We start from the raw sequence: 221,863 nt of genomic DNA on the forward strand, positions 1-221,863 counted from the left end.
CAATAGATGATACAAAGACAGTCTTGAAGTTCCAAATTGAGTTGGAGTTCGATGGAAAGCCAAGAGCAGGCAGAGGTCAGGACAACTAGAGAAGTCCAAGAGGCAAACTTGGTTGTTAATATAGCTAGCCAGCAGAAACACACAGAAAAGTAGGAAGTAAATAGAGCTTATTGATCAGACTAGAGTCTTGTGGGAAAGACCCCGATAAAGCCTATAACACACAGATGTAGCCTTCAGTTGATGTGTTTAGCACTCACTAGCCTGCAAAATTACTATCAAGCCGATACATGCAAGCCACTTATATACAGAGTGCCACAGAAAGAGAGGGGCAGCTGGACTGGTAAGTCAGTGTCTCATTAGATTGAAAGTCAATCATAGAAGAAAAATCTGGTCTCAGTTAGAGGTGGTCTTCCCAAAGATGTTGGCTTTTGGAGTTGACTGTAGACCAAACCTAAGAAAACAACGTAAACCTTAAGATGCATATTTACATTAGACTAAAGTTAGCCGAACCCACCAATATCAGAAGGTTTGGCTGACAGTCTAATGTGTATGGGGGTCTTCTAATTCTCTGACAGATGATGTCGGGGGAGGTAAGGACAAGTATGTCCAGTTTTAGACTGCCAATTCTTCTGTTTTTGGCAAAACAATGAGCCACCAGAAGAGTCTGGCATTGGCTCACTCATAGAGAACAGAAAAGTGCTCGACAGAGAGAGAGGAGATTTGGGGCAGATAGCCACCAACCAAATGATCTATTGTGTATGGAGCTCCTTGGCCTCTTTCCTGAGATATCTCCTCTGAAAAACTAAGAAAACCACTCAAAATTCCCTTCAAGACACCAAAAAAAAAATCAGATCTCGATTATGGGTGATCTTCTAGAAGACATGGTCATTGACATTATTATTCCTGACCTCACTATCACAGCACTACCACAACTCTACTACATCATTATCACAGCACTGCTACAACTCTGCTACATCGGGGCAACATCTCTGCTATATCGTGGATAAAAACTCTGCTACATCAGCTGCCATTGTCCCAGCTGTGATGCCTGTGCCAATATTGTTCCAACCTCTCCATTGTGCTGCACCAACGCCACTTGTCTGTGCTACATAAGAACTGCTCATCCGGATCTAGAGCTTGGAGGATCCACCTCAAAAGGTGAGACCTAACATGACCTGTTTAGTTGTCAAAAAAAACAAGATTTGTACAGCTTCACCGACTATCGTAAAATGAGGAATAACCTCTATTTTTTGGGATTTGGAATGGAAATGATTTTACGTAAAAAAATAAAAATGACAGAAATATAAAAGGCAAAACATATCAGATATTAATTAATTTCTTTTATTTCTACTTAAGCAACGATCCCTGAAAATGTTTTGACTGAGAACAATTAGAAACACAGAGAAGGTGGAATTTGCAGACAAAACAAAAAAGTAACTGCGGAGAGAATCACTAGATTTGGCCAATTAATTAATTGGCAGAAGCATCGGTATGACATCAGCTCTCGTCTTCTTTGGATTGATGTCTGTTTCCTCCATTGCTGGACAAAACCACATTTTCATATAATCGGTTATAAATGTTCCAACACTTTGAGGTTGAGAATGTTTTGAAGTACAATATGTTTTTGGACTCCACAAAACCATACATCCAGAATGTATAATTTATAATTTAGAGTTTTCAGACACTGGTCTGTAGATTGACGGCATGCTGGCCAGTCTCGAAAAGGATGACAGAACCAATCAGTGTTTTGGATCATTAATTCCTAAAATTGCACATATTTGCATTCCCATCCTCGAAGTCCAGAATATTTAATGTGAATCTCTAGCCAAAAAAATTAAAAACTCAGTTTGGGCTGGAGAATCGTTCTTCCGAAACTCAACTCTTCTATATCAAAATTTTTCCATTTTCAGGAGAAAGTTGAGATATTTGGCTTGGCCACCTAAGATAGCAGTCAAGGTGGTGAAGCTAAGTGCCAGATGACTATGAAAAGCTTCTTCTTCAGTCCAAAAGTGAGTATCAACATCAGCAACAGGCAAACCTTGGCATATATGATGTCTGTCGTGCTACGTGTTTGACACATGTGAAGCCCACAATTACTCTGCAACCCAATGACCACTGCCCTCCTTAAAATGTCTCTTTCTGAAAATGTTGTCCTATAGCTGAAGGAAGCATGGTGTAGGATCTAGTATTACACGGTTTCATAGTTTTTTAAGTTGAAGGTAGGCATAAATCCATCAAGTTCAACCCATAGCCCAACATTACCAACTTGTTTACCGACCTTTCCAACCCAAAGTCGCGAACCTCTTGCAAGAAAATCCTGTGAAGTCGATTCATTGACTTAAATTTCCATGCTAGTGTCTTTCTAGCGAACACTGTGTGCACACTGAGTTTTTCGAAGAGTTTTTGTAGCGAAGAGTGATTGGAAACTCTCCAAATCTCAAAACTTCTCAAAAACTTTGAGTTTCTGCTTAGCTTTCGTGCCGAAAACTCAACACAAGGTCTCCTTGTCTACACAGTCTACCTGTAGTTTTCATGTTTTTTTTAACTCAACCTGATTACATTGGATGATCAGATACCTTCATCAGTCTGGTTTTGTACAAAACATTAACCAGGCATTTCAGAGGTTTTTGCCAATTTTGGAATGGACATGCCAATTTTTTGCCAGATGATTTTTCTCTGTCTGTGGCTGACTTTTAGCTGACCAAACACATTAGATTAATCTTGAGCAAACCCACTGATATCGGTGGAACCGGCTGACCATCTGATGTCTTTAAATCTCCAAATTCCCGATGGAAGAATTCAGGAAGAGAAGGATTGTACTGTTGAATTTCAATGCCCAATACTTTTATTAGGGGACCTAAGCCATTATGAAAGGTGCCGATAGGTGTCTTTTATGTATGCCCATCGGTTGTCAACTTTTAACCTCCAGAGGAACGCTTCAGTGTAGTAACAATAACGAATGATCTGCTCCAGAAAAAAGCCTCCAACTTCATAACAAATTATGGTAGACATGACCATCTAAAGGCACCTATACCCAATAGATTAAAGTTGGCAGACCTTGCCCATTTTTGATAGGGACAGACCAAAAATATGTAATCTAATATGTATGGGGGCATTCTGACTCTCTCATGACAGATTATTTTGGGGGATAGAAGGTTTGTATAGCCTCCTAACTTTGTGTTTTTTCTTGATAAAATATGCCAACAGCAGCTTTAGCCTCCCTAAACACTGGTCATTTGGCCAGTAGTTTTCTTGCCCAACTCTCCCAAACATACTCTGCCGAGCGCTCCTGTGTTGTCTTTGAGAAAGCCCCTGTCAAACATCTCTGGCGAAGGCTTATCTCTTACAGAACAAAAGGCTCATCAGTCCAAAATCTGACGTAATCGGGGCTCCCTATTAGAGTCGCCTTTGAATCTGTTGATGTCATCAGGTTCAGCCGTTAGTTTAATGTGCTTTAGGGTTCACTTGCTCTATTGAAAACCAATGGGTGCTACGCTAAGCCGAATATTCACGCGCATGGGAGTGTTAGGATAAATAGTCATCGAGAGTTTGGACAATAGCTATCTAAGGTGTATGGACATATATTTTTTAGAACTTTTTTTTTTAGAATTTCCATGTGTTAATCGTTAGCAACTTCCCATGGCCACCCCAGAGTTGATCTGAACAAGCATCAATGAGTCTAAAGGATATCATATAATCATTGTCTAGATTTCACCTTCATGACCTACAATAATTCCCAACACTGTAATGCGAAGCGTGGAGATTGTTCTGCCAAGGACAATCCTATTCTAGATTGAGCAAGCAAGGAGATTATCTTTTTCTATTTACTCTTCTTAGGATTTATCCAGCTCTATCCTCATAGGGTACTAGCTGGCCAGATTTGTAGGATTTCCTTAATTAACCTGCAATCAATCAATTAACTTTCCTGCACATAAGCAAGTGTTTTGGCACATCCACGGAGCTCAAATGTATAATTTGGCCGGCCGAGACTCAGCTGGAAAGCATTGCAGTCACAAATGATATTCAGTACTTGTTCTCACTCTATAATTTTCCATTGTCAGGTATAGTCTCGCTGGCTGTGAACTTGTGAAATAATAGCACAAACCAATTGATTGATGGATAGTCCTTTACAAAGACGTGAATTAAAAGATCAGATACAAATATGTAACCCTTATATGGCTCATATATGGCAACTTCTCTTTGGTGGCATATATTTTAGCAGGATGTAATTCTTATGGATGCTGGCAGATCCCACAAACTCTTCGTTCTTGATAAAAAGGGTCGGACATGTTGGATTTTCTTTGGCCAGTGTCCTGTTGTTCTTCCTTTTGTTTGGTCTGGCAGTCACCCACATCTTTTCTCTTTGGAGGTGTTTATAATTTTGGCCAAACTCAATGTCCATGGTAACAGAGGGATAGTGGTGATCACCGCCAGATGACTCAAATCTGTCTTGGTCAAAAAGTTATTTTTATACCTAATATTTCCTGGAAAATTAATCAATCTTGCAGTCATACGCAAAAATTTGATTTTGTGTTGAAGAACTTCTATAACCCACAAACCCTACAGTGTCCTTGGCAGGTCATCCTGGTATAATTTGCCAACTTTCAAGTAACTTTTGGCACAAGATGTCTAGTATGGAGATGCATAGGATTCAGTTGTCAACCTCGTCACTTCATTTATGTATTTATCTACAGATACAAGGTACAGTCATGGGGTCCAATGTGACGCCACCTTATGCAAAGTGCTACATGATATGATTTGAAGAAATGTATGTCCATGCAATATGGGGGAAAAAGATATATTGACATCATTTTTTTACGTATGGGGCGGCGCATTGGATTCCCTATAGGTTTTCCATTGGTATCTCAACTCGGTTTGGCCAGGGCTTCATTTCCCTATCTACTATGATTACAACCAAGTTAGCTTTCTAGATATCATGATAATCTAAGATGAGAGGGGACTTGTCTCCACTGACCTACAGTACAGACCAAAAGTTTGGACACACCTTCTCATTTAAATATTTTTCTGTATTTTCATGACTATGAAAATTGTACATTCACACTGAAGGCATCGAAACTATGGCATTCTCTTGATGAGCTTCAAGAGGTAGTCACCGGAAATGGTCTTCCAACAATCTTGAAGGAGTTCCCAGAGATGCTTAGCACTTGAACCAGAGAGAGACCGAGCAGGTGAATGAGGTGCCACTCTTGGACCGACCTTGTGTGAGAGCAGGTGACTCCCACGGGTCAGATGACAGGAACGGACCGGTACAGTGGATGAGCACGGCAGGAAGGCAGATGGGTGGTCTGGTAAATCAGCAGGCAGGTACGGCAGATAGTGAGACAGGTGCTCCGGGTAGGCAAGCAGGCGGGCACGGTGGATAGCCAGACAGGGGCTCCGGGTAGGCAGGCTGGCGGGCACGGCAGGTACCTGGCAGGTGCTTCAGGTAGGCAGGCTGGCGGGCACGGCAGGTAACTGGCAGGTGCTCCAGGTAGGCAAGCAGGTGGGCACAGCGGATAGCCAGACAGGTGCTCCGGGTAGGCAGGCTGGCGGGCACGGCAGGTAACTGGCAGGTGCTCCAGGTAGGCAGGCTGGCAGGCACGTCAGGTAACTGGCAGACTGGCGGGCAGAACTATAGACAGACTGGCGGGCTGGACTGTAGACAGACTGGAGGGCTGGACTGTAAGACAGACTGGCGGGCAGGACTGACTGGCAGCGGGACCTGAGGGCTGAAGCAAGTGTTAGCACACGGAACAACAACCTTCACAGGCACCTCTATTTTGGAGGAAGTACCTTATATAGGAGAAGTCCTGCGGCCATTGGCATAAATGTTCTCCCTGGGTTCCCAAGACCTCTCCTCCGGGCCAAACCCCTTCCAATCCCCAAGAAAGAAAGTCTTTCCTCTTACCCTCTTGGTGGCCAAAATGTTTTCTACCTCAAAGACATCCTCAGCGGAGACTGGAGCTGGAGTGGTATCTGGATCGTCAGAGAAGGAATTAAGGACAAATGGTTTGAGGAGGGATACATGAAAGGAGTTGGGAATCCATAGGGTGTCCGGGAGTTTCAACTTGTAAGCCACGGGATTTATTTGGTTCAGAACTTCGAACAGACCGATGAACCGCGGACCCAACTTATAAGAAGGTATCTTGAGACGGACATATTTGGAGGAAAGCCAGACCTTGTCTACAGGACGGAATTGAGGCAGATTCAGACGTCTCTTATTAGCATGTTTCTTCATCAGCTCGGAAGACTGAAGAAGCGCAGATCTAGTGTTTTCCCAAATAGCCGAAAATTCACTGACAAGAGACTCCACGGCAGGATTGTCCACTGAAGAGGAGACGGGAAATGGAATCCGGGGGTGTCGACCGAAGACCACAAAAAACGGGGATTTAGTAGAAGACTCGCTCTCATGGTTGTTATAGGAGAACTCGACCCAGGGCAGAAACTCAACCCAATTGTTATGGTGAGCATTGACAAAGTGCTGAAGAAAGCTGGTAAGGATCTGGTTGATACGTTCCACTTGACCATTGGACTGAAGATGATAAGCAGAAGAGAAATCCAAAGAGACATTTAGCAGCTTGCACGTAGCTCTCCAGAAGCGCGAAGTGAACTGAACTCTGCGATCAGACACAATATGGAGGGGTAGGCCGTGGAGATGGAAGATGTGAAGGATGAAGTCCTTAGCCAGCAAAGATGCAGACGGAAGACCAGGCAGAGGGATGAAGTGGGCCATTATAGAAAAGCGGTCAGCGACCACCCAAATTGACAGTACAACCGGCAGAAACAGGGAGATCCGTGTTGCCACGGAGCGCAAGGCACGGGAAGAGGAAGGAGACGGCCGGATGGAAGGTGCCTGGGAACCTTGTTATGGGCACAAGAGGAACAAGCCGTGACAAAGTCCCCAGCAACTTTGTGTAGGGAACGCAACTAGTAATGTCGGGCGATGAGCAGAAAGGTCTTCCTCTGGCCAGCATGAACGGCTAGTTTGGATGAATGGCCCCAGAGTAGAACCTTCCTTCGATCTGGAACCGCTACAAAGGTCTTACCGGGTGGAAGATGAGACAGGTCAAACGGAGCAACAGTCATTACTTTGGAGGGGTCAATGATATGTAGAGGCTCCTCCTCTTGGTCGTGTGACGCCTCACAGCCCTACCCTGGGAGATGGGGGTACTCGGAGCCGGGTCAGATGTTGGGGGAAGCAGTCGTGGCCTGGACCCGTTCCGTGCCCAGGGCCGTCACATAAAAGTAATGGGCTTACAGGGTTGAGTGGTTGCTATCGACTACGCCACCTGTGGTACCTGGTGAAGGCCAACAGCGCTGCTGCAGTCCTCTGAGGCGGGATGTTGTGGCAGCCGACGTTGATACTACTCCACGCAGGCGGAGCAGGGCCTCAGGGCAGAGGATAGGAAGGAGGGAGTTGTAGTGTAGGAGGTCTGGTGCTGCGTGGTGGGGTGCGGTGCCAAAATCAAGAGTCCAGAGGCTATAGGAGTAGACTTCCAGGATTTTTACTCACGGTATAGCGGGCAGCTGCAAGGCTTCTCCCTGCTCCTCACGGAGTTCTGCGGTCACCAGGGACGGGGTTCCGACAACCTCCGAGTAATTCAAGTGCTTAATCAGGACCCCGCACCAGAGTGTTCCTAGACTTCAGACTGAGTCCTCTCCTGTCTGTGTGTGTGGAAAGGCCGGGTCTCCCTCTGGACTACGCTCAGAAAAAGGGTACGGGTGGCGACTCCGCTCCTTCCGTTACCCGATGGGATCCTCTGGGCCTGCCGGGCTTCCTGACTAGGATGTAGAGTAGCAAAGTCAGGTGTCGGGGGCCGGTACCCCTCTTACAGCCGGAATCCCTCTGACTAGGCCAGAATAGCGAGGACAGGTGGCGTATACCGCTCCGTCTGCATCCTCCCTGGGATCCTTTTGAGATGGAGCTGCACTCCTAAGCTCCAGGCCTTCTTGGGTATGGACCTTGACCGGGCTGAGACATCCGTTAACTCCAACCCGCCCCTCGACTCAAGGCCAGAGTGCGAGGGCCGTGCCTCCATCCACTGCAGGTTCACCCAGAAGCCATGTTCAGGGATGAAGATCACAATCAAAAGACCATGAGCCCAAGATGGCAATTTAGTAAATATGAATTATTAAGTGTAACCTAAATGTGCGTCCTCCACCCTCACCCACTACATGGTTCCCCCTATCTTTTGGTTCCCCAATCTACCATTTATCCCGGCTGGGGCAGCACACTGGTGCCTATTAGCCCCCTCTGGTGGGAGAAGTGTAGTGTTGGAGGCAGAGGTGTGGTCCTGACAGCTGCACCATCCTTACCTCGAAGGAGAGATACCATACCCCATTAAAGAGGTGCAGTATCCCTGTGGCGGTCGAACCCTCAGGGGCGCCACAGTCGGAAGACAGGAATGAGCGGGATAGAGCATCAGCTTTAATGTTCTTGTCCGCCGGGTGGTAATGCAGAGTGAAGCAGAATCGGGCAAAGAATAGAGACCACCTGGCCTGATGCGGATTTAGTCTTTGGGTGTTCTGCAAATAAGCAAGGTTTTTGTGGTCAGTGTAGATGACCACGGGGTGCAGAGCCCCCTCCAGCAAGTAGCGCCACTCCTCCAGCGCTAATTTGATGGCCAGCAGCTCACGATCTCCTATGGAGTAGTTGCGCTCGGACGAGGAGAAGAGCTTGAAAAAGAAGCCGTAGGTTACCATTCTCCCGGACGAGGATTTCTACATGAGCACCGCTCCGGCTCCGGAGGAGGATGCATCAACCTCCAGGAAGAACTGCTTGTTGCAATCCGGACAGTGCAGCACAGGAGTGGAGGAGAAGGCTTGTTAAAGGGAGATGAAGGCCTTCTCCGCTTCGGAAGTCCATTCCCTGAGATTTGCTCCTTTACGGTTGAGCGCGGAGATGGGAGCAGTCCGGGAGGAGAAATGAGGAATGAAGTGTCAGTAATAGTTTGCGAAGCCCAGGAATTGCTGAATCGCTTTCAACCTCTCCGGTCGGGGGCACTTTAAGACGGTAGACACCTTCTCGGGATCCATCCGCAGCCCAGTCTCGGAGATAATATAGCCCAGAAACGGCAGAGAGGTCTGCTCAAAGAGGCATTTCTCGAATTTAGCGTATAGGCGATTCTTCCAGAGCCTTAGCGGAACCTGACTAACATCCCTCCGGTGTGAGGGCAGATACGGAGAGAAAACCAAGATATCATCCAGGTACACCACCACGCAAGAATACAGGAGATCACAGAAGATGTTGTTAACCTGCTCCTGGAAGATGGCTGGAGCATTACAGAGACCAAGTGCATCACGCGGTATTCGTAGTGACCGTCCCGGGTGTTGAATGCCGTCTTCCACTTGTCTCCCTGGCGGATCCGGACCAAATTGTACGCCCCACGAAGATCGAGCTTGGTGAAGATCTTCGCGCCTTTAAGATGGTCAAACAGTTCCGAGATGAGAGACAAGGGGTACTTATTTTTGATGGTAATCTGGTTAAGGCCCCTGTAATCGATACAGAGACATAGAGAGCCGTCTTTCTTCTTGACGAAGAAGAATCCTGCTCCAGCCGGAGAGGTGGATTTCTGGATAAATCCCCTAGCAAGATTCTCTTCTATGTACTCAGACATGGCCCGGGTCTCAGCCAGCGACAAGGGGTAGATTCGCCCACGGGGAGGAGAAGCACCAGGTACCAGGTCGAAAGGGCAATCATACGGCCTATGAGGTGGTAGTGTCTCCGCTTCCTTTTTGTCAAAGACGTCCACACAGGATCAGTAGGGTGGCAGCAGACCAGGCAGATTAGCCGGAGTAAGCGGGGGTCAAGCAGGACGAACCGGAACCAGACAGGACTCATGGCATTCCTGATCCCAACGGAGCACTTTGTAACCAGGGTAAACCAAGCAAGAGGGGGTGAGAGAGACAGGACAGCACATGGAAGGAGATCTTCTCCGAGTGCAGCATTCCCACCTGAAGGGTTACAGGCTCTGTGACGAGCAAGATGGTTTCCGGAAGAAGCCTCCCACCCACGGAGGAAACTGCCAACGGTTCAGCCAGACGTACGGTAGGAATCTGATACCGCTCCACAACAGCCTGTTGAATGAGATTCCCAGCGGCTCCGGAATCCAGATGGGCAGTCTTGAAGAAGCGGGTCTCACCACTGGAAATAGAAACAGACAGAGTCAAGGACGGAGAGGATTTACGCTTGCCTAGGACAACCTCTCCGAGCGGTCCTAGACAGTGGAGTTTCCCGGCCTCATCGGGCAGGAACAGGTCAGATGCTCTATACTGCCACAGTAGAAGCAACTCCTCTCGGCTCGGCGCGTCTCCAGGCGAGACTTGACCATCTTGGTTTGGTCAATTTGCATAGGCTCAGGCGAACATGCCCGGGGAATTGCTGGTTGCGAGGCTGGCCTTTGAAATGTTGGAGCGAGACGCGGAAATCTTCTCTCCCAGGTAGTCTCCTTAGCACGTTCCAGAAAACGGATGTCAATCCGGGTAGCTAATGACACCAGGTCGTCCAGGATGGAAGGGATGTCACTACCGGCTGGCTCATCCTTGATCCATCCGGAAAGACCCTCCCAAAAGGTGGACACCAGGGCCTCGTTGTTCCAGTCAAGTTCAGATGTGAGGGGTCGGAAACGTATGGCATACTGGCCTACAGTGAGACTCCCTTGGCGGAGATGGAGAAGTGAGGAGGCAGTAGAAGATTTTCGTCCGAGCTCATCGAAGACCTTCCGGAAGGCAGCGAGGAAAGCCAGAAGATCGGACACCAGGGGATCCCCTCTTTCGCACAGAGGGTTTAGCCATGCCAATGCCTCCCCGGTGAGGTGAGACATGATGAACGCCACCTTGGCCCGGTCGGAAGTGAACTGGTGTGCCAGGAGTTCAAAGTGCAGCGTGCACTGATTTAAGAAGCCCCGACATAAGACGGGGTCACTACCAAAACGTGGAGGAGCAGAGAGCCGGGGTCAAAAGCCGGGTGCCACACTGCGACTAGGTTGAGGTGCCGCCGGAGCGGGTGCCGTTCGGCTAGAGACGAACACAGACGGGGTGGACAGTGTGTCCAGGCGGGAGTTGACAGTCCACAGAAAGGACAAGATAGTTTCCTGTTGGGATCTCTGACGCGAGACCTCCTGGTACAGGTCAGATAGTGAAGGAGCCTGGGGGCTACCGGGTTCCATGGCCTGTGCAAACTGTTACGGGTCCGGGTGGTGGAACCTATGTGCTTCGGTGCAAGGAGGGACCAGAGGGGCGTGACTAAGTGCCTACTCGGCTTGAACCAGGTCACACGGCGGCTTAGTCGACTCCGTGAACCAGAGAGGGACTGGGCAGGTGAACCAGGTGCCACTCTGGGTCCGACCTTGTGTGAGAGCAGGTGACTCCCACGGGTCAGATGACAGGAACTGACCGGTACAGCGGATGAGCACGGCAGGAAGGCAGACGGGTGGTCCGGGTAGATTAGCAGGCAGGTATGGCAGATAGCCAGACAGGTGCTCCGGGTAGGCAGGCTGGCGGGCACGGCAGGTAACTGGCAGGTGCTCCAGGTAGGCAGGCTGGCAGGCACGGCAGGTAACTGGCAGGTGCTCCAGGTAGGTAAGCAGGCGGGCACAGAGGATAGCCAGACAGGTGCTCTTGGTAGGCAGGCTGGCGGGCACGGCAGGTAACTGGCAGGGCAGAACTATAGACAGACTGGTGGGCTGCACTATAGACAGACTGGCGGGCTGAACTGTAAGACAGACTGGCGGGCAGGACTGACTGGCAGCAGGACATGAGGGCTGAAGCAAGTGTTAGCACACGGAACAACAACCTTGCACAGGCACCTCCATTTTGGAGGAGGTGCCTTATATAGGAGAAGTCCTCCGGCCATTGGCCGGTGACTCTTTAGGACTGCGCGTGCGGCCCCTTTAAGAGGGAGGGAGCGCGCGCGCGCCCTAAGCACAGTGCCCGGGAAGCTGCGCGCGGTGCGCGCCACAGCAGCAATGGGGCATGAGGACGCCGGACCAGGACCACGGCGATGAGGGGAGCGGCGTCTCTGCCCTGCAGGAGGCAGAGACGCCGATGCTACACACATTAGATGAATGTTGTCCTAGCTTAGCAAATAAAGTGTACAGGAGTTTTTTACAATGTCAAATGGTGACAAAAAAAAAAATTGGACATGTTGGTTTTTGGCATACCTAATCTTTTATTGTGCGCTCAGGTGAATGTGTTTGCTGAAGTCTAAAGGAATAACTGTCTATAAAACACTAGATGGTGGCCCGATTCTAATGCATCTGGTATTCTAGAATATGTATGCGGCCGATCGGGCGCAATCAGCAAAGCGGTGATAAAATTTGGCGCCTATATCGCAGATTGGTTGCGGCCAGCGAACGCGACCAATCAGCAGAGCGGGGTTTAAATTTGGCGCCAATAATGCTGATTGGTTGCGGACACCAGACGTGACCAATCAGCAGAGCGTTGGTTAAATTTGGCGCCAATGTGGCTGATTGGTTGCGTCTGGCGTCCGTGACCAATCAGCAGAGCGTTGTTTACATTTGGCGCCAATCTCGCTGATTAGTTGCGGCTGGGAACCGCGAACAATCAGCAGAGCGCTGTTTAAATTTGGCACCAATCTCACTGATTGGTCGCGTCTGGCGTCCGCGACCAATCAGCATAGCGTTGTTTAAATTTGGCGCCAATCTCGCTGATTGGTCGCGGCTGGAGACCGCGACCAATCAGCATAGCGTTGTTTAAATTTTGCGCCAATCTCGCTGATTGGTCGCGGCTGGCAGCCGTGACCAATCAGCAGACCGTTGATTAAATTTGGCGCAAATCTCGCTGATTGGTCGCGTCTGGCGTCCGTGACCAATCAGCACAGCAGTGTTTAAATGTGGCGCACAAATCGGTGATTGGTCGCGGCCGCTATTTAAATGTGGCGGCCAAATCGGTGATTTGCATGGGCAGCGGCCGCGATCAATCAGCACAGCGTTGTTTAAATTTTGCGCCAAGATCACTGATTGGTCGGGTGCGGAGACCGCGACCAATCAGCGAATCGTATTGGTGAGGACCGGGGAGCGGAATCGTATTGGTGAGGACCAGGGAGCGCCACTGCCTGTGCGGATACTTCCGCTGCGAGAACCCGGGACATGAGCGACTGCTCACAGGAGAAGTATCCTGACCCGCAGCGCCGCGACCAATCACCGATCTTGGCTCCACATTTAAACACTTCTGTGCTGACTGGTCGCGGACGCTATTTAAATGTGGCGCCAAAATCGGTGATTGGTCGCGGCCAGCGTCGGCGACCAATCAGCACAGCGGTGTTTAAATGTGGAGCCAAGATCGGTGATTGGTCGCGGCCGATATTTAAATTTGGCGCCCAAATCGGTGATTGGTCGCGGGCAGCGTTCGCGACCAATCATCACAGCAGTGTTTAAATGTGGCGCCCAAATCGGTGATTGGTTGCGGGCAGCTTCCGCGACCAAACAGCACAGCGGTGTTTAACTTTTGCGGTAAGATCAGTGATTGGTCGGGTCCGAAGATCGCGACCAATTATCGAATCGTCTTGGTGAGGACCGGGGAGCGGTGCTGCCTGTGCGGCTACTTCCGCAGCGAGAACCCGGGACATGAGCGGGCGCTCTCAGCAGAAGTATCCCGACCCGCAGCGCCGCTCCCCGGTCCTCCCTTGCGCATGGAGGTCAGCGACGCCGGCGGTCCTTCCGCTGCTACCGGCCGGGAGATGAGTGCCTCGCGCCGGTCATCTCCCGGCTGCATCTCCGTCCCGCAGATGGGTCCGGCGGTCGAGGTCCTTCTGCTGGTACCGGCCGGGAGATGAGCGCCTCGCGCCGATCATCTCCCGGCTGCATCGCTGCTGAGCTCCGTCCCGCAGATGAGCCGCTAACGGCCGCCATCTTTTTTCAGAAATCCCGCGGCGCTCATTGGCCGCTGCCGGACCAATGAGCAACGCAGGATTTCCTGGACAGACAGATAGACAGAAAGACAGACAGATAGACAGACAGACAGACGGGATAAGACGGTTATATATATAGAAGTTGACCAACGGCTTTCTAAGGTCTAAATTCCCTTTTCCTGTTCCATAAATAATAGGCCTTTTGGAAGACTAGATCCTACTCTCGCAAAGTCCTTATCATAGTTAAAATTAGCACAAAGTAAAAAAAAAGTAAAAAAATTAACAAGGAAAGTTGCAAGTCATTGGTCTAGCAACCACATCAATATTCCTTAACCGCCTGAAGGAGTCCTGAACCGCCTCCATCCCTGGCTCCTCTCTTGATTAGCCAGACTGGTGCAATGTTATCATTGTGGTGTGGAGCACACACAACGTCACACCAGGCTGGCTAATAAGAAGAGGAGCTGGGAATGGAGGAATTAGGAAGTTTGCAGGGCTCCCATCTGGCGGCCACGGAATACTCAAGTGGCCAGTGGACTAGAATCCTTCAAATTTATTTGCTCTCCTGAAAGAACACAACTCATATTAAAAACTATCTTCAAAGACCAATTGTACAGAATAGTACAACATTTTGATGGCTGTTTTCTTTTCGAACCAGTAATCCCAGAGAGATTTTAAGGAATGTCTTAAACTGTTTGTTATGGCACATAGCTGACTATAAAAATGCGTGTGATTTCCTTGTGTTGGACATAAAAGAAGTTCTCCAGATAATAAGTCATGAAGGTTTTCTGTATGTCCATTTATCAATCTAGGGAAGATTCTACGTTATAAGGATTCCAGGTGCAGCACCGGGTTATCATCAGATGTTCTTAGATACCTAAAACAACCATGAATGCTACTTTCATGAACTGCTGAAGACCAGGTCTTAAAAATTCATGGAATTTTAATTTTATCTGATGCAACCAAGGGGCATATATAGAGGAACGAAGGCCCCTTTAACAGATATTAAAAATGGCTTCCACTTTGTTAATGCCAAATAGAGTAGAAAGACTTTGCCCTTTCTGTCGCCATATCTTGTTTGCTAGCATTGCAATTCCTTTGGAAGAGTGCTTCATAACTTCATAGCACCAAATTGCCGAGTTGGTTGGACCAACCATGATCAGGCCATTGCTCTTCAGGGCCTCCAAAGTAGCCACATGGGCTGCCCTTATGGTAAAAACACTCCTACTGAAGTCCCAAATTGAACTGTTGGGAAGGTCATCAATTTTCTATATTCATTCCTATGTGAATCAAAAATCCATTAGTCAACAAAAATGGTGGCTCATAACAGTGGTCAATTTCTGGCCTCCAGAAGAAGCCTTCAATGTAGTAATAAAACTTACTTGTAGAATACCTTCAACTTCACATAAACTCTTCAGGAATGTTTGGGAAATCCAGAAAAAGGGGAGACCTCCTGGACTCATGGATGAAATGGCAAATCTCCCAGGTGCCACAGCCTCCCATAAACTCTGGGTAAGCTAAAAGTTTTCTGAGCGTTTCTCCGAGATGCATTGTGAAGCACATACATGGAGAAGAATGGATATTCAAAATGTCTTCCGCTTTGGTAATACCAACCAGAGTAGAAGGATTTTGACCTGTCCATATACCTATCTTATTTGCGAACATTGAGATGCTTTTGGAACAGTCCTTCATAACTTCATAGCACCAAATTGCTGAGGAGGCTGGACCAACCATGACTAGCCATTGCTTTTCAGGGGCTCCAAAGAAGCCACATGGGCTGATTTATGGTATAAACACCCTACTGAAATCCTGAATTTAACTGTTGGGAAGGTTGTCAGTTTCCTATATTCACTGCTATGTGAATCAAAAAGTATGGTGGCTGATAACAGTGATCAACTTCTGGTCTCCAGTAAAAAGTCTTCATTTTAGTGATAAAATTGTAGACCATCTTCAACTTCATAGCAAATCACTCTTGCAAACTCTTCAAAAACATTTGGGGAGTCCAGAAAAAAGGGAAACCTCCTGGATTCTCTGAAGAGTTGGCAAATCTCCCAGGCACCACAGAAGCCTATTGTAACTTCTAGGTAAGTTAAACCTCACGAAGCATGGCTCCGGGATGCTTTGTGATGCACATTAATGGGGAAGAATAGAGGAGGCATGCAAAGGTGTGGCCTAAAAAAAGGGGTTATTAGAAATCTGTGATTCGGTAGGCATGAGGTTTAGGGTACCTTTTGGCTCTTTACCTCTATGGACCTGTAGTCCTATGTGTCATTAGGTTCTATTTTATACAGAATACATCCATAATATGATGCAGAAGGGATACAGTGGAACACAGGGTGCCCATATAAAACCTCCTTATAGGCTTGTGTCTGAAGGTCTATGTACACAAGACCTAAACAATTATAAGTTTCTAGCTTCAAAAAGCATCTGAAACCTTTCTTATAGAGACAAGAACATTTTGTGAAATTTGAATTTGCAAGTCTTCAATTGCCCTGATAGGACATGTGCAACAATCTGAGGTCTCCTAGGACTATATTCAACTAATTTCAAGATCTTTAACACAAACATAGCCTCAGTAATTTAAGTAAAGTTACCTCCAAAGATATTTGGCTATGGGTATACGGATGGTAACCATTCTTCACTGCTTTGCTGTCACACACTCTCTGTAATGTTTTTTCAGTGTTTTGTGACTTTCTCTACTATCTCTATTGATAAGCAGTGAGAGGTGACGTTTTCTCACTATCCAGGTTCACTCATCTCTAATTATATTTTAATTCTATGTTGATTTATGAGAATCGGACATTAATTTCGCCATGTATTGAAAAAGGTTGCCATTTGTTCGACAAATAAATGATCATATACTGTATAGGGCTACGGAGCATGAACATGATCTCACTCCTTACCTTGAGCTCTGACTCATCTCTGCTGCCCTATCTGTTCCATTAATAGTAATATCAACATCTCAGCTGTATACATCACATTCACCGTGTTATCTCTTGTCACCATGATTCCAATTTATTGCATATGACATCACTAGGCAGAAACTAGGGGCAAAGGTTTTTGCTAGTCCCCTTAAAAATCTCTGCAAAATCTAAAATTTGACTGTTCTGTGTTTTGGTTTATCCATTATTTACAAGATCTCTGCCTCTGCTTGATGTCAGTAAATGAAAAACTTCTCTAATATTTAATAAGTGTAGCTAACTATCAGTACTATAGAAGGGCTGATCGCAAGGTCTCCTGCTGCTGGAACTATCAGTTGTAATCTGCGGATGATCGAGGCAGCAAGTGTTTGATTTCTCTGCAGTGCCACCACAGGTGAAATGAAGTATTACACAGAACTAATTGAAAATGTTAACCCAGGTTTTACCGGGTCCTCCAGGACAAGAGATGTTGACTTTCTGCTCTGACTACCTGCAAATAAGTTTTTTAAGAGAGGCAACCCTTTTGTTTTTGTTCATATCTGTTTTTATGTTTTAGCAATCACTTTTTTTAATTGCGGCACCGCCTAGCTAATCACAGGGTGACTCACTGCTGAAACTGTCAGCAATCTACTGTAATCTGAGAGTGATCAAAGCAGTAAGTGTTCAATTTCTCTAGAGCACACCCACTGGCGAAAAAGAATATTACATAGTTCTCATATGACTCTTGTCAAGCAAGGTGTGGGAATAACTAAGTGCAACTCAAAGGGAAATGGGGAAGGGAGCCCAGATTCTAGGGAAAGGTGGGAGTGGAGACCTCCTAGGCTGATCTGATATCACCCTATCTCCACTAACGTCCCTATATTGGTTCTTCACCAATCGCCGCACAGGAACCTATCCAAGTATTTCCCTAGCGCTTGGTCCTGGATAAGGAAGGGGGAGGATGAGCTCTAGTCGATCTCCACTTACAACTAAAGATAACAAGGTAGACAGACAAGGGGGAAAGATAACTTAGCTTGAGCTGACTTCAGAGAGATAACACACACATCCTCTTAGCACCAGAGAGGAAGTAATCAGACTACACTCGCTCCAAGCTTTCACAAGGAAATATATGAATATCACCGGCACCTCCCTGTAGAAAAGTGAAACTATTTAAACACCCAGGCAAGGGCGTCAATTAGAGCAGGAGGGAGGTAGCCGCTGGGTCCTAGAGTGAAGCAGCTAAGAAGGTGTCTGTAATGCCAAACGAAGAGATCTTCTGCAACCAACTGCAGGGTGACTGTCTGTCACATCTGACACACCGGTGACAACTCTCCATGCAATATAAGGTGTGTCCGGTCCTCCAGGTCAACAAACACTTCATTCTCAGTTCTGACACCCTGCAAATGGGATTTCTAAGTCGGACAAGGAAAATATATATCTTTGTACCAAGTTAGCCAGTAGATAGAAAAATATGTAGATTTGAGAGGCTTTAGTGGTTGATACCTTTTAATGGCTAGCTGTTTTTAGACAATCTCTTGCTAGGTGAGTTACCTATTTTCTGTTTCCAAAGTGTCCGGCTGCTGGAACTCCATCAATCAGCTGTGATCTGAGAGTGATCGAGGCAGCAAGTGTTTACTTTCTCTGCAGCACAGCCACAGGTGAAATAGAGTATTACAGGTATTACACAGTTCTCGTATAATTCTTTATGAAATTTAAATGTAAGGATGTTTGGGTTCTCCAGTGCAAGAGACAGTTCATACTCAGTTTTTCCCCTTGAAATAGTTTTTTCTAAACCAGACCACCCCTCCTAAATCAGACAGCCACTTTGTTTTTGACAGTCACTTTTTCTTAAATAGGCTACCTGATCACAGGGTGTCCCACTGCTCGAACTCCCAACAAACTGTTGTAATCTGAGAGTGATCAAAGCAGAAAGTGTTCAATTTCACTGCAGCACACCCACTGGTGAAAAAGAGTATTACACAGTTCTCAAATAACTTTCCCTGTAATGTAAGGATGTGCCGGGTCCTCCAGGGCAGCAAACATGTCATTCTCAGCTCTAACACTCTGGGATTTCTAAACCAGACAACCCTTTATTTTAGACAATCCCTTCTTGCTAGCTGAGGGCCCCTTATAGCTGATCACAGGGTGTCCCTCTCCTAAAATTCACAGCAATCAGTTGTTATCTGTGACTGATAGAGGTAACAAGTGTTCACTTTCTCTGCAGCACCACCAGTGGTGAAATGGAGTATTACACAGTTGACTGTCCATGTAATGCAAGGATGTGTCGGGTCCTCCAAAGCAAGAAACTCTCATTCTCAGCTATAACTCCCTGTAAATAAACCAGGCAACCTCTTTGTTTTAGGGCGCAGTCAGACGGCCATATAAATTGAACCGAGATCGGCATGAAGTGCACGGACTGGTCAGTGGCTCTCCCGACCCGAGCATGGAATTATATGAAACTGTTAAGCTCAGGTCAGGAGAGCTGCCGGCCAGTCTGTACACTGTGTTCCGATCTTGTTCCATCTGACCCCGTCCGTAGACAATCACTTTTTATTAGCTGATCATGGGATGTCTCGCTGCTGGAATTCCTAATAATCAACTGTAATCAGAATGATCGAGGCTGCAAGCGTTCAATTTCTCTGCAGCACTACCAGTGGTGAAATAGAGTATTACACGGTATTCTTATAACTCTTCATGTAATGCAAAGATAGGCCAAGTCCTCCAGGGCAAGAGACTCTAATTGTTAGCTCTGACACCCTACAAAAAAGGTTTTCTAAGCCAGACAAAACCCCTAGGAATCAATCACTTTTTGTTAGATAGATTACCTAGCTGATAACAGGTTGTCCAGCTGCTGAAACTCCCAGCAATCGCATTGTAATCAGAATGATCGAGGTAGCAAGTGTTCAATTTTTCTGCAGCACTACTAGTGGTGAAATAGAGTATTACACAGTATTCTTAGAAATCTTCATGTAATGCAAAGATATGTCGAGTCCTCCAGTGCAAGAACTATATGTAATATGTAATGCACACGCCCGGGCTGAGCAGCGTGTGCGTGTGATTCCACTGGACCGTGCCGGAGAGTGAATGCCTGGAGGGGCGTAACTAGGTATTCACCCGATCCGACCAGGGTCGCACGACGGCATACGACGCCAGTGCACCAAGGAGGAACCGAGCAGAGGGACCAGGTGCTACTCCAGGACAGACCCTGGACATGGCTGTTGACCCACACAGGGGAATACAGGAACAGGCTGGTTAGGCTGGCGCACAGACTGGTGGGTATAGGCAGGCACGACTGGTATGCAGGCAGGCAGGTATGCAGGCCGGGGGGTACAGGCAAGCACAGCTAGAGTGCAGACAGGGAGGCACTAGCAGGTAGGAACACAGGCGGGATAGGACCCAGTACACACTGGGACTCAGGAACAATACAGGCAGAGGGGTACAGGCAAACACAGCTAGAGTGCAGACAGGGAGGCACTAGCAGGTAGGGACACTGGCGGGATAGGACCCAGTACACACTGGGACTCAGGAACAGAACCACAGATGTGGCAGACAAACACAGCAGAGTGAGGCCGCCCAGAGAGGTGAGCGAGAACAGGGCAGGACAAGGCCGCCTGGAGCGGTGAGCAAGAGTAGAGCAGGACAAGGCCGCCAGGAGCGGTGAGCAAAGGGTCAGAGCTGAGCGAGACTGCCGGAGCAGTGAGCAAGAGTAAAGCAGGACGAGACCGCCTGGAGCGGTGAGCAAGAGTGGAGCAAGACTGCCGGAGCAGTGAGCAAAAGGATAAGAGCGGAGCGAGACTGCCGGAGCAGTGAGCAAAAGGATCAGAGCGGAGCAAGGCTGCCGGAGCAGCGAGCAAAAGGAGTCAGAGCAGGCTAGAACCGCCGGAGCGGTAAGCAAAGGAGTCAGAGCAGGCTAGAACCGCCGGAGCGGTGAGCAAAGGAGTCAGAGCAGGCTAGAACCGCCGGAGCGGTGAGCAAAGGAGTCAGAGCAGGCTAGAACCGCCGGAGCGGTGAGCAAAGGAGTCAGAGCAGGCTAGAACCGCCGGAGCGGTGAGTAAAGGAGTCAGAGCAGGCTAGAACCGCCGGAGCGGTGAGTAAAGGAGTCACAGCAGGCTAGAACCGCCGGAGCGGTGAGTAAAGGAGTCAGAGCAGGCAAGAACCGCCGGAGCGGTGAGCAAGGAGTCAGAGCAGGCTAGAACCACCAGAGCGGTGAGCAAAGGAGTCAGAGCAGGCAAGGCTGAGCAGGGAGGACAGGGCTCTGTTCACACGGAACAGACAGGAAGGGAAAGGCAGAGCCAGATACCCACAGGGTACTTGCAGTGAAGTAGCGAGTGGACCACAAACTCACAAACGGGAGTACAGAGACAACAAGCAGGAGTTAGGTACGAGTTCAGACTCTGCAGAAAAAGGAAGGGAACGGACATAGAGGCAAAACAGGTAAAGGATAGGAGAGAGTTCAGACTGGAACTGAGTGTACGGAGGAGACCGACACTGCAGCGGAATACAGGAGTGGGTCTGGGAATACGGCCCCCAGAGAGACAGGACGAACAGGCAAGGAGCGTGTTCAGACAGGACAGACAAGATACAGGAGCGGGTCTAGGTAATCGCCCCCTAGAAGGCGGGAGGAACAGGCTAGGAGCGTGTTCAGACAGGACAGACAAGATACAGGAGCGGGTCTAGGTAATCGGCCCCTAGAAGGCAGGAGGAACAGGCTAGGAGCATGTTCAGACAGGCCTGGAAATACAGCCTCCAGGATAGGCAGACAAGAGAACACAGAACGGGACCTGGCACCTTCAGAGTGCAAGCACACACTGAATGAACCACTATGCTCAGGCAGGGAATGATTGGAGCAGCTGAGCTATATACCAGGTGACAGACAGCAATAGGCTGAGGACGCACAAGGGGTGTGACCCACAGCAGGTACAAAAAGCAGGAAGTGATCGGGCACCGCCCTTAAGCAGCAGAAACAGACACAAACAGACAGCATGGAGGGAAGCCAGAGAGACATTCTGGACAGGAGATCAAGTGCGCGCTCTTGCACAGTGGGAGATGGACCACTATGCAAGGACGCCGCCAGGTATGTTACATAATATTCCCTTTCACCAGTGATAGTGCTGCAGAGAAAAGCAATACTTCCTCGATCTGCTCTGACTCTCTGCAAAAAGATTTCCTAAACCAGACAACCTCTTTATTTTAGACACTCTATCACTTTTTGATAGATGGGTCACCTCTTAGCTGATTACAGGTTATCCAACTGCTGGAACTCCCAGCGATCAGCTGTAATCAAAATGATCAAGACAGCAAGTGTTGTTTAATTTTCTGCAGCACCTCCACAGGTAAAATGGAGTATTACACCGTACTTTCTATGTAATGCAAGGAAGGAGACATTTTGAGCTCCGACTCCTTGCAAAATACATTTTTTCCTACATTATTAATTAATATAACATAACAATAGCGGAAACCGCTTCCAACATTACCCGGTCGTACACATTCGCTCAGTGAGAGGATTAAGCTTGATCCTGGTCTCCCTAGACCATATAAACTCATATCATGCAAGTCGCTGACATCGAAAATATATATATGTACGTAAAAACGGTTAACAATTCCAGGTGCTTCTCCCAAAGATCAGCTGTAATCAGAGTGATCGGGTCAGCAAGTGTTGTTTTTCTCTGCAGCACCTCTGTAGGTGAAATGGGGTATTACACCGTACTTTCTATGTAATGCAAGGAAGGAGACATTTTGAGCTCCGACTCCTTGAAAAATACGTTTTCTCCTACATTAATAATTAACATGACATAACAATAGCGGAAACCGCTTCCAACATTACCCAGTCGTACACATTCGCTCAGCGAGAGGATTAAGCTTGATCGTGGCCTCCCCAGATCATATAAACTCATGTCATGTAAGTCGCTAACATTGAAAATATATATATGTACGTCAAAACGGTTAACAATTCCAGATACTTCTCCCAACGATCAGCTGTAATCAGAGTGATCGGGTCAGCAAGTGTTGTTTTTCTCTGCAGCACCTCCGCAGGTGAAATGGGGTATTACACCGTACTTTCTATGTAATGCAAGGAAGGAGACATTTTGAGCTCCGACTCCCTGCAAAATACGTTTTCTCCTACATTAATAATTAACATGACATAACAATAGCGGAAAACGCTTCCAACATTACCCAGTCGTACACATTCGCTCAGCGAGAGGATTAAGCTTGATCCTGGCCTCCCCAGATCATATAAACTCATGTCATGTAAGTCGCTAACATCGAAAATATATATATGTACGTCAAAACGGTTAACAATTCCAGATACTTCTCCGGGAACCTACAGTAGTAGGACGGTGGTTCCAAAAACACGCACACCTATCGGGCCAGCGGCCAACGCTACGACATTATAACACCGCTCGGTTCAGGCAATGCTTGAAGGCGGACAAGTCTTTCAAAGCGTCTCATTCAATTTTTCTCATTCCCCCTTTTCCAGGGAACATGTAGTTTTCATTTAATACAAATTAACCCTCCGCTACCCCCCCCTTTCCCCTTTCAACCCATTTTCTCCTTTTCCCTTCGGCTCTCTCTTCTACCTACGGATATAACAGAGCCGAATCTGTCATTTAACTTTTCAATTTAACTCGCAACCTCAGCTCTGCTACATCGCCATGCACACGTTTTAAAGCAGCTGATTTATTTATTTTTTTCTTATGTCTCAACGTTCTTTTCTTCTTTTTGTAAGATTACGGTTTCTTATGATCTTCGCTGTCAGAGGATTTTCTTACAGAGGCCCCCGAAAGCATAACCAAAAAAGGATATGTTACTGAAATTGGCAGGCTGCATGAATTTGGATTTTTCTGATGATTCCTGACTCTGAGCATGCTTGGGGAATGACAAGCATTTTTTTTTTCTAGCCGGGGCTAAACCCTTTTTTTTTTTCTTTTTTTTCCCCCGCTAGGCGAGACCCCATTGGTCGCCCATTAGAATATGTTGAGGAGGACAATGGCTTTTACTGGCTGCCAATTGTAAACATAAGGAATAAGGATTCATCTAGATTTAACTTTTTTTTTTTTTCTAACTTTCGGAGGGGGAGGAACTTCGAGAAAGTCTGCAAGTTTAATTCAATAGAGCTGTGTTTTAAGCAGCCCCTGCCTTTTTTTTCCTGCCTCTTTGCAAAACAGCCAGTGACTTCCTTCCAGCTGCAAACTTTTCATCAGAAAGGTAAGCGCGCTGTAATTTGTTTTATTCTTTTTTATTGCATTTTTATTCATTTTTTATTTTATTTTTAGCATTTGATTTTGATTTGTGTATTCAGTTTATTTGTACCCATAATATATATTTTTTTCATATTAAGCTTACTAATACTATACCCCTTTTTGTTAAAATATGGAGGTCCACCTTTGATTGCTCTTAGCCAATAGATACATTGTGCAAGGATTTCAGCTCTGGAGTACTGCTGGCTGCTTATTAAATTCCCATTGGGTGCACTTAATGCTTCAGGAAAAATAAGCGTGTATGTTTGTGATCAGAAGGGGTCCAATCTGGCCACCCAGCCAATAGCTAAATCGTGCAAGGATTTCAGCTCTGGAGCACTGCTGGCTGCCTATTGAATTCCCATTGGGTGCACTTCGAAAAATAATTATGCATGTTATCACTGGGGGTGCAATCTGTCCACCCAGACAATAGCTAAATAGTACAAGGATTTCAGCTCTGGAGCACTGCTGGCTGCTTATTAAATTCCCATTGGGTGCACTTAATGCTGCAGGAACAAATTAGTGTGTATGTTTGTGATCACATGGAGTGCAATCTTTCCACCCACCTAATAGCTAAATCATGCAAGGATTTCAGCTCTGGAGTACTGCTGGCTGCTTATTAAGTACCCATTGATTTCAATGAGCGCAGGAAAAATTCACGTGTATGTTTGATATCACAGGAGGTCTAATCTGTCCACCCAACGAATAGCTTTATTGTGCAAGGATTTCAGCTCTGGAGTACTGCTGGCTGCTTATTCAATACCTATGGGGTGTACTTAATGCTGCAGGAAAAAAAAGCGTGTATATTTGTGATCACAGGGTGTCCAATCTGTCTACCCAATCAATTGCTGCATTGTGCAGGGATTTCAGCTCTGGAGTCGCTGCTGTTTTCTTATTAAATACTTTGATTTCAATGGCTGCAGTTAATGCTGCAGGAAATATACACATACATCTTGGAAATCACATTGGGTTCAATCTGTCCACTCAAAGAATTGTTACAATGTGCAAGGATTTCAGCTCTGGAGGATTTGGTATACTTAATACTGAAAGAAAAAAATAAGTGGGTAGGTTTGTGTCTAATCTGTCCACTCAACGAAAAGATACATTGTGCAAGGATTTCAGCTCTGGAGTACTACTAGCTCCTTATGGTGCACTTAATGCTGCAGAAAAGCGCATATTTTGGTAATCACAGGAGGTATAATCTGTCCACAGAATAAATAGCTACATTGTGCAAGGATTTCAGCTCTGGAGAACAACTAGATGCTTATTAAATACCCATTTATTTTAATGAATGCAGTTAATTCTGCAGAAAAAATAAGTGTATATGTTTGTGATCTTGGGGGGTACAAACTGTCCCCCAAGTAAATAGCTACATTGTACAAGGATTTCAGCTCTGGAGTACTGTTGGCTTTTTATTAAATACCCGGTGGACTTAATACTGCAGGAAAAATACCTGCATGTTTGACATCACAGGGGCTCCAGTCTGTCTAACCAGCCAATAGATACATAGTGCAAGGATTTCAGCTCCGGAGCACTTAATGCTGCAAAAATAATTAAAAAAATATGAATCACCCCTTTAATGAGCACTCTAAAATTAGGGGATATACACCCATCTATTAAAGTGCAGCAGCGTGAATATTTCCAGAGGTTCCCAAAACTGGAGGCAGCGCTAGAGCCGGACTTCCTGTCACTCATCCCGTTGAATAATGCAGTCAGCCTGGGAAAAGCTGATAACAGAGAACAATAGAATGCATTAATAATCCGTAATAACAAGGCATGGTTTAACTAGAACTACTGATGGAGTCATTTTGACTCCTTTCGTTTTTTATTTCTCTTCTGTGACTACATTTTTCAGAATTCCGGCTTGAAACTCGGTGACTTTTCCTCAAATATGATGTGAAAAAAGATTTTGTGAGAATAAATAATTTTGGTGAAAAATTTGCGCGTTTTTTTCAAAATTTACCAAGAACTACTGAAGGGAGTCATTTTGACTCCCTACTATATTTTGAGGTCCTTTTGTCACTAAATGTTGCTATAAAGTTTTGTGCATAATTTTTTCACTCTGTCTTATTTACCTTGATGTTCATATAGATGTAGTTCAATTTACATGTCAACTTTTCACATTTTCCTTGTGTTTTACCTGCTTGTATTACTGTGTAATGCTGAACAAAATAGCTTGTTTACTCTAGGCTCTTATCTTATGCTAATGAAGGGTGGTGTTTTTCTAAGGTCCTAGCAGGAGACAGTATTCTGGATAGTAACTTTACTTTCAGTTCAGCTGAAGAGACAAAGAGAACAGACGCAGACATACGAGCTCTGAAGACTCATACAGGTATGAATTGTTATGAAATAGTTTAGCTGTCTGTCAACTGATTCAGCCCACCTACTTTTGAAGGTGGCAGAACAGTTATTATTTCTTTTAGTTTTCATTTCATTTCTATTTTTCAGCAGGGAACTATATAGAATTATGGAATTTGTGAGGAATATGGAGAGAAGACGTTTGATAAAGCCTCAGGATATTCTGGCTACTTTGCAATCCATACCGGAGGATGAATCGGAATCCGAATTGCAGGAACATGTATTTGATTCTGACAGTGATGAAGATTTCATTCCTCAGAACATATCAAGTGAATCTGAAGACTCAGAAGGAACAAATCCAGAAGGTAAGTAGTTATGTGTATTTATTTGTTCTTCCACACACTGAGTTAGGGCCTGTGCACACTAGCAGAATTCTGGCTGAATAGCCATCTGGATATTCTTGCCGCAATACAGGCCTTACCTGCCCGCTCATGCCTGAAGCTCCGCTCCGAACCCCGGGCTGGAGCCGCTGTCAGGGACAGAGCAGCGCTTGCTTACGCGCGAGCATGGCTCCGTCCCAGACAGCGGCTCCAGCCCGGGGTTCGGAGCGGAGCTTCAGGTATGAAACTCCGCTCTGTACCTGAGCGGGCAGGTACGGGCCGGATTGTGGTGAGAATATCCGGTCGGATATTCCGCCGCTAATCCAGCCAGTGTGCACGGACCCTTACAAAACAAAAATTCTAAATATTCATCAACTTTTTTACAGATATTCCAAGCACATCAACTGGGGATCGGGCTCATGCAGTTATGTTGCCTCGTGACCATCCTCCTGGTCGTGGACAGAAAAAATCAGCAAAACGTCCCAGAAATGAAAGAACAACAGATAACGATGGCGGCGAAGGTAATGCAACAACAATCACCAGAGAAGGCGAATCTGAAGGAATACTAGTTTCAGCGGATGGTATTCAATGGAAACCTGTTGAAATTGGAGAACACTTGCCTGGTAGGCGTGACAGCCAAAATATTCTTCGAGAAGCACCTGGCCCTACAGGATACGCCAGAAGAAATATCATTATCGATAGTCCTTTGAGCGCATGGCGTTTATTTTTTGATTCATATATATTGACACATATAAAGAACTGTACGCTTGCAGAAGCATGCAGGAACAATAATTTACAGTTTACTCTATCTGATGAGGAGCTAGATGCATTCATTGCGATATTCTATGCTCGTGGAATATCTGGCACGAACCGTCACTCGATTAGCAGTATTTGGTGTAATGACTGGGGAATACCGTTTTGCAAAGCGACAATGTCTAGGGACCGCTTTGTTGAAATTATGAGGTTTCTCAGATTTGATGAGAAATCTACTCGATCGGAGAGACTGCAAACGGACAAGTTTGCTCTATTTTCTACTGTGTGGGACAGGTTTATTGAAAATTGTATTGCGTGTTACAAACCTGGCCCATACATAACGGTGGATGAGCAACTTTTCCCAAGCAAAACTAGGTGTCCATTCACGCAGTACATGCCTTCCAAACCAGATAAATATGGCCACAAATATTGGCTAGCTGTTGATAAGAGGAGCAAATATCTGGCAAATGGCTTCCCTTATCTAGGCAAAGATGACACACGCCGTGCTGAGGACCGTTTAGCTGACCATGTGGTAATGAAGTTATTGGACCCGTTTTTGAAAAAAGGTCGCAATGTTACAACCGATAATTATTTTACTTCAGTAAAATTAGCTAAACAGCTAAAAAGCAAAGGAACAACCATCGTGGGAACACTGAACAAGATAAGGCGAGAAGTGCCTAAAGAAATAAAATCCATGAAAGAGGAATTGTACAACACTAAAGTGTTTAGAAATGAAGACAATTTTACACTTATGTAGCACCCCGAGGGTTCGGTTGCTACAGAGGTATTGCATCTCACCCAGATGTGCGATATCTCACTTCCAGGTAAGGATGGAGTGTGGCTCAGGACCCTAACACCCACATGCACTACACCACATTTCCGGGGGCACAGCTCGACGGTGCTCCCATTAGTTATGCAGGCACGAGTGAGCATGTCCCTGGCTGGAGTGGGGGGAGGGAACACCTAGAGAAGGGAACCCGGTAGTGTGTGCGTGGGGGGAGTAGATCCTGGGTGCACTCTGTACAGGAGTATAAAGGGAGGCACCATCTTGGAAAGGGAGTGAGTAGAGAGAGGAGAAGACAGGGAGCAGAGCTGCTTTATGGGCTCTGCTCCACAGGCAGGCCCTGTCAGGAGGCCTGAGCCTGGAGGAGGAAGAGGAGCAGACTGGGCTCCAGAAAGGAGAGGGGACCCCAGGGGTGTGGACTGGCTGGAAGCCACCACACGCCCGCCGCTACCTGAGTAGGGGGGTCAGGTCAAGAAGATGGGAACCGGATCCCAAATTAGTGGAGGAGAGAAACTACCCTCAACTAAGAACCGGAGGCTGCGACATTACATGTGGAGCAGCCCCTCACCACACCCGCTAGAAAGGCACCACATAGGACCTGGGAAACGCAGGCCAACGTTTGCCCACCAAGAAGGTCCGAGGCAGCTGGACATAAGCGTGGTCACTAGTGGGGTTGAAGACCAGAAACAGGGGACATAAAGGGGGTCCTGCAAAGCACTCCAGAAAGACCTGGGAGTTAACCGAGCCCCTCACCTGGTGAGCACAGCGCGACGCAGGCGGCCACCTCTGCAGCGGTGGCCTGGAGCAGTAACCAAGTAACCGTGAGTAAAGACCCTGAACTGCACCACCAAGACTCCGAGTTGTCTTTGTTGCGCTCGTGTACCACCATCACCCCCATCATCTATCCCTGCTGCCCTGAGGCCATACCCCTCCCGTTGGGGGTTATACCACCACGCTGCACATCCTTATATATCTGGCCTCAGTGGACTGTTCTGCAGCGGCGGCTTCAAAGCCGCACTCAACGGGTGGCGTAGTCGATAAAGTTAACATCTACTGCCATAGACTGCCACTTAGTTTGACACCCTGGGCACGGACCGGGTCACCGCCACAATGACTACTACCCCTATACAGATCCGGCTCCGGGTATCCCCTGAATATGGCCCAGGGGGCGCGTTAACTTTTGGCGTAGTCGGCAGGATTTCGTGCCCGCAACCACCGGGTACTGCGTGCCTGAAAAAGAGACTTTTAAAACTTACCATCCGTGAAGTTTTCCCGCCATCCGGCGCCATCTTCAGCCTTCTTCCCGCCATCCGTGGAGTTTTCCCGCCGTTGGCCGCCATCTTGAAGACGCCGCGCGGGAAGAAGAGGGGCGTGGACTCCGAAAGCGCGCGAGAACTGAAGCCCCGCCTCACGTCCGGACGTTGCGTAAGGTCCTGGAAGGAGCCCAGCAGACGCCGACGTCACAGGAGCGCGACGGAAGGTCCTCAACCCTGACGATCCACTGCGGAGCCGCGGCCTACGGAAGAGGATCATCGCCAGGTAGGCCACGGTCCACCAGGGGGGAGGGGGACACCAGGAACGGACAGCAAGATGGCGGACCGGCAGCAGACTAAGCTGCTCAGCATCGGCAGCGCCCCAGCCGTCGCGGGCCCCGACCAGCACCAGGAGAAGACGCGTGACGCAGGAGCGGTCGCGGGAGCAGGTAAGAGGAGTCTCCCTGTCCCGGACGCTGCCAGCGTCAGCCTGCTCCCGGGCCACCCGGTGGAGCCGCCGATCCCGGGCGCTGCAGACGCAGACCTGCTCCAGACCTGGGCACTGCCACCACCAGCCCGTGCCCAGGCCCAAAGTCGCACCCCCTGACCCCGGGCGTCATTAACAGTACCACTCAGACCTCGAGTACCAAGAGGGCCCGGACGGGTCTGAACCTGAGAAAGAGAAAGGAGCATGTGGAGCACACCGTTAATCGTAAACGGTAAAAGAGGAGATGTAAATAGTTACCCGACCGGGTATAAGGACTGTTGTGGGACTGTTTCCACTAAGAGTGTGGTCCCCGTTGGGACAGAAAAAGAACTGTTTCCCTTATCCCCTATCTGGCTGGGGACTGAGAACAGCCACCCCTTTTCCCTCTAACTGGCTGGGGACTGAGAACAGCCACCCCTACCTGGCCGAGGACTGAGAGCGGCCATATCCTGTAAATAATTATGTGTTTCTAATAATGTATAGGAGTCCTTGGTGGATTTACCGGGAATCCTTTGTACAGTTAGTGGAGCGTAACCCAGGATGGACTAAAAGACTGTTAAGGACTCGGGGCAGGACAGACTCCTACCTGGTTACGTCTCCCTGTTTTAGGAAAATGGACACCTGGTTGCAGAATAAACTGTGACCTGTTATAAAGAGACTTCTTCGTGGATCTGCTGCTAGAAATGTTTTATATGAAAAATTTATATGCTAGAATGTGTTACTATGAAAAAGAGTTCCAGAACAGTACATATGCACTTATACCGTTTAAGAGAGAGCCGTTCCCATAAAGGGAAACTGAATGTTGATACCTGTTGTACTTGTTGTTTATGAAAAATTTGCATGTTCTAATGTATACCCTGTCTTTTGCTCAGTTCCAGCCCGCGGACGTGCTGGGTTTTGCCAGGGGGGAATGTAGCACCCCGAGGGTTCGGTTGCTACAGAGGTATTGCATCTCACCCAGATGTGCGATATCTCACTTCCAGGTAAGGATGGAGTGTGGCTCAGGACCCTAACACCCACATGCACTACACCACATTTCCGGGGGGACAGCTCGACGGTGCTCCCATTAGTTATGCAGGCACGAGTGAGCATGTCCCTGGCTGGAGTGGGGGGAGGGAACACCTAGAGAAGGGAACCCGGTAGTGTGTGCGTGGGGGGAGTAGATCCTGGGTGCACTCTGTACAGGAGTATAAAGGGAGGCACCATCTTGGAAAGGGAGTGAGTAGAGAGAGGAGAAGACAGGGAGCAGAGCTGCTTTATGGGCTCTGCTCCACAGGCAGGCCCTGTCAGGAGGCCTGAGCCTGGAGGAGGAAGAGGAGCAGACTGGGCTCCAGAAAGGAGAGGGGACCCCAGGGGTGTGGACTGGCTGGAAGCCACCACACGCCCGCCGCTACCTGAGTAGGGGGGTCAGGTCAAGAAGATGGGAACCGGATCCCAAATTAGTGGAGGAGAGAAACTACCCTCAACTAAGAACCGGAGGCTGCAACATTACATGTGGAGCAGCCCCTCACCACACCCGCTAGAAAGGCACCACATAGGACCTGGGAAACGCAGGCCAACGTTTGCCCACCAAGAAGGTCCGAGGCAGCTGGACATAAGCGTGGTCACTAGTGGGGTTGAAGACCAGAAACAGGGGACATAAAGGGGGTCCTGCAAAGCACTCCAGAAAGACCTGGGAGTTAACCGAGCCCCTCACCTGGTGAGCACAGCGCGACGCAGGCGGCCACCTCTGCAGCGGTGGCCTGGAGCAGTAACCAAGTAACCGTGAGTAAAGACCCTGAACTGCACCACCAAGACTCCGAGTTGTCTTTGTTGCGCTCGTGTACCACCATCACCCCCATCATCTATCCCTGCTGCCCTGAGGCCATACCCCTCCCGTTGGGGGTTATACCACCACGCTGCACATCCTTATATATCTGGCCTCAGTGGACTGTTCTGCAGCGGCGGCTTCAAAGCCGCACTCAACGGGTGGCGTAGTCGATCAAGTTAACATCTACTGCCATAGACTGCCACTTAGTTTGACACCCTGGGCACGGACCGGGTCACCGCCACAATGACTACTACCCCTATACAGATCCGGCTCCGGGTATCCCCTGAATATGGCCCAGGGGGCGCGTCACTTACAGTATATCAAGGAAAGCCCAACAAAAATGTTGTCATTTTGAGTTCCGTCCATCCAGATGTTGTTGTTGCGTCTGATTCCGCTAAAAAAACTCCAGAAACGGTAAAGTTTTACATTGAAACAAAATATGGAGTAGATGTAGTGGATCAGATGGCACGAAAATATACCACACGAACATGCACAAGGAGATGGCCTGTTCATGCATTTGAAAATGCCTCAGACTTTGCGGGTATAAATGCATGGATAATATTCAAGGAGATTACCCACCAAAAAATGTCACGCAAGGCATTTTTGCAAACGCTTGTGAGAGAGTTGAGTGGTCCTTATGTCACAGATGGGGAAAAGGGTTCCACGTCCCAAGTTTCTACATGCTCAGAAGTGATGGGTCAAACAAAATTTTGCCAGATCAAAGAAAAGTGCAAGAAAAATAGATCTGTCGGAAATTGTAAGACTTGTGGTAAGTCTTTGTGTGGGCAATGTACTGCCATAAATCAAAGGCAATGCCTAAAATGCGAAACACCAAATGTTTAGAAGGTGAATTCTGCGCCATATTTTCATTTTTATGCTCCTCCACCTACATTTTCTCTGCTTTTTGTTCTTCAGTTGTTGTTTATATGTGTGCACTTGAATAAAAAAAAATGTTTGAAAAACGTCTATTATAATTATTGTTATTTTCTGTAGAAAAATAAGAAAAGCAGAAAAAAAACAATCAAAAGCATTACTGTTGGATCTCACAATAATAATACATTACAAAAAATATAATTATTAATAAATAACCACAAATGAAACTCTAAAAATAAACAAAAACAAGCAAGGAGTCAAAATGACTCCTTTCAGTAGTTCTAGGCGGGGTCACGAGTCCAGTAGTCCTAGTGTTAACAACAATCTCGGCTCTGCTACATCTGTACGTTTTAATAGGACGGTTTATGCACCATAATTGGGTGGGTCCTAGTAGAGGAACATCGCCATCCTTATGTCATGCAGTTATTCCAGGAATAAAGGAAACAAGAGAGCAGAAGACATGCTGAGACACTTCTGGCCGACTTGATGGTGGAGGGAGATAGTATTTGTGGGCAGGAATTCCTCCAGAAACCCTTAACGGCAGACAATCCTGTTCAGAAAAAACACAGATAAATCCGATAACCTTTATCTGGATTCTCAGCGTACCTTTCGTTTGATGTCGATAAAATTTTTACAAATTCATTTTTTTACTAGTATCCTCTTTATATTCTGTTTTATGTCTTAAAGGGAAAACTACCCTTTTTTTGTTAAAAAAAAATTTCTTAGAATTAACAAAAGTTCTTTTTCGATTCGGGTACCAAAAATCGGAATTTCTCAAAGGGGTGTGCTAGAATGACGTGGGATGATATCAGCTGAAATGGTGGGAGTTGTTGTTTACATGTATTGACTGTATCCACAGGATGCCGAGATCAGTCCCTACGGGTTTGTCCCATGTTTTTGGTTGAGATATATGTAAAGACCCACACCCCTTTTTCTGCAGCTGCGATCGTTATTTGGGGACAGAAAATTTGGGAATATTAATTATCACCCTGAGGGGTGTTACTATAGTGGGTGCAGGGATTGCAGTTGTACCATAGGTCATTGAGCTTAGAGGAGGCCCAAAAGGTCCCATTAGCCCTTTAGAAGACCAACACTAAAGACCTGTTATAGTTGTGGGCCCTGTGAGAGCTTTGAGGCCCACGAGGTTCAAGTTATGCCACTCAATGACTCCCAAAACCCAAATTTTAAAAAAGGTGGCCCCTTAACCTTAAATCAGAAGTTGCCTTTCCTCTTACATGTCATAGTAATATTTCACAAGGCCCTTCATCCTATCCTAGGACCATCGGTGGAGATTTAAGGGTTGCACGAACTGTAGCTACTCCTGAAGAAGGCCCAAAAGGTCCCTTTAGAAGAACCACACCATTAAAGACCTATGATAGTTGTGGGCCCTGTGAGAGCTTTGAGGCCCACGAGGTTCAAGTTATGCCACTCAATGACTCCCAAAACCCAAAATTAAAAAAGGTAACCCCTTAAACTCTAAATCAGAAGTTCTCTTTTTCCTCTGACATGTCACAGTAATACTTCACAAGACACTTCACCCAATCCTAGGACCATCGGTAGAGCTTTAAGGGTTGCAGGACCTGTAGATACTCCTGACCCCCCTTTGCTATAAAAAGCTGTCTGCCATGGATGTATTTACAATAGCGACCGACAATAGGGCTGATATAGGATTATTTAAGGGAGGTATTGGATGACGTCCCCATAGCTATTGGGTGGCAAGAACCTGTGAAGGCCTCCCCTCTCCAGAGGAACTGCACCGTAGTTACTCCCAGCCCGCCTCTGCCATAAAAAGCTGTCTGCCATGGGTGTATTTACTATAGCGACTGACAATGGGGCTGATATAGGATTCTTTAAGGGAGGTATTGGGTGATGCCCCCATAGCTGTTGGGTGGCAAGAACGTGTGAAGGCCTCCCCTACCCAGAGGAACTGTACTGTTGGCCAACAAAGGGGTGGAAAATTGGCCACAGGGTCATTGGAATAAACACCAGGTCCTTTTTCCTTGAGTGACAATGCCAGGGGCAATGGGTCGAATGTAATGTTCTCACACTATATCCAAATACCGCGGCCCAGGCCAAGGTATTGTCTTGTTGGAGCCCCTCTTCCCTATGCCCCTGAGGAACTGCATTATCATACATCCATACACAGTTCGGGAGGGCCCTATCACATATTCACCATCGGGCCCAAAGCCTTAAATAATATCTGAGTCTATAATGAAGGGGCCAAAAGGCTGACTAATTACTGATAATCACAGATTTCTTTTCATATCGCCACTGAATGGGGACATTTGTCCACTGGGCCCAGTGCAAAATATGTAGCAGGGCCACCTTCCAATTATCTTGCACTATCTATAATGGTGTATTTTTATAGATCAAGGCCTTCAGTGCTACCTCTGCTCCCCTGTGTTTCCTCTGCTTCCTGTGTTACCTCTGCACCCTATGTTACCTCTGCACCCCTGTGCTTCCCGCCAGATTTGTACAGCTGTATCTTGTGGTTACATGTGCTATTTCTTATGCCAAGCTGAAGCTGGCAGAACTATTACAAGGCGGCATTTGATATTACAGAGTTAACTTGTTGCTCGCTGTGGTTGCTCTGTACTGGCGCTGATACCAGTTATGTCTGCCCAGAACACAACAGTCCTATAAAATAATGAGGCCGATAATTAAGAATAATTACAATAGTAGAAAACTCATGTACAGTCTGAGTCCACCAATAATTGACATATTACTGTGTTATTATAGACTTAAAATTGTTATTTCCCCCCAGAGTCGTCCCTTTCTGGTGAGCGCAATAGGAACTGCCACTGCGGCCATTTTGGTTGCCACAATTCACCTTTCCCAGAAACAATAACGGATAAACACTATCGATCAATATGGCTGCCATCACAGCTTTTACAGAAGTTGTAACAAAACTTTACCATTCAGGAGCTTGGAGAAGTTGGATAACATGTCACAATGGTTCACAAGAAATGGACAAAGGGGTGGGTTTAATTTAGGGGGAAAAAAAGAACTGAAAACATCTCAGGGGCCTATGTGATAAATGTGGTTTAACATATGGTCGTAGTCCGGTTTTGTTTATGGGGCTTGGTCTGGGTTCCGTATTAGTTTAGGGGTTCTGATCTGGGGTCTGTGGCAGTTAAGGGGGTCAAACGTGGAGTCTGTATTTGTTTAGGGGTCAAATGTGGAGCCTATATTTGTTTATGAGGGTCAGACATGGGGTCCATATTTGTTGGTCAGGTCTGTATTAGTTTAGGGTGTTGATCTGTGGTCTATATTTCTTCACAGGGCTGGTCTTGGGTCTGTATCTGTTTAGAGGTCTAGTCTAGAATATGTGGCTGAGTAAAGGTTCTGGTATAGGGTCTCTATTTGTTTAGGGGTCTAGTCTGAGATCTATGGTTGCTTAGAGGTTCTGGTATTGGATCTGTATTAGTTTAGAGATTTAGTCTAGGATTTGTGGTTGCTTAGAGGTTCTGGTCTTGGGTCTGTACTTGTTTGGGGTCTGTATTAGTATAGGGGGTCTTTTTGTAGTCTGTATTTGTTTAGAGGCCTAGTATAAGGGTCTCCATTTGTTTAGAGGTCTAGTCTAGGATCTGTGGTTGCTTAGAGGTTCTGGTCTTGGGTCTGTACTTGTTTAGGGGGTCTAGTCTGGGATCTGTATTAGTATAGGGGGGTCTTTATTTGTAGTCTTTATTTGTTTAAAGGTCTGGTATAGGGTCTGCATTTGTTTAGGGGTCTAGTGTGAGATTTATGGTTGCTTAGAGGTTCTGGTCTTGGGTCAGTATTTGTTTAGGGGGCTGGGCTCTGTATTAGTTTAGTGGGTCTTGTCTGGGGTGAGTATTTGTTTAGATGGTCTGATCGGGGATCTGTATTATTTTAGTCAGTCACACATGGGATCTTTATTTGTTTAAGAGGCTGGTGGGATCTGTTTTACTTTAGGGTGTTGCTTTGGGGTCTGAATTAGTTTAGGGTACTGGTCTGGGGTCTGTATTAGCCAATGAGGTCTTTTATGGCATGTATTTATTTAGAGGGTTTACTACTGGCTGACATGATAACGTAATATTAAGTCACTATGGATGTAACGTCACTAAGCCTGGTGAATACATAATCCAGATGAAGGCAGGTAATGAATTTTAACTTGCCACATATATGTAATTTTTTTCCCTGGTATTAATGCCACTGTTCTCCTGAATCCAGCGATGTTTTTCTTTTGTTTCTGTGCCTCACCGTTCCTGAGATATGGCCCATTTTTTTTCTGTATATAAATCTTGTCTTGTTAGCCAAATAGGAGTGTTCCGTAAAAATACCGCCTACAGAGAAGTGTTGAGGACCATGCCTACTTGGCTAAAATAGTAGATTGACTTACTGGGAAGAGATGGCGATATCTCGGGAACGGAGAGGCGCAGGAAAAAAAAAAAAACATTGCCGGATTCAGGAGAACAGCGGCATTTACACCAGATAAAAAAAAATGCCACTCCATGGAACTCATGTAAAACACAGTCATAGCAAATAAGCTTAGGATGATTTTAGGTACAGTAAAAAAAAAGGTGGTAACAACATGAACAAAGGGCATAAACGCAATGTGAACATAGCCTGAATATATGAGTCATTTTATTCTAGCCTGAGGGGGAATTGTCCATGTCTCAGTCAACCCCTCCATACATTTCTTATGGAATTTTTTGGAACTGTGTAGGTTAAAGGTGGAAAATTCTCTGGTTAATATGTAGGCAAGATTGAGGGGGTTGGAGCCAATCGGACCCATTCCTAAAATATTTAAGGAATGTTACTGGCCTTAGGGTATTCCAGATGCTTGAGGAACATGGTGGAATGCTGACGGCTCATGATGAAGTCCCGTATTAGAGGGATGAGGAGAGGATTACGTTCCTGTTATTATACCAGGTTCTTGTTTTGGAGCTTAGTGGCCCCTTATTATTATAAGGCAGATTTACCGGTCTTAAATGTGACAAAAACTAATATTAACATAATAGACCTGACTTATCAAGTGTCTCGACAGAAAAACAAGTCTTCGCAGACCTTATACCTTACTTTTGCAGGATCTACTGTGCGCCACAATAATCATATTATAAAACTTGTTTATAAGGTATAATATGTCAAAATAATACACTGTTATATATGGTATGCATACGTTTTTGTTTTTTGTTTTTTTTTAATAATGGTCAAATACATTTTTTTTACTAGTCGTTGACTACAAAGCAATGTGCAGGGTGCAGTATACGTCTCCGCAATAATAGCCACTAGGCAACATATGTAAAAGCTGGAGATGAATAGGTCGGGGCTGTATATTTTGAGTATTTGTCCTAATCTAAGTGACATGAGATGTGAATATCATTTTTGGAAGGTTTTAATATATAAGACCCAGAACAAACAGAAAAGCCTGTGCTGCTTTCATGTCTTAAAGGGGATAATTTTAGTATTCATGTAAGTAAAAAATATATATTTTTACTATTGTGTTTCACTAAAAATTGGGCACTGTTTGCCTTCTATAGCCTGTGTGATGCACTGTTTATTGCTGGCTGCAGAATGAGGTAACGGAGAATCTGTCAGTCATCTCACCAGGATGGTCTGATGGGGAGTTTGTAACTTTTATCTGTCTTTATCTGTACTTCTTTCATGTCAAAGTTTTATGTATACAAGCAGATCATGTACCTTGAGTCATTTTGGAAAAGGGGCCCAGCATTAGTTGATCCCATCAGCCATTGTGTTGTTCGCAATCAAGGTGGTAGAGAATTGAATATCAAGTCCTTTGGTCTGGGATGACGAAAATTTGGTACTGTAATGGGGTCCTTGTTAGGGCCAATCACTCCTTTGTAATCAGCTTCATTCTTATTAACTTTCACATACTGTGCGTATTCTTTTTGATAACATATAGATAGATAGATAATGATAGCAACCGTGTACTGTCTTTCAAAAAAGTTAGAAAGTTGCACACTAGATTCTTTGCATTTGGATGGGAAAATTTGGTACCGTAATGGGGTCCGCGTTAAGGCCCATCTTTTCTTTGTACTCCACTGCATGCTTGCCAAATTTCACATAATGTATGTAATCTATGTGAGAGCATCCAGTATAGACTAAAAGAGAAAAAAATAATTGATATGTTGATATGTATATATGTACATGTTCATGGATATATCCATAGCAATCTTGTACTGTTTTACAAATAAGGTAGAAAATTGCACACCAGACCCTTCGGTGGGATGGCAAAGTCTGATACCATAATAGGGTCCCTGGGGTACCATAATGGGGCCCATCTCTTCTTTGTACTCCACTACAAGTTTACTAAACTTCACATACGTAATCTATTTGAGAACATCTAGTGTGTGTGTATATATAATATATATATATATATATATATATATATATATATATACATACACACACACACACAAATGTACATGTCCTTGGACATATGACATATCCATAGCCGCTATATATTATCTTGCAAACCAGAGTGCATAGGAGGAGGGATTTATGCTAATTTTGAATATTTGAAGTGGGTGGAGATTAAAATATGGCCCAATTCTGACAACACAAAAAACAATAAAATCACCCTCCTGTTGTGATAATGTGTTGTAGTCCTAGTAAATAGTCAGCTTTTTTAAATCTCTAAATAATGATAATAGCACTACAATATCTCCATGTTTAGTAATCCAGAACGTGTGTCCATTGATTAACATAACAGCCAATTAATCAGAATTGTTTTTTTTTAAGTGTGAAGCTTTGGAAAGAGAAAAGAGCTCTGACAAATTCCAATGTTTATTTGCAACTTGGTTACTAGAAATCTCTTCCATATAAGGACACAGCCCCGCGCTCCATTCATTAAATACTGGAGATATTATTCACCCCGGTGTCCACATTCCAAGACCAGCCACAAAGTAGTCATCCTAGACCCCCGCTCACATCCCTCCCTGCTCCTGATACTCAGGTTTATGTTTATAGTCTGTGATTTCACCAATTCATTTACATAACACTACAAACAATATAAAAAGCATATCACATTGCATTATTATTATTATTATAAAAGCTAGTGATTCTAATAATTTATTTACATATCTGTTTACATTATCTATTTATCTATGATCTATCTACCTATTTATTATCTATCTATTTATCATCTATTATCTATCTCTCTATCTATTATCTATCTATTTATCTATTATTTATCTACATGTCCCCGCTTTCCTTATCTTAAAGCCCTTTCCCCATGTTGTAGACCTGCAGTGAGCCGGCACAGGCCACTTAGGGCTGTTTGTAGTCTGTAACCATTGAGACACATAAATCTGCATTGGAGCTGTATACACGAAACCATTAAATATTGTAAATCAGGGACAGATTTACTGCACGTTGGAGCCTATAGGGCCAGGTCCTAAACACGTCCTCCCTGTGATGTGGAGCCGCTCTTCTCTAGGCGCAGCGGTGCTTCACATCAGTCTTTGGCTTCATTGTTCGGTGCGATGACGCTGCTCTCACTGCCGGGACATTAGCGCCAGTTTACAGTATTATTTCTCACTTCTTACAGGGAACTCCCTTGATTTAATCAGCAGTTTAAGTAATCTCCGTGCGAGCAGGAAACACGTTCTCCGGGCGCAGGATCTGGGAGGCGCGCTGGTTCCTCTGCCCTCATTTTAGGAAATTAAGAATAACACAGATTTTATTTTCGGCTACGTTTTTTTTTTTTATTTTGCACGATAAGTTCTTTTAATACTTTATAATTGAATTGTGCTTTTATATATTAAGAAAGGAAGATGACAAAGGGTTCACAAAATAATAAATCAGCGGCTTTACTTCCCAGTAGTTTTCGAAGAATTACTTCCATCCAATGTGCACATACTCCTATCATAGAGTTATTAAACACCAAAGCTACACAATATAACTAACTAACTAACAATGTCATATGCCGAACAGTGTACTAAGACTGCAAAACAATAGAGTTCTAAAGAATGTCACCATATAGTGCACAAATAATACCAACATACAGTAACCAAAAATCATCAGCACTATGTGGAGCCGAAATAAAACTGCTAGACCTGCAATAGGTGATGTCACAGCTCACCTCCTCCTCCTGTACAATGACTGATAACACCTCTATATACAGTAGATAACACATAATCCACCATTCACAATAGATGCTATCACAGATCACCTCCTCCTGTACAATGACTGATAACACCTCTATATACAGTAGATGTGAAGATCCGGGGTCTTCCGTGGGCGTAACGCTACTCAGGCAACACAGGGTGAGGGTAAAACAGAGTGGCAATACTTTATTAAACCACAAATGGACAATAAACACATAGAACAGTCCCAGCAAATACCCAAGATGATACATTACACAATCTCACCCTTCCTTCTCCGCCCGCCTGGAATAGAACAACTGCAACTTTGGAGACTTCCAGGGCCGACTACCTCAACCAGTGGCCCCCCGATTCTGGTGGTCCCCCACAGAGAGAAGGTAGCGGCAAGCTTAGGAAGCTAGCAGTCCATCGAGTTACAAGACCAGGAGACCCGAGGGTCCAAATCTGGCCTCTCCGAGAGTTTCCATGGGGCCAGATGACTGGTGGGTCCCTCCTGGCAACTCCAAATGTCTCCATGGGTTCTAGGCGACCGGTGGGTAACCTCCTACCAAACCCAAAACAACATATCCATGGGGCCAGGTGACTTCTTTGTCCTCTCCTGGATTCCCCAAAATGTTTCCATGTCTCTCTGATGGTTAATGGAGCAGATCCGAATATTTCCAGTCAAGGCCGTTACCCTAAGACTAGAATCATGTAGAATACAAATCTGTGTCTCTTTGGATGCCATGCAATCCATCTACTTTCCTGAATGATGTCTCTCATTCTCCTTCTAAGGTCTTACTGATGTTCTTTGATTCTCTGCCCCAAGTCTCATTCTGTCTCCAGCACTACAGACATCCCTGTTTATATTTATATCTGTGTGAGGTCATCAGCCATAGGTAAGAGGTAAAGGTGCAGGGCTCGCCTATCATTGTTTTAGCTAATCTATTTACATAGTTGGCATCACAGGGGCTGTTGTAAATAGCTGGCTTTTAGTACAATTAGCATATTAGCAAACAACATTGTTTCCAAGAGGAGACCGCTATCACGGTTAGACAAATACTGGTCTGACCTTTAGAAATACACAAACATGTACATGACAATTTAAACACAATAGTGTATTCTCTTGACTTAACAAATCTAAACATCTGGCTTATTAAGATTTTACTCTGTATCGTCACAGTAGATAACACAGGATCCACCATTCACAATAGATTATATCACAGCTCACCTCCTCCTCCTGTACAATGACTGATAACACCTCTATATACAGTAGATAACACAGGATCCACCATTAACAATCCCTGGCGGTCTAGTGTTTTAAAGGGATAATACTCCAGCTGTCTAGTGCAGTTTTAGGGGTAATACCTTTTGGAGATTTGTAGTGGAGATGATCCATTCAAAAAATGATGTTTTGGGTTCTAGAATCCAGAACTGGAAAACAGGGCAGTGGCCTAGAGCGTAAAGGGTAGGTGGGACTCCTCTTCAGCGGGGACGACGGTGCCCCTCGTGCCTTTGTGTTGACACATCCAGTACAGCAGATGAGCCAATACTGATACCGCAGAGTCTGTAAAGTTTAGAGCTGAAAGGACAACTTTTTTATTTTATTTTAATGAAGTCCAAATGTCATATGTTTTTGATTTGGCAATAAGTCCGGCGAGATTAAATCTTTGAAAAACCATTTGCAACATTGCCTGCCGTATGAGGAAAATCTGTAGTTGTTTCCCTAATAGGGACGAGGTCCTTTACAGGACCATGGAAATAAATTATGGCCTATTGAGTTTGAAAGATGGCAGCAGTTTACAAGAAAAAAAAAATCCCCCCCCCGCTCGCTTCTTGCTCCGTCACTCTGCCCCATCGTATCAAATAACGCTCCTTATAGGGCCAGAGCATATTTGGCTTCGGAGATCCATTAGTAGATCGGAATTTTTATATTATATCTTACATTTAGCTCAATCAATCTTTAATCTTCTGGGATCAGTTCCATATGTGGCTGGGAAGTTCTGCTGAAAGTCTGTGACCTCGAATAGACTGGTCAGGATAAAAGGGGTCAAACATAAAGGGTTAAACAATTAGCCATATTGTCATAAATAATCGATAATGGTTTAATCCCAAACTAATCTATACCCCTATGAAATTATAATGTGCTCTGCTTGAGGTCCATCTTAATGTTTCTTTTAACTAGGGTAGGTGATGTCACAGCTCACCTCCTCCCACTCTTGTACAATAACAGATAACACCTCTACATTCAATATATAACACAGGATCCACCATTCACAATAGGTGATGTCACAGCTCACCTCCTCCCCTACATGAAAGCATGCACAGATAGTACTTATATTCAAATTAATAGTGTCTGAGTCAGTCTATTGCTGCTAATGTTCATGTGCAGAACAGGAAGTAGGGGTCTAATATTAGGCCTAGTTACAAGTGTGAGAAGTACAAAAAAAATGTAATATAAATTACCCAATATTTAAAAAAAAAATACATTCTGACAACACATTCTGTTTAACGAGGTAGCCCTCGAAGTGCATCATCTATCCACCACTCATCACTAAAATGAGAGTCTCGATCCCACCTTCCAGATTAATTCACATACAGTGGTAGTGTTCATGTGTGGCCACCTCTCCATTCAATGGCTGTTGAGCTGACAGAGATCGCTAATTGTTGGTGGACCCCAGCTACAGATTTCTCATTGGTTGGGGGCCAGTGGCTTCAAGTACCACCCCTTCCATAATTACCAACAACATATATATTTTGGGATTGAAATGACTACTCTCATCATTTTACGCTTTTTTCCCACCAGATCAATTTTGGAATCATTTATGGTTCGAAGGCGGAAGGCATATCTCCATTTTGAGCACCAGATCATGACCCACATGATGGTGGACACTTTTTGAGTTTAATTTAATTCCAAATGAAATCGTCATTGATCAAGGAACCCGGAGATTCACCCAAAATTTTGTTAAAAATTTTTGTTAAATTTTTTTCATTATAAATTCATAAGATATTTGTGCCAAATTTTCAAAAACAAACAAAAAAGAAACAACGTCCCCCCCAGAACACTTCTTCATCTTCTGCTGTATTTCTTGCCATGACTTGGTGGAGCACAGAAGTTCTTTCCTAGATGGCTCCGGTGAAGTCCGCGGATTCCATTCTCTTCTAGGCAAGCATTTTCCGCGTCTTGCTTCTTCTTAAAATGGAAAATCAATTAATTATTCTATCTCGGGGAGTGTTTTATGTAGTATATTTTCGACGTCTTAAGCGAGCTTCCAGCTAAATAAAAATCATGACAAATATAAGGTTGTGTCTATGCCAGACAGGAAATAATAGTCTTCTCTATTGGGTCCCTTAGAGGATCCGATTTTCACTATTTGTACATACTTAGTAAAGGGGTGACTTCATCTTCTTAAATCGGCAAACTTTCAGTGTTTGAAAAACAAAATAACTTTAGAATGTTTATTTAGAATTCTATTGTTTACTGCTTGTTGTTACTTTGCTATCCGGTGGCAGTTCTCTTGGGCAGCACATACAAGCTCTTTCCTATAGAGCTTGTAAGTGATGCGCCCCCTGGGCCATGTTCAAGGGATTACCCGGAGCCGGATCTGGATAGGGGTAGTAGTCCTTGTGGCGGTGACCCGGTCCGTGCCCAGGGTGTCAAGCTAAGCGGCAGTCTATGGCAGTAGATGTTAGAATATGTGTCGACTACGCCACCCGTTGAGTGCGGCTTTGAAGCCGCCGCTGCAGAACAGTCCGCTGAGGCCGGTGGTATGGGTGCAGCGATGATGTGATAACCCCCAACGGGAGGGGTATGGCCTCAGGGCAGCAGATGAAGATGATAGGGGTTGTGACGGTGCAGTAAGAAGAGTCAGAGTCAGGAGATGCAGTTTCAGGGGTTTTACTCACAAGTGTTCTCTCAGTCACTCTGGCCTTGAGTGACCACCCGAGCCGTGCTGCGTCCACCAGGTCCTGGACTCGGCCAACCCCCAGGCAGTTCTGGAGCGTGGTCCTGAGCTCCCTTCTCCCTCTCTGTCTCTGGCCATTCCCACCAGGGATCCACCTTTGGCCGGCTCCCTCGGGTCTCTTAGTGGTCAACCTCCTCTGGGTTCCCTGACCCTATGCTTGGTGTGCCTTTCTGGTGGATTTGGTGAGGGTCGTGGCAAATCTTGACCACGACCTCCGGTTCCTGGCTGAGGATAAGTGGCCTCCACCAGTTCGGGTTCCGGTACCCATGTCCGCCAACCCTTCACCCTTTTTGGTCTGATTCTGGGTTCTTAGGGTTCCCTCTGATCTTCCACTCTGGGCCTTTCTTTCTCCTCTCTCCTCTGCAGGCTTGGCTCTGGAGCTGGGCCCAGCCGGAGCCACAGCTCCCTGTCAGCCCTCCTGGCTGAGCTCCCCTGCTAAAAAGACCCTGTCCTAAGATGGTGCCCACCATATATACTCCCTCTATGTGTGAGCCCAGGTGACTAGCACCCAATGAGCTCCTAGCTTTACCCAGAGTACTCCCCCTATCTGCCCCTACACTACTGGGATGTTCCACCCCCCTCCCACTCCAGCCAGGGACAGATGCTGTCGTACCTGCACATATACTTGGTGGGAGTACCGTAGTTCTGTCCCCCGGAAATGGGATGTATGTAGTGCATGCAGCCTACTGAGCTCAGTCCCACACTCCATCCTTACCCGGGAGTGGAATACCACACCTCTGGGTCGAGGTGCAATACCCCTGTAGCAGCCGAGTCCTCAGGGTGCTACATAAGCACTGCCCTGAAGTTGGCCGGATCACTGGTTCCGGCCACCTTTGGTGCCCCTCTGCTCTTTTGATGCTGCTTTTGCGTGTGGCTTTGGGGAGCACATGGTTCGGGCAGCGGCACAGACATGCAGCCGGCTTGAACTATCAATCATCAGGAGCGCACAGGAGAGCGGGGCATAAGATAAACCCTTTAAAAGGAAGCTAAATAAGATAAATTAAAATTGTCTTAAAGGAAATCTGTCAGCAGGTTTTTGGTATGTAATCTGACAGCAGCACAATGTAGGGGCAGAGATCTGGATTCAAACGATGCATCATTTAGGTTACTGGGTGCAGCAGTTGTAATAAAACCACAGTTTTCTCTGCTGCAGATCTAGCAGATTTTGGAATGTTGAGCCCTCGGAATGTTGAGCTCGGAATGTTGAGCGCATCGAAATGTTGTTCTCGTGAGGTTTAGCCATCGGAATGTTGAACTCTGAATGTTGAGCTTGAAATCTTGAGCCCCACCACTGATTGGCAGCTTTCTGTGTACATTGACAGAAAGCTTCTAATCAGTGGTGGGGGCGGGGTTGGACTAGTATGCATGAGGCACTGCGACCAGTTGTGATAATCTCCTGCTAATAAAGCACTGATCTTATTGAAACCACAAAACACAGCCCAGTAAGTATTACATCACTGGAAACAGGGTCTCAGCCCCTACATCATGCTGTTCTCATATTACATACCAACAACTTGCTGACAGATTCCCTTTAAGGCCCTTGCAAGTGGGCCGATGATCGTTTCTTATAAATGGCCCATGTAAATGTAGCAGGAATTGGCCGATCAATGAGCAAAACGCTAGTTTGTCTGTTAAGTGCATTTTAACATGGCCTGAAAAATAATCTTTGTCGGCAGCACGTTTCATCCTGTAAAGAAGGAAAGTGCTGCCGACAATGTGCCAAACATACAGTTGCATCTTTCTGTGTACAAGGGCAAATAAACGAGCTGCGATCAATTTGTTATACTAACACAGGACAAAGTGCTGCCGAGAACAATGATTGCAAAAGCAAACGTAATAAATGACTTAAAAAAGCAATTTGGGTAGTTGGCAGCCTGATAATCGTGAGGTGGAAACGCAACTTAATCTACTATATAATTGTCTTATCCCGTCTGTCTGTCTGTCTGTCCTGGAAATCCCGCGTCGCTCATTGGTCCGGCAGCGGCCAATCAGCGCCGCGGGATTTCTGAAAAAAGATGGCGGCCGTTAGCGGCTCATCTGCGGGACGGAGCTCAGCGGCGATGCAGCCGGGAGATGATCGGCGCGAGGCGCTCATCTCCCGGCCGGTACCAGCAGAAGGACCTCGACCGCCGGACCCATCTGCGGGACGGAGATACATCAGGGAGATGACCTGCGCGAGGCGCTCATCTCCCGGCCGGTAGCTGGAAAGGACCGCCGGCGTCGCTGACTTCCATGTGGAAGGGAGGACCGGGGAGCGGCGCTGCGGGTCGGGATACTTCTGCTGCGAGCGCCCGCTCATGTCCCAGGTTCTCGCTGCGGAAGTACCCGCACAGGCAGCGGCGCTCCCCGGTCCTCACCAAGACGATTCGATGATTGGTCGCGGTCTTCGGACCCGACCAATCACTGATCTTACCGCAAAAGTTAAACACTACTGTGCTGATTGGTCGCGGCCGATATTTAAATTTGGCGCCCAAATAGGTGAATGGTCGCGGGCAGCATCGGCGACCAATCAGCGATTTTTAGCACAAATGTCCGGACCTTTGTAACACCATGCGGATACTGTGGGGAGATCAGCGGCTAGGGTGTCAAGGGAGGACCGGGGAGCGGCGCTGACATCCATGCGGCTAGGGTGTCAAGGGAGGACCGGGGAGCGGCGCTGACATCCATGCGGCTAGGGTGTCAAGGGAGGACCGGGGAGCGGCGCTGACATCCATGCGGCTAGGGTGTCAAGGGAGGACCGGGGAGCGGCGCTGACATCCATGCGGCTAGAGTGTGAAGGGAGGACCGGGGAGCGGCGCTGACATCCATGCGGCTAGGGTGTGAAGGGAGGACCGGGGAGCGCCGCTGACATCCATGCGGCTAGGGTGTCAAGGGAGGACCGGGGAGCGGCGCTGCGGGTCGGGATACTTCTGCGAGCGCCCGCTCATGTCCCGGGTTCTTGCAGCGGAAGTATCCGCACAGGCAGCGCCGCTGACATCCATGCGGCTAGGGTGTGAAGGGAGGACCGGGGAGCGGTGCTGACATCCAATTGGTCGCGGCCGCTATTTAAATGTGCTGCACAAATCGGTGATTGGTCGCGGTCTTGGCCCGCGACCAATCACTGATCTTGCCGCAAAAGCTGAACACTACTGTGCTGATTGGTCGCGGACGCTGCCTGCGACCAATCACCGATCTTGGCTCCACATTTAAACACCGCTGTACTGATTGGTCGCGGACGCTATTTAAATGTGGCGCCAAAATCGGTGATTGGTCGCGGCCGATATTTAAATTTGGCGCCCAAATCGGTGATTGGTCGCGGGCAGCGCCAGCGACCAATCAGTGATTTTTAACACAAATGTCTGGACTTTTGTCCCCACAGTATCCGCATGGGGTTACATCAGCGGCTAGGGTGTGAAGGGAGGACTGGGGAGCGGCGCTGCGGGTCGGGATACTTCTGCTGCGAGCAGTCGCTCATCTCCCGGCTTCTCGCAGCGGAAGTAGCCGCACAGGCAGCGGCGCTCCCCGGTCCTCACTAATACGATTCCGCTCCCCGCTCCTCACCAATACGATTCGCTGATTGGTCGCGGTCTCCGCACCCGACCAATCAGTGATCTTGGCGCCAAATTTAAACCCCGCTCTGCTGATTGGTCGCGGTTGCCGGCCGCGACTAATCAGCATTGTTGGCGCCAAATTGCCGGCCGGAACTAATCAGCATTATTGCCGCCAAATTTAAACACCGCTCTGCTGAATGGTCGCGGCCAGCGAACGTGACCAATCAGCGATTTTGGCGCCAAATTTAAACACCGCTCTGCTGATTGCGCCCGGTCGGCCGCATACATATTCTAGAATACCCGATGCGTTAGAATCTGGCCACCATCTAGTTTTTCAATAGCTGCCTATAAAACTAATGAAAGCTGTTAGAGACGGACAATAAATAATTTATATATGTTGTTTTTTTTCGTGGAACTTGACAATAAAGGGTAGAACTATTGAAGGGAAAAAAAGCAATATAGATTACTTGGTTATATGGAAACCCCCTAGGTACTCCATCAAAGATAAGTGTGCTGCTAAGTCTCTAGACAAAATTTTAGGTCCAACCCAGATTCTAGGGTTTTTCTCACACCTTTCAAATAAAAAAATAAAAAAAAGCAATTGCTTAAATTAAGTATTTATGCTAAATGTATTATTTTTTTTACTACTATTATAAAACAATTCTGAAAAATCTTCAATTTTCACAATGGCCACTAAGTTTATATTAGACTTACACATCCTGTTCTGTGCAGAAAGCTTTTCAGGACTCTCATCACAGACAGGCTTACAATTAAAGGTAACACCTCTACATACAGTAGATAACACAATACTATTCAATAGGTGATGTCACAGCTCACCTCCTCCTCCTCCTGTACAATGACTGATAACACCTCTATACACAGTAGATAACACAGGATCCACCATTCACAATAGGTGATGTCACAGCTCACCTCCTCCTCCTTCCGTACAATGACTGATAACACCTATATACAGTAGATAACACAGGATCCACCATTCACAATAGATGATGTCACAGCTCACCTCCTCCTCCTGTACAATAACTGATAACACCTCCTATATACAGTTTAGATTACTTTCATCTTATATGTCTGCCAGTCTTAATTGAAGCCCCAGGAAAAAGATGGTACTGGATAACCCCTTCAAGTAACTCCTTTAGTCTGGATTAAAGAAATGATATATATTGCAAATATAATATTCTTTAGTGTTTTCCTTTGGCTCAGCACATCCTGAAATGATCAGCTTTGACTTTAAAAAAATGATTTTGCGATACTCTGTCAGGAGTTGTTTATGCTATATATGTCTGAATGTGGCCACCCAGTGGCAGTGACGAGAATTACAGCCTGCCATGAAATTTGCCATTTATGTTGTACTGTAAACGATCCGAACTTATGATGTTTTAACTTTTTTTTTCCAAAACCAGACTAATTAACTTTTTTGAAACATTTCCAAATTACACCGGTGCAGTCGTACCTTGAAGTTAAGGTCTCGCCAGACACACACTAGGGGCACAGGATTTCGTAATGGGACTTTTTTTTTTTTTGGGGGGGGGATATTCAGTGAACGTACTGTTGACTTAATCAGAGCCATCAAATGTAAATTGCAATTATAGCCCACGTGACTATGACATCTTGCATTTTAATTGCCGACCCCCCCCCCTCTATCCCCAGTTCAGTAACCTCAGGTGAGTAATTGGGCAATAGACAGCTGATGGGAGTTTACTGGAGGCCGCCATAAAGGCTGCGTACTGCTCTCTCCTGCTCCCAAGTAATGTACATAAATGGAGCTCTCTGGAGAATACGAGAGGCCAGATTTACGAACCAGATGTTTTCTGTGCATTTGTACAGGTGCGATGTGATCGCGGCAGCAGGAACGTTCTGTATGGGGCGTAAATTACTTATTTATACCATTTTTCAATTACCTTACTTGACTCTTGTAATGCAGGCGAAGCGAAAAAGAAAAAAAGTTTTACAGACCTTTTATAAAAAAAAAAAAAAAAAAAAAAAATGAACAGGGTCTAGAGCGTTATACATTGTACGTTTATAAGGGAACTATTCACTATTGATTTTCCATTAAGAAGTAATTTTAGAAAATTCTGATTAATAGTGCCACCAGGTGAGGACTGGTAATACACGAATACTACCAAGATGTCTTTCCTTTTCCACTTTAAATACCCTATCACAAACATATATTCGCCTAATTTCAATAAACGCCATGTAATACTCTATATAACCTGCGGAGGCACTGTGGGAAAATGAAATACTTGCTGCATCCAATATAACAGGCAACCACATGGACAGCTTTATTTTGTCTGCAGTGTAAGGACTCCACCTATATTTTCTGATTTTTACATTTGAATTTTTACAGGTTGTCCACCTTTTGGGATTTTTTTTATACTTAAATATATTTATTGTAGGCTAGAAATTATTTCAGCAATTGGGATTCATTAAAAAATTTGGCACCATTTACTTTCTTTAGCTCTGTCTAATTTTGGCAGCAAAAAAGAGTTAACTGAGAACCTGTCAGTGAGCGCGATATGATGGTCTGACAGCGGGCATTTGACTCTTTTATCCCTCTTTTTATGAGCTTGATTTATGACCACAGACCATATCAAAGTAGAATGTGCAGGGAACAAAGAGTCTGTAAAAGCCAATTGGTGCAAAAAATGTTATTAAACCCAAATGTAAAAATTATTTTTAGCTTCAAATATATGCATTTAAGTGAAAATAAATAAATACATAAATCAATTTCAACAAAGGTGGACAACTCCAATCATAATAGAATATCATAGCCTGTATAAAAGCCGAGGAAGGGAATGCACAGCCAGTTTTGGGGTGAATCTGGATAGTGAGAAAACGTCACAGCTTACAGCTCTTATATACAGACAGGGAGAGAAAGCCATAAATCACGAATAAATCCACCAATTATACATTTTTTTTGTCATTAAATTATCTATAACCCACAATGTTATATTCATAGCTTGTATAAAAGCAGAGGCAGGGAATGCAGCAGCCAGTTTATGGTGAATCTGGATAGTGAAACCTCAGAGTCTTACATATGTTTTTCAGGGGAATTCCAATTCATGACAAATCAGTTCGCTGCAAATTGATTTTTTTGTGAAAATTTTTGCAAATTTTGGCAGTTTTAGGAAAAGTTTCGCTCATCTCTTTAAATAATATATTTCCACCTTACCTAACATACAGGTTCTGACTTTGCCAGTTTCAGGCGGAGTTCCTTAGATGGCAGCGGAGACTCTGAGCATTTTCTTACTTATGTAAACAGTTGCTGCGGGCAGCGCACCAGCCTTCCATCAACATCAGTCTAATGTAAAGCAGGTCCCCCTGAAAGCCCTGTCTATATGTATACATGCTGCGGACCACCGCCTCTATTTGTATATCAGGGTGGTGGAGAATTGCTGCAGCATTCTTTGGTTTTGCTCCAATTCTAGATTCCAAAGACAAATTACAATTTTCCTCTAAAGTCACAAATTTTTTACGTTTTCAAAATATGGCTGACAATATGATGGGGGAACTGATTATGGATGGCAATGTTACTGGGGTAATGACTGTGGCTTACAATATTATGGTGACACTAACTGCAGATGGGATATTATAAATAGGCACTAACTGACTAATAATATGGAGGCACTGACTGTAGTAAGTATTATTATGGGGGTAATGACTGTGTCTGGAAATAATATGGGGGCACTGACTGTGGCTGGAAATAATATGGGGGCACTGCCTGGAAATAATATGGGGGCACTGCCTGTGGCTGGAAATAATATGGGGGCACTGCCTGTGGCTGGACATAATATGGGGGCACTGCCTGTGGCTGGACATAATATGGGGGCACTGCCTGTGGCTGGACATAATATGGGGGCACTGCCTGTGGCTGGCCAAGATGTGTGCATGTACGTCCTTGATCCTCACCCCACTATGCTATGGGGAGACAGACGTAGGTTTATAGGGTTTTGGGGGTTTTATGGCTTTTGCAGTAACATGAATTTGTCAACTAGAAGCATTTCTATAATTCACTTATGATTCGTGCTGGCTGCGCCGTGTAATGAAGGATTTCTCACAAAGGCCACATTTACTTGAAGAATGTAATTTAGAAAGAATCTGTGATATGCAGCAAAATGGATTTTCCCTGGAATTCAATAACGCTGCTCGATTTCATCAAGTGCCCGGCCAATTTATGTCAAGAAATGAGATGCAACAATGAGTAGTCAAAGACCGGCCACAGGACTTGTCCAAAAATATATAGAAGGGGGCAAAAAGGGGAATAAAACAAAAGGATTTATTTATTTATTACTACTGATGCCGGAACAATCATTATGCCATTTGGCAAAGAAGCGGATATTTCCCTGCAATGCTTATATCTGAAAAAATGAGAGAAATCAAGGGTCACGGGGCAAAAATTGGCCAAGATGATGTAAGGAGAGTTAAAGGTAAGACTTTGCTCTCCTTTCCCTTGTCCGCTGACTGTTGTGCTCTACGTGGGGCTTTGCAGATGGCCTGGAATGATCCCATTGGATCATCTGCCTGGGTCTATAAAAGGCCTACCAAGACATACACCTGGGTCTTGGTGTTAAGACTTTAGTGTTCATGAGACCTGTTGCCAGTCTTTCAGGACCTCTGCTACCTGTTCCTGTTCTTCTACGATCTCTGCTCCATGTTCCCGGTCTTCTAAGACCTCTACTACCTGTAGAGCCTGCGACTTCCAGTACATCCACCTGCGGCTTCCAGGACCTCTGCTATCATTTCCTGGTTTTCCAGAACCTCGGCTACCAGTTCCCAGTTTTCCAGGACCTCTGCCACTTGTTCCCAGTCTTCCAGAACCTTTGCTAACTGTTCCCGGTCTACTGTCTGTTTGCGGCTTCCAGGACGTCCCACGTCTGTCTGCGGCTTTCAGGACCTCTGCTGCCTGTTCTCGTTCTTCTAGGATCTATTACCTGTTCCCAGTCTTCTGTCCGTCTGCGACTTCCAGTACGTCTCCAGTCCACCTGCGGCTTCCAGGTCCTCTGCTATAATTACCCGGTCTTCCAGGACCTCTGCCACCTGTTCCCAGTCTACTGTCTGTCTGCGGCTTCCAGGACATCTCCTGTCCTCCTGCGGCATCCAGGACCTCTGCCACCTGTTCCTGGTCTTTCAGGACCTCTGCTATTTGTTCCTGGTCTATTGTCTGCCTGCAGCTTCCTTGATGTCTCCTGTCTGCCTGTGGCTTCCAAGGACATCTGCTACCTGTCTATGGTCTCCAAGACCTCTGCTACCTATTTCAGGACTCCTATTTGTCTGCAATCTGATCTCCCATACCTCTGAAACCTGTTTCCCATGTCCTCATCTGCCTGCTACGCCGACGCCCATTGCCCATGTTCCCACCTTGACCCTGGGCTTTGATGATCCACTTCACCTAGTGAGCCTAACAAAGAGATAACTTTCTGACTGTTGGGCCTCTTAGAGATCCCTAGAATGAGGCCTGAAGATCCGTCCTGGATGGAGCACAAGTTGTCATGAGCGACCTCTACTCCATTCCTTGTCTATGGGACTGATGGAAATACCTGAGCACTGCCCTGAGCAGTCTCATAGACAATGATTGGAGTGAAGCTCGCGAATGCGCACCTCCACTCTATTCTGGATGGGGCTACAGACCCCGGTCCCTCAAGTTCCAGAGCCCTGATTTCAAGATCACTGAGGATCCCAGAAGTCAGGCCACCAGCAATCTACAAGTTATCCCAGATACTATGGATGGGGTATAACTTTTGGGAATAACCTTTTTAAATGTTCTGATTTTACCAACGAAGATGTTTGGAAGAATGCTATATTCTAAAACCAACTTTTTTGGAGAGATGACGGGTAATTAAAAAAAAATGTATGTGCCTACAGTCTTTTCCTTTCAGCTCCGTAATTAAATGCCCTGGCGAAAGTTTTTGCCAAGTACTTTCTTTTGCTGATAAAATATTTTACTTTATTTTCAGCCTACAGTCGACATTCCACGTTCTCCCAGTGTTTCATTGAATAAACAAAAGGTATTATTTTTGGATAATTGACTGCAAACGAAACAATGCAGAATCTGACGGTCATAGATATGAAAAATGTGGTATCATTAGCATCGAATAGGACAATGCATTATTGACTGTCCTAGAAGACAAGCCACAGAGTGGGAGGTACAGTGCCCGGGTGTCATAAGCCGCCGAGACATAAAAAAATTGACAGCCAGAAAATTAACGCTGCTGAAATCTTAGTGTTGCACCGCACGCTATCAGGATTCTGTGGTGCCGGAAGTGAGAGGGGAAAGTTACGTGATTGCAAGTATGTAATTTCATACATGTGGTTACATGCCGACTAGACGTGCTAAGCCTCACCCAATTCACAGCCACGACTAGTCGGAATGTGGCTGCTAGTATGCAAATCACATACTCGTGGTCATGGGATCTGCCGCTTTCTCCACTGGCACCAGAGAATTCTGACAGCATATGAGTTTTCAGAAGTCTGCAGTCACATAGTTTGACTGCAGACTCTTATCCCAAACCTGAACAACCCCTTTAAGCAAAAAAAAAAAAAAAATTCTCTAGAGGTGGGCACCCCTTTTTATGCTCCAATGCATGTATTTGGGGCTAAAAATAATTTTTGCAATTTCTTTAAAAATGTTGCACCATTTGCCTTCTATAGTCTGTGTACTGCATTTTCTATTGCTGGCTGCAGAATGAGTTAACTGAGAATCCATCAGTGGGCTCATTCTGACTGTATGGCAAGTACCTGTCCTTTTCTGAGCTCCTCTCCACTTATTTATGACCACAGACCACATCGAAGTCCAATGTGAAGGTGTGACACCCCAGGGGTCTGGTTGTCACAGTGATAGAGATATTACGTCTGAGAGCAGGTGGGAGGTCCTTTGGTCAGGGATCCTGTGCATGCCACACCTCCTGCCCAGCCTTGGGAGGGGAAGAACTTCCCCTGTATAAACCCGGGGCTGAGGCAGGGTTAGTGAGTCCAGGAAGAGTAGAGACAAGAGCAGCATAGGAAGCAGCAGAGTCACAAGGAGTCAGGGGCTGGCAGCTAAAGAGCTCGCCCTGACTAAGAAGATTCTTTACCGGACCCGGAGTCCGAGGCTGTGGGGACTAACTTCTACCCAGCAGCAGAATCCGTCAGGCAGGGGATTTCAGGTCCCCTGGCCCAGAAGCCCGAAGGCCCGGTCACACGCGTGGGACCAGCACCGCCATCGTGGAGCGGAAGCCATTAGAAGGCCCCGAGTCACCGGCCATACGGGTGAGCACCACACGGTACACTCAGGGACGTGGGCTACTTACATCAGCTTCTAGCAAGGTAGCCAGAAGAGTACAGTCAGCTTGGGAGGCCTACAACTACGCCTGGCCAGGGGAGATCCCATCTGCTCAAGGACTGACCAGGCCCCGTTCGCTAGCAAGTACTCCGGGAGGGTCTATCGTTGTTACCAGTAAAGACCCTGAACGCTACCATACCGTCTCTGAGTGGTTCCTGCTACCCCCATCATCCACGTCGGCTGCCCTGAGGCCATACCCCTCCCGTTGGGGGTTATACTATCACGCTGCACCATCCTTCCACCGGCCTCAGCGGTCTGCCCTGCAGCAGCAGCCCCCTGGCTGCATTCAATGGGTGGCGTAGTCATCAACCATTTTCTACCGCTAACAGACTGCCGTCCAGTTTGACTCCCTGGGCACGGACCGGGTCACCGCCACGAGACTACAACCCTAAACAGATCCGGCTCCGGGTAAGCTCCCGCGTGCGCAACGCAGCGCGACACAGGCCCAGGGGCGCGTCAATTTTGGCGTAGTCGGCAGGATCACGTGCCCGCAACCACCGGGTACTGCGTGCCTGAAAAGCAAAGACTGTTCAAACTTACCAGTGGTGAAGATTCCCGCCATCGGTGAAGATTCCCGCCATCCGGCGCCATCTTCAGCCTTCTTCCCGCCATCCATGGAGTTTTCCCGCCATTGGACGCCATCTTGAGGACGCCGCGCGGGAAGAAGAGGGGCGTGGACTCCGAAAGCGCGCGAGAACTGAAGCCCCGCCTCACGTCCGGACGTTGCGTAAGGTCCTGGAAGGAGCCCAGCAGACGCCGACGTCACAGGAGCGCGACGGAAGGTCCTCAACCCTGACGATCCACTGCGGAGCCGCGGCCTACGGAACAGGATCATCGCAAGGTAGGCCACGGTCCACTAGGGGGGAGGAAGATGTCGGATACGGAGGAGAGCTCCACTGCCTCAACCCCCGCCAGCGCTACCGCTGTTGCAGTTATGCCCTTCACCATGCCCTATATCCCGGGAGCAGCTTGGCTACCCCAGTACTCAGGGGAGTCACATACCCTGCATGACTTTAGAGAAAAGCTGGATAGCCTCTTCCAGGTGTACCCCCTCACAGAAGAGCAAAAAGTGAGCATCCTGGTGGCCCAACTAACTGGGGCAGCCAAAAGGGAAGTAAAATCCTGGCCACCTGGGAGGAAGACTGTCGCAGGGATACTAACCCGGCTGAAGGACACCTTTGATACCCGCACCTCAGCCGAGATTAAACTTAGATTCTACGGGTGCAAGCAGCGAGCGCATGAGAGTATAAGGGACTATGCACTCAACCTACAAGAGGCCCTGAGGGCCATTAAGCAGACCGACCCTAATGGAGTGGGAAACGAGGACAGGCTGTTGACCGAACAATTTATAGAGGGTTTATATTGCAATGCCCACCGCACCCAGTTGCGGGCAATGGCCTTACAGGACCCTCATCTAGAATTTGCACAGTTCAAGGACAGAGCCATCCGGGTGCTCCGAGAACCGGCACCAGGTGGCGTTGTGACCCACAGACGCCCCACTACCACTTACTACCAGGAGGCGGCGCCCTTGTCAGCAGGGCCTGTGGGAGCTGATGCGCAGGCTTTGGACAATGACCCGGCTCCAGACCTACACCATCAGGTCCAAGAGCTAGCTAAAAGCGTTGCTGCGCTAACCCGAACTGTGCAGTCTTTACAGGTTTCCACTCCAGGGAAGATCCAGCTGGCATCCGGACCGGAGGACATCCCGTGGCGTCGACCAAGGAGGACCCCACCGGCCAGAGGAAGACCCAGTGACCGATACAGCGAGGACGGACGACCCATCTGCCGCCGCTGCAATCAACCCGGACATATGGAAAGGTACTGTTCTTTAAACGGGCACAACCTGGGGTAGAGGGCCAACCCCCAGGAAAAAGATCACCAGGCCCATCGAACTGGCGCGACAGATATGTGGGAGGACGTCCAGTCTTGCCTGTGGTACTGGATGGCATTCCCATGAGTGCCCTACTGGACACCGGGTCACAGGTCACCACCATCCCGTACGTGCTCTTCAAGCAGTACTGGAATGACTCGGATATTACCCGCTACCCTGACGACGACTTGAGTATCATCGCCAGCAATGGTCAGCCCGTGCCACAGATCGGATTTAAAGAGGTGACCATCAAAATTGGTAGAGTCGAACTGGCCGCACAGGGACTGATCATTGTAGATATTGACAAACATGAGAGTCACCCAAAAATAACTCTAGGAACTAATGTAATTGAAAATTGTCTTGCAGAGGTGATTTTCCTTTTACAGCAGGTTGCCAAGAATGCCAGCTCCGGCGAGCAGCGGGTGCTCCAGAAAGAGATCCGGGCACTGATGCAACGGCAACAAGTGGAACTCTCCGGCGGTGAGATTGGTAGCGTAAGAATGTGTGACCCTTTTCCTATTGCCATGCCCCCAAAAAGTGAAATGATGATTTGGTGCCGGGCAGCTATTGGTCTGAGAGGTAGAGATTACCAGGCAATGGTAGAACCAGTTTACTCAGACAGTAGGCCCACCATTTTGACAGCACGGGGGGTGGTCAATGTACGCCATGGGAGGGTGCCCGTTCGCATAATAAATATCGGGGAGAGGGAAGTGTACCTGCCCCGGTATGCCACGCTAGCCAAATTATATACCACTAATCAAAATTCTATACAATCTGTGGAACCCTTGCCTCCATCTCACCCGGAGGAAGGTAATGGCTCTAAGAAAGACATGGAGGACTGGTGTCAGCAACTACATCTGGGTACTGACTCCACTCCCTCACACCAGAAACAAGGAGTCTATCGGGTGGTTCAAGAGTATGAGAGAGTGTTTAGTAAACACCCGTTAGACTTCGGGCGAGTCAAGGGGGTAGAACACCGCATCCCCACGGGAGATCATCCTCCCATAAAAGAGAGGTATCGACCCGTACCCCCTGCACATTACCAACACGCCAAGGGGATGCTTAGAGACATGAAGGAGGCTGGGGTAATCCGGGATAGCTGTAGCCCCTGGGCAGCCCCACTAGTTTTAGTCAAAAAGAAAGACAACACCATGAGGATGTGTGTAGATTACCGGAAAATCAACCGTATCACACACAAGGATGCGTACCCCTTACCAAGGATAGAGGAGTCATTGGCTGCTTTAAGATCTGCTAACTTCTTCTCTACCTTGGATCTCACTAGCGGGTACTGGCAGGTTCCTGTAGCAGAGGCGGACCGGGAGAAGACCGCATTCACCACCCCGATGGGACTTAGCGAGTTCACCTGCATGCCGTTCGGACTCTGCAACGCCCCAGGAACCTTCCAACGATTAATGGAGTGCTGTCTGGGCCACAGAAACTTCGAGACGGTCCTGTTGTACCTGGACGATGTCATCGTATACTCCAAAACTTATGAGGACCACCTGAAACACCTGGCGGAGGTGTTCGAAGCTCTGGCGAGTTACGGCCTAAAGGTGAAACCCTCCAAGTGTCACCTCCTGAAACCAAAGGTGCAATACCTGGGACACGTGGTGAGCGCTGACGGAGTGGCTCCCGACCCCGATAAGATCACCGCAATTAAGGGATGGCCAAGCCCCTCCAGCGTAAAAGAAGTGCGGCAGTTCCTAGGGTTGGTAGGCTACTACCGAAGGTTTATTCCCGGTTTCACCAAAAAGGCAGCACCTATGCAGGACCTCCTGATAGGCCAGTCCCGGAAGGCCAAGAACCAGAAGCCGCCCTTCAAATGGGAAAAGCTAGAAGAAGAGTCCTTCCGCCAGCTGAAGATGGCCCTCACGGGGGATGAAATCTTGGCGTACCCGGACTATAGCCAGCCCTTCATCCTCTACACCGACGCCAGTAACATCGGGCTAGGAGCCGTACTGTCCCAGATTCAGCAGGGGAGAGAACGAGTAATCTCCTATGCCAGCCGAAAACTGCGACCCACCGAAAGGAACCCCGAAAATTACAGCTCATTTAAGCTAGAGTTCCTGGCCGTGGTATGGGCAGTCACCAAGCGCTTTAGGCATTACCTCGCTTCTTCCCGGTTCACCGTATACACGGATAACAACCCGCTGACACACCTGGACACGGCAAGACTCGGTGCCCTGGAGCAGAGGTGGATGGCCCGTCTGTCCAACTACGAGTTCACAATTAAATACCGGGCAGGGCGCTCCAATACCAACGCGGACGCCCTGTCCAGGATGCCCAACCTGCCGGACGGAGGAGAAGATCCGGAGGGACTGGAAGAAGTTGAACTCCCTGCGTTCCACCGTCATGGGACTATCCAGTATTCCCACCGGGTAAGGAGTAAGCAGGCTGCTACGTTGAACCCCTTACCTCACTACAACTGGGCGGAAACGCAAGACAGCGACCCTGCCGTCCGACTGGTGAAGGAGATGCTGACTCGCCCGGAGGCTAGCCTGGAATCAGACGCTCCAGAGGAAGCCAAACAACTATGGGCAGAGAAGAGTCGACTGTTCCTTTACAAGGGGAAGTTGTGCCGCAGAATGGTTAACTCCAGGACGCATGAACTACTCTGGCAAGTAGTGGTGCAACGAAGAGACGCAGCCATGGTGATGGAGGCATACCACGACTGAGCTGGACACTTCGGGTGGAAAAAGCTGGAGTTCCTGCTGCGCGAGCGGTTCCACTGGGTAGGCATGAGGGGAACCATCGAGAAGTGGTGCAGAGACTGTGGCCCGTGCAATCTGAGAAGGAAGGACCGGGCCAGCCAGAAGACTCCCCTGCAGTCCATCGTCACCCGGCAACCGTTGGAACTGGTAGCCTTGGATCATGTAAAACTGACCCCCAGCAGAAGTGGCTACGTCTACGCGTTAACCATCGTGGATCATTACTCCCGGTTTCTGGTTGTCGTCCCCGTCAAGGACTTAACGGCTCGAACAGCAGCTAGAGCCTTCCAGCAGCACTTTTGCCGTCCACACGGGTACCCGGACCAAGTGCTGACGGACCAGGGACCTGCCTTTGAAGCGGAGGTCTTCCAGGAATTCTGCAATCTGTATGGCTGCCGGAAGATAAGGACGACACCCTACCATCCGCAAACTAATGGACTTTGTGAGAAAATGAACCAGGTGGTAATGGATCTTCTAAAAACGTTGCCCCTGGAAGAACGCAGTCTGTGGCCTGAGAAGTTGCCCGATCTGGTGGACCTATACAACCACATCCCGGTAGGTTCCACCAACTGTACCCCGGCTTACCTAATGAGGGCAAGACCTGGTAAGTTACCTGTTGACCTGGAAATGGGAGTCCTGACGCCCGAGGACACTTCACCAGAAACGGACTGGGACACAGAGAGGCAGCAGCAGTACCGGAAAGTACAGGAGAGCGTGGAGCGAAGTCTCTGTCAGGCTAGGGAAAGACAAGAGAAGACTTACAACCAGTATGCTCCCGCTGTTCCCCTGGTACCCGGAGAGCAGGTCTTGAAGAGGAAGAGACGGCTCCACAAGTTGGACGACCAGTGGGAGAAGGACCCGTACACCGTACTGCCCTCAAGCCACGAGAACCCGAAGGTCTGTACCATCAGTAAAGACGGAGGGGAAACCACAGCCATTGTATCCCGGGACCACCTGAAGAAGTGCCCCGAACAACTGAGGAACCCTGAGGAGGAACAGGAAGACCATCGACCCGTGGAAGAAAGGGAAGATATGGTTAGTACCGTGCTCGGGGACTTCCCTCGGTCTTGGACTCAAGTCAATGGTGCAGTTGTGGTACCCGTACTCACCTTCCTCCAACCATCATCCCAAGAACCTACGGAGCAACGGGTAGAGCTGGAAGAGCAGCCGGTCCAGGAGGCAGAAGACTCCACCCAAGCGGAACAGGAGAATCCACCCTCTGCTTATAGTGAGCCTGCCGTACCCCTAGTGAGACAAAGAGCCGGTAGACAGCTGCCCAGTTTACCCTTGACAGCTCCTACACCCTGTAGTTCAGGGCCAGACAGTCAGCTCCGTAGGTCCACTAGGGCCACTAGAGGCCAGTTACCCGCACGTTGGAGGATCTAAATGTTTAAGTTGTTTTACAATGTTTACCTGTTTATTGTTGCTTGTGTGTAATTTTGTGTTTCTAGTTGTTTTTAGGAGTCTTCGGTGGATTTACCGGGAATCCTTTGTATATAGTTGGAGCGTAACCCAGGATGGACTAGAGACTGTTAAGGACTCGGGGTAGGACAGACCCCTACCTGGTTACGTCTCCCTGTGTTGGTGAAATGGACACCTTTGCTTTTCTTCAAAGACTGCACCCGGTTGCGGACATCCGTGACCATCTTATTGTGTTTCCTTATTGTATTTTATTGTTCTTTGATATACCTTGTTATATTTTTCTAAAAAGTGTTTAGTCCCGGAGTACTAAATTTCACTAGGGGGGAGTGTGACACCCCAGGGGTCTGGTTGTCACAGTGATAGAGATATTACGTCTGAGAGCAGGTGGGAGGTCCTTTGGTCAGGGATCCTGTGCATGCCACACCTCCTGCCCAGCCTTGGGAGGGGAAGAACTTCCCCTGTATAAACCCGGGGCTGAGGCAGGGTTAGTGAGTCCAGGAAGAGTAGAGACAAGAGCAGCATAGGAAGCAGCAGAGTCACAAGGAGTCAGGGGCTGGCAGCTAAAGAGCTCGCCCTGACTAAGAAGATTCTTTACCGGACCCGGAGTCCGAGGCTGTGGGGACTAACTTCTACCCAGCAGCAGAATCCGTCAGGCAGGGGATTTCAGGTCCCCTGGCCCAGAAGCCCGAAGGCCCGGTCACACGCGTGGGACCAGCACCGCCATCGTGGAGCGGAAGCCATTAGAAGGCCCCGAGTCACCGGCCATACGGGTGAGCACCACACGGTACACTCAGGGACGTGGGCTACTTACATCAGCTTCTAGCAAGGTAGCCAGAAGAGTACAGTCAGCTTGGGAGGCCTACAACTACGCCTGGCCAGGGGAGATCCCATCTGCTCAAGGACTGACCAGGCCCCGTTCGCTAGCAAGTACTCCGGGAGGGTCTATCGTTGTTACCAGTAAAGACCCTGAACGCTACCATACCGTCTCTGAGTGGTTCCTGCTACCCCCATCATCCACGTCGGCTGCCCTGAGGCCATACCCCTCCCGTTGGGGGTTATACTATCACGCTGCACCATCCTTCCACCGGCCTCAGCGGTCTGCCCTGTAGCAGCAGCCCCCTGGCTGCATTCAATGGGTGGCGTAGTCATCAACCATTTTCTACCGCTAACAGACTGCCGTCCAGTTTGACTCCCTGGGCACGGACCGGGTCACCGCCACGAGACTACAACCCTAAACAGATCCGGCTCCGGGTAAGCTCCCGCGTGCGCAACGCAGCGCGACACAGGCCCAGGGGCGCGTCAAAGGGAAACGACGAGCCAGTAAAATCTAAACATGGTGAAAATAATGAGGTACCCTGAAAAACTAATCTGAGAATACTAGTCCTGGTGGTTATTTATGGGATGATGGAGACTTCTAGATGAAGGAGGCCCCCTCCGCCTCTTCTTTAGGGACCCTTATTTCAGCAGTAGAGAATGTTTATCAACAAAAAATAGTCATGCCCGTCGCCTCCTACTGGTTATTTATCACTTTTCGAAGACTTTTTGACATTGCACATGTCTCCATTATCTCAACTTTCGTCTCCTATCATGTGAACTGATTGTAATTATCTAATCAGAAGCAGAGATGCAGCCTTCTGGCCCACTGCAGGAGTCCAAGAATGTATGACAAAACCTCGGAGGAATGTTTTCCTTGTATGTCAGGATTATGTCTTGGAGAACTTTGATTGGATCTTTTTGCTTGTCTGAGGAAATAATTAAGATCTCTTTAATCTGTACCACAATTGGTTGGATCCATCAACCAGACAACATGTCCAAATCTGTCACATCCAGACCAACAAAGTTTAGATAGTAATTGGGGAACATGTGGGTCACCAGAGATGATGGAACCTTTGGCAGATAAGTTGCCTTTTGACTTCAGCAGATTTTCCTTTTGCACAACGGCATCGTTTTGAAGAACTATTACTGGATAGATGTTATTTTGTTATCAAGAGACCCAAGGACACCACTTTCAGAGACACTAAGTGGACTGAGTAGCTTTGAGTGGAACAATACTGTTTCTAGGTGAGAACTTGGATGGTGGCCCAACCAGTTGATGGATTCAAAAATAAACATTCACAAGCAAATGGGTAAAATCATGGTGACCAAACAAATGTTGATGTATTTTTAGGTTTGCAGAAATTACTTTCATTCCCAGGCACCTGGGAGTAAAGAGGCCCAAGGACACTTCTTCTACATAAGAAGACAATTGGTCCTTAAACAGAACCTGACTTTTGGAGACCCTTGCACAGTTTTTGCATTAGGTAGCTTCTATCTACACTTCTGCTATTTCTACAAGGATATGTGAGTCCTTTATTTGGCCATTCTGACCCAAAATAGACAAATGTATGGACAATATCTCAGGGTCATAAGGTCTGGATCATGGTGGTGGATGTTGTTGGTAATGGATTTGGTGCCCCCTTTGGTAAATGACCATGTCATTGTCAGTGGATCCTCTCAATCTTGAGAATCCAAAAATAGTCTTATGCAAAAAGAGGGGAGCATAGCTGTACCCCGCTTTCTGCTGTAGAGAGCTGGATGATAGAGGCTACTTGGAGGTTGCCCATCACTTACCAGTAATTTATCCCTGTAAACTACTTCTAAGTTCTACTTAAAGACTTATTTCTAAGTCGGTAAGTCATCTCCAATCCACAGAATAGGTGATAACTTGCTGATTGTTGGGGGTCAGACCAATGAGATCTCCAATGATCCTAAGAACTGGAGTCTGAAATGCCATGTGAGATGGACCCATAGCCACACATGGCTTTATATGTTGTCTGTCGGACTACCAGAGATAACTGGGTACAGCACCCGGCAGACTCTGGCAGCCCCTGTGGATAGGATATAATACAACTTCTGAGTTGGTGCTAAGTTTGGCTAGTTGTACAATGCGACTTCTCTTGCTTAATATGCAGAATGTGAAAGCCTCAATAAACCTTAAAGCTGACCAAACCTATTAATTTCAACCATCTAATCTGTATGGGGACCTCCAAACTCATCATTGGTTGGGAGAAATAGGGCGTTGAAATTAAAATTCTCTTTCTGTTTCCATGGAGGATAAGCCACCGCCAGATGTCTGCCAGCAGCTTTTTTCCCCCTTCCACATTGAAAACACTTGCATGCTTTTTAAGAGTGAGCATGAATGTCTAAGTGGGGGGCGGGGTTTGGAGAGACAGATGTCTGACAAACAGCCTTCAGCCAACTTGGGGGATCCTTTAAGGAGTTATTACCAAAAAATGAAGTAAACCCCTATTCATAGGATAGGGAAAAATTGATCGCTGGGGGAGGAACTGCTGGGACCTAGAGTGATCCCGCGAATGAGGGCATGGAACCCCGAGAACTAGGAACTGCAGCTTCATCTTGAGTGGAGAAACAAACGTGCGGCCTCCACTCCAATTATTGTCTATATTGATGGAAATAGCAGCAGCCACATAGACAATGGATGGTGCACAGGCTGCGCTGTGCACCTCCTCTCCCAATTCTTCAGGTTCCAAAGCCCCATTCTCCGCATCAAGGAAGTCCTAGCAGTTAGACCCTCAATGACTGCCTAGTTATACCCTATCCCATGGGGGATCCTTAAAGTCTTATTCCCAAAAACATGAAGTTATCCCTTATTCAAAGGATAGGACAAAACTTGCTGATCACTGGGGTCCGACTACAGGGGAATGGGGCTCTGGAACTCCGAGAAGTTGACTCTGCAGTCATGTCCTGAATGGAACGGGGGTGCAAATATGTGGCCTTAGCTCCATTCATTGTCAATGGGACAGACGGAAATGGCGCAACCACGTAGACAATAAATGGTGAGCAGACTTCACTCGCGCACCTTCACTTCATTAAGGACGGATGCAGAGCCCCCTATTCATGGGGTTCCAGTGCCCCGTTCTCGGGATCGAGGGAATTCCGGCTGTTGGACCACCAATGACTGCAAGTTATCCCCTATCCCATGGACAGGGGTTAACTATATTTCTTTAATTTTCAGGATTGAACTCCAGATGTGGATATGGGAGGCTCCACAGTATGACTTCTCTTGCTCCTTGTAATTCATGAAAGCAGATTTACGTGATGGGTAAAATGATTCCCACATCCTGATCCCTAAATTCTCAGCGCTATGAACATGCCATTGTTAAATAATGACAGCGCTTACAGGAGACCTCAGGTATTTCAGGAATTGGGGATTATTTTGGACACTGCTTGTTCCTTCGCATTGAACAGGCAATAATTCTAGATCTAATTTATGACATTGCCCAGTATGATCACATAGTTTTCATATGATGCTATGTAATAGTATGGGCCATACGATCTGCCCGGCAGGTGCACTAGGATTGTTCCAGTCATAGCTTTATCTCGTTTTGATGGGTCGCAACTCACAACCGATTTACCAGTTTGTCAAACAGATTTCCAAATGTCATGCATCAATGTGTGAACAGAGATTATACCAAAAGTAAGTGCTTTTCAAAAGACAGTGACACTTAGATGAATTATGGACCAGGAATGAAAAAAAAAAAATAAGAAACCGGGTGAAGAATTTTAACAACTTGACCATTAAAGGTCTTGAACCTGGAATTTTTGTGGTTTCTTGCTAAATACTTCAAGGACGGGGGTATTGAACAATGGTTTTTACAACAAAGCCTGGTTCTTCCAAACCTTATAATTCACAGGGCCAGCTGCTTTGAGAAAGGAATGTCCTATCAGACTTGGGTTCCTTGACTCTTTAGGAGAAAACATTTCTGAGGGTCACCATCCATCCATCTATTCTTAATTGTACTCGCGGTCTCTCCTGGAAAAATGGGAGAACTTACCCCCAAAGAGTAAAATACTCACATAAGTTATGCCAAAACCTCCTGTAAGTCAGATTTTGACGCCATTTCTTGGGAAGACCGGTGTCAGAAGTGCAGAGACTGGGTCTGAAATGGAAAGAGAAAGGGTTGTTGGGGTGTGTTCTATAAGGTAGTTAGGAGAATCCCTGGAAAAAGCAGAAGACTTTAAGAGTCCAAAGAGTTAGATCACCTAAATTATGCCAAAACCTACTGTAAGTCAGATTTTGACCTAATTTCTTGGGAAAACCGGTGCCAGAAGTGTTGGGACTAGGTCTAGAATGGGAAGAGGAGAGGATTGGCAGGGTATGTTCTGAAAGGGGCAGGTTCTAAAATTTCTCATGTCTCATTATCTCGCAGATGCCAACTTTGGAAAGTTAGTAAGTCTACTTGAATTTGTAGATCTAATAGACCGTTTTGGGAAATGATTGTCCTCAGAGTTTCTCCAAACGAGATTGTCTTCTACTCAAACTTTGGGGTTCTTTACTGTATCAGAATCATGTAGGCACTCTGAAGGAGACTGGCACTTTGGACCCTGGTGGGCCAGTCTACCTAGAGTCTCACAATCTGATTGGTGCTCTCAGATTCAAGCAAGATATCTCACAATTTGATTGGTCAGGAAATGTAGCACCAATCAGATTGTGAGCCTCCGCATCCAGGTATGCTATAAACCATTGCCACGCTAACGCCCAAACTATATGTAAGTTGGCGAATTTCAGTGCATTTCAATGTCAAATGTACAGTAGAAAGCATAAAAATAAAAATATAATATCCAGCCAAGTTTATAGTGTTTCTAAGAAATGACATATTTCAATAGTATGCTTTAATAACTGAGTCATTTTATTTGCGTGCCTCCGCCCTAATTAACTGGCAGCTAAAGATGACGATTGTGCCAGTACATTCAACACTTACATATTTGACCTATATAAGGCATGTTACCCAGTGATCATAGAAGCTAATAAAACCTTCAACAATAAGAGTAGGGATAAGCGAATCCTCGAATTTGCGTCAAATTTTTAGGAATTTGCTAATACTGGCAAAATCAAAAATTTTTCCATTTTCATTGAAAATTAATTTTCCTCAATGTAGTCAACAAAAATGGGCACTGACATTTTACACATAGCAGAAGATTTCATCACAAAGAGAATGCTCATGTGACCTTGGATGATTCCCCATAATGCCTTGCAGTTATGAAATCACATGGTATTGCACGGCCAATCAAGATTATCATAGCCTGTATAAAAGCAGAAGTAGAGAATGCAGCAGCTGTTTTATGGTAAATCTGGATAGTGAGGGGACTTCACAGCTTAGCCATACAAATAGGGAGAGAAAGTCATAAACACTCAAAAAACTGTATAGATAGTGTGTGATCGCAATGTAGTAAAGAAGATTAGATATAGATTTAATTGGTAGGGAGAGATAAATAGGAGAGTCACTGTTTCTGTGAGCAGGAAGGCAGGAGAGTCACTGTATCTTTAAGTCAGGGTTGGGTAGGGACACATAGCTGACAGCTGCTTGAATGGTCAGTGTGGTGTGGTTATAGCGCTCCTGTAAATCCATCACACATATATTTCCTTTAAAGGCATTCGGAGGCTTTGGATTACTTTTGAATATTTTTTAGGAAAATTCAAAAAACTGGCAAATTCGAATTTCAAAAATTTCGCTCAGCTCTAGTCTGAAGTTGATACCATCAACAATTATTAAATTTCCCTACAGTGCCCCCACAGGTCAAATGAAAAATTACAGTTTTTTTTTTTTTTTTTTTTAAATAAGTGGGCTGTTGGGTTCCTCCAGATCGCGAGACCCTCTTATTGAAAGATGATCTTTCCAAATACTCAAACATCCTAGGTGAAAATGGACTATGTAAAGTAGACAACCCCTTTAAGTAATTTCTTTCATGTCATACCAATATGACAAGATGTCAGCTGAGCCTCATTAGTCAAGATACCACTAAAATCCAAACCATTGCATCTGAATCTCACCATCCAAAAACCCTCGGGATATTTTTATTCAATATCATTATTTTTAGGTGGATTTCCTCTTTAATTTTGTTTTACAGAAAAAAAAATCACGATATTTGATAAAAAAAAAAAAAAAAATTAAAATCCTCCAATGAAGGAACACAATGTCATCGTGTCTTTCCAATATTCGTACATTCCATTCTGGGCCATTTGATACCTGTTGGCGTTTACAAGCAGACTTTATCTTCCATATCACTAATTCTTTTTTTTTTTCAGCTACCGGGCTGGAATTTCACCCTGACCCAATCCTTACTATTACTGTAAACCTATGGAATCCTAAATATGCGTTTAATTGGGTGTCTGTAAACGACAACATTGTTCCCATCCAGTTCATTCCTTTTAATATTGAGCAATAAAGATGTAAGCTGTATATGAATAAATTTCTTCTTCTACTTCCTATGCAAGAATGGAACGGTATGTGACACAGGCCAAAATAATTTATTATAATGTGCAATTAAATCATTCATTGCCTTCTAAATGAAAACAGATTGTGTTTTTTTTTTTTGTGTGTGTTTCAAATTCCCTGCATAGACGTAGTTTGAAATAATAAGATGTGGCCTTCCATGAGTCTCCACTAGAGGGAGCTAGGGAGCTGACTGCATACTGTGTTATTAATGAGTTCTATGTACAAACTGTATATACTAATCTCCCTCTGGTGGTGGGAGATTGAGCTTCCACCAAATTAAAAAATATAATAATAGTAACATTATATATATATATATATATATATATATATATATATATATATATATATATATATATATATATATATATTAATAATAATAATAATTAATTTTCTTTTCGACCACAGTAACCATCATATTGGCCGGGAACTTTAATATATTTCTGGTTGAGAGCGCATAATAAAGTCATTTCCAGGGCTCAGGTTTCCAGGTCTAGTTTGGTTGGTGTGGAATGATAGTTGACATGTTCCTCTCCATTGGACGTCTGGAACGGTACATTTGTATGAGAAGTATGGGCTACTTGTACATTACACACCGAGGGGCCATAAATCCGAAAAGAACAACATATTTTACTTAGTAAGTGTCCTCCTTCTTGGTAGATCATCTGACATCCAGTACATAGACGAGAGTTTTCTATAGATGTTAATAAATTAAAGCTGTTGAGTCAAGGTTGGAAAGAACAGCAGAGCTGTCGACAGTAAGATGGTCCATAAAAGTTTACAAAAGTAGAGGGGCAAGTTGAAAGTTTGTGTTGTTTAAGCATATTTTGTACTGTGGTTCTGGAATTGCCTCCCTAGTGGCACTTTTTGGTAAGTCAACATACAACCCCTTAAAAAGTAACCGTTCTTTTAAATTTTATTCCATACATCCATGGTACACATAATAACAAGAAACTTTGTAATATATCTTATCAGAAAAATCTGCTTCCTTCTCCTCCTGGACTGAACTTTTACACTCAAATCATGGGTAAAACTTCAGTGAATACAGAATTTTCCATTACTTCGATAGTAGATGACAGTTGGTGCTTTTAAAATTCTATGGAGGAGGAAGGAGGAGCTAGAAACTCAGGAAACGACAGTTACAGTTCTCAATAAAACATTATAAGCACCAACTGCCATTTCCTATCTCAGAAATGGGGAAATCTGTATTCACTGAAAACACATTTCACCCATGAATTGAAAATTTTGAAAATGACGGATCAGTCCAGAAGGAGAAAGAAGCAGAAAAAAAAATCATCTATAATATGAGGAAACATACTGCTCATAAAATGGACGCTGGATCTAAAATGTAAAAATGGATCTTTTTTTTCCATTGGAAGTACTTTTAAATAACTCTAGCCATGCTAGGATGGACTGCCTGTTGTTAAAGGGGACCTTTTAAAATTTAAGTCAAGTACCTCCTCCAATTGCCTCTGTTCCACTTATTCTGGAACACTTTTTCTTTTCTCTCTGTGCCCTTCTGTTCCAAAGCTATGCCCCCGTTAATAAAAGTGCACATTTTCTCCCCTGTGGGTGTTTGCTTTTTCTCCTTTGATGCCAGCCAATCAAAACATGGCCACGCCCACAGATACATTTTTTTAGTACACGCCCAGATAGTTGAAGGGAAGGTTTGCACATTTATTACCGAGGGGCATAACTTTGGAATGCAGGGAGACCCAAAAAAAAGAAAAACTGTTCCAGAATCAGTGGAGCAGCAGCAATTGTAGGGGCTACACAATTTTAATTTAAAAAAAATCCAGTGAAAAATCCTATTTTAATAGAACTACAAGCAAAAAAATCTGGAAAAATATCCATCATGATCTTTACTTTAGGGGGTTATTCCAATAGAAAAACTATTTATTCTCTATGTATTGGATAACTTGCTGATCACTGGAGAGCTGACATCTGGGACCCAAAGCAATTGTAAGAACGGGGATTGCCTTAAATCAGGCAGGGGTGTGGATGCTCAACCTCAGCTCCATTCATTGTCCAAGTTATTAGCTGTGTAGGAAATTGACCCAAGGGTCATGGAAAGGATTTGGTTGGCAAAACCCATTATCACAATGAAAGGTCCCTTATGGAACTTTCCTTTAAGTCCCCATCTCTTAAATGTCCGATTCCCCTAATGTTGCAATGTATGATATTTTTTTGTCAATCATGTTATCATTTTTTTTTTAAAGGAGTTGTCCACTACTAGGACAACCCATTCTTGATCTAAAAGTTTGGCCCCTATAAATTTAAAAAGCTTATACTCACCTCCAGTGGCAGCGCCGTTCCAGCACTCGCGGTACCGGAACACTCATGTGGTTGTTGTGACACGTGAACCAGGTGTCCAATCAGCACTGGCATCACTGTCCCCACCTTCTCACAAATTGAACATGAAGAGAAAGTCCTGTGGCTGGCTGTGGCTGTGGCTGATCTGACTCCATCTTCATGTTCAATTCGTTCTAAGGCGGGGACAGTAACGCCAGAGCTAATTGGGCGCCGGGCTCACTTGTCACAACAACCACACGAGAGTCCCGGTACCCCGAGTGCTGACACTACTGGAACGATGCATGGGAAGTGAGAATAGACTTTTTATTTCATGGGGGCCAAACATTTAGATGAAGAAGGGGTTGTCCTAGTAGTGGACAACCCCTTTAAGATTTTTAGTAATACTCTCATTATTGTACTAATAATTTTTAAATTAATGTCATTTCAAGTCGAGTTGGAGGAACTTAATTCTGCACTTTTGTTCCTTAACATTGAGGGGTTTTTTTTTTTCAAGAACCTAAGAAATGTTAATTTGGGTCTAGGATTTAAGTCTGTTCTGCAAAAAAATTTACTGTCAGAGAGCATTAAAAAAAAGTTTTATTTGTGTAAGAGCGGGTCATGATCGGGGCGTACGGGTGGGGGTCTGCATTGTGTTAAGGATGAAAAGTACAGTTAGGGTATACTTGATGTAAACTGGTTGACATTTTAATTTAAACGTATTCTAAACAGATGCCCGTGGCACACGGCTCAATGGAAGGTTGTTAGGTTTGGCGTAAAAACGCTTTGCCATATTAGGCCATCGGGACAGGAGCCAGGCAATCAGCGGCCCTGGCATTATACACTTCAGCTTAGACTTTCCGCTCTCTTTCGAATGCACGGTGACCTGCCCGCAGGTGAATCAGAGCTGCTGCAATATAGTCGTCATTTATGACCCTTTTGCCATAAAACGAGATGCAGTCATATAGCCATAAGCTCCTAATTATTCAGGACGTAGGGAGAGTAATCAGGCTGGTGGCATAGATCGGGCCTGAATGAAAGCTTTGTGTAAATCCAGATTAACTACATTTCAAAAAAAATCTGTAAACATTATTTTTTTTTACATATTTCATGTGTTTTTTTTTTTTTTTTTTAAACCATAAAAAAATGTAAAAAATGTTAAAATTTGAATAAAAAATATTTTTTTACAAATTGTACCGGTTGATCTTGGAATCTCTACTCCTCCGTTGGACATTTAGATGGCCCTTGACCAAACCAGTAAGGCTTTGTAATGCCTTTCTTGGGGAAAGAAGGATTGGGCATCTTAGATTTCAACATGCCCTATCCTTTGTTCTCATGGGAGATCAGCTATGGCTTAAGCCCCCGTCTCACATAGCGATATCGCTAGCGATATCGCTGCTGAGTCACGGTTTTGGTGACTCACCAGCGACCTCACCAGCGATGTCGCTGTGTGTGACACTTTGCAACGATCAGGCCCCTGCTGTGAGGTCGCTGATCGCTGCAAAGTGTCCTGGACCATTTTTTGGTCGTTGGCCTCCCGCTGGCCAGCACACATCGCTGTGTGTGACCAGCGGGACCAACGATCTGGCTGGTAACTATGGTAAACATCGGGTTACTAGGGGCACGCGCGCACTTAGTAACCCGCTGTTTACCATGGATACCACTCTGCTACGGTGCACGGAGGCTCCCGCGCACCGTAGCAGAGTGGTATCCATGGTAAACAGCGGGTTACTAGGGGCACACGCGCACTTAGTAACCCGATGTTTACCATAGTTACCAGCCTGCTCCTGCTTGCAGCAGGCTGGTAACGGGAGCAGGACATCGTGGAACGATTCTTTCCACGATATCGCTGCTCCCCTGATCGCTGGTGAGCCTGCCTGTTTGACAGCTCACCAGCGATGTATTAGCGATGCAGCAACGATCCCTGACGGGTCGTATCGTTGTCGGGATCGCTGCTGCATCGCTTAGTGTGACGGGGCCCTTACTTCCCTCTCCTCACTAGGAAAATATGCACTATTAGCCAGTCCAAGTGGGATTTTTTGGGGGGTGTCTCAGCACAAAATGACTGTTCAAACCAAATACAAGCACTAAGTACACCTTTGGTGTAGCCGAGCAATTCAGTGCACACTCCCACCCACTTGTTTTCCTTCCTCTTTCTTGATTGACAGCTTTGTTTAACAGGAACAAAGCAAAACAACTAGGCGGGAAGGAGTGCTGAACTGCTCGGCCACACCAAGGGTGCACCCAACGCCTTTGCTTGCTTTGAACAGTGATTTTGTGCAATCTAGTCCAGAGCAATCATGGTGTAAATCTCGCCATGCCCAATGTCAATTTTCTTGTAAAATATTTTAGATTGGCCTTTGAAGATTGAGTTTTTCTTAATAACTCAAGGCTTTATGTGGTTCTGTAGTTTTAGTTCAAATGACCCAATCTTGCATAATTATTCCAGCTTTGCAAAAATTGCTCTTTTTCCATAATTATGCAATTTTGCGTACATAAACCGTATACATTTTTTTTATTTTTCTTCCTTTCTGATATCCTTTGAAGTGAGTATGTATCAAATAGGCAGACAATATGGCTACTATGAGCCCCTTCAAGGGATGGGGCTAAATACTGGTTGGTCTTATCTCTTTGTTTGGTGGCAAGAACCCATGCAAAAGACTTCACTTCCAAGAGAAGATGAATTATTAACTGATATGACTCTGAGGGTCAGAAAAACTGGATAATAATTAAAAAAATAACCATCAGATCCTTCTGTTCTTGGTCTGAAAATGATAAGCTAAAATATGGTCTTTGAGTGTTCAAGGAAAATCGGAGCAGGGTGAAATTGTAATTGGGCTTTTGAAGAATCTTAGTAAGTAGGTAGAGGGTGAAACTTTATTTGGACTCTTGAAAGATCAAGGAAAGTAGCTGGAGGGTGAAACTTTATCGAGGCTCTGGAAGGATCAAGGAAAGTGGGTGGAGGGTGAAACTTCATTGGGGCTTTTGATGGGTCAAGGAAAGTAGGTGGAGTGTGAAACTTTATTGGGGCTCTTGAAGGGTCAAGGAAAATAGGTGGAGGGTGAAACTTTATCAAGGCCCTTGAAAGGTCAAGGAAAGTAGGTGGAGGGTGAAACTTCATTGGGGCTCTTGAAGGATTAAGGAAAGTAGGTGGAGTATGAAACTTTATTGGGGCTCTTGAAGGGTCCAGGAAACTAGGTGGAGGGTGAAACAATCACCAAGTCCTTCCATTCTGGATGGCAAAACCTTACATTATAATTTGTAGCCTAATTTGATATTTGCTATGCTGTTGAGGAGTTAACTAATTTTGGGCCTCCATACACATTGGAGTAATGTTGACCATACCAAGTGATTTTGGCAGGACAAGAGCAACCCGACTTCACCCCTCGCCCCCAAACAAATGATATTAGGGAATAGGACATGATGACATGACAAATTTCAATGCCTGATCCTTTAATACTCATGTACGCTCCCCGGAAATGACTATGCATGTGTATGGGAAGGTCAGAGGTAGCTCTTGACCGAGTGATCGTTCATCCGGCAGCTATCTAAGGTGAACAGCCACATTAGGATTTGACCTCTATTATGTCCTTGATTTCATATTTTTGAATCTCAACTTTTTGAATTTTTATTCCTTGTATGCAAGATCGTAGTTTGACCATTTCGAAAAGCATAGTAGCTCAACTTAGCAAACCAAAACCATTCCTAGTCTAATGATATGATGGAAACCATCAGTATGAATTGTGATAATCCATTTTTGGAAAAAAAATTGAGATTTCACCACCTTCTCATCAGAGACAGTGACATAATTGTAATTTCCGGGTCCCCACCAACCATGTAACCGTGATAATACTAGTTTTTAGATTTTTTTTTAAGCCCCGGTGTAACATCCATGTTCTGTTGATAGTTCTACCCTTCATGACTTTTCTGGGCTTTATAAGCTGGAGTGTCCTTGGCTAACCTTTTGCTGAAGACTTGAGAAATAATAATTCAAGGCATAGTCTTCTAAAAACAATCAGATTCTTAAATTCGAGAACAGTCTGAACTGGAAGGAAGCGAAAGACAAATACTTTCGTGCAGAAAAAAAATCGAATTTCAGATCTCCTTAAAAACAAAAATTACGTGGTCGTAAGACGGTGCAAGGAAGAGTAAAAAAAAATTAGCTAAAAATAATAACTTGGAAAGAAATATTGCTGCACGCTGAAAGCTACGGTCCGGTGAGATTGTGCAGACACCATTGAGCTCATCTACATTTCAAGCCTTTATTGCAAATTTTAAACTTTTTTTTTTAACTAACGTAATTGACAACACAAACACGAACATTAAATCGAGTCTCGTTTGTTCTGGCAATTTTACTCATAACATGCAGTTCTCCTGCCAGCAAAACTGTTTTTTTTTAAGCTCCAAGAATGGAAATTTGCATAAAATAATTTGATAATTCGTCTCTTAGTGCCGCTTAGTCCTATTCAAGCAAATGGAGCTTAGCTGCAATACCAGACATCACCACAGAGAAGAGGGGCGCTGTTTTGTTAAATGGCAGTCATAACCAACATGTTGGGTTAAATCATTCCTAATTTCCTTTGACTTGTTATGTATCTCAAACATTTATTATTAGAGCTGTACCGATGACTGACAGGTAATAAATATGTGCACCCAATAACCTTTATTAGAAATGCAGCTGATTCCTCTACTGTGATTATACCAAGTGGTCAAGCTTAAAAATGCAATGATATCTTGTTACTTGAGTGCTTAATGCCTTGCTTGGATCCATTTCATTGCCACGTGGCTTTAGGCCAGAAGTCAGAAAAAAAATCTGGCTAGAAATCCACCTATAGGATCCAATTACATGGCTGACGATGAAGCTCTCCAGAACTTGGCTCCTTAGAGGTGACCTTTTTCATGTTCTATGTTAAGGCACAGAACTCAACTGCTATTAAATATGTTAAGAAACACTTATTGCGAGATTTAGGTTTCATGCACATGGCGGTATTATGGCTCCATATAACCTGAGTTGAACACAGTCGTCATATAGGCCCCATAGGTGACTATGGGTCCCTATTGTACCTCCAAAGATTTTTTTACGAATCATGGTCCATCGTATCGTATGTACTTTGCACAACTCGAGCACGGAGGAAGCTTGACTTTCCCTCAGATTGTTTACCGCCTTAGTCCTATATCAAAGGCAAAGTACTTTACCGGTGCCAGTCCTCTCTAGTCCTTGAGTTCGAAACTTCTTCTTTAGGAGTTATTTTTTGGAAGCTCTACCAAAAGCGGTAAGCAAGACCATAGATGGAAGACCAAAGAGAGCCCCAATGACCTGAGGATGTCTAATCTATCTTTACTAATACTCAGACCTAAAATATATATAGTTTTCTAGTACTTTTTGGAACACCAATATGACTTTATACAAGACTCACCCAGAAAAATATTCTAAACAAGCAATAAAGAAGGATAAGCATTGTCTAATCTCTCTCTCCTAATTCTTAGCCCAAATTTCTGTGGCTGTTGATATTTAGAGTGTGATAGACTTGTGTGTGGCTTTAGAAAGCATGGGTGGGACAAAGATTAAAGCGGGGGTGTGGACATCTAGTAATTGGCACGGTTGACCAAGGGTTCGGCACCAATAATTTATTGTTTTTTAATATAACACTGTCCGTAGACAATATTTGGCCGTCTTTACAATTGTTTTTATAGACTTTATTACTGCTCATTATTATACAATTTCCTAGTAATTTCTGGCTCACCAGTATGTCTTTATACCAGAGCCACCCCCCCAAAAAAATATCCTTAACAAGCCGTAAAGAAGGATCAGGATTGCTGCTTTAACATTGTATTACATTTGCCAGAGTTAAAATCTGATAACATTTTACTTTCATGAATGTTTATAAAATATATAGTTGCGAAAGAGATTGCATTGTTTGCCAAAAAGTGATACCAATAAATTTAACAGATGTTTTCATTGAAACCTGGTAGTAAAACGAGCCAAAGAAATCAAGTGCAGTCAGTCATTTTGCGGGTTTAGCCAATGTTCCAAAAAATCGGTTCAAGGAATATTTTAGAAGAGTCAACAAGATGGCCAAGTGGGGCAGGATGGGGGCTGTGGCCAGTTTACCATGTGGTTAAGTCATAAGTCTTATCTTATCTGTTGCAGCACTAGGGTCAGGTTGCTCCAGAATACTAGAGGATCCTCTAGTTGGTCCAAGCTTTTATATAGTAGTAGACCCCAAAGGTCCATCAAAACACAACCCCACCTGAAGGTGACTCTGGAGTCAATTGTTAGGGTCTTTTTCTAATTGGTTGATACTCAGATCCCTCTGAATTGTCTCTTCTGGTTGGTCCAAGGAACCCCATTTGCGCTTCAAGAAGGAGGACATAACGATACAACCATTTTTTGCATACCTAAAAGGGTTGTCTAGTTTCGATAACCAATTTTCACATAATCTACTAGGAAATCCTGAGTTAGTAGGAAGGTCCTCTGCTCAGGATCTCTTGGCCAAAGTAGAGATGTTACCTAGGGCGACTTTCTCTCTAGAGGACCTGCACCATCTTGCATTACACAGACAAACCATTGACTTGATTGGATACTGTGTAATGCTTAATTCCCCCTGTGGAGGAGCTGTAGGGAAATTGAACACTTACAGTACTGCTAAGTTTTAGAAGATTATAGATGATCACTTGAGTTTCTCGCAGGGGGGAAACTTTCTTCTCAGCTTATTGTCAAAGATGCCCTTGTAAAAAGTAAGGATTATCCAAAGCAACCAATTTTGTTATGGAGATAAAATCACTAATAGACAACATATTTTCCATTTTGTTGACCTTACCCTGACAAACAATTTCTTGTTTCTTATCTTCCCAAAGTCCTATGAGTATGACATGGAGGATAACTGAAGACAACCCAGAATTTTCAGACCTTGAGTTGAGATATTTAAGTAAATCTTGAATTTATTTATTAAAGTATTAATTAGGCTTCATGTGGACATCTTAAATCTAAAACAGAACTTTCCAGAACTATGAAGAATTGTCTTCAAGACCTAGTTTTATATCACCTTATTTGGAACAGTTAATGGGTATGGCTGTGTATTTTGGTAACTAGGGTACTGTTTGGGAGAATTAAGGTAAATGTTCTACCTATAGTTACTGAAGTTTTAGTAGAACATTCCGCCATTGATACTTGAAGGGTTACCTCTCTTCTGTTCCTCCTTGTTTCATTTGTGGTGGTTTCTTTTGTGAAAAAAAAGAAGAAAAGAAACAAAGCCAATGATCACTGTCATACTTCACCTGTAAAAGTATTGATGCCCATAAGAGATCGTTCAGGTGTGAAGACAAAATGTGTGAAAACAAACAAAAGTTCTATCACGGCTAAACATGCAACCTTCATGGCTCATGGAGCAACCAGAAGCTTGTCTAGCCAGTGTTTGTTCATGCATCCGCCTGATGTGTATTCGAAGGACTGTGGTCTACACTAAAGCATTTTTCTATGGGATCCTATTTTGGGCAGATTTGTTTGAAATATTTTAGTTTTTTTCCAATGACTTTTGTAATGATTTTAGGTCAACATACTCTGATGGACAGTTCAGATCCCGTAGAACATTGAACAATTCTGGAGAAGGCATATGTGCATCATAAAGCTTTCCAAATCTATATCCCACATTGTCTTCTCTCTTTATGACCTATTATTTATCCCATAGTCTTATTCGACCATATAATTTGACCATACATGGTGAGGGTAATTGGTTACAGTATTGCCTTGAGCTGTGAAAGTCCTATATATCTGTCTGGGTAGTGTGTACTGAATTACAGGATCATTCAGACGTTCTCATCTAATCATAGGGGCTCCGAAATGCCAAGTCTGAATGGAATACTGGATGCGCTCCGTTAATTCTTTATGGGACTGATGGGAAAAGCCAAGTACTTTGTTTTGCTGTCCCTGGCAGTTCCATTGAGAATGAATCAAGCGGTCTTGCTCCATTCAGATGAGACCTTTAAGTTCTTGGGATCAGTGATGGTTACAGTGACCAGATCCTGCATTGAGCAGGGGGTTGGACCAGATGACTGTGGAGGTCTCTTCCAATTCTAACGTTCTATGATTCTATGATCCCCATTGATCAGCAAGTTATCACCTATTTTATGGAGAGGTGATGGCATCTAAAAATGGGAAAAACCCTTTAAGTACTGAATTATTAGAATAGGCTTACCATTCAGGGTCTTAGATCAAAATTATTTAGCGTGGAGAGTAGCAACAAAGAACAACTCTCGCCCTGTAGGCCCTCCATATCCATGCATCACAGACAGTCTATTGATGTTACTTGACACTTTTTAAAGGGGTTTTCCAGTAAAAACAAGCTATTACCTATTCATGGGATAGATGATATATTGATTAGTGTGGGTCTGACCGCTGGGATGGCACTGACCAGTAGAACAGGGCATTTGTCTATGCAGAGCACATCAATGGAAATGAGCCTTTCATCGGCTGCTGCACTCTGCATAGACAACAACTGAGATGACAAAGCTCTTGGTATAATAAAATGAGTTTCGGACCTATCGCTCCATTCATTCCTTTTTGGAGCTGAGCTTGACTTTTTCGGCAGTCCGAAGAATTAATGGAGCGGCGGTCGACTTAATGCTCCATTAAGTAAGAGGGATAAAAGTGCCCCATCAGGGATAAAAATTCCCTGTTCTGTGAATCGCTACAGGTCCCAGCAGTTGGACTCCCACCAATCAGTAAGTTATCCTCTCCCCTTTGGATAGGTAATAACTTGTTTTCACCAGATGACCCCTTCAGTGCTTCATTTTCCTTGGGGTAATGCTGCAGGTGAATGGAAAACTTATGTCAAGCTGGTTTTTTGAGGGCCCAACGTGTAGAAGATACTGTGATCAGCTTAATGTCTGTGGACTGTAGGCCTTGATTACAACGGACAACACCTTTAGGTTATGGAAGAATCCAAGGTTTAGCTTTTATTTTGAGGCCTAAGGATTATATTGAAAACTGTTCCGGAGGATGGCTTCCAATAGAAAGTACTGCATATGTGACAATACTGAGGGCTCTGAACAAAACCTCTAGAACTCATTTCTACTGCCAAATTTATACTGTTGGACCTAAAATATCATGAATGTAAGATGATGGAGATTTTTATCACGCTTTCATACTTGACATCGACACTTGAGGACTATGTAAAGGAGTTCTTTGGTTCCCACGACAATAACAAAGTGTTCCTCTTGGTGGAACTCCCAGCGATCAGTTGTAGTTTATGGTGGAACCTAGAAGTAAGTGTTCATTTTGCCTGCAGTGACACCTCAGGAGCAATGAAGTATTACACACTGTCCATTCAAATCCATAAAAAGCAGGACAGGACAGGTCCTCCACAGAGAGAGACGTTCTGTGTAAGAACTCTCCACTTTGGTCTAGAGATCAAGCTCTTAATAAGATGGATCTCCTCTAATGACTCTGAAATCCCTAATAAGCTGCAGGAAACCCGGTTTGGGGTAGGGGGGCATTAGAGTGTATTTTAATGGTCACTAAGACGGTATTTGGTGACTCACATTCACGTTCTGGATCTGAAGTGGTGGGATCGTCTGTGAGAGCTTTTTGTAGCATGTCAAAAAAATGTCCCTCATTGTATACTTGGCTTCCTTTTTCATGGTTTAATAAACCTGAAGGTCTCAAATACGTCCCTAATTTGTTGGTTTTGGCAGAGGCGGACAATGTGATAATAGTTCCTTAGAAACAAAACAAGAGCTGGCGTACGCTCAAGTAAAATACGGCCTGTTTAGTCTTCTGATAAATGGGATTGTTTAGATTTTTTTTTTTGTTTAAAGCCTTTTTCTCGAAGATCCCGAATAGCAGGATGAAGCGTGACTCTGAGGTCCCTAATAACACTTAATGTAACAGTGCTGCGGCGTTTTCAGCATTTGGCACCACGTACATTGAACAGCTGTGTCAGAAAGTCCCTACAGACAGTGACATGACAAGGGTGTGGCCATTAAGGCAGTTGCCTAGGGTACCATGTCTATGGGGGTGTAATATTTCACCCCTCCAACGCCAGTTAAATGAGCTGTGCCGACTGCTTTTACGTAGAGCATTGCATTGAGTGGCTCTCCGAAGCTGCATTTGCAGAGCGCAGCAGTAAAGTCTTTTATTGACTGCTGTACTCTGCATAGGCAGCGACTGAGATGACAAAGCTCTCAGTATAATAAAATGAGCTTTGTCATCTCAGTCACTGCCTAGGCAGAGCGTAGTAGCCGACGACAAAGTTACCTTGACTGCTGCGTTCTGCATAAATAGCATAGGAGATGACAGAAGCTGAGCAGCGAATGCTCTTAACAATGAATGAGGACAGTGATGAATGATATGTAGTCCTACACCTAAACCAAACCTTAACCCTAACCCCCAGAGCTTTTTCTTACAGCATTGCAGTGAGTGGCTGCCTATGCAGAGCACAGCAGTGGAGATGAGTTTTTCATAGGCTACTGTTCTCTGCATAGGCAGTGAATAAGATGACAAAGCTTTCTTTATAATGAAATGAGCTTTGTCATTTCAGTCACTGGCTACGCGGAGCGTAATAGCCGACGACAAAGTCACATAGACTGCTGCGCTCTGCATAAGCAGCAAAGGAGATGATAGAAGCTGAGCAGCGAATTCTCTTAATAATGTATTAGGACGGTATTGAATCAGATGTACTCCTATTCCTAACCCTAACCCTAACCTTAGCCCTAAACCTAGTTAGGGTTAGAACAAGTGAAAATTTTAAAAGCATTGCATACATGGTTTAATTCTGTTTTCATTCATTACTAAGAGCTGCTTTTACGTTTTTACACTATTTTTTTTTTTTAACCTGGGACTAGGGCTAGGTTTATGGTTAGGAGTCGAGATAGGGCTAGGATTAGGAAAAGGACTAGGGTTAGGGCTAGGGTTGGGATTTTAGATTTAGGATTAGGCTTAGGGCTAGGTTTAGGGAAAGAGCCAGTGTAATAAAATAATTACATTAAAAATTTAATAAAAAAAAAAAAAAAAATTAAAAAGTAAAAAAAAATATAATAATGGATAATTTTTTCTTTTTAAAATTTTAGGTCAGATTTTAGCAAAAAGCAAAGAAGTACAGGGGCAAGGTGGGTTCAATGCAAGCTATAGTTACATCAACATTTTCTTGGGTGCTTAGGAGCTGAGGTGTTCAATACTGGACTGGTGAAAGGGTCATGATTTAGGGGGCACAACATTTTGACCTTGTCCCGGACGCTGGTAACCCACCCTGCGCTATTGCGTACAGTACCGTTTAACGAATGCAAATCATTTAAAATATTTTACTATTTTGAGTCAATGTTTGCTATGCAGACCTATTTGTTTCCATGGTAACAGACTACAAACAAACATTGTGTAGTCTGATCTTGCGGTCATTTGTTATTTTCTTGCTTCAGACTCTTATTAAAAAAAAAAAAAAAAAAGGATGTACAATACAAAGTTATATTGTGGTACCGTGTCAGCCAGAAAAATCGATGTAAATACTTTTTTGCCCAAAAGTATTCTCGGAGTGATACCTTTATTGGTTAACCAAAAAAAAAAATGTTCTGGTTAGCCAATAAAGGTATCACTTTGGGAATACTTTTGTCATTTTTGGGCATAAAAGTATTTACATTGTACTCCATTTCCTTTTTTTTTTTAATCAGTCTCATCCTATTTAATGGCAGGATCACAGCCACACACGGCCCATAACCAAGAAGACACATGAGTCTGCATAAAAGCTGTATACACAAAACTACTTTAGTTTTAGCTTTAACATAAACAATTTAACTTTTTACCTTTTTATTCTTTTACAGTGCTAAAAAAAAAAAAATCCCCCTCCTTTATGTCTGCGTGCTAAGCTGCTGATTCATCTGATACATAGGACCTGGGCTGGTGACTCCCCATCTACAGCAACTCGGGTAAGAACGACCCAAGGTTTTATTTTTTTTACCACTTGAAATTCCTAAATAGGGTTTTTGACAGACGGGAAAATTTAACATTTTATAACCCGTAAATTAAATTTATTCCAATCATCACAGATGCTGTATAAACTATAAACCAATGGTTATTTTTTTGTGTGTTTTGCTTTATTTTTAGGTATTTTATGGCATGAAAGCAATTTTTATATTATAAATTTTGATTTAAATTCGCTCCGACTTCTACCAGAGATTCCAAATAAATGAACGGTCATTGCTGAATTCCTGCTTTTTTTTACAAGAAGGCTAAGAGGGCACATAACTCGCATAGTTCCTTCTGCAGGGATCGGAGACGCTAGGACACCGTTCTTTGTGCATCGGTGCAGCACGTCATCATGTCCTGAATTTCTTTTTAAAGACTTAAAGGTTTATCGTTCACCATATGAGTTAAATATTTTTGTATTTTATTAGTTCGGACAATTACATATATGGCGTTACCAAGTATTTTTTTAAAATTTTTTTAGATTTTGCGATTTGCATTTAAGCTTTTCTATATTTGTTTTGTTTTTTTACATTTTTAAAATATTTGTGATGTTTGTTTTACACTTTTTATATCACTGTAATACTGCATAATTATTGGTCCCCTGTGAAGCCCGGTCAAAATCAGACAAGTCATCAGCGATTGTGTCACAATCGGTGTCGGACTGGATTACCAAAGGCCCACCAGTAACAGTGATTTTTGGGGTTCACTCTTCAGCTACATCCAAAAATAACCTGACTTTAGTAGACAAATTTTGCTTCTATGTAATATTAATTTGTCTAGCTTGCTTAATAAATGATAAGATGATACTATTTCCTGCACTACTCATTAGCACTTCTTCACAGGGGCCTACATGTAACTGGTGTGTCAGGTGTAATAGACAGTCGCTCTGGATCTAACTGTAGAAGGTCACTGCACTTGGCATTGCAGACACCTTCTTAATCCTTCTTCCTTTAAAACCCAGGGGTGATCCCCCTCTTGATACTGATTGACACACCCTTGCATGGGAGTTAAAAACACTCAGTTTGCTCCAGGCAATCGCCGGTGATACTTCTATGTACAGGCTTGGAGCAGTAGCAGTCGACTAGCTTCTTCTCTGGGGCCCTTGGAGGACAGTTGGCGTTACTCCTCTGGTGTCTGCTCAAGCTAACTTAATCCCCTTTGTTTGTCTTCCTTGTTGTCTTCAGTTTGTAGTGGGGCCTGACCAGTGCTCATCCCTCCCCCCTCCCTTTCTAGGGCCAAGCTTTAGGGTCATCCGGAGTTTAGGGTCCTGCTCGGCGATGGATGTGGAACCTATATAGAGATGGTAGGATAGGCAGGGTGATATTAGATCTGCCTGGGGTCTCCACTCCCCCTTTCCCTAGTGTTTGGGCTTCCTCCCCCTCTTCCCTTCGTGTTGCACTTTCTTTCCCACACCTTGCGTGACACTACCGGAAGATTCTCCTCTTCTCTTGCAGCCAAGTCCAAGCCTGGTCACAATTGACTGTGGCATCTGAGAGGTTATATTGTTTTATACTATTGTGATCGGAGCCATCACTGATCATGGCAGTTACTTTCAGATGCCGACTGTATAACACCGCTGGCATCCAGGCAGTGTGGGGCGAGCTCACGCTTCGGTCTTAGGGGGTTGAATACCTAAAATCTCACCTTTTAAACCGTACTAGGGTAAAATCTCTTACTGCAATACCTGGGGACCAGCACTAATAGGAAGTCAAGAAGTTTTACTTCCTGGTTCTGTATCAATGTAGGGGAGTGAAATGTGAGAACAGAAAGAAAGCTCACAATCTATCTGATAGTCATCTCTCTCTTTCTCTGTATAGTCCTCCAATGACCTCAGGTGTGTGTGTGGGGGGGTAAACTTTAAAGATAGCCATAGACATTAGATAGCTATCTTTCTTTAGGAACGTTCAGCTCAGTGCCTTAACAATCTGACCACCAAACAAAAAGATTGGGTGATTGAATTCCAACTCCTCCTCAACTCTGTGACCCAAGACCCCAATACATATTAAACTAATGTCGTCCAAACCCCCGATAACTATGGGTTTCGGCTGACAATCTATGTGTATGGGGGAAATGGGGAAAATGTCGATTGGGCATGTCTGGTTTCGGACTGCCGATTGTATTCTTCTCCCGGAGATAAGCCACCGCCAGACATGTTGACCAGAGGGTTTCTCATAGGGAACATAGGAGCAGTTGACCGAAATTGACAAAAATTGACAAAAATTGTGACCGACCATAATTTGGAGAATACATGAGGTGCACAATGGTTCTGGATGACAGATTATTGTTCGCCAATATGTGTGATCTGTCAGGTTGATTTTTTTTGGGGGGGGGGCTTTTGTCATCTGAAAATACAAGTCTAGGAGATGAATTTGGCCAATCATTGGTCCATTGTAAAACCGGGATCTCGGTGGTCGGATCACTTACACGAACGATCCAACAGATGATTGATCGCGACGATCGTAGTCTCATCTTAATTTTCAGCTTCACAGAAATATTTAAAGTTTATTAAAAATGCAAAATTAGACAAACTTTTATGGCTGATCATTTTTTTTTTTTAATCCAAAAATACAACTTATTTTTCTTCTTTTGTTTTCTTTAAAAATTGTAAAAATATTTTAGAAAATATATATATTTTTTTAACTTTATTTCCAAACCAGGTCCTCATGTTGAAGAAAAAAAACAACATAATTTTTCCCCCTCGGAGGCATCCGCAACATGTGGTTTTAATCTACACTTTGTTTACACAATGTTTTTTTCCCTTTTGACCAGGATACATGTTGTTGCTTTTAAAACTTTTTTTACCATATTTGCCTTTATGTTCTGATGTAACTGACGTGGTGGGTAAAAAATAAAAAAAATTATCATCCCATCTCCCAACCCCTCTGAATTAGTTATGTTTACCAATTTTATTTTTTTTATTTTTTTGTATTTTTCTTTTGTTTTTCTTTTTTGCTCATGCTTATAAGAACATCACAATATGCAACAAAGCGTGAAAAAATTTCAAACCCTGTCAAACATATTACATTCCCCAAAGCAGTACTGAAAATAACTGTAGACGAGGGAGTTTTTCCAAAAAAAGGAGGCCATGATTGTCATCTATTTGGCACGGCGGCCCAACGTCATAAACATGATGGAGTGATGTTTTTTCTTAAGATATTTTTTTTTCTTCTCTCACCAGTTGAGACTTTATCTCCATTGTAGAATAAATAAATAGACGATTGTGTGAGAAACAGCGCAGTGAGGATGACGGCCAATCAGTATCTGACGGTAATATTTAATGGCGTGAGGTGAGCCATAGTTCCCGACACTCTGAACGGCTCAGACGAAATAGACAAAGGCTGGGATTCTTCTCACAGTCGAGAGTTTCTCCAGACTTCGAGGGATGATCTCTAGAATTGCATTCATTAGCAAGTCTGTAGACGTATTTTTTTTTAAAGTTTGGTATTTTTTATTATTGCCATATTGGAGCCACATACTTCCTCCAAGTATTGTCTTTAATTAAAGACAGGGCAGAAGGGCAGTATGCACGACACTGATATCTGAGATGAATGGACATTAAAGGGCATCAATCGGTAGGACCAACCCTCCTAAGCCATCTAGATGGGTATGTAGATGATGGAAAACTGAGTAAAATGATACCTTGATATCTGCGATCCGATTTCTTATTTCAGAGAAATCCATGTTTTTCTTAATATGTAAATGAGCTGTTAAGATCTGTGGGTGGGGTATAGATCTCCCTGAGAATCATCCTCCAGAGAGCATTACCAGTGTGAGACATGTAGATCAGGAGAGCAGACTGTCAGTCATTACATGTATTATACTGGTAACACTCCCTGGAGGAAGTGTTATACTAGGTGTGGGAAGAACCCAGCGAACGACGATGTGAAAATGGGGGAAGCCCAGCATGTAGGGAAAGGGAGAGTCGAGACCCCTAGGCAACAACCTGACTCCCTTGTCATCCCTAAATAGGTTCTGCACCTATCACCGAGCAGGATACCTTAGCCCTGGCTGACCCTAGAGCTAGGCCCTAGGTAGGGAGGGGGAGAGGTGAGCACTAGTCAGCCCCCACTGCAACTAAAGACAAATAAGGAAAACAGACAAGGGGATACACTCAGGCTATGTACCCACGTAGCAATTGTCGCGAATTTGCGGCGTAATCACGGTAGAAAAGGTCATGCTGAGTTTTGCAACGCAATGCGAATTTGGCGCACTAATTAGCGCATCATGTGCACAGCACGTCCGAATTCACATTGCTTTGCATGGCAGACGGTTTTACAAGTGTTTTCGCAGCTGTAAAAACGACGCAAAAACGCTACAAGAACACTACGTGGGCACATAGCCTTAGCTTGAGAAGAAACCAGAGATATAACGACTACAATCCTCAAAGGAACTCCCAGAAGAATCTCGCTGACTGCTAGAATTCCAGAACTGAACAGAGGATTTAACTCTATCACCAGCGACTCTCTGGAGAAACTGAGTGTATTTAAAGATCCAGCAAGGGTGTGTCAATTAGCAGCAGAAGGTGGAGATCACCGCTAGGTCCTAGAGAGGGAGGGATGATGAAAGGATCAAGAAGGTGTCTGCAAGGCCAAGCGCAGCGACCTTCTACAGCTGGATCCTGAATGACTGTCTATCAAACCTGACACATCCGTGACAGGCAGATTCTCTGGGAGATCTATGTCCCACCCATAGATCTTAACAGCTCATTTACATGTTAAGAAAAATAAAGATTTCTCTGGAATGAGACATCAGATCGCAGATATTAAGGTATGATTTTATTCAGCTTCCTTTGACTTGCATGCCCATAAAGATGGCTTAGAAGGTTTGATCCTGCTGATAGATTTCCTTTAACATTCGGCCAAGCTGAATTTTCGTGTTTGTAGAAGAGTCAGGAGAGATTTTTGATGGCTCAATGAGCGCCAGCTATTGTATGTGTATGGCCAGCTTTAGATCACTCATTTTTCCAACAACTATCTTTCTCGACTGTCTCGTACAAATGCGCACACACACTCTTTTTGACCGATCATGCATGCGTTTTCAGTGCTAGGGTTGCTATGAGACACCTCTTGGTGGCAATTTATCTCCCAGGAGAACAAAAGGATAGGCATTGAAATTCAACAAGCCTGATTTCCCCCAACATTATCCATCTGGAGGGAGCCGGTATACCACCATACACACTAGATGGTTAACTGAAAAAATGAACTGTAATGTAAGTTGGTATGCATGCAAAATAGGAGTATGTTCACACTAGCCATTAAACAGACAAAATGGATGGTTAGCAGCTCCCAATGAAATTAGGAGGTTCAGTTTCCTTATCTAAAGTGTATGGACACCTTAAGTCTCTTGCTCCTATGGACCTGGCATGTCCAATGAGAACTGTGTAATGTGGTGGTGCCATGTTCTCCCATGTCTAGGTGCCAGGTTCTCCAATGTGATGGTGCCCTGTTACCTCCTGTGTGGTGGTGCCATGTTCTCCTATGTGGTTGTGTCATGTTCTCCCATGTGGTGGTGCCTTGTTCTCTCCCATGTGGTGGTGCCTTGTTCTCTCCCATGTGGTGGTGCCATGTTCTCTCCCATGGGGTGCTGCCCTGTTCTCTCCCATGTGGTGCTGCCATGTTCTCCTAACAGGTGGTGTCCTGTTCTCTCCCACATGGCTGAGCTATCTTCACTCACAGACTACTGCTGTAAAGTAGAGGGCCAAGCTACACAACCAGGCATGTCCAGTGAGAACTGTGTAATGTGGTAGTGCCATGTTCTCCCATGTGGTGGTGCTCTTTTCTCTCTCATGTAGTGTTGCCCTGTTCTCACCCATGTGGTGATCCCATGTTCTCTCATGTGGTGGTGCTGTGGTCTCCTTTGTGGTGGTGCCATGTTCTCTCCCATGTGGTGCTGCCCTGTTCTCTCCCATGTGGTGCTGCCCTGTTCTCTCTCATGTGGTGGTGCCATGTTCTCCTAAGTGATGGTGCCCTGTTCTCTCCCATGTGGCAGAGCCATGTTATCTTACACATTACTGCTGTAAACTAGAGTGCCAAGCTACACAACCCTCTATGATCAATGTAGTTTGAACCCTCAAACAGAAATAATTACCCATTCTAGACAATCTCTTTAACATAAATTTCCAGTTACACCTGAATACTGAGGAGACAGAGTAAAGAAAATATTGGTGCCCCTTGAAGAGAACCTCACATAATCCAACCTCCAATAATCCTGAATGTCTGAAAATCTGTTTTGGGTTTTCCACATTGACTTTTATCTAGGGAACGTTACTAGCCATTAATATTGTAGCCCTGAGAGAAGATGCACCAGAAAAGGCGCTTTCCTAATATTGAATTATCCTATCTCTGTCCGGCAGACACTAACGCCAATTTCATAGGAACACAGTTACTGTAAATTATTCGTAGTGTGGAGGAAACCAGATTACCCAAAGAAAGCTCACATGGGTACATGCAAACTCCATGAAGATGCTACACTACTCATACTAAAATGCATGACACATGTACTGGAAGCACTCCGTGAATATTAAGACCCTCAAACAGAAGTCAATAGGATATTTTGTGACCTGGCATCTACCTGGTGGCATGTTGGGCCATAGCAGGCAGTTGACAGGGCAGGAGCTTTAGGTTAATTCGGCATTCATGGTGCTCTAGGTTGCCCCATGTATGTTGAAGAACACAAATCCATTGCTGCACCTTTTCCTTATCCTTTATACTTTGGGGAATATCTTGGAATTTTTGAGTCCAAGACCAAAATATTTACTTGTCTCCATCAATAACTCACTAAAGATGACTTTATATTTTGGAGCTGAGCAGAGCTGTGTAGATCAAGAGCTTCAGAGACAGAATGGTTCCAGCAATATGGCAGAGCTAACTCTGTTACAAACTCAGCTCTGCTAAAGCAATGAGTCCAAAATCGAGCTGTCACTGAAATGAAGCAAGGTTATCCAGCAATATAGTGCTGGTATAGTGATAAAGCATGGGTTCTCAGCATTATAGTAGAGCTGGGTAGCAAACAGTCAAAGGCAGAGCTGAGCAGAAGTACAGAAGAGTTGTCCAATGATATAGCAGAAGTAGGTTTGTCATATAGCCCAAAGCAGATCTGACCAGAGGTATAGCCGAGTAACCCAGTGATTGTATGAGAGTTGAGTTTATCAGGAAATTCTAGGGCTGAAACAGTCCTCTAAAAGAGTTCCGAATGATATAGCAGAAGTGGGTTTGTCACATAGTCCAAAGCAGATCTGACCACTGGTATAGTTGAGTTACCCAGTGATGTAAGAGAGTTAATTTTGTCAGGAGGTTTTAGGCCTGAAGCAGTCCATGAAAGCAGCATGGATACCAACTACCTGAATACTCAGGCTGAATGCTGATGCCTTACCCAGGCATTATAGACCAAGAAAATGTTGTCACTGAAGGGCAGAGGAGCAGAGGGACCTGTTGGCAAAAGACTAAGCAGGTAGCACTTTGGGCTGGATCTAGGAGAGGTAAATGTGACATGTACTTAAGCCAGGAAATCGGCCATATCTCTTTTTCAATATGCCAATTTTGAAACTGGATCCACCCACCCCACCCCATGAAAAAAAAAATGCAATAAAAAAATGTGTCTACCACTGTGTCCTCCATGTGGATTTGTAATAGCGTAACACGTATCCGGACCTCCTCATAGAGGTCGGGATATCCTGTCAGTAAACATCCCCTTTGGTCCTGCTCAAAAGTGAGCTGTAAATAGGAAATATCTGTAGGAGATTTTTCTTCCCCTGCCACGCAGGAAGCTTTCACTGAATTATCAGATACTAAATGGACGACTTTTTGTTTAGTTTTGAGAACAACTTTGTTCTAAGTGTTCCGGTGGTGACGGCTAATTAGAGGGACAATGACTTCTTAGATGTTTTCAAAGGATCTTATCCTTCAAGTAGAGTAGATAATTTGAGCATTGAGTGGATATCAGTATCTTGGATTAGCGTGTATCTTTGGGATGGTAAGTTAGGCACTCCATGGGCCACCATGTGGTGCCATCATTGGCCAATGAATTCTATCCTAAAAGAGGGAGAAATATTTCTCTAATAATCAACAATACTACATGCCCACGTATAGGATGGGCCCATCCTTGGTTTTGAGAAACTCTATTGTCACTTATACCGGGATAGATGGCTATTGTGACATTCCTACTTGATTTTGAGGAAGCCTTTTATGACTTTTTTTTTGAGGAAGCCTTTCCAGTTTGTGGCACCAAAAGGGAGGCTATTACATACCATGGGGCACCTTCAACGGTTCTCCTAGAATTGAGCAAAAAGATTTGCGCTGCCCTTTTCCAGGATTTAATTTAGTTCCCTGTGACAGCCGGATCAGAGACCAGGGCAGTCTTCATTTCTGTGCCCAGCATCTATGCCCCGGCAGCCTTGGTGTCTCTTGCACTTACTAGATCCTGTGAAGTCTCATCATAACGTCATGATGACATTTTGGGGCCTTGTAAGCACAAGAAGTGCCCAAGGTGTTGGGCTGAGGATGCCTGGCCCAGAAGTGAAGACTTCCCTGGTCCAACTCATTTGCCAAGAAGGACCAGAGTGGACCGCGGTGGCAAACTTTTTGCTCAAATTTTGGTAGTGCGAATTGATTGGAAGGGCCCAGTCCAGTGGCCAATGTCAATGTTGCGTGTCCATCGGACTGGAGATCTGCGATTCACCTCCTACCTGATGGTATACGCGGGTTTTCTTTTGATTAGTACGGCATCACACGACAACGATGACCGGTTAATCAATAGAAAAGCTTGGGTGGAACGTTCCTGTTGTAAGCTAACAAGAGGGTCGGGAATTGGACCAAGGTGTGAGAAGGAGAGGTTGAAAAATCCTATTATTTTTCGAGGGCCAGTTTTGACTGCTCTTTTCTTTGTACGCAAGAGATCTGATGCCTCACGCATCTTCTTTCCTGCTAAACTATAGACAATGGGCTCCTTCATGTAATGAAAGCATTCCTTGAACTTCTTAGTATTGTATCCTGTAACACAAGTTATAGATTTTACCGAGGTACCAGCTTAGAGAAACTAGGCCATGGAGCTTTCAGGTCAGGCACGCTGGGAACCTATTAAATGTACGCCCAAATCCTGATCTCTATCTGTTCCTGTATAACACAGCTATTTAACACTGACATTAGAACATTCTGTTTCTTACAATCCCTACAGAGTGGTGGGGGGGTCGGAGGGGCAACGAAAAACAACAAAAACATAAAAGTTCTTATTAATCTCGGCTTATCTTATAAAAATATCATCCAGCGTCCCAGTGCTCGGCAGTTGTTCTAATATAGCAAAGTATCTGGTCTCAGAGCGCACGTTATCTGGATGGTTTTCAGATTGTTCAGTTCTCTTGACTTAAAGGAACACCAAACCTCAAAATGAAGAAGAAAGAAAAAGGGCAAAAAGAAAATCCTTGCCTGGTCGTCACCAGTCTTCATGTACTTCTGCAACTTCCTGAAGCAAACTGTCTTCTGAACAGCAGCTGGATGTCCTTCATGTTTCTGCTGATGTGTTGGAAGGCAGGAGCTTAATTTAAAGTGTCACCATCATGTTAATTTTAATTTCAGAAATCCATAGTACACATGAAAATAAGCAACTTTGTAATATATCTTGGGGTGGACGGGCCCACGGCAGGGTGCCCCACAGTCCAGGCTAGCGTGCGGAGCGCCCCACAGTCCGGACCCGGGGCGGGCGGGGGGCCCCACAGTCCAGGCTAGCGTGCGGAGCGCCCCACAGTCCGGACCTGGGGCGGGCGGGGGGCCCCACAGTCCAGACCTGGGGCTAGACCCGGGGCAGGCGGCCCCACAGTCCAGAGAACTCTGCTACTTTCTCCTCCTGTATTGAACTTTCACTTTCAAATCATGGGTAAAATCTTCAAAATCTATATTCAGTGAAGACAGATTTTCCCATTAATGAGACGGGAGATGGCAGTTGGTGCTTATACAATTCTATGGAGAAGGGAGGAGCTCTATAGTGGACATTCCACTGCAAATTTTCTTGAAACAGTCAGTAATGGGAAAATCTGAATTTGAGAGTCCAGGAGGAAAAATAAGCAGATTTCTCTGATAAGATATATTACAAAGTTTCTTATTTTCATGTGTAGCATAGATCTATGAAAAAAAAAATAATAGCATATAATTCTGGCAACACCCCTTTAAAATTGTTAAATTTAGATAACTATAAGCCCAAAATTTTACTCCTATTGCGCCTTTGATATAGGTGTCCAAGGTAAATTATCTTACTCATTTTGATGCATTTCCTTCAGTATTTCCGTCCTCTGTGTTAGTTATACTCCATTTATAATCCATTTTAAAGATTGTATCCTCCACCCATTCATTGTTACACGACGACGGATCAAACAGGACCACACACGCAGCGGTCACGTAGCTTTGTGCGCTGGCATTGTGCCCGTGAAACCAAATATCGGTAATGGTATGTGACATACATAAATAACAGGTAGTCATTGGGCGCAGTTGTTTACGAGCGAATTATTATAATTTTTTTTTCTGTAGGATGAATCACAAATATACAAAGCAAGTCAATGTGAAGCTTCTGGGCCTCGGTGTAAAATCTGTAACAGGGACCCCACCTACCATGTGCCATGTATAATACTAGTGTCAGACAGATTTATGTGTTATAACATGTATACACCAAGCACGCCTCTGGCCAAATTCAATCATTTATGACCTAGCGATATTTGCTCTTCTTATGGAAGTGCCACCTTGCAAGAGAAAAACTAAAGACATCTTTACCTTTTCCACAGAGATCAGATCTCCTGCAAAAAATGTAGTAAGCTATAACATTATCTGATAGGAATAAACCTTCAAAGACATTTTTCGATTTCTGGATAATTAGCAAGTGACTTTAGAAGTCACTTGCTACTTGTCTTTGTAAAACAACAGTTAAAAAGTTCACCGATCCTCATGATGAAGGAGTTGCAGACTTAGCTAATGGGGTTGTCACAACTTAGACTATCCACATGATAGATGATGATGTGAGAATTACTGGGGTCCGACTGATCCCCAAAAGTGTTTAAATGGGCGATTTCTGGGCAATCGCACCATCACTCCATTTATTGTTTATGGGACTTTCAGAAATAGTCAAGCTCATCTCCTTAAAGTCAACGGCCAGAAGCAGGAGCTACACCGCAGTTTATATTATCGGGATTATCAGACAGTACACATACAGAGACCGATAATCCATTCTGAATGACACAGCTGCAGTGTTCGTTACTGTGTTTCAGATTTCTTCTGTGCTACATTGACACAATCCAGGTGCATTTTAACCTCTGTATATAATGAAGAGTGTTTCCAATCACTGACAGCTAGCAGTGGTCTTCAAAATGGTGAGCACTCGAAACACAAAGGGGCCCGAGTTGTCAAAACTTTAAAAAATTAAAACTGAGCTCTTATTGGTGGATTTGGACAACTAAGCCACTTCTTCATAAATGAGGTCAATCGTATTTTTAGAATTTCTGAAGTTCTCATTAGACAATGAGTAAGCCCCAAAAGTCATGAAACACCTTTATAGAGGACCTGTCACTTGGCATAAATAGGTATGTTTTTTTAATGTGGTGTAAATGCCGCTGTTCTCCTGAATCCGGCGATGTTTTTCTTTTGTTTCTGCGCCTCTCCGTTCCTGAGTTATGGCCCCTTCTTTTTCGTATATAAATTTAGCCTTGTTAGTCAAGTGGGTGTCATCCTCAATTATTCTCTGTGGGCGTCTTCTTAAGGACCACGCCTACTTAACTATAAAGACTAGATTTATATACAGCGAAGAGAACGGAGCGGCGCATGGACAAAAGAAAAATATCGCCGGATTCAGGAGAACAGCAGCATTTACACCGGGTCAAAAAATTACATATTTAAAGCAAATGACAGATCCACTTTAAGTAACATGTTACTTTGTTTTCATGGCTCCTTTAAGAAAAACTTGAATATGGATAGAAAATAACCAAGGAGGTTATTCTGTTAATGAGGGGAGGAGGACATATTTTAGGGTCAGGGATAAAGTTGCATTTCGCGTTATCAGTCATAACCTTCAGTTTGGATATTTCCTGTTTTGTTGTCTATGACTTTGTCCAGGTTCCAGCTCAAGTTTCATATATTTCACTTTTCCAGATGATCCGAACTAAAATGATTATTTGTTCCGCTTAAAAAATAATGGTTTCAGAGACTATAAAGCTTCAACCATGTTATAAATGACCATTATAAACCTTATTTTTCATTTTTTTATTTGAGGGGAATAACTAATTAGCAATGCATACATCATTCTGAAACCAAACCAAAAATAGAAATTAATGATGCGCCCTCCCTCCTCCTCCATAGTACCCTCTATTATTGAAAATAATGACACATCTACTGAAGCCTCCATTAATGTCATCCATAAGAGACCCTTAAACAATGTCAACAATAGAAGCTACCATATCATTGATAGCTAGGGAAGTGTTCCAAAAAAACATAGAAAAAAATGCCCCCATAACAATAGGATGGTCATACTACCCTCAAAAGAAAGACTGTCAACCTCAGAGATGTCCTCATAGATAGGTATACATGGGCAACCTGACTAGACTAGTCATAGAGAATTGTCATCCTGCTCGGTGGCATCACAACTAGACCCCGCCATTAGATTAGAATATGGCTTTACACCGATTGGGCTGACGGTTGTCAGGACTTTTGGCCTAAGCCCCAAATACAGAGAGTCAATTTAAAGACATGAATTCCTTCATTTCAGCCCTCTGGTGTCTTCAGATCTAATTTTGTAGATTAATGACACAACCAGGCCAAAAGAATATGCCACCACACCAAGTACTTGTTTTCCATCTACCTCAACCCCACTTTTCCTTGATTGGTGGCTCTTTCTTTATAGGAGCCAGAACAAGGCAGAGAGAGATGGAAAATAAGAAGGTGGGAAGGTACACTGAATTTCTTAACCAAGGGTGTCCCGAGCACCTGTGTTTGGTTTGAACAGTTATTTTGTGCTGACAGAATCCCGTTAAGCAACCATAAAATATTATAAAGGTACTACTCGTGTTGGGGGGTAGACCATCTTGGCCATCTTGACCCCATCTGTCGAGATACCAACACTACCCAACAAGAGGGGGAGGGTCATGATGGTCTTCTCTCATACAAGGGATGAAGAGGACTGGCACATAAAGTCCTCAGATAGGAGGATCGAAGTGAGGTATAGACAAGCAAAAACAATGGGGTTATTCCCGAATGCTTTTCTGTTGGATAGAATATATCTTGAGCTTTTTGTTCTCTTCTGGGAAAGACATTTTAGAGAGGAGGGCCTATGCTATTTTACATGTCCCTTGTGCCTATCGGAAAAAAAACATTCATGATCTGACAACCTAGGCATGCATGTAATTGAGGATTTGCGGTGGATCGCTCTGGGCTTGACAAGCGTTATTATTATTATTATTGTTAGTATTCTCACCAGAGATTGTTATTTCAGGTTGTGAATTAGTTCTGTCTTGACCAAGTTAAAAATGAGGAAGAGAGGGGATATGGAAGAGGAAACATCTGATATACTGTCAGGAAGACAAAATGGTAGGGTGACGAGATAAGGAGTTGATAGATGTAGCTGTGATGCATATATGATATTGAGTTGTCCATGACCACTGATGGAGAAAATCAATGGACCGAGGCAAGAACCATGTAGCACAAATGACAGATAGAAATGGAAATGAGGAACTTGCGTAACAGTCGGAGATGTGATCAAAGGCTAAGAGTATATCCAAGAGCGTATAAGAGTGACGATACACCTTAGGTAACTGTGACCTTACTCTCTTTCACTAGACCACTATTTTTCCCAACCTCTCCATAATCATGGACTCTCGGGTTTGGCCAAGTGTGTGTGTGTTCTGAAATCATGGAGTGGAGTAAATCCCTGCTGGACACCCTTTACAATGGTTTATCTGCTGAGAGAACAGAAGGATGAAGTTTTGCCATTTAACATGTTTGATCCTACTCTCCCCCAACTTCATCTATCTGAATCTGAGTCCAAAAGCTCCAATACATATTATATGGTTGGCCTGTCTTTTCAAAATTGGCAAGTTCAGAAGACCTTATTCTAATATTTGTGGTGAGCCTTAAAAGCCCCCATACGACTCTTACCAGATGATGATTGGGGAGAGAAGGATTGGCCAGTTGGAATTTCATCTCCCATACTTTTCTTTTCAGGGTAGATAAACTGCTGAGAGTGGTGTCCAGAGCTCATGTGTAAGGGGAAGTTGGGAGAAATAGCTATTTGTTGAACAAACATTTGGCCAACAGCTATTACACGTGTCAGGACTTGGACAATTCTAGACTGGATTCTAGACAATGATGAACAGATTCAGACCAGAGATTTGGAACTACTACCTCTGGTGGACCCTCAAAGTCACCAGCCCACATAGGGTTCCCCAGCCAGTAGATCGAGAGCTCGCCATTTGTTGGCAGCTCCATCTTACTGTGCCCTTGTGACTTTAGGGTGGTCATATCACCACTAGAACTAGCAATAAACTTTTTGAAAGGAGCTTTTATAACTTGACCATAACTGTATCACTTTTCCTTTCCTTATATAATTCATTTTGGCTAAACACCACAAAAAAATCCAAAAGTCCAAAAGTTGCTTGTGACATATAAAAGGTTGTGAGACCTCCAATATAAAGTAAAACCTGAAGAGCTTCCTGACAAGTCAAGGGACACTGTCTAAGTTATTACTACTTGTTTGATGGACAGTGAGAAGATGCCAGAAGAAAGGGTGAGGTCAAATAGAAAAGGAAAATAGAAATGAGAGGAAATGGGATCTTGAAATCTTGCGTTAATGGCAACGGGAGTGTGGGAAAGGACAATATATGAGTTATGGAGTTGTGAATGTGGGAAAAATTTATGTATACTCGATCGATATTCTTAGGAGCACATGAGACGTTAGGAACCTCGTCTATATGTTTTGGTGAACTCAAAAATGTAACAAGCAAAGACTTTTTTAAAGTATGGTTTATTTGGGAAAAGCAGGATTTTGGGGTACTTCAACCACAATCCTGGGCTTGTAATTTCTCTAAAACAATCTTACACACGGTATGGTAACAAAGTAGGGCCGAAGGACTCTAAGCACCGGCCTCCTAGAATTTTCGTGGAATGCAAAATAGTATCTATGGGGTTAATTGTGGAATGTTGTCCCAAAGTTCAGAGAGACTGCCTCAAAAACCTCACAGGAAACTCTCTAGTTCTTGGTGCTGATCTGGCATTCAGCATCCGAAAGTTAAACTAAGCACTGACAGGACGGTTTAGCTAAACACAGAGCGGACACAAAGCCTTTCCCTTTTCTGGTAGTACTTTAATATGATCTCCAGAGTGGAGGAGACAAGCCTCGTCTTTGATGTTCTGCACACCCGTGTGCCTGCTCAGTGATACCTAAGGCTTTACTTTAGAGCTGCTGGATTACAAATCACAGAGGAAAATCCACAACTGGTGAGTTTGCAGTATTTTTTTTTTTTATTTTTTTTGGGGAGGGGAGGGAGGATTTTCTTTAAAAATAGATGAAAGGATTCAGAAGACATACCGGAGCGAGGGGGTGGAGGAGGCATGGATATCCAGATCCTACTCGTATAGCTCTATTGGTGGAATTGATCACTTTTTCATCTCAATCTTGCACCCGGTTAGTTATTTTTTTTTTAAATGCATATCTATTAACCCCTTTAAGGACATGGCCTTAACCACAAAAATGACATTTCTTTTTGTTTTTTCCTTGCATTTCGAGTGTCGATATTGCTTTGTTAGGTCTTTTCCTTTTGCACAAAGAGTTGTAGTCTTTTTGCCACATACTTTTTTTTTTTTTTCTCACCGATTCCTTAAAAGTATGCCTTAATTACGGTTTTAGGGTACTTCTTAGCATTTATATCAATTCTGCGATATACAGAAGTGAGAGACATTTGTTTGGAAGCGTGCACTGCTCAGTGCAGTATCAGGCCGTGTGCAAACTGAGCTTTTTTTCCCAAGTTCATATCAGCTCCAAAAAAAGACCGCCACAAAAATTGCCTAAAAAACACTTGAAAAAAAACACTCTTCCTATTCATTTCAATGTTAATCCACTTTGCATTTCAGCTGTAGAGATCGAGGTTTTTTTTTTAGCATTTTTTTTCACTTCAGGTATGGAAAAATGTCTGTTGTAAAAAAAAAAAATTGAAAGCGTTTTGTTCTGAGGCACTCCGGATCCCTCTGAGGCACTCTGGATCCCTCTGAGGCACTCCAGGAGCCTTCCGAGGCACTCCATGGGCCCATCTGAAGAACTCCGGGATCCCTCTGAGGCACTCCAGGATCCTTCTGAGGCACTCCAGGATCCTTCTGAGGCACTCCAGGATCCTTCTGAGGCACTCCATGGGCCCATCTGAAGAACTCCGGGATCCCTCTGAGGCACTCCGGGATCCCTCTGAGGCACTCCGGGATCCCTCTGAGGCACTCCAGGATCCATCTGAGGCACGCCAAGATCCTTGGAATGATCTCTAGTTTTATAACTTCTGGCAAATGTTTTGAACATACCCCGATATATGATGAGGTTTGGCAAGGCATTATGGGACAGGTAGTGACCAGTATCCTTGCTTGCAGATTACAATCTCTGGAATCATGGTTACGTCTAATTGCTCTACAAAATTATTGCTGTTTTATTGACTTTGGTGGTTTTTAAAGTCTTGATGTACGCATACTATAAGGATAAGTCTATGTCTAACATTATTTCTTTTTCTTGCTTATTAAGATTTCAGCTCAGAAGCTCCAGCGGCCGCCATGGATGACTTTGAACGTCGCAGAGAGCTCAGGAGACAGAAACGAGAGGAAATGCGCCAGGAAGTCGAAAGGTAACGTCAGAATAAATTTGTGAGCTCCGAGCTCGTTATGTTTGAATTGGAGGGTACCCATATCTGGAAGTCATAGTTGGGGCCAACTCAATATCCACACCAAGACAGAACCAGCCATGTTGCATCTCCAAACATGGTCACAAATAATGATTTGCAACGTCTACTTTATGTTGGTCCAAATACAGCACGTTAGGAATGTCAGCCCGAGCGGGGGATGCTATTTATAATTGTATATCGATGACATCATTGTTCCCTGTGGACCCGTTTTATTTCTTGACAGGAAACATTTCTGGAAACGAAGCCAAGTATTGGCAAACATCTCCTAAGGAAGGAACGTTAAAGCTTGAAATGTTGGGTTTTATTATAATAGGTATTGTGCATACAAGTCGAAAAGCAACATAAAGGGGTCCCCTGTGATGTTTGACATTGTACGATGGTGGTCTCTTCATATCTATCTATTTATTTAATTTAGTCTGGTGGGGTGTTGATTCATGGTGTCCATTTGTGGTGGACCTTAGTGCTGTAGCCCCAGAGCACGGTCAGTAAGAAACTTCCCAAAACCTAACATCTGCCTTTTATAGAAATATCTACTTGCAAACTCTCCTGGGAAACTCCCGAAAAACCAAGGTAGACCTCTAGGACTTCCAGAAGAGTTGACAAGAACCACAGATTTGAAGTCTCCCGGAAAGTACCACTTCCTGGAAGGTTTCTTGTACGTAATGCTGAGATGGCTTGTCATCACATGGAGACTATAGATAGATTGTAGTTTATTCCCAACGTGTTTCTAGGTGGAACAGACCTCTTTCGACCTTTATTGTGGTTCCTCTGAGGAAGAGGTCCGTTCCACCTAGAATCACGTTGGGAATAAACTACAATCTATTTGTATTCGTCCGAATCCTGTGAATTCTTCACCATTACACCCACATTTCTCCTTTTTTTTGGTATATATTTCTAAAAGTTTGGAAGTATGTAGCAGTGGGTCTAATCTTGTAACATCTAGACATCTCAGACAGTACAAACACAGATTAGATGTTGGCAAAGAAGTTGTGTTGAAGGCCTGGCTTGACAAAGGAGGAGAAGTGTTGGAGAAAAACTTTACACAGAGTAGTCAGGCCACTCATTGATAAACGTTGGAAAGTATGAAGTAGTTGGTCTTATTTTGTGGGAAGTTAGACAGAGTCCTCGGAGTCCACATGCAGAACACTGGGTGTAGGAGTGGTCTGGCTTGAGAAAAGTGGAGGAATGGTGGAGAAAAACTTTACACAGCAAAGATAGGACATTGTTAAAAGTTGGGAAGGATGTAGTAGTCGGTTTATTTTGTGGCATGTCAGACAGAGTTCCCAGAGTCCACATGCAGATTAAAGGGGCGTAGAAGTAGTCTGCAGGGGCCTGGTTTGGAACAAGGGGTATGGTTCTGGGAAAAAATGTATGCAGAGACGTCAGTATCCTCCCAGAAAGGCAGGTATGTAGCCATGATGACTTCTTTTTGTGGCAGAAAGGCATCTCAGGGCCACTTAGGCAAAATAACCAGGGTCTAATCGCAGGCTCTTTAATTTCAACTATTAAAGGGAAGCTAGCATCAGAAAATGACCATGTGTTTTAAATCAACTTTTATTTTACATTTATTCTTAAAACATTTTTGGCATAGTATTTTTTACATATCATGCTCTTTATTAATAATAAAAAAAGTAATTTTGCCTTTTTCAGTCATTGGGGCTTTTTTTAAACTCTTAGAGTCCTTTCAGGAAGCTTTCCTATCAGAGGCAGGAATGACTGGTACACAGCTGATAACACAGCTCACCTTCTCCTCCTCCTGTACAATGACTAATAACACCTCTATAAACAGCAGATAACAAGGTCCACCAAACACAATAGGGGATGTCACAGCTCACCTCCTCCTCCTCCTGCACAATGATTACTAACACCTCTATATACAGCAGATAACAAGGTCCACCAAACACAATAGGGGATGTCACAGCTCACCTCCTCCTCCTGTGCAATGAGTGATAATACCTCTATATACAGTAGATAACACAGGATATACCATTCACAATAGGTGATGTCACAGCTCACCTCCTCCTCCTCCTGTACAATGACTGATAACACCTCTATATACAGTAGATATCACAGGATCCACCATTCACAATAGGTGATGTCACAGCTCTCCTCCCTTCACAGTTGTCTTTGTCCACGCACATTAGATGTTTCAATACAAAAGATGGGGTGAGGATCCAACCATGGTGACTAATGTACATGTATTGTTTCCTGAAATAACAGGAAATTCGAGAATAAAAAATCCCCGGTGGCCGATGTGAGAATTGCAAGATTTCTCTTTTTTATTTTTACTACAGATTGTGATATGGGGGAAAAAAAATAACAGTGCCAAATGTTTTTTAAAAATACACCCCAGATTTAATCAGAAGGTAATTTTCTGATGATAGGACGCAGTCTTAATAAAGGCCTTGTTCGCTTTGGACAATCTCTTTTGTGCTAAAAGGGTGTAGCTATTAAGAGGGCTTCCTCCTGCTGGGACGACCAGCGATCAGCTGTACTCTGTGGTGGAATGTGACAGCTAGTGCTCACTTTACCTGCAGCTCCCCCACAGGGGAAGTGAAGCATTACACAATTTTTGTTGAAATAATGAGCTGTCTATGTAAATTCTTTCAGCTGCTGATTGAGAGTACCAATTGTCGCCTCTCCATTTTTAGGAAAATATGAAATCAGTGTTTAATCAGGGGTGTATCTATACAGGGTGTAAGGTTAGCAGCTGTACTGGGACCGGGTCTAAAATTCCAAACATATATTTTCACTATGTTTTAGAGAAGTTGTGATTTTTCGAGGTAGCTGGTCACCCCACCTGACCTCACCCACGCTAATCTGGTGAGTCACTGGCCGGCTGTCGGCCAATGGAGTATCCTGCTATACTCCAGGGTGCAAATCCCACCCGAGTGCTGATTTTTTTCTTCTTCATCTATTGTGCAAAACGTCATTGGTGTTGGAGATCATTGTGACAAAAAAAGTGAGAACGGAAATGAAATAATAATATTCAGCTCAGGAACCGGTGTTGGCAACTGTTAAAGATTTTTTTTTTTAATACTGGAAATTCAATAAGGTTCTGTTAACATTTCCCTTTGACTTTTGTATTATAAAGGAAATTTTGGCATCGTTTTTATATTAAATGTAATTATAAGAAACCCAGGGCTTGTTGGCCTCTCGACTATGGGTTAATCACAGGCAGACTGTTAGAATCACCAGCGATCGGTAGAGCAACCTAGTAGCAAATACTCAATTTCTCTGCAGCTCCTCCACAGGCGAAACAAAGCATTGCAAGTCAATAAACACGTCGGGTCCGCCAAAGACCGAAATGCTTTTTTCTTTCTATAAGTTTTTTCCTAAATGAAATTTCTCTGCATTGCCACTACTCAGGCAAAAAAAACATTGCAAATTAATGGACACACTGGGTCTTCCAGAGCCCCACAAGTATTTTTTATAGTTTTTCCTAAATGCACATTCTCTGCAGCGCCACTACAGGAGCAAAAAAGAAAAAAAAAACTATTGCATATCAATAGACACAAAGGTTCCTCAACAGCTCCAAATACTTCATTTATAGTTTCTCATAAATGCAATTTTCTTGCAGCACCACCACAGGAGGAAAAAAGACAATTTCCCTGCAGCACCACTACAGGAGAAAAAAAAACACAATTTCTCTGCAGCGTGGCAACATGGGCAAGAAAAAACGAAAAAAAAAAACATTGCAAATCAATAAACACACTGGATCCTCCAAAGCCTAAAAAGTATTTTTTTTTAGTTTTTCTTAAATGCAATTTCTCTGCAGCGCCACTACAGGAGCAAAAAAAACCACCCCTATTGCAAATCAATTCTTTGACAACCAAAAATTCATTTTTTTATGGTTTCTAGTAAATGTAATTCCTTTTCAGTGCCACTACAGAAGCAAATAAGAAAAATCAAATCAATAGACACACCAGGTCCTCCAAAACCACAAAAGTATTTTTTAGAGTTTTTCCTAAATGCAATTTCTCAGCAGCGCAACTACCGAAGAGAAAAAGAAAAAAATTGCATATCAGTAGACACACCAGGCTCTTCAAAGCCTGAAATGCATTTTTTTGGTTTCTCCTAAATGCAATTTCACTGCAGCGCCACCACAGGAGAGACAAAGCATTGCAAATCAATAGACACGCTAGGTCCTCCAAAGCCCAAAATGCATTTTGTTTTTCTAAATTTAAATTTCTCTGCAGTGCCACTACAGGAGCAACAAAAAAATCCATTGCAAATCAATAGACACGCCAGGCTTTCCAAAGCCCGAATTGCATTTTTTTTTAAGTTTCTCCTAAATGCAATTTTACTGCAGCTCCACCATAGGAGAAAAAAAGCATTTGCAAATCAAAAGATACGCCGGATCCTCCAAAACCCGAATGCATTTTTTTTTTCTCGTTTCTCCTAAATCAACAGAAACACAGCGTCATTCGAAACCACAGAAGTATTTTTTATAGTTTTTCCAAAATGCAATTTCTCTGCAGCACCACTACAGGAGCAAAATATCCCATTGCAAATCAATAGACACACTGGGCTCTCCAAAGCTCAAAATGCAGTTTTTAAAGTTCCTCCTAAATGCAAATTCACTGCAGCGCCACCACAGGAGTAAAAAAGCATTGAAAAACTAGACACACCGGGTCATCCAAAGTCCAAAATGCCTTTTTTTTTATAGTTTCTCATAAATGCAATATCTGTGCAGCACCACCGCAGGAGAAACAAAGCATTCCAAATCAATAGACACACCAGGTCCTCTGAAGCCCAAAATGCTTTTTTTTTTCATTTCTCCTAAATGCAATTTTTCTGCAGTGGCACTACAGGAGCAAAAAAAAAAAAAAAAAACATTGCAAATCAGTAGACACACCGGACACTCTCCAAGGCCCAAAATGCATTTTTTTTAGTTTCTCCTAAATGCAATGATTCTACAGCACCACCACAGGAGAAACCAAGCATTGCAAATCAATAGAGACACCGGGTCCTCCAAAGTCCGAAATGCATTTTTTTAGATCCTCTTTCCTTTGGCTAAAAGACAAAAGTGCTAAATGAGAAACCCCTTCCCAATCCCAATATACTCTGAATTCATCACTAGGGTATATAGATGTATATATACAGGGTGGGCCATTTATATGGATACACCTAAATAAAATGGGAATGGTTGGTGATATCAACTTCCTGTTTATGACACATTAGTATATGAGAGGGGGGAAAACTTTTCCAGATGGGTGGTGACCATGGCGACCATCTTGAAGTCAGCCATTTTGGATCCAACTTTATTTCAATGGGAAGAGGGTCATGTGACACATCAAACTTATTGAGAATTTCATAAGAAAAACAATGGTGTGTTTGGTTTTAACGTAACTTACATATATTGTTTTATCATGGTCATAAAATTTGGGATCCTGATTTATTTTGGTGGATATATTCCGAGGGGCATTTGGGCATCATCATGACTCCTACTTTTATGCCTCTGCTCGAAAAATCCAAAATGTATACTAGGCGTCAACTAGAAGGCTGCAAAATAGAATCCACCTAATTTTTCAAAAAATTTTTACAACATAGTGACCAACTTTTTTTTTTACAATATTCCATTTCATCAACACTGTTCTCCTCGAACCCCCATTGTGTGTATATATTAAACTACTCGAATACATAATATATATTGAAATATGCCTGGGAAGGTATTACATTTCCAAAAAAAAAAAGAAAAATTCCCCTACTGGAAAAGTTCGGAGAGAAAGTATTTTAGACATTTGCTCTTGATAGAAACATGATGTAGCAAAGATCATTTGTCTGAGAAAACTAAAGTGCTCCCTCATGCTTCTCCTCCTAGACGGCCACCTTGGAGATATTTCAGTCCCCGTCACGTATAGCAAGAATGACCTTCGAGCTTGATCTGTAATCCACAAATCCCACTTAAAAAGGTTCTTGGCATTTCGTATTTGTTGATTTTTCTGCCGAGCGATCCAAGCTCTTATGCAGCTGCAGACAGAGGGAGCTTTTGTAAATTCACTTCCATCTTTGGGGACGTATTAAATACTGTAGCTGTTCGTCAAACTATATACAACATATGTATTGTTAAGAAGTTAAATTTTTTTTTTTTTAAAAATCACAGATTTGCAGCGACGGGAATTTTACCTTCTCAGCAAATGGTAAAATTATTTCTTTGAAAATGGAACTTAGAATCCATAGGGCGAGGTTCCATCTCTTCTATCCCATTTTTATGTAGCACCAATATATTTCAATATTAAAACATACTTATCAACAGTCCAAACTTTCCTAGCAACCTGAGCAGAAAAAATGGGCAAACTCCACCCAAAAATATTCATTATAAGGGCATGCATGATGTTTTGGAGGCTCCTCATGGGCGGTCCCAGCACAGGGCTTAAAAGGACTTTTAAAAGGAATGATTCAACAGAAAATGACCTATTGTTTAAATCAGGTTTTATGTAAATGTATCTTATCTATTAATTTTGATAATGGTTTAATATAAAAATATTAAAAATCTTGGCATTTTTTTCACACTGACCACAGGGACCAATATTAGAGTCATACTTCAAGTTTTTCAGCTGCCACATAGACATAATGGACTGACTCTGGCCCAATTTTTCTGGGCGAAGCTCATCTACTGTATATAGAGGTGTTATCAGTCATTGTACAGGAAGAGGGGGAGGTGAGCTGTGACATCACCTATTGTGAATGGTGGATCCTGTGTTATCTACTGTATATAGAGGTGTTATCAGTCATTGTACAGGAGGAGGAGGAGGAGGTGAGCTGTGACATCACCTATTGTGAATGGTGTATCCCGTGTTATCTACTGTATATAGAGGTGTTATCAGTCATTGTACAGGAGGGGGAGGAGGTGAGCTGTGACATCATCTATTGTGAATGGTGGATCCTGTGTTATCTACTGTATATAGAGGTGTTATCAGTCATTGTACAGGAGGGGGAGGAGGTTGGATTTTTTTTTTGAGATACGGTAGATCAATAAATAAACTAGATAGATAGATAGATAGATGGATGAATAGATACCATAACCAAATAGTTTTATTTTCCCCTTGTATAATGACTGCCTGTTCATTAGTCACAGCAGAGAATATCTGCGGGTTTCGCCGCATGCTTTAGCTCAGTTTCGCCTGGCCTGTATAATGGTGGTCCTCTCTTACAGGCTCGCCACTCACCACTTCATTATCAACTTTGCCAGGTTAAAAAATTGTAGGCATTAATAGCTTTATGATTTTGTATTTCGTGCCAGGTCTCTGATATCTTGTAACATTCCCATAAAATGTGCCTGAACTTTCTAAAAAGCTTTCATTCTCCAGGAGCCAAAGATATGATTTTTTTACATTTTTTTTTTTCTATTTTGTCTCAATTTTTAACATATTATTTTTCCTCCTTTTGAACAAATTTTGCTCCCATGAAATAAATATATCAGCGCGCTGTCTTTAGACATATTATAACCTGGCTAGAGACCAATGTTGCAGTACATTCCCAGACAAAGCCTTCCCTTAGACATGGCTTCCCCTTTTACAACTGACTGGTGATAACGGAGACAGGCAAATGCTGATTCTCTTCGCTCTTATCTTCCCTGTTTAGTTTATTACTAGTTTATTATGTAAGTGAATGGGAGGTCAGGATTATCGCCTCATAGGTGTCATGAAAACTAAATCTAGGGATGGAGGATACGTGGCCAAAAATATAAGAATTTAATTTTTACTAGAAAATACAGACTTTTCCCTGCCGTCAATCATTTAATTAGAAAGCTGGGCGAAAACCCAAAATAATTTTAATACATTAATTCACTTCATCCATTTCAGCGGGGTAAAAAAGGAGAAAACTTTACTGCAGCCCTTTACTTTCTCCCTGCTGTGGGAAAGATAGAGGTGGAAGCCAAGCAAATGCTGATTCTCTTCGCACTTATCTTACCAGGTTAGTTTATTACTAGTTTATTATAAGTGAATGGGACTGCAGGATTATCGCCTCATAGGTGTCATGAAAACTAAATCTAAGGATGGAGGATATGTGGCCAAAAATATAGGAATTAACTTTTTGTTAGAAAGTATAGAGTTTTCCCTGCTGTCAATCGGTTAATTAGAAAGCTGGGCGAAAACCCCAAATAATTTCAATAAATTCATGCACTTCATCCATTTCAGAGGGGTAAAAAAAAGGAGAAAACTTTACTGCAGCCCTTTACTTTCTCCCTGCTGTGGGAAAGAGAGAGCTGGAAATATACAGTAGCTAAAATAGATTTACTATCCTACCTAAATTTGCGCAATTGCAAACTATTTATGTGTCTGTAGAGAGAATTTTCAAACTAATAAAGTCCTGTGATTACAGCAGCATAGACACCGATTTAAGCTGGCAATCTGTGCAGTGTGAGAAGAGTAAAGGCACCGATGGTAAGTCAAATGTGAGCTAGCAGGCTTGTAGAGACATTAACTGTACCCAGGCTACAGCTCCATTCTGTCTACAACATGGTAAAAACAAATCTGTCGTTAAATTTCCCAATACAGGCTGCATACATTATTAAATAGATCTCTTAGAACTATGTCGCCGTCTTCTGCTCTTCCCAACGCTGCCCCGGTGACCGCAGCTCCTGACTGACCGGAAGTCAGAGGTAACAAGCTTTTGTTTTGGCCCTCATAGACTTACATTGAGAAGTGACTTCCCCCCGAAAACATTGGAGAAATCCAGCAGGTCACAACTAGCAGTAAAGGACCGGAGCTGAGCCGAGAACAGAAGAAGACGGCAGCTGGTCAGCACTGTGTATTGCTAGGCGCATAAAACTTACATTAGTGGCACCACTCCAGGTGTGAAATAAATAAAAAAAAAAGAAAATGCCGGAGGGGTGCTTAAATTATCAATGTCGTTTCAACAAATCTAGTATAAACCAATAGTATAAGCAAATATAAGAAATGCGTTAATACACTGTTCAAAAAAATAAAAGGAACACTTAAACAGAATATAACTCCAAGTAAATCAAACTTCTGTGAAATCAAACTGTCCACTTAGAAAGCAACACTGATTGACAATCAATTTCACATGCTGTTGTGCAAATGGAATAGACAATAGATGGAAATTATTGGCAATTATCAAGGCACCCTCAATAAAGGAGTGTTTCTGCAGGTGGGGATCACAGACCACATCTCAGTACCAATGCTTTCTGGCTGATGCTTTGGTCACTTTTGAATGTTGGTTGTGCTTTCACACTTGTGGTAGCATGAGACGGACTCTACAACCCACAGAAGTTGCTCAGGTAGTGTTGCTCATCCAGGATGGCACATCAATGCGAGCTGTGGCAAGAAGGTTTGCTGTGTCTGTCAGCGTAGTGTCCAGAAGCTGGAGGCGCTACCAGGAGACAGGCCAGTACACCAGGAGATGTGGAGGGGGCCGTAGGAGGGCAACAACCCAGCAGCAGGACCGCTACCTCTGCCTTTGTGCAAGGAAGAACAGGAGGAGCACTGCTAGAGTTCACAAATATGCATGTGTCTGCACAAGCGGTTAGAAACCGACTCCATGAGGGTGGTATGAGGGCCCGACGTCCACAGTTGGGTGTTGTGCTCACAGCCCAACACCGTGCAGGATGCTTGGCATTTGCCACAGAACACCAGGATTGCGAAGTCGCCACTGGCGCCCTGTGCTCTTCACAGATGAAAGCAGGTTCACACTGAGCACATGTGACAGACGTGACAGAGTCTGGAGACGCCGTGGAGAGTGATCTGCTGCCTGCAACATCCTTCAGCATGACGGGTTTGGCAGTGGATCAGTAACGGTGTAGGGTGGCATTTTTTTGGAGGGCCGCACAGCCCTCCATGTGCTCGCCAAAGGTAGCCTGACTGCCATTAGGTACCAAGATGAGATCCTCAGACCCCTTGTGAGACCATATGCTGGTGTGGTTGGCCCTGGGTTCCTCATAATTCAGAACAATGCCAGACCTCATGTGGCTGGAGTGTGTCAGCAGTTCCTGCAAGATGAAGGCATTGAAGCTATGGACTGGCCCGCCCGTTCCCCAGACCTGAATCCGATTGAGCACATCTGGGACACCATGTCTCCTCCATCCACCAACGTCACGTTGCACCACAGACTGTCCAGGAGTTGGCGGATGCTTTAGTCCAGGTCTGGGAGGAGATCCCACAGGAGACCATCCGCAACCTCATCAGGAGCATGCCCAGGCGTTGTAGGGAGGTCATACAGGCACACGGAGGCCACACACAATACTGAGCCTCATTTTGACTTGTTTTAAGGACATTACATCAAAGTTGGATCAGCCTGTAGTGTGTTTTTCCACTTTAATTTAGGGGGTGACTCCAAATCCAGGCCCCATTGGTTAATAAATGTGATTTCCATTGATGATTTTTGTGTGATTTTGTTGTCAGCACATTCAGCTTTGTACAGAACAAAGTATTCAATGAGAATATTTCATTCATTCAGATCTTGGATGTGTTATTTGAGTGTTCCCTTTATTTTTTTGAGCAGTGTATATTTTACATTAGAAATCTGCTTCTTTCTCCACTTATGAGCCATTACTTCTTTTTTCCTGCCTCCTAAACTCATCATTCACGCTGCAAAAATTTATAAAATCTGTTTTGAACAAAACAAGGACTGAGTGACCAGGTTCACAGATACCTATTGAAGTCCATGGAGAGGGGAGTGACAGATTGTGCTGTTGTCTTTTTAGGAAGTGTTTTTAGCTCATTCCAAAGCTGTAATCACAACTACACTACTCAGTGCTATTGTATACTGACCTCTAAGCTGCAGAGCTGGATTCACAGCTACAGTCATGGCCAAAAGTTTTGAGAATGACACCAAAATTATATTTTCACATGATCTGCTGGCCTCTGCTTTTTATTAGTGTTTGTCTGATGTTTATATCACATACAGAAATATAATTGCAATCATATTATGAGCACCAATAGGTTATATTGACAGTTAGAATGAGTTAATGCAGCAAGTCAATATTTGCAGTGTTGCCCCTTCTTCTTCAAGACCTCTGGAATTCTCCCTGGCATGCTCTCAATCAACTTTTGGACCAAGTCCTGATTGATAGCAGTCCATTCTTGCATAATCAATGCTTGCATTTTACCAGAATTTGTTGGTTTTTGTTTGTCCACCCGTCTCTTGATGATTGACCACAAGTTCTCAATGGGATTAAGATCTGGGGAGTTTCCAGGCCATGGACCCAAAATCTCTATGTTTTGTTCCATGAGCCATTTAGTTATCACCTTTGCTTTATGGCAAGGTGCTCCATCATGCTGGAAAAGGCATTGTTGGGTGCCAAACTGCTCTTGGACGGTTGGGAGAAGTTGCTCTTGGAGGACATTCTGGTACCATTCTTTATTCATGGCTGTGTTTTTAGGCAAGACTGTGAGTGAGCCGATTCCCTTGGCTGAGAAGCAACCCCACACATGAATGGTTTCAGGATTCTTTACAGTTGGCATGAGACAAGACTGGTGGTAGCGCTCACCTCTTCTTCTCCGAATAAGCTGTTTTCCAGATGTCCCAAACAATCGAAAAGGGGATTCATCAGAGAAAATGACTTTGCCCCAGTCCTCAGCAGTCCACTCCCTGTACCTTTTGCAGAATATCAGTCGGTCCCTGATGTTTGTTCTGGAGAGAAGTGGCTTCTTTGCTGCCCTCCTTGAAACCAGCCCTTGCTCAAAGAGTCTCCGCCTCACAGTGCGTGCAGAAGCACTCACACCAGCCTGCTGCCATTCCTGAGCAAGCTCGGCACTGCTGGTAGTCCGATCCCGCAGCTGAAACAGTTTTAAGATACGGTCCTGGCGCTTGCTGGTCTTTCTTGGGCGCCCTGGAGCCTTTTTGACAACAATGGAAGCTCTCTCCTTGAAGTTCTTGATGATGCGATAGATTGTTGACTGAGGTGCAATCTTTGTAGCTGCGATACTCTTCCCTGTTAGGCCATTTTTGTGCAGTGCAATGATGGCTGCACGTGTTTCTTTAGAGATAACCATGGTTAACTGAAGAGAAACAATGATACCAAGAACCAGCCTCCTTTTAAAGTGTCCAGGGATGTCATTCTTACTTAATCATGACTGATTGATCGTCAGCCCTGTCCTCATCAACACCCACAACAGTGTTAATGGATCAATCACTAAAACGATGTTAGCTGCTCCTTTTAAGTCAGGACTGCAATGATGTTGAAATGTGTTTTGGGGGTTAAAGTTCATTTTCTGGGCAAATATTGACTTTGCAAGTACAGTAATTGCTGTTAAGCTGATCCCTCTTTGACATTCAGGAGTATATGCAAATTGCCATTACAAAAAATGAAGCAGTAAACTTTGGAAAAATTACTATTTGTCTCATTCTCAATACTTTTGGCCATGACTGTACACTACTCAGTACTACTGCATATTGTCCTCCATGCTGCATAGTTGGATTCACAGCTACATTACTCAGTACTACTGCATATTGTCCTCCATGCTGCAGAGCTGAACTCACAGCTACATTACTCAGTACTACTGCATATTGTCCTCCATGCTGCAGAGTTGGATTCACAGCTACACTACTGAGCACTACTGCCTATTTTCCTCCATGCTGCAGAGCTGGATTCGCAGCTGTACTACTCAGTACTATTGCATATTGTCCTCCATGCTGCAGAGTTGGATTCACAGCTGCACCACTCAGTACTATTGCATATTTTCCTCCAAACTTCTTTTATATATGTTATACATAAAGATAGGAGAGCAGGAATCTCTTAAGTATATGTATCTTGTGTATGGGAGACATCATCTAGGATAGTCACCTAAAAGTTGTTTTCATTTTCTAATTTATTAGAACTTTCTCTCCTCCTTCCTCTTTGTAGAACAATCATGTTTTTAGACCATTAGATGCCAGACTAAAGGAATTTTTGCTAGACTCTATTTCCATGTTTGTGGGAGTATGTCCTTAAATCCACACACAAGTTTCCAAATCTGGATCAAGTTAAAATAAATATACATTTCCCTTTTAGGCTATCCTATGGGCATTCTGTGAATTTCGTGAAACTATTTGAATAGAAGTTAGATATCTCAGCGAGCTGTCACCACAAAGTATGCAATGAATGGAGGCTTTATTTTGTCTTCATCTCAGCCTCGTAGATGGCTTAGAATAACAGGGGGGGCAAATTATTCGGTGCTCCCCAAGGAGGACCATGTCCTTTAGAGCACTTCAAGAAAAAGTGAGAAATATTGTCACAAAAAGGGAATTAATAAAAAAAAAAAGTTCTCTGCTGCAATTAAATCTGAGGAACGCCCAGACTTGACTACTCTCCTGGATTGTCAAAGGATACTTCTGAAATAGGGCACATTTCCTTCACTCCCGGCAGAGAAATCTCCAAAATACAGCTGATATTGCTTTCATCGACTTCATAGGCAGCATGCAAAAAGCTCCCTCTAGAGGTGGCTGTGGTTAGAAAAAATTATTATCTAAAGGGAGTCTTTCAACATTACCCCCAGTGGCATAACCAGAGTCATATGGGTCCAGGTGCAAAATTTGGACTCGGGCTCCCACCAACATGTTGGTCAGATCTTTGGGCCCCTGTTATAATGTCCTTTGTTCTCACCCCTATCCTGTAATAATGTCCCCCATTGTCTAGTAATGTCACCCATCTTAAAATAATGTCCCCTATCCTGGCACCTATCCTGTAATAATGTCTCCCGTCCTGTAATAATGTCCCCCATCCTGTCATAATGTCTCCCCCCTTTCACAAGCATCACATAAGCACAGTGCACATGTCACACAAGCACAGCACACACGTGACAGAAGTACAGTGCACATATCACACAAGCACAACACACACGTGACACAAGCACAGCGCATACATCACACAAGCACAGCGCACACATCACACAAGCCCAATGCCCACGTCCTACAAGCACAGAGCAGACATCACACAAACACAGCGCACTCGTCAAGCAAGCATAGTGCACACATCACACAAACACAGCGCACTCGTCACACAAGCACAGCGCATATGTGATGCCTCTTACTCGAAAAAGCCATTTTCTTTACCCTGGGAGATGGGGGACTCTGAGTCGGGTCCTGTGATGGAGAGATGGGGTGCAGCCGTGGCCCGGACCCGACCCGTGCTCAGGGCCGTCACATTAAAAAGGATGGTGTGGGCTTATCCGGGTTGAGTGGCTGATTTACGACTACGCCACCTGTGGCACCTGGTGAAGGCCACCAGCGCCGCCGCAGTCCGCTGAGGCATGGTGTTATGGCGGCCAGAGTTATTTCTACTCCCCACAGGCGGAGCGAGGCCTCAGGGCAGAGGGACAGGATGGAGGGGGGTAGTAGTAGAGGAAAACGGGCGCCGCGTCGTGCGGTGTAGCGCAGAATAAACAGTCCGGAGGCCATAGGGGTGAACTTCCAAGGCTTTACTCACTTTAGAGATGGCAGAAGGAAGGTGACTCCCTGCTCCCCGCGGAGTCCTGCGGTCACCAGGGACGGGGGTCCAACAACCTCCGAGTAAGTCCAGCATTCAGTCGGGACCCTACACCAGAGTGTTCCTGAACTACAGTCCGAATCTTTTCCTGTCCGTGTGTGTGCAAATAGGCCGGGTCTCCCTCTGAGCTCCTCTCAGAACTAGGGCACAGGTGGCAGCTCCGCTCCGTTCGATACCCGGTGGGATCCTCAGGGCCTACCGGGCTTTCCCGACCAGGACATGGAATAGTAAGGTCGGGTGTCGGGGGCCGGTATCCCTCTTGCAGCCGGACTCCCTCTGAATATATCAGGTTGGCGAGGACAGGTGGCGTACACCGCTCCGTCTGCATCCTCCCCGGGGATCCATTTGCTGTGGAGCCACACTCTTAAGCTCCAGGCCTTCTTGGTCCTGGTCATTGGCCGGGTTGAGACATTCCCCGTCTGCAACCTGCCCCTCGTCCCAAGGCCGGGGTACGAGGGCCGTGTCTCCCTCCCCTGCAGGTCCACACAGGATCCACACTCAGGGTGGGAGGTCATAGTACACACAGTATTTGACAGCACAAAATGACCAAAACCAAAGATGGCTCTTTATTAAATATGAAATTTACAGTGTAACTAACTTGTAAGTCCTCCACCCTCACCCACTAACTGGTTCCCCTAACTCTTGGTTCCCCAGTCTCCCTGTAACCAGGAGGGCAGCACCTAGTGCATACTAGCCCCCTCTGGTGGAGAAATGTGGTGTTGGATGCAAAGGTTGGGTCATGACTATCACACTGTTCTTACCTCGGAGGAGGAACACTACACTCCACTAGAGAAGTGCAGCATCCCTGTGGCAGTCGAACCCTCAGGGGCGCCACACATACATCACAAAAGCCCAATGCCCACGTCACACAAGCACAGAGCACGCGTCACACAAGTACAGTGTTCACGTCACACAAGAACAGTGTTCACGTCACACAAGAACAGTGTTCACGTCACACAAGAACAGTGTTCACGTCACACAAGAACAGTGTTCACGTCACACAAGAACAGTGTTCACGTCACACAAGAACAGTGTTCACGTCACACAAGCACAGTGTTCACGTCACACAAGCACAGTGTTCACGTCACACAAGCACAGTGTTCACGTCACACAAGCACAGTGTTCACGTCACACAAGCACAGTGTTCACGTCACACAAGCACAGTGTTCACGTCACACAAGCACAGTGTTCACGTCACACAAGCACAGTGCAAACGTCACACAAGCACAGTGCAAACGTCACACAGAGCACATACGTCACGCAAGCACAGTGCAGACATCACACAAACACAGCGCGCTTGTCACACAAGCATAGTGCACACATCACACAATCTCCGTGCACATATCACACAAGCACAACGTGCTACGGTACAGATTATGACAGCTCCCCAGAACTCGGTACAGTTTCCGAGGGCCCCTTGCTGGTGATTAGTGCTGCCACCATTCCCATCCCATCTAATGATGAAAAATCCTGATCGTCTCCTTCACCTGAGACAAAGATTCAGCCCTGCATCTAATACCCTGGCCAAGCAGAATGGTTTGTCGGTGCCTCTTTCCAGTACTGAATGCATATGCCTTTACCAGTCCCATTTCGAACTATGACACCAGTTCCTTGGGGTATAATCCAATCATACTATTTGCTGCCAGACAGCATTGCCCGGGCCTATGATAATACTGTCTGTTACTGCTCGGTCTGTGAAAGTCTACACGCCGCTGGCTCTGGATCTTCTATTACATCTACATATGTATATTCTGTTCTTGGCTTTTCGACAGCCACTGGAGGTTGAGATGAGAAGCCGCTGAACTTGGCAGAATGCTAATTCACAATTACTGTTCTTCATTAATTAATTGACATGTTCTTGTGTATTTAAGGAAGTCTGGATCGACTTGAACGGAAAATCTTAAGCGTTTTCCAATGTATCTGTTTTCAGGCTTGTGTTCAAGAGAAATAGAGAAAATATTTTGGAAGGGAACGCTCGGGCCTTTTGATTGTCACACGTTCACATGCTCTAAATAGGTCTTTGTTCTGGATTTCCTTGAAGCAGCACATGTTCATTATTCTATTATACTCCATTTACACGCTGATTGGCAGTGGATAAATAGCAGAGGTCAAAGGGGGATAATCACTAGGAGGCGATGTGCTTTGTGGTAGCACATGAGGAAGTTAAATGTATTTTTGAAGTGTGAAGGCCCCCATACAATTTCTTAATAATGCTGCCATATGGTGCTCGCATAACTGTGCCATACAGTGTCCCAAAATAATACCACCGAGAGCTCAACGAGATGAGGTCCATAGGACATGTAACACAATTTTGCATTTGGTAAGGACACGGTAGTGACCCCTAAATGTCCTGTGACCCTTTTACCATACTTCTATCCATCCATAGTTCAACCTTTAAGATGTGATATCTAGGACCTAAGTTATTCTCAATTTATAAACTTTGTAATAAGTCCATCTTCTGGCTGATTCCCAAGCCGGTAGAATACGTTCTTAACTTTCAAACACCAAAATTTTGGTAACATCTTAAAGCGACACCAAAGGGTAACCTCATGATCATGGAGATTCCTCCTCCAGTAGGAAGATATGTCTCTCTAGTGCCACCTATTGGAATTTTCTACCGATACCAGCTGGTGGTCTCCACAAGGAGAAACATTACCCACCTAAACCCACATCAAAGATCTCCTACCCACCCAACCAACAAGATCAGTATCTTGATCAGCACCAAAACAACAATCTACAGATGGAAGTCCATTACTTTTGAAGGACACAATATTTTGGCTATTATACTCGTTGACTTATATGGTGGATGCCTCCAATTCTTTCTTCTAGAATGTAGATAATTTGTATAAATTTATCCCAGGGGGCTTATAAGTAGTAACAGTACCTTACTTTTCACCATCATCAATGTCTCACATGGGTGTATTGTTAGCTGCACTGGTGTCAAAGGGTCTTAAGGCACCTTTACAACAAACAAGGATCCAAGTGATGGAAGTTGGAGATGATAGGTACGATGAGGGTCTCGTTACTGATTTGGGACTTTACATTACGCTCTGGACTTCTTCCATTTTTGTTAACCTGCAGGTATCTAGTAAGGTCCTTCACTGAAGAGCCTTGGTTGACTTCTTCAGGCTCAACTGCGCCACAGCAGTTTGGCATCTGTTAAACCCTATAGTCGCGCTCCATAGATAATCCTGCCCTAAACCAATCTTAACATCCTTACATTCTTCCATTTGTTCTTAATCACCTTCAAATAAAAATAATAACCAGCAGCTCTTCCATAGAAAATCTTCGAGTGTAACGACAACTCAACCGAGCGTGACAGCATTGTATCGTTCTCCAGACAAACCTCCAAGCTTTGTGTACTCTTAAGACTTAGGATTGACGGACAAGTTTGACTACTGCGGTTGGGCGGCCTCCGCTTGTTTATTATGGGAATTTAGAACATTCTTCTATGGTTCTATCGGTTTCCATTAATGGTCACGTCAAGCTTTCTAAACTCCCCACCACCACCATCACCAGCGCCATCATGAAAGCCAAGCTGCTGGTTTACATAAGAAAATAACAAACTATAGGGCTGATTATTTGTTTAGAGGGTCTAATAGCTGGGGCTTAGAGGTGTAATTACTCGAAGAAAGACCCTACCAGATTCCATAGAGGGTGGGCCATTTTATATCAAGCCCAAGCCCAAACCCCAAGGCGCCGCAGAGATACTCAATATCACACCCAATCAATGTCTGACATTTTCATCTCTGATGTCAGCTGACCTTGAAGGGGTGTGGAGGGGAGTTGTCCATAATTGCTTTGCTTCCTGAGATTGCGCCACCACTCTTGTCCATGGATTGATCTGGTAGTGCAGCTCACTTAGCTTTAATTTGGTGATCTGCACTGGTTCAGGTAAAAAAACATGTTTTTGTAATCCCAGACAAGTCAAAAATGACCACCATTAGTATCAACCAGTAGGAGTAACCGAAGATTTGCCTGCTGGATGTCCAAGCCATAAACCATGTGAGACACCATTAGATAATTCTATTTTTTTGAGAAACCAATCTTAATCATGTCTTAAAAAAACAAAATCCATCTTTTCCTTATTATATGCACTAGATGGTGGCCCGATTCTAACGCATCGGGTATTCTAGAATAGGTATGCGGCCGACCGGGCGCAATCAGCGCGGCGTTTAAATTTGCCGCCCATGGGCGGCAAATTTAAATGCCGCTCTGATGATTAGTCGCGGCCGGCTACCGCGACCAATCAGCGAGATGTCCGGCAAATTTAAACGCCGCTCTGCCGATTTGGTCGCAGCCGGCCACCCCGACCAATCAGCAGAGCAGCGTTTAAATTTGCCGCCCATCTCGCTCATTGGTCGCGGTGGCCGGCCGCGATTAATCAGCAGAGCGGCGTTTAAATTTGCCGGCCATCTCGCTGATTGGTCGCGGCCGGCCTCCGTGACCTATCAGCGTCGTATTAGTGTGGGCCCGGGAGCGGCGCTGCCTCTGCGGCTCCGTATTAGCGAGGACCGGGGAGGGGCGCTGCCTGTGCGGCTCCTTCTGCTGCGAGAAGCCGGGAGATGAGCGGCCGCTCCCCGGTCCTCCGTTCACACTTGCTGTCGGGAGATCAGCGGGCCAAGCCGCTGATCTTCCGACGTTAACTGCATGGAGGTCAGCGGCGCCGGTCGGGGTAGTTGTGCTGCTAGCGCCGCTCATCTCCCCGCTGCATCGCCGCTGACCTCCGTCCGCCAAATGAGCCGCTAACGGCCGCCATCTTTTTTCAGAAATCCCGCGGCGCTGATTGGCCGCTGCCGGACCAATGAGCGACGCGGGATTTCCAGGACAGAGACAGACAGACAGACAGGATAAGACAATTATATAGTAGATGCTCTCTTTAAACCAGACCCACTGGAAAATAAGAACTTTGAGCCAATCAAATGGATTGCTCTTTGCAGATCCTCCCCCCTCTCATGCTATTCCATTGAAACACTGAAAAAGGAACTGCAGCGGCATCCCCCTCCTCCCCATCTACTTTTCTGTTGTTCTGCTGAGAATGTTTACATGTAGAGAAAAGGGAAAATCCTTGCTTCAGAATTAGGGGGAAAATAACCCCTTCTCCCTTTTCACCAGTTTCCCCCTTTACAGGCTATGTCTAGTTTTCTGTTGTCTCTGAGCTAGTAGGTAGAGACTAGCTGCTATGATGTCTCCCATACGCAGCACACACAGACATGAGGGATTCCTGCTCCCCTGTCTGTAGCATGTTTAGAAGCAGCATCAGCATGGAGGACATTATTTGGCAGTACTGCACAGAGCAGCTGTGAATCCAGAAAGCAGCAGCATTGAGGACATCATTCAGCAGTACTGAGCAGTGTAGCTGTGAATCCAGAAAGCAGCAGCATGGAGGATAAAATACAGCAGTACTGAGCAGTGTAGCTGTGAATACAGAAAGTAGCATCATGGATGACGTTATACAGCAGTGATGTGCAATGTGGCTGTGAATACAGAAAGTAGCATCATAGAGGACATTATACAGCAGTACTAAGCAGGGTAGCTGTGAATTCTGAAATAAGCAGCATGGAGGACTTTATACAGCAGTACTGAGCAGTGTAGCTGTGAATGCAGAAAGCAGCCGCATGGATGACATTATACAGCAGTACTGAGCAGTGTAGCTGTGAATCCAGCACTTAAATGAGATAAAACACTTACTAAAAAGGTGCAGCACAGAGGTGTGTGTGTGTGTGTGTGTGTTCCTCCCTTCTCCATAGACTTCTCAATAGACCGCTGTATTCTGATCCCTCAGTGAGCTAGCAATCTGTCTTATCCTGGGCAAAATAATTTTAGCAGTATTTCAGAATGAATGATGATTTCAGGAGGCAGACAGGTAGACGTGGCTCACAAATGGAGAAAGAAGAATATTTTTCTGATAAGATACGTATGGCTTGTACCATCAATTTAATGATCATTGATCAGCATGTTATGATAGAGTGGGGTCCCCCTTTTAAGACCAGAGTAGAGAGCAGCTCTGAAGGACTTGGTCTCGTTAATGGGTAGAACAAGGAAGGTGGAAGCAAAAGGTGGAGATTATTTGAGACAGATTTAAAATATTTGTCTGAATAAAAGGGTGCAATGCTTCATGTCGCCTGTGGGGGCACTGCAGGGAAATTGAACAACTGCTCCTGGGTTCTTCCTCTTTACTACAGCTGATCACTAGTAGTCTTAGCTGCAGGGTCACTCTGTGATCATCTTCTAGTTGATGGTCCTATAGAATAAAAAGCAAGTTTCCAAAGTGGACAACCCCTTTAAGGCCATATGTACACAAGGATGCGGAGCTTGTGCCTATTTTATGTCCACGACCATGGCTGTAGTGACCCACATAAAAAAAATAAAAAATAAATCAAAGAAACAAACTCTCACTCCCAATATTATATAGTTGCTAAACAAGCTGTGCAGAGAGCCGGGAACGTCCACATAAATTATCAGACGCTTCTAGGTAAAACTATTTAAATTGGCGCAAGATATTCAGCATAGGAAAAAATTCCCAGATAACAGACCTGAAAATATTTAAGGCAATTTTTCTCAGCTGATGTAAGCTTGGCGTACACATTCCTGTACTATCATGGGGGTGGGGGTGGTGGGATGGATGGATGAGGAGGGGGGTGGGGTGGGAGGGAAAACTAGAAGACAAAGAGTAGAGAGCTTTTACTACAGTGATTACGGTAGCAAAAAAAAAAAAAAAGAGGAGGGGGAGCATTCACATATGAGATCATGTGATAAAAGTGGTGGGTCAAGCTTGGCAGGCGCTGTCGTCATAGGCTGATGGGCAAGGCGAACGCCTAGGTGTGCACAGCATCCTGCAGGGTTGCAGCTTCTGGGAGGAATATGACATTGTCTCATCCCATTTTGCATTGTTCTTAATAAGCTTTTGGAAAAGAATCAGGAGCAGAAATGATCAGCAGATCCTTCAGCCGGCACAGCCTCTCCGCCCTTACCAAGTGAGTTATTAACTTTTTCTGCAACTGTTCTGGCTCCGACCTGTGCATTGTTATAGCCCTTAATATGGGCTACATTCACTTTTACATAGGAGACCCGAGTTGGAAAGAAATTTGTGCCTCAAAGTGGTTGTCCAGGTGACCATATCAGGTCTGCTCTATGGACTGTGCAGAAATGGATGGTGACTTTATTAATTGCAAGTGAGTTATTAACTTTTTCTGCAACTGTTCTGGCTTCGACCTGTGCATTGTTTTAGCCCCTAATATGGCCTAGAGTCGCTTTTACATAGCAGACCCGAGTTGGAAAAAAAAATTTGTTTTTTGCTCTATTCAAATTGATTGTTCAGGTGACAATATCAGGTCTGCTACATCCATATGGACTGTGTGGAAATGGATGGTGACTTTATTAGTTGCAGCTGGTTCCGCTTATGGAGATCAAGCAATGCACTCTGGGAAATATAGGAGAGCTCATTTGCATATACAAGTTTTTGCTAAAATTGTAGTGACTGAGGGACTTACCTGTAATCAGGGCCCTCCAGTAACATCATATCCTTTGTCTGTATATAGTGAATCAAGTATATTGTGACAGGTACTGCTCATATAAGAGGCTGGTGGGCCGCTCCAGCATCGGGGGCCCACCGGAGGATTCTCCTGTGGACCAGTCCGAACCTGCCTGTAATGTAAAGATTTGATGGATGTGATGGTTTTGTACTGTTGCAGCCTTTGTGTATTATCTTGTACCGATATAGCAGAGCTGAGTTGGTCATGCCTTAGGATATTACGACGTACAGATATAGCAGAGCTGAGTTGGTCAATCAGCGTGATACCTTGGGATACTACGACGTACAGGTATAGCAGACTGAGTGGGTCAATCTGCACGATGCCTTGGGATATTACGAGGTAAAGATATAGCAGAGCTGAGTTGGTGATGCCTTAGGATATTATGACGTACAGATATAGCAGAGCTGAGTTGGTGATGCCTTAGGATATTATAACGTACAGATATAGCAGAGCTGAGTTGGTGATGCCTTAGGATATTACAACGTACAGATATAGCAGAGCTGAGTTGGTGATGCCTTAGGATAATTACGACGTACAGATATAGCAGAGCTGAGTTGGCGATGCCTTAGGATATTATGACGTATAGATATAGGAGAGCTGAGTTGGTCAATCAGCGTGATGCCTTGGGATACTACGACGTACAGGTATATAATAGCTGAGTTGGTTAATCAGCGCAATACCTTGGGATATTTCCATGTTCAGATATAGGAGAGCTGAGTTGGTCAATCGGCGTGATACTCTGGATATTACAAGGTATAGATATAGCAGAGCTGAGTTGGTCAATCAATGTAATACCTTGGGATATTTCCACATTCAGATATAGCAGAGCTGAGTTGGTCAATCAATGTAATACCTTGGGATATTTCCACATTCAGATATAGCAGAGCTGAGTTGGTCAATCAATGTAATACCTTGGGATATAACGATGTACAGATATAACAGAGCTGAGTTGGGCAGTCTTTGGGATATTACAGCTCTTTGGCTTTACATAGGACTGCAAGTTAAGCCTACTGCAGCCTTCTTCAGAGCTTTTACCCTATGACCATTTCAGCTCTGCTACATCTATACGAGGCGTGCAGAAATCGAGAGAGCAATTTGCAGTTTTGATCTTCTAGAGTCAATGATGGGAATTGTAGTTTTACAAGAGGCTTATAAGAGTCTTTCCTGTAATGTAGAGCCTGGATGCTGACAGGCGTGGTGGGTTTTACAGCTGCAGCGTTCTACATTGCAGCATTTTAGTAAATGATGGCTATTATCTTGGGACGGCCTTAACCCTTACGTTTCCACATAATACTTTTGTGAATCCATCCTGCAGCTGTTGCAAAACTACAACTCCCAGCATGCCCTGACAGTCAGTGATTGCCAGGGCATCCTGGGAGTTGCAGTTTTGCAACAGCTTGGGGACACGCGGGTTGCAGACCACTGTTAAATGGTGTGTTAAATGGAAGATCAGATGTGGAATCACTCTATTCATTGTAGAAAGCAATTGCTTAGCTGGCAATCACTGATTATGCGCGTACTCTCAGATGTGGCACTGTTAATGAAGTAGTTTTTTATGCTATTAAAGATCCGTAATACTTGGAGGCCCTGTTGGATATTTTCCATTGGCGCTCATAACCTTCAAGTTGTGCCATGGCAGGTATATACAGTCATGGCCGAAAGTGTTGGCACCCTTGAAATTGTTCCAGAAAATGAAGAATTTCTCCCAAAAATTATCACGATTCCAGACGTTTTGTTATAAACACGTTTATTTCCTTTGTATGTATTAGAACACAAAAAAAACAGAAAAAAAGGCAAATTGGACATCATTTCACACACAACCCCAAAAATGGGCCGGACAAAATTGTTGACGCCTTTCCAAACTTGTGGGTAAACAACTTTCTTTCAAGCATGTGATGCTCGTCCTAACTCGCCTGTAGCAAGTAACAGCTGAAGGCTATATGAAAATCACACCTGAAACCAGAGGAGAAATTGACTCAATCTTTGCATTGTGTGTCTGTGTGTGCCACACTAAGCATGGAGAAGAGGAGAAGAGAACTGTCTGAGGACTAGAGAACCAAAATTTTCTCAAGGTTACAAGTCCATCTCCAGAGACCTTGATGTTCCTTTGTCCACAGTGTGAAACCTAATCAAGAAGTTTACAACCCATGGCACTGTAGCTCATCTCCCTGGACGTGGAGATTGCGTGTCTGTGTATGTTTGTATATATCCATTTTTTTGTGTATGTAGGTATAGGGGTATGAATGAAGTTCTTGTTGTTCAAGTTTTTGTGTTGCTATGTATTTCCTTTGTCTTGTGTATGCAGGTATCTATTACTTTTGTTTGTAGGTTTGGGTATGTGTATGTTTCTTCAGTATGCAGGTATTTCTGTATGAAGATGTTTCCAGGCCTCTGTGTAGGTATCTATTTGTGGCTGTAGGTACAGTATGTGTGTATGTATTTGTATTATGTAATTGTGTGTATGTGTTTGTATTTCATGTTTCATAGTTAGGTTAAAAAAAGACCTCGGTTCAACCTTTCTCCACCAATTATACATTTTTGTCACTAAATTATCTATAACCCAGAATGTTATGTGTACTAGCACTTTTATCGTTACATAGGTTGATAAAAAACAAAATGTCATTTTTTTCTTCTGGTCTCCCCCAGGAATCGAACTCACAACCTGTATGATTGCAGGCAGCAGCTAAATCTATGAGCCACAGCTTACACTGTGTGTATGTAGATATGTATGTACTGTATTGTGTTTCTTCTGTATGTAGGCATGTGTTTGTATTTCATATTTATATATGTGTGTATGTACTGTATTGTGTTTTTTGTATATGTACAGTCATGGCTGAAAGTGTTGGCACCTTTTTTTGTTATACAAATGTTTTAATTCCTTTGTGTGTATTGGAACAACACAAAAAAAAAAAAAACAGAAAAAAAAGCAAATTGAACATAATTTCACACAAAACCCCAAAAATGGGCTGGACAAAATTGTTGGCACCTTTCAAAAATTGTGGGTCAACAACCAAACTTTGTTTCAAACATGTGATGCTCATTCATACTCACCTGTGGCAAGTAACAGGTGTGGGCAATATGAAAATCACACATGAAACCAGATAAAAAGGGGAGAAGTTGACTCAATCTTTGCATTGTGTTTCTGTGTGTGCCACACTATGTATGGAGAACAGAAAGAAAAGAAGTGTCTGAGGACTTGAGAACCATAAACATTGAAAAATATCAACAATCTCAAAGTTACAAGTCCATCTACAGAGACCTTGATGTTCCTTTGTCCATGGTGTGCAACATAATAAAGACATTTACAACCCATGGCACTGTAGCTAATCTCCCTGGACGTGGACGGCACAGAAAAATTGATGAAAGGTTGCAACGCAGGATAGTCTGGATGGTGGATAAGCTGCCCCAATCAAGTTCCAAAGAAATTCAGGGTGCATCAGTGTCGGCGCAAATCATCTGTCGACATTTGAATGAAATTAAACGCTATGGCAGGAGACCCAGGAGGACCCCACTGCTGACACAGAGACATAGAAAAGCTAGACTGCAGTTTGCCAAAATGTACATGAGTAAGCCAAAATCCTTCTGGGAAAGCGTCTTGTGGACAGATGAAACCAAGATGGAGCTTTTTGGTAAAGCACATCATTCTACTGGTTATCAAAAACAGAATGGGGCCTACAAAGAAAAGAACACAGTACCTACAGTCAAATATGGTGGAAGTTCAAAGATATTTTGGGGTTGTTTTGCTGCCTCTGGCACTGGGTGCCTTGACTATGTGCAAGACATCATAAGATCTGAAGATTATCAATGGATTTGGGTCGCAATGTAGTGCCCAGTATCAGAAAGCTGGGCTTGTGTCCTAGGTCATGGGTCTTCCAGCAGGACAATGACCCCAAACATACTTCAAGAAGCCCCAAGAAATAGATGGAAACAAAGTGCTGGAGAGTTCTGAAGTGGCAGTAATGAGTCCGGATCTAAATCCAATTGATCACCTGTGGAGAGATCTTTTATTGCTGCTGGGAGAAGACGCCTTCACATATGAGAGACCTGAAGCATTTTGCAAAAGAAGATTGGTCCAGATGTAAGAAGCTTGTTGATGGTTGTAGGAAGCGATTGATGCAGTTATTTATTCCAAAGGGTGTGCAACCAAATATTAAGTTGAGGGTGTCAACAATTTTGTCCGGCCCATTTTTGAGGTTTGGTGGGAAATTATGTCTAATTTGCCTTTTTTTCTCAGTTTTTTTGTGCTGTTCCAATACACAAAGGGAATAAACATGTGTATAACAAAATGTGTAATTCTGATCATATTCTGGGAGAAATACTTTATTTTCTGGAATATTTTCAAGGGTGCCAACAGTTTCAGCCATGACTGTATGTATGTGTGTACATATTTCTAGTGTATGTAGATATGTGTTTTGTATTTCATGTGTATGTACTGTACTGTGTTTCTTGTGTATGTAGGTCTGTATGTTTGTATTTCAGGTATATGTGCTTCTTGTGTATGTAGTTTTGCGTGTATGCATTTCTTTTGTATGTTATGTATGTGTATATGTGCTTATTGTATATCAGTTTGTGTGTATTTGTTTCTTGTGTATGTGTGTATGCCTTTCTCGTGTATGTAGGTATGTGTGTATGCATTTATACTATATGTAGATATGTGTATATGTATTTGTATTTCCTGTCTATGTGGTTCTTGTATGCGTTTATTGTATGTGTTTATTGTGTATGTAGGTATGTATGTGTTTAGTGTATATGTAGGTATGTGTATGCGTTTATTATGTATGTATGAGTTGTATATGTAGGTATGTATGTATGCGTTTAGTGTATGTGTTTCTTGTATGTGTGTATAAGTTTATTGTATATGTAGGTATGTATGCATTTCTTGTGTATGTGTGTATACATTTATTGTATGTGTGTATGTATTTGCATTTCCTGTGTATGTAGGTGTATGTGACGCGCCTCTGGGCCTGAGTCGCGCAGCGTTGCGCACGCGGGAGCCTACCCGGAGCCGGATCAGATGGGGGTAGTAGTCTCGTGGCGGTGACCCGGTCCGTGCCCAGGGAGTCAGACTAAGTGGCAGTCTATTAGCAGTAGATGGTGGATGACTACGCCACCCGTTGAATGCAGCTATGGAGCTGCCGCTGCAGGGCAGACCGCTGAGGCCGGTGGAAGGATGGTGCAGCGTGGATGGTATAACCCCCAACGGGAGGGGTATGGCCTCAGGGCAGCCGACGTGGATGATGGGGGTAGCAGGAACCACTCAGAGACGATGCGGTGTAGTTCAGGGTCTTTACTGGTGACAAAGATAGACCCTCCCGGAGTACTTGCTAGCAATCGGGGCCTGGTCAGTCCTTGAGCAGATGGGATCTCCCCTGGCCAGGCGGAGTTGTAGGCCTTCCCAACTAACTGTACTCTTCTGGCTACCTTGCTAGAGGCGGGTAAAAGTAGCCCACGTCCCTGAGTGTACCGTGTGGTGCTCACCCGTATGGCCGGTGACTCGGGGCCTTCTAATGGCTTCCGCTCCACGATGGCGGTGCTGGTCCCACGCGTGTGACCGTGCCTTCGGGTTTCTGGGCCAGAGGACCTGCAATCCCCTGCCGGTCGGTTTCTGCTGCTGGGTAGAGATTAGTCCCCACAGCCTCGGACTCCGGGTCCGGTGATACTTCTCAGTCAGGGCGAGCTCTGCAGCTGCCAGCCCCTGACTCCTTGTAACACTGCTCCCACAGAGCTCCTGATGTTCTGTTCCTATATTTGCTTCTTTTCTCTGTCTCTACTTCTTCTCTACTCACTCACCCTGCCTCAGCCCTAGGTTTATATAGGGGAAGTTCTTCCCCTCCCAGGACTGGGCAGGAGGTGTGGCATGCATAGGATTCCTGACCAAGAGACCTCCCACCTGCTCTCAGACGTAATATCTCTATCACTGTGGCAACCAGACCCCTGGGGTGTCACATATGTGTTGCTCGTGTGTATGTGTTTATTGTGTAAGTAGGAATGTACTCTATTGTGTTTCTTGTATGTATGTATTTCTTGTTTATATAGGTATGTATGTATTAATTTATCGTGTATGTAGCCATCAGTAATCGCTTGATAATCAAGCACACAGTTCTGCTATTTTCAAAAACTATGGTGCCAGTATACAAGAGGGTGCAAAACAGCGTGTAAACATTGTGTACATGGTACATACATACAAACACATTAATTTTTTTCTCTAAACTATTTTTGCTAATGACCCCATTAGCCTTTATACTGATCTTCATACTTGGATTTTGGACTTTATGCCGCTTGAATGTTCTGTGTACTCTGGTAATCTAATTATAATAGGATAATAGGGCACTGCCCCGGGTGGAATGACCCCAGATCGGCCTCTTCTACGGCAGGTTAACCGCTTCATTGCCACTATGACCTGTGGGAATTTGAACCTTTAAATCACCAGAAAAATTTTTTTTTTTTTTTTTTTTGTAGGTGATTTTTTTATTTTATTTTTATGGTTGACTATCTGGCTATATGAGGCAGATCTCAAAAGGGAATTTCAACTTCCAACTGATTATTCTTTTTAGTTGTTAATTCTTACTTAAATATGGCTTCAGATGAACACAACACGCCCACAATTTTTGTGTATTAAAGGCACAAACCCCAATTTCTATGATGCTCTGGGACTAAACATGGGCAAGGATTTGCTTCCAATATATAGGTAGAAAAAAAATATGGGCTCCCCTAATATCTTAGTGTGAATTTGGTTCAAGAATTCCCTAAAACAGGCAATGTTACCAAAGAGCTTTGATGTCCTTTAATGGACCCCAGACTTTCTGCCCATATATGGTATAGACACCAATGACATCACAGGAACATACCATTCTAAGATAAAAAATGGGGGTCTGAATAAAAGGTGATGACCAAAGGATTAAGGACTGAGCACAGTGGTAATCATTGTTATGTAAATTCAAGCCATAATGGACATTTTTATGATGAATGGTCAAGTTTCCCAAAACTAGAGTAAAATCGAATTATTTTTATAGTTCCCATTATGATATTTTTTCAGGATGTATTTTTGGACGGTGATCTTTCATTCACTTTTTTTTGCTGCCTCCCTTACCGCTGACCGTGGTATGTGCACAGAGGTCACCAGATAAGACTTTGGAATTCAGAGGAAACTTCACAGCGCACCTAATCCGTTAATTAAATACGTGGACTGGGGTTTAACGCATTGGATCCCTTTGGCTTTCTGCACTTTAAAAGTAGAAAATCATCTTCAAACATTCTTTGCTTTGTTTTATGGAACTCTTTGATTTTTGACCCCTACTTCTTTTCAACTTGGCATCCCATATATAAGTCATGTCACCACTGCAGACAATCATTGACGTCCGATCCATAATCCTTTGGTCATCACCTTTTATTCAGATCCCCATTTTTATCTTACAATGGTATGTTCCTGTGATGTCATTGGTGTCTATACCATATATGGGCAGAAGGTCTGGGGTCCATTAAAGGACCTCAAAGAAATTTTCTTGGACGATCCCTTCAATCTTTATTTTGTCTTTAATACTGAGACCTATTAGAATGAGTCCTCAATATTAAAGGGATTATTCCCATTTTCATAAATGGGTATTTTCGGATAGAGCTTGTAAATACAAGCAATTTTGCAATTTACTGGGTGTTAAAATTTTCAGCCGTTCTTGAGATATTAACACTTTTCTTCAGTTTTCAGTTCGTTGCCTTGGAGACCGACCACCGCTGCTAGACACTAGAATATGTGCAGTGCTTACAATTTCTTTTGTATTGAGCTTGTGTGCACTGTTTTGAAGCTGGCCAGGATTGCTGGAGAGCGCTGTTACCATTTTTAATCCCAGCCAGCTTTAGTGCAGTGCTTACAATCTAGACGGCAATAGACAGCAGCAGTAGTGGTCGGTTACCAAGGCAACAAAAGAAAAGTGTTAATATCTCAAGAACGGCTGCAAATTTTAATAAGCAGTAAATTACAAAAGTGATTGTTATTACAAGCTCTATCCAATACAATTTCCATCAATGAAGATGGGAATAACTATTTAAATTCATGGGGGTCCTCTCCCAGCCACTCCATTGATTGGTTAATTGAAGAGACAATGGTACACCACTCCATACATATTCTCCCATTCTTTTAATGGTAGAGAACCGCAATACCATTCACGGCCACTAGAGCATTGCCAGTTTTCATTTTTTAAGGTCCATGATCAGCTGATTATGTAGATGACAGGGGTCTAGTTTTTACTAATCTGTATTAAAGTAATTAAATTAATTAAAGTCTCAAAAAAATCCCTTTAAGCTGTTTTTAATATCTGTGTTTGAAAAAAGGGCCTAGCAACAACCAATATAAAAGAAGAAGGGCTTGTAATAAATCTGGGGCTTTGATGGTAAGAGGCTGGGCATTAAACTGCTTCCTCCACTAGATGGAGCACTCTGCATACAGTGATGAGCTGAATAAATTTATATATCGTTAGCTCCACCTAGTGGTGACTGCAGGTACCAAAAAATTTTTAATTTATGAATTGAGGAAAACAGAGCTCCCATATACAAATTATTAATATTCGAACATAGCAGTGTCCATAATAAAGGCTAAGCAGACCTTAGTAGAGTTTTTCCTCTGCAGCTCTGTGATTTCTGTATACACCCCTAACCCTATAATCTAATAGGTGCTGTCCCTTTCCGAGACCCGCAGCACTGCATACTGTCATTTCATAGACAAAAATTTAAAAAAATACTTTTTTTTTGCCTGCAATCACCAGTAGGGGGAGCTGTTTTATTATATAGTTTAATGGATGCAATGTATACAGTAAGCTCCCTCTAGTGGTGAGTTCAGGTAGTCCGAATTTTATCATTCAGGTCTAAGTCTATGCAGAGGATTTGGCGCTACGTATCGAAAAAATGGAGGTCGGGCCGCTATAAAGATATATTAAGGGTTTAATTAGCACAAAGTGTGGGATCTATTTAGATTAAAATAATTACATTTTATAAAGTGTGGACAATCCCTTTAAGGGCCAGCTCACTGCAATCTGTCAAAGTTACTTAGGTGAGAATAAAGTCTGGCATGAAGCAAAATTTTAGCGAAAAGAAAAACAGAAATGTCCTGAAAGCCGCAGAACGCGGGGGGAAACAATACACTTTTGTTGCAAGTGTTTATTTTCACAACTCGGAGCCCAGCGGAGATCTCAGGCATCGGTGCATGCTGGGACGGGAGCCCTTTCAGGTGAAAGCAGCAGTTTCTCCCAGACCTTGTGGGTAATTTGCAGGAGTTTTAATGTGAAATGGTTGGAAGTCAGGAGATGACACTGGGTCAAAGCAAATAAACATGTGGCTGAAACAGAATGTGCCGAAGAACAAGGGCCTGTTGTTTGGATGTTCTTCCTTGTGAAATGTAGAGATACTCTATAGGGTTAAAACAAGTCAAATGTCATGAGGTATGTGAGAAAATAGAAGAAAGGATTTTTTTTTTTTTTTTTAGAATAGCGCCACCTCTGTCTACTGGCCATGTCGGGTAGTGCAGTTTTCATACTTGATTTTTATATTTTTCATGTGTTTTTTTGTTTAACCCCCTTTGCGCATTCTACATCACCGAGCCAAGATCTGCGTGTATAAAGCCGAGCCTGCTCCACGTCGTGCAGCACCTGCCTGTAAGTAAAAGCAGCGACTGGAGCTATCTCTGATCGCTGATGTTCACCAATTTAGGTGCCGTTGTCAATCACTGATAGTGGCATTTAAATGATCTGGTTGCCGGTGAGCCGTTTCACTACGTCCCATCCCCCAACTCTTACGTACGCTGCGTCTCCTGTTTCTTCTGTTGCTGCCATCTTATAAAACATTCGAACAATCCAGCTTCAAGTCCCCTAAGGGGACTAAAAAAAAGTAAAAATAAAAAAGAAATGTTTTAAAAAATGTTATAAAATAATATAAAAATATAAAAAAAAAAGAAAGAAAATTATATACAATTTTTGTTTGACCCCGTCCATCCCCTTTTCGAAATTAATTAATAAATAAATTAAACATATTTTGAATCGTCATGTCTATCAAAATATACAATTATTTAGTGGGTGCTTAAAAAAAAAAAAAAATATTTAGCGGGTGCTTCCATCTTATAAAGCATTCGAACAATCCAGCTTCAAGTCCCCTAGGGGGACTAAAAAAAAAAAATAAAAAATCGTTTTTAAAGATGTTCTAAAATAATATAAAAATATTTCAAAAATAAAAATTATCTAAAAATTTTTGTTTGACACCCCCCTCCTCCTCCGTCCACTTTTCGAAATTAATTAATAAATAAATAAACACATATTGTATCGTCATGTCTATCAAAATATACAATTATGTAGCGGGTGCTTAAAAAAAAAAATGACACGCCTAACATTAGCTTTTTTTTTTTGTTTTTTTTTTAATTTTTCAACACTTTAGTCTTAAAAAAAAAAAAAAAAAAAAATCAATGTCTTATGTAGCCCAAAATAGAGTGAGGGCACACACAATACAAGCCCTCACATAACTCCATTGATGGAAAAATCAATAAGATATGGCTTTTAGAAGTGTAAAAAAACAACTTAAAAATTGCCATGTCATAAATGGGTTAAAATTTAAAGTGATAGGAGCCGCCAAATTCTTATTGGTGCCTCTTATCTCCCCCTGTTCACCTGAGACATGGATGTTAAGGATCCATCATGGATGAAATCAGGATTAATATTTGATGACTTATGGCTATAAGCATATATAGCCTCAGTGACCACAGGTGACCACATCTCCTTCTTCTACAATGGGTTCCTCTATGGGTTCCATAAGTTAGACGAAGCAGAAGGAGGAGCAGATACAGACACGTTAATGTAATTTTACCTGCCAAAAAAGAAGTGATTCTGGCCAGACGTAACTTCTCGAAGGCTCTCCGTGGGTGTGGGCTTAATCTTACAAGATGACAGAAGAATCTTAATTACTGTTTTCTGTGCGTGATGACAGCTATAGTATCGCATCATCCACATAATAACGTAGAAGCGATGGAATTCCTCTCTGCGGGAGTCCAACCAGTTCACACTATGCAGAGTATTCCACGACTGTCACTCACTAATCTTCTCATTAAAGTCTAAGGCATGTATTTTCTTAATCTGCAGCTCCTGTTGGAAAGTCACTCTAAGCAGTCATTTAAAGGACCACGAACACTAAAATCTGTAAAGCTTCTGTTACCATTCACACCAATGAATGCAAATAGCTTAAAGTTTTTTTTTGTTTTCGTACGCAGCCCCCCGTGCAGACCAATGTGTTTCTATGGCTGGAGACTACAAACAAATTTTTCATGTAGTTTGTACTCCCTTGAATTATGTGATTTATACTTTCGAGAGGTTTTCAAGGTGGTAACGAGTTAGGCAACGTTTTCTTTCTACTTTTCTAATGTAAGAAAACTGATTGCTGTCAGTGAATAGAAATATTTTTTGAGGGCTGAAAACCCTTTCAGCTGAGACTTTACCAAAATTTTACTCAGTTTAGGCCAGTAGTGTACCACCAATGGTCACGCAACATGCAATTAGGCCTGTGAACTGGGGAGATGGGGGGTCAATGAAGAATTCGGGAGGTATGGCATGGACTCATGTTTAGCCAACTCCATATCTGGTGGGTGCCAACTATTTTAAACAGTACCCCCCAGTAATGGCTGTGATTGGAGCTAGCTCTGATCCTCCTTAACCCCCTTAGATGCCGTGATGAACAGCTACCACAGTATCTAAGTAGTTAGCCATGAGTGAGGCCTCTGTTCCACCATTTGGCCCAAACTATAAAATCCTGGGAGCTTGAAGGGTTGTTTAATGGCAGCAACAATTTGGGCCTTCGCTATGGTGCCCCCAGATTTCAATATTCACCTTCACTAATTCTCCAAGGAAAGAGAGTAAAGTGTTAATGGGAATTTTGTTTCACAGTGCTCTGTTGCATCCCCCTGCACAGTAGATGGACCAGTGAAGTAACTTGAAGCTTGTAGGCCTCAATGCAAACTCTATAAAATGTCCCAACGATCACTATTCAGTTTTTCATAAGGGTTAAAGACACCTTTTTGGACCACCCAGGGCACTTGTGTAGCACCCCGAGGGTTCGGTTGCTACAGAGGTATTGCATCTCACCCAGATGTGCGATATCTCACTTCCAGGTAAGGATGGAGTGTGGCTCAGGACCCTAACACCCACATGCACTACACCACATTTCCGGGGGACAGCTCGACGGTGCTCCCATTAGTTATGCAGGCACGAGTGAGCATGTCCCTGGCTGGAGTGGGGGGAGGGAACACCTAGAGAAGGGAACCCGGTAGTGTGTGCGTGGGGGAAGTAGATCCTGGGTGCACTCTGTACAGGAGTATAAAGGGAGGCACCATCTTGGAAAGTGAGTTGAGAGAGGAGAAGACAGGGAGCAGAGCTGCTTTATGGGCTCTGCTCCACAGGCAGGCCCTGTCAGGAGGCCTGAGCCTGGAGGAGGGAAGAAGGAGGAAGAGGAGCAGACTGGGCTCCAGGAAGGACAGAGGGGACCCCAGGGGTGTGGACTGGCTGGTAGCCACCACACGCCCACCGCTACCTGAGTAGGGGGGTCAGGTTAAGAAGATGGGAACCGGATCCCAAATTAGTGGAGGAGAGAAATTACCCTCAACTAAGAACCAGAGGCTGCGACATTACATGTGGAGCAGCCCCTCACCACACCCGCTAGAAAGGCACCACATAGGACCTGGGAAACGCAGGCCAACGTTTGCCCACCAAGAAGGTCCGAGGCAGCTGGACATAAGCGTGGTCACTAGTGGGGTTTGAAGACCAGAGACAGGGGACATAAAGGGGGTCCTGCAAAGCACTCCAGAAAGACCTGGGAGTTAACCGAGCCCCTCACCTGGTGAGCACAGCGCGACACAGGCGGCCACCTCTGCAGCGGTGGCCTGGAGCAGTAACCAAGTAACCGTGAGTAAAGACCCTGAACTGCACCACCAAGACTCCGAGTTGTCTTTGTTGCGCTCGTGTACCACCATCACCCCCATCATCTATCCCTGCTGCCCTGAGGCCATACCCCTCCCGTTGGGGGTTATACCACCACACTGCACATCCTCATACACCTGGCCTCAGTGGACTGTTCTGCAGCGGCGGCTTCAAAGCCGCACTCAACGGGTGGCGTAGTCGACCAAGTTAACATCTACTGCCATAGACTGCCATTTAGTCTGACTCCCTGGGCACGGACCGGATCACCGCCACGAGACTACAACCCTCAAGAGATCCGGCTCCGGGTAAGCTCCCGCGTGCGCAACGCAGCGCGACACAGGCCCAGGGGCGCGTCAACTTTTGGCGTAGTCGGCAGGATTTCGTGCCCGCAACCACCGGGTACTGCGTGCCTGAAAAAGAGTCTTTTAAAACTTACCATCCGTGAAGTTTTCCCGCCATCTTCAGCCTTCTTCCCGCCATCCGTGAAGATTCCCGCCATCCGGCGCCATCTTCAGCCTTCTTCCCGCCATCTGTGGAGTTTTCCCGCCATTGGGCGCCATCTTGAGGACGCCGCGCGGGAAGAAGAGGGGCGTGGACTCCGAAAGCGCGCGAGAACTGAAGCCCCGCCTCACGTCCGGACGTTGCGTAAGGTCCTGGAAGGAGCCCAGCAGACGCCGACGTCACTGGAGCGCGACGGAAGGTCCTCGACCCTGATGATCAACTGCGGAGCCGCGGCCTACGGAAGAGGATCATCGCCAGGTAGGCCACGGTCCACCAGGGGGGAGGAGGACACCAGGAACGGACAGCAAGATGGCGGACCGGCAGCAGACTAAGCTGCCCAGCATCGGCAGCGCCCCAGCCGTTGCGGGCCCCGACCAGCACCAGGAGAAGACGCGTGACGCAGGAGCGGTCGCGGGAGCAGGTAAGAGGAGTCTCCCTGTCCCGGACGCTGCCAGCGTCAGCCTGCTCCCGGGCCACCCGGTGGAGCCGCCGATCCCGGGCGCTGCAGACGCAGACCTGCTCCGGACCCCGCAACAAGCCCTGCAGCCGAGCCCTCCAGACCTGGGCACTGCCACCACCAGCCCGCGCCCAGGCCCAAAGTCGCACCCCCTGACCCCGGGCGTCATTAACAGTACCACTCAGACCCCGAGTACCAAGAGGGCCCGGACGGGTCTGAACCTGAGAAAGAGAAAGGAGTGTGTGGAGCACACCGTTAATCGTAAACGGTAAAAGAGGAGATGTAAATAGTTACCCGACCGGGTATAAGGACTGTTGTGGGACTGTTTCCACTAAGAGTGTGGTCCCCATTGGGACAGAAAGAGAACTGTTTCCCTTACCCCCTACCTGGCTGGGGACTGAGAACAGCCACCCCTACCTGGCCGAGGACTGAGAGCGGCCATATCCTGTAAATAATTATGTGTTTCTAGTAATGTATAGGAGTCCTTGGTGGATTTACCGGGAATCCTTTGTACAGTTAGTGGAGCGTAACCCAGGATGGACTAAAAGACTGTTAAGGACTCGGGGCAGGACAGACCCCTACCTGGTTACGTCTCCCTGTTTTAGGAAAATGGACACCTGGTTGCAGAATAAACTGTGACCTGTTATAAAGAGACTTCTTCGTGGATCTGCTGCTAGAAATGTTTTATATGAAAAATTTATATGCTAGAATGTGTTACTATGAAAAAGAGTTCCAGAACAGTACATATGCACTTATACCGTTTAAGAGAGAGCCGTTCCCATAAAGGGAAACTGAATGTTGATACCTGTTGTACTTGTTGTTTATGAAAAATTTGCATGTTCTAATGTATACCCTGTCTTTTGCTCAGTTCCAGCCCGCGGACGTGCTGGGTTTTGCCAGGGGGGAATGTAGCACCCCGAGGGTTCGGTTGCTACAGAGGTATTGCATCTCACCCAGATGTGCGATATCTCACTTCCAGGTAAGGATGGAGTGTGGCTCAGGACCCTAACACCCACATGCACTACACCACATTTCCGGGGGGACAGCTCGACGGTGCTCCCATTAGTTATGCAGGCACGAGTGAGCATGTCCCTGGCTGGAGTGGGGGGAGGGAACACCTAGAGACGGGAACCCGGTAGTGTGTGCGTGGGGGAAGTAGATCCTGGGTGCACTCTGTACAGGAGTATAAAGGGAGGCACCATCTTGGAAAGTGAGTTGAGAGAGGAGAAGACAGGGAGCAGAGCTGCTTTATGGGCTCTGCTCCACAGGCAGGCCCTGTCAGGAGGCCTGAGCCTGGAGGAGGGAAGAAGGAGGAAGAGGAGCAGACTGGGCTCCAGGAAGGACAGAGGGGACCCCAGGGGTGTGGACTGGCTGGTAGCCACCACACGCCCGCCGCTACTTGAGTAGGGGGGTCAGGTTAAGAAGATGGGAACCGGATCCCAAATTAGTGGAGGAGAGAAACTACCCTCAACTAAGAACCGGAGGCTGCGACATTACATGTGGAGCAGCCCCTCACCACACCCGCTAGAAAGGCACCACATAGGACCTGGGAAACGCAGGCCAACGTTTGCCCACCAAGAAGGTCCGAGGCAGCTGGACATAAGCGTGGTCACTAGTGGGGTTGAAGACCAGAGACAGGGGACATAAAGGGGGTCCTGCAAAGCACTCCAGAAAGACCTGGGAGTTAACCGAGCCCCTCACCTGGTGAGCACAGCGCGACACAGGCGGCCACCTCTGCAGCGGTGGCCTGGAGCAGTAACCAAGTAACCGTGAGTAAAGACCCTGAACTGCACCACCAAGACTCCGAGTTGTCTTTGTTGCGCTCGTGTACCACCATCACCCCCATCATCTATCCCTGCTGCCCTGAGGCCATACCCCTCCCGTTGGGGGTTATACCACCACGCTGCACATCCTCATACACCTGGCCTCAGTGGACTGTTCTGCAGCGGCGGCTTCAAAGCCGCACTCAACGGGTGGCGTAGTCGATCAAGTTAACATCTACTGCCATAGACTGCCACTTAGTCTGACTCCCTGGGCACGGACCGGATCACCGCCACGAGACTACAACCCTCAAGAGATCCGGCTCCGGGTAAGCTCCCGCGTGCGCAACGCAGCGCGGCACAGGCCCAGGGGCGCGTCACTTGTACTATCCAGAATAAAGCCCCTCATACCTACACAATAGATAGCTGTTGACCAAATGACCAGCTATGTCTCCTGACCCCTACTTACACAGAAACTTCAAGGTGTGATGAGAAGGCCACTGACAGACTCCTCTGATGGTGGCTTATCTCCAGGAACAACTAAAGGATCGGACGTTGAAATTCAACAAGTCATATCCTTCTCTCCCCCCAACTGATGAACCATACATACAGGGTTGGACTGGCCCACTGGGGATCAGGAGAATCCTCCGGTAGGCCGCCCCTGTGAAGGAGTGCTGAAGAGCAGCGCTATTGCATTTAAATCACTATTTGCAGAGAAAGCATCATCTAATCATTCAGTAAACAAGCTTGACAATTTAATATTAAATAGAAGCAAAAGTAAATTACTAGGGTCCTGTCTTTTGTTATGGGTGGGCCTTTGCCAATCCAGTCCGACGCTGCATACACACATACTTCATCCAACTTTAGACTAATGTGTAGCCAAAGGGGCTTCTGCACGTATATCAACAGCTATGGTAGAATGTTATGGGCATGCTCTGTGATCTGTGCAGAGATCACTGTGCAGAGAGGGGGAGGAGGTGAGAATAATCTATTCTATTCTAGAATGCGATCCCTATTTTATCTACATATAGGTGTCACCTTTCATTGTATTCCTGCTTGTGATAATAAGAATGTGACAGTAAGAAGTATCAGCCTATTGTAAGACTCAGAGTGAAAACTGCAAGATTTCAGGATGTTTGTTTTTTTCTAATAATATAAACCGCTAAATAAAAAGTTTGAAAAAAGACCCCAAAGCCACTTTCTGATGACACAGGTACCGGCAAGGAAACCTAAGCTCCAAAAAAGAACAAATCATTATTTTTGTAAAATTCCACCGTCGTTCTCGGAAAAGCGAGGAATTAAACCACAACCTAAAAAAAACTACGGCTGGGACAATACGATACCCAGAAGTCACTGCTGCCCGGTCCTAACCTTTATCAATGTTTCACCAAAGCTAAACATATTGTTCCAATTGAGCGAATCAACTCGTGCAATATGGCGGAGGAGGGGGGGGCAGATAACCGACTGGTCATGACCTTTCGCTATTCTCCCTTCCAAACACATGCTCATCGTCACGGTATATGATTGTTAGTGGGGATGGTTTTTTTTTTTTTACTTTTTTTTTATTATTACTCAGACATTGCCCTAATAAGGGAAAAGATTTCAACTCTTTTGGTGATGCAAGAAAAAAAAAAAAAGTCAGCGTGTGACTATTCAGCGAGCTGCTGATTAATGAGGATGAGGTGTGGCTTGGCGGGTACATCCACAGCCTGGCTCACCATTGTGTAATGACTGTTCTATGGGATATATAAAGTACTCATTTTTGGATTCCTTCTTTATTTTTCTTACCCTGCCAAAATATCTGCATTAAACATTTCCCTTAGACACAGGTGAAATCTTCTCTTTTTCTAACAGAGAATTTAGTTCTTTAGATCATTATGTTTTCTGCTAGCAGAATTTTTTTTTTTTTTTTTTTTAGCCACAGCGCCACTCCTGTCCTGAGGCCATGCCTGGTATTGCAGCTTAATAGTATTAATGTGAATAGATCGAGATGAACTGCAATACCCGACACAACCTATAGTCCGAAGTGGTGCTGTTTCTGTTAAAGAGCCTTCTTATTTAAATGTGAAAATAATCTAGAAGAGACTTGAATAATAGATGTGGGACATTACAATGGCTATGGGGTTGTTACTCACTTGTCCTGAGACCTCGAATGGCATAAAAAACATTGACTGATGCGAAGGAATACACATGCTTCTTACTTTTAGGAATCAACTTCATAAGACATTTTTTTTTTTTGTGTGAACACCATGCATATTTAAAGTGACATCCACTTGACGATTGCTAAAGTGCCTCCATTTAGAGTGGCGTCAGAGTGCCACCAGAATTAGACTAAGCAAAGTGACCATATAAACAGTTACCAGATCGTCCCCCTTAACAGACTAAGTGAAAGTGTTCCTACCCTGTAACAGTCTGTTATGGAGGGTTGACTCCACTTAGTCTAAGTGGAATGCACCCCCTTTAACAGACTAAGTGGAGTGCTTCCACCCCTTCAAGGGCCTTCAAGGGCCAAATTGAGTGTCCACCCACCTTAATGGGCTAAGTGATGTGCGCCCTCCCTTCACAGACTAAAAGGAGTGCTCCCTCCATTATCAGACTAAGTGGAGTGCTTTCCTCCTTCCTTAACAGACTACGTGGAGTGTTCAACACCTTCACAGACTACATGGAGTGTACCCCTCACTTAACAGACTAAGTGGAGATCTCCCATCCTTTAACAGACTAAGTGGAGTGCTCACCCTCTCAACAGACTAAGTAGAGTGATCCCCCCCATTAACAGACTAAGAAGATAGTGCCCCCTTCACAGACTAAGTGGAGTGCTCCCCTCATTAACATGCTAAGTAGAGTGCTCATCCCCTTAACAGACTATATGGAGTGCTCCCCTCATTAACATGCTAAGTAGAGTGCTCATCCCCTTAACAGACTATATGGAGTGCTCCCCTCATTAACATGCTAATTAGAGTGCTCTCACCCCTTAACATAATAAGCGGTGTGCTCCCACCGCTTCAAGGGCTGAATGGAGTGTCCACCCGCCTTAACTGGATAAGTGGAGTGTGCCCTCCCTTCACTAAAGAGAATCTGGAGTCACAATTTACAGAAGATGAGTCTGCTGAGTATTCTCCACTCACAATGCCAGCAGATTGCCCCCATAAATGGTGTCAGAAGAGTTGGGAGCTTATTACATATTTTAGCTATGCCACACGTTATAGTGTTTTATTTTCTTTAGCTTTTTTTTTTTTGGGGGGGGGGGTGTAGATTATAGCCACGAGTTTTCTCATGTGAAATCACAGATCTCCATCCTCCCGTGATGAGTCACCTTCATAAAATAACACAAAGCGATCTTTATCTCCGGTGAGATAATGCCACCTGTATCATGAAGCTATTCATTGTCAGGGGCGTATGATAAAGGTCTCCATTGTCAGGGGTGTATGATAAAGGTCTCCATTGTCAGGGGTGTATGATAAAGGTCTCCGTTGTCAGGGGTGTATGATAAAGGTCTCCGTTGTCAGGGGTGTATGATAAAGGTCTCCGTTGTCAGGGGTGTATGATAAAGGTCTCCGTTGTCAGGGGTGTATGATAAAGGTCTCCGTTGTCAGGGGTGTATGATAAAGGTCTCCGTTGTCAGGGGTGTATGATAAAGGTCTCCGTTGTCAGGGGTGTATGATAAAGGTCTCCGTTGTCAGGGGTGTATGATAAAGGTCTCCACTGTCAGGGGTTTATGATAAAGGTCTCCACTGTCAGGGGAGCTAAAATAAAAGAAATAATAGAACGCAGAATACGTAAATAGTATGAAAATAAAAACTATGCAAAACACCTAAAACATAAGTCAAGGAATAACCCTTTCAAACATTAGTTTCTGTAACCAGACTAACCCTTTAATATTAACCCCTCGAGTGACTCCTTAGGATGTTTCGCCTCATCTTCATCTTCTTAACTGGATGAAAAGTCCTAAGGAGGAAGCCACATAAGAGTCATGCAAGAATTTTTCTCTTTCTCTTTTAAGTAAGAGCACTTAGTTTTCTGAGAAAGTGACTTGGGCGGAGGCCCTCCAATATTTTATATGGATTACATTGCCTCGCATACATTTTTAATGCGACAGATTAAGTATCAGCCCTAAGTAAAGAAAAGGAAACTGCTTCAGCCGAGGAAACTGTATCCTTTGTCTTGGAGAGCAGCCGGTATGAGGAGGAAGGGGAGAAGAGATGGATTACAGGTTTGGGTTTTTTGGTGTTTTTGTGTTATTTTATTGGGTTTTTTTTTGCTTTTTTTTATGTGAAAGCTCATTATCCCATAATTCTTCATGATGGGAGAGCTGGATCATTAGCTTCTGGCCTTCTTGTTATAGGATAGTGATAGCTTGTTGGACCGATATAAATGAACCTGAGATATTTGTAGATGTTTTTGACTTCTTGACCCTATGGAAATGTTTGCACTTTAGGCTCCCCCCCCACCCCTCGTAGTTCAAAGGTTCATCTGCTTGGTTGCCACGAGTAATCTAATTGTTTTAGATATGCTTGGTTTCCATAAATTGTCCTTTCATTGTCTGTTTTTGGGGGTCATTTAAAGGAGAATATTCCCAATGGGACATTTTTCTTGGTTGGACACCTCTGTTGGCTAATGGTATGTACTAAGGGACTTTCATATGTTGTTATACTCTGTATTTCGACCTTTTTTTTGGACTAAAATGAGGGTTTAGAGATCTCAAAATGGGAAACCTAAAGTTGTCTCCAATAGACCAGATCATAAAAAAAAAAAAAACCTTCTGTAGGACACTTTATTCCTCACTTGACCATCAGCTGTGATAATCCAATTCCACTGCACTCTATATGACCTCCCTGTATAATCACTCTGCAACTCCCAACCAGATCCTCTTTAGTAGGTGCCATATTTTTTTTTCTCACTATAGGGACTTTAATGCATTCATTGCTTTATGTGTATTTTTTTTCTTGTAGAACCACTTATCAGAGAAATGACGACGACGAAGAAGAAGCTGCAAGAGAGAGACGCCGGCGGGCTCGCCAAGAAAGACAACGGCTGAATAGGGATGATGGAGAAGGGCATGATGGCACTCAAAATAGGTAAACTTGGCATGATTTTGTTCTTCTCTTCTGCAATAGACCTTGAAAATAACTAATGATTTTGAATCATTTCTGTTGAGTCTGATAAATGGAAGGATTTTTTTTTGAGCAACGTCTAGATAAGGAATTATTTTGTCCACCCCATTCCATGAATAAGCAAACTTTTCTCTTCAGTGCTCGAGGGTGAAGTGAGCACTGTTTGGGCCCCTAATTTTTTACGCAATCTAACAAATCATTTCACCTGATGAACGAGCGTTTAGCTCACTTGTCTGATGATTGGTAGCCATTTTACACTTAATGATCTTCAAGGAACGAGTGCTCCTATATTGGCCATTGTAAATTCAACTTTAGTGCATCCATCAACTCAAATAGGTAGACTTTGTGTAAGCCAATTTTCTTACCAGGTCCCAAGGGATATTTGGTATTCACCATTCATTTTCGGGGTCTCTGGGTTGCATCCACTGAGTTGCTGCTAGCTGGTGGACCGAGTTGAGGTTGAAAGAGGGATGGTTGGTGACAAAACCAGAATCAAATTTGTAGTCAGAGGATAGCTTAGTTTAAATCCAGGAGGTCACGTACTGATATCAGGCAGAGCAGAGAAAGAGTTGTCAGGCAGTTCCCGAAAGGTATCCAAGGTTAATTCATCAGAGTAAACAGAATACGTTTGGCAAAAACAGATGTCAAAGGGCACCAGAGTAGTATAAGATACACAATAACTGGAAATAGCAAAGTATACTGAGAGAATTTAACCTGTTGGCCCTCATACTGGATCCTAATACTGGTCGGATGCCGAGATTGACTGGCCAACTGAACCATGAGTGATGAAATACACTCCTCAATATTGAAATTGGACCACCATGAAGGAAAACTATTATGGAATTATGGAAATCACAATGATCACAATATCAAGGAATGTTCTGCCGCGCTCAATACATTTGGCCAAATCATCAAGATCCACTGCTGTCAGCTATCTTTGTAAATGCCAACCAATAATGTCCCATGCATGCTTGACGGAAGACAAGACCAAAGACGCTGCAGACCATGCTAGCACGTTCAGACTGTGCAGCCTGCTCCAGAGTAATAGCAGCAACATGCGGCCTGGCGTTATTGTGTTGGAAAATGGCTCCTTGGACACGTTGGAGAAAATGGTTCTAGCACTAAATCAATGTTGAGGAGTGTATGTTGACTTTATTGGCTAGGAGTAGTGTTGAGCCACCCCCGTAGTGTTCGAGTTCGGTTCGGTTCGTCGAACACCCGTGTGTTCGCCGAACTGTTCGTCGAACTGTTCGTCGAACACCTTCGAACACCGTTAAAACCAATGGCAGGCAAACAAAAACACATAGAAACACATAGAAAACACCTTCAAAGGTGTCCAAAAGCTGACAAACTGCTCAGAAGACACAACTAACACATGGAAAAGTGACAAGTACATATAGTCATGTGAAAAGAAAAGAGGTGGAGGAGTAAAAGGAGGGGGAGACACAGATATAGGCATGTCATGCCCTTCTAAAATCCAAAAAGTGAGAAGCCGAGACGGCCAGTCCGCTCCTGCCCGTGCCACCTCCGTGTCGCCGGGTTTGTGCCAGAGCCGCGGTGAACCCTGACGGCCAGCCCCCCTCTCCCAATACTGGTGCCTGTCCGCTGGTGGGTCGAGAGAGCCCCCCTGTGGTGGAGGCAGCGCTAAGCTTTTTAATTTAAATTGTCCCTCTAATTTGAATGAATACACTTTAAATCCATTTACAAGGATCTATTGGAGGGCAAGTCTCATGCCAGCAGCCGCGTAATTCCAGCTCCAGTAGCGTCCACTAAAGCTGCTGCAGTTAAAAAGCTTTTATAAGGATCGAGCTCGGCTGTCCACCGCAAGGCATCCTAGTGCCAGTCCCAGCCCCTATGCCTTGGGGTGCCTCCTGATGCTCTTCACTGAGTATCCCGTGGTCCCGAAGCATTTCCTTTGAAAAAATTAAGTGTCCAAACTACAGGTGGTGTAGCTTGCTTAACAGCCGGGATAATCCGCTGACTAGCAGACACTGCTACTAGGCACAAAGTATTTCCTGGGCTAGATGCAGTTAAAAATTTGTAATTAGATACTCTCGTTGGATGCTGAGAAAGCATTCCATAGAGTCTCCTGGCACGCCATATATGATTCTCTTAAAAAGCTTGGGGTAGGGGTCTAGGGGACCCTTTTATAGCCAAAATCACGGCCCTGTATCACAATACGTCACCTAGGCTGAAGATAAATGGAACTGTAGCACCGAGGGCTCGGTTGCTACAGACGTATTGCACCTCACCCAGAGGTGTGATATCTCACTCTCAGATAAGGATGGAGTGTGGATCAGGACCCGACACCTGCATGCATTACACCACATTGCCGTGGGGCAGGGCGACCAATATGCCCCTGAGATGGGCACGACAGTCCCTGTCCCTGGCTGGAGTGGGGGGAGGGAACACTGAGGAAGGGGAACCCTGCAGTGCAGGAGCAGGGAGGAAGCAGTTCCTGGGTGCATTGAGAAGGGAGTATAAAAGGTGGGCACCATCTTAGTTCAGTGCAGAGAAGTCTGAGCAGAAGTGGCAGGGAGCAGGGGCTCTGCATGAGCTCTGCTCCGGAGGCGGGCCTAGTAACAGAGGCCCAGGCCTGCAAGAGGGAGAAGGAAGGAAGAGGAGCGGAGAAGGCTCCAGGAACGAGGAATGAAGGGATCCCAGGGGTGCGGACGGGCGAGTCGCCACCGCACGCCCGAATCCACCTGCGTGGAGGGGTCAGGCCAAAGGGGGAGACCGGTCCCCGAACTAGTGGAGGCAGGAAACGACCCTCAGCTAGAAACCGGAGGCTCTGACATTTTATGTGGCGCAGCCCCTTGCTCCACCCGCTAGGAAGGCACCACATAGGGTCAGGGAAACTGGCGCCAAGTTTACCAAGAGGAGGCCCGAGGCAGCCGGACAGAAGTGTTGGTAAGAAAGGCCAGACAAAGGACACACAAAGGGGGTCCTGTGAAGCGCTCCAAAGTTATCTGGGAGTTGTCTGAGCCCCTCACCTGGTGAGCACAGTATGACGTGGGCAGCCGTTACCTGCAGACGTGGTCTGGATAATAAGAACTGTGAGTAAAGGCCCTGGACTGCATCACTGACTCCGTGTCGTTACTGCTGCTGCCCCGCACCATCACCCCCATCCTCCGCATACACTGCCCTGAGGCTATACTCCTCCCATGGGGAGTTATGCTACGCTCTGCTGCACCCACAACACCAGCCTCAGCGGTCTGCCCTGTAGCGGCGGTTCACTCTGACCGCAATCCACGGGTGGCGTAGTCGGACATTTAAACATCAAAACCACATAAATAGTTCCGCCACTGGTTTGACCGCCCTGAGCCACGGAACCGGATCGCCGCCACGAAGACTACAACCACCAGCATCCACCAAAAAGGGTCCGGCTCCGGGTGTCCCAAGGCCCAGGGGGTGCGTCAGAACATTTTCATCACCTTTCACAATCACCAATGGGACAAGGCAGGGATGTTCTCTGTCCCCTCTCTTATACATCCTAGTGACGGAGCACCTGCTCCCATCAATTCGCCATAACCCCAATATTAGGTGGATTGAGGTGGGAGGCACCGAGTACAAGTGCTCTCTATTTGCTGATGATGTCCTAGTATATATCACTCAATCACATATATCCATCCCTGCTGTTATGGCTGAAATAGATCACTTTGTTACATGGTAAAATTTTAAAATCAATGCAGCGAAGTCTGAGGCCCTCGATGTCTCCCTCCCTAAATCCATATAGGATTCCATCCAGTCCAACTTTCCCTTTGCCTGCCCTCACAGGGTATCAAATACTTAGGAATTCCTATTCATAGAGACCTCTCCCATCTATGTTATCTTAATTTTGGGCCCTTTATTGAACAATTCCATACAGACCACGGTTGGCAAGTTAGAACTGTAAGATTCACTACGTGAACCACTGGTGTTTTGTGGAAAAGCACATGTACACCGCGTTCCAAATTATTATGCAAAAAGTGTTTAGGAGTGATAAGGGAAGAATTTGTTTGTTTGTCAGTTAAACTCATTGATGGTGATGTGTGTCAGGGCTCTTTATATCACTGTAAGCAATTGCAGACACCTGTGCTAATTAGTTTGGCAGGTGTGTCCAATGAAAGGCAAGACTACTTAAGAAGGCTCTCTCACATTATTAAGCAGCCTACATTTTCTGCCAAAATGGGAAAGAAAAAGGATGTGTCGGCTGCTGAGAAGCAACAAATTGTGGAGTGTTTAGGTCAAGGCATGACTACAATCAACATTGTGCGATGATCAGGATGAAGTGTCTTGGCAATCAAGAAGTATGTAGCTGATTCACAGTACACACGTGTGCGTGCTGATAAGGGCAAATTGAGGACTCTTTCCTACAGGCAATTACGTCAGGTTGAAAGAGCAGCGGCAAAAAAGCCTTGTCATAGCAGCAGACAAGTTTTTGAAGCTGCTTGTGCCTCCAACGTCCCCCGAACAACAAGATGCAGGGTCCTTCAGAGGTTTGCAGCTGTGCATACGCCATCCTGTCGACCTCCTCTATCCACTTCACACAAGCAGAAACGGCTCCAGTGGGCCAAACATTACATGAAGACTGATTTCAAAACTGTTTTGTTCACGGATGAGTGCCGTGCAGCGCTCGATGGTCCAGATGAATGGAGTGGAGGATGGCTGGTTGATGGACACCCCACGCAAACATGGCTACAGCGCCAACAAGGAGGAGGTGGAGTAATGTTTTGGGCTGGAATCATGGGGAGAGAGATTGTCGGCCCCTTTAGGATCCCTGAAGGCGCTAAAGATGAACTCCATAATGTATGTGGATTTTCTCAAACAGCACTTCCTGCCATGGTTCAAGAAGAAGAACCGTGTATTTCACAGCAAGATCATTTTTCTGCATGATAATGCACCATCTCATGCTGCACATAAAACATCTGCATCTCTGGCTGATATGGGCATAAAAGGGGACAAACTTATGGTGTGACCCCCATGCTCCCCTGACCTCTACCCCATTCAGAACCTTTGGAGCATCATTAAAAGGAGTGTCTATGATGGCGGGAGGCAGTTCACATCTAAGCAACAGCTCTGGGAGGGTATTCTGTCCTCATGCAAAACAATTGAAGCAGAAACCATCCAAAACCTGACAAATTCAATGGACGAGAGAGTTCAGAAGCTCCTTTCGAACAAGGGGTCCTATGTGAAAATGTAACATCACCTAGAATAAAGTTTTGAGTTGAAAACTGTTTGATTTCAGTTTCTAATAACCTGCTAATGCTTATCATTTCAAAAATGACCATTTTTTTGGTCTTTATTAAAATGAAAAGGTTGATCGAAAAGTTTGGGGGATCTAAGAGTGTGGCAACCCAGTAGTCATGATTACTTCGAATTCTGACAATATGAGGGTCATGCTGCAGGTAGTGCAGCAAGAAGGCACTTATGTGTCTTGCGCATCTCGGAGCCCCAAAATTATTTTCCGGGCTAGATGCAGCTAAAAATTATTATTAATTTTAAATCTGGTGAAGCTTATTATAGATGGCCTAATAGGATCAGTGCTGCACACTGCTACAAAGCCCAAATTATTTTCCAGTCAAGATACAGATAAACATGATTAGTAATTTGAAAGCTTAAAACGGTTGGTAGGGTGATTTTAACCAATCATAAAGCTTTTACTCTCCCCAGGATGACACAGGGGTAGAAAAGTCGTTTCGGATCCATGATTTGTTCATCTTTATGAACGTGAGTCTGTCTACATTATCAGTGGAGAGCCGCGTGCGCTTATCTGTCAGCACACCACCAGCAGCGCTGAACACACGTTCAGACAGAACGCTGGCTGCGGGGCATGACAAGATCTCCAAGGCGTAAGTGGCTAGCTCCAGCCATTTATCCAGATTGGAAGCCCAAAAAGAGCAAGGGTCCAGTGACACAGTCGTGGCTTCAATGTTTACTTGGACATACTCCTGTACCATCGTCTCTAGGCGTTGACTATGTGTCAGACTTCTTGTCTCCTGTGGCCTTGCAAAGGATGGGCTAAAAAAGTGGTGAAATGATTCCGCAAAATTGATGTTACCAGCAGATACTGTGGTTCTGTTACGGTTTGAGTGCTGAACACTTGACGGTCCCACGGTTGGCAAGTTGGAACTGTGAGATTCACTACGTGCACCACTGGTATTTTGTGGAAAAGCACATGTAAGATTCTGCAACAGTCTCTGCTGATACTCCTGCATGCGTGCATCCCTTTCTATGGCAGGAATAATTTCTGCAAATTTACTTTTGTACCGGGGATCTAACAGTGTGGCAACCCAGTAGTCAGGATTATTTCTAATTCTCACAATTCGAGGGTCATGTTGCAGGTAGTGCAGCAAGAAGGCACTCATGTGTGTTGCGCATCCAGGAGCACCAAGTCCCTGCTGTGTTGGTGGCGAGGTAACAATCATGCTTCCTTCCTCTGTCCTCTCCCCCCAACCTCGCACAACAGAAATGTGATCAAGGTCTCCCTCATCTGATGAGTCTTCCATCAGTTCGTCCTCCACTTCTTCCTGGGCTCCTGCACCTTCCTCACTAGTTTGGCTGCTACCATGTGCCCTGGTAAAATCATCTCCCCCACCCTCACATGCCTGCCGCCTTGGTGCTGCCGACCGTCTGGACCTTGCAGATGTTAGCCCTTCCGCATACAACTCCTCCTCCTCTACTTCCTCCACCTCCTCTTGTGCCACCACCTGACTCCGAATTCTGTTTAACATGTGCTCCAGCATGTAAATCACCGGAATAGTCATGCTGATAATGGCATCGTCAGCACTAAACATCTTCGTCGCCATTTCAAAACTGTGCAGAAGGGTGCATAGGTCCCTGATCTCAGACCACTCCTCCAGCGTGATTTGCCCCACCTCTGAATCTCGTTGGCCCAGGCTATACGTCAGAACGTATTGCACCAGGGCTTGTCGGTGCTGCCACAGTCGCTGCAACATGTGCAGAGTTGAATTCCACTGGGTAGGCACATCGCATTTTAGCCGGTGAAGTGGCAGGCCCAACGACTTCTGTAGAGATGTAAGTCGCTGAGCTGCGGGATGCGAACGGCGGAAGTGAGCACATAGCGACCGTGCCCTCTGCAGAAGGCCATCTAGTCTGGGATAGTGGGCTAAAAATTGCTGGACAACCAGGTTCAACACGTGAGCCATACAAGGCACGTGTGTGACATTGCCCCGGCGAAGGGCCGCACCCAGGTTTGCAGCATTGTCGCACACGGCCTTCCCTGGTTTCAGGTCCAGTGGAGACAACCATTCATGAAATTGGTTCTCCAGAGCTGACCACAACTCCTCAGCTGTGTGACTCACATTTCCCAGACATTTCAATGTAAAAACCGCCTGATGACGTTGAGCCCTACTGCCAGCATAGTAAGGAGGTGTGCAGGATCCCTTCTGCGCAGTTAGAAAGCTTGTGGCATGACCAGACAGGCTTTGGGTGCAGGTGGAAGACCGAGAGGAGGTTGAGGAGGCAGAAGCAGTGGAGGAACTTTGACATAAAGAGGATTGACGCACAACTCGTGGGGACGGCAAGACTTGGACAACAGCCCCTTGTCCTGCTGTCACCATAGTTACCCAGTGCCCAGTCAGCGACATGTAACGCCCCTGTCCATGCCTACTCGTCCAAGTGTCTGTGGTGAAATGCACCCTGTCACACACAGAGTTTCTCAAAGAAGCGGTGATGTTGTGTGCGACATGCTGGTGGAGCGCAGGCACACCTTTCTTTGAGAAGTAGTGCCGACTGGGCATCTGGTACTGGGGCACTGCGACGGACATAAGGTCTCGAAAATCCTCTGTGTCCACCAGGCGGAAAGGCAGCATTTCTGTAGCCAAGAGCTTGCAGATGGTGAAATTCAACCTCTTAGCTTTCTCATGGCTAGGAGGAAATGGTCTTTTACTTGTCCACATCTGAGGGACCGAGGGCTGGCTATTGTGCTTAGACGGGGTTGATAAGGGTGTCCCCGGCAAACTGCCGGTCTGTGAGGAAGATGCAGGCGGACATGTTAGGTTGCCTTGATCCAAAGGTGGTGCTATCGATGTCGGACAGCGCTCAAGACCAGCTGGTGTTACCACCTCCAAAGAAAATGATGACCTGCCAATCACGCTGGCTGTTGCGGGTAAAGAGGTGGCAGGTCTGCGCCCCAAAACAGGTGTGACTGCTGTCCCCCCAGTCACAGAGGATGAAGAGGCCGCGGATGCACAAGATATGGCAGACGGTGGTTGGCCCGGCCGGCTAGGCCGCATTGTAGCACACTGAGCTTCCCACTGCAACTTATGCTTCATGTCCATGTGCCGGTTCATGCATGAAGTACTCAAACTATGTATTTTTTGGCCTCTACTTAGCTTTTGCTGACAAATGTTACAGATAACACGAGTTGGGTCATCTTTATCGATCTGAAAAAATGCCCAGGCTATGCAAGGCTTAGCACCCATGCGACCTGAAGAGCCACCACGACTTGTGGTGAGAGGCAGAGTTGTGTTTGAGGATGCAGTTGTTGACGTGCTTCCAGTACTACGTCTCTGTCCAGGAAGGTGCAACCTGACCTCGTCGTCACTAGCATCTTCCTCCACCTCCTCTGCTGACCTCATCTCTTGGCTGACTGTGGGTTGACAGTAAGTGGGATCTCCGACCTCATCATCATCACCCTGTGCGTTATCACACCCGTCGTCCTCAGAGCCAACCTGTTCCTGCCCTGACAAAAAACTAAAGTTGTCGCTCCAATCAGGTATTTGAGTCTTATCATCGTCTTCCTCATTGTCTCCACCAACAGGAGTTAGTTTGGGAATGAGGGTCTACATTATGGTCAGAACCTTCTGCGTCTGGTCCTGGATCCGACTCATAAAGATTCTGGGCATCAGTGCAGATCACTTCCTCGTCTGGATTCACAGAAGCGCTGGAGTCTACCTCTGATTCCCAGGCTATAGTATGAGTAAACAGCTCTGCAGACTCAACCATCTGTTCTACCTCATACTCAGACGGGCAGCTGGAGATTTGGGAGCTGTGAGGAAGCAAGTGCGATTTGGGTGACACCTTTGAGGACTGGAGTATTTGTGATGTTGAAGTTGATGTGGAGGAGAGCCCACTTAAAGGAGCACTTGATATCCGTTGAAGCACCTGCTGTTTTTGTGCCTCATCTGGAATTTGTAGCGATTGGCGTGGCCGTAAGAAAGGGATCTTATCACATTGTCCGCTAAAAGAAGTAGACATTTTAGTTTGGCTGGAAGATGGTCTTTCTTCTGCACCTACCCCACGGACACAACCTTTTTTCCCCTTCCCAACACGCCTATTCCCCTTTCCACCAGCAGCAGGCCTTTTTCCACTCATTTTGGTGGTTAACTAATTCACAACTCTGGAGTTGTTTGCACAAAAAAACAATGGATGGTAACCGAGCAGAGCTGAGTGGCCAAACTGTGGTATTAGGCCAAAACTATTGGCTGGGTTAGATGCAGAAAAAAATTATTTTTAATTTGCAACCTGATGGAGGTCAGTATAGATGGACTAATAGACCAAGTCCCACACACCGCTAGAAGCCCAAATATTTTTTCAGAGCTAGATGCAGAAAAAAATTATATTCAATTTGCAACCTGCTGGAGGTCAGTATAGAAGGACTAATAGAACAAGTCCCACACACTGCTAGAAGCCCAAATATTTTTTCAGAGCTAAATGAAGAAAAAAATTATTTTTAATTTGCAACCTGATGGAGGTCAGTATAGATGGACTAATAGACCAAGTCCCACACACTGCTAGAAGCCCAAATATTTTTTCAGAGCTAGATGCAGAAAAAAATTATATTCAGTTTGCAACCTGATGGAGGTCAGTATAGATGGACTAATAGAATGATGCTATGCCCAAAAGATTTTACTTCACTAGGTGCAGTAAAAAAATTGGTATTCTATACACAGGTGGTATATCTTGCAACACAGATAGGCTACTCCACTGACTAACACACTCTGCAATAGGCCAAAAAGGATTAGCTTTGCTAGATTCAGCCAAATGCTGTGAAAAAAACTTGCACAGCACTGGCACAGACCTGCCTGGCAAAAACTGATAGGAACTGATGTAACCTAGTCCTGAAAAGGACTCCAATTACAATTAGTCTTTACTCCCACAATCTATCTATTTAAGAGCACAGACCTGCCTGATAAAAGTCGTAGGAAATGCTGTAACCTAGTCCTTAAAAGGACTGCAATCACAACTATTCCCTACTCCCAAGCTATCTGTATATTTGTGCGAAAATTGGCTTGAAATTAACAAGGTATAGCGCACACAGCAACAGCGGTGCCGTCTAACACGCAGCTGCAGCAGTGAGAAAATGGTGGCGACGGGGAAAATGGCTTGGTCTTATAGGGCAAGGACATGTGACATACACTGCCAATCACACATGCCCTTGCTTGTGTGAAAAAAAGCACTTCGCTCCGTGTGTGCGCTGCTGATAGGCTGACAGATTGCACCTCCCCACTGCAAATGCGGGAAAGAGAAAAAAAAATGGAGATCTTCATTGTTCCTGCAGAGATCCATCCCCTGCCCCTCCCCCCGCCCCGCTGTACACTCAAACTGCGTATTAACATTAATTTTCATCATTACTGAGAAAAAATCCAGTTATGATTTTGGTGCACGAACAGTTATCGAACATAACCTCGAACAGCCGAATTTTTCTCAAATTGTTCGTGTTCGCCGACCGGCTCGAACACCGCCCAAAACAGCTCGAATTTGAGATTGGCGAACAGTTCGAGTAGAACAACGCTCATCTCTAGCTAGGAGGCCAATAAAGTGAAGGCGAGTGTACTGCGCCTTGAGAAATAGATTGTGTATTGGTGGGCATCATATCGCCTTCAGTGCCACGATCAGGAATGGAACGGCAGCATCTGACAACATCTGGGGTGGAGATATGAGTTCATCTTATCCAACAGAAGATCTCATGATCCATCACTAGACCCTGGTTGTTACACATCCATAAGTTGCCACCTAAGCATGACCAATCTGAAAAAGCCAGTGGAGTAGATCTGTTGTTGCTTTGTTCTTTAAGGGGGAAACTAGGAGAGAGAGAGAGAGAGAGGTCCTAGCCCTGGTTGTTTTCATCTCTTTTGCTGTCGGGTGGAAAGAGCCTGTGCAGAACCCCCGAAAAACTGATTATGTCCAAGGGACTGGTCTAGAGGGGGAAACCAACTCGGCACCATAATCGGGTGCTCTTTTATCAAGTTTATTGATAAAAATGCAATATATTTTTCTTTCATAGTAATCCACCTTCTTCTGGTAAAACTCATGGGAAAATATTCACTAAAACAGCAATCTCTCTGCAAAGGCAGAATGGGAAGCTGGAGAACTTCCAGTCACCCATAAGAATGTAAATATGCCAGTGGATTAAAAGGGAGGTTAAAAGCGACCGTCTGTTCGGAGGTCAAACTTTATTTGCATGTTCATTTACTGCAGATGGAGGAATTCAAGGAAATGTTTGCATGTTTTTTATAGGTCCAAGGACCCCAAAACTCGAAGGATCCAAAAACTCAAAGGACCTGTTGTCACTGAATAAAGATGTGACTCTATTTACCAAACAGAACAAACATAGATTTTTGGATTTCAGCGTCAACTGCTGAGGTTTTATGTATTTTTGAATAACTAAAAGGTAGAGTTTAGCAAAAAGTTTCATGCTGCTCTAGTCTGGCATTCAGTCCGATCCTACATAGCAGCTGGACCAAGGTTGTCTTCACTTACAAGGCGACCTGGGTGTCTCTTCTGCTTACTAGGTCCCAAGATGTCATGACATTGCGGAGTGAGGTACATCATGGTTTTACGTGAGGTCTAGCAAATAGCCTTCACACGAGGCCATGACATTGGAGGGTCTGGTAAGTGTGAGAGGTGCCTAAGATGCCGGCTTCTAAATAAAAATAAAAATAAAAAATGGCCACTGTTGACCCAATGACAGGTCCTCTTTGAAGAACAGGATTCAATAGTGTCTACCAAATTTTTCAACCGTGGTCTAGATTTTCATTGGTGAATGGATTTTATTACCTAGTTCATATGAAGGAGTTGTCAGAATTTTAGATTCTAGTCATTACCAGGTCAACCAACCTTGGGAGGCTGTGAATAAAGTGGAGGGATTTTGGGTTGTGGTCAATAATGTCCAAACAGTTTGTCCAGATCTATTTATTAAGTCTATTGCTTTTTAATTCTTTTAAAAGCGTCACATCAGAAGAAACCAAGTCGTCTTCGATAACAAACACTGACCTTTCGGTGGATGATGAATCTGCATTGTTGGAGAGACTGGCCAAACGAGAAGAGAGGCGTCAGAAACGTCTACAAGAGGCGATGGAACGTCAGAAAGAATTAGACCCAACCATATCTATTTCAGTCAACGAAACTATTTCCGTCACAAAAAATAGCAGAAATGGAGAAAATGAAGTCCAAGACAACGATACCTCACCTAAGGAAAACAATACTGAAGCCTATAGGGGACGACATGAAGTTGAAGAAACTGAAACTTTTGACAAGACTTTTGAAAAGAACGATAGAAAAGAAGATGATGTAGAAGATGTAGAAACTGAAGAGGTTGAGGTCAAGCAGGAGGAACAAGAAGAAGAACCTGAAGAACCTCACATAGAGGAGAATCAGGTAGAAGTAACTTTCCAAATTAAGAATGTAGAGACTTCTAGAGTTGAGACAGACGGGGAAGTGAGGATAGAGGCATTCATCACAAGAGATGACCAGGAAAGACAGCATGAGGCCGAAGAGGCTAGAAACTCAGTTGAGGAAAGGGAAACACTTGAGCATGAAGCAGCAGAAAGGGAAAGGGTTGAGGCAGAAAAAAGGGCTGCTGAAGAAAGAGAGCGGCTGGAGGAAGATGCAAGACGGGAGGCAGTGGAAAGAGAAAGAATTGAAGCAGAAAGGAAGGAAGCTGAGGAAAGGGAGAGACTAGAAGAAGGGGCAAGACGGGAGGCAGCAGAAAGGGAAAGGGTTGAGGCAGAGAGAAAAGCAGCAGAGGAAAGGGAGAGACTTGGGGCTGAAGAGAGAGAGCGACAGAAAAAAGAAGAAGAAAGGAAGGCAGCAGAAAAAAGACAAAAAGCAGAGCAGAAAGGGGCAGAGGAGGAAAGGAAACGGCTAGAAGCAGAGGAAAAAAGGAAAGCAGAGGAAAAGAAGAAAGCAGAGGAGCAGAAGGCTGCAGAGGAAAGGGAAAGGAAAAAAGCAGAGGAGAAAAGGGCAGCAGAAGAGAAGACTAGGTTAGAGGCCAAAAAGAAAGAGGAGAAGTTAAAAACAGAAGAGAAAAAAGAAGTGAAAGTTGATGACAAACAGGTAAAAGGAAAGAAGCTGGAGGACAAAATTCAACCAGCCTTCCTCAGGAAGCAGGTACATTTTTTGTCAACTTATTTTGCACCATGTGTTTGGAAAAATGGAATGGCAGCAAAAACTCTAAGTCTTGTTCACACCTTGCAATTCTGTAAAATTTCCTCTTGCTGAAAGCTGAGACTTGCTACTTGAACATTAACACTTCGCTTACAACTTTCACTGCTAATACTGCATGACCAAACTTCCTCTCCTCCCTCTTTAGTCAAGGGAACGTGAGGCATGTTGTGGGAAGTTTAGCTGAAGTTTTTGAGTGCCACAGGTTTGGTTTGGTTTGTCTCACTTTTGGTTTATGGCCACACGTGCATCAGGCATTTTGGTGTGTATCACAAGCTTCTGTAAGGTCTCACCCACTGTGACTCAACGTGAAAACCAGAGCTAAAAAAAAATCCAACCACAATTTTTACATGAAAAAAAGAGGGTTAAGTATATTTAGCTAAACAAAACCAAACTCGTCATACATTAAGTGACCAGCTCAATATGTAATAACTATTGGAAGATTGCACCTTCTGTGACTACTGTGGAGTAAAGGAGCCTGCTAAGGCTAGTGAGGAGTAAAGGGGCCTGCTAAGGCTAGTGAGGAGTAAAGGGGCCTGCTAAGGCTAGTGAGGAGTAAGGGGCCTGCCAAGGCTAGTGGAGAGTAAAGGGGCATGCTAACATTAGTGAGGAGTAAAGGGGCTTGCTTTTACTAGTGGGAAGTAAAGGGGCCTGCTATTGCTAGTGGAGAGTAAAGGGGCCTGCTAACATTAGTGAGGAGTAAGGGGGCATGCTTTGACTAGTGGGGAGTAATTGTTAAGGAATAAAGTCTGCTGGATTATTTATGAGTAAAGTTACCTTCTGTGACTACTGAGAGACCTGCTATGATTAGTGGGGAATAAAGGGGCCCGCTAAGTTTGTTGGGGAGCAAAGGGGCCTTCCAAGATTGGTGGGGAGCAAAGGGGCCTGCTATGACTAGTGGTGAATAAAGGGGCCTTCTGTAAATGTTGAGGAGTAAAGGGGTCTGCTGGTGGACTATTTAAGAGTAAAATTGCCTTCTGTGGCTACTCGGGAGAAAATGGAGAAAATGGGCCTCCAGTGAATACTGGGGAGTAAGAGAGCCTGCTATGACTAGTGGAGAGTAGAGGGGCCTTCTGCAACTGTTAAGAAGTAAAGGGGTCTTCTGGATTATTTAGGAGTAAAGTTGTATTCTGTAACTACTGGGGAGTAGAGGGGCCTCCAGTGACTACTGGGGAGTAAAGGAGTCTGCTATGTCTAGTGGTGAGTAAAGTGGCCTTCTGCAACTATTAGGGAGTAAAGGGGTCTGTTAGACTAGTTAAGAGTAAATGGACATTCTGTGACTTCTGGGAAGTAAAGGGGCCTGTGATGACTGGTGGGGAGAAAATGGATCTTTTGTGACTATTGAGGAGTGAAGGTGCCCACTGTGCCTAGTTGAGAGTAAAGGGGCCTTTTGTGACTGCTGGGAAGTAAAGGGCCTCAAATGAGTAGAGTGGCAAGTAACATGACCCTCTGTGACTATTGGGAAGGGAAGGGGCCTGCTGTGACTAGTGAGGAGTAAAAAGGCCTTATGTAATGACTAGAGACTAAAGGGGTCTTTTAGACTAGTTATAAGTAAGAAGTAAGTGAGCCTTCTGTGACTGCTGGGAAGTAAAGGAGCCTGTGATGACTGAGGAGTAAATGGGCCTTCTGTGACTTTTGAGAAATAAAGGGGCCTGCTGTGACTAGCAGAGAGTAAAGGGGCCTTCTGTGACTACTGGGAAGTAAAGGAGCCTCGGATGATGAGTGGGAAGTAACGTGACCATTGGATAGGGAAGGGGCCTACTCTGACTAATGGGGAGTAAAGGGCCATTATTTGACTACTAGGGAGTAAAGGAGCCTGCTTTGAGTACTGGGAAACAGGGAGTAGATGTAGAGACATTTTTAGTTTAAACTTTTTGAAGTATCTTCTTGGCCTCCTAGATTTGTCCAGTTTTTTTGGTTGCCCGATCCTACAGATTTTGATGGATTTGCCAACAATTCGTTGTCTTATGGGCACCTGCATTACTTTTTTGCCATTGGCCATATTGAATATTAACGGCCATTTATATAAAATTAGTGCCCATATGATCAGTGGTATGGATGATTAGAAACCCAGGCAGTCAAGTCAACGCGACACCATCTTACCGAGCACTAGATTGCCTGCAGATGCCTGAGCGCACCTTGTCTGCTCGTAATCTCAAAGACCTTTCTCAAATCTGTGAAATGTCCTGAAAAGGGAGAAGACAAAGAAAATAAATTTGACGCTAAAAAAGATGACAAAGGGCGACCTGGCTTCAAAAAAGAGGAGGTAACTATCTTTTAGCTCTGAGCATTTTTTTTTTTATTATTATTATTATATTTATTTTGTTAGTACTCCACCAATATGGCGGCACTTCCTGTTGTAAAAAAAAAAAAGCAAAAATTGGGGATTAATAGGATCCATTTGTTCTTTTATCCTCTTATTGATTTACAATAATAGTTTACTGCCCCTTTACATATCAGATATTAACTTTTTCTACTTCCCTTCCCATGTTAAATATTCCAACAGTATTCTCTGTAATATTGTATACTGGCTTACTTGCTGCAATAAAACATCTGATCTTTCCTAAAAAATTCTAAAACTAATCTTTTAATCCATAAAAAATGACCGTTCGTGCTGCATTTCATTTTATTACAAACGCAAAACTGGTGCAAATAGTGTCATAAAACAAGGTCAGTACAAATTCTTTCGTCAAGTAGACTCTCTGGTCTGATTACCAGTGATCAGCCTCAATCGGTGAAGGAAGAGTTTAATTTTCCAACAGCGCCGCAACAGGCGAAATAGAGAATTACACAGTTCTTATTGAAATTAATGGTCTGTGTGAGAAAAAGCATAGATCTCATAGATTTCAAGGGTATCCCATTAACTATGGCACCCAAAAAGGCTAATCAATTAATAGCATAGTTAGGGTCTATTAGTTGAAAGTTTGTAAGGTCCATAGAGTCTTAGCTAAAACCAGTAATTAATAAAGAGTTGGGGCATAACTGTAGTAGGTGCAGGGGTTGCAGCAACACCTGGGTCATGGAGTTGGAGGCTGGGCCCAAAAGGTTCCTTCAGCCAACATGAGAAGACCAAAACTTTTGCAGACTATTGATAGTTGAAGACTTTGCCTTTGTGATCACAATCTTCAAGTTACGACAATGATAATGAGATACATAGTTGAACCCACTGCAATAAACATCAAGTAAAAAGGTTCTCCACAAGACTGTACAATGCCAATATGGCATCAAACAGTGTCTGCACGGGTATTGGTGGACCTTGGGGACAGGTGAAGGGGAAATTACAACTGAAAGTGGTGCTCACTAGCTTAAAACCACCTGAGGAACTGGGCAAAAAAGTCAGGACAGAAGCCTTTGGTGCCAGGTGCTTATGGTTCCCTACTGTGGAACTGTAAGTACACCCTATGTATATCACCATAATATACCATCTGCTAGAACATGGCTCAATATTTTGGGGGGTACCACCATGGGTCTGTCTAAGCCTCTGGTGCCAGGTTCCTGCAATGCCTCCGGTGTTTACAGTTCCCTACTATGGAGCTGTAAGAACGCTGAATATATATCACCATAATATACCATCTGATGGAGCATGGCTCAATATTTCGGGGGGTACCGCCATGGGTCTATCTTGGTGCCCTACTATGGCACTGTACAACTCCGAACTTGTTTGGAGCAGTAATACAGTCATGTGCATGAGGCATAATTGTTTTTTGGGGATATTGCCTCTGGTAGCAATTACTCTAGTGCAGTTTGTACTGCAGCAAAGATACTTTTTGTTTTTTTGTCCTCTTAAATTTCTTTTTCCCAAATAGGTTAAGGATGAAAAATCCTTTAAAGACAAGGGAGGAAAGGAAGAGTTAAAGGCCAGCTGGGAACGCAAGACCAAAGCTCAAAATGGAGAAAGTTTACATGAAGTTACGCCACAGAAGCTTAAACATATGGACAAGTTTGGGTAATAAGTCTTCTCCACGAACCAAACAACTTCATATTTGGTTATGTTTGCTGATTTTTGGCACTGATTTAGTTTTTCGAGGCCCCAATGATGTCTAATCTTCTGTCATAACCTCTCCCTCCTGTATCACTTTGTGTAAAGTGACATCTTTCAACTTGTGTCTCCGTTGACTCTCTATATATAGGACTTAATATATCTGTCTCTCTCCATTGAGAGTGAGTGTAACTTGATATATGGCCCAATAGTATATTTTCCATGAAAATAGCATAATTCAATGCTCTTAAAGAAACCTGTCCCATCCATTTCGCCATTATTTCTGCCCAATCTTTTATAAACCGCGAAGGAAAGATCCTTGTTCCACATCATTAGTTTTCTAAAAGTATGCCCCATATCTTCTATAATATCTCTTTTCACCTATCCTATGTAAATGACTTGTTAGGTGTCCAACCTTTGGAAGAGTCCAGCATGTCCATGACCTTGAACAGCAACTTTGGCTTCTTCAAGTTGACTGGTAACACTACCTCTAAAATCCCACACATTCGCTGCAAAACCCACTACAAGGACAACCCCTTCTTGATCTAAAGGTTTGGCCCCGATAAAATAAAAAAGCCTATTCTCACCTCCCATACCGTTCCAGTGGTGCCGGCACTCGAGGTCCCAGGGCTCTCGTGCAGTTGTTGACACGTGAGCCAGGCGTCCAATCGGCGCCGGCGTCACTGTCCTCACCTTCTGTCAAATTGAACATGAAGAGAAAGTCTGGGCAGCAGCTGATCTGACTGCCTCTTCATTTTCAATCCGTACGAAGGCGGAGACAGTGACGCCGGCGCTGATTGGGCTCATGTGTCACAACAACCGCATCACAGTCCCAGTACCGCGAGTGCCGACACTGCTGGAATGGCGCCTGCATGGGAGGTGAGTATAAGCTTTTTTATTTTATAAGGGTATGACAAGGAATTGTCCAAGTGGTAGACAACTTCTTTAAATCACTTTTCTTTTTTTCATCTTGTGGTATTTGTTAACTTTTTGCATTAAAGTGGCGCATGTAGTCTACGAATTTTGCACAAAATAAAAAATGTCCTATTTTGGTCTTTAACCCCTTTTGTGACATTTAAGTGCACATGCCTCTAAAATGATGCAAAATTTGCTCCAAAATTTCAGGCGTTGATAAAATCAATCAAAAATGGAGTACATTTGCGCAAAAATTTTGCGTGTTTTTTTTTCAAAAAAGCTGCAATTGATGAGCCAGTCTCCACAATAATAGCAATGTTATGTCTGAGAGCAGGTGGGAGGTCTCTTGGTCAGGGATCCTATGCATGCCACACCTCCTGCCCAGTCCTGGGAGGGGAAGAACTTCCCCTATATAAACCTGGGGCTGAGGCAGGGTTAGAGAGTTCAGAGGGAGAGTTCAGCCAGGAGGGCTGACAGGGAGCTGTGGCTCCGGCTGGGCCCAGCTCCTGGGCCATGCCAGAAGTAGAGACAGAGAAGAGAAGCAGCTATGGGAAGAAACAACAGGAGCTCTGTGGGAGCAGTGTTACAAGGAGTCAGGGGCTGGCAGCTGCAGAGCTCGCCCTGACTGAGAAGCTATCACCGGACCCGGAGTCCGAGGCTGTGGGGACTAATCTTTACCCAGCAGCAGAAACCGCCCGGCAGGGGATTTCAGGTCCTCTGGCCAAGAAACCCGAAGGCACGGTCACACGCGTGGGACCAGCACCGCCGTCGTGGAGCGGACGCCACTAGAAGGCCCCGAGTCACCGGCCATACGGGTGAGCACCACACGGTACACTCAGGGACGTGGGCTACTTATACCCGCCTCTAGCAAGGTAGCCAGAAGAGTACAGTCAGTTTGGGAGGCCTACAACTCCGCCTGGCCAGGGGAGATCCCATCTGCTCAAGGACTGACCAGGCCCCGATCGCTAGCCAGTACTCCGGGAGGGTCTATCTTTATCACCAGTAAAGACCCTGAATTACACCGCATCGTCTCTGAGTGATTCCTGCTACCCCCATCATCCACGTCGGCTGCCCTGAGGCCATACCCCTCCCGTTGGGGGTGATACTATCACGCTGCACAATCCTACCACCGGCCTCAGCGGTCTGCCCTGCAGCGGCAGCTCCTTCGCTGCATTCAACGGGTGGCGTAGTCGTCCAACATCTACCACTAATACAGCGCCACTTAGTCTGACTCCCTGGGCACGGACCGGATCACCGCCACGAGACTACAACCCTCAAGAGATCCGGCTCCGGGTAAGCTCCCGCGTCACAAACAAACAGTCAAACACATAAAATAACTTTAAAAACAGGAGACAATTAAAAAAAAAAAGAATTAGGCACAAAAGAAAAACACAGAAAAACGAAACAAAAACAAGGTGCAAATGCAATAATGAATTTGGTCCAGAGACCTTTAAAAGCAAGGTGCATTGTTGGTTGCCTGCAGCCGCCACTAGAGATAGCTTATGAGCCAACTGCATAAACATTGAGCTTAACTGTCACAGTATGCAGTAAGCTCATAAGCTCCCTCTAGTGGTGGCTATAGGTAGGCAGATTGTGATATCTTAGCTCTGTGTTTATGCAGATTTGGAGCTCTGTATCTGTTTTGGTCCTAACAATGTCTTAAAGTTAAAAGGTGGAGAACCACTTTAAGCCCATGTATTATGTAAATTCATGGAAGTTTAAAGAGGTTGTCCACTACTTTTACATTGATGGCCTGTCCTTAGGATAGGTCATTAATGTCTGATCGGTCGGGGTCCGACAACCCGGCACCCCCATCGATCAGCTGTTATCGGTGGCGGTGGCTGCTGGCCAGAAGTAATTACTTGTGGATCTGTCTGTCTGCTTGTAGTGGCCGAGGCTTAGTACTACACATCCACCTCCTATTCTAATCACTAGGAGGCGGATGTGCAGTACCCTGCAGCGGCCACTACAAGTAGACGGCCAGCTCCACAAGTAAGTACTTCCGGTCAACAGCTGATCAGCGGGGGTGCCGAGTGTCGGACCCTGACCGATCAGACTTTGGTGATCTATTCTAAGGATAAGCCATCAATGTAAAGTAGGAGGACAACCTCTTTAAGAATAGACTTATAATTTTATAGGAAATTGGAATTGAGGTAACACATATTTGGTGCACGCCAAGCAAAGTCGATTGATCTTCTCCTATATTTGGATCCCTGCATCCGCTTTAATTTCAGACTCCGCAGCTGCCGGTTGACACTTCATGTTCATAATTTCACAGAGCTTGGAATGAACTTGTCATCTTTGACCCAGGAAAGGCCTGGGAAAGAAGACTTTAAGCGGCTTCGGCTTCCATAAACATTTTCATAGACAAGTTCCAATGAGTTTTAAGGGCTGATCCATTCCCATGAAATGTAAATCTATTTTGTCTTAAAAAATTCTTTTGGGAAACTAACTTTTATTGTTTTCACGGTCCTCTAGTCAAGATGGACCTTAGCAGGCTTAAAAATGTCCCTAAGTGCCCATGAGCACCAATTTATCATAAGTTATACTAACATTAATGATGAAGTAAGGGTATGCTCAAAAGTTTACATACCCCGGCAGAATTTTTCCATTCTTGGCCTCGTTCCAGAGAATATGAATGATAACAAAAAACTTTTTCTCCACTCATGGTTATTGGTTGGGTGAAGTCATTTATTGTCAAACTACTGTCTTTTCTTTTTAAATCTTAATGACAACCAAAAACATCCAAATGACCCTGATCAAAAGTTCACATACCCCAGTTCTTAATACCGTGTATTGCCCCCTCTAACATCAATGACAGCTTGAAGTATTTTGTGGTAGTTGTGGATGAAGTTCTTTATTTTCTCAGATGGTAAAGCTGCCCATTCTTCTTGGCAAAAAGCCTCCAGTTCCTGTAAATTCCCGGGCTGTCTAGGATGAACTGCGCGCTTGAGATCTCCCCAGAGTGGCTCAATGATATTGAGGTCAGGAGACTGAGATGGCCACTCCAGAACCTTCACTTTGTTCTACTTTAGCCAATGACAGGTCGACTTGGCTTTGTGTTTTGGATCATTGTCATGTTGGAACGTCCAAGTACGTCCCATGCGCAGCTTCCGGGCTGATGAGTGCAAATTTGCCTCCAGTATTTGCTGATAACGTGCTACATTCATCTTTCCTTCAACTTTTACTCAGTTTCCTGTGCCTTTGTAGCTCACACATCCCCAAAACATCAGCAATCCACCTCCGTGCTTTACTGTAGGAATGGTGTTCCTTTCATCATAGGCCTTGTTGACCTCTCTCCAAATGTAACATTTATGGTTGTGGGCAAAAAGTTCAATTTTGGTCTCATCACTCCAAATTACCTTGTGCCAGAAGTTTTGAGGCTTGTCTCTGTGCTGTTTGGCATATTGTAGACGAGATACTTTGTGGCATTTGCGCAGTAATGGCTTTCTTCTGGTGACTCGGCCATGCAGGCCATTTTTCTTCAAGCACCTCCTTATTGTGCATCTTGAAACAGCCACACCGCTAGTTTTCAGAGAGTCCTGAATTTTAGCTGATGTTATTTGTGGGTTTTTCTTTGCATCCCGAACAATTTTTCTGTCAGTTGTGGACAAAATTTTTGTCAGTCTATGTGACCGTGGTTTGGTTTTTACAGAGCCCCTGATTTTCCATTTGTTAATCACAGTTTGAATGCTGCTGACTGGCATTATCAATTCCTTGGATATTTTTGTTGTGTCCTTTTCCTGTGTTATACAGTTCAACTACCTTTTTCCGTAGATCGGTTGACAATTCTTTTACTTTCCCCATGACTCACAATCCAAAAACTTCAGTGGCTGGATGAAGGATGCAAGAGTCTGTCACGATCCCAGAAACTCACTCAGCTTTTATGCACACACACTAATTACAAGCAAACAGGTCACAGGTGAGCATGTTACCTTTAGTAGCCATTCAAACCCATTTGGGTCAAATTCTGTGCATGTTATCAGGCCAAAATCACCAGGGTATGTGAACTATTGATCAGGGTCATTTGGATGTTTTTGGTTGTGATTTAAGATTTAAAAAGAGAAAACACAGTAGTTTGACAATAAATGGCTTCACTCAACCAATAACCATGAGTGGAGAAAATTTTTTTTGTTATCATTCATATTCTCTGTAACAAGGCCAAGAAAGGAAAAATTCTGGCAGGGTATGTAAACTTTTGAGCACAACTGTATGTTCAAATTTTTTTTCAAAAATTTAGATTTGGTAAATTTCCTTTAATTTAATTCCCGTCATACCTCAAGGTGACAACATTTATTTTTTCCATGGAAGAAATTTTACTCTGAGCACATTTCTGGCTTAGAAAATGGTCCAAGTGCATAAAGGCACTGCTCTGATACACTTAGGCTGGACTACCTCGCTGTAAGAGCTACTCGAAAGACCGGAATATAGCTGTCTTCTGAAATCCGCTTTCACAATCTTTCTTTCCCCCAAGAACCAGAATTCCCCACATACAATGTATTGTCTTTATCAAGGGGGCGTGGCTCACAGGATCCTCTAGGGAGTGTCTTTAGACTGCATTATTACTCTGTCTGTAACACCCACTTGATAAAGACCAAAAAAATAGCATTCAATAAAAAGGCCCTCATCTCTGGAACAATATGGTGGATTTAATAAAAAAGAAGTAATATTCAGAGGGGCAGCAAAATATAATAAGAGAAAAAACTGATTTCACTTTTCATCTGGTGACAGGTCCTCTTTCGGTAGTGGTTAATTTAAATATTAGCCCCTACCTAAAAATTAGCCACTACCTAAAAATTAGCCAAAATTAGCTAATTTAAAAAAAAAAAAAGAGGACCAAGCATGCATTGGGCTGTGTAAAAGGCCTTTAAATGAGCTGTAATAGACTTTTGTATATCATCATTCAGTGCTTGTTATGGGTAATAATCTGCCTGTGTAAAAGGCCTATCCTATAGATACCTTGATTTTTTGGGGGGAATAACCCTTTAACTAAAAAGCAACCCCATAGGGAACATCTAAAACCACCATCCACTTCTTCAAGCAGTTTAAACCTGCCATGTCCTTCCTTAAATTGAGTCTTCACCATATGTGGTTGTGGTCATGGTCTACCTTTTTTTGATGACGTATTGTATGTTTTAAAGAACAAGATGGCATCAATTGGTCTCAAAATTTCTTTAGATTTTAATAGACAAGAGAAATTTCCTTGGGCATTCGGCAGTCATATTCTGTTTTATTTTTCTTCTGAAGCGGTGCCAAAGGACAACCGAGTTTTGAGGAGCAGGAACCAGGGAAGAAGGTGGAAGCCGGGAAGAAGCTGGAGGAACTGAAGCGTCGTAGGGGCGAGTCAGAAACCGGAGAGTTCGAGAAGCTTAAACAGAAGCAACAAGATGCTGCCGTGGAGCTGGAGGAGCTGAAGAAAAAACGCGAAGGAAGAAAGAAAATAATGGAGGAGGAGGAACAAAAAAGGAAACAAGAAGAGGCAGAGAAGAAAGCTAAGGAAGAGGTGAGAAGCCAATATTACTAGGTATTAATTAAAGGGAGGACGTTATTAAAATTTTTTTATAAATTAGTTTTTTTTTAAATGTTGGAAATATTTTCTTTTTTTCATATCATTAAAATATGTTAGAGCACTAAAAAAAAAGACTAAAATATTAATCTTGTAATTTTAACACTTGCCACTGGGGCATTATTTAGACTCCTACTTCCTGTCCTTTTAGGAGGAGTTTTCAGCAGGCTACATATCAGAGGCAGGATTACAATCGCAATAGGTAACTTCACAGCCCACCCTGTGACCTTTCCCATCACAATGACCTTTTCACAGGCTCATTGGATGCTTTAATACAAAAAGATTGCTGCTAATGTACACGTGCATTTCCTGAAAGAACAGGAAGTTAGAGTCTAAAAAAGCCCCAGTGGCCAGTTTGAGAATTGCAAAATTTTTATTTTTTAGTTTTTAAGGAAAGATCATGATATGGGAAATAAACATTGCCAAAATAAAAAAGGGGCATTTAGTAAAAAGTATCCTAGTTTAAATAAGAGGTAATTTGATGACATCTGATGACACATTCCCTTTTAAGGGGTTGTACAAGACCGGATTTAGAGATGGCGCCACACTTTTGCGCAGGTTGTGACTGGTACTGTGGATTGTTGTGGCGCTGATTTTGGAAACAAAAACAGCCAAAGTCCTTCATGGGTGGTGAATGGTGTTCTACCCAGTCTACAAGTTGGTTGCTTCCAATGTTTTTAGCGAGTGGACAAAATAAGGTTTTTAAAAAAAAAATTCCAAGTTTTTGTTTTCCTTCACCTTAGGAGGAAAAGAAGAAACTAAAAGAAGATATAGAGAGGAGACGAGCAGAAGCCGCAGAAAAACGCCAGAAAGTTTCTGATGATGGGCTATCAGAGGAGAAGAAACCATTCAAGTGTTTTACTCCAAAAGGTTCAGCTTTTAAGGTACAACCCCAAAATATCTTTCCTTCTGTTTACATACCTGTTCCTCTTCCTGTAGTTCTTGTCCAAGAATGACATTTACAGGTTGACCTTGAGAGGTTGTCCACTTTGGAAGATTTCCTTTAAGAAGACACTCATAGAATCATAGAATCATAGAATAATGATTGACAATAAGCTGATCAGAGCAGATCAGATGGAACTTGGCAGCAAGTGTTCCATTTTTTTCTACAGCGCCACCACAGGGGAAATGAAGAATTACATTATTTTTTTTTGTTGCTAAAAATCAGCGGAGTGAGAAGTGGCTGTATTTTATATGCGTATTATAACCACACTCCCACTTCAACTGGCAATGTCCGAGAAAGCTTCAGTTGTAAGGTTTCCATGGCCAGACATTGACTTACAGGGCAACTACCTCCACCAGGTGGCACTAGAGAGATTTTTTTTTTTTTTGTAAGAGAGGGACTATTTGCATACTTTTTTCCCATGATTCTATACACAGCTTGTCTCCTTAAAGTCCCCCTCCCCAAAGCTTTCTCTAGTGGGAAAAAAATGTGTATCCTCCTGATCCTTTTTGTTGTTGATCATATTGACAATATTTGGACTGATTTTAAAGTGAATATTTTTTTACATTTTTTTATTCTTTTTACAGAAGTACTTTGTGATTTTATACAGTGTATGTCATTAAAAATAAGTGTGTTTTGTGTGTGTGTGAAACATATTGGTAGATTTAGTAAAAGCTGCCACCTAGTGGTCAAAAAAATGATGTATAGTTTATTTTCTATTCTATTTATTTTTGATTGTACTGTCTATGGTATATAAATAATTGTGAAAAATTAATGATATAAAGAAAAAGTGAAATTACAAACAGATCTATGAAAAAAAAAATAATAAAAGGTTCTTTGCAGCATAAACATTGAGTGGCAGATATTGTATTTGGTCTTCTAGCCTGCGATAACATGTGGAGCAGACTTTAGTGTTTTAAGAAAATGAGGGCTGTTCAGTAAAACTGATCTTGAGGAAAATGCTGAAATAGTACAAGATGGGATTCACTTCTCGTGACATTTTTGTAATATATCCAATTTGTGAACTCTGTGATGTTTATGTACATTTTTGAATACTCACATTTATTTATTATGCTACACTAAAGTCTTCTTTACATGTAACATAAAATATCATTATTATTATTTGATTTATATTCTTATTATTTTTTTCTTATTTTGCATGGCTGTGCTAACTTGTGGTTTGGATTTGTTGTGTTAAATATTGTATATAAACTTAGCCTTGGCTTATACAGGAGAAATGGCCTCAATCAAACCCCCATTACAGTACCTTTTTGCAAAAAGGCCTGGTGTATATTTCCTCTTTTCTCATTCCCCCAGGCCAGCATACCACTCTCTATTTGATAACAATGCACCTCTGCAGTTGCTAGTATTGCTCTGACTGGAGGGGGTTTGGACCCCTTTCTCTTCTAGGGCCCCATGGCAGCTTTGTGGGAGTTTCTAAGATATGCATGGTCTTGGAAATTAGTATATAGAATGGCACTCCTGTCTGGTATAAAGGTATAACATTCTGTTATGTTTATATTGCAGATTGAGGAACGAGCAGAATTTTTGAACAAGTCGGCCCAAAAAAGGTGAGTGATAAGAGGAGTTTTGATGAGGCATAACTAGAACTGGAGGCAGGCGGAGCATGTGCCCTGGATGCTCCAGGTCCCTTCCAATTTTTCCTCCTCGCCTTTCAGGAGTTAAATTTTTCTTTTTTGTTCAATAGAACTGAATTAAAGCTTGTTTTTTTGCTTAAGGCTAAGTGCCCACGATGCAGAAATGCTGCATATTTTTTCTGCATCTCCCTGGCAGGAAAAACGCATGCGGATTTTACATGTGTTTTACCTGCCAGGTAGAAGCGTTTGTCAAGCGTTCTTCACTTGCATTTCCGCATGCGGGTTCTCAAGCGCTTTTCCAAGCGATTTTAGCATCACTTGGAAAAGTGCTTGACAACTTTGTCACACTATATAAATCCATGCAACCGGCATGGATTTATATACTGTGACCAAGTTAATAGTTTAAAAGAGAATAAAAATGGTAAAAAAAAAAAAATTATACTCACCTTCTGATGGCCCCCGGTCTCCTTCTCCGGTGTGTCCGGTCTCTCGTACAGCTCGCGGTGCTGTAAAAGGACCTTCCATGACGTAATTTAGTCATGTGACAGGTCACGCAACCGCCGACGTCAGCGGTCGCGTGACCTGTCAAATGACTAAATGACGTCATGGCAGGTGATTTTACACCATTGCGAGCCACCGGGGAGCCAAGACACACCACAGAGGAGACCAGGGGCCATCAGAAGGTAAGTATAATGTATATTTTTTATTTTAAATTCTTTTTTTTAACAGGTACTATGATACCCGGGTCTGGATGAGAGTCTCCTCTTCTCCAGACCCGGGTACCATCCGCAAAGTGAATCGCTTAATATCTGCATGTGCACATGTAGTCATGAGGATATTAGGCGATTCAATGCAAGTCAATGGCGGCAATTATGCTGCGTGTCCACAAAATTAATGGACATGCTGCGTATTTTTCCGCAATCCTAATCCGCAGCGCAAATTTCCGCAGCATATGCACAGCACATGTGGATTATCATTGGGGACCATGAGGCACGTATTACCAAGTGTTTTTTAAGCGTTTTCGCTGAGGAAATTTCGCTTCAAAAACGCTTGAAAGACGCATAGTCGGCACGCAGCCTTACTAGTTGAACTGTTTATCATTAGCATTTTAGAGTCCATATGACTTTCTGACCTCTTTTTATTCCATTTAGGGATGCAAAGTGACCATAAATCAGTAATTCTGCCTTTTCGATTTATTTTTCCTATCTTGGTGTCAACCGTATGGGATAAATATTGTGATATTTTATTAGTATGATCTGATAAAATATATATTAAAAATTATATTAATTCAAATTTTGTTTATGTTCATGGGAAAGTGGGTTGATATGAACTTTAAAATTTTTCTTTTTTTTTAATATTTTTGTTTTCGGGGATTTGAACCTACTATCACTTATACAATACACTGTAATACTGTAGTTATCGTAGTATTTATTATTGAATGCAATGTATACATTGTATGCAATAACCTCCGAAGCTCCCTCTAGTGGTGGCTGCAGATTCCCGATATGTTATTCTTCCAATTGCAGCCATTTTTTTCTTTTCGTTTTTTCATTTTTATCTTCGAAAAACTATTTTTTTTTTCAATTATTTTCCATTTACCTAGCCAGAGAGCTTGTTTTAGATGTAATTTGGAGTGTCGCTTTATAATTTCATGATACCAAGTTTGTATGCTTTACATGACGCAGCTCTGTAGCCACTGACGTCAATCCAGACTCCAATTTTTGGGGGTGATTGCCCCCTTATTGTCCTGTTCGGTTGAGTTCTCTTCCTCCTTTCCTGATTTTCTTAACAGAAATAACTCTGTTCTCAGGCAAATGCTCATTAGGACATGACAAGTTGCTGTAAATGAAGGCTTTGTTCTATGATTAAAGCCGGCGGCAGAGTTCCCAAACGCCCAGGCTGACATCTTTACTTTGTGATGTGATCTACGGCTTAAGTGGGAAATTGATAACGATTGTTGTGTTACACTTCTGGGTACAGTGAGTCATAATAATCCTGACAGATGTCATTCCACACAATCAACACTAGAGGGCGACATTTTACCGTTACCATTAAACTCCGACACCTGACGTTCTACTGGTGAAGTCAGGGCAGACGTAACACCTCCGTAAACAGTGCCGAGCACACCATAAATATAATTTTATGTGTACAGGTGCGCCATAAAATAATCCGACTGTAAAGCACGATAAATAAGCTTAGAAGTAAAATGTAGGATTTAGATGCATATATGGTTTTCCCTTTTTTTTTTTTTTAGACGTTTCACGAATATTATGCGGATGCAGTTAAACCTCTACATTTTTTACTCAAAAGTCTGGGAATGCAAGTGCTGGAGACACCATAAATATAATTTTATGTATTCGAGTGCGTGGTACCATAGCTAACATCATCTTATGAATGCAATTCTTAACTTTTCCTGCGGAGGCACTGTAGGGGATATGAGCACTTGTTGATAGGTTCCTCTAAAGATCACAACTGATCGCTAGAGGTCTCAGCAGCTGGACCACCCTAATTAGTGTATCAGAAGTAGACCCCTATAACCAAAAAGGGGAAACTCCATACTTACCATCATTTATAAGCCAAAATTTGGGAATTTTAAGCCCCAGAACTATTGTCAAATCTAACATAGAAGAATTAAGTGAGATTTGTGCTGTCAACCTCTCTGCCCCTTCCCGTTCCTCTGCTCCAGCCTAGTTAGTTGTGAATGGAAGGCCTGAGTATTCTGTGATGGCCTGGTTGCTGTGAACCTTCTGCTTAGCAACGCCATATAAAAGGCTGTAGCTGTGTATCTATAACAGGGCTGGGATGAAGGGTAGGCAGGGTAGGCACCTGCCTAGAGCACTACCTCCTGCCTCTCCGAGAGGGGCGCACTTTAAAAAAATAAATAAATAATGACAGTGCTGTGTGCCTGTGTACTCAGAGAGATTTATCACTGTGTTGTCTGTAGTGTTACATAGGACTGCAGGTAACATCTACTACATTTTCTGTACTCAGAGAGAGTTATCACTGTTATCTACGGTCTTACATAGGACTGCAGGTGACATCTAATAAACACTTTCTCTGTACTCAGAGATTTATAACTGTGTTTTCTGTGGTGTTGATTTTTTCGGGGGGGGGGGGGCATAAAATATATATCTTAATATCTTACAGCTTGGGCCCCTGATCTTTTCTGACTCTAGCTGCATGCCTAAAACGCACTAATCTGCAACTGGGCGTTGTAGGTTCATGCAATACAATTGTATATGAGGCTGACTTGACAATACAATTGATTGCTGTACTAAGCTTGGTTCTTGTATTTAAGTACTTATTGTGATTCTGGTGATTTATTCATGTATTAATGGTGAGTTCTAGTCATGTATTCATGTACTGATGGTATGCCTAGTGACCTATTTATTTACTGATGATTGTCCTGGTGCTGTATTTATGTACTATTGATAGCTTTGATGTTCTATTTATGTACTGATGATGATTTTGGTTTAGTTTACATGTACTCATGATGGTTCTGGTGATGAATACGTCATTACATGAATACATCACCAGAGCGATCAGTAGTACATGAATATAGCACCAGAACAACCAACACTACATGAATTCTTCACCAGAACCACTATCTGAACAGGAATACGTCACCAGATTCACCATCAGTACAGGAACACTTTACCAGAACCACTATCAGTACAGGAATACGGCATCAGAGCCACCATCAGTTTTGTAGAAAACTGTATTTGTTGCATGACGGATGCAAAAACCATCAGACCTATCACTTTATCTATAGTGGGATCTGTTTAGTTTCCATTATGGTATCCACGAAATGCTGGACACCTTAATTGAAACCAAACGGCCCCCACTATAGTTGAGCTATATTAGTTTCAATGACTATCCTTGGGTCTTACATTTAAAATTTAGGATGACAGGGATGAATATCGCTATTTGTCCCTGGTATTGTGTAAATGGTTCCCAATCATTGAGTGATTCTATATCTCTAACTTTGAAATTGCACCCCCTGTTAAGCCTCACCCCTATAGTATACTACTTTTCCACCAAAAAATACCAACAAAAGTAAAAAAGGTAACAATCCTAATGGAAGTGGTCGTCAGAGCTTGTTACCTGATCCATCGGATGGGGGGTGCATTTAGGGGTCTTGTTACCTTTGTCTCTGACCCATTCCTTTGCTTGTGGGCTGAAGAGTGGGGTGTGGGTGCTATTAGCTTCATTTGCTAGGCCACCAAAATACCTTGTGCCAGCCCTGATTTATAGCATCTAGTCACTGTAGCAGAATTTGACACTGATGATAGAGTTTCGGAAGATAAAATGGTGGCCTTATTAGTTGTCACGCAGCTTCTTCTTATCAATTTTTAACAATCTGATTAAAGAATGTGGGTTTTTTTTCACCTTTTTCACCCAAAATCAATTGCCATTCATGCTAATAATTTTTTTTTTACAGTTTAACCAGTGTAGACCATTAATTATACGGACCACACAGCTTTTTTTCCAGTATAATAACGCTTTGGTACCGTAATATTTATAATACATGTCATGTTTCTTTCAGCGTTAAATCTGCACAACCAGCAGTGGTGTCCAAGATCGACAGCCGACTTGAGCAATACACCAGTGCGATTGGGGTAAGTATTCGGTACATTTGTGGTCAGATAATTTTTGGCCCAAGATTTATTTTTCGTTCTAAATTCCCGACCTCCTTGCCAGTTAGTAAAGAAAAAGGCAACTTAAAGACAAAATGGCTTCTTCTGGTTCTACAGAAGGTTGATTATGATCTTAAAGGGGGCCTGTGACCAGGTCAAAAGTGTCCAGTTTTTGTTCTTCTTTTATTGCTGCTGCTCCCCTGAGTATTCATGTTTTTATTTTTTTTAAATCCGCCCTACGGTTTTAGAGATATAGGCCTTTTTATTTAGTGCTGAATTTTATGGCCGTTACAAGGGGAAGTGGCTCAAAGGGTAATAATACAGCTTAAAGACACACCCCCGAGGATCCTGTGAGCTTTTCTGCTTTGAGCGCAGTGGATTAAAAGGCCCATAGCTCAAGAACCATATGGCGGATTTAAAAAAAGAAAAAAACAGAATACTCAACGGAGCGGTAGGAATAGATTAGGAGGAAAAAAATGAACACTTTTTATCTGGTGACAGGTCCTCTTTAAATGGGTTGTCCACAGGATAGAAAAGAAATGTCACCTTTATAGGTTGTAATTGACTGAGTCGGCATTTCCATTGTACTGAGAGGGGTCTAAGAATTAGAAAGAGAACGCAGGGAGTATTTCCCTTAAAAATTAAAGAATTATCTTTCTACTGATTTTATTTTACATGGAAAATCCACTTCTAAATTCTGCTTCTAAAAGGCGTTTTACAATTTTTTTTTTTACTTTTTTTCATCTATAGGGTGTTTTTCTTTTTGGAGGGGGGGGGGAGTGGTTTCTGCTGCAAAAACCTTGGCGAAAAAAAGCGCATCAAAAACTGTGCTAAAAACATGTATTTCCTATTCATTTTCTCATTCAAATGAATATCTAAAGCAATTTTTTTATGAATTTTTTTTATGTGGATTTTGGCGCTTAATCTCCTCTAAGAAAAAACTCTATGAGAACATAGCTGAACTGGTGTGATAGATTTAGTCTCTGAACAACCCCTTTAAATTTTCTTTTGGTTTTACCAATTATGTAACTGTTCACACAAGGTTCTAAATTCTGGTTTTTCTTTTTTTTTTGTAGAACAACAAAGGCCCAAAACCTGCCAAACAAGCGCCAGCCGACCTTCCTTTGGCGACGGAGGGTGTGCGGAATATAAAGAGCATGTGGGAAAAAGGAAATGTTTTCTCATCCCCCAGTGGAATAGTGTCACCGAATAAGGTAACCACCGCAGCTTCAGTGGAGACCGTGATTTTTGCTATATGCAGCGATGCTATATATAGCTGTATATGCTATATGCAGCGATGCTGTATATAGCACAAGTGATAAGATAATCGCATGTTCAAGTCCCCTTAGGGGACTAACAACAACAGTAAAAAGCAAAAAAAAAAATGTTTTAAAAAATATGAAAAAAAACTCACAAAAAAACTAAAAGTACAAATCACCCACCCTTTTCCCCCATTGAAAATAAAGATATATAAAAAAAAAAGAAAAAATACACAGGTGGTATCACTGAGTTCAGAAAAGTCAGATCTATCAAACTATAACAACAATTAACCCGATCGGTAAACACCATAAACAAGAAATATTAACGAACCCAAAAAAATTACGCTTTTTTGGTCACTGCAAATCCACAAAAAAGGCTGTAACAAGCAATCAAAATGTCACATCTATCTCAAAATGGTTCTAATAAAAACATCATCTCGCCCCAGAAAAGAAAAAAACTATCACACAGCCCTATTGGTCGAAAAATAAAAATGTTACGGGTCTCAAAAAATGGTGACATAATCCTCCCAAAAAATGTTTTGAAAACTTTTTTTTTTCACTCCTAAAATAATTAAAAAAACTTGACATGTTGGGTATTACTGTAATCGCATTGATGAGGAGAAGCATATTGTATCATAATTTTTGCCACAAAATTTACACCGTAAAAACAATTCCCAAAGAACGCTCAGAATTGCGTTTTTTTCACAATTACACCGCGCTTGGAATTTTATTCCCATTTTCCAGCACACTATGTGTGATGCTATTCAAAAGTACTCGACCCGCAAAAAAAACAAGCTCTCATATGTCTATGTGGACAAAGAATAGAAGAGTTATGGCTCTGAGAAGAAGGGGAGGAAAAAAAAGGAATCGTAAAAACGGAAATTGGCGGCGGCGTAAAGGGGTTTAGCCAACTATCAAGGGTTAGGCAGCTGAACCCAGTCCTAGAGGATAAGTTGGCCCTCAGAAGATGCTCTGTAGGGCCCAAAAAACATCAAACACACCACTTACATCCTACAAACCCAACTCCCCTATCAGCTGATCTTTGACAGTGGAGCGACTGTCAAAAAACCAACAGACACCAACGACTGGCTCAGAAAACTACTGATCATCTGAACCTTATGGTTACTGGCAGACCAATGAGGATGCTGTCAAGAGGGAACCAATCAGCCAGTCAAATGAATGGTCACCCATGGAAGAAATGGACAGGTTAGGTCCACCAGAACGGGAATCACTTGCTGACATCATTGGCTTCGCCCAAGTTGGGGCCCCTCATGTATGATGGCCATAAACTCTTAAAGAACACATGGACCTCTTGTGTTCATGATTTCTGAGGTGGCTTCCTCTGGCAGCCCACTTGCTCACTTTCTTCAACTCTTCCAAGTATCCTCCCTGGGTGTGCTCATAATATAAGTACATCTGACTCTTCGGCTGTGACATGATCTCATTATTTTTCCAAAATAATATAAAATGTTCTGGTCATTCACTGGATTTTTAATGATTGACATAATTGGGTCAAGGAACCACTTATTTCTTCTCCTTATTCTTAAAGTTGTTGAGTGGAAGCTCTTCAAGTTCTGCTTTTTTATTCTCATAATCCCCTTTTTTAACATATTTTTATGCTAAGATCTTGTTTGATGTTCTGTGTCTCCAGGAAACGGCAGGATTAAAAGTGGGCGTTTCAAGCCGTATTAATGAATGGCTTACAAAAACTCCAGAGAACAACAAAACGCCATCTTCAAAACCTTCAGTAAGTGCTAAAGCTCAATGTGAACTATGAACTACAGCCATATAGTCTACCATGTTTCCACGTGTGGACGTATATTATGCGACTGTGGGTTAAGACTATAATTTAAAGGGATTGTCCATGATTAGATAAAGATGACTGCTTTTCTTCTAGTGCGATTTAGTGATGCAATACCACAAAAAACCTGTGTGCAGGTGTGGCGCTATGTTTAGAGGAAAGCAGAAATTCTAATCCCTTTTAAAAGGGTTGTAAACGACTTAAAATATTGATGTTCATCAATATCAGATCAGTGGGGGTCTGATAACAATCTCCCCCACCACTCAGCTGTTCAGCTGCTGTGTTGGCTAAACGTAAAGAGTCTATGAAGTTGAGACATCACCGCTCTGCACACCATGTAGTGGCTATTTTCTAGTAACAAAGCTTCAATCATATTCACTTCTATAGGAGACAAGCTGCAGTACCCAGCAATGACCACAACACAGTGTATGGAGCTGTGCGTTCCCGCCTCTATACACTATGTACTTCTGGTCGCTGTAGGGCCTGAAACAGCTGATTGGTGGGAGTGCAGGTGGTCGGACTCTCAACGGTCTGATCGAGGTATATACTATACTGTACGTCAGGCGGCTTTCTCAGAAAACCAGGTAGTCTAAATTGGTACTGAGGCCTTTTTCTTTTTTGCTTACTCAATAATAAAGTATTTTATCTCTATGTTATGTTCACCTTTTAAGTCATTTTTGACCCCTATCTTTTTCTTGCTCTCAATCAGCTGATTTTCTTTCCTTGCTCGTCTATCAATCTGCCCCCACTCCAAGAGATCTCTCTGATGCCTTATTCTTCCTTCTTCTTCTTTCCTTATTGGATCTTTTCACTAAGCTGATCAGGTAATAATAATGTGTATAAATGAAGAATTAATTAGTATCAATTAATTACAATGGGATGGAAGGGCCAAAATCCATGTTTTGAAGGCTTCGACACACAACCATCCATGAAGAAAGAGTAGCGTGAACTAGCTGATTCTCCAGGGCTTCAATTACAGTGGGATGGAAGGGCCAAAATCCATGTTTTGAAGGCTTCCGGACACGACCATCCATGAAGAAAGAGTAGACTGAACTAGCTGATTCTCTCGGGCTTTACCTATGGTCTTCCTTCAGGATGAGTTTGGAATCAGATTCTTCTCACTTCCATAGACCTACGGAAGTACCAGTTGATTTGGCTCATAATTATTGGCCTAAGGCAACCCTAAATGTTGGTCATTGTACTCTAACCCATGTAGAACAGAGCTACTAGAATAAATTTCAAGAAAACATGTATGCTTTTAGATATCCTTGCAACGAATCATTGCCAACATCTAGGAGGCTCCCAGAATAAGAGGAGACCTCCCAAACTTCTGGAAGAGTGAGTAAATCTCCCACGCCCCTCTGAACATGCCTAAAATCTACCGGAAAGCAGGGTTTCTGGGATGTTTCTTCATGCAGGGACCAGGACTGAGAGTGGCAAGGAATAAGCAGAGAGGGAGCGTGGCTTCCAAAAAGGGATGTGACTATTGCGGACATCTACTAGCAGATGCTAGCGGTGAAAAGTATGACTGTGGATACTAAATTTTTGGCATACTTGTCAACTTTTTTAACTGGTTTTACAGGAGATTATGGATTTCACCTCTCTTAACATAGAGGTAAAATTTTTCCACAGCCATGGCTCCTTTTTCTGACCATTCTCCTTTTATGGCTCCATTTCCACCTGCTGAATGTGCATCTGGCCTCCAGGGCATCTTGGTACCATGAATAGGAAACGTGTAAGATCTGAAGATCTGATGCCACTTACTATGGGGTTCAAGGAGGATTTTAATGCTCCTGGGAGACTTGCCAACTCTTCCAGTAGTCTGGGAGGTCTCCCATTTTCCAGGAAAGTTGACAAGTATGCTTTTTGTAGATGGATCCCTTTTGTTTTGGGGAATCCAGCAATATTCAGTTCCCCACAGGGAAAATTATGGATAACGCAGTTTCAACCAAGATTAATGGGCAGCCTATATAAAGCAGGACAAGACAGGTTCATTAAAGGTGGAGATGGTCCATGTAGACTCACAGATGATGGACTGCCTTCAAAGGAGTTGTCTAATACGAGACATCTATGGCATGTCCAAAGGATATACAGTACCATAAATGTCAAATAGATTCCCCTATCTCCAGAACAGGGTCCCCCCAATCACACCACTGTCCAACCACCAGTGAGTGGAGAGATGGTGTTGTATCCATTCCTTGTTATAGTTATTCTCGCAGACGTACTCCCATTGCAATGAATTCAGAGAGAACCACCTCCCCACTCACAGGAGGTAAGATAACGGCCAGAACGGGGGATAATGGAGGACCCCCATGCTGGAGATGGGTATGGGTCCATAAATGTCTCTTGAGAGACAATCCCTTTAACTCAAAATACCTGGATATTTTGTTTATATGCCCCATTAGGACATATGAGTATTATAGGCTGGGGTCCCTTCTTCCTAAACCCCTCTCTCTGGACCATGATGGCTTTGATGACCTATGTAAAATCTGTAATAACTTTTATATTTTTCACCTTCAGGATTTAAGACCTGGAGATGTATCCGGCAAACGTAATATCTGGGAAAAGCAGCAAACGGAGAAACCTGGGTCGCCAACTAAGGTGAGGGCAGAACATGATCCCGATGTTTTATAGGGTTATTCCTATCACCACAATTTTTTTTTTCACAAAAGCATAGGCCTCCTTTCTCAAAACTGCCTACAAGAAAAAGTATATGTTGCCCTTAGCATCCAATCAGAGCTCAGCATTCACTTTATAAACAGCTATGGTGAAATTAAAGCTGAGCTGTGATTGGTTGCTAGAGACATCAGACAGGGACTTTTTTTTAGACCGTTTTGATAAATCTCCCCAATTTTATGAATGCTGCAAAATGGATGTTGGCGATACTAAACCCTTTCCATAAGAACAAAATGAATGATTTTATTTAGAACATATATTAGAATAAATAGATACACACAAGTATAAAAATACAATGGACATGTGTAGGAGGGATATAGACAATAGCAGCAAGGATGCGGGACCACCAGGGGGCCAGGCGATTATATATGTATATGCTTAAGGACCAAGAGAAACCGCAAACCCAGGTATCATAAAAGGCTAGAATCCTTTGTCACAGACAAGAAGGTATAAAAGTACCCTAATACTAATATAAGGGGTAAAGTAACCAGAAGGATATCTGAATTCTTTATTCACACTGTGCCCAAGAGGTGACAAGTATGTACCGCTTCCCAACGCGCGTTTCGCGTGGAAAGTACCTGGCCTTCCCTTGATAAAGCCAGGTACTTTCCATGCGAAATGCGCGTTGGGAAGCGGTACATTCTTGTCACCTCTTGGGCGCAGTGTGCCTCCAGGGTAAGCCACGTGATTGCTATTATTTAATAGGGACTGTTTTTTATATCCCATCTGGGCTTCTCACCTTCCCAGGTTCTGTGCTCTTTATTCAGACATCCTTCTGGTTACTTGACCCCTTACATTACTATTAGGGTACTTTTTATACCTTCTTGTCTGTGACAAAGGACTCTGGCCTTTTATGATACCTGGGTTTGCGGTTTCTCTTGGTCCTTAAGCATATACATATATAATCGCCTGGCCCCCTCGTGGTCCTGCACCCTTGCTGCTATTGTCTATATCCCTCCTACACATGTCCATTGTATTTTTATACTTGTGTGTATCTATCTATTCTAATATATGTTTTAAATAAAGTCATAATCATTTTTCTATAAACCTTAAAACTCAGTTTTCCCTTTGCTGTTCTTATGTCTTTGGAGTGGTTCTCGTGCGGGGACACTCATCCATTTTGCACGTGTTGATGTGTCTGCAAGCAACATGGTTTTGGGATTTTTTGTTATAAACCTTATAAACCCTTTCCATGCCTGTCATATTACCACTGTGATACATTTTTAACAGTCTAATTTTAAGACTGTTTAGTAAATCTGCCCCCATTGTGTAATGGCTATGAATTGTCTTGGAAGTTCTTCTAATTCTCTTTTATAGGGAAAAAAGCTGGTGGTACCATTCATGGCCGCTACATAATACATGGAGCTGAGTCATTTCCAGTGTGCCACAATAAACATCCGGGCGGTCCACGTTCTACTCTGCAGTGACGTTTTATAACGTCACTGCAGAGTAAAGCAGCTACATGCGATCATTCAACTGTGGGAGCGGGAAGCTACCTTTCAAACACGGCCTTACTGCCCATAGGGATGGGAGAGAGCCTTTATTACTGTCTATGCCTTCCCGATTGCTGCATACACAGTGCTGAACAAGCACTGTGTATACAGTATAGGAAGCACTGATGGCGCTTCCGCCTCTGGAACAAACGATCTTGTGATCACGGGGTACATGGAGGGAACAGGAACTGCTTTGTCCCAGAAGACCTAGTCAATTCTGGTATGCAGCCAGGAATTTCTCCTGTAACTGGGGCTAATATACTAGCCCCAGTTATAGGGGAATTAAGGTAAAAAAAAGTATTTAAATGTTGATTAATTCTAAAACTGATGAAAAATAAATAAAAAACATTAAAAAAACAAAAGCTGCTGCCAATTCAAATCCCTTTTACGAGACTCCTCTCCATGGAGAGAAAAAAGAACAAACAATCTTAAAGCCACATGTACAATAAAAAATTGAAAATGTGCTTAGTCCGGAATAGGGGTAAATAGTCTGGTCTTGAACTGGTTAATAAGCTGGTCACTTGGGCTTCTAAGATTCCGACCCTAGCGGTCTGAAATTGATGACCTAAAGATTAAACCTACAGATGAACACTATTTCTAATATTTTTTAACAGATGACAACTGGAGGGAAAAAGTCTGACTCCAATGGTAAGTAACATTTCTCATCTGTTTTTTTGTTCTTGCTACAATGTGATTTGCCTTAAAGATTAACCATTGTTTTTATTTCATAAATCAAAAGTACACATAAAAATAACAAACTTTTTAATATGTTATCAGAGAAATCAGCTTCTTTCTCCTCCTGGATTGATCTTTTACTCTCAATTTTTAGGTAAATTGTGTAACATCCGTATTCAGTGAAGACAGATTTCCCCATTACTTAGATAGGAGATCACAGTTAATGCTTATAAGATTCTATGGAGGAGGGAGGAGCTAGAGGCAGACACAGACATTCTAGGGAGGAGCTAGAGGCAGACACAGACATTCTAGGGAGGAGCTAGAGGCAGACACAGACATTCTAGGGAGGAGCTAGAGGCAGACACAGACATTCTAGGGAGGAGCTAGAGGCAGACACAGACATTCTAGGGAGGAGCTAGAGGCAGACACAGACATTCTAGGGAGGAGCTAGAGGCAGACACGGACATTCTAGGGAGGAGCTAGAGGCAGACACAGACATTCTAGGGAGGAGCTAGAGGCAGATACAGACATTCTAGGGAGGAGCTAGAGGCAAACACAGGCATTCTAGATAGGAGCTAGAGGCAGACACAGGCATTATAGGGAAGAGCTAGAGGCAGACACAGGCCTTATAGGGAGGAGCTAGAGGCAGACACGGACATTCTAGGGAGGAGCTAGAGGCAGACATGGACATTCTAGGGAGGAGCTAGAGGCAGACATGGACATTCTAGGGAGGAGCTAGAGGCAGACATGGACATTCTAGGGAGGAGCTAGAGGCAGACACAGACATTCTAGGGAGGAGCTAGAGGCAGACATGGACATTCTAGGGAGGAGCTAGAGGCAGACACAGACATTCTGCTGAAGTTCTCCTAAAACAACATTCTCCATAGTACTTTGAGTACCAACTGTCTTCTCCTATCTCAGTATTGGCAAAATCTGTATTCATTGAAGACAGATTTTACAGGTGAATTGAGAATTTTGAGAATGAATGATCAGTCCAGGAGGAAAAATAAGCAGATTTCTCTAATAAGATATATTACAAAGTTTTGTATTTTAACATGTACTATTAATTTATTAAAAAAGCAACAACAACAAAGGTTACTCTTTAAAATAAGTGCACCTTTTAATGTGAGTCTCTACCACACCATATGCTGATCAGTTTCATTCATACTTTTGTAGCATTGGAAGTTCAGTCTTTCTAACACAAAGCAAGTCTTCTAGGTACACATAGTTAAATTATTCAGCTCTTGCCACCTGCAGTTGCTACTAGAGTGAGCCAAATAGCTAACTGCATACTGGTTTCTGACTGAATTCCATTTTATACACAGTATGCTGTAAGCTCCCTCTAGTGGTGGCTACAGACAAGCAGAAAATGGATCAGGAGATTTCTAAAATGATGCTTTGATCTCTTTAAATATATGTTCCACAAGGAGCTAAAAATTACATGGCGTTCAAAACTAGACATTTTTAAGGCCTCATGTATAGCTGTAATATGGCACAGCACAAGCTCCATCACTAGGGGAAGTTTGCTGCAAACTTTTGCTATTGAGTTCAATGGAAAAACCGAATGCAGTAAGCTCCTCAGCTCCCCCTAGTGGCTGGCAGAATTTTTTAGTAAACACTAGATATTTGATTCATTATTGCATTTATGCCTTTTTTGTCTAGTATTTATTGTTTTTCCTTTAGATTTGAACCTTTTTTAAAGCTTATTCTATATATGATCACTTGTTTCGGGGTTTTTTTTATGGTCGTTATTGTCGGTGGAACTTTGGGGTTTTCGTGTATTTTTGGCTGATTTTATCAATTGCAACTTTTTAAAAAGGTACCATTTTTTTCTTCAAATGTTGTCTAGTAGTACCCATCTGGAGTGATTTTATAAAAAAAAAAATAATACATTTTTGCAAATTTTGTAACAAAAATTTGTAAAAAATAAAAAAGCATTTTTTATTTTATGCAAAATTTATGAGCCATGCGTATTTTTCTCAATGTTTTCTTTTTTTTTTTCCCCAGCAGGATTAAGATTCGAAAAAGAGCCATAAAACACTTTCGACACCACCGGACCAACTCTGATTATATAAAAGTGCTAAAATGAAAAATTTTAAAAATTGTCATTTTTCTATTTATGTTTACTAAAAAAAAAAAGTGTTTCTCATTACGCTGAATCAAACCATGTATATTAGCACTGTATTTAATAGGCCACCTCTCCAGACGGCGAACCCTCCAGAAGTACAGCACTGCCTTTGCACAAGATCTTCAGGAATCTCAGCTGTGAAACAAACCGATTTCTACTGATACAATTATATTTACGGAAATTTTTGTGTGGCAGCAAAAGGGGGAAAAAGTTCACCATGAGATTATGCACCCGCAGAATCGCTCTGCACTTTAGAGTATTACACGGTTTACTTTTTTTTTTTTTCTTGTGTCCATTAAAGAAAAAAAAAATACTGTTTTTTTTTTTTTTATTTTTTTAATTATTTTTATGCTTATTATATTTTTTATTCTATTGCAAACTGCTTTAAAAAAAAGAAAGAAAAATCAACCTCTTCATTCTGTTACAGGTATTGCCAAAAATTTTGGCTTGTATTAGCCAGCAGTGGTACTTTTATGGTTGACCTTATAGTGTTATAATAGTTCAACTGTTTTTTTTTTATTTTTTATTTTTATTTTTATACACATTATATATACCGGTAGCTTTTAATCTGACAACACTATTAAATGCAGAATGCTTTTATATGTGCTAAAATATATCTATATTTTTTTTTCTTTACATACTAGCCAATATCACAGCTTTTGTTAATTCACCTTTATTTTAGTTTTAGACTTTTTTTTTTTTTTTTTTTTTTTTTTTATTTCAATAACCTATAGAATTTTTTTTTCACTTATTAGCCCAGCAACATCTTGGAATTAAAATATAGAATTTTTTTTTCCCCACATATTAGCCCAACAACATCTTGGAATTAAAAAGTAAAAAAAAAAAAAATGAAATATATATGTATAAAACAAAAAAAATCATAGGTACAATAAAAAAAAAAGTTCAGATTTGGGAGGGTGGGGGGAAAAAAATTGTAATTAATTTATAAAAACAGAATTTAAAAAAATATATATTGTTAAAAATTGGCATGAATCTGCAATTGGGATCACAACACTCATTTAAATATATAGTATTATTTTTTTTTATTTTTTTCATTCTTTTATTAATCCGTCTTCAAAGTTTCTTCGACAGGCAGGTTTCATTTTATTTGTATATGGTTACCATTTGTGTCATCATTATAAGGAACAAATTTCGACATTTTTAGACAATGTGGGTTATATATGCGCCAAATGTATTTTTTTTTTTTTTATTGGCTCCAATAATGAGTCCACATTTTAGCGTCCATTGTACAGACACAAACGCCCCCCCCCTCCTTGGATTCCAGCTTAGTACAGTGGCGGTAATATGAACGCCATGGCTAAATCTGGCCTTTATTAATATTACCATACATCAACCTTAAAAAAAAAAAAAAAAAAAAAAAAGATTAAAACCACTGCTTTGCCTAAACATTGTATGCTTTTAATAAATCCATCAAATGCACTCAGTTATCTTCTGGGGTAAATGTCCCTACCGAAAATTGGCTTTTATTTTCTTCAGAGCTATCAAATTTCAACATTTCAGCTGCTTAGGATATTTTTTTTCCAACAATGTATTATGAAACTGCAACCACAATAAAATGATAAATGTATCATCATTGTCAGAGCCTGTCTCTTTGAAAAAAAGATTGATGTTTTTTACTTGTAATACCACATTTGTCCACGCGAAGTGCTGTAAAGGGAAATTTTGTCTCTATGGTGATTAGTGTTGAGCGAACATGCTCGACACTGCTCTGTACTCGCCCGAGCATCACGCTACTCGGGACGTTCGGCGAGCACCGAGCATTTCCGGGTTACTCGGGCGGGAGCTCGGGTCTCCGCCCTGCATGTTTGGCGCTCTTTACAGAGCCAATGAACATGCAGGGATTGCCAGCCAGTCACTGCAATGCTGCAGCCATGTTGTTTGTGGGCATTACAGTGATTGGCTGGCCGCACAGCGTCACCTCGAGTATTTAAAACCGGGCGCAGCCATCTTGGACGCTCCGGATCAGACAGTGTAGGGACAGCGCTGCTGATTTAGGGAGAGATATATCCTGCAAAATAGTTAGTGTAGGGTCTGTAAAGGCTGACAGATCAAACAAACAGTCATTCTCAGGACTAATATCCATCCCAGGTATATCAGGCAGGCAGGCAGGCTGTATAGGAGACGCAGTGGTTATACCAGCAAACGCTGCATTACAGTCCTGTGTGCTGCTCCTGTTGCTGAAATCCCTGGACTTAGCTCCAGGTCCCGGGGGCCAGGAAAAATCCTTTTTTTTTTTTTATCTAAATCCTCTTTTTTTTTTTCCTCCTTCACAATGTACAAATACCCATCTTATTAACCTTTTGGTGCCCCCCCCCCCCCCCAAAAAAAAGTGTGCCTCTGATTTTTCAGACACAAATATATCTGTTGAAAATGGTCTGGTGTAGGCCAGAGAAACAGAAGTGTGGTTTTGCAGTTCTATGGGCCATTTGTATCTAAAAAAAAACAGTTTGAGTGTGTCGCTCACTGTTCAGCCGCAAATATATATATATTTTAAAAAGCCTGGTATACACCAGTAAATTATTACTGTGGTTTTGATGTTCCACGGTAAAACATCTCTATTATCCTGTTGTTGGCATTTTTTGCTGTATAAAAATAATAATAGTGTCTCCCTGATTTTTCAGACACAAATATATCTGTTGAAAATAGTCTGGTGTAGGCCCGAGAAATACAAGTGTGTTTTGCAGTTCCACAGTACAAACCTCTGTATTATCCACTTTTGGGCCATTTGTATCTAAAAAAAACAGTTTGAGTGTGTCGCTCACTGTTCAGCCGCAAATATATATATATTTTAAAAAGCCTGGTATACACCAGTAAATTATAACTGTGGTTTTGCTGTTCCACGGTAAAAAATCTCTATTATTCAGGTTTTGGTAGCTTTTTCCGTAAAGAAAAACAGTAGTGTCTCCTGACTGTTGTGACACAAAAATATATCTGTTGAAAATAGTCTTGTGTAGGCCCGACATCCCAGTGTGGTTTCGCACTTCCACGGGTCAAATCGCTGTACTGTCCAGTTTTGGGCCTTTGGTATCTAAAAAAAAAAGCAGTTTGAGTGTGTCGCTCACTGTTCAGCCGCAAATATCTCTATTTAAAAAAGTGTGGTATACCCCAGTAAACAATAACTGTGGTTTTCCTCTTCCACGGTTCTAATCTACTCTTTATTACCCATTTTCCATTGATAGTGCAAGTGTAAGCTATTTTACTTCATTTACAATGGGCAAGGCGCGTGGCAAGGGACGTGGAAGTGGACGTTCTGGTGATGGTTCGTGCAGAGGACGGGGCCGTGGCCAAGGTGAAAATGTGCCACAACCAACAGCCACATCTTCTTGACCGAATTACTAGGGAAGCACAGAACAACACCAGTATTGAGAACTGATCAGTGTGAACAGGTTATTAATTGGATAGCAGACAATACTTCCAGTTACCTGGGCACCACCACCTCCGGTCTGTCTTCCACACGGTCAACTCTTAGTAGCCGTGAGTCTCGACCGCATACTCCTCCTCACCCTGATGCTCCTTCCTCCCACCATACTGAGTGTCGTCAGACCGCAAGTGATCCCACACTTGGACACTGAAGAGCTGTTCACTGGTCCATTTCCATATTTGGGCCCCTCGCCTGATACGCTTGAAGTGGTGGAAGAGGAGATCCCATGTTGCGATGCCCAAATATTTGAACAGCCACGGCCACAGGAAGTCGACGTTGGCAATCTATCACAAGAGGTGGACGATGACGAGACACAATTGCCAGGAAGTGAGGAGGAGGATCGTGGTGCGCAAGTGAAAGAGGAGGAGGTGGTGGATGATCTAGTAACTGACCCAACGTGGAAGGAGGACATGCAGAGTGAGGCCAGCTGCACACAGGGGGAGGGAGGCAGAGTACCCCAACAGGCAGGAAGAAGCAGTGTGGTGGCACTGACAGAAGGCAGGCACCCGTTCCCCGTAACACCAACACGAGGGACGTTGCCAGTACAAGCGGTAGGTCTTCCAGAGTCTGGAATTTTTTTAAAGACTCTGCTGATAACCCCAAAAAGGCCATATGTTCCACCTGCCATGCCAGCATCAGCAGGGGTGACAAAACTACCAGCCTGACCACCACCAGCATGATCAGGCACATGGCAGCAAAGCACCCGACATTGTGGGGCGAAACCCAGGGTCCACGATCAGTGTCAGCACTGCTTCTTCCACTGTTGTGCGTGCAATAGAACCCCCTGTTGTGTGTGCAAGGCAATCCCCTGTCCATACTGCATGTAAAGATGCCCCCTCCTCTCAGTCTTCACTTGTTATGGCAGTTTCTCAAGAAACAGCATCAACGTCCACGTCCACGTCCCAACGCAGCGTTCAATTGTCCATATCCCAGACCTTTGAACGAAAGCGGAAATTCGCAGCTAACGCCCCACAGGCCACAGTCCTAAATTCGCACATTTCACGACTGCTTGCATTGGAAATGCTGCCTTTTAGGCTGGTGGAGACGGAATCCTTCCGCAATCTTATGGCGGTGGCCGTCCCTCGGTACTCGGTCCCCAGCCGACACTATTTTGCCCGGTGTGCCATCCCCGCACTACACAAGCACGTGTCCCAAAGCATCTGCCGTGCCCTCAACAACGCAGTTACTGGGAGAGTCCACCTGACAACGGACACGTGGACAAGTGCTTGTGGCCAGGGACAATACATCTCCCTGACGGCACACTGGTTAAACATAGTGGAAGCCGGGACCCAGTCGGACCTTGGGACGGAACACATCCTCCCCACACCGAGGATTGCGGGCCCTATGTCAGTCAGAGTTGCTCCCACAGTGTACAGCTCCTGCGCATCCTCCTCCTCCTCCTCATGTTCAGCCTCCATCTCAGATATCACCACATCAGTTACAAGCTGGAAGCATTGCAGTACTGCCTCCGCCAAGCGGCAACAGGCTGTGCTGAAACTCATAAGCTTAGGTGATAAACCTCACACTGCTTGTGAGTTGTGGGCAGCTGTGAAAGAGCAGGCAGATCTGTGGCTGAGACCGCTGAACCTACATCCCGGCATGGTCGTGTGTGACAATGGCCGTAACCTGGTGGCGGCTCTGAGGCGAGGTGAGATCACACACGTACCATGCCTGGCTCATGTGCTTAACCTCGTGGTTCAGCGGTTTCTTAAATCGTACCCAGAGTTGCCAGATCTGCTCGTGAAAGTACGCCGCCTGTCAGCTCATTTTCGCAAGTCGGTTACAGCTTCCGCCGCCCTTGCTGTGTTGCAGCAGCTTCCGGCACACCGACTGGTGTGTGATGTCCCCACACGTTGGAACTCTACCCTCCACATGTTGCAAAGGATTTGTGAGCAGAAGAGAGCAGTTGTGGAGTACCAGCTGCAACAAGGCCGTCGATATTCAGGTCAGACTCCACACATAAGACCTCATGAGTGGACCTGGATGTCTGACATATATACCATCCTGACAAACTTTGAGGAGGCCACCAAAATGGTGAGTGGCGATGACGCCGTCATTAGCATCAGCATCCCACTTGTCTGTCTTTTGCAACGCTCTCTGCAGAGAATTAAAGAGGAGGCATTGCAGCCAGAGTATGATGAGATGGATCAAGAAGCCATAGCGGGCGATTACACACAGCCCAGCCTCATCTCATCCCAACGTGCATTGGGGGACAATGAGGGAGAGGAGGAGGAGGAGGAAGAACAGGAGCTGCTATCATGCGTTGTAGACGGTAGTACCTGTACAAGTGTCATACCGTCGGTTCAGCGTGGGTGGCCTGAGGACAGGGGGGAGGAGGAGGAGGAGGAGGAGGAGAGCATGGTCAGTTGTCATCTTGGTGAGGACACGGAAATCTTGCCCGTTACCAGTCTGGCACGCATGGCTGACTTTATGTTACGCTGCCTTAACCGTGACCCTCGCGTTGTCAAAATGTTGGGTGACAGTCATTACTGGTTGGTGACACTTGTAGACCCCCGCTACAAGGAGAACTTTCACTCTCTTATTCCTGAGGTGGAGAGGTCTACAAAAATGGGGCAATACCAGAAGGCCCTTGCTGCAGAACTCTTAAAAAAAATTCCCATCTGAACACGCTAGCGGCAGAGGTCACAGTTCGTTGTCCAACCAAGGCGTACAGGCGAGAGAGATGCAACTCCAATCCAGGAGAGGCAGGTGAACACTGTCAACGTTCTGGGACAGTTTTCTGACACCCGCCCAGCTTACAGGCCCTGAGGCGCGGGGTACTCTCACAAGGAGTGGAAAGTTTCAAAAGATGGTGAGGGAGTACCTTGCCGATCGTACCAGCATCCTCCGTGATTCCTCTGTGCCTTTTAATTATTGGGTATCCAAGCTGGACACTTGGAATGAACTCGCTCTGTACGCCTTGGAGGTCCTGGCCTGCCCTGCTGCTAGCGTGTTATCGGAGCGTGTTTTTAGTGCCGCTGGGGGAATTATAACTGATAAGCGCACTTGCCTGTCAACTGACAATGCTGACAAGCTGACCCTTATCAAAATGAACAAGGGGCTGGATTGGGCCAGACTTCTCATCACCACCAAATGACAGCAGAGTTACATAAAGTCAAATCCACTGTGTTATTTCGGGAGGTGTATTCACATGCACCACTTCACACCCACACATGGGTATACGCTTCCTCCTTTCGGCTGTTTAATCTTCTTCTCCTTATCCTCAGCCTCCACCACCACTATACCACCAGGGTGCCAGCATTGCAAGTTCCTCCGTCCTACTTTTTGGCAGCTTTTGCTGGGAAAGCATAAGCAAATACCATGGGACACCCACTCCCCAATAATGGGACTTATCTTTGTAATATGCTGTACTGCATGGCTCTTTTAAGGGGCATTGCAAGTTGCTCCGTCCTAATTTTTGGCAGCTTTTGCTGGGAAAGCATAAGCAAATACTATGGGAGACCCACTCCCCAATAATGAGACTTATGTTTGTAATATGCTGTACTGCATGGCTCTTGTAAGGGGCATTGCAAGTTGCTCCGTCCTAATTTTTGGCAGCTTTTGCTGGGAAAGCATAAGCAAATACTATGGGAGACCCACTCCCCAATAATGGGACTTATGTTTGTAATATGCCGTACTGCATGGCTCTTGTAAGGGGCATTGCAAGTTGCTCCGTCCTAATTTTTGGCAGCTTTTGCTTGCAAGGCATAAGCAAATACTATGGGACACCCACTCCCCAATAATGGGACTTATGTTTGTAATATGCTGTACTGCATGTGACGCGCCCCCTGGGCCGTGTGTACACGTGTGTGGGATACCCGGTGCCGGGTCTCTGGGGTCTGTAGTCTCCGTGGCGGTTTCCCGGTCCCGTGGCTCAGGCTGGTCAAACCAGTGGCAATCTTTCTTAGGTTTTGAGGTTAATTGTCCGACTGCGCCACCCGTGGATTGCGGTCAGGGAGTACCACCGCTGCGAGGCAGACCGCTGAGGCTGGTGTTGTGTGCGCAGCATAAAATGGGATAACTCCCCTCGGGAGGAGTATAGCCTCAGGGCAGTGATTGTGGATGATGGGGGTGATGGTGCACGAGCGCAGCAGGAATGACTCAGAGTCTTTGCAGTTCAGTTCAGGGTCTTTACTGATGATTATAAGGTAGACCCTCCCGGGAGTACTGGCTAGCATAAGAGGCCTGGTCAGTCTGTGAGCAAGCAGGAGTTCCCCTGGCCAGGTGGAGTTGTAGGCCTCCCCGTCTGTCTGCACTCTTCCTGGCTACCTTGCTGTAAGCGGGTAGAAGTAGCCCACGTCCCTGAGTGTACCGTGTAGTGCTCACCCGCATGGCTGGTGACTTCTGTTAGCCTCCACTCCACGACGGCGGTGCTGGTACCTTGCTTGTGACTGAGCCTCCGGGCTTCTATGGCCAGAGGATCTGAAATCCCCTGCTGGCTGGTTTCTGCTGCTGGATATATAAGTCCTCACAGCTTCGGACTCCTGTGTCCGGTTCCTATTGTCTTCTGCCAGGGCGAGCTCTGCTCAGCTTCCAGCCCCTCGTCTTTAGCTCCTAGCTCCTACAGAGCTCCTTGCTGTTACTTTCCCTTGCTCTCACTCTGACTCTGACTGTTCTCTGTTCTCTGACTCACTCAACCCCACCCCAGATCCAGTTTATAAGGGCAGAATTCTCCCCTCCCAGGACTGGGGCAGGAGGATGTTGCATGTTTAAGGGATCCTGACCAGGAAACCTCCCACTTGCTCGCCGACGTAATCTCTATTACTGTGGTGACCAGACCCCTGGGGTGCCACACATGGCTCTTGTAAGGGGCATTGCAGTACTCATAATTTTTGGAAAGCATTCCATCCACTGCTTAGGCCAACAGTGCACAGGAGACCCAGTTGCTATAAATGGAAAAAAAGGTTTAGTTAACGCCCTCTGACCTCCATGTCATTTCCAAGGGGCATTGGAGTGCCTCGAAATTTTTGGTAGGCATTGCACTCACTGTATGCCCTATAACTGTGTAGCCGAACCGCTCTTTTTGTTACAGAAACATATCCTACAAGACATATCTGGTTGACTGGCCTGATATTGATGTGAATGTCCCTGTTCCTCCTGCTCTTTCTCCTTTGCCACCACCTCATCCATCATTTATCACCTGAAGCTTTGTTTTAACGGGAGTCATAGAACTGGGATAGTAGCAGGAAAATATCCAGCAATCCTCGGAGGAGGTAGGATATGCGCCAAAACGCGGACCACCTCAGGCCTAGCCGCTACTACATACATGCGCTTTCATTCCAAGAAAACAAAGCAGATGCTAACTTCTATCATCATCATCATGCTCCTCACCTAGGCACTCTCAACTCCCCTGATGTAGAAGCCAGGGCCCACCGGAGGAGTCTGGTTCTCTGGTGGGCTCGTCCAATGCTGCCCTAAAGCAGGCCAGGCTAAGAAAAGTGTGGGAAAGGTTACCGGTACAAATAGGGGTGGCTGGGGACCGAGTATGGACACCCGGCCACCCCCTGGAGGCTGGGGAGCAAGCGGGGACACCCGGCCACCAGGCGGCTGGGGACTGAGTATGGATACCAGGCCGCCGACACAGCCATGGCGTGGTGCCCAGATTCCGCCTCCACATGCCTAAAATGCCCAATTTAAAGTGCAAGCAAGCAAGCAGTATGGTATTGCAGCCTGGGGGTGGGTGGGTGGCAGGCTGCATACTTGCGCTTGCCTTGCAAGGAATGGGAGAGGTACAATTGAACACTGCCCTGGGACAAGGACTTGAATGGGGATAGTTGCAAGTCTGCAACGACAGGTGCAAGGTGGGAGGCATCTTCGCATGTACCATGAACAGGGGTTTGGCATGCACACACTACAGCGGAATAGGCTCTCCTTCCCACTAAATGCACTGGGGAGGGCACAGGTAATGTTTTGGTATACGCGCTTAATCTTATGTATAAGGCACACCAGGACAAATAGGGGCGGCTGGGGAGTGAGTATGGATACCTCGCTGCCGAAGCAGCCATGAGGTAGTGGCCAGCTTCGGCCTCCTCTAAACTAAAAGGCCCCATTTCAAGTGCAAGCTAGCAGTATGAATTGCAGTCTGGGGGTGGGTGGGTGGCAGGCTGCACACTTACACTTGCATTAAAAGAAAACATAGCAGATGCTAACTTCTGTCATCATCATCATGCTCCTCACCTTGGCACTCTCAACTCCACCGATGGAGAAGTCAGGGCCCACCGGAGGAGTCTGGTTCTCTGGTGGGCTCGTCCAATGCTGCCTAAAGCAGGCCAGGCTAAGAAAAGTGTGTGGGGGGATGTTCCAAGGAGAAATGGGGGCGGCTGGGGACCGTTTATGGACACCCGACTGCCCCCAGGCGGCTGGGGACCGTGTGGACACTCGGCCGCGGGGCGGCTCGGGACTGAGTATGGACACCCGGCCGCCGGGCGGCTGGGGACTGAGTATGGATTCCAGGCCGCCAACACAGCCATGACGTGATGGCCAGATTCCGCCTCCACATGCCTGAAAGGCCCAATTTCAAGTTCAAGCAAGCAAGCAGTATGGTTTTGCAGCCTGGGGATGGGTGGGTGGCAGGCTGCATACTTGCGCTTGTATTGCAAGGAATGGGGGAGGTACAATTGAACACTGCCCTGGGACTAGAACTTGCATGGGGATAGTTGCAAATCTGCATCTTCTGATGCGGCAAGGATCACTTATGATGGGCACACTTTTAGACAGTGACCTGGGAGTCAGAGATGCTTCCAGGGGTCTTCCCCATGCTGTTCCCATGTCTTTTCAGCACTTTATGCATGTGTCACACAGCACATGGCCAGATAAGGTTGTAAAATGTTAAAATGACATTTCCCGGTGAATGCATTTGTCATAGTTGAAAGCAATACAAAAGTGCAAAAACGCATAAAAAATGCTACTTGTGAACATAGCCGAAGGTGTGGAGGAGTATTTTTGTTTTTGGTCATTTATTTTAACTTATACACAAGTCTTTTCCCTGGAAAGGATGTTCCTTAACATATTTCACAGGAAAAAAGTTTCACTTTCGTTTTATTGTGAGCCTGTAAAAGTGGCTTAATACCTCTGACCACGTTGTTGACAGCAGTGACCTGGGGGTCAGAAATGCTTCCTGGGGCGATCCCCATGCTGTCCCCATGTCAGTTGAGCACTGTCACTATCGTTTTGGGCACTTGTTAGGCTTTTAAAAGACTGCCGGGGGTGCCACCGCAAAAATGCTGGAGTCTCCCATAGACTAACATTGGGCTCGTTGCTCGGGTCGAGCACCCGAGTATCACGGCGAGCTCGGCCCGAGCTTCGAGCACCCGAGCATTTTAGTGCTCGCTCAACACTAATGGTGATACATCAGGACAAACCTGCCCATGTATCCTCATAAACATGTTAATAAATCACATCATAGAATTTGTAAGATTGTTCTTAACCACAGCTTTTTCCTTCATTGTGGAAATTGATGGTGGGCAAAGGTTATGGATCACACACATGTCTACCTTAGATGGATGGCTGCTCACAGTTGAAGCTGCACACTTTGTCCACCATTCTGGTTAGTATCACCATTCCATCATACTTGCCAAAAGTCCTCAAATTTTACAGAAGCAATTCCTACAAATTTGGGCATATCCTGGTCCGAAAAGGTTTTGTAAACCCTGCTTAAAAATGGCCAATCCCATCTGGTTTGGGTTGCTCAGGGGTGGAGCTTCCTATTTTAGGGATATCCCTATTTTACTAACCTATATAGGCGGTAAGAATGTCAGATCAAGCAGAAAAAATGTTGACTCTATCACTAAGATATCATTATATAGCCATGCAGGTTGGTTGCCCAGGGATAACCTGTCATTTAATTTTTAGGTCCCCTTAGGCACCTGAATGTAGATGCAATGTTTACCTCTGCCCCCCCCCTTCTAAAGTTATACCCTTAAATTTACCAACCTAGGCAGAGTTAGCGCACTTGAAAGGGGATATTAAAACCTTACCAGGGGCGTTACGATAGTGGGTTCAAAGGTTGCAGTTGCATCGGGGCCCTGGAGTCTAGGGAGAAGTTCCCTTTGATCCATATGAGCAGACCAACCCTAATAATTGAAGACCTATTGGATATTGGGGCCCACAAGCATTAAGTTAAGTCAATGAATTAATTTTAGGCACCACCCACGCTTAGTTGTTTTCTCCTTTTTTGTGTTATTCCTGGTAGCAGTATAACACAGTTTCCTGGCTTTCAGTCTGCAAGGACTAAAGGAGAGACCTGTCATCAATGCTCTGCCATTTTAAGAAGCCAAGAGGGAAGTGTTTTAGAGATGTGATGCCACAAAGTGCGGACAGTGCAACTCAAACTAAGCGTATAGTAAATAACACCTACTAGTAGTGCCAGACCCCAATCTGACCCATGAGACATGCCAAAGGCTAATAAGAGCCTGGTACTCTGAGGATAACCACATATAAGACTTATGGCTCATAATAAAGTCTCCTGAACAATGTATTTAGGCCTTCAACTCTGAGGCACGTGAGAAATGGGGATGCTTCTTCTCAATTACTCACTCCAAACTAACCCAACTTGGTGGGAACTTCTGTGGTATTGAGATCCTCCAAGCCCGATGAGAACCACACTGAGATCAGTGAATTAATAAAGCTGTTGTACTCCAATGTCTATGGTTCACTCCGGAAGCCCATCTGAAACGCTAATTCAGGGTACTCTTAAAGGTCCTCTAAACATTAGAGGACCTTTAAAAGTATATTTATTGTGCGTTACTCACTTCAACGCAATCCAACTTGGTGGGAACTCCTGTGGAGTTGAGATAATCCAAGCCCGATGCGGACCACACTGAGATCAGTGAATTAATAAAGCTGTTGTACTCCAATGTCTATGGTTCACTCCGGAAGTCCATTTCAAACCCACCTGAAACGCTACCTAAAAAACATGTCTCTGTTAATTCAGGGTACTGTTAAAGGTCCTCTACATGTTAGAGGATCTTTAACAGTGTATTTCCTGTGCCTTACTTCAACGTAACCTAAATTGGTGAGAACTCCTGTGCAGTTGAGATCCTGCAAGCCCGATGAGAACCACACTTATATTGGCAAATTAATAAAGTTGTTTGTCTCCAATGTCTATGGTGCTCTTCGGAAGTCCATTTCAAATGCTACTTATGATCATAACTCTGTCAATTCAGGGTACTGGTAAAGGTCCTTTACCCATTAGAGAAAAATTGAATGCCTCTTCCAATTCAGGTTGGATTGGTCGACTATTCAATGCATTTGTAGTTGTCCTGAATTCCCTCCCCAATGGCAGATGTCAGGAAGAGAAGGTTCAGATTAGAGATGAGCAGATTGCTTGTGCGACCACAGTCCATGGTCCAGGTCAGTAGTCCCTGGCCGTGGACAGGAGCTGCTCGAATATCCTGAGCTTCTGGGTTTCCCGACGCGGCATTTGGTTCACCAGCCTATGGTGATATCATCTGTGCAGCTCACAGGTGACATCTCGACAGACCAGCTAATTATAAACCAAGCCTAGGAACCTGGAGGATAAGGAAATTCACACCGCTTCTGTCCACCGCCAGCAACTACTGACGTGGACCATGGACCGGGATTGCGCGAAGCTATCCGGACATCACAAGACATTTTGCGTTTCAACAAACAGTTGGGCACCTTTTAGTAGTTGATGGGTGCCATAGCACATGGATGATCTGATTTCTCAACCACCATCATATGCCAATTCTGTTGGCCATGCTACTTTTTGCAATCTGAATGTTAAATTTGGATTTCCAAATTTCCTCAGTTTGGTTCCTCTGCAAAACTTTTTTTGACCTTGCTGAAATAGCTTTTAATTTTCAGTTTTTTTGACTTCAAAAACAGAAGTAATTTCAGCATTAATTACAGAAGGTTTTATTTTGATCCTCAAATATAACTTCTCCCATAAATACAAGAAATAAACATTTCATGCAATTTCTTTAGCACACGACCTCTACTGTAGAGATTACTGAACTGATTTCATAGTAGGGATGGTTATATTACACATGGGGCCAATAGTTTTTTTGTTTCTTGTAACAATTTGCTATAACATTCGACCTAATTAAATGATGATAACTTCTAAAGTAGAAACCAGGCCAAAATAAATTCTGACAAAATTGAAGAAGTTTTTAAAAAAGTAAGAAAACACTGACTTGGAATGGAGAAATTTTGGAAAGATTTACAAAACCTTTTTGGATCCAGACATTAAAATTTGGCATATATGGTAGGTATACCCTGGTAAAAAGCAATACTTGCAAGATATGGAGGAAATCCATATCACTTGTGCACCGATAAGGTCTACACAATATGTTGGAAGTCGAGATGACACGCCCCCAGGGCCGTGGGGTACTCGGCAGCCGGGCCTCTTGTCGCTGCTGGGGGGAATATCATGGTGGCTGGCCCCGGTCCGTGACCCAGGGCGGTCAGTGCAAAAGGGGGATATTTTTATATGGGGATTTTGGGAAAGTTCGTGACGCCACCTGTGGTGTCTGGTGAGGATCACCAGCGCTGCAGCAGTCCTCTGAGGCGGATGTTAGGGCAGCTTGTGATGGGACGGCTCCCCACAGGTGGAGCAGGCCTCAAGGCAGTGAAGTGAGAGCGTGGGTTGCGCTGGGCGTTGTAGTGCAGGGGGAACAATGGTGCCGATGAAAGAATGGATGGAGGCAGTACAGTGCAGTCATCCGAGATTTTACTCACAGTTCTTAAGACAGTCCACAGGTGCACTGTACAGGTGCAGGCCTCTCACATCGCGCTGCGTTCACCGGGCAGGGGTTCAATCCTTCCTCAGGCAGCTTGGGAATACCTGGCAGAACCCCACTTTCTCGTGTTCCTATTTTGACCATCTTCACACTGGGTCTTTCTCCCTCCTGCCCTGCGCTGCCCACTCTGAATCCTGTTCGGGTACTCTGTAGTCCCTCCTGTCCGTCGGAGTTACACAGACTTGCTTGACCCTCAGGGGATTAGAATGCGGCTTACGATCCCTCTGTCTTCTGACAGATGTGGGGCGTACGGGTGCCGTCCTGCACGCTCCATACCCCCTAGGATCCCCTCTTAGAACGGAGCCTCCTCCCTGCTCCCCTACTGGGCCTCCAGACCAGGCCCTACTTGTGGAACAGAGCTCCTTATGGACTCTGCTCCCGGACTGTTCTTCTGAACTGCTCCCTCACAACTCATCTGGACTACTACTGACCTGCCACCCTAAGATGGCTTCCCTTTATATACGTCCTATCAAAGTGCTCCCTCTAACTGCTTCCTCCACCCACACCCACTACTGGTTCCCCCTACCTTTGGTTCCCCCCACTCCAGCCAGGGACGGGGCTCAGCAGGAAACATACATTGCGTCTTGCCCTTCCAGCCGGCCTGGAGCAGTGTAGTGTTGGATGCAGGTGTTGGGGTTCCAGGCAGCACTCCCTCCTTACCTGAGAGAAGGAGACACCACACCTCTGGGTGAGGTGCAGTATCTCTGTGGCTACTGAACCCTCAGGGGCGCCACACATATATGGTATATTTTGGTGTTCACCTATGGAATTCTGATCTTAAGGGAAGTGAGAAAGGACATACCTTTGCATTCTCCTGACGCACTCCTGGCACTCTCTTATGCAATCCCGTAACATCACATTGTGACAAACTGTGCAGCCTAAATTCATATTTTAATGTCCAAATCATTTATGCCAAATGAAAAATGTAGCTTTGCTGCATTATATATATGTAGGCATAACATTTCGGAAAAAATGAAAATAATCTAAGGAATTTTTTTAAATCCTCTATTATTCCATATAGTTGCCGATTCTAAAAGTTGATGCCAAGGCTAGAACCTAAAATAATTCCTATCAACCTGGGATTCCCAATTTCTAAAATCAGAACCTTGGGGGTTGGTTCGGGACAAACAGCCAAGCCAGTGTTAAGCAAGGGTTGGATAGGTGTTTTTTTTAATTTAAAATCTTCCTACTTTCTACAAATTTTGGAAATACTTATTGAGGCAATGCTTTTGAAGGATCTTTTGTCCCATATTGTTGGAGATCCTAAAAGTTGATGGCCATGAAAGAACCTACAAGAAGTCCTATTTACTCATAATTGCCCATTTCTGAAACCAGGACCTAGGGGCATGGTTTTGGACAAAAAGCTAAGCTAGCATTAAGCAGGGTTTAACTCTATTGCTGGTTCACCATTCCCCTCCATGCAGGGACGCCAGTGACGCGCCCCCTGGGCCAGTGTTGTTGGGGATACCCGGAGCCGGATCAGATGGGGGTTGTAGTCTCCGAGTGGCTGTGACCCGGTCCGTGCCCAGGGTGTCAAGCTCAGTGTGTGGCAGTCCTTATGATGTTACTAGATGTTCTTTTGTGTCAACTACGCCACCCGTTGAATTGCGGTCAATACGGCCGCCGCTGCAGCAGGGTCCACTGAGGCTGGTGATGTGTGTGCAGCTTAGGTAGTATAACCCCCAACGGGAAGGGTATAGCCTCAGGGGGTCAGTTGCAGAGGATGGGGGTTGTGGTGGTGCAGCGGGGATGGAAATGAGACTCAGAGTCGGGCTGTGCAGTTCAGGGTTTGTTTACTTACTGCAGTTGTTCTGGTCACTCCGGCCTTAAGTGACCACCCGAGCCGTGCTGCGTCCACCAGGTCCTGGACTCAGCCAACCCCCAGGTGATTCTGGAGCGTGGTCCTGAGCTCCCTTTCTGTCCTGTCCTCTTCTCTGGCCTTCCCCACCAGGGATCCACCTATGTCCGGCTCCCTCGGGCCTCTTGGTGGTAAACCCTTGTCTCTGGGTTCCCTGACCCTATTCCTGGTCTGCCTTCCGGTGGATTTAGTGGGTGATCGTGGCAGATCGATCCTGCCCACGACCTCCGGTTCCTGGCTAAGGTGTGCTGTAGCCTCTGCCAGCTTGGGATCCGGTACCCTGTTGCCAACTCTTCACCCTCTGGTCTAATTTGGGCTCTTGGAGTTCCTTCTTTCTCCCCCTCTGGGTCTTTCTTTCTCCTCTCTCTCTCTCTTGGCCTTGGAGCTGCTCTTCTCCTCTGCTCTCTTCCTATGCTCTGCTCTGACAAAAGACTGACAGACTGACTCTGATCTAAGATGGTTCCCACCTTATATACTCCCTCTATGTGTGAGCTCAGGTGACCAGCACCCAATGAGCTCCTAGCACTACCCAGACTGCTCCCCCTATCTGCCCCTACACTACTGGGATGTTCCACCCCCCTCCCACTCCAGCCAGGAACAGACACTGTCGTACCTGCACATTTCTCTAGTGGGAGTACCATCGGTCTGTTCCTCGGAAATGGGATGTGTGTAGTGCATGCAGCTAACTGAGCTCAGTTCCACACTCCATCCTCACCCGGGAGTGGAATATCACACCTCTGGGTTGAGGTGCAATACCCCTGTAGCAGCCGAATCCTCAGGGTGCTACATTCCCCCCTGGTAAATCACAGCACGTCCTCGGGCTGTAAAATATAAACATCCACAAACATACATTTTTTTTTTTTTTCACAAAACATAAACATATAAAACATCATATATTATCAGCATAAACTTTTCATATAAATAACATTTTTGTAAACATTCCTGTCTCTGGTTCCTCCGGTCACGGTGCAACTTGTGACCGGGTAAAGTGCGACAGTCTCTTGAAGAAACACGGTTTCCTATAAAACCGGTAGGGGGCGCTTTAGGAAGCGCAACTATATACAAGGGGATATGGCCGCTCTCAGTCCTCGGCCAGGTATTAGGGAGGATTGACCGTTCTCAGTCCTCGGTCAGTGGGAATAGGGACACACGGGGTTAACAGTTCACTCTTGGCTGGTCCCAACGGGGACATATTTTAAGCAGCAACAGTTCTTGGTACCCCGACGGGCAACTTTATACAGTCTCTCTCTACCGTACTTCAACGACGGCGTCCTCCTGCTCTTTCTTTAGTTTCTTCAGACCCGTCCGGGTCCTCTTGCTCCTCCTCACACCGCAGCTCCTCCTCCGTCAGGCGATGCACATGGAGGGCGTAGGGTCCTTTGGCACACTTGTGCCGGGTGAAGGTGACCTCGTCCCCTACGTACAGGTCACGACCTCTGTGTCCCTCCGGCAGATGGCTTTCTACGTCTCTGCGGGTGACAAAGACGTCGCCGGGGGTGTGATGATCCCTGATGAAACCCCAACCGTGCTGCAGTTGGAATTTAATTACAGTCCCGGTGGCACGGGGACCATGGGCTGCACGGGGGTTCCTCCTGGTCCGGCTCTTCTGCTCCGCGCTCCTTATCTGTGCTTGCTGTTCCCGGACCCGCCTCTCTCTCCGCTCCTTCTCGAAGACTTCGAGCTGCTGGCGGCAGCACTCTGCACGCTCCGCTGCGGCCGCCCGAGTCTCCTGAGTGAACCCCATGAGGTCTTCTCCAGTGGGGTCCCACTCAAACTGTGCCTCCTCCAGCGGGGGCGAGGTCCTCTTTACGGGCTTCGGAGCCGGAATCAGGGGCTCGCACATGGGCCTTGCTTTTTGCAGCTCCAGCTGGATGTATTCCTGGGGCCATACGAAGGGCTGCCCATCCGGGCACGTATGCTGGGCGAACAGGTCCTCACCCAGGTGCGGTACTTTAGGTGTTATGGGCGCCGTGGTGGTAGCGGCGCCCGGGTTAACCAGGCCTTGCGACCAGGCCTGGGGCACCTTGAAAGTAAAGGGCACCGTAAGAACGGCGGCGCCCTGTGTTATTCGGCCCTGCGGCCAGTCCGGTGGCTCCGCGGAGGTAGGGGGCGCTGTTGGTATTGCGGCGCCCGGAGGTACTAGGCCTTGCGACCAGGCCGGTGGTATCTCCTGCTTGGCCACGCTCGAGGTCGAGGCGTGTGACGTCACAGGGGTCGCGGCCGCGGTTTCCGGTTGAGGCCTAGTCGGCGGCGGTGACGATGCAGCGACGGGCACGGCAGGGGGAATTTCGGGCTCTGCGACGGGGAGCTGGGGCAGGCACGCAGTTTCCCGGCTCGGGGTAGAGACGTCCCCATTACCTGCCTCCGTCCGTTCAGCTCCCTTCTCGGCGCCGTCTCCGGCCTTCAGTTCTCCTGCACCATCCTCAGAGGCGGTCTGTCTCCTCGTCTCGGGTGGCGTGCTCCGCTGATGGGTTTCGGTCTGCTGGGCCATCTCTCGGCTCCACTCCGCCAACGTCTCTCGCTGCACCCGGGCCATCCTCCGTGCGAGGCCCTCCAGCGCGGTCTGTGCACACTCCCGGTCTCGGGGGAGCTGTGCTAGGATCTCCAGCAGGCCTTCTGGAGTGGCGACCTGCAACAGGCTCCTGACCACTGGGTCGGTGCTGCCTGACTCTCCCTCCATCTCCGGGTACGCTCTCTCTGGACTCTCTTCCAGACGTCTTGTCTCCAGGTGCGCTCTCTCCAGACTGCTCCAGGCGACACCCATCTTTGTTCTCTTGTTCTGTCTCCGCCCACATCGAGGGTGGTCCCGGGGCAACTTCAGTTCCAGGGGCAGTTCTCTCACGCTGATGGACACTTCCAGCATCACAGTCTCTGTTGGTGGGCGCGGTTTCCGCTTTTGGCGCCATTCTTCGACCTGGCCCACGATGGGAGGTGACCTCTTGCCACCCTCTGGCACGCCCATAATGGCGTCCGCTCTTCCAAGGCGGGAAATCTTTGGAAATGGCGGGAATCGTCTCCCAGTGGCGGGAAACTCCATGGATGGCGGGAAAAAGCTGCAAATGGCGGACAACCGGCGGGAAACGACCTGTGATGGGGCCCGATGGCGGGGACCCTCCGGAACCGGCGGGAGACTTCTTTTTAAGGTAACGGTGTACTTTTCTTCAGGCACGCAGTACCCGGTTGTTGCGGGCACATTATCCTGCCGACTACGCCAAAGTTGACGCGCCCCCTGGGCCAGTGTTGTTGGGGATACCCGGAGCCGGATCAGATGGGGGTTGTAGTCTCCGAGTGGCTGTGACCCGGTCCGTGCCCAGGGTGTCAAGCTCAGTGTGTGGCAGTCCTTATGATGTTACTAGATGTTCTTTTGTGTCGACTACGCCACCCGTTGAATTGCGGTCAATACGGCCGCCGCTGCAGCAGGGTCCACTGAGGCTGGTGATGTGTGTGCAGCTTAGGTAGTATAACCCCCAACGGGAGGGGTATAGCCTCAGGGGGTCAGTTGCAGAGGATGGGGGTTGTGGTGGTGCAGCGGGGATGGAAATGAGACTCAGAGTCGGGCTGTGCAGTTCAGGGTTTGTTTACTTACTGCAGTTGTTCTGGTCACTCCGGCCTTAAGTGACCACCCGAGCCGTGCTGCGTCCACCAGGTCCTGGACTCAGCCAACCCCCAGGTGATTCTGGAGCGTGGTCCTGAGCTCCCTTTCTGTCCTGTCCTCTTCTCTGGCCTTCCCCACCAGGGATCCACCTATGTCCGGCTCCCTCGGGCCTCTTGGTGGTAAACCCTTGTCTCTGGGTTCCCTGACCCTATTCCTGGTCTGCCTTCCGGTGGATTTAGTGGGTGATCGTGGCAGATCGATCCTGCCCACGACCTCCGGTTCCTGGCTAAGGTGTGCTGTAGCCTCTGCCAGCTTGGGATCCGGTACCCTGTTGCCAACTCTTCACCCTCTGGTCTAATTTGGGCTCTTGGAGTTCCTTCTTTCTCCCCCTCTGGGTCTTTCTTTCTCCTCTCTCTCTCTCTTGGCCTTGGAGCTGCTCTTCTCCTCTGCTCTCTTCCTCTGCTCTGCTCTGACAAAAGACTGACAGACTGACTCTGATCTAAGATGGTTCCCACCTTATATACTCCCTCTATGTGTGAGCTCAGGTGACCAGCACCCAATGAGCTCCTAGCACTACCCAGACTGCTCCCCCTATCTGCCCCTACACTACTGGGATGTTCCACCCCCCTCCCACTCCAGCCAGGAACAGACACTGTCGTATCTGCACATTTCTCTAGTGGGAGTACCATCGGTCTGTTCCTCGGAAATGGGATGTGTAGTGCATGCAGCTAACTGAGCTCAGTTCCACACTCCATCCTCACCCGGGAGTGGAATATCACACCTCTGGGTTGAGGTGCAATACCCCTGTAGCAGCCGAATCCTCAGGGTGCTACACCAGCATGCTCAACTCCCCAGCTGTGTGGTATGGTCCCCCGTGTGTTTCCTGCTTCCTGTTCTTAAAGGGCCAGTTCTCGCACCAGCAAAATGGCTCCCAGGCAATAGGTGGGAGGCATCCTGTTTAAATGGCTCCCTCTGACTCACCCCCTGGGCCGAGGGGCACCCGGAACCGGGCTTCTGGGGGTTGTAGTATCCGTGGCGGTGACCCGGTCCCGTGGCTCAGGGTGGTCATTCCAATGGTGGTATTTTGTGAGGGTTTTAAGTTAATTGTCCAACTACGCCACCCGTGGATTGCGGTCAGCGCGGACCGCCGCTGCAAGGCAGACCGCTGGGACTGATGGTGTGTGCAGCTGTGACTCCCCACGGGAAGAGTGGAGCCCCAGGGCAGTTTAGTTAATGGTGAGGGTGATAGTGCACGGGAGTCCCAGCACTAGTAGTGCTGGTGCGGCGATGAAGCAGGAACGACTCTTTGCAGTGCAGTTCAGGGTCTTTACTGGTGATATTAAGGCAGACCCTCCCGGGAGTACTGGCTAATATAAAGGGCCTGGTCAGTCTGCGAGCAAACAGGAGTTCCCCTGGCCAGGTGGAGTTGTAGGCTTCCCCGTCTATCTGCACTCTTTCTGGCTACCTTGCTGTAAGCGTGTAGAAGTAGCCCACGTCCCTGAGTGTACCGTGTGGTGCTCACCCGTATGGCTGGTGACTTGGGGCCTTCTGTTAGCCTCCGCTCCTGGATAGCGGTGCTGGTCTCTTCCTTGTGACTGAGCCTCCGGGCTTCTATGGCCAGAGGACCTGGAATCCCCTGCCGGCTGGTTTCTGCTGCTGGGTGGATATCAATCCCCACAGCCTCGGACTCCTGTGTCCGGTTATCAGATTCTTCTGCCAGGGCGAGCTAGATCTCTGCTTAGCTTCCAGCCCCTGGTCTTCTGCTACTGCTCCTAGCTCCTACAGAGCTCCTGTTGTAACTTTCCCTCTCCAGGCTCTGACTCTCCTAATCCCGCCCCAGACCCAGTTTATAAGGGCAGATTCCTCAACTCCCAGGTCTGGGCGGGCGGTGTTGCATGCTTAGGGCTCCTGACCAGAGAAACCTCCCACTTGCTCTCAGACGTAATATTCCTATTACTGTGGCAACCAGACCCCTGGGGTGCTACACCTCCCCAATAGGGAGGTGCTGAAGCAACATAGCATCATTAGGTACTGTAGTATTCTACTAATGAGTTGTGAGGTCTCCTGGTCCTGGTGTGCCCAGTGTCCTGAAACCATAGTCCCTTGTCCTTATGCGCCATTGTCCTGAAACCATAGTTCTTGGTCCTTTGTGGCAGTCCTGAACCAGAAGTCCTTGATCCTAGTGCGACCAGTGCCTGAACTCTGTCCCCTGGACCAGGTGCAGCCAATCTATTAAACAGTATCCGAGACCCGTGTGTCTTAGTGTGTGCCTATCCAGTATTCTATGTATCTGGACTATCCTAACAGTCCCCGAATCAGCCTTCTCTAAGTCTCCATGTCAGTAACCATCCTACCCGTGGATCCTGAACTTAGTAGTCTAAACAGAGCCCGAGTCCAGTCCATGTCTGCCTACCTGACCCTAGGGATCAGCAGCCGCAGTACCGGGAACTGCCTAAGAGCGGTACCTGGCGGCTACCTGCAGCCCAAACCTGACTCCACCATCAGGAACTCCAGTGAACATTAGGTAGTCCCTTGGCTACGCCCCTTCTAGGTAAGCCCGTCCCCGTGGCACAGTAGGTCCATGAACCACGTGCTCCACCTGAATGCGTAAAACAGGGTGTCAGACAGGTTCTTTTTGGGCTTCTTCCTACCCTCCAGTGCTGAAAATCAAAGTAAGTCTCTAGTTGAGCATATTCGTCTGTGCAACCAATCAATCAAAACTGTGAAAGAAGTCATTGAATCACTGAAAATGTATTTTGAATCTGCTAAATATAATGGTATCAGTGGTTCTTTTAATACACAATTATTTTCTTCCTATCTTCTTCTTCCACACAATTATTTTCTTCCTTCTTCGGGTATGAAGACAGCTGGATGACCTCTCAACACCCACTCTGATTGTGCAACTTCTTGTTGAGTCAGGAGAATAACATTTAGAAAACTGTGGCCATGAAAAAGGAAAAGTTTTTTGCTTCTTTTATAACTTTTTATCTGATTGTCCAATTTTTTTATGATTTCTTTATATTTTTTAATTAAAATAGGAGACAGAGTTGCAATATCAGGCATGGCCACTACCTAATGTACAAAGTTGTGCATTGAAAACAACCATGTGGATGTGCTGCTTGCTGGATCACTGCGGCACTTCAGTCAGCTACTCGTGGAGGTGGCAGGACTCCAACCAATCTAATATTTTATTTTTTACAATATATATATTTTTTTTTTACAAATAATCCATACATAAAAGATTAAATTACAACAAGCACTTCTAATAAGGAAACATTTTAATAGGCCATCATTATCAAAGTCCTGTAAAACCACCTTAATTTGTGGATAAAAATCTGTTTGGCAGCAATTATTCTCTAACTAATTTCCCTGCAGCACACCCGCAGGTGAACAGTTGTATTACACCGATCTTTTTTAACTGCATAGGCTGTCCATATATTGCATATGCATACAAGGTCCTAAAATGCAAGAGACCCTCTTCTCCCTGATTAATAGATGAAGATTCTGATTAAGGGCCTCCCTTTATTTAATATATTCTCCTATGCAATATTTACAATTATTATTTTTTAATTCAGTAGGCCCACATTTACACTCAATCACATTTTGAGGCCAGCTTGATCTCCAAATCCATTCGCTTCACCAAATTCTTATTAAAATTTAAATTAATTGACACTTTTTTTTAATGCCTCTAAGTATGTTTTTCAGTTTCACTTCTTTAGTGAAGTGACACAAATTGAAAATAATTTTTTTTAGAATTTTCTGCAATTTTTCTTTATTTTGTTCCGTTCGCTAATGAAAAAAAAGAAGCACAAGCTATTTTATGGTCCTTTTTTTTTTTTTTTTTTGCTGAGCCGGAGTTTGAGGAAGACAATATGTCTGTTTAAAAGTGGTTGAGTCATTAAATGTTACATCGACAAATTCCTCAACACTTTACAGAAGAGCCAGAAATGAAAATAAACTCTGATGAAGCAACAGGGTAGCTACAAAGAACAAGCTATACTTCAAATCCAGCTGTATAAAACAGGAAGGATGCTTTCTATGGAGACTCATTTAAAGTATTGGAGGCAATTTTTATTAAGTTTTACATTGTAATAAACTTTTCTCTTCAAAATAGCAGCTCGAGGGCGTATACAATTGGAAAAGGTGGGGCCAGATCTAGCCCACCCATGCAGAATTACAAACAACACAATATGTAATGTAAGATGGCTGCCGGACATGTCCTTGAGAGGCGATATGTGTAACTGAGGTTGGCGGCTTCAGGGATGTGAAACCGGGAAAGCATGCTCCAGCACACATAGTGCTGAGAGGGTTAATAGGGTGTATCAGGGCCTTTTTTTTCGAGCAGTCATAAGAGACAGGTGGGATTGGCTGCTCACATATCCCCACCCAGGGTGTGTGTATAAAATGGAGACGGAGTGTCTCATTTAGTGTCTGTGGCTGGAGGTGTGGAGACCTCCAGAGTGTTTGTGCCAAAAGGACACTGACCGTGACCGTGAGCGGGTGAACCCACCATATTGTATGGACTGTTTATTTTCTGTTTTTGTTAAACTGTGCCGGACAAGGCTTTCTTTTGTTTACTTCTGAAAGTGCAGTTTATGCAGCATAATAAACCTGCCTTGGACATTTTAAAGAGACAGTGTCCTGTGCTTACCTCTAATGCAGCTGAAATGAGTAGAAAACCCTACAATTGGTGCTAAAAGCACGGGCACGAATCCCAAGGGGCAGTGTGATTGCTACAAGAAACCGTTTATGTTCTGGGTGAAGGCTGCCAGTCAGCCAGGGATGTCCGGCAGCATGGAGGAGCTGATTAAGCAACTGGTGCAGGCTAACCTCCAGCAGCACCATCAGCAGCAGAGGCAGTGGCAACTGCAGGTGCAGCAGCAGCAGTGGCAACAACAGCAGCAGATGCAACAACTACAGCACAAGCTGCAGATGGAGCTCCTGTCCGAGGTGATCCGTGGCAGGGCTACTGCCCCACCCCCTACTCCAGAAGATGACTCTCACTTGAGGAAGACGGTAATGAGAGCATTGCAAAAGATGACCCTGGGTGATGACGCGTTCCTGACTGTATTTGTAAGGGTGTCGGAAAGGGAGAAATTCCCTCAGGAACAGTGGGCGGAGGTTTTGGCGCCATATTTAACAGGGGAGCCGCAGAAGGCCTATTATGACTTGGCCTTGCAGGACGCAAAAGAGTATGCCAAATTAAAAGATCTTGGCGCGCTTGGGAGTGACTCTGACTGTCAGGGCGTAACGGGTGCACCACCTTGCCTATTGCAGTGACAAACCTCCCCGGTCCCAAATGTTCGACCTCCTACACCTGGCCCAAAAGTGGTTGCAACATGAATCTTCCTCCCCAGCACAGATGGTGGAAAAGGTCGTTATAGCCAGGTTCATACACTCTCTTCCAAAGTCGGTGCAATCCAGGGTTGCCCAGGGAGACCCCCATAATACCGATGATTTGGTGGGGTTGGTGGAAAGGTACCAGGCGGTTGAGAGTTCCTTGGGGAAACAAGGGGTTGTAGCCTCTCCATACTGGGGTTCTCAAAAGGGGGCAGACACCCAAAAGAGGGGAGCTAGAGCCACACCTGGGGGGCATCCTAGAGCTCTGGTGGGGTCTGAGTTACTGTCCAAGGTCCCGCCCCATAACATAATGTGTTGGAGATGTCATACCCCAGGTCACATAACCGCCCATTGCCCCATGACCAACAAGCCAATGGACTGCAGCACAGGACGGCGCAGCTCATACTTTGCATATACTGCCTGCAGTGCTGTTCCTCAACCAGGCACCGTATCGGTCATGACCCAAGTGGTCATAGACACAATCTGTGGCTCTGAGTCTCATGAGGTGGGCGTAGTCAAGGACCTGTTTCACTCTGTTATAATAGGGCCGGACTTTGCCTTGTTTTTCCATCAGAGAAGTCTCACAGGCCTCTACCCAATTCTCCCCTTTCGAGCTGTTGTATGACCGACACCCCCGTTGTCTCCTGGATGTGGCAAAGGAGACCTGGGAGGCGGAGTCTACACCCTACAGGAGTGTAATCGAACATGTGGAAGAGATGCAAGAGAGGATTGCAGAAGTAATGCCCATTGTGAAAGAACACCTCCTCAAAGCGCAAGAGGCACAGTCGAGGGTGTACAATAGGTCGGCAAGGGTGAGATACTTCAACCCTGGAGATAAAGGACTGGTGCTGATGCCTACAGTGGAGAGCAAATTCCTGGCCAAGTGGCAGGGTCCCTTTGAAGTAGTGGAAAAGGTTGGTGATGTCAATTATAAAATTCACCAACCAGGGAGGAGAAAGCCCTACCAGGTGTACCACGTCAACCTGATCAAGCCATGGCGAGATAGGGAGCCTGTGGAAGCTCCGTGTTTGGTGGTGAATTCTGAAGTCGATGTGGAAGAGGTCAAGGTGGCAGAGTTGCTGTCACGTGCCCAAAAGCAACAGTGCCGAGTGTTGCTGCAGAGGAGCAGAGTCCTGTTCTCCAAACTACCAGGTTGTACCCGGATCATAGAGCATGAGGTCCTTACAGAGCCTCATGTCTGGGTAAACCTGAAGCCGTATCGGATTCCCGAAGCCCGCCGAGAGGTAATCTCGAAAGAAGTAAAGCGGACGCTAAGTCTGGGAGTCATTGAAGAATCCAAGAGTGGCTTGTCCAGTCCCATAGTCCTAGTGCCGAAACCAGATGGACAATGGCGGTTTTGCAATGACTATAGGAGTCTGAATGAGGTCTCTAAGTTGAACTTATTGAAAGGCTAGGGCCGGCCAGATACATTACCACCCTTGACCTCACAAAAGGGTATTAGCAAATTCCTATGGCCCAAGAGGCCAAGGAGAAGACAGCCTTTTCAACATAAGATAGGCATTTCCAGTACACCAAGATGCCGTTTGGTTTGCAGGGAGCACCAGCTACCTTCCAGAGAGCCATGGACCGGATCCTAGCTCCCCACAAGAAGTACGCAGTGGCCTACCTGGATGATATCGTGATCTTCAGCCAGGATTGGGGAAGCCATCTGAGCAAAGTCAAGACAATATTTGATGCGGAAGGTGGGGTTTTCAATCAACCCGAAGAAATGTGCCATGGGCATGGAGGAAGCTAAGTATTTGGGCTATGTCAAGGGCAGAGGCGTTATCAAGCCCCAAATAAATAAAATTGACGCAATCCAGGGTTGGCCACAACCTCTCTCAAAAAAGCAGGTCAGAGAGTGCCTGGGCATCGTGGGCTACTACCGCTGGTTAATACCCAACTTCACCATGGTAGCCGCCCCTTTGATAGACCTCCTTATAGAGACAAAGTCGGTTATGGCTAAATGGACTCCTGAAGCGGAGACGGCTTTCCAGGAACTAAAGCAGGCTCTGTGTAAACAGCCAGTGCTGGTGGCTCCAGATTTCTCAAAAGAGTTTGTGGTCCAGACGGACGCATCAGATGTCGGACTGGGTGCTGTCCTATCACAAGAGCATGGGAGGAGCACCCCATAATGTATTTAAGCCAGAAGCTGACATCCTGTGAGAAAAATTATTCCATAGTGGAGAAGGAATGTTTAGCCATCAAGTGGGCTTTGGACACCCTAAGTTACTACCTCTTAGGCAGGAAGTTCAGACTGGTATCAGACCATGCCCCACTAAGATGGATGAGCGAGAAAAAGGGGAACAATGCTCGAGTGACCAGGTGGTTCCTAGCCCTTCAGGATTTTAGCTTCCATGTAGAGCATAGGCCCAGGAAACAGCATGCAAATGCTGATGCATTATCGAGGGTCCACTGTTTATTAGTGGAAGGTGCCAAGCCCCCGGCTTTGGGCAGAGGGGGGTATGTAAGATGGCGGCCGGACATGTCCTTGAGGGGAGATATGTGTCGCTGAGGTTGGCAGCTTCAGTGATGTGAAACCGGGAAAGCATGCTCCAGCACACATAGTGCTGAGAGGGTTAATAGGGTGTATCAGGGCCTTTTTTTGAGCAGTCATAAGAGACAGGTGGGATTGGCTGCTCACATATCCCCACCCAGGGTGTGTGTATAAAATGGAGACCGAGTGTTTCATTCAGTGTCTGTGGCTCGAGGTGTGGAGACCTCCAGAGTGTTTGTGCCAAAAGGACACTGACCGTGACCATGAGCTGGTGAACCCGCCATATTGTATGGACTGTTTATTTTCTGTTTTTTGTTACACTGTGCCGTACAAGGCTTTCTTTTGTTTACATCTGAAAGCGCGGTTTAAGCATGATAATAAACCTGCCTTGGACATTTTAAAGAGACAGTGTCCTGTGCCTACCTCTAACGCGGCTGAAGTGAGTAGAAAGCCCTACAGTAACCTGAATGGAAATGACTTTGGGAAAATGGTAGAGAGTAATTTTATATATTAAAACAGTCACATTAGTTATTAGACTAGTCAGTGTGCACCAGATTTGGTTTAATTCACATTGCCTGGATTTGACAAGTAAAGTGAAGAACACATTTGCCCAGGACCAGGTGGACAAGGGGCTTCACCAGAACTGAGTGCCCTGGGTACGGCTTAATTTGAGGCCCTAGCACTAGGCCCTAAAGAAAAATAAAAATGTCACTTTACCTTCTGGTATGAACTCTTAATTCCAACGTCACTTCTCTAGCCTTAGACCATATCATCGATCTTCTACGTCCTCTTTTATTTTGCTTTTCCTATACAACCCAACTTCAACTCCCATCTCATCTCAGAAATTCAGAAACAGTTGCAGGTGTGCCATTACCTGGGGTCCACGAAGGATTAGATTGCATGAAGACCTTCTTCAGGACCAATGTTGGCTCCTCTTTATCTCCACTGGTGACTGGGATATTAGTTCTCATTCTACTGATGCCCAATGTAGGGCCCATAATACACGCAAGCCACAACAGAAGGGTCAAATTAGACTGGAACACATAGTTATCAACTCTACCCAACTTTTGGGGACAGTACAGGCACATAGTGATTTTTTTTTATGGACATGTCATCAGAAGCTCAGGATGCTGCTCCATTATGTTCTTATCCTGCAGCTCTGCATCCCCAGATTGGCTGCTGTGTAGCTGCAGAAGCCCAGCTCAAGTTCACCAGGAAGGTAATGAATGATCTCCAATAGGGTTCTATTAATGTTTTCACACCAAATACATTTATCACCCACCCACAGTATGTATCTTGGGGAGTGCCACTGCTGGGACCCTCATCTTTCATTAGATCCCTTATTCTAGTAGACAGTGATCCATCAATAGATCTTCCATTCTAGTAGGCAGAGGAGGTCCCAGACATGAGGCCCCTCTTAATCTTACATTTATCACTTTTTCTATGAATAGATGATAAATGTATTTAGTGGGAAAGCAACTTCAACATCAATGGGTTTTCTGTATAAGGGCACATTCAGATTTGCAAATAGGTCCCAAGATCGGACCGCAATGTACCGACTGAACAGCGGGTCTCCCCACCCGAGCGTGACAGCTTCAAAGAAATACATGAAGCTGTCACGCCCGGGTAGGGAGACCGGCCAGTCCGATCTCAGACCTATTTGTATGGCTGCTCCCTAACGCCCTAATATATAAGACTGGTCCTCCAGAGCAAGACGTATCTTTTTAGTAGCTCTCTACTCTGGCAGAAAAAAAATGGGTCCTGAATAAGGACCCTACACTGTTAAATCACGGTTCACTAAATGTGAGGGTGGGTTTTCTGGACAACCTCCTTAATGTTGATGCCAAAAAAGCCTAAAACCAGTAAAGAGATAAAGATTAAAATACTAAAGCGATAATAAGGATATAAATACTGAGAAAAGCAAACACAAAAGTACTAAAATACACAAAACACAAAGACAAGAATAGCAGCTCGGTATGAAAATCGTGTTCTCTATGTACATATTTTTTTTCCTGGGCTGGTTGAGAAAGACTGGTGAAGAAAATCCAGTGAAGCATCCACCTCATATTTCATAAATGTGAGTAACTCCGATGTAGGTGACATAAGACAGGAAGAAATCCACGCCCGTGCATCTGCACACATAGAGAACCATGTTCTCCGTAACAAGCATGTAGCACCGGCCTGGCCCAAGGACATGTGTTTTAAATTATGCCACATCCTGTCTGTGGTATGGATGCTTACGCAATGCACCTAGTTTGCTGCTAACCCTTTAAATGCTAGTAAAATAAAACATTACTAAATATTTAAAGGGTTTTCCATTATTTACATATCAATCCCCTATCCTACAGCCCTACAGTACCTTGTTAGTTCTGATCTCAAAGCAGAATGGTGTGTGATTGAGAACAGATTGTCAGTCATTACCTATCTCACACTGGTAACTCCCCCTTTTATGTAAAATAAAATCTGGAGGCTGATTCTTTGAGAGATCTGTGTCCGCCCCATAGATCTTAACAGCTCATTTACATATTAAGAAGAATGTGGATTGCTCTGGAATAAGACATCGGATCGCAGATATCAAGGTATCATTTTATTCAGCTTCCTATGACCTGCATCCCCATATAGACAGCATAGGATGATTGATCCTACTGACAGATTCCCTTTAAATGTGTTTAGGTGTTTTTTATAGAGGGCACTGCTTTAGCTTAAGTTTTTCTGTGATACATTTACCAGTTGACTTAAGAAGAGGTTAAAAAGTGTAACATGGACATCCACACATTTACCATATATTAAAGTTATTTCATGAAGTTAATAAAGTGTTTAGAGGAATATCAATAAAGAGGGACACTAATTACAGTACATAGTAGGGTACAGTAGGGAGTCCAAAAGGTGGTCCTATGATTTGTCCTGGAGGATGAATCTAGTGGCTGTTCTGTGGGAGCAAAAGTATCCTCTAGCTTACTGCTATTTGGGGCACTAACTAAGTGCAAACTGTGTGAACCCAGTGGCTCGGTGGTTAAAGGGGTTGTCTGGCCGCCGGCTACAAGTCTGCAGTCACTTTATGTAATTGCAGGCATGTGAATCTTCACATCGCACGCACTGCGTGCTGTGAGGATTTTCCAGTACCGGCAGGAGACAGTCTTTTGATGGCAAGTATGAGATTTGCATACATGCGGACACATGCTGACTAGACATGTGTGGCCTCACTCAATGCAATTTAATTGAGCAAGGTCGGATATGTCTAGTCGGAATGTGGCCGGAAGTCTGCAAATCACATACTTGTCATTAAAAGAAGAATCCTCACATAGAGTGACTGCAGACTTGTACCTTAAGGCCGGACAAGCCTTTAAGTAATGGCCCTTTAGTGCACAGAGACATAGGCTCAAATCCCACCAATGATGACATCTGCAAGCAGATTGTATGTTCCCAATGTATTCTTACCTGGGTCCTTTATTTCTTGCACTGCAAAAAACTACCGACAGGTTATTTGGAATTTGGTTGTGTACATGACAAAGGGGAAATAGATTGTGAGCCCCACCGATGACTCAAACTGATAAGTGATGACAATCACTGTACAGAGCCGCCGAATAGGTTGGCGCCATTATAAATACATCTACTTTATCACCACTAAAAATGTCCTCTAATTCGGACTGAAGAGATTTACTTTAAAGAGCTGCCTAAATGTGAAAGTCTCACAGAAACCAAAATGAACTCAAAACTAATGGATCTGTTCCTGTTTTGCTGAAGCCGATTTACAGTTAACGGAGAATCACAAGACCAGAAAGTTTGCTGATAACTGCAGGATATATACCAACCTCAGTAAAAAATAGGATCATTTATAAAGGTATTTTTGGAAAAAACATGGTGTAACTTGAATATCTTATCAGATACAGCCTCTCTTAGTGACTCAAGCTTAATATTTACACAGCAATGAGGAGGGATAAATCTTTTTGGTTAAACATCACCACGGAGGCACCATGCTTGGTGGTTACAGCCATGCAGGAACCAGTAGCGTAACTAGAGTCCTATGCGTCAGTACCAGTGCAAAATTTGGACCTGGGGCCCCACCAGCATGTTGGTCAGATGTTTGGGCTCTTATAATAATGTCCTCAATACTTGCCCCTATCTATATATATAATCGTCTTATCCCGTCTGTCTGTCTGTCTGTTTGTGTGTCTGTCTGTGTGTCTGTCCAGGAAATCCCACGTCGCTCATTGGTCCGGCAGCGGCCAATCAGCGCCGCGGGATTTCTGAAAAAAGATGGCGGCCGTTAGCGGCTCATCTGCGGGACTTAGCTAAGCGGCGATGCAGCCGGGAGATGAGCGCCGCGAGGCGCTCATCTCCCGGCCGGCAACAGCAGAAGGAACCCGACCGCCGGACCCATCTGCGGGACGGAGATGCAGCCGGGAGATGAGCGGCGTGAGGCGCTCATCTCCCGGCCGGTATCAGCGAAAGGACCGCCGGCGCCGCTGACCTCCATGCGGAAGGGAGGACCGGGGAGCGGCGCTGCGGGTCGGGATACTTCTGCTGCGAGCGCCCGCTATGTCCCGGGTTCTCGCAGCGTAAGTACCCACACAGGCAGCGCCGCTCCCCGGTCCTCACCAAGACGATTCGATGATTGGTCGCGGTCTTCGGACCCGACCAATCACTGATCTTAGCGCAAAACTTAAACACCGCTGTGCTGATTGGTCGCCGACGCTGCCCGCGACCAATCACGGATTTGGGCGCCACATTTAAATATCGGCCGCGACCAATCAGCACAGCGGTGTTTAAATGTGGAGGCAAGATCGGTGATTGGTCACGGCCGATATTTAAATTTGGCGTCCAAATCGGTGATTGGTCGTGGGCAGCGTCCGTGACCAATCAGCACAGTAGTGTTTAACTTTGGCCGCAAGATCAGTGATTGGTCGCGGGCCAAGTCCGCGACCAATCAACGATTTGTGCGGCACATTTAAATAGCGGCCGCGACCAATTGGACCCGCAGCGCCGCTCCCCGGTCCTCCCTTCACACCCTAGCCGCATGGATGTCAGCGGCGCTGCCTGTGCGGGTACTTCCGCTCTGAGAACCCGGGACATGAGCGGGCGCTCGGAGCAGAAGTATCCGGACCCGCAGCGCCGCTCCCCGGTCCTCCCTTCACACCCTAGCCGCTGATGTCCCCACAGTATCTGCATGGTGTTACAAAGGTCCGGACATTTGTGTTAAAAAACGCTGATTGGTCGCTGGCGCTGCCCGCGACCAATCACCGATTTTGGCGCCAAATTTAAATATCGGCCGCGACCAATCACCGATCTTGGCACCACATTTAAACACCGCTGTACTGATTGGTCGTGGACGCTATTTAAATGTGCCGCCCAAATCGGTGATTGGTCGCGCACAGCGTCGGCGACCAATCAGCACAGCGGTGTTTAACTTTAGCGCCAAGATCACTGATTGGTCGCGTGCGGAGAGCGCGACCAATCAGCGAATCGTATTGGTGAGGAGCGGGGAGCGGAATCGTATTAGTGAGGACCGGGGAGCGCCGCTGCCTGTGCGGATACTTCCACTCTGAGAAGCCGGGACATGAGTGACTGCTCGCAGCAGAAGTATCCCGACCCGCAGCGCCGCTCTCCGGTCCTCCCTTCACACCCTAGCCGCTGATGTCCCCACAGTATCCGCATGGTGTTACAAAGATCCGGACATTTGTGTTAAAAATCGCTGATTGGTCGCTGGCGCTTCCCGCGACCAATCACCGATTTGGGCGCCAAATTCAAATATCAGCCGCGACCAATCAGCACAGCGGTGTTTAAATGTGGAGCCAAGATCGGTGATTGGTCGCGGCCGATATTTAAATTTGGCGCCCAAATCGGTGATTGGTCGCGGGCAGCGCCAGCGACCAATCAGCGATTTTTAACACAAATGTCCGGACCTTTGTAACACCATGCGGATACTGTGGGGACATCAGCGGCTAGGGTGTGAAGGGAGGACCGGGGAGCGGCGCTGCGGGTCGGGATACTTCTGCTGCGAGCAGTCGCTCATCTCCCGGCTTCTCGGAGTGGAAGTATCCGCACAGGCAGCGGCGCTCCCCGGTCCTCACTAATACGATTCCGCTCCCCGCTCCTCACCAATACGATTCGCTGATTGGTCGCGCTCTCCGCACGCGACCAATCAGTGATCTTGGCGCTAAAGTTAAACACCGCTCTGCTGATTGGTCGCGGCCGCTGCCCGCCACCAATCACCGATTTGGGCGCCACATTTAAATAGCGGCCGCGACCAATCACCGATCTTGTCGCGACATTTAAACACTGCTGTGCTAATTGGTCGCGGACGCCAGCCGCGACCAATCAGCGAGCTTGGCGCCAAATTTAAACAACGCTCTGCTCATTGGTCGCGGACGCCAGACGCGTCCAATCAGCGAGATTGGCGGCAAATTTAAACAACGCTCTGCTGATTGATCGCGGTCGCTGGCCGAGATCAATCAGCAGTATTGGCGCAAAATTTAAACCCCACTCTGCTGATTGGCCGCGGTTGCCGGCCGCAAACAATCAGCGAGATTGGCGCCAAATTTAAACAACGCTCTGTTGATTGGTCACGGCCGGCGACCAATCAGCGATTTTGGCGCCAAATTTAAACACCGCTCTGCATCGCGCTGCTGATTGGTCGCGGTCGCCGGCCGCGACTAATCAGCAGTATTGTCGCCAAATTTAAACACCTCTTTGCTGATTGGTCGCGGTCGCGACTAATCAGCGATTTTGGTGCCAAATTTAAACACGCTCTCCATTCCTCACTAACACGGTTCGCTGATTGGTCGCGGCCGCCGCCCGCGACCAATCAGCGATTTTGGCGCCAAATTTAAACACCGCTCTGCTGATTGGTCGCGGCCGCCATCCGCGACCAATCAGCGAGATTGGCGCCAAATTTAAACAACGCTCTGCTGATTGGTCGAGGCCGGCGACCGCGACCAATCAGCAGAGCGATGCAGAGCGGGGTTTAAATTTGGCCCCAAAGTCGCTGATTAGTCGCGGCTGACGGCCGCGACCAATCAGCAGAGCGTTGTTTAAATTTTGCGCCAAAATCGCTGATTGGTCGCGGCCGGCGGCCTCGACCAATCAGCAGTATTGGCGCCAAATTTAAATACCGCTCTGCTGATTGGTCGTGACTAATCAGCGATTTTGGTGCCAAATTTAAACACGCTCTCCAGTCCTCACTAACACGGTTCGCTGATTGGTCGTGGCCGCCGCCCGCGACCAATCACCAATATTGCCGCCAAATTTAAATACCGCTCTGCTGATTGGTCGTGACTAATCAGCGATTTTGGTGCCAAATTTAAACACGCTCTCCAGTCCTCACTAACACGGTTCGCTGATTGGTCGTGGCCGCCGCCCGCGACCAATCACCAATATTGCCGCCAAATTTAAACACCGCTTTGCTGATTGGTCGCGGTTGCCGAACGCGACCAATCAGCGATTTTGGCGCAAAATTTAAACACCGCTCTGCTAATTGCGCCCGGTCGGCCGCATACCTATTCTAGAATACCCAATACATTAGAATCGGGCCACCATCTAGTCATGTAATAATATCCCACATCCTGAAACCTATTCTGTAATAATGATCCCCATCCAGACCCCCATCCTGTAGAAATGTCCCACGTCCTGTAATAATTCCCTCCCATCCTGTAACAATGTCCCTCATATTGGCCCCTTCCTGTAATAATGTCCCCCATACTGACCCCTTCCTGTAATAATGTCCCCCATATTGGCCCCTCCCTGTAATAATGTCCCCCATACTGGCCCCTTCCTGTAATAATGTCCCCCATACTGGCCCTTTCCTGTAATAATGTCCCCCATACTGGCCCCTTCCTGTAATAATGCCCCCAGTCTTGTAATAACGTCCTCCATCCTGGCCGCTCCCTTCAGTAATGGCCCCCATCCTGTAATAATGTTATTATTAATTATTTTTAGAGCACCATTGATTCCTTGTACTGTCCATGTACATGTCTCCTGTTCTGGGCCCATCCTGTAATAGTACCTCTTCCTCCTTCTTAACTGGTACAGGGTGGTGGGTGGCACATGGCAGTGATGTCATGCGCAGCACATGATGGGCACAGTGATGTCAGCTGCTGCCTTAATTGGCTGCCTGCCGCTATAGCTGTTGTGATGCAGGAACCTGGTGGATCTCTGCTCCTCAATACATTTCAGCTGAAAAACAGGGCTGGCGTTGGTGGGTTCCCTGATTTCAAGGGCTGCCCCCCCCCTCCCGGCATGACCTTGGTGGTTACACTTCAATACTGAGGCACAGAGCTTGATAATTTACTACTAAGAGGCACAGAGCATCATGGTTGCTCGATATCAGAAAAATATTAAGAATTTCTCCTTCCCAGACCCCTTTTCTTCTCCCCCCTCCCCTATTGTATTTGTCAGGAGAGAAGAGCTGACAATCTACCATCTGTCTGTATGCAAATTATCACCCACAGCAGAAGTAGCTTAGGCAGATGGCAGTACAACGAGAGGTGCTACAAACCCAATTAGCATGCGAGTGTGCTTTCCTCTGACACAGACCTGCGACAATTTATAGCTGGCTAAGGAAGACTTAGTTCCCAGGAATTTAGCAGAACTCTGTAGCCAGGCCGGAGCCGACGCGAAATATGGAATAACTGAAGTTCTATACTTTTGATAATCATGGGACCTATATTTTTAGTGGCAGGGTCAGCTAAGGAACAATATGCTTATTTTCCCGCAGCTGTAAGCCTCTTCGGGTAGCGGTAAAGTAATAAAATAACAGACCGCAACTATGTCATGTGTGGTCTCTAAAGAAAGTCAAATTCATAACGGAAAATATGGCATTGCTTGCAAGCTTCTGCGATCGACCGGTGATAAGTTATCCCAGAAGTTAGCGATTTTAATAAAAATGTGAAGGCTGGAGACCAGCCCACGTAATGTCAGCACAGAGGGTGTGTGGCCCAGTCTCCCCCTTCAGCATAAAAGAATCCACTGAGGATGGATCAGTATTCATTGCCGTGAGTATATATTTTTAGATACAACGGATCCCATTCGGTAACGCTCAAATCAATCGGGAGTCTCTCCCCTCCACCTATATTGAATCATCTCTGCGATCGGATAGTAAGTTTCTTCTTTAATCCTTATTAATTTGTGTAACTGCATATGTATTGTATTGTCTCCTTTGTAAAATACTTGTATATTTTTCATAATACTGCCTCCCTTTTGGATTAAATATAAAATGTAATAGTACTGTTTCTTTTGCTCTGTAATCGTTCCCTCCCCCGAAGCCATATATGCTACCAGAATGCAGGCGTCCGACCAGGCCTGTATTATATTTGAAACTGGCAGGTGGTGGCAGTGAATAGTAATAATTGGGCTATCGTGAAGCTGGCAGTAACCGTACTGGGGCATACACACATATTCCATGCATTGGAATCTGGAGGTATGACACCATATGCTTTCTACTTGCTTGCCGATAGCTACGTAGTGAGTAATCGGGAGCATGTGCTCGCGAATCCCTGCTCAATCCTGTGAATTCTTGACAGAGTGTTGGCAGCAGTGGGATATTGTGTGATCTCCCTGGTGTCGGCGCTGTGAATCCCTGACACTCGATAATAGACAATAGACAATGCTCCCCGACTATTTGGTGGTGTCAGGCACTATGATTACACTGAAGCAGCACAACTTTTTCCAAAGATATATTCTCCCTGCATAGGTCCTCCAGGGCAAACCAATATTCAGAGACAGCAGGTTGATGTGGTCAAACAATGTCATCACCAGGTCTTGCATTAACCTAGGGTGAATTTTTAGGTCAGGGCGTCTCTCTAACCAGCTGAAGTCACCTACGGGGAGCAGTTCATAACCACTTACTATTCTAGACCACCTGTCACTCTACAACTTTCTCTTCCCCAACCAATTAGTAGGCACTTTGACTAGCTGTGCTCATTTGTACACTTTACATATTACCACCACTAAGCGTCTGACCATAATGTGTGGTAAAATATGCCTTTTGTTACGGGTCCGGGTGGTGGAACCTCTGTGCTGCGATACAATGAGGGACCAGAGGGGCGTAACTAAGTGCCTAGCCGGACCGACCCTGGCTACACGGTGGCTTAATTGACGCCGCGAACCAAGGAGGGACCGGGAAGGTGGACCAGGTGCCACTCTAGGACCGACCTCGTGTGAGAGCAGGCGACTCCCACAGGACTGATGGCCGAAACCGACAAGCACGGCTGATGAGCACGGCAGGTAGACAGACAGGCTTGGCTGGCAGACTGACAAGTGCACACGGCTAGTAGACAGGCTGGCGGGCACGGCTGATACACAGGCTGGCGGGCACGGCTGATACACAGGCTGGCGGGCACGGCTGATAGACAGGCTGGCAGGCAGCACTGAAACCTGAGGGCTGGAGAAGTGTTTAGAACACAAAACAACAACTTTGCACAGGCACTTCCATTTTGGAGGAGGTGCCTTAAATAGGGGCAGTCCTCCGACCATTGGCCGGGGACTTTTTAGGACGCTGTGTACCGTGCCCGGGGACCTGTGCACGGTGCATGCACCCCAGGATGCACGGCGGTGAGGGGATCGGTGTCTCTGCCAGGCAGGGGGCAGAGACGTCGACGCTACACTTTTTATAGTCCGGACCTACCT

General features: G+C 44.8%; 1 protein-coding gene across 9 annotated transcripts; it reads left to right on the forward strand.

Annotated features, from left to right (window-relative positions):
• Positions 1 to 23,818: 23,818 nt before the first annotated feature.
• Positions 23,819 to 185,336, forward strand: CALD1 (caldesmon 1). 9 transcript variants are annotated; one of them, XM_073649990.1, is made up of 16 exons: positions 23,819 to 23,973; positions 82,915 to 83,019; positions 99,800 to 99,899; positions 142,528 to 142,653; positions 154,863 to 156,024; positions 158,273 to 158,344; positions 159,885 to 160,024; positions 166,220 to 166,475; positions 167,282 to 167,422; positions 169,009 to 169,052; positions 173,626 to 173,698; positions 174,793 to 174,930; positions 176,627 to 176,722; positions 179,297 to 179,377; positions 181,560 to 181,593; positions 183,628 to 185,336. In XM_073649990.1, the coding sequence occupies exons 3-16, from the start codon at positions 99,829 to 99,831 to the stop codon at positions 183,654 to 183,656; spliced, it is 2,463 nt and encodes an 820-aa protein (XP_073506091.1). In that variant the 5' UTR covers positions 23,819 to 23,973; positions 82,915 to 83,019; positions 99,800 to 99,828; the 3' UTR covers positions 183,657 to 185,336. The 9 variants fall into 9 exon arrangements, with proteins under 9 accessions (XP_073506091.1, XP_073506090.1, XP_073506092.1 ...); XM_073649989.1 differs by lacking the exons at positions 23,819 to 23,973; positions 82,915 to 83,019 and adding an exon at positions 98,290 to 98,517; XM_073649991.1 differs by lacking the exons at positions 23,819 to 23,973; positions 82,915 to 83,019 and adding an exon at positions 98,290 to 98,517 and having other exon boundaries at positions 183,631 to 185,336.
• Positions 185,337 to 221,863: the final 36,527 nt, after the last annotated feature.

This window comes from Phyllobates terribilis, unplaced genomic scaffold (genome assembly GCF_046119375.1).
Source record: "Phyllobates terribilis strain yellow unplaced genomic scaffold, ASM4611937v1 Scaffold_10__3_contigs__length_209671492, whole genome shotgun sequence".
NCBI lineage: Eukaryota > Metazoa > Chordata > Amphibia > Anura > Dendrobatidae > Phyllobates > Phyllobates terribilis.

Bases quoted from the DNA above. Each gene is read 5' to 3' on its own strand.
- CALD1 (XM_073649990.1), top strand. From the start codon at position 99,829: ATGGATGACTTTGAACGTCGCAGAGAGCTCAGGAGACAGAAACGAGAG. The intron at 158,345-159,884 runs GTAACTATCTTT...TTTCCCAAATAG, and splicing joins CTGGCTTCAAAAAAGAGGAG to GTTAAGGATGAAAAATCCTT. The intron at 181,594-183,627 runs GTAAGTAACATT...TTTTTTCCCCAG, and splicing joins GAAAAAGTCTGACTCCAATG to CAGGATTAAGATTCGAAAAA.